Raw genomic sequence first — 249,846 nt, 5'->3', positions numbered from 1 at the left:
CTTAGAGTGACCACAAGTACACAAACACACTAAAATGTGACACCAAATACATATATTTTTTACTGGGATGTGAGACAATTTGCAGGTGCTTCTTCAAGTTATTTTACATCCCCTCCCCTCCCTCTTTTACCCCTGTCATTAAGGAATCAAAAGGCTTATTGTGACAGACAGACTTAGGAAGACAGCAGGCCTTCACAGACACATGCTTGCAGGTCAAGAGAGCATGCACACAAAAGCTTGAATGAATGACTCCTGTTCATTCCTCTACTGGGTCGATGCTTCATATTTGGCAGTAGCACCTTTCAATCTTCCAGTCAACAGGACAGCACCAATACAAGTGCACCAACTCTCTCCTCAGTTCCCTTTGTCCCTTGGGTTTCTGAGACAAACAGCACCATTTTCCCTCCCTAAAACATGCTCAGCAGCCCATCAGATAACCAGCTGCAGGTAAAGATCACTGGGCCGGTCATTGTCCATGTGGTCCAGAGAAAAACAAACAGGGGCACCTTTTCCCATGTCTTCTCTTCCTCCCTGCTGTATCTCAGGCTTTATATATATTCTAGGCAGCCCGTTGATTGATGCTGCAGTGCTCTATGACAGGCTGTCACCGAGGGATATTTGTGTCCCGTTCCACGATATTGTAATCCAATTGATACACCTGCTAACCTGGTTATTGTACAGTCAGTGATATGACTCTCTGAGCTGTCTTCCAGCTGATGTGACATTAGCCAATATAATTTAACCAGAGCTTACAGGTCAACATAGCAGCAGCTCTCCAGCAGCAATCTCCCTCCTCTAGTTTTTACAAATACTGAGATGCTATCAAAGCAGGCCAAACAGTAAAATCCTTTTGAACTCAGAGAAAAAGAGCAGCATGATGGTTTTTCTTCCAATGTTAGCACTTTCATTTTGGGAAAATTACACAAATACAGTAAGGGCCCATTAACCGCTAATATGTTTTTAGGAGACTGCTCATCACATAACAGATATTGTTACAGCCATTCGAATGCATTTGGAATAACTTCCTGTCATTTGTACACTGCAGCTGACATCTGTTTACATGAAGTGCTCTGATAAATGATGAGAAAGAATGTGAATTAACTCAAAGCCCTTGGATCTCACAGAATAGAGCAGTCCCCTGGTTTCCAAAGCCTTTTTAAGAATTTCATTATCTCTTTCAATCACACTTACTCTTCAATTGCCGCAGAGGTGAGAGGTTGTCTAGTTAACTTAACATGACACATAGCTGAGATGTCTTTATACATGAGCCCTGTTTCCATGCTGATCTGATTTCAAAGGTGTTTGAGGCGCACCGTTGCATCAAGACAATGAGATCAGGTGCTGCTGAAGGTGACTCAGTGCTCCCGGTGTCAGCGCCATGAAAGTGGAGTCATTAAAACAAACAGACCTGGCTCTGAGGCTACTCTGCCAGAGTCAGCTAAAACAATAGGTTAACATCTGTAATCCCTTTTAGGCCCCGTCCACACGAATACGAAACGGTGAACAGTTTCAAAAACGATCGCCATAAAGACGAAGGGGTCTCAGAAATTGTGTGCTTCTACACGAATGCACTCAATACGCATGGAAACACTGTAAAACACATGCCAGACCTCTAGGGGCGCTGTAACGATATGACGGAAACACGCACAAACAGAAGAAAAAAACTGTGGGCATTCGCACTTGCGGGAAAAGTTGTAAACAGAGAGCTTCATCAGCACATTTGCTACACTGTACGCCGCCATTGTTGTTGTCGTGGCCGCATGTGGTGCATGCGTGTCAATGAAGATACGAAACTGTGACGCAAGCGTTTCTGAAAAGCAGCGGATCGCCCGTGCACACGGAGCTGCGTAAACGGCGTTTCAAAATCTTTCCACTCTGGAACCCGTTTTCAAAAATGATCGTTTACAGACCCCCAAAACGTCATCTTCGTGTGGATGATACGCAGATTTGGCAAGAAACTTATGCGTTTAGACCTCGTTTCGTCTTCGTGTGGACGGGGCTTTAGAAGCAGCAGCTTTGGGAATGCCATCTGGGTTAGTCTGGCCGCCTACTGACAATATTTCATGGAGAGATATGAAGAGTTGACACACTAAAAGAGAACAATCACTCAAATGATTCACCTGTGTTGTCAGGTGTAAATTATTCACTAACTATGACATTCACCTTTTCCATAGAAAATAAAGGATAGTTTCAAAGTCTTCACTTTGTGTCACTGTAAAATATCTATCACCTGTCCCTGTATTCAGTGTATAGAGTTGTTGGTGACTAAAAATAATCTGTCTAATTGTTAGTGAGCCTGAAGAGACTCTAGTATGAGAGATAGAGGAAAATATCGTCAGTCTGTTCAAAACACAGTTAAAGGTACAGCTGTAGATAACAGGAGGCTTCAATTTAAACCAAAAATTTGGTTTTCCAGATTAATGTGTTTTATGCAAGGCTTTCATTATATATTGTAGATATTGTTACTCCGCCAAGGAATGACGGAATAACAATAACGGTAACAGTAACAGTAACAATCGGTGTATCTTTGTCTGTGAACCTGTCTGTCTGTCTGCCTGTCTGTGTGAAACATTACTCAAAAACGGACAAATGGATTTGGATGAAATTTTCAGGGTAGGTCAGAAATGACACAAGGACCAAGTGATTAGATTTTGCAGTGATGCGGCTTATAGTCTGGATCCATTTCCCATTGTCAGATATAGCTGTCGGCATGGTGTCCCTGTAACCATGTCGTTAACACTGTGTCAGTTGTTATGTACTGCAAAGTTTATAGACAGAAGTCTATGTGCTGACGATTACATGAATGTGATCTTACTACAAACTGTGATTTATCAGTTGGAAATCATACAAAGAACAAACGATTAAGCTCTGGGGTGTTTCTGAGTCCCATCACTTCCTGCCGCTCACTGCATATTTAGGTCACGCAATGTTGCAGACCTCATCCAGACAATGGTGAAGCTCCTGATGTATCACAAAGCCTATATTTATGTTCAGCCGTAAGTTTTATTTCGAACACAAATTCACCTTTCTGTCCTTCACTCCTTTTTTCAGGAAACACCATAAGAGCTTGTCCCCATTCCAGCTAGGTGCTTATAAGGTGCTTATATGTTATTCTTTGCTAGACAGCAACAGTATGTAGCTGTTTTCTTTCATCTTTAATTATTTTTTTGTTTTAGGACTTTTTGACAGTGTCTTCGTCATGTCCAAAAACCGCTTCTTTGATAAACACTTCCTGTACCACTGGACTGGTGCCAAAATAAAAGCCCGTAACATTAAAAATGCTATTTAAAAATTAAAGCATGTTGGAATAGGTTATTTTGACACTAGCAGAACAAGGGTTTGTCAAAAGTGATGAACTGATCACCTTTAAAGGAGTAATTTACACACAATTTGGTATCCATACATAACATGCACATTCATAACACATGCCTGTGCTCAGCAAAAGGTAATTTGTTTTATTAAAGAATTTATCTGTCGGAAATGATACGTCAACTGAACAGCCTTGGTGGAGTACTGTGTTCTCCAAGTGCTTTTCTTGTTTCTTATGTGTGTTACTGTCTGTTAGGAAACACTGTCACAGGAAACAAATGGAGTATATTTCACAATAAAATGACTTTGAAATGTATACCAACAAAATCACTCAAATCTTGATTGTACTCTCTGGTCGATTCATGTAAGGACAGCTGGAAATGGACATAGTAGAACTTGTGATTCTTATATTACTTTATAGTTCACTTGGATTCTGCTTGAATGACTGCTTCATCATGTGGAGTCGATCAGCTTCCATGATTCAGCACATACACACTAGTGCTTTTGTAGTTTAGACACAACCCAATTTCTATCCTGTACAAGGAGGTCTGCAGAGGGGGCAGACTCCTGCAAACTTTGGCAGTTTAGGAAATTTATACTATAACTAAACTATAACGCTGACCTTAGGCCTTGATTACACTCCCAATGGATGGCAATGAACATTGTCTTAAATTGTAAAAATTTTTAGTTCACTTCATACATCATAGATTGCCATCTGCATATTCCAGACAAGCACGCTACAGCAGACCATGTGTCCTCAGTATGTAGGTGCAAATTTTGGGCAGCATCGACAGAGGAGTGACTCTCTGAATTTCAGTAGATGGCAAAAGTTACGTTACAACCCTTACAAAACCTCCCTGTCTCATGGAAAAAATAATACTGGTCTAACACTGACTTTCAGCAGCATTTTCCCATTGTTGTCTACTACTGTGGGTGCTGTGGACATAAGCACAAAGGAAGTTACCATATGTACTGTTGCTTTTTTAATTCTTCTGATCTTTATATGTTGCTTATCTGACTATTACATTGCCTAGGAGGGAAACGATTAATTAAATAATTGAGTGAGGTTTACCATGAACATGAGGGCCAGTTATCGACAGGGAACAATGTGCAATCAGTGCAGCGACAAATTTTACGAGGAACCTACTAAGTCATGAATGTGTAATTCTAGGTGCACATACGTCACGTGCTTGTGAAGCTGAAACATGCCTGATGAAATACTGTGGATTTTGTTCCCTTTTCAATTTATTAAAATAACATAGGAAGGGATTTTCGTTGGGCCAGTGTGAAAAAAATTAGCATTTACAGCTGCCAATAACTCTTTCAATACACACTGATGACCCAAAACGTCCTGACAACCCCTGCTGTTGGTGATAGGGGAGTTTCTGTAGTGTTTGACACTAAGACATTGGCAGCAGATCATTTAAGTCCGGGAAGTTGTAAACTGGAGCCATTGCAGATGAAACTTGCTCCACCTCTTCCCCAATACACCAACTGTCTGTCCTCAGGCTACTGTAGGTAAGTACTCACCCTCCAGGTCTTCACACCGACTCATTTCTCTAACATCAACAGCAGACTACTGTAGCAGCGAATGTTCACTGACTTGTCATTATGTCCTATTTGGCTCAGCAGTGTATGTACAGGATTGTGAGTATAGTTTTATAAGAAAGAAAAAGTGAAACTGATCTTGCTGGCATGAACATGATGAAAGTGGTTTCCAAAGATCTGCTGCAAAGGAACAGGGTAGTTTTGTCACAGAGACACTGAGATGCTTATTCTATTAACCTATTACCCACTGAAAGGGACCAAGTTTTAGCCTTCTTTTCTATCTGTAAGCCCTGATTATTGAGAGGGTTATACACTGTCCACAGGCCTATGGCATAAGAGCTGATATTGTCTGAGAAACATACCATTAGTATAGTGGGTTTACTTCTGTAAGCTATGTTAAGTAAGGTAAATTTGCTCACAAGGCCTAAAATAAACTGAACAAACCTTTCATTATATCTACAATATATAATGAAAGCCTTCTTACAATGAAGCTGACGTCCTACCAGGTCTATTGCAAAAGACACTTTATAGTGACCTGAGTGCAGACTAAGACTGAGATGGCGTCAATCAACAGGAAGAAGGCACAGGCTTGACTGAAAGACGGACCCCTTTTCTAACAGAGTCCCAGCACTCACAAAGAGCCAGGGGCAAACACAGAGAACTAGTGCTATTTTTGACAGCAATGTTATTTGGCTGCATTGTTCTCAGGGCACAAGTCTTTCCTAAACAATTGCTGAAAAGTCAGAGTTGTGATCATGGTGTGATCATCAGTGTTTGTGTATTTTCAGTCACCATATACTATGTATATATATATATATATATATATATATATATATATATATATGTATATATATATATATATATATATATATATATATATATGTATATATATATATATATATATATATATATATACATATATATACGTATACATACAGTATGAATGTATAGAGTTGTTTGTATTTCTTCATCTTCTGGACTCTTATTCAGACAATAAACGTGCTAGAGACACAGAAGTGGTGCCTGCCAGAGGTGGGTCTGCAGAGCATATCCTGTCTAAAGACTACACATAGCGATAGTTACTAATCGAATTCCCAGACAAACACACGAGGACGTGATAACACATGTTCTATTATGTACCTGTCTATGACAAAACACAATCCACCCTCCCTTTTTTATTGGTGCTACAGTTTTTGTTCTGGCTGGCGGCACACCCTGTTCAGCCGGATGCCATGAGGAAGCGGGGGGCATTCTCATTTTCCAAATCCAATTTAATGAGTCATTCTGACCAGTCACAATGACAGTGGAAGGCTGCTGCCTGCCAGTACATCACGACTAACCCCACCACCAGCAACAGCTCTCCCATCCACCATCCACCCCTGGCACTCAGCCTCATCTCGCTCCCCCTCATTACACAGCTCTGCTGCTTTTTGAATGCAAATAAAGTCACACTGAAAAAACACAGGGAGTTAAAAGGAGACATGTTTTGGAGCAACATCAAAGAAGTGTTTGAAGAACACAGCTTGTTCTATTCAAAAAGTAATATTTATGTTTATGAAGGAAGGAGACACAGCCAGCCACACAGACAGACAGACAACTGCAGGATGAGAGGACAAGAGACATAAATTTCCTTGGACTTTAGCTGTGCAGAGCTCAGTACAGTCTAATATGAATCTATTTAACTTTGGGTAACTTCCAGCTTTCATGCTCTTATGACATGCTTGTCCTTTCAAAATATAGTTTTGGTGCTTTTTTCATTGTTCAGCAGTTTGTTTTGTAATAATATTAACAGCAATGTTCAATTGTCTTTAAAGCGAGTTCTGCTTCAGAAAGCTGCAACAGCACCTGGCAGAGAGACTATAAGGTTTGTTTTAAAATCTGCACTTTTACAAGGCAATTCTACTGTGTGTCTCTTCTCAGATTAATTCATGAACAGCTTTCACTTTCACACATGATACACAACATTCAGATAACCTTTCAAGGAGAGCAATGAATTAGTTATTAATTGGATAACAGTCCCGCCTCTAGTGCAGCTTACACAGACTTAGCTCTCTCACAAGGACAGATAAGCAGCATGACATTATCAGCAGAAAGTCATTAGCATGTTGAAATGACGTGGAATAAATAAATGGTGCTAAAGCTTGGTGCCTACACAGCATCTGTAGACTGCAGTGGATGTTCTCTGCTCCCACGCTTTAAAATATTCTCCACACATGTAGGATAAATCTGTTCATGCTCCTGACAGGGATTCTCTAATCAGCTAATACACAGTGTAAGCCCATTTTGTTGGTTGTTTGGCTGTTGTTAATTCTGATCAAAGGAGCCACCTACATATCTGCACACACAACTGTGTTCCTCAGTTCTAGAAACTACTAGGCAGGGATATTCGTCTAAGGTTTTGATTTCTTAGTCAACCAAAGATGTCTTAACTGATTCTTATGTAATTTTTCCCGTAGAATCCAATTCTGCCTCATACATTCTTGTATCATGCATATTTAATGAGTTAATTAGCATATTCGCATAAATTAGTGCTAAAACTAAATTTCTTCAAAATGCAGCTGTATTTCACATGATAAATGGCAAATTTTCATATTTCTGTATTTATTTGAACTTAAAACATCAATTTTTATGTCAATATGTGATGCAAAATTGATATAAAGAGATAATTTGCATAAATCATGTTAACCCATTCTTCAAATATGCCACTCAAAGGAATGTATTACAATGTCTTTGAATTTGATATCCATATGTTTAATTTTTTTTAAATAAAATTGTCGTAAACATAAATAAATACAGGGCTGCTCAGCGGCGTACTGGTTAGCACTTTTGCCTTGCAGCAAGAAGATCCCCGGTTCGAATCCCGGGTGGGCCTGGGATCTTTCTGCATGGAGTTTACATGTTCTCCCTGAGCATGCGTGGGTTTCCTCCGGGCACTCCGGCTTCCTCCCACAGTCCAAAAACATGCTGAGGTTGATTGACTACTATAAATGGCCCGTAGGTGTGAATGTGAGTGTGATTGTTCGTCTATGTATGTAGCCCTGCTACAGACTGGCGACCTGTCCAGGGTGTCCCCTGCCTTCGCCCGAGTTAGCTGGGATAGGCTCCAGCACCCCCTGCGACCTTAGTGAGGATAAAGCGGTGTATAGAGGATGGATAAACAGATGCTAATCAAAATAAATATTGATGACATTTTGCTGAATGGATGCTATATTATCTGATTTAATCTACAAGAAAATGGGCATTCTACTCATCCATTTAATGTATCAGTCACAATTTTTAAAAGCAGTATTTATTGTGTACAGACTTCATTTTCTCAGTTGATCATATTAATCTTATATATTTAAAACGTTACCAGAATTCAACAATAAACTTCTCTGATATAATAATTATGTCAGCATTAGACCTATTCTTAAATATCTTCACATCATTTAAATGCATTGAATACAAATGAATCAACAGAACAAGAAATCAAGCAACTTCAACAATGCAACAGTTACCTTGATTCATTCTTCCTGTAATGCAAAATAAATATTTAAATCTATGAACATCATAAAGGTTCATGTACATATTTTTAAAACCACCAGCAATGTAGATCTAAGTTTTATCAATAAATCAAAACATACACACGACTATCTGCTTGCAACACTCTTTTCATAATGTAGTATAACAAATTTTGATTATTAAACTAATTTTAACTTTTAAAAATTACCAACCTGAGTGCATAATATACTGGCACATATTGTAAACTCCTGTTTGCAGATGTATGTGCATCTAAACTAAAAAAAACATCATTGTTACATTCACATAAACATTCAACTTTGCATTCGTATTAACCATGTATGTTGTTACATAATGCAATATTTGCATAATTTATGTTAAATTTCTAATTTATCTCTTCATCAGCATGTAAAGTGGAAGACAGTTGATCGAAGATTCAGACTGGGCTCTCAGGTAGCAGACTGTGAAAGCAACCTACTTACTTTGGTATTTTTTTCTGGACACACAGGAGCTTATGTCATTGACAATATGCAAATTAGGTTCCATAAATACTACATTTTGCTGAATATATGATAAATATATATTTTGATTAGCATCTGTTTATGTTTACGACAATTTTATTTAAAAAATTAAACATATGGATATCAAATTCAAAGACATTGTAATACATTCCTTTGAGTGGCATATTTGAAGAATGGGTTAACATGATTTATGCAAATTATCTCTTTATATCAATTTTGCATCACATAGTGACAAAAAAATTGATGTTTTAAGTTCAAATAAATACAGAAATATGAAAATTTGCCATTTATCATGTGAAATACAGCTGCATTTTGAAGAAATTTAGTTTGAGCACTAATTTATGTGAAAATGCTAATTAACTCATTAAATATGCATGATACAAGAATGTATGAGGCAGAATTGGATTCTATGGGAAAAATTACATAAGAATCAGTTAAGACATCTTTGGTTGACTAAGAAATCAAAACCTTAGACGAATATCCCTGCCTATACTTATGTGTATAATATGTACCAGTACCATATAAAAATGGAACCGAATTTATCGTTTAATCCGATGTGATGCACACTTTAACACTGCCAGTTAGACACTAATTTATTTCAGGTTAATTCCATGATATCACTACTAAATGATTATTGTTTGTTGGGAACAGAATTACAAAATAATTGCCAGCGCTACTTATTTTTAGGTACATATTTTTCTATTCGTGTTTCATTTTATCTGACTTTTTTTACTTATCTGTCATACTTATACTGCATTGCTACTTATTAGTCACTGCATCTATTGTCATGTTATTGTAATCTTTTCTGAGAAAATCTAGCACAAGAATTTAATTTGGGATTATGCATTTCTATGTTATTCTAATTATTAAAAACTCTGATATGTTTTTTCACGTATGCATTGATTTAGTATTAGTGCTGGACAGGTGTGGGGGAGGTATTTGATGAAAACAGCTTTTTCTTGTTAGCTGAAACTTTCCTGAGAGCAGTGAGACTGAACAATATTGTAAGTTTGTTTGGTGTAAAACCAAAGCAGTGACGTACAGGAGGCTAATAAGGTCAATGAAGCTGCAGAGTTGGGTCATAGCTTTTCTTGATTTATGCAAAATATTCCTCAGTGGAACTGTAGACTGAATTACGGAGATTAGCCTGTGACAGCAGAATCATCTGAATGGGTTACACACAGAATAAATCAGCTCTTATTTTGCAGACTTGTGTCACACAGTCAGCTGCTGCTTAATTATGTCTCTTTTGTCCTAACAGACTTTTATTAGCCAAGACGTTTTAATTCCATCCATTACCAATATACCGCTTAATCCTCAATAGGGTTGCGGGGGGCTGGAGTCTATCCCACGTGATGAAGGCAGGGGACACCCTGGACAGGTCGCCAGTCTGTCACAGGGCTACATATACAGACAAACAATCACACTCACATTCACACCTACGGGCAATTTAGAATCATCAGTTAACCTCAGGATATTTCTGGACTGTGGGAGGAAGCCGGAGTACCAGGAGAAAACCCACACATGCACAGGGAGAACATGCAAACTCCATGCAGAAAGATCCCAGGCCCAGGCCGGGATTTGAACCGGGGATCTTTTTGTTGCAAGGCGACGATACTAACCAATGTTCCACTGTGCAGCCTCACATATTTTAATTTCCTGTTTGTTAGTATTAGCAATATTTCCTCATTACATTAAAAGACAGTGTATTATGGTTGCAATTACATTTCCCTGAAATGTATTTTTTTTTTGGTTGAGAAGTAGCTGTATATCCATGCAGTTTCTAGGAAACAGGGTTCTTCAGAAGACTAATACCTTGTTCAGTTTTTCTTTTTACAGCAAATATCACTAGTCTTAAAACCTCCTGACCATGAACTATAAATTTGTCTGTACTTGCATCTACAACAACAGTTTTAACCCAAAAATCTGACAATATTACACAAACAGGATCATACTGTGGAGTGTGACACCAAGGTGACATTTTCCATTTTCAAACTCACCCAAGCATTATCTTATTCAGAAGAATAACATACTGCATGTGTGTAACCAAACAAACATAAGGATGTGTTTGTTTGGTTGCACATGTGTAGTATGTTAACAATGATTCACAGGCTTCAGACAACATTGTGTGACGAGGCTGTGGATCATGACCCGGACATAACATAGGCTGGGAACTGCTATAGGTTTGCAGGGTGATGGACAGTGACATCACACACGCCTAACCAGAGGGAGGATGTTAGATAGATACCCAGAGGATTGTTTGTTTTCAGTCTGAGGGAAGTGGACAAGTTGGGGATGCATATAAGGAGAACAACACATCTGTGCAGATTTAATATTCAACAATTAGGTCATTGGGTTAGTATTAACAACATTTTATGATCATATTAAAAGAAAATGTAATTGTTTGCAATTAAATTTTGTTTAAATGTAAATTTGACAATATTCAACAAAGTGACAATCTTTGGCCAATGTTCAATTTAATTTTCTATATGTCTTTGCAATCTAACAAAATTTCTTACAGTACCTGTGACACTGACCCATTTATTTCCTCCAATAGCTTATCTGAACAAAAGAGGCCACTCAGGAAACTCGGCCTACAAAATCCTGCCTCTACAGATACTATGATGCATATAATGCAAATGAACAGAAAGAGAAAAGATTGTATAATGAACATTACATTTGCAGGATTTTCAGTGTGTCATCACTGAATTTACAGTTAGAAAGTTGCATCACTTCTTTTGTTTTAGTCATTGTGTTGCAGCATCACTTCCCTAACAAGTTGCTCATGTAACAGTGTGGAGTGTCCAGCTGTGTTAAAATCCAGAAAAAAACACAGTTGCATGTTCTCTTGGCAGTGCCACATGTTCTAATGCAAGTGAAGCGGTCACAAAAATTACAGTTTCTGAATTATCTTTTTTGGGAAACGTATTTTCTCCACAATTACATTTGTCTGTGACAAATCACAAATACATTTCTAATCAATACCTTTGTCATTTGACCAAGTACATAATCGATGGAATTCCTTAATAGATGGTAATCCAGAAAATGGAGGAAAAACTTTTGTTTTGTTTTGACACAACCTGTAATATTTTCCTCAATCTAACCAGGTAGTCTTGATGTCTAAACTCAACCAACCAGCAACAGAAAATTAATGCGTTCCTTTTCTTCTACTTCCTGGGTAAAGCTGTGTTGTTGTCATGCCACCAAAACCTAATACAGACTTTTTTGAAAGAAGAAACATTTTGTACTACATGAAAATATGTTTTTTGAATACTATACTGGGATAGCATTTAGTTGTCTAGGAATGTAATTTTTGAGAGACATACTTGTTCAGTATGATCATTTATTAGTCTTACATACCATACTGCGCCTCATTATCACTCTGCTATACGGAGATGTAGTTCTTTAAATGAATCACAACTGCCTTGGGCGAAGATAATCACACAATGCAGCAACGATGGGTTCTAGAAATAGCGATGAAGGAATGGCTTTCGTGGGACATTTTCTCGCATGGAGGAAAGAGACAAATGTCATTCAAATGGCAGTTTCACCAACAGGGCTGCTATTTTGAGCCATTTTCCAAATCCTTTCCAAACCTTTGGTTGGTTGTTTCTTGGATATTGTTGCTGTTATTTCCTGTAGTGAAAACATGTAGATACTGGAAGGAAAGGTGAAAGCCACATGAACTGCGTGGGCAATGGCAGGTTTATACCCGCTGTCTTTATCTGACAATTGTGACTAATTATTCTGCAACACAACAAATCAGCGTTGAGTTGGCAGGCATGTTAGTACTTCTAAAAGCTACACGTTTAGAGCCAATGGCATGGGGATGACTTTAGTTGAAAGGTCGGAGTCAGAGTTGTTGTATCACATGTGTACTTGATGCAGTCCACTGCTTCAAAATACTTGCTCAGATATTTTGAAGCCTCTGTAATGAAAAGCCTGCTCAGGTCAGTGTGACGGCTGTATCACCTCTCCTCACTGTGGGCAAAGTGCTCCCACCTTTCCAATAGAAAAGGAATATCTTTCATATATTGTTACACCACTTCACTGCCTTTCTCAAGAGATCTGTGGCTGCCAAACTACACATTAAGCAGACTGAGTAAACCCTCACCTCTGACATTTTTACAATACAGGAAGGAAAGAAGAAATATGAAAAAGGTTTCTTTCTTTTCCTCAAACTTGACTTTCAGTAGGTCGTCATTACTACAGTGGTGAGCCATTAAAACATATTCAGCTTCTTTAATTTTACGCTGAATTAGACCAGTGCTCCTATTTCAAAGGGAATGCAGGATTTAGAGGGTAGCATTTCCAAATGTTTCTGTGCCTAAGTCAGTCATTCACACAAACACACACATACAAGGGCAAAGCATGTATACATACAAGACAGTGATGAAGATGGCCTTACAACCATGTGTGCAAACACAGCTCGGTGAATCTAACTGTGAAGCCTGTGGCTGATAGCAGGAATAAATGTTACAACAGGAGATTGACAGCCTAATATAATGTTAACTGTTCACTTATGATGCTGTTGTACTACAACATGTCAAGTGATTTCCCAGCACACATCAGTCACACACACTTTGTCCTCCTGTCAGTCCAGCAGGGTGTTGGCAGCTGATTCTTCTGCTGTGCAGTTTGGGACACTGTGAGCCTCTCAGATGTCTGATTTAAGTTCATTCAGCCTTTTTCCTGCTGGCCTAAAGGGGGCAAGGGGCTTGTCTTTCCATTGCTTCTGCTGACTTTGTGCTAATTTGGAATGGAAAGCAGAGAACTTTTCAAAAGAGTTTGAGGCACCCTATAAGGCTGCTTTCTCTTTGCCCCCACCCCTCTCCACACATACCCCCAGCTGCATTTGTTTGTTTTTTTTGTCTGTGTGATCAACTGCAAGTGGGTGTCCTCATTCTGCCCTGAATGATGCTGCACAGATGACAACTTTTGTCAGCATCAAAAAACTGCATGACTGTTGATCAGGGAATTTCTTGGATCACACAAACCCAATAAGACACTGAAGCTGCCAGCAAAAATTACTGGTGTAAAAAGCTGAGTGTAAGATATACATGTGTGCTGGTAGAGGAGGGAAGCAGTTCTTCTGGAAGACTTGAAAGCAGTGATTTAACAGGAGATACTCTCAGAGCAGAGAGCGGCTCTGCTCCACTTGACATGTGTTTCATCCTGACGTACCAGGATCACTTTGCAGTTTCTATCTTTCTTCCGACACTGAAAAAAAATGGAGTAAGAATAGAGAAAGGACATATATTTTTGTATTTTATCATGACTTATTCAGATGATAACCATTTCCAAGAGGAAACCCTGTTCCGTCCTGGCAGAACTCAACCTTCTTTGCACTTTCTGCAGTGTGTTGTAAACACTGCCATGGCTGGATGCACAGAGAAATGTTCAAACTGCCATTCACCCTTTAGACACTTAAAATGCTATATGTAAAAGTTCAAGTGTGCAATATTTATGTACAAAAAATATGAGACTATTAATGTGTTTAAAAATCATGAAAATTAAGAAAAATAGTGTATATTAGAGTTCTTTAAATGAATCACTGTGATCATTCTCAGAAAATGGTACATGATATTATACATTTCCTTCTCTCTGACAACGGCAGAACAGCTAACAAACTGTCTTGTTTCTTCAGTTTTATTGTCTGGACAGCTCAACAGCAATCAAACTGAGTTGTTCAACACTGGTGCTAGAAAAGGTAGACTGAAAAAAGCAAAGAACCTCAGTGTCGTTTCTGATTAAAACCTGCAACCGGGGTCATAAACATCATGACAAATTAGTTTTACCATATTTGAAATATTTCTTGCATGCAGCCTTTCCTAAGAGACATATAAAGACTTATTCTAACTGACTCTGTTTCCAAAAAGTCTTTAAACAAGCTTCTAATGATTCTCACCAACACTAAACATAGAAAATACATGGCTCCATTTTTTTCACTTATTGATTCCTAGTTTATTTTAGAATTCATTTTAGGATGTGGCTAGCAGTTTTTAAATCTCTTAATGAACTACTTCTTGACTATTTATTTGATATGTTGGTTACTTATGCCTCCTCTAAATCATTAAGATCCTCTAAGTCAGGTCCCTTTAGTGTTCCCCAGAGTAGAAGTAAGACATATAAAGATGTTGTTTTGTGTCATCAGTCCTCGCCTCTGGAACAGTCTTTCAGAGGAGGTTGGAACATTTAATTCAACAGAAATCTACAAAGAAAAAACTCTTAACATTTACGGTTTTAGGTTTGCATTTGTGTAGTTTTTATGCAGTTTCATGTGTTGTTTTTGCATTTATTATCTAACTTTTTAGCTTTCTATTGAGTTCATTACTTTGAGTTGCCCTTGAATTGTACTATACAAATTAAGCTGTTGTGAATATAATAAGGATGTTTATTATTGTTGTTGTTTTCATCATCATTATTATTGTTGTTATTATTATTGTTATCACTATCACCATATGTGAGCATAAGCTTCAGGAAAATGACCAAATGACATGATTTTTGTATTTTTTTTTAAATTTCAACAAACACCTTTGAACCTCATAAATGATATGGAGGACAATATAGAAAAATGCACATTCTGTAGCCTAACATGAAGAAGTCATTTCCAAGTATGTTATATAATTTGTACATTTAAATTTGAAAGCAAAATGATTTATTCTTGAAAAAAATTGTTCTCTATAGATCTCTTTGAAGCATAAACACACACACACACCCTCATATTTCAACGACCAACTGCAATCATTAAAACTGATTACTTAGTGGTCTGTTGTTGTTTTCTGACTGTCTGAAGTCATTTGGTGTTCACCTATACCCAATGTTATCATTTTCCCTCAATCTGTCAATCTAACATTTTCCCACACTTGTGTCGGCATCTGCAGAAGTCTGTTTGGGTGTTTCTGGTCCTAAATGTTCTCCCAGATGAGCGACTCTCAAAACACCGGCCCCCTGGATTATTAATATTTATCATTCACACATCCTGCCATGAATTATTCTCCAGAATAGGATGAGATTTTGTCACTGGCTGCAAAAATGAGATGCCGTTTATTTATAAAAACATGGGCGCCTCTGTGGGGGACATTATTTGTGCCTCACATGCCCTCAGTGTGACCTTTTCATTCAGATGACAATGTCACGAAACACACAGAAAGCAAACAGACCTTGTGTCATTTGGTGGAGCAGCGAGTTGTGCAACTGACTAAATGATGAAATAACTTTGCTATCGGTAATGTAAAACAGGTCACGTAGACAGACCTGAGGCATCTTAAGCAACTCAGTGAAGTTCATTTTTACCATACATGGAATTCCTAATTAGATGAGCTTAATTGCCTGTGAAACAGGGAACATTTGTGTCTGCCCATTATCCTCCCCTAGATCTATTCCCAAGTCAGGAGGACTGCCAACCCATCCTACAGCTTCTCTTTCCACACTTAATTCCTTCTGAGCCCGATTATAGCAGCCTGCAGCTTTTTACGATTCAATCATTTGACAATTTTTCAGATTTGTTCACTTCACTGATGGTACAGCTCCACAGGGAGTTAGTAGCAACAAACAATGGCTGAGAGTAAAAGATGATCTGACAGCATCTAGTGAAATATTTATGTAAAGCAGATCTCCGACATTTTCTTATGTTTCTCTTTAATAATTTTATATTTAAGGCATTCATGACTACTATTTATAATCAACCGCATCCTTAATCGCAAGTGAATTAAGCAATGCCTTACATAAATCTAATAAGGCCTTTTCAGGCATTCTAGCAACATAGTCCTCTCGCAGTGTTGTCAGTACAGAGTATAAATAAACTATGGACATGTAGGTTTGTGCAGTAACATTGTGAAGCTTTAAGTTTGGCATTTGGCCGTTGCCATCTGGTCGCCCCCTACTAGCTGGTACAAAATATGCATGTTCAAGGCATTTCTTTAATGGCTTTACTTTTCAAACCTGGAGGCTACCACCATCTTCTATATGCAGTCTATGGATGTCAGTGAGTTGCTGCTGTGGTCCAGACAGAAATATTTCTCAACAACTACTGCATCGATTTACATACTATGAAATACTGTACAGATTCAGAAGATGAATCCCTCTGACTGTGGTGGTCCTGTGACATATCCTGCAGCACTATCATGAGGTTGTAGTTTTGAGTGACATGTCTCAACAATTTATGGATCGCCATGTCTTTGGACTGTGGGAGGTAACCGGACCACCGAAAGAAAACATAGACACAAGGAGAACATGTAAACTAAACACAGAATTGCCAATCAGCATGTTCAAAGACAGAACTTTCTATCAAATGGACAGATTCATGTCCCTGTCAAAAATCTGTTGTAATAACTCTGGTAATCTCTCAACTTTTCATACAGTACTGCCATCATATTTGAAAAATCTTATTGTAAAATTCTTTTGTTTACAACCAACTACTTACAAAATGATTATCTACCATTGGCAAGGATTGGCATGCCAACATTACTTTATATACAACTTTATATAGAGTTGGATGAACCCTCCTTGGCATCACCCATAACTTTGTTGAATAGTGGTTTTGAAGCAGTGTGGTGACTCTGGCCTGACTCCTAACTCCCAGCTAATCCAAAAATGAGAAAAGAGGAAAAGTGTCAGTGGAGCTGAAAAGGAGCATGTAAATGTCTCTGGGCCATGAACTGTCCAGTGATTGCACCCACCTGTCACTGAAAGTGGCTACGCCCTTAATTATCTCCGCCAGGAGGTTATGTAATCATCAGAGTTTGTTTGTCTGTTTGTCTGTTTGTCTGTTAACAGCATAACTCAAAAAGTTATGGACGGATTTCCACCAAATTTTTACAGAATGTTCGGAAGAGCAAAAGTAACAATCGATTAGATTTTGGAGGTGATCTGGATCACCGTCTGGATCCAGGATTTTTTTGAAGGACTCTGTACAATTGAGAGATGGCCGCCATTCTGTAAAAGGAACCATAACTGATTTAATGAGCCATTCGCAGTTTCACTATACCAGCCGTGTGTACTTAGACTTGCATGGCTTAATCTTTGAGACAAGCATATGCTACTGGCAGGATCAACCAGGTAGCCAAGATGGGACGAGCGTGCGGCGCACGCCCGAGCGTAGAGTTATGTGGCGGCGCCCGGCTGGGCTTAGCTAACATGCTAAACTATGATGCTAAACAATATTCCTTTACAGAAACAACAAAAGAAAAACCTCAGCTTAGATATTTCAAAGCACAGTTGTGGTTCGGTACAGCCCCACAGAGCTGCTTGCAAGAGCCACTATTGGATTGCCAGACTATGAAAATTCCTTTTGGTGACTGCTCATTGCGGATAAGGTTATTTTTGAAATGAAAGAGATTAGAGATTACTAGTTACCCTATTAAATGCAACAAGTAATGGATTTTTTTTAAACATATTTCATCAAAGTAATGTAAATTATTACATTGGTTTTCTTTTTGATCACTTTTCTAACAAATGTTTTCAACTGGGAGAAAACATCAATTTAAACCAGCCAGCGCAAACCTCACAACAGCGTCAAACTTTGATTAAAAGTTTTTTAGTGTACCGTATTTTCACGACTATAAGGCGCACATAAAAGTCTTAGATTTTCTTCAAATTGTGCGGCGCGCCCTATGGTGCAGTGCGTCCTGTGTGTGTTGTTGTTGTAAGGCGGACGTAGACCAGGTGGTTTTTTCCACGCATCACCATCGCTGTTGATCTGTGACTCTATGCGTGTCCATCTCACAGCCGATGTGAAAAAACAAGTGAAGCAAATGAACTCTGAGCTTGCTGTCATTCCGGGAGACCTGACAAAGGAACTCCAACCGCTGGACATCGGTGTGAACCGGCCGTTCAAAGTAAGGCTGCGAGCGGCGTGGGAGCGATGGATGACCGATGGAGACCACAGTTTCACTAAGAGAGGAAGGCAGCGCCGGGCGAGTTACGCCACAATTTGCGAATGGATTGTAAATGCTTGGGCTAACGTGTCTGCTGGCACTGTTGTTCGAGCTTTCGCAAAAGCCGGCATCATTTCCGAGGCGCCGCACGGCACGGAAAGTGACTCTGACAGTGAAGAAAGTGAGCCTGGCATGTTTGATGGAGGTTTAGCGCAGCTGTTCAATTCAGAAACAGAGGATGAGGACTTCCATGGGTTTGATTGATGACGATTACCGGTAAAAAAAAAAAAATGTGAATACCAAACTCAGTTTTGCTCCCGCTCTATTTTTAAATATGCACACTTGTGTGCTTGTTTTATCTGTGTTTTACCATGCCCGCACCTATTGATGATTAAAAAAATGTTAGTACTTTGTAATCAATACTTAAATAAAGCACAACTGTAAGGTTTCAGATGTTAGGAACCTCACAAGCCGGATGGAAATGCCAAGTGGTATGGAGGGGTGGAGTGTGATGGTAAAAAGAGCCACAGCAGACAGGAGTTTTTTTTCCAGAGCTCTGATATTTTTTCTGGGTTTTTAATTAATCCAAAACTTACAATAAAAGATTCTGAAGAGGCAACAAACGGTACATGAAGAACATGTGGCAGCATTCCTGTTCAGCAGAGCACACGGCCTGACCCCTCTCTCACGCACACTCCTCACACCTGCCACCTAATCATTCCAGATCATACCATTATCACTATCTCCTCACACCAAACTCATCTCCCCCACCAGATTTACCTGGCTAATACACTCAAGACTACACACAACATACACAGAACTATACAGGAAAATGAAACCCATAATAACCCAAAGAATTAAATAAACAAAAATCTAAACAAAATCAAACACTCTAACAACTCCCCCCCCCCTCTCTATCTCGACTGCCTGGTATGATCTAATCACTGATCAAATCCAGGTGCGCCACCCCTGGGTGCATCTCCAAGTGTGCACTTCATGAACACGCCCCCTGGAAACAGAACTCAGAGGGAGAAGTTAGAGGAATATCAAATAAACATAACAAAACCAAAATAACTTCCTGTATCAGTCTGTCAGTTCATGCAGCTTTACAGTAGTGAGGAGGACGCTTCATCAGCTCCCTCACACTTCTCACCCCCTCCGGCAGACTCGCCAACCACGTTGCGAGATAAAAAGTCAGCCACCGTGTTCTGCTTTCCTGGCCGGTAGTGGATGGAGAACCGATAGGGTTGAAGGGACAGGAACCAACGAGTAATCCGGCTGTTGGTATCCTTCATCTGCTCCAGCCATTGTAATGCTCTATGATCAGTCTCCAAGGTGAACTCCCTCCCAAGCAGATAATACTTGAAGGTGTCCACAGCCCACTTAATAGACAAACACTCCAACTCTACTGCAGAGTACCTGGTCTCCCTGGGAAACAGCTTCCTGCTGATGTAAGCGACTGGTTTCCTCTCATCACCATCTCCCTGTAGAAGGACTCCCCCTAGCCCCCGACGAGAAGCGTCCGTCTGAACGGAAAAGGGCAAGGTGAAGTTTGGGCTCTGCAGGACGGGCTCCTGGCAGAGCACCTCCTTAAGGTCCTGGAAAGCGTTTTCCTGCTCCTCACCCCACACCATGTGTGCTTTGGCAGTGCTGGTAAGGTCTGTCAGAGGTGCTGCTCTCGTAGAGAAGTTTGGGATGAAGCGCCGGTACCAGCCCACCAAACCCAGAAACGACTTCACCTGCTTCCGGGTAGTAGGCCTCTCCCTAGCTCTGATTGCCTCCACCTTATCCTGCACAGGCTTAATGACACCCCCTCCAAGGATGTAGCCCAGGTACTGCGTCTCCTGCTTGACCAAGGCACATTTCTTCGGGTTGATGGTCAGGCCTGCTTGCTTGATCTTCCCCAGCACCATTTCCAGGTGACTGAGATGCTCCTTCCAGGAATTGCTGAAAATAACAACATCATCCAGATAAGAGGCTGCAAAGGTGTCCATACCTGCTAGCACCTGGTTCATCAGCCTCTGAAAAGTTGCAGGAGCCCCATGGAGGCCAAACGGCATCTTGGTGAATTGAAAGAGTCCCTGGGGTGTCCTGAAAGCAGTTAGAGGCTTAGCAGAGTTAGCCAAGGGCACCTGCCAGTACCCTTTACAAAGGTCAAGCGTGGTAATAAACCTTGCCTGGCCAACTCGTTCGATAAGATCATCCAGTCTTGGCAATGGATAAGCATCAAATGCAGACTGTGCATTTACCTTCCGAAAGTCAATGCAAAACCTGATGCTTCCATCCTTCTTGAGTACTAACACAATAGGATTACTCCACTCACTTGTAGAAGGTTCAATAACACCCAGCTCGAGCATTACCGCAATTTCCTCCTCCAACACCGGCACCAACTTCTGGGGGATGCGATACATCCTCTGTCTGACAGGAGTGCTGTCCTTTAACTGGATGCTATGCTCCACCAAAGTTGTGGCCCCTGGCTTCTCCTGAAACAAATCTGGTGGAATAATGGCTTGCAATTCTTGCTGTGATGTAACAGAGAGATGGGAGAGATCAAGAGATGCAGAATTTTGTGCTGCAGGAGCGAACTGACTCACCACGTCATCTTCCTCCTCCACAGCGCGGACAAACATCTGCTGTTGGGGTGGAATTTCCCAGGTTTTCCACTCCTTCAGCAGGTTGATGTGAAACGTCTGCTTTGGATTTCTTCTATCTGGCATCTCAATCTCATAAGTTGTTGCACTCAGTTTTCTCAATACATTATATGGACCTTGCCATTTTGCCAACAGCTTGCTCTCCACAGTAGGAAGGAGGAGTAGTACCTGCTGTCCTGGGCTGAAAGATCTCTCTCTCGCTGCCTGGTCATACCAGGTTCGCTGGCATCTCTGAGCCTTCTCCATATGCTTTTTTACCAATCTGGTGGTCTGCTCCATCTTTTCCCTCATCTGCAACACATAAGTCAGAACACTGGTCCTCTTCTCCTGGGAACCCACCCAGGTCTCCTGCAGCACATCGAGGGGACCTCTCACCTGCCTACCATAAAGAAGCTCAAAAGGTGAGAAGCCTGTTGAAGCTTGGGGTACCTCCCTGTAAGCAAAGAGGAGATAAGGGAGCCACTTGTCCCAGTCTTTGGCGTTAGAAGAGATGAACTTCTTCAGCATGCTTTTTAGAGTTCTGTTGTACCTCTCCACTAAGCCATCGGTCTGGGGGTGGTAAGGGGTGGTCCGAATACCCCTAATGCCTAAGAGCCTGTACACCTGTCTGAGTGTGTTAGACAGAAAGTTGGTTCCCTGATCTGTGAGGATTTCAGAGGGAATACCAACTCTAGAAAAGAGCTGCAGTAATGCATAAGCAATCTGCTTTGCAGTGATGTCTCTTAGGGGAAAGGCTTCAGGGTATCTAGTACTATAATCACAGATTACAAGTATATAACGATGCCCTGACTGTGTTCGCTCTAATGGCCCGACAATATCCATGGCCATTCGACTGAATGGCACATCAATGATTGGCAGTGGCTGTAATGGGAACCTGGGCACATTTTTAGCCCCGGCTAGCTGACAGACTGGACATGACTGACAATAATCCTGCACCTCTGTGTGAAGGCCTGGCCAGTAAAACCTACTTGCAATCCTGTCCAATGTCTTTTTGGCACCTAAATGTCCTGCCCAGGGAATACTGTGACCCAACTCTAACACCTGGTCCCTAAGTGTCTGCGGAACCACCAGCCTTTCCCTATCCTCTAAGTTTGCCTTATAGTACAGAACCCCATCTCTGAGGAAATATCCTTCCCCTGCCATTTGTCCCTGCTGCACTTCAGCTGCTTGCCCAAAGTAATCTTGCAGTCCTGCATCCTCTTTCTGTAGCTGTAAAAAGTCACCATTAGGATCAATATCACAACTTTCCAGTCCTTGCTGTTCTAACCCTATTCTTGCTGTCCATCCCATTTTCTCCCGTCTTTTCTGCCTCTTACTTTTCCTCATCTTAACTGCCATGTCCGGGAAAACATCCTCAAAAAATGGCAATTCTGACAGTACATTTAGCTCCTCCTCAGCTGCACCCTGAGCTGACCCTAATAACTCTGTACTGGTCTGAGCCGAAGACTGGGGTCCTAGCCTCTCTGGGCCCTGAACATTATTAACTGCTCCTATCCGGTCTCCCCTCACTCCCTCAGCTCCTTGTATCAGTTTCTGTGACCTGGTGATAATGTTAACTGGCCTACTGGACCTAACCAATTCCTGCAGAATAGGAATATCCTGCCCCAAGATAGCCTGGTGAGTTAAGCTTCCTACCACCCCAACTGGAAGCAAAAATGTCTGTCCATCTACCTCCAGATACACTACTTTCACAGGATATGCTTTCTGGTCACCATGCACACAAGAAATATCCAGAACTGGCTTCCCTAATGGACAATCAGCCTGCAATACTGATGGATGTATTAAGGTCTGCACACTGCCAGTATCAAGGAGAGCTTGGGCTGGTTTACCATTAATCTTCACTGTAGTGACCTGCTGTTTTCCTACTATGCAGTCCTGACTCTGGCATGGTCTTGGAATGGTACAGACGTATGCTGCTTTTGCTTTCCTAAGGGGACATTCTGGCTTAATATGCCCTTCCTGACCACAGTAGAAACAGACTGGCCTAGCTGTTGATTTCATTTTACCAGGAACTATGGGTTTTTCTAGGGGCCTTGCTAGTACTACCTCTCTAGGACCACCTCCACCCCCCGACCCGATTGGCTTACCCCGTATGGCGCTGGACTTTAGCGGAATCTCACACCGGAAGTTCTTGGACCCTCTGCGGGCTGCCAGAAAGGTCTCCACCAGCTGTGCTGCTTGGTTCGCCGACTCTGGATTTCTCTCCTTGACCCACACTCTGAGCTCTGGTGAGAGAGAGCGGTAAAACTGCTCCAGAATGATAATCTCACCAACCTGCTCCTTGGTCAACTTCTCTGGTCGGATCCACTTGTTATACAGATCTTTAAGCCGATTGTAGAATTCTCTGGGGGTCTCATCTGGGCGGATATCAGGCTCCCTGAACCTCTGCCGATACACATCCTCATTGATCTCATATTTGGCTAAGATGGCCTTCTTTACCTTTTTATAGTCAAACGTGTCCTCTGCTCCCATGGCCACATACGCTGCCCGTGCTTTGCCTGTTAGATGTGGAACCAGTCTTACAGCCAATTCACCCTCTGGCCACTGGTATGCCGCTGCAAGGCGCTCAAAAGTGGTGAGATACTGCTCAATATCATCACCCTCCTCCAGACGTGGAACTGTAGCTTGGCCCCAGCCCCTGCCCAGGAACTCACTTGGTGCACTGGCCTGGGAATCCAAGTCCTCCTCCTCATCTGGCTGTACTGGAGGTGCTGCATTCAGGGGGTGTCTCTCTCTGCTCTGCTGCTGCCGTGTGCTCTGCTGCTGCCGTTGGTACTGCAGATCTTCTCTAAGCTGGTTCATTTGAGTCTGCATTTGCTGCCACAGTTTATCCTGCCTAATTGTCTCTTTTTCCCACCTTTCACTGAGTTCACGTTGAAACTGAAGACACTGGTGCAACACATCCGCAGTGGGGTCCTTCTCCAAAGACCCAACATGCCCCTCTCTGGCGTATAAACTCTTGGCCATTCCTCCTGTAGCACCCTCCTCCAGTCCATCTTCAGCCCCATCGGCCCTTTGAGCTTTGGATTGTGTTTTCGGCCCCATGCTATCAGCTCTCAACACTCCACCTCCTCAAAATGGCTGCCTCTCATCCCACTTCTGACACCAAGTGTAAGGTTTCAGATGTTAGGAACCTCACAAGCCGGATGGAAATGCCAAGTGGTATGGAGGGGTGGAGTGTGATGGTAAAAAGAGCCACAGCAGACAGGAGTTTTTTTTCCAGAGCTCTGATATTTTTTCTGGGTTTTTAATTAATCCAAAACTTACAATAAAAGATTCTGAAGAGGCAACAAACGGTACATGAAGAACATGTGGCAGCATTCCTGTTCAGCAGAGCACACGGCCTGACCCCTCTCTCACGCACACTCCTCACACCTGCCACCTAATCATTCCAGATCATACCATTATCACTATCTCCTCACACCAAACTCATCTCCCCCACCAGATTTACCTGGCTAATACACTCAAGACTACACACAACATACACAGAACTATACAGGAAAATGAAACCCATAATAACCCAAAGAATTAAATAAACAAAAATCTAAACAAAATCAAACACTCTAACAACTCCCCCCCCTCTCTATCTCGACTGCCTGGTATGATCTAATCACTGATCAAATCCAGGTGCGCCACCCCTGGGTGCATCTCCAAGTGTGCACTTCATGAACACGCCCCCTGGAAACAGAACTCAGAGGGAGAAGTTAGAGGAATATCAAATAAACATAACAAAACCAAAATAACTTCCTGTATCAGTCTGTCAGTTCATGCAGCTTTACAGTAGTGAGGAGGACGCTTCATCAGCTCCCTCACAACAACCAAACTCAGTTTTGCTCCGGCTCTATTTTTAAATACGCACACTTGTATGCTTGTGTGTGTGTTGTTGTTGTAAGGCTGACGTAGTAGAGGACACCATGAGAACGTTAAAGGGGGAAGTGTGGGCGTGGATTGTATATAAAACCCTCGCCATATAATCAGGTGCGCCTTATGTGTGTTTTAAATACAGTAATGGCACACATAACTGAGACTGCGCCTTTTGGTACAGTGCGCCTTTTGGTCGTGAAAATACGGTAGTTTGTGTGAAGGGTGCAGCACAACCTACATTTAATTTGTATTAATAACTAATTCCTACTCAACACTGCACATACCCGAATCAAGCATGGCTTTTTTGGTGGGTCTATTATTTATAAAGAGAGGTCTCCTCTCAGATTCATGTGATATTCTGACCAAAATCTATTCATGAAAGGCTTTTATGGTCCAGGCTTATCTAAATATAAAGACACAAACAACCTTTTATGATTGACTTAATGACTGTCTAATAAGTCATTAAGTCTGCCGTTATAAATGTTAGTGAGGGTTATGAGTCTTTTACTCCATAATAAGCCACCAAAAAGGCAGACATAAATGCATAAAGATGGAAAAAGATGGACTGCAAATGTTTAACTGATCCACTGGAGGTGTGCTATGGATTCATCAAGGAGCAGAATTAAAGATAAATAAATACAGTTTTGCTCAATTTTTAACTTGGGCAAAGTTACATTCTCAAAAAATAGTGATTTAGTGTTGATTCATAAAGCATTAATAAATGGCCAGCGTCTTGCAATGCATATAGTGTAATTCATGTAAAAAATATTATTGACATGTTGACAGCCTCTCGGCTGGCTCCACTCTGGCAATCAATCTCCCCACAGAGTCTGGGCAGCTGTGGATCGTTCCGGTGATTACACTCCGCGCTATAAAGAGACCGGTTCCGCTACCAACTGGCGCTGGATTGTAAACTCGACTATTCCGTCAGTTTCTCTCTCGCCCTTAAAAACTATTTGGTGTTAGTAGTGTGCACTAACGTTTATCTGTCTTCTGTTATCCAGAGTGATCCAGGTGCCCGGACCCCCCTCCCTTAGAGCTTTTCCTCTTGTGTGCCCTTTTGGATTCCCTTCTGGCTACCCTTCTTGGACCCCCAGGCCTTCCTGGACCTCTTGACCCTCCTGCGGGACTCTCAGACCCTCGGACATTCGGACTAGGCCGCTGCCTTCCCAGACCCTCGGACCTCTGGACCGTTCTGCTGCCTTCCCAGACCCTCAGACCTTCGGACCAGCCTGCTGCCTTCCCTGACCCTCGGACCTTCGGACCAGCCTGCTGCCTTCCCGGACCCTCGGACCTTCGGACCAGCCTGCTGCCTTCCTGGACCGCTGGACCATCCTGCTGTCATCCCGGACCTTTGGACATTCGGATCCTCAGACCTCTGGACTTCAGGACCCGCTACGTCTGGCCCGAGCCTACCGGCCGCCTCGGCGCCCCAGACTCTCAGTGCCTGGCCATCGGCCGTGAACACTCCTGCCGGCATCAGTCCCCTAGCCGACCACCGATCCAATCCACGGAGAGGTTCCGTCATCGCCGGTCCCCAATCCGGCCTCCAATCCGGTCCCCGGAGGAGTCCTGCCGCGGTCGGTCTCCAGTTCAACCTCCAGACCGACCCCCGAAGAGGCTTCGGCATCTCCAGTCTCCAGTCTGACCCCCGCCCCGACCTCCGGAAGGAACTCTCCACCAATGATCTGCCATTCGGCAGCCGGCCAAGCCTCCGGAAGGGTTTCGTAAATACAGACCTTCAGTCAGGCCCCCTGTTCGGCCCCCGGAGGAGGCTCACCGTCGCTGTTCCCCGATACGGCCCCCAGTTCGGCCGCCGGAGGAGCTTCACTCCCGCTGGACCTTGGTGCAGCTCTCCAGGGGGCCTCAATGGTACAACCCCCAGCCTTCAGATCGTCCGTCGGAGGGCCCCACTCCGCCCGTCCAACCCACGGGTCGGTCCCCGGAGCGACCCCCCCAGCCAGCCCAACCCTTGGACTGTCGTCTGGCGCGGCTCCTCCTGCTCGCCTAAGACCCCAATCGCCCACAGATTTGCTCCCGCCTGTCCACCCTGGCCATGGACCGCCCCCTGGAGAGGGTCCGTCCTCCAACCCTGTCCTCTGGTCGTCCCTCAGAGCAATCTGCCCAACCAGTTCGGCCTCGATCCGTCCAGACCCCGGACCACCCCCCGGAGGGGTCTCCGCGTCCTGTCTGGTCCCGACCTGTACAGCCGCTGGGCCGACCACCGGAGCAATTCTTACCGCCGGTTCAGTCCCGGAGTCGACCCACTGAAAGGGCCCGTCGGCCGGTCCAACTACTATCTCTGGGGTTCCCAGACCGACCTCCGAACCGACCCCTCTGGCCCGTTCAGGCCCGATCTATCCAGCCCTCGGGCCGGCCTCCGGATTCGTCAACTCAGACTGTACTGCGCTCCGGCCATCCTCCGGGTCGGTCCCTCCAGTCCGTCCAGCCCTTGGGACGCCCTCCAGAGCGTCTTCTCCGGTCTGTCCAGTAGCGCCCTGCCCAGCCTTCGGGTCGTCCTCCGGAGCGGCTACTTCTACAGGTTCAGCCCACGGAACGGTCATCGGAGCGGTCCCTCTGGCTGGCCCAATCGCAGTCCATCCAGCTCTTGGACCGCCTGCCGGATCGATGCATCTGATACGCCCTGTCTCCGCCTGTCCAGCCTTCGGGTCACTCTACGGAGCGGTCCCCTCAGCCTGGTCCCTGTCGCTTCCTTTGACGCACTGTCCTCTTCCATACAGACTGGTTCAGTGGGGCGCCGGGAGGCGCCCTTTGAGGGGAGGTACTGTCAGGGCCTCCTCCTCCCCCTGTCCCTCCTGATTTCCAAATTCCTTTTTCCTATCTCTCTCCTTCTCTCTCTCTCATCCTCTCTCGTTCCCTCTCCCTCTCCCTCTCTCTCCCCTCTCTCCCCTGCTGTACCAGGCCGCTGCCTTCCTGGACCCTCGGACCTTCGGACCATCCTGCTGTCTTCCCGGACCCCCCGGACCTGTGGACCGTTCTACTGGCTTCCTGGACCCTCAGACCTTTGGACCAGCCTGCTGCCTTCCCAGACCCCTGGACTGCTGGACCATCCTGCTGTCATCCCGGACCCTCGGACATTCGGACCAGCCTGCTGTCTTCCCTGACCCTTGGGCATTCGGATCCTTGGACCTCTGGACTCCCGGACCCACTACGTCTGGCCCGAGCCTACCGGCCGCTTCAGCACCCCGGACCCTCCGTGCTTGACCGTCCGCCGTGAACACTCCTGCCAGCGGATTCTGGCTGCCACGGATTCGCCTTCGTTCCCCCTCCCCACGAATCCTCCCTCATCCAAGAGAAATAAAGTCTGTTGAGAAATTTGTATTGTCGCAGTGGTGTTCTCTCTGTCTGGGTTGTCCTGCCTTGAATCATGACACCTTCCATGTGTCTAAGGTGAAGATAAATGATAATCAGCATGTTGTCTCAGCAGAAAAAGCCATTGTTGATCAAAGTTTTATCAGCTTGAAGGAGGTCACATTTCCCAAACACATAGTGTCCTGCAGAGCATGTGATTACATGAAAATCTGTGTGAGAACATGAACAGACAAACCAGTCACACAGAATGCTTCCCACCTTCATCTGTTATTTCAGATACATTTGTTCTGTGCTGATGGTATGATTTAGAACCTGCATGTTGTTTCTGAAGGAAGGCCACTTTGTAAATGTTATTTGTCTAAAGTAGGTTAATGTTCCGACTGAAACACTTTCCGTAAAAGGTGAAAATCAGTCGTTAATTGAGTTAAGTCCTTAGTTTTGATTAAATTTTTTTTAATTTTAAATTCTCTTTCATGTTGCTTGTTCTTCTTTTTTTTTAAATTCTTCTACCAATTAGTGTTATCCATGCATGTTTCAACACACATGGATAAAAAGTACAATGCTGTACAAAGCTTAGCATTGTACTTTGTTTCTTTCCCATTTTTGTGTTGTTTTTTTTTTTGCTGTACATCTTCTGTACAGCATGTTCTCCCTGTACATGCGTGGGTTTTCTCCGGGCACTCCGACTTCCTCCCACAGTCCAAAAACATGCTGAGGTTAATTGATTACTCTAAATTGCCCGTAGGTATGAATGTGAGTGTGATTGTTTGTCTGTATATGTAGACCTGCGACAGACTGGCGACCTGTCCAGGGTGTCCCCTGCCTTCGCCCGAGTCAACTGGGATAGGCTCCAGCACCCCCTGCGACCCTAATGAGGGTAAAGCGGTGTATAGAGAATGGATGGATGGATGGAATTAGAAGAGAAACCTTTTCTGACAATATCTCTTTAACCTGTCCCTCTTAATATCTGTTAAAAGTATATAAAACTGCTGGAAACCTTGACATGTATTTGCATCACCACACACCCCTGGTGGAAATCTAAGTCTAATGAGAAATTCTCCTTGTTACTTTCCCACAGTGTTTTTAGACGGCAGATGTTGAGGTAAATCTGTGATTACGTGCTCTATTCCATCTTTGGGCCGAACGTGAGGACTGTGGGAAGCCTACTTGAAAAGCTCAGGAAAGTGCAGACGCACAGTTTGCGTGACACAAGTGGAGAAAATCCCCAAAGGGAAAATGCAGAGACACCTTGTCCACCCTGGGACAATGGGAACCAAAACTGCATCACATCATGGCACACAGCCATTCTTAGTAACTAAGACACAGCAATGAAGGAGTAGAAGGCTGCTGAGTCAAGCCAGACAGGCAGTCAGGGAGTTTGTTTGGGGTATGTCGCTGTACATGACTTTAACCACTCTGCAAAGGCCTTTGGCCTGCTACATGCCAAAGGTGTCCCTGCAGTGTGCTGGCATCAACATCTGAAGAGCAACCCCTCTGTGTTGATTTGATTGTAAACACTGATTAAGTCTCTTGTTGTAAGCACAAGAAAAGAACTGGGAAGCAGTTTGTTACACAATAAGGAACAAAATGTATGAGAGAATATAGTATGACAGCATTGTAAGGATATTCTTTCTAAATGTGACATATATGTAGTAGGGGTGTAACGAAATGGTCAACTCACGAAACGATACAAAATACGAAACAGGGCTCACGATACGAAATACTCACGATATGAAATAAAGATTAAAGAAAATCCCCAACAGTAGGAAGTTATGCAAAAATTCAATTTTCTTTATTTTCTTCCTTATGCAGACATACAAAAAATAATGCTGCATCAGTACAAAATAAATGCTCTTTGAAAAAAAACAAAATTGTAGTTTTGTCCCCTTGTTTAGACTACAGTGCAAATACAAACATAAAATCTCAACAAAAAAGTGCTTTGTTATTGTAATAATCAGGATAACTACATTCTTGAATGAAAAGTAAAACAAATAGCAGTCCTAGGAGCTGCAGTCTAGACCTATAAATGTCTGAACTGTGAACTAGTTGTACTCGCCGCAGTACACGACGAACTGTCGCGGCATATTTTGCTCACGTTTTTTGTTTTATCCGCAATCTTCTCAGCGTTCTCTTGTCGTTTACATAGGAAGCCAAAATAAGTCCACACAACCGATTTATTTGACGAAGGAGCATCAGCTAATTCCTCAACCTCGTCTTCCTCCGTTTTGAAGCGAGTGTTTTGCTGTGGTAGGTGAGGAGGGTCAAAAATAATCAGTCTCAGTGGTGCGTGGCACCCCTTCGCGTTTTTTATTTTGTGCTTTTATTTCATGCGTCTTTCAATTTTATTTCGCCATTTTTTATTTCGCGCCCTATTTTATTTTATTTTATTTTTATTTTATTTACACCCCTAATATGTAGGTATAAAAAAGGTTTATTAAAAAAGAAATGGCTACATAACTCAAAAATCTAATATTTTGTGAGCTTCAAAATATGTTAAAGAAATTGTAAGACTTTTTAATAAAATTGTTTGTTCATTTTCACATTGAGAACATTCATTCCACTAATAAGGCAGGAAATTGCTACATTTGTTCTGTTTGAAGCTACAAAATCTATATTTTAATGCTTCAAAATGTTGCTCATTTGTTGGATTTAAAATCTGGACATGAACAGAAATGCAATAAGAAGTCTCTGAGATTAGACAGGTGTTATTTGTTTCCTCTTTTGGCTTTATTTAAGTATTTATGTGAATGTGCATCATGGTTCTGCTGTTTAGTGTGATGCAGGGACTTCAAGCCTTTGACAAATTTGCCTGTGGGAAATAAAGTAAACATCAATCTGCCACAACATTAAACCACCTGCCTAATATTGCATAGATCCCCCTCATAAAACCACAACATTTCTGATTCTGTCTGGGCTTGAACTTGGGAACTCCTGGGAGCAGGTCCTTGCGTCCTGTAGGTAGGAGCCTGATGCCAGGCACCAATGGCATCAGGCTTGTTCCTGTGTAGCCCATGAATACTTAGAATAGTTGTAATTAAAGGCCAGCATCTCAGAACATTGGTCATGTTCCTCAAACCATCCCTGGGCTTTTATCGCAGTGTAGCAGGGTGTATTGCTTTGGGAGGCCATGTTGGAGTGTGCTTGGTTTGCAACAATGTTTTAGTAAATGGTAAGTATCATAATAAAATCCACAAGAATGCCAAGATCCAAGATCCAAGGTTTGCCAGCAGACCTTTACATTGTAACAAGACGATCAATGTTCAACTAAGTCCACTTGCTTTCTTTTGAAATATTTAGATATACCATGACTTGGATGACCGTGAATCTTCACAGACATATTGATCAAGCACAATTAATCAAATGCATTTGTTGACTGATTTATCTGAATATATTTTTAAGAGACCACGAGAGTGGGTGGGGGTTGGAGACCCTTGATGGAATTCTTTGCCTGGTCCCTCCAATGTCTAGGATTACCACTGGCATCAGATGGAAAGTCAGAGGAAGTTATTGCAATTCAAAGAAAATGGTGGACTGACAAGCCAACTTTGCCATTATCACAGACACACAATGTTAGTAGTAAAACTACAAATTACACTGTGTAACAATTCCTTTGAAAATACACACAAGGGACGTCTTAAAGAAGTTCACCTCAAAGATAAGATCCTAATATCTACAGTAATTAGCTAAGTGAACAAGTGTGTCTCTTAGATAACAGGACATGTCTTTCAGCATATACAGTCAAGTCCACAAATGCTTGGACACTGGCACAATTTGCACCATTCCGGCTCTGTACACCACTATAATGGATTTGAAATGAAACAATATGTGCTTTAAGTTTCAGCTTTAATTTGAGGGTATTCACATCCAAATCAGGTGAATGGTGGAGGAATTACAACACATTTTAGATGTGCCCTCCACCTTTTTAAGGGACCAAAAGTAAATGGACAATTGGCTGCTCAGCTGTTCCATGGCCAGTTGTCTTATTTCATTTACAACAAGCAGATAAAAGGTCTAGAGTTCATTTCATCTGCAATATTTGCATTTGGAATCTGGTGTGGTCAAATCTCAATATGAAATCAAAAGAGCTGTCACTATCAGTGAAGCCAACATTTGTTTGAAAAATCAAAACAAACCCATCAGCGAGATAGCAAAAGCATTAGGTGTGCTCAAATCAACTGTTTAGTACAGTCTTATAAAGAAAGAACGCACTGATGAGCTCAGCAAAGCCAAAAGACACAGAAGAACACGGAAAACAAGTGTGCCAGATGACAGAAGAATCCTTTCCCTGGTCAAGAAAATCCTTTCACAACAGTTGGCCAGAAGAAAAACACTTTCCAGGAGGTAAAAGTCAGCAGTTAAGAGAAGACTTCACCAGAGTGAATACAGAGGGTTAACCACAAGGTGTAAACCATTGGTGAGCCTCAAAAACAGGAAGGCTAGACTAGACTTTGGCAAAAAAACAAACAAACATACAAACATCTAAAAGAACCTGTGCAATTCTGGAACAACATCCTATGGACAGATGAGACAAAGATCAACTTGTACCAGAATGATGGGAAAAGAAGAGTATGGAGAAGGGAAGGAACTGCTCAAAATCCAAGGCAATACCGACACATCAGTGAAGTATGGTGGTGGTAGTATAATGTATGGCTGCCAATGGAACTGGTTCTCTTATATTTATAGATAATGTGACTGCTGATAAAAGCGGTATGATGAATTCTGAAGTGTTTCCGGCAGATATGCTTATATTCAGCCAAATGCTTCAGAACTCACTGAATACAGTGCAGATGGACGATGACCCAAAGACTTTTTTAAGGCACAGAAGTGGAATGTTTTGCAATAGCCAAGTCAATCACCTGACCTGAACCCAATTGAGCATGAAGGCAAACTTGAAGGGAAGGTTCCCCAAGAACAAAGCTAGTGAACTTCCATGTGTCACAGTGTAACTTGAACAGACAGCAACAGTAGAGGCCTGGCAGAACATCACCAGGGACCAAACCCAGTGTCTTTTAGATTTATGATTAAGATAGTTTGTCCAATTACTTTTGGACAAGGTCTTTCAGGTCTTCCACCTTAAAAAGATGGAAGACACATATAAAATGTGTTGTAATTCCTACGTAATTCACCTGATTTGGAGGTAAATACTCTCAAATTAAAACTGAAAGTCTGCACTGAAAGGACATCTTGATTGTCAGTGTCCAAATTAATTATGGACCTGACTATATGTTCTGAAAGTTGTGTCCTGTTGTCTACAAGAAGCATTTGTTCACTTAGCTGATTACTGCAGCTTTGACTCAACAGTGGCTGTCATGTGAGCCCCTGAATACTGAGACCTCAAGTCTCTGACACACATTTTTCCTAGCAGTGGAATGTGTGTGTGGTCTCATGAGAATCAGTCCCCCAGACATCCTCTGTGTCTGTCTCCCTGTGAATGCTCTCCTGCAGCGCCGGACTCTTACTCAGTCTCCTCAGAAGCAGGAAGAGGAAGCTATGTGTTCGGTTGTGTACAGGAACCAAACACTGATCAGAACTTTTCCAGAATACCACTCCTCTAATAACAAAGTATGTGATGACTGTAGAAATATGCTACAAATGGCACAACAATAGACAGTATGTGGAAATACACTCATGACACATTGCTTCTATGAAGTCACTCTACTGTTCCCTAAACATGTTTCTGTTGAATTACTTATTTGTCAGTTGTACTTTTTCCTGAGGCCATGTTGAAGAATGAGACTGGAAAGCTGTGTTGCTCAGCTTTGATGATTCAAGATAAGAGAAAAATCACTGATTTATTTTCTCAGCTGAACACCCCAGGATGCTGGTCCACTCTGGAGAGCTCTGACCCACTATAGGAGCATGAACCTCTGCTCTGCAAAAAAACACAACAAATCAAAACAGACTTCTCTCACAATGGCAAACAATTTGGACTGGAGGTTTGAGTCATGATGTTAAAGCGCCGCCGATCAATATTTTTATATAAATATTGCATATTATTCCTATTTGCAATGCGAAAAGAGTCACCTGCAGTGATAACCTCACAGGAAATTCATATTCAACAGTTCCAATTCTCAGCTCTTAGGAGTGTTTTAGTGTCATTGTTTTCTGTTTCAAGGCTGCATGTTTGTAGTTGTGGTTCAGTCAGTTTTTTGACACTATAGACTAGCAGCCTGGCACCAAATGAAGACAGACAAATAACCTTCAGTGTTTAGGATATGCATTCAGATGATTGACAAATTAAAGGAAAAGCCTAATCCTTTGACCACTACAGTGAGAGGATTTGGTGGCTTTGAGTGGGAAATTTGGATTCATCTGTCCCCTTAGAAGGAACAGTCAATGCAAATCAATAAAAAGTTGCCCTGAGTGATCATCTATATCCTGTGATTAAACATTCCCATCCTGACGGCAGTGGTCTCTTCCAGGACGACAATGCCTCCATCCTTTGGGCACAAGAGGTCACTGAACAGTTTAATTAGATTAATGTCAGTCATATGTAATGACCTTCACAGTCATCAGATCTAATTAGATTTTTGGCAAGCATGTTATAGATAGCACTCTCTACCATCATCATCAAAGCACTGAATGAGGGAACCACCATGCTGGCGTTATCCTTTTCTCTGTTCTTTGTGCTTCTAATGATTTCTCCTTCTACCTTTTGTCTCTCATTTGTCTCTTCTGTGTGCGTATTATGTGAGGCTTAGACATGGTCAGCTGCTCCTCTCTGCAGGAAATCACCTGACACACCTGAGATCCTTCAACAACTCATTCAGCTACAGTACTTAAACCCTGGCTCATCACCACTGCTCACCAGGTTGCCTGCTCCTGTGGTGGTATTGTCATCCAAACTCTGCTTTCACTTTTGCTTCAGTGTGTTTTTGCACTCAGTCTAACAGTAAATCCTTAGGTTTCAGTTACCAGTCACCTCCAGTTGTCTCCTTGCCAGCCTGCCGCACCAATCAACCTCTAGCCTGCAACTCACAGTGTCAGACACACAACTTTCTTAATCTCCAAAATGTCACGGGTCACTTACTTATCATGCTGCGGTAAGAGCCACCCAATGTACAGTGTCACAGTCCCCTTAACACCAACCGCTCACTTACTACAACCTTCCAGACCCCAGATTCCCCCCTTGGCTTCTCTCTCATTAGTAAGACTGACTACAATAAAACCCATGAACTCTGTTTCTGAGTCCATGTTCTGCATTTGGGTCCACAAATGTCATTACCCAAAAATCTTTTTTAAAAACAGCATTCATCCCTTCAGAGAGTAGGGGAATCAGTGTCAAGAAGCATTGAATTTGTTCTCAACGCAACTGGCCAAACACAATGCCAGTTTTATTTGTCCACAAAAGTACATGTGAAGTATCATGAGGTCATCCCCTGAAGTTCACGAGGGTCCTTGCGGACATCTATGTGCAGCTTAAAATTTGTGCATGCACAGCATTGCAGGAAGACCAACTGTAAATGTGTCAGGAAAACTAATAGTGCTTAAAACAGGCACTGGTTATGAGGAGAGACTGAATGAGGAGATTTACATAGTACAGAAACTGCCCTCCTCAAGGAAACAAATGACCTCGTCCTGGCTGCTGACAGAGGAGAGAGTGCAATTTCAATTCGTTTATATCTTACAGCAGCTTTCATTGTAGAGCGTACAATTTTAATTGAACGTCTTAGAACTTGGGTTGGCATCAGGGAAGATAGGAGTAAAGCCAATTAAGTGCAGTGGCTTTACTCCGATCTTTTAGACAGAATCTACTTGGTCACCATAGGTAATCATTCCTCCTCTTCAGTCCCCATTACCTGTGGTGTACTGTAAGGTTCAATTTGAGGTTCCAATTTATTTACTCTCCCTTGGTCTTTTAATCTGATGCCACAATGTATCCTTTCATTTTTAGGCAGATAACACACAGATATACCTTCTGCTGAGACCTGCTGCTCCAGGAGGCTAGCTGCGGTTTACAACTGTCTCAATGAAATTAACCATTGGATGGCTCAGAACCTTCTTCAATTAAACAAATCTAAATCTAAAATATTACTTTTTAACCCTTCTAACCTATACAACAGTCTCACCACCACCAATCTCAGTCCATTATCCACCAGTGTAAAACCTGTTGCCAGAAACCCCTGGGTTTTATTTGACCTCAGTATTGCTATCCATATCAAAAAGGTTATCCAGTCTTGCTTCCTCCAAGTCAGAACAATTACCAAGAGAAGGTCAATTCACATATGTAGAACTGGAAAAAAATTGTTCATACACTCATTTTCTCCCATCTTGATTATTGCAACTCTCTCCTTTCTGGCATTCCCATAAAGCTCCTCCGTTGCCTCCAACTTGTCCAAAACGCAGCAGCTAGGCTTATTGCCGGTTTTAATAGACGACATCACATCGCACCTATGTTGACCTCCCTCCACTGGCTCCCTGTTGGTTTTAGAATTGATTTTAAGATTTTACTGATCATTTTTAAAGCTCGCCAGGGTCTCGTGCCAAGCTAAATTTACGATTTGCTGACCCCTTGTGAGCCTGCTTGGAGTCTTAGATCCTCAGGTGGATCCCTTTTGGTCGTTCCAAAGTTAAGGCTTAAATCTAAGGCTCATTGGTAGAATAAACGCAATTAAAATAACACTCCTTCCCAAAGTTAATTATCTTTTCAACATGATCCCAACACATCCCACAACCTCCTGGTTCAGGTCACCGGATTCAATAGTTTCATAATTTTACAGGAAAAACAAACCACCTCGCATTACTGAATTTCCCTTCGGGGATGAATAAAGTGATTCTGATTCTGATTCTGATTCTGATTGAGTTAAGCACGCTGCAAAAGCCCAAATCTCTGGGCAGACTCATCGCTCCAAATTTCAGCGACTACTCAGCTGCAAATCAACTACAATACATTCTCAAATAGATTCATCCTCAAAACGCAGATACCGTATGGTCAGACATCGAACAATCTTTCTGTAGCCCGTTACAAATCTCAGACCTACCATTCCTAAGCCAATCAGTCAAAAAACACCCTCACTGACAATATCTTTGACTCTGACAAGCCTGGTGGAAGTACCACAATATTACTAACACTAACATGGCCCCATCAGATCACACCCCAGTTTGGAATAACCCTGACTTCCTCAGCAACAAAAAAACAATTAACCTCCCCACATGGGCAGAAAAAGGCATCACCCATTTACAACATGTAATCCACCACAATAAGTTGCTTTCAATTACCTATTTGTTCCGGGAGTATGGCATCGAGAGCAAACAATTCTTGGAATACCTTCAACTCAGATCATCCATAACCACCGCATTTAAAAACATTGCTATCCAGTTACATCTACCCTCACTGATCTCAGACATAGTCAATATTACACCTAATAACACCTAAGAAATGTCTTTCAAAAATCTACAAGTTAATTTCGCAGTCTGACAAATCCATTTCTCTCCCATCCTCCAAATGGAAAGAGGATCTAGGCCTTGCTCTCGATGCCACCTCCTGGACCAGCCTGTCCTCAAACAAAAAACGACCACATAGGTCGTCTGTACATGCCCGTATTACGACCCAGTGTTACGTTTTGACGTATGCGACCTCTGGCGGTTGAGTAAATATCGACACTCTGGAGTCGCAGGTGAAACGTCATCATGAACAAACTTTTATCTAACACTATCCCTGTCCCTATCCCTAACCCTAACCTTAACCATAACCCTAAAAATGTGTTGGGAAAGTGAGAAAAAAGCCGTTTTGCGATGGAAAAGCCGTTTCGCGAATTAAATCCCGTAATGCGTTCGTTTTCCCCGTAGGGGCGCAAACGTTCATACGACCGCATAGGTCGTATTCCGGTGCACGGTGCAAACGACCGATGCGGTCGTATGAATATGAGGACTTGTTGCCTGGACACAAATCTGCCAAAATGTACAGTTCATGACAAAAAACACCAACCTGCAACTTATACAATACAAAACTCTACATAGATCTCATTATACCTGTCACAGATTGTTCAAAGTGGGATTTTCTTCAGACATTTGTACCAACTGCACTCAAAATACACTCGACACTTATATCCATGCTTTCTGGCACTGTCCACCCACTTTACAGTTTTGGAAAACGGTAACATCCTTCCTTCCATCCTTTATGTGTTCTCACATCCCAGTGTCCCTCTCCCTCTTTTTACTTGGTGACCTCTCTCTGTTAAATCCCCCGCAGTCAAACACAAATATTCTTCTGGTGGCCCTAACCATCACCAAGAAAACTATCCTCATGAACTGGAAATCTAGGTCAAACATAAACATTGCACTCTGAAAAAACCTTCTGAGCGACCATATATCTATAGAAAATTTTTGTAAAAATCACTCAATTGAACCCTCTACAGAACCCCTTACAGGTTTAAACAGTGACTATTGCATTCATTCAGTGAGAAGACAAATAACTCTAAATGAATGCTAATATAGCTTGCCTAATTTCAACTGAAAGTATGAGTATGCCATTTGCTAACGTACTAGCCATGGCAACTTCATGAGTTTATAATATGTCTAGTATGAGTTTGAGGTTTACCTTGTTCTGGATTTCTGTCTAAATCACAGATAAAATTGGTCGATGTTACTCAGCTCCAGCAATAACAAATGATGAGCAATTTAAAGGATCCTGTCAAATTTTTCCCTGGTTGACAAGAGTTATGGCTGTGACTCACCTCACTGAAACCGTCAGGATGTCAGACATTAATCAAGTCATGATGACTTTCACATTCCCAGTAGGGTACAGACATCTTCAGGGTTTCATTTTACATTTTCTGTGCTTAGTTTCATATAATCACTGTGGCATTATTATTCTCCTGAGCCATGGAAGTTTTAACCACAGTTTTTGTTTTATCACGGCCTTTACACCTACATATTTTTCATTATATGTGTGTTGTCAGTTATAATTGCTTGTGCAGCACCCAAATGTTTGTTGTGGTTAAAAGGGAAGACTCCCAGCACTCCCTTGGAAATAACACTTACCAGTTCACTCCAGTTCCCTGTGTGCTGGCACACACACACACTGCTGCTGTGCATGTTCCCTTAAAAGTAAATAGTCTGACTGATGCACATCCTTCACCAGCCTCTGCTCTTTCTATGCTGAGCAGCTCTCTGGTGTTGTGCTCCAGCTTCAATGAAACTGTCAGATTATAACCTCCACCAGGCATGCACATCACTGCTTCACCACTTTAATAAGTAAAAGTACAGTGCGCTCTTTTGTCTTGCCTGGGGGTGTGTTGTGTCTTCACATACATGTGAGGTGTATATTTAGAATAGTTGTGTATAACAGTGGGTGTTGCGTGAGCGGATGTGAGGAGTTAATTTTGACACTGGAACCGCTGAACCATGTTCCGTAAAATCAACCACACATGCATGAAAGTTCAGATGCATCAGCACAGTGCACACACAACTTCAAAGAGGCTCATTTATGTGCATGTACACACACATGAAAGGAAGAATGTGCTAGGGGGAGAGATGGAGCCCCAAATGCACTGACTCTACCTCCACCCCTCCCCAGGAAACCCCTGCATGCAGACACAGCTCTGTGTGATGCTGCACTTCTGCATTATTAACCACATTTAAACATGGATTCTCTTTTTCACTCCATTTACACAATTTTATTCATTCAGAAAGCTCTGGAGCAAAAAAATATATTGAGCACGTGGATATACAGTATGTTGTATTTACTGGCAGCCAAATCCAACCCAGAATGCAGACTGAACACATGAGATGTATCTGTGCTCCTCTGATAGAACATTCTCACTTATTCCTTTTTTGTGTGTGTGTTGCTGAAGCAGGTGAGAGATCACACAGCAGGGGAAACCCTCTTCTCTCACTCTCTTCTAGCTCATCAGCATGCATCCTTTAATCACTCACACATATTCATTATTCACCTCCCATGGGCCATGAATTATTCAACACTCAGATTTCCACATGAGAACAGTGAAACCGTGAGAGAAGGCACGAGGATTGCTTATTCCTTGTCTTTTCTCTCACTCCCATTCCTCTTCCTCTCCTCTTGCCCTTCAGCTCAGTCCATCTCTCTCATGCAGCACTGTCACAAGCATACTGAGCACAAAGATGGGGAAAAATCATAGATTCTTGTGCACATTCCACCTTCAAAGTGTCTAATTCTAAATATAACTAAGGCTGGCTTTTGTTGCTTTGCAAAAATTCCGTTTTTATAGCCTCTAAACAGACCAAAATCTGTTCATGAAGAGAAAAACCAGTATGAAATTGTATGGAGAATATTACATTTTAGAACACAGCGGCTTTCCCCAACATAGAACATGGTTCATTCAAATATCTGGAGTGAATTGTTTCTAATACAAATAATACCTTTGGTTATGGTTTAATTTGTTACTGATGTGAGCAAAAAACACTTACTTTTTGCCACTAACAATGATGCGACATAAAAAGGTCGCTGACCTCTGCTCTGCCCTGCTCCCATAACAGCTATTTCGATCCACAGCTCCAACCACATGACCTGCGATGGTCATTAACAGGTTGCAGTAAATCTTTAGCTGATTGTTTTCCTTACCTATGCAGGTGGCTGTGAAAACACGTTGTGGATGATCAGAGCATTCAATCAATCAAAATCAATCAAAATTTATTTATAGAGCACTTTACAACACTCATGGTGACCAAAGTGCTTTCCAGTTAAAAACAAACATTAAAATAAGAAATAAAAGCAGATTAAAAGAAAGCAACAACAAAGCATATCAGGAAAATAAAATCAGATAAAATAGAATAAAATGTCACCACATTACTGTGTATTAAAAGCCAGTCTGAAAAGATATGTTTTTAGCTGTGATTTAAACAAGCCAAAGTCAGTGATGGTGCGAATGTCAGGGGGCAGTTTGTTCCAGAGTCTTGGCCCAGCAACTGAAAATGCTCAATCCCCCTAGTGTTTATATCTGGCCCTTGGGACTTCCAGAAACAGCTGGTTAGAGGATCGTAACTCCCTGTTTGGGTTTTGGACAGAGAGAAGCATTGGTGTTATTTGTTGGGAATTTTGCTGAGATGTTGAGAAATGCTGTAATCCATAACTATTCTCTTCTTCTCCGGGCCAGCAGCAATACAGTGATAATGCAGTATATCTTTTTTACTCTGTTTGGACAGGGAAACGATTGGAAATTGGATTTAAAATCGACCGATGTGTTCCTGTGTGCTTGCGCAGATGAGGCTTTAACATCTCACATGACGTAGTGCCAGGAGCTGCTGTCATACATCTGTGTTAGTCTGTCCTCTGAGTGCAGCTACACCATCCATCAGTTATGTGCAAGGAAACGAATGGATTGTTTTTATTCTTATTCATTCACAGAAAGTTATCACAGGCCATAAATTCTGTGCCCCAAAATAAGCACCATATCTGACACATGGCAACCCTCTCAACAACCTGTTTTGCGTGTTGTGGTCAAAGCATCGTAATCACTCTGCAGCTGCTGCAACATTAACAGAATGTCACCTCCTCAAACTCGGCATTACTGCAGGAAAGTAACCATTATTATAGCGCACAGGAAAGGACCGATCTGTGCTGAGATGTTGCTGTAGGCTCCTGATCACAGCCAAGGCTTTGGCAGTGTGAAACCTTGGCACAGAGATAGGTGTAGCGGGACTAAAGAGATGGCTTCCTACTCTGTCATGCATGCGCCCACACAGTCAATCTGCTACTACTGCTATTGGACTGAGCCTCTAAGGACCCTCGATGCAGCTACACTCTTATTTGGTCTTCCTTTATCTGCCCTACTTGCATTTCAGGGAAGACAATGGTGCATGGTGTATTTTTTTAAAAAATGAGCAGAATAAACAACTGAAAGCAATTACATTTTTATGCAAACCTATTGAGGTGCAAAGTTCCAGCCTCTCTGCTTTGGATTCCTGTTGAATTCAAACACAAGGTCATATGAAAAACTATCATGCCTGACTAAATTCCAACAATTCCTGGATCTTAGCCTCTTTTAGCAACACATTTACACACCCATCTGTAATGTTCAACTTTCTTCATAATGCTTTAGTCACTAACAGGCAGTAGCAATAAATCTTTGATTGTCTGCTAAAAATTTGTTGTACTGATATGTATAAATATTTTAAATATCTGGTAAACACTTGATGCCTAGGTTATTATCTGCCACAGTCTTGGAACAGTAATAGTCAGAGATAAGTAAGGGAGAGTTAAAAACATTTCAGGTGTTGCTGCATGTTTTTGCTGCCCCAGGCAGAGGATGTGGACTGAGTTAGAAAGCACATAGCAAGCTGTCTCAATGACCGCTTTCACCTTGTAACACATGCTCACCGGGAACAACATGTAGTGGTAACAGAGAGTCTAACAAAAGCTCTCTCTGCTCTGATTGACATTGGTAAGGCAGGCGCACAGTAAAGGCCCAAGTCAAACAACTAAACTCCTTAATTCCTCTGCCATCTGATTTCTGTATTCTTAAATCTCACAAAAAATGTAAAAATAAAAAATAAGACAAAAATGGAGCAATATCATCCACAGTGGTTGGGACTTTGACCTGGAAGATGCTGGGTTCAGATGTGACATGAAGCTATAGATGTTTGCCCACCCAGAGCAGACTAATATCTACTAAGAAAGGAACAGGATGCTGAGTCCTATAGGAAACACAGAAGCACATCTGTACCGCACTGGAACCAGTTAATTAACTATCCCTTTCTGGTATACCTGGATTACTATAACGAGATATGTTCAGAAAAAGTTGCAAAACAAAAAGCGACACCAAACAATTCCTCAAACACCACAGCAGATAATGTGTCAGAGCAGCAGAGTGGTATTATGTTCTGTCATTGCTTGAAAACAACACTGTGCACCATTTAAATGCCCAAAGTTTTCCTTTTTTAATCTTCAACCAGATAAATGACTGTCAAGACATACGGTCTTGTTCTGTTTTATTCACAAAACTGAATCACTGAAGAAGCTTATGTCCCGTCTTTTATGGGATGTGAGATCTGGGAGAAGGTGAAGACATTATTTCATCACAGTCTGTATTTTGTGGTGATGAAGACACAGAATATAGATATTGGTTGCACTTGGACAGCCTGCTGCACATTAAACTAGCATGTTATACCTAAACCAGCAACTTCTCTTTTCTTTTGTTGTCATATACATCGATCAGCCACAACATTAAAACCACCTGTCTAATATTGTGTAGGCTCCATTTGTGCTGCCAAAACAACTCTGACCCATTGGAGCACTGACACGGCCTTTCTGGTGGTGTTCTGTAGTGTCTAGGACTGGGATGTTGGCACCGGATGCTTTGAATCTTGTATATTGCAGGGTGGAGCCGGCACTGTTTGAGCTGCTGGAGTAGAATGGGATCTGAGGCCTGTATTACAATGCAAGTTAGTGAGATAACTTCAGGTTTAACTCTGGGTTTTCAGGGATGACAGCAGTTCACTACTCACCAAGTAACTTATACTGCACACCAAATTTGCTCCAGGACATGATATATTGGAGGTAACTGATCAGTGTGTATAAAAACACTGCCTTCTGGACCGTGTTTGGACCACAACAATGTTGTGCACTTCTGGACCTTCTCATAGCATCAGATAATGGACTGGTCTCTATATTTGTTTTGTTGGACCTTAGTGCGGCATTTGACACCATCAATCACAAACTTTTATTACAGCTACTAGAACATTCTATTGGCATAAAGAGACAGCACTGACCTGGTTTAAATCCTACTTATCAGACAGGTTCCAGTTTGTGCATGTCATCAATGACTCTTCTGAGCATAGTAAGGTTAATCATGGAGTTCCTCAGGGTTCTGTCTTGCTGCATGTTATACATGCTTCCTTTAGGCAATATTATTAGGAAGCACTGTATCAATATACACTGTTATGCAGACGGCATTCAGTTGTATTTATCTATGAAGCCAGATGAAACTAATCAGCTAGCCAACCTGCAAGATTGTTAAGGACATAAAGATCTGGATGGCCTGTAATTTCCTAATGTTGAATTCAGACAAGTCAGAAGTCATTGTATTTGCGCTCAAACATCTTAGCAACTTGCTTTTAAAGCATTTACTTACTCTGGATGGCATTACATTAGCTTCCAATACTACTGTGAGGAACCTCTGAGTTATTGGACATGTCCTTTAACTCATATATAAAACAAATCTGTAGGACTTCCTTTCATTACTTGAGAAATTGTCAGGGCCTCCTCCTCACCCCTGTCCCACATGGCATCCAAAACCTGTTTTCCCATCTTTCTCCCTCTTTTCTCTCCCTCTTTCCTTCCTCTCTCTCCTTCCCCTCTCTCTCTAGCTCTGCACCAGGTGGAGCGCAGCCTCACGGCTGCCTCCACTTGGTAATTTGCTCTCTCCCCAGAATCCGGGCAGCTCGTTCTCTGATTACTCCTTCTGACAATAAAGGACCGGCTCATCCTTCCAGACTCCGCCAGATCGTAAACTCGACTACGCAGTCAGTTTCCCTCTCGCCGCTTAGACCTGTTGGTAACCAGTTTGATACTAACGCTGCCTGTCTTTCCTTCCACCCAGAAGACCCAGCTGCCCGGATCTCCTCCCGTCCTGCCTACCCCCTCGTGCACCCCTCCGGATTTCCCTCTCAGCTCCCCTTCCTGGACCCCTGGATCCGCCCGCAGCCTCACCGCCCCGGACCCTCTGCGCCTGGCTTCCCTCCTCTGGCTTCCCTGCATTCTGTCTCCCTGCCACCTCGCCACTCTGGACCCTCTGCGCCTGGCTTCCCTCCGCTGATGTTCCAGCCTTCTGTTTTCCAGCCGCCTTGAGCGTTCACCCCCTCCAGATCGCTGCACTCTGCTCCGCCCGAACCCCCAGCTGACCGCCGATCCCCCGGCTCCGCCGCTCCGTCCCTGCACTCTTCCTCACCATATCCTCCCGGACTCCCCTCTGGCTCCTCACCCCTCCACCACTCCCTCACTCTAAAATTCAGGTACATCCTGTCTCAGAGTCTTCTTCTTTTCCTTTCGGCTTTTCCCTTCAGGGGTCGCCACAGTGAATCAATTGCCTCCATCTAACCCTGTCTGCTGCAGACTCTTCTCTCACACCAACTACCTTCATGTCCTCCTTAACCACATCCATAAACCTCCTCTTTGGTCTTCCTCTAGGCCTCCTGCCTGGCAGTGGGAAACTCAGCATCCTTCTACCAATATATTCACTCTCTCTCCTCTGGACATGTCCGAACCATCTCAGTCTGGGCTCTCTGACTTTATCTCCAAAGCCTCTAACATGTACTGTCCCTCTGATGTACTCATTCCTGATCCTATCCATCCTGGTCACTCCCAAAGAGAACCTCAGCATCTTCAGTTCTGCTACCACCAGCTCTGCCTCCTGTCTTTTCCTCAGGGACACTGTCTCCAGACCAAACAACATGGCTGGTCTCACCACAGTTTTGTAAACCTTTCCTTTCATTTTAGCTGAAACTCTTCTATCACACATCACACCTGACACTTTTCTCCAGCCGTTCCAGCCTGCCTGTACACGCTTCTTCACCTCTTTTCCACACTCTCCATTGCTCTGGACTGTTGACCCTAAGTACTTAAAATCCTCTACCTTCTTGATCTCTTCTCCCTGTAACCTCACTCTTCCACTTGGGTCCCTCTCATTCACACACAGATACTCCGTCTTGCTGCTGCTAACCTTCATTCCTCTCCTTTCCAGGGCAAACCTCCACGCCTCTAGCTTCTCTTCCACCTGTTCCCTGCTCTCACTACAGATCACAATGTCATCTGCAAACATCATAGTCCATGGAGACTCCTGTCTAACCTCGTCTGTCATCCTGTCCATCACCATAGCAAACAAGAAGGGGCTCAGAGCTGATCCCTGATGTAGTCCCACCTCCACCTTGAACTCCTCTGTTACTCCTACAGCACACCTCACCACTGTCTTACAGTCCTCATACATGTCCTGCACCACTCTAACATACTTCTCTGCCACTCCAGACTTCCTCATACAAAACCACAGTTCCTCTCTGGGCACCCTGTCATAAGCTTTCTCCAGATCTACAAAGACACAATTCAGCTCCTTCTGACTTCTCTGTACTTCTCTATCAACATCCTCAAATCAAATATTGCATCTGTTGTACTCTTTCTTGGCATGAAACCATACTGCTGCTCACAGATGTTCACCTCTGGCCTTAGTCTAGCTTCAACTACTCTTTCCCATAGCTTCATCGTGTGGCTCATCAGCTTTATTCATCTGTAGTTGCCACAACTCTGCACAACTCTCTCTCAGAGTGATGCAGAAAAACTAGTCCACGCATTTGTTACTTCCAGGATTGACTATTGCAATTCCTTACTTTCAGGATGTCCCAATAGCTCTCTGAAAAACCTACAGTTGGTCCAAAACACTGCAGCGAGAGTACTGACGAAAGTTAGCAAGAGCGATCATACTTCTCCTATATTGGCTTCTCTTCATTGTCTTCCAATGAAATCTAGAATAGAATTCAAAATCCTTCGTCGGAAATATAAAGCTCTTAACGACCAATCTCAATCATATCTTAAAGACCTCACAATACCATATCATCCTAGCAGAACTCTTCGCTGTCAGATTGTAGGCTTACTTGTTGTTCCTAGAATTTCTAAAAGTAGAATATCCACCAATCTACTCTGCATCGCCCTTACTATACTTGATATGCTCATCTATATACTGTTTGAATTTTACTACATGCTATATATGTAGTATATTTAATGCCTGAGCCTTACACCATAACAGTGAACTTATGAATCAGTTTCAGTGTTAGCTTGTACTTGGCATGTATTATCTAACTTATCATCCATGAATCCGATTGTGTGTTATATGTTCCTTGTTCCCCACCATACTCTTCTCCCATTCCTTCTGTTACCCCTCCATCTCCCCATCCCTCTCCTCCTCTACCTCTACCTCTCTACCACTCAACCTCTTCTGTCCCTCTCAACCCGCCAGCCAGCAGGCAGATGGGTCCCCCCATATAAGATAAGATAAGATAAGATAAGATAAACTTTATTGATCCCACAGCAGCTCCAAGAAGAAAAAATAGTATAAGGCAGTACAAAATAAATTAGAAACACAGATAAAGAGCCGGGTTCTGGTCAAGGTTTCTTCCCATTAAAGGGAGTTTTTTTCTTGTCACTGTCGCCTTAGGGCTTGCTCTATGGATTCAGGCATGTGAGTTCTGTAAAGCGTCTTGAGACAATTTGACCTGTAATTGGCGCTATTTAAATAAAATTGAATTGAATTGAATTGAAAACCACCTCTTTCATGTGAACACATAGCGAGCTTGAGAAACCCTGAGGTGACTTAATGAGTGGATAACTAGATTCGATTGAACCACTTAATGTGACTGCAGTTGTTTGGCTTTGTTAAGCCAGATAGCAATCATATATCCTGAGAATGCTGAACTTGCTTCATAGTACAGGCTGCTCAGGAATGTGGAGGCTGGCTCTTAGTCATGTTCCTCCAGCACAACCTGTCAATGGTTTAAGTGTGTGGCTGGCCAGTGTATGTTTTGGTTTTTGACTTACGTGTTTTTAGTGTTTTCAGAAGTGAAGCGGTTACTACTCTTTTTTTTTTTTGGAAACTGATGTAGTGGTAACAGGAGCCTGTGGAAAGCATAACAGCAAAACTTCTAGCTTTCGGAAATTGTGTCCCCCTTTAGTTTATGTTTCTTGCTTTGTGTATTTCCACTCTTGTTTGCTTACTTATGAATCATGTATGAATGAACACCCTTCAAAAAACATTTTTACTGCTGATTGCTTTATATTTTTTGCAGTCAAACAAATTTGTTTGTTGAAAGAATGCAGCTAAAAGAATCAACAGCAGGTCAACTATAAAAATATTCAGAAACAGCAAGGGCAGCTTGGGTGACCTGAACTCTATTGTTGCCAGCAGTAACAATGCCTAAAATTAGAATTCAATCACAAAGATGAAGATAGTGTCTCTGTGATCTACTGCTTCACTAAATTTCTTCAAAATTGGAACCAATGAACATCAACATCTGGTCATATTAATAACTCTTAATAATGGTCACAAACATCTCCTAAATTGCATGTGGCAGTAACAGAAATTTTAGAGACTAAAAAGGACATGGATTTTTTGATATTCAAGCGGTCACATGGATTGATGGTTGCCAAAATCAAAGCCCGAGCTGCCTCGTTGCCATCTGATGAACTCTGTCAGTATTTTGGTCAAGGTTATGGCTTCTTTGCTAGTCCACAGCGCTGTTGCTCAGGATTGTGCATGTCTCATAAAGGCTGCAAGGATAGTAAGAGGTATGCTTTGATGAGAATATTTATGTTTTCACTCCTGCAATAACAATCTGGACTAGTACACAATTGTCAAAACTATATACATTTTTTTTCAAGTTTTTTTTTTTTTGGCTTTATTGGTAGTACAGCAGTGAGACAGAGAGAGACGGGAAAGTCAGGAGAAGAATGGGGAAGGGCCTGTAGCAAAGGGCTATGGGTTGGAATCCAGCTCAACCCAGCTGTGTTGGGGACTGTAGCCCTTGTTTATGGTTTGCCCGCTCAACCTTTTGAGCTACCGGGGTGCCCGAAGACATATCATTCTTTTTAGGCAAGGAGTCAAAGCAATGTGTGTGCCAGTTGAGAAGTGAGAGCTGAGGCCAGCAGGTAAAAGTTAACAGCCTCTTGTGTGATGATGTAGAACGATGAGGAGGATCTGAACAGGCTGTAGGAGGCCACTGAGACTCAAGTTATCTATTGTCCTGTGAAATATGTAAGGGCCACTTGAGCTTTACAAAAATGTTCAAGAACATCTCTCAGTCTAGTCTTAGCTGAATAATGGTGGAGCTGTTGAAAATATCCAGTATTAAACAAAAGAAAACACAAGTCATGATGGTTCAAATCGTGGTATTCAAGCATTACAATGTGAGACGCGAAGTCGTTTTGTTTTGTTTGTTTTTTGTTTTATGTGATTTTTGTCACAGTAATGTTAAATCCAAGAATAGGTATTTTGAAGGGGCCATCACTGACTTGTGGCTGATTCATAACTTCAAAAATAGATTAAAAGTACTTTAATTTTAAAACATTCTAAAGGGATCAGTGGGAAAATGGGTTGGGTAGACTTCACACAGGAAATTAACACTGAACTCACCATTAACCTTGCATTAATTCCAGGCAGATGGCAGTGCTATGGATTGTTTGGACGAGTGTGTCACTCTGTGCAGCATTTTATTACAAACTTGTCTTGTTTGTGCTTTAGATGAGCAGTACATTTTTTATTTTTCTATGTGTTTTCTGTTAAACAGATGAACTTTCCTACTCACATATTACTAGCTCAATGTGAAATATTTAGATTTATTGAGAAAGCATGATCCACAAAAATTAATCACAATAAAAGCTTTTGAAGGGGAACGAGGAGGGCCAAAGAGCATGTCAGATGTAAAAATGAGGGAAGAGAAAGCAATGACAAGTATCCCAAGTATCTGAACCAGTCACACAGATTGCTATGTAACCTGGGCTCTTTATGATTTTACGAACTTCTGCTTCATAAACACATCAGTGTAACTATCATTAGGGTTTCTTAAAGAAGTGGAAAGCTTTAAATAGTTTTCATAAAGGATGAATAGAAGATCTCCCTTGAGATTCAGTATCCGCACTCAACGCTCAGGACGGAATGGAAAAGCAGACAACGTCACTCTCTGTCGGTAGGTCTGTAATCATTTCAAAAATCTCTACAATGAAAATCTAGTTGATTTTTTACTTTTTACTTTGTTGACATAACTTGCAGGGTTGAGTTTTCTGTGTCATCATTCTTCTTTAGAATCAGTTTTATTGTCAACTAAAACTCAATTACTTCACTGTTACAACTGGCCATTGTGTAACCAGAATATTTTTACAGGTGTGCTCGAGCTGCAGCAATCAGCAGAGGTGATGGATAAAAGGCAGGAAGATCTGCTGCATGTTCTAGAAGAAGCAGTGATGTAGGCTAACATATAAGCCTTTTGGAGGGCAGGAAGACATTTCATTTCTTAGTATGTACCTCTAAATGAAAGATGAATTATTGGGGGTCAATTTATGACAGAGACTTCAGTTGATTGTAAAAATGGAGACTAAAGCAATATCAACTCAAAAGATGTTAAACTGCATTGTTATCTGTATTTTGTTGTTTTCCAAAAATGGCTCGCATTCCTGAATACATTTCTGTTTTATTAAAATGTAATGAGTCCAGTGGTTACCTTTTCCTTCAGGGGCCAAAGCAAGTTCATGTGGACTTTGATGTGAAGGTGTTTGGCGCCACCTTGTGTCAATTACTCAGTGGTGCAGCTGAATGAGGTAAGACAACACGGGTAAACATTGTTTTATGATGTACTGTCCAATTTTAAGGTTTTGTTGTATTTTGCTTACCCCAAAATCTTAAAGTTGGCCAGTGATCAAAAAATCTCATCCACTGTTTTTAAACATCAGAACTTCCAATTATTTTGTGATCTATATTTGTAAGGTTTTTACAGTTAAATTTGTTCATATATGATTAATACCTGATTTACAGAACATTTCTTCCTAAAAAATATGCTGAAAACTTTTCTTTTTTTTCTGGCTGTCAACAATATTTTCTGATTTATAAAGTATTTAGAAATATCCAAAATCTTTTCTGTAAAAAAAAATTAAGGTAGGATTATTTATTTATTTATTGTCCAGATTTCTATTCTGGAAAATATTGCAAAGTAGGGCATTTTAAGACACATAGGAGCCTGCCTGATTTGCACGTTTAAACATAAGTTATAAGTTTTCAATACAGAAAATGATTGTCTTAATGTAAGTAATCACCTGGAGGAGTTGAAAATTGATATCTATTGGTTTTTACAAAACAACCCCTCAACTGTAGCAGCTCCCTTTAAAATGAATCATGATAAAATAACATGGATTTGAAATAAAATTTCCTTCTGTTCCTTGACTAGTTATCACGTGTGTTTCTGCTATGGTACAGATAGCACTGACTCAAGCAACGTTGTGCCAGAGTACATTTCTGATTCCATTTCCTGGAGGATCCTTGGCTGGATTCGTTTTTACCTTGCTGTTTTCTAGACTGATTCCATTTTCTAGAAAGTAGACATTTCAAGGCATTTCTCTTCAGCTTATGGCATATTGCATTGTTTGGACATTTATGGCAAACTTAATTGATTTCATGAATATCCATCCATTCTCTATACACCGCTTTATCCTCACTAGGGTTGCAGGGGGTGCTGGAGTCTATCTCAGCTGACTCGGGCGAAGGCAGGGGACACCCTGGACAGGTCACCAGTCTGTCGCAGGGCTACATATACAGACAAACAATCACACTCACATTCATACTAGTGATGGTGAGATGAAGCCTCATGAGGCACTGAACCACTTGAGCCAATTGTTTCGAGAAAGGGTTCATTTCTTGAAGCTTCATGAGCACACGAAACCACCTACTGGTCAAGTGTATAATCACAGGCAGCTGTATCTGAACCACATGCCTGATGCATTGAATCATTGTTCATTATGGCTGTTGGGAATGAGTATGAAAAACAAAAAAAAATGTATGATCAAATAATTTCTATAGATAAATGATCACATACGTGTATAATAAAATATATTTTCAGGTATTCTGTGTGTGTAAATTTCCCCAAAATGGTAGTATCATATAATGTAGCAGATTGTGTAATAATGTCTTTCTGTCAATGGCATGGCCTTATGCAGGCAGAGGACAGTGAAAGTGCTTGTGGAACTAGGAAGATTGTAGTGAATATGCTTGTGTATCTTAGACAAGGATGTACAGGAAAGGGGAGATTATATTCATTTTATTCAGAAGTAACAGGTTTTTAACAGTTTTGGTTTTAAACGACTCCTTTTTTTGACACACAAACACCTCACCTTTGAATAAAATAAGAAACGGTGAAAAACACAATTCTTGATAAGCAAAGCTAATGTGTCTGTAATAATGTTAGATTAAAATCAAAATGTTCCCACACGGGAAATTTTCCACTTCTTGGCTGGCTCCTTCCTATCTCTCCAAACTATCTCTCTCTCTCTAAACTATATAAACTATATCCAAACTCTCGACTGACCACAACTCTCTATCAAAACCCACATTTTGAATGGAACCTGAGGGGTTTATTCTGCTGTCAGACTTCGCGGCAAAATCTGAGCCACTTTCTGAAGCAGTCACGTGGTTCAGCCAGGCAGCGAGGCTTTGGACGTCATCATTTTTGGCTCCTCCCCTAAATGAAGCAAACCTCGATACGCGCCTCGTGGAAACGCCCCCTCCATTACTCGACACCATAGAGTGTATATAAAGATAGACGTAGCATCTGGCTCCAAAGATGAAGCCTACCTGGAAGTGTCAAAAACTTGCAATATCACGCAGTCCGCTAGGGTTGGCTCCAAAAAGCTTTTGCTCCATAGACCCCAATTCATCACCGGAAAAAATAAAATTTGATAGACTGATTTCCTACAGCTCAGGATTTTTTTCCCATTAGTTTTCATGGTCAAAATGAGAGATCAGTTGGCCGATCTTAAAATAAATCAATACTGAATTTTAAATAAATTGTTGAAGTTGGAGGAGCCAGGGGGCGTGGCTATACTTGATAGACAGTCTTGTCTGGAATGACTGACAGATCCTTTAGGGCGAGGCTTTCAGCAGTCTGACCAGCCCATAGACTGGTCCTGCCCCTAGTTGCTCTCCGGTCCAGCCTGTTTGATGACAATTTTTATGTCACTGGCTCCAAAAAATCCAAAATGGCGACCAGGAAGTAGCAAAATTCGGGCTTCATTTTCTCGGCATTGAAACCAACGGGTGACGTCACGGTTAGTTCACGCCTGCTCGACACATGCTTCGAAGCCTCGGCACATCTCGTAACATCACTACGATTAAGTGTGCGGTCCAGTCAGCCTGTAGAAGCGGGTCGGAACAGCGAGGGATTATTGTCTTTATTAGTTCCAAGATGGCGCCACTGTGTATGTGTACCTCTGCTCTGTGTTTTGCTGCTACTGCTGTTAATTTCAATTTTTGTAAATAATGCGTCATCACTGCTGGTGTATGATGGCCAGACCCTCCTTGATTTTTGTGATTCTGTGATAAAGCCAACGATCTACGACTGTAGTGGACAATGACGCTCCCACCATTCTGGCGTCTGTGCCCCACTACCTGCGGCGTCTACCTGTTCCCCTGCCCTGCAAACGTTGGCACAGAAAGCGGGGGAAACGAAGCGGTGTCCTTGTTCGACAGAGAGCCTACCTGACGCAGTCCTTGGAATGTGATTGCCGTCATCTGCTGAAGTTTCCCAGGGAATATGATGGTTTCATCGTGAGGCGTTCCTCAGAGGTTAGCTGGCTCCCATCACCGTTTCAGACGCCGACTACACACATCCCAGCCGTCTGCGGTGTGTCAGCATCTGCAGACGAGGCTCTGCGCAGGAAAATCTTCACCCTGTTGCTTGTGATTCCAAGCGATCCGACCACACACCGATGCGCGTCGCTCTCAATAATACAAGGTCTTTAACAAATAAAACTTTTACACTGAACGATTTCTTCTCTACACACGTGCTGGATTTCCTCATGTTGACAGAAATGTGGATTACACCCTGTGACGACCATAGACATAATAAAGAGTAGACGCCGCATCGACCGCTACTGCCTATTGGGGCTGACGAGAGGTGGGGCCGCCATGTTGGTCCGGTCACCCGCTCCACTCAGCGCTGTTTGACAGCGCATTTATTCCATCTTAACTCTGAATAGTAAACTGATTTTCACGTGTTTTTTATTTTTATTTTGTTTTGCTGCAAACGTCATACATGGAGCTATGATACAGGACAAATGGTTCTGCGTATTTTATAATAGGTAATAGAATATTCTGATATTAAGCTTGACTGTAGACAGGTATTTTGCAAACACTGTAAACACACACTAATATATGTTAGAGAAGCAGATAATGGCAGTAAAGTCAATTAGCCTATTTTAATAATTTGAAGAGACAATATATGATTACGCTATATTTTCATATATAAACAAAATACTGACTAATGAGCACATATTTCTATATAAAACAATAGATAGAAGCTGTATATCAGAGAAAATGAATATATATAAATCATAGATGAGTATCAACATGATTCACATATATATAGGCTATAAAAGTTATATATCAGAGAAAATCATACTACATACATAAATCATGTATGGAGTATCAATGTAATCAATTAATCAGAAAACATAATATATATAAATCATATGTGGAGTATTAATATAATCAATATATCAGAGAAATTATATAAATCATATATAGACTATCAATATAATTCATAAACACATATTAAAAAAGATATATCATAAAATATATATGTATATATAGTTTTATATAGAAATATGTGCTCATTAGTCGGTATTTTGTTTATATAGCCTATAGTGTAATCATATATTGTCTCTTCAAATTATTAAAATAATTGACTTTACTGCCATTATCTGCTTCTCTAACATTAGTGTGTGTGTGTTTACAGTGTTTGCAAAATACCTTTCTACAGTCGAGCTTAATATCAGAATATTCTATTACCCATTATTAATATCTATTATTCCCGCTATGAATATTAAAATACGCCGAACCATTTGTCCTGTATCATAGCTACATGTATGACGGTTGCAGCAAAAAAATAAAAATAAAAAACACGTGAAAATCAGTTTAATATTCAGAGTTTAGATGGATTAAATGTGCTGTCAAACAGCGCCGAGTGGAGTGGCTGACCGGACCAACATGGCGGCCGTATTTCTCGCTGCGCGGCACCCCGAGCGGCGTCTACTCTTTAATGTCTATGGTGACGACAGCGCGTTCACGGAGCTCTTTTCCTCAGCACACCGCAAGTGTCAGGTAGAGGGGGCGGAGTCGCCAAGGTTTTTCTTTAAAAAAAAAAAAGGCATGGCAGTACAAAGAAAAGTTTAGTTGTGTGATGGCCTTTTTTCCTCCCAATGTGTAACATAACTTAACAGCGGAAAAGAAAAAAATAAATAAGTCAACAAAGCAGGGGTATAAACGCATACATACACACATGCACGTATAAAATATACAATAAAAAATAATTTGTTTAATAATATAGAAAAATATAAATTATGCAGTAGAAAAGTCCTGATAAAAATAAAATTATTATAATATATGTAATAATAACAAAAGGCAGTGCAAGCTACTCAGAAATAACAGTTGTGGGTTTCTCAAAGAAAGTCAGGAAGGGGCGCCAAACTCTGTCAAATCCATTTCCTGTTCTTTGTATGGTAAGACAAATTCTCCGAAAGTTTTAAGTAGTTAATCGTACCAGATTGCTTGCATGGACCTTCATTGATACCAAACAGGAGAAGTTGAATCAAGATGAAAGTGCATCCAACACAGTACACAATGTATACATTTGCAGTCCAGTAGTAATATTGAAAGTTAGATAGAGCCATGCCACCAGCCTGTTTAGGTCTTTGAAGAAATGTTTGAGATTAAAGAATCAAGAGCTTTAAAAAAAAAAGATTTGGGAATAAAAATAGGGAGGCATTGGAAAAGGTACAAAAACTTTGGGAGTAAAGTCATTTTGACTGAGTTTATTCTTCCAGCCAGAGACAATGATGAAGGGAATCACTTTGACAGGGTTGCTTTAACTTGACTAAACAGACTACGAAAATTGTGAAAATTTTTTAAATAGTTTTCTAAATTCTCTTGTTATGCAAATTCCAAGATAATTGAACTGGCTGGTCAACACTTTAAATGGCAGGTTTGTGCTATCCAATTTGAGAGCTTCCTTATTAATTGGAAATAATTCACTCTTGTTTAGGTTAATTTTATATCCTGAGAATTGGCTGAAAGTCTCAAATACTGAAAGGGGTTCTGGAAGAGAATGAGCTGGTTCTGTTAGGAATGGGAGGTGTGGAGAACCCAGGCACAGACATCACAGGCAGAACACTGGGCATAGTTAAGGAATTTATTAACAAAATCAAAAAACCTTTACTAACTGAAAGCGAGACTTGAGTGGACAAAAAACTAAACTAGACGAAGGCAAAAACGGCAAGACAAAAAGGGTAGTCAAAAACTGAACTAGACAGAGGGTAGGTGGCAAGACAAAAAAGGTACTTACAAAAGGAGAGACAATGACTGTAGAAGCACAAACTGAAGTCCAAGCAAACAATTCAAGTCCAAAGAGGTTATCCAGAAAAAGGGTGAAAAATGACAAAGTCCAACAACTGATAATCCAGCGGTGGAGGGAAAGTGGGGAGTGTTGTCAGAAGCTGCATGCACCAGCAAAGACTGAAGGGAATGGCAGAGCTTAAATAACAGGGAAGGGGACCAGGGGCCTATTTCACGAAGCAGGTTTTACAAACTCTGAGTTTCTTCCACAACTCTGAGTTGATCTACTCTGAGATAGAAAACTCTGAGTTTTCGGTTTCACAACGTCTGATTTGAGTTGGGTTAATCAACTCGGAGTAGTTTGACCCGCGTGCACCACAACTCTGAAAAGACAGCATCAATGGAACCCCGATTCGACGAGTCACCATGGAAACAGGGAAGCGAAAGGCTGCGTTTTTGAAATGGAAGTTTTTAACGCACTCATATGGCGAGTTTGAACACGTTTTTAGAAAGAAGTGCAACACCGCTGCAACTGCAAAAGAGAGAGAGACGGCGTGGAGAACACTGCCCGGATCAATGCGTAAGTTTAAATGTATTCCTTTGTAATCGTAATAATATTACAGGGAATAACTGTCTGAATGGTAGCCTAGTAAGTTATTTCATTTAGGTGAAATCCCGCTGCAGGGAGAAGCGCACGGGGCAGCAGCTTAAGATGAAATAGAAAAACATTGTTCAAACAGGTCAGACCTCGGCATTATCTCATGGAGGTACTTCATGTTGATCATGTTTTACATTGTGAAGTATCCTAAATATTAAGTGGCTGTTTGACTGTGCAGTTGTTTTGTCCACACATAGCCTAAATGTCTGCATCCATATCATGTCCTGTTAAATAATTAAGACTATTTAAACTAACACAGACTTCTGCTCAGCCAACAGAAAGAAAGCAGATGCCTGTAAAACGTGTGGAATAAAAGATGCATATATATACATATGATTATGTAGTTCTCTTTTGTGTCTTTTTTGTCTTTTGGCCCCTTCACACCACAGACCTTGTAACTGTAAGTAGGCAATACTCCAAACATTTATCCAAATGGTAGTTTAAGTTTTATACAGAGGTATGTTACTGATAGTTCTCTTCCCATTCAGATTTTGGGTGGAATATAGAGTGTGACATTTAGCCTACACTGAAGTGTTGCACATTCTCATCTTTTTTTAACAGAGCATGGCTGGACAGCAGCAGGATGGTCCCTCAGCTTCCACTGCAGTGAGATGGATGTTCAGGAAACACCAAAGCTTCATTCTGTGGAATTCATGTGCAACTGTATAATTTAATACCCTCTATGTATTCCCAGTTATCAGTAAAACAGATTTACAAACTGCATTTGCTGAGAAAAATCCAAAAAACAGATTAGGAGGGCAGATCTGGAAATTGAGATACTGGAGCACAAGTTAGAGGTGGTGATGGTCACAGGTGAATTATGTTAACTATTGGAACATGAACTGAACTATCTTTTATTTGTAGGAAATAAAGAAGACCAAATGAAATGTGTATCATGTCTTTATTTGCTGTGGTGGTGATGATGGTGACTTAAACTCTAAAGTGATTATTGCATATGGTGTCTCTGACTGCTCTGCTGTCCTGGATAGCTGCAGGTGGATGGGCTCATCATCTGGGTCTTCAGTTTGTAGGGCAGGGTGTTCCTCTCCTCTAATAGTGGTAATATTATGAAGAACAACACATGCCACAGTAATATCACAGGCCCTCTCAGAGGTCACCCTGAGGAGACATAAGCTCTGGAAACGGGCTTTCAGCAGGCCTATGGTCATCTCCACCCAGGCTCTGGTCCTGCAGTGAGCCCGGTTGAAGTTCTGTTGGGGGCCTGGTTCAGGGTCAGGGTATGAGGTCATCAGCCTGGGTTGGCATGGTAACCCCAGTCACCCAGCAGAAGGCCATCAAACTCTCCTGTAATGTATAGTGGATACATCAGAGTATATTAAAGGAGGGAGACAAGAGAATTCTATTGTGAAAATCTTTAGGCTGCTGACCACGCTGCAGTCTGTTGCTAAGGTTAGACTCTTGATAAATCCTGGAGTCATGAACAGACCCAGGCCACTTGGCCTCCACATTAGAAATGATGTATGCAGCATCACATATGATCTGACAGTGTAGAGAATGACAGATGTTGAACTATGATGCAGTCTTTAACATTTAGAAACAGTAGTCAGTCTACCTGTAGCCTACCTGCACATTTATGCTGTGAATGGACTTCCTGTTCATGATGTGAGGGAGCTGTGATGGGGATGTGTGTGCATCTATGCAGCCAATCACACTGGGAAATCCTAAAAGAAATTAAAATGACTAATCCCAGTCTGAGGCTGCAGTACAATGTCATTAACAGAATATGATTTAAAATGAATTTAACAGATCTCTACATCATTCACCTGTGGAATACTCTTGATGTTGTGACAGGTTTATGTCCACAATGATGAGTAAAAGTCGTTTCAGAGCCAGGAAAACTTTTCTGACTGTCCTGCATACAGTTGTCTTACTGTAGTGCTCTGCATCTCCAACATCATATAAAAACTTCCATTTGCAAAGAACCGCAGCGCAACACACAATATCTGCTGGATGTGAGAGCATGACTACGGCTGGTAATGTAAGGACGGATTAGGTTGTTTATGTAGATTATGGACTTAAAACAATTACGAAACGGTACAAACCGATAATTGTCCGGAAATGCGAGAACATTTATGCGCGGTCTGATAACAATCTACCGACGAATATTTAATTATCTGTGCAGTAATGCTGCTCCTTTATCCACTGGATCGTTAATAAAAGCTGTTCTACGCCAAAACTCGCTCGCTTACTGACTGAATGAATGAGGAAATGAAACAGCATGTGTGGCTGAAAGAGGGCGGAGACAGAGAGAAACTCGAGGTTTTCTCAGATAAACCTGCTGGCGAGCAGGTTAGAGTCATAGAGTCTGTTACTGCGGTAACTGACCGAGAGTTGAAGTTACCCCTCTTTGTGAAACAGGCTCGAGTTACCCCGCATTCCCTGGTTAGAGTTACCTCGCTTCGTGAAACGGAAAACTCTGAGTTTTCCTCATTGCAGGGTTAAGAAACTCAGAGTTTTCCCTAAACCTGCTTCGTGAAATAGGCCCCAGGTGAGATGAATAGAGCTGATTGCTACAGGTGAGAGTGATGAACTAATGAGATGACAGAGCCAGGGGACGAGCGAGTGGAAGAGAGACAGAAGGGGAAGACACAGCCAGAGGGAGACAGAGACACAAGCCAAAAACACACACTAAAGGGCAACAAACACTGAGGGAACAAACAGACTTAGATTAAAGCAACAAACAACAGAATCTAAAAGGTTAAATCCAAACGAGGGGAGTAAAGGCGGAAGAAGGAACAAAAAGGCAGCAACAGGGCAGAATCCTGACAGGTTCAGAAACATAGAGAAGTAAATCATCCGCATACAAAGAGATTTTATGCTCTATACCTCCTCTGATTATTCCCTTAATCCTTACATTACAACGGATAGCTATTGCAAGTGGCTCGATAGCAATAGCGAATAGAAGTGGACTCAACCCTGACGAGTCCCTCTATGTAGATCAAAATATTGTGAATAATGACTGTTTGTCAGGACAGAAGCTAAAGGAAAAGTGTAAAATAATTTGATCCAGGATAACAAAGAAGGGCCAAACCCGAATTTTGTGAGTGTATGAAATAGATAATTCCATTCTACTCTGTCAAATGCCTTTTCAGCATCGACCGAGACAAGATATTCAGGCTCACCAGACTTGCCAAAGTACAAAATATTAAATAATCTCCGTATATTGTAAAATAAGAGCCGACTTTTTATAAAGCCAGTTTGGTCAGGAGAGATAATAGAGGGCAGGACGTTCTCCAATCTAAGAGCCAAGATTTTGGCGAGGATCTTAATGTCCGTATTTAATAATGAATTGGGTCTGTACATTCTAACAGGTCTTTATCTTTTTTAACAGAAGGGAGATACATGCCTGGTTAAATGTGGGAGGAAGTTCTCCTGAATCAAAAGAATCAGAAAAAAAATGGCATAAAACGGGAGACAGTTCAGAAGAAAATTTCTTATAAAAGTCTGATGGGAGCCCGTCTGGGCCTGGAGACTTGCCTGATTGCATAAACGATATTGCTTCTATGATTTCCTCATGAGTTATGGGTGCTTCTAAATTATTTTTCAGGTCTTCAGTCAGGGATGGCATGTCTATATTATGAAAAAAAATTCCATTATATTGACATCTAATGTGCAGTCTGATTGATACAAACTAGAATAAAACTCTTTAAATTTCTCATTAATAATTTTCTGATCTGATGTGACATTACCGTTATCTGTACGTGTAAAAGGAATAAGTTGCTTTGCTCTTTGACCTCTCAGTTAATTGGCTAGAAGTTTACCTATCTTTTCACCATGTTCATAGTAATTACTCCTACTTCTAAGGAGCAGGCCCTCCACTTTGTAAGAAGTGAGAATGTTAAATTCCGTCTGAAGTCTTAAGTGCTCCTTATATAATTCAGGGGAAGGAAGGTTAGCATATTGTTTATCAATACTTTGAATCCGATTAGCAATGTCATTCTGTTTCTGCATTAAACTTTTTCTTTTATAGGCTGCAAACAATATAATTTCCCCTCTAAGATACGCTGTCATGGCCTCCCAAATAATTTTATTTGACATACCCAGAGTTTTACTATTGCTGAGAAATAATTTAATATGATTGGAGATATGCAACACAGAATTCTCATCCGTAAGAAACAAAGGGTCTAATCTCCAATTCTTTCTTGCTTGTACAACATCAAGAAAAACAGACTGAGAACAAGGGGTGCATGATCTGAGATATTACTCTCATAACTGCAGGATTTAAGATTTGAGATTAAAGAGCTATCTATAAAAAAATAATCAATCTGAGAATAGGTATGATGGACATGGGAAAAAAAAGAAAATTCTCTTCTGGAGGGGTACAGGAAGCGCCAGGGATCAGACAGGCTAAAATCAGAAAGAAATGATTTAATGAGACAAGCAGATTTACTAAGGGTTGCAGGCTTAGGAGAGGAGTGGTCCGTTGTTGCATCGAGGAAACAATTAAGATCCCCTCCTAAGATTAGAGGGTGTGAATTAAAATTAGGTAGATTGGGAGAAAAAAATGTTAAAAAAAGTACATTATCTGTATTTGGGGCGTACACATTAGCTAATGTAACTAACTTATTATAGCCTAGCCGCGCTAGACAACCCACGGCAACGAATTTAATTCTCTGCCAGGGTGGGTCTAGTTACCCTCCATAAGGCTCGAGGTTGGATGCTCCTAAAACCGGCCGGACGAATCACCATGAAGTGTAGAGTCAGAAGGCGGGCGTAACTAAGTGACGACAGAGGCGCCACGATTCTGAAAGAAACAACCGGAAACAACTAGCCTAGCCGTGCTAGACAACCCACGGCAACGAATTTAGTTCTCTGCCAGGGTCGACAACAAAAACGACAACAGTCATTGAGCTCCATTAGCACCGACTCTGAATAATCTTTCTGTTAACATGTCTGTAATATACTTGAGCTTCACCCATTGACTGTATAAATAAGGCTTCACCGAACTACCGCATCCTCTGATTTCCGGCGCTCTTGGAGCCTATTCGTTGCGCTGATTGGTTGTATACCTACCCAATTGCTGCAGAGTGATTTGATAGACAACCTTTTAGTCAGCCTCCCTCCCTGTCGAGCATGCCTAGACCCTTGCGTCTTCAGATCATGGGTCTAGCGCGGCTAGGCTAAACTTATTACCAAGTTTACCTGAAATCACAATGAACCATCCATTTCCATCTGATATAATATTAGTAGGCTCAAAAGAAATATTCCTATCAATAAGAATAGCTGTGCCTCTAGCCCTTCCTCCAAAGTGAGAGTGGAAAATCTGGCCTGACCAAACCCTATTCAGTCTACACTGATCAGAGTCACGCAAGTGTGTTTCTTGTAGAAAGGCGATCCCAACTTTGAGTTGCTTTAAATGAGAAAATACTTAATTCCTTTTAACAGAATGGTTTAGTCCTTTGACGTTCCAGCTAATTAACTTGAGCTCACCCTTCATCTATGTTCAGCAAAAAGAAGAATTGTGTGTAATACTGCGGTGGGCTCTGTCTAATTCCGGTAGCGAAGGGAACACCTTCTCACCGAATATATCAATGAGAAACTGAGAAAAGAAAGCAGTGGGACGGTTGCCTTCAACAGACTTGGGTACGCCAACAATACGGATATTCTGTCTCATTCTGCTCAGTTCTTCCAAGTCAGTCAGTTTGGACTTTAGCCACTTGTTGTCCTCCCGTAGTGAGGCGCAGGTGGCTTCGATTTGCTCAAGACGTTGACTCACTTCTTCGGCGTTAGATTCAAGATCAGTGATGCGTTGTCCTTGGCCTGAATCTGGTCAAGATTTTTGTCAATGGTAGCGAAAGAAAATTTAAAGTCCGTGGCTAGCGCTGCTCTGTGCTGTTCCAGAAGGTCTGAAAGGTGTGCCGCTGTTAAGCTAGCCTCACTATTAGCACTAGCTGCCGAGTCTTCTGCAGGTAGATCCTTCTTCGTTTGCTTTCCGGATTTGGACATATTTATGCTGTGCCTTTTAGCTACTTGTGAAGTCACATGAAATACAGTCTAAGAGTCTTTGAAAACGAAAAATTGGGGTTTTAGTGGAAAAGTCATGAGCTGCTGCAGGAGCAAGAGGACTGCGCTCCTACTCCATCTGCTGCCAACCGGAAGTCCCCAAAGACGCTGCGGAGTCGCCACAGTTTTTAAGGATAATTTCACATGCAAATCATTGCATGTAAATAATTATTCCTGTTTTGAAGTGCAGCTGTTCACAATGGAATTATCTTGCCCAGTCTTATGTGCTCACCTCTACCGTCGATCTAAATACAATAAGAATTTTATTGAGTTCTCTGAGTTCTTAGCAGAGGTGGCCTCTCAATATGAACAGCTTTTAATCTGTGGGGATTTTAACATTCATGTTTGTTGTCCATCTGATCAGCTGGCCACTGATGTCATACGTCTCCTGTCATCTTTTGACTGTGCTGGACATACATTGGATCTAAATATTTCTCTTGGACTTGTGGTGTCACTTGTTGAAATATCTTGAGACTCCCATCTCAGATCATTTCCCAATTATTGTTGAAGTTCTTGCTCCTCTGCCTGTTGGAAATCCTCCCGTCCCAGCATCTCGTTGTCGAATTATTACTTCTTCAACAGCTGCAGAGTTTGAGACTGCTTTTATGGACTCTGAGTTTTATCCTTGTCATAGAATTAATCCTACTGAATGCCCAGACAGCTTCCTGTCATCTTTTCACTCAGCTTGTTCTGAGATCCTGGAAACTATCGCCCCTATTAGGTCCAGGTCCACCAAGCCCAGGTCTGATCCCTGGTTAAATGACTCAACCCGGGCCCTCAGGCAGCGCTACAGACAGGCGGAGTGACGCTGGAAGAAGGACAGGCTGCACGTATCACTGGAGATACTGAGGGACAGTCTCGCTCAGTATTAAAGCGCTGTGAAGGAGGCTAAATCCCAATATCTGTCAGATATTATCTCGACTAATGGACACTGCCCCGTGTGTTGTTCAGTACAATTAATTCTGTTGTGAGCCCCCACACTAATCCCCTGTCTGATACCACTGTTTCCACTTGTGAGGACTTTCTACACTTTTTTTATGGACAAAGTGATGTCTGTGAGACCTCTGAGCAGCAGCAGTAACAGTCCAGACCAGTCTGCTATAACCCCACTCTCTCCAGTGCTTGACCACTTTGAGCCCATCTCCCTCTCATCCCTTACTGATATAGGAAAACACACGAAAACAACAAATTGCCCTTTGGATGTTTTCCCAACTAAATTGCTTAAAGTGGTCTTTTCCACTGTTGGGCCTGTCCTCTTGGTTTTAAGGAACACTTGTCTTAGCTCAGGATGTGTTCCAGTTTCTTTTAAACATGCTGTTGTGAGACCACTTCTTAAAAAAGCACATCTTGATGCCAATGTTTTATCTAATTTTAGACCTGTTTCTAACTTGCTTTTTATCTCTAAAGTCCTAGAGAAAATTGTTTTTACAGAGTTACAGCCATTTTTAGAAAATAATTTTAGTCTGGAAAAATTTCAGTCTGGTTTCAGATCATGGCATAGCACAGTGTCTGCACTGCTTAAAGTTCACAATGGCATAGCTGTGTCCGTTGATGCCAAGCGTCCTGTTGTCCTGGTGCTGCTTGACTTAATGGCAGCATTTGATACAGTTGACCATTCTATTCTCTTGTCCCGCCTGAATAATTCTGTTGGCATCCGTGGAACTGCACTCAACTGATTTCAGTCTTACCTGACCAACAGGACTTTTCTGTTATGATTGGTTGCATCTCTGTTGCAATGAATTTGAAATGAAACAGTTCTTATTTTAGACTTGTAGATACCGTACACTTACAATTGTTTAATTTGGCTTAAATAAGTTGCATCTCTGTTTTGCGGAGTTCCCCAGGGTTCCATTTTGGGCCCTTCGCTATTTTCACTCTATATGTTGCCACTGGGGTCAATCATAGCGAGGCATGATTTAGCATTTCACTGCTACTCCGATGATCTCCAGTTGTACTTACCAGTGTTTCCAATCAAAAGTGGTGCTCTTCAGTCCCTCACAAACTGCATCAATGACGTCAAGTCATGGCTGGGAAAAAATGTCCTCCATTTAAATGAGGACATTCATTTTATTTAGTGATAATCTTGTGGATTTGGACTCTGTTTTTTTTAAAAGCTAAAACCCTCTGTAAAGAACCTTGGGGCTATTTTTGACAGCAGTTTTACTTTAATGTTTTTGGACTGTGAGAGTGCCCGGAGAAAACCCACGCGTGCACAGGGAGAACATGCAAACTCCATGCAGAAAGATCCCAGGCCCAGGCCGGGATTTGGCTGAAGTGCTAACCACTACCCCACTGTGCAGCCCATCCAAACAGTTTAGTTTGGTATATTTGTGTTATCTGATACTCTATTTGGTGAGGATTCCAAGTTCCATTACTATTCAGTGTAACGTATTTGGACAAACAGGTGCATTATGGATCTAAAAATATATTACCACATACATCAAGGAAGGTGCCATCAAAGCTAGTTTATTCATTAATCTTTAAACTTCACACACAACTAAGTAATGTGCTCAACTTCACATGGCAATAAATAACCCAAAGAAAATAAAATTCAGTTACTTTTGATTATTAATGTTCCACAATCAACCAAAAAAACTGGATGAGCACTTTTAGTTGTTACAACAACAAATATTATCTATATATGTAACAACAATTTCATTGCTAATAAAAAAATCCTTAAAATCATGAAAAATAGTTAAATATCAAATCAAGAGTTGTAGTATGATCAACAGAAGCCAACTGATGGTTAAACAGAGTGTAATTTCTCTGCAGTACATAAAAGAGTGAAATTATTGAATTTTATTATTAATAAAATAATAATACAAATAATAAAATAATAATAATACAAAATCCTTAAAATTATTTTAAAAAACGTACTTAATATCAAACCAAGAGTTGTAGTATGATCAACAGGAACCAATTGAAGGCTCGAGTGATTTTGGTGACACAGTGTAAAAGATTGAAATTACTGAATTTTATTACAAATAATATAATAATATATATATTTTTAAATTTAGACATTTTTTTGGTATCACACCAAGAGTTGTATCATGACCAGTACCAGCTGATTAAAGGCTCCAGTGATTTTCGTACCAGTACAGTACATAAGACTGAAGTTATTGAATTTTATTACTAATATAAATTCTTTAAAATTAGGAAAAAATGTTTTTATGTCAAACCAAGGGTTGTAGTATGACCAGCAGGAGACAGCTGATGGTTAGACAGTCTTTAATTTTGTCTACAGTACACAAGAGTGAAGTTGTTGAATTTTTTTTACTAATAAAATAATAAAAATTTCTTAAAATTTAAATTTTTTATTTAATATCAAACCAAGAGTTGTAGTATGACCAGTAGGAGCCAATTGATGGCTCCAGTGATTTTGGTGACACTACAGTACATAAGAGTGAAATTATTGAATTTTAATACAAATATAAATTCCTTAAAATTATGAAAAAATGTTTTTATATCAAACCAAAGGTTGCAGTATGATCAGCAGAAGTCAGCTGAAAGTTCCGATGATTTTGGTGACACTGCAGTAAATAAGAGTGAAGTTATTGAATTTTATTTCAAATAAAAATTATAAAATAATAAAAATTCTTTAAAATTATGATAAAATGTTTTTTATATCAAACCAAGTGTTGTAGTATGATCAGTAGCAACCAATTGATGGTTAGACAATGTTCAATTTGTTCTACAGTACATAAGAGTGAAGTTATTGAATTTTATTATTAATAAAATAATAACAAAATAATAATAAAAAATCCTTAAAAATTATGAAAAAAATGTTTTTTTATATCAAACCATAAGTTGTAGTATTACCAACAGAAGCCAGTTGAAGGTTCCATTGATTTTGGGGACACTACAGTACATAAAAGTGAAGTTACTGAATTTTATTACTAATAAAATAATATTCAAACATTTTAAAAAATGATAAATTATGAAAAATAACATATTTAATGTCAAACCAAGAGTTGTAGTATGACCAGTAGGAGCCAGTTGATGACTCGAGTGATTTTGGTGACATTACAATGCATAAGAGTGAAGTTGTTGAATTTTATTTGTAATAAAAAATAATAATAAAATTATTAAAAATTCCTTAAAATTGTGAAAACTTATTTAGTATCAAACTCTGAGTTGTAGTATGATCAGTAACAGCCAGTTGATGGCTCCAGTGATTTTGATGACACTACAATGCATAAGAGTTAAGTTATTGAATATTTGTGTAGTGTGTCTCTCTTCGCTGTTGCAGCAGTTTTGCAATTTGCAGACGGTCCCTGTTCACTCGTCGCACAGCCGACTGCGCATAGACACCAATTTTATTTCTGCAACTTGCAAGACAGCGACTTTTGATAAAACTGGCCTTGTAGCACATTGTCTAGCTTACAGCGATTTGAAAGAGGTATCTTCTATGTTTTGATAGCGTATGTCTCATGAGTTTTTGATGCCGGAAGAACGAATCTATGAATTTATTTCCAACTTTACCGAACTGTGGAGGCAATGGGGACGAGTGGACAGTATGCCAGAATGCCAGTCCACCCCTGCAGTCAGACACTGCGGTCAAGCCAGCCGCCTCTCGTTTCTCCGTAGTCAACCCAGCCGCTCCTACATTTTCAGTGCGCTCTTACCGTCAGCTTACGGTAAATGCACGACCGATATGCAGCAACTATTTCCGGTTTAAAAAATAAAGCGCTGCTTTCGCAGATGTATTATACAGCGATGTTTTAAGTAACTGACTCAACTGTTAACTATCGAATTGTACGGCTAATATTTACACTAAGTAAATAGCTTCTGACTGTCCTGCATACAGTTGTCTTACTCTGCATCTCCGACATCATCCGCAGCGCAACACACAATATCTGCTGGATGTGAGAGCATGACTGCGGCTGGTAATGTAAATGTAAGGACGGATTAGGTTGTTTATGTAGATTATGGACTTAAAACGATTACGAAACGGTACCGCTCAAACCGATAATTGTCCGGAAATGCGAGAACATTTATGCTCGGTCTGATAAAAATCTACCGACGAATATTTAATTATCTGTGCAGTAATGCTGCTCCTTTATCCACTGGATCGTTAATAAAAGCTGTTCTACGCCAAAACTCGCTCGCTTACTGACTGAATGAATGAGGAAATGAAACAGCGTGTGTGGCTGAAAGAGGGCGGAGACGGAGAGAAACTCGAGGTTTTCTCAGATAAACCTGCTGGCGAGCAGGTTAGAGTCATAGAGTCTGTTACTGCGGTAACTGACCGAGAGTTGAAGTTATCCCTCTTTGTGAAACAGGCTCGAGTTACCCCGCATTCCCTGGTTAGAGTTACCTCGCTTCCTGAAACGGAAAACTCTGAGTTTCCCTCATTTCAGGGTTAACAAATTCAGAGTTTTCACTAAACCTGCTTCGTGAAATAGGCCCCAGAAGATGAATGAAAACCTTGGCTGCACTGATGGGAAGCATGGTGTCGGTGCTGGAGCAACTGTCCCAGAATTAAACTGCATTGTTGACTACTGCCTTTTCTAGAAAATAAATCTTTTTTTGTAAATTCCTTTAATTTTTAGTTATTTAACTTCACCTGTTTTGTATTTTACTCATGCATTTTGGTGAATAAACAGAAATTTGTGATGAGAGATGCAAATTTTGTCTATAATCTACAGAGACTTTATTCAGTGTTCAGTGCACACTTTTGTTACACACATTTTGACAGATAAGCAGTTGTGCTTTTCAAGCACATTTTTGTCAGAAACATCAGTAGCATATATTGTTGTTTTTTTTACTGTTACACCAATCTAGGTAGATAAACTGCACTACTGCAGCAGATATATTATTGAAATGTGCTTCTATTATGTGTCTACATACACTGCTCACAAATAGTTATTCAACTTTTGGGTGAAATTGATGGAAAATATAAAAAGTGCATGCTGTAGTGATATATCATAAAAGTAGGGTATTTAACTAGAAACATGCAATAGTGATTTCCTCATTTCAAAAAAATTATTGAATCAAAAGCTAACAACAGTGGAGGGTATGTCACAATAAAAATGTCTCAGTTTGGACAAAACAGCAGCCTTCAGCTGAAATCCAGTACAATTGTGTCCCACCAGTGGCGTGATCATGGATGTGTCCAGGCAGCAGCTGCCCTCTGCCTCGTAATTAGCCTTAAGACAAGCTATAAAGATAAACATAGATATTATCATTATCATCAACATATGGTGCATGTGTTTAACCTTTAAGCTATGTAGGGATGCAAATGTAGTCGAAGCTAAGTAGCTAAGCTAATGCTAACACGTTCAGTGTTCAGAATCAAAACATCTCTAAAAATTACCTGTTTTCTCAAACGTAGTCGCTGTTCCCTGTGACAACCATGAAGACAGATAGCTAATCACAGAAGAGCTCATCTGAAGCGCAAATGTCCAATAAGGTTCCTGTTTTTGTTTGCCATGTCCTTCCAGGGCTCAGTAGGAAAAAGTCTGAATATATGGAATGAAACTTTGAATAGATGGAATGAAAATCTGAACATTCTATATTCCAACTTTCATTCCATATATTCCGACTTTCATTCAATATATATCAACTTTCATTCAATATATACCAACTTTCATGATATATATATATCGACTTTCATTATATATCAACTTTCATTATATATATATATCGACTTTCATTATATATATATCGACTTTTATTCAATATATAATTTCCTAAATGGCATGCCATATATATATATATATATATATATATATACACACGTGGACAAAATTGTTGGTACCCCTCAGTTAAAGAAGGAAAAACCCACAATTCTCACTGAAATCACTTGAAACTCACAAAAGTAACAATAAATAAAAATTTATTGAAAATTAAATAATCAAAATCAGCCATCACTTTTGAATTGTTGATTAACATAATTATTTAAAAAAAACAAACTAATGAAATAGGGCTGGACAAAAATGATGGTACCCATAACTTAATATTTTGTTGCACAACCTTTTGAGGCAATCACTGCAATTAAACGATTTCTGTATTTGTCAATGAGCGTTCTGCAGCTGTCAACAGGTATTTTGGCCCACTCCTCATGAGCAAACAGCTCCAGTTGTCTCAGGTTTGATGGGTGTCTTCTCCAAATGGCATGTTTCAGCTCCTTCCACATATGTTCAATGGGATTCAGATCTGGGCTCATAGAAGGCCACTTTAGAATAGTCCAACGCTTTTCTCTCAGCCATTCTTGGGTGTTTTTGGCTGTGTGTTTTGGATCGTTGTCCTGTTGGAAGACCCATGACCTGCGACTGAGACCAAGCTTTCTGACACTAGGCAGCACATTTCTCTCCAGAATGCCTTGATAGTCTTCAGATTTCATCGTACCTTGCACACTTTCAAGACACCCTGTGCCAGATGCAGCAAAGCAGCCCCAAAACATTACTGAGCCTCCTCCATGTTTCACCGTAGGGACAGTGTTCTTTTCTTCGTATGCTTGGTTTTTGAGTCTATGAACATAGAGTTGATGTGCCTTACCAAAAAGCTCCAGTTTGGTCTCATCTGTCCAAAGGACATTCTCCCAGAAGCTTTGTGGCTTGTCAACATGCATTTTTGCAAATTCCAGTCTGGCTTTTTTATGAGTTTTTTTCAGCAGTGGTGTCCTCCTTGGTCGTCTCCCATGAAGTCCACTTTGGCTCAAACAACGACGAATGGTGCGATCTGACACTGATGTACCTTGGCCTTGGAGTTCACCTTTAATTTCTTTGGAGGTTGCTCTGGGCTCTTTGGATACAATTCCAACGATCCGTCTCTTCAATTTGTCATCAATTTTCCTCTTGCGGCCACGTCCAGGGAGGTTGGCTACTGTCCCGTGGGTCTTGAACTTCTGAATAATATGAGCCACTGTTGTCACAGGAACTTCAAGCTGTTTAGAGATGGTCTTATAGCCTTTACCTTTAAGATGTTTGTCTATAATTTTTTTTCGGATGTCCTGGGACAATTCTCTCCTTCGCTTTCTGTTGTCCATGTTCAGTGTGGTACACACCTTTTCACCAAACAGCAGGGTGACTACTTGTCTCCCTTTAAATAGGCAGACTGACTGATTATGAGTTTGGAAACACCTGTGATGTCAATTAAATGACACACCTGAGTTAATCATGTCACTCTGGTCAAATAGTTTTCAATCTTTTATAGAGGTACCATCATTTTTGTCCAGGCCTGTTTCATTAGTTTGTTTTTTTAAATAATTATGTTAATCAACAATTCAAAAGTAATGGCTGTTTTTGATTATTTAATTTTCAATAAATTTTTATTTATTGTTACTTTTGTGAGTGTCAAGTGATTTCAGTGAGAATTGTGGGTTTTTCCTTCTTTAACTGAGGGGTACCAACAATTTTGTCCACGTGTGTATATATATATATATATATATATATATATGTATATGTTCGTGTTATTTTATAATGGTCATGCGACCAGTGCAGAATGATAGTGCTATTAAGGATGGTCAACATACACCAATTTATATTTGATTTTAGGTCATTATTGTTTTTTTAAAATAGTTTTTAAACTGTAAATATTAGCCTTTTTGCTCAATAGCTCGCAGGTCATGTGACCTATTGACCCCAAACCAGTGCAGAATGATAGTGTTACTAAGAATGGTCAACATACACCAATTTATATTTGATTTTAGGTCTTAATTGATTTTTTAATAGTTTTTAAACTGTAAATATTAGCCTTTTTGCTCAATAGCTCGCAGGTCATGTCACTCAGTGACCCCAAACTAATGCAGAATCACAATCCTACCTTACCTGGTCAGCATACGCCCAAGAATAATAAGTAGTTTGGCTTAAAAGATTTTAAAGCCAAAAAATTAAACATTTTTTAATGTAAATATCAGCATGTCTGCTCATTACGGTCCAGATCATGTGACTTTTCAACTCAGGTTTATTTTATTATCACACTAATAGATCACCGGGATGACACACATCACTTTTTATTACTTTTTATTTCAATTCACAATTTTTATGATAGATAGATAGACAGACAGACAGACAGACAGACAGATAGATAAATAGACAAGTTATCAGCTTCTTATACTTCAAGCTATTTACTTAGTATAAATATTAGCCGTACAATTCGATAGTTAACAGTTGAGTCAGTTACTTAAAACATCGCTGTATAATACATCTGCGAAAGCAGCGCTTTATTTTTTAAACCGGAAATAGTTGCTGCATATCGGTCGTGCATTTACCGTAAGCTGACGGTAAGAGCGCACTGAAAATGTAGGAGCGGCTGGCTTGACTACGGAGAAACGAGAGGCGGCTGGCTTGACCGTCACTCAGACTATACAGCTGCCAGTTTGCGTTTTCGCTGCAGCACAAACCCGCTCTCTCTGCTAGACTCTCACACACACGCCTCAGCCACATCTTTGTGTTTAGCAAGGACGTGACTGACGCGATCGGAAGCAATAGTTGCAGCCTTACAATGGGTCTTCATTTTGGTGAAGATTGACTGCCGTGCTACAAGCTTTGCTTTCAAATCCCGCACTGTTGTGGCACATAAAGGCACTTTTGCAGGTAAATCCCTCCCATACCATTTCAAAATGCCACGCCAGATTCCATTTGTTAGCCAATGCCACCATTGCATTGTAGTTAAAACAAATGAGAAGAAACAAAAAACATAATCTTCCTTTCATTCAGAGTGAAAATAGTAGGTCTTCTTCTTCTTCTTCTTCTTCTTCTTCTTCTTCTTCTTCTTCTTCTTCTTCTTCTTCTTCTTCTTCTTCTTCTTCTTCTTCTTCTCTCTTTTTAAATGGCGGGTCGCAAACAACTTAAGGTGCATACCGCCACCTACTGCACAAGAGTGTGTATCATCATTCAGTCATTTCTATTTACCTATTTATATCTTATTTAATAACCCTGTGTCCCTCAGGAACACAAGTAGCGCCCTCCTCCCTTTCCTTATCTCTTCCCCCTCTCCTTCTGTTCCCAACATTCCAACTAGACTCCACTTCCTACCCGACTCCTTAACTTTCCTCTCCAACATTTCCCTTTCCACTGAAAATTTCCTACACTGCATCACCACATGTTCCACGGTTTCTTTAACTCTGCATGTTTCACATAGATCATCTCCTCGTTTCCCTAACAGATACATGATATTGTTAAGCCCAGTGTGTCCTACTCGTAAACGTGAGATGACAATTTCTTCCCTCCTGCTCCTTTCTTCGTAGCTATTAACTTTCACTGATTTTTGAATTTTATGAAATCCCCTACCCTTCTTATCTTCATCCCACTTTTTCTGCCATTTTTCCAGTCCTTTCCTTTTAATTATTGTTTCCCCTTCTCCTCTGCCTAATTGAATATGCAGTGCTATTTCTCCCTTAAGTGATGCTTTGGCTAATTTGTCTGCCATCTCATTCCCTTTCACCCCCTCATGTGCTGGTACCCAACAAAACTGTACATCCACACCACCCCGATGTAGTCTAAATAGGCTATGCTGTATTTCCATTAGAAGATCTTCTCTGTCTGAATTAGTTGTCTGTATACTTTGTAAAGCTGCTGCAGAGTCAGTGCACACCACCACCCGTTCTGGTCTGACTTCCTCCACCCACTGCAAGCATACAATAATGGCCACCACCTCTGCTGTGTAAACTGATAACTGATTCGAAATTCTTTTAGATATACATATATTGAAATCTGGGATAAAAATACCAACACCCACATATTCATGTTCATTTTTTGATCCATCTGTAAATATTTTAAGGTGGCTGTAATAATTTTGCCTCACATATGTATTTACTTTTATCCCAGTTTCTGCCCTACACCATTCTCTTTTCTTTTCTAAAATACACATATCCACTTTTATTTCTGGGTACAACCATGGAGGAACATTACTTATTGGATTAGCTATTGCAAAATCCAAATTCTCCATGTTAAGCTGTTTCACCTTATTATTTATCTCCCATCCAAAGCCTCTCCTTTTAAATGTGGAATACTCCCAGCACTGTTTTAATGTATTAGTCACGGGATTCTCACCTCCATACCCTTTTAATTTTACCCAGTAACTTAATGCAAATATATCTCTTCTTATCTCCAGTGGTACTTCTCCTGCCTCTATTATGACTGCATTAGTTGGTGTTGTTTTAATGAGTCCTGTACAGATTCTCAAAGCCCTATATTGTAACCTGTCTATTTTTTTGAGAGTAGTTACTGCTGCCGCTCCATATATTATACAACCATAATCTATGGCTGACCTCATCAGTGCTTTAATAGTAGGTCTTGGCTGGTTTCCAGCCATATTAACATTTAGCTGCTAGCTACTATTGACAGCTGTCAACTTCCTGTCATGCATGTCATGTGCTAACAGGTAAAACGTGACCTACCTCTTTATCTTGCTCTATTTTTAAATACTTTTTTATGTAACCCTAACCCTAAAACAAAACATATCCAACCATACATAACTACAACAAACAAACATACAGTCACACATAAAATAACAAAACCAAACATTTTTTCCTACACCTCTGACGTAGGGATATATATATATATATATATATATATATATATATATATATATATATATATATATATATATATATATATATATACACCAAGTGTTGTAGTATGATCAGCAGTAGCCAACTGAAGGCTGCAGTGATTATAGTGTATAAGAGTGAATATTTTTGTAATGTCTCTCTGCTGTAGCGGTTTTGTAATTTGCAGACGGTCCCTGTGCACTCAGTCGGCTATTTCTGCAGCTTGAAAGACACGTACATCTGATAAAACTGGGCTTGTAGCACAGTGTTTACCTTACAACGACGCGAAAGAGGCATCGTTTATGTTTTGAGAACGTGTACCTAATGAGTTATTGCTGCCGGAAGTCCGAATCTGTGAATATGTTTCCAACTTTACCGAACTCTCTTCTGCCAGCCGCTGCCCTCCCACTCCCAGTCCCGGAGAGAACTCCTCCCTTTCTGCAATCGTGCGCAGCTCTCTGTACTTCACCTGTGCTCCGGACATTTTGCGGACTTTCCACACTCCTCTTAGATAACAGTGACACATCGGCCCTATCACTACAGCTCCTCGTCTCTTAGATCTCAGTGGAAGTGTTGGCTCTCAAACCCAGACGGATACTTCTAAAGGATGGATTCGGCTGCTTTCTCGTTGTTGGCTCTCGTGGCTGCCGGGACCCTTCTTCAAGGTAAAGCTCGTTCACTGTTTGCCAGGAATGTCTGTCTGGAGGCTACTCATGCTGGTCCCACACAAGGAGTCAGTACACTGGAGACACGTTATGTTTCAGCTGTGATCAAATACATGCAACCGTTTGTTAAGAACAAAAGGAGTGCTTTGTGAAGTGGTGCTTAGAAAGATGTGTAGCTAAACCAAAAGTAATAAAGGGCTCATACTGACCCCCATGGGCGTAACCACCATCTCAGAGCGATTTATCATTCTCTTACATTTAATTGCACCGTCCTTAGTGGCTAAAGAACCACATAATCCCTAACAGCCACAGTACAATACCAGGGGACCAACTAGGCTAGTTCTTTAAAGTATAAAACTTTAAACTATAAAATCTAAAGTTTTAGTGGTCAAACTCTAGTTGAATTGACAACAATGTCCCTTGAACATCTACTGGACGAGTAGCCAAAGGTGCCAAACACTGAACATGAAATGATCAGTACTGCCTGGTTTCTCCCTGCAATAGATATCTTATTTTCAGGAAGTTATAATCTCTCCTTACCTGTAAAGACCCTACATCATTGTCCCTGCTGCTGGCCTCTGATCCATCTCCTCCCTGACTCTGCTCTTTCTGTTCTGGCAATAAACATAAAAAAATGTGGTAAGAAAAATTCTGAAATAGCATTAGGAAGAGTAAAAATTGCAGTAGAATTTAACCTCAAAATCACTTTAACCCATAGATACATATTTTTTTCTCAGCCACTTATATATTTTTTTCACCTCTGCAGACCCTGCATGGTCAACATTACTGCTGGTCACCACCTCTGGTCCATCTCCTGTCTGACTCTGCTCTTTGTTATGGAAATAATCATTAAAAAATATGAAAATCAAAATTCTGAGATAGAATGAGAAAGAGAATGAGTAAAAAATAGTTGTAAATTTATACCATAGATAGCCTATTCTTTTTTCTCCTCCCTGACTCTCCTCTTTTGGGACCAAAAGACTTAATACATGGAGAGCAATTGTGAGCACATCTTCTGCCCAGAAATGAAAGAGGACTGGGTTTATTCCAAGAATAAACAAATTAGAGGCAACAACATTTAAATTATTGTTAATTAGCTTAACATATTGATATATTGCCACGTTTTACCTTGTCATCATTTAGCTAACAAGTCTAACATTGTTTGCATCCAACAAGGTCACACAACTTACACGGTTTGTTTGGAAAGAACTGTGTAAAGTTTTTTGCTTCTTGCTAGCGCTGGCTGGTTTGCTAAACATTACTCCAGACGCACGTTCAGCACTGCTCAGCACAGCAGCACGGCTCCTGTGGAACACCTGCGTTAGCATGCGCTCATGGTGCATCCAAAGACGGCTCGGGAAAACACGTTACTGGATGCTAATAACGGGTTTAGCTGTTGTAACGGCTGAAAAAGTGCGGGGGACACAGGGGACAGATGTGGAAAGTGCAGGGGACATGTCCCACGCATACCCCGCGTCCGTTACGCCCATGCTGACCCCACTGTGACAGCGTGTGGTTACAGCTCTGAACTGATGTCACCTTAATGGAATTCAGGTAGATAAACTGTGCTACAGCTGCAATGATTTACACATCTATTTTTTAAGAATCTGTTTCAGCTTCTTTGTAACAGTAATATCTTTCAGTCATAGACCTAAAAAAATGTAGGAATATGATATTGCTTTTTAATAGTAATGCTTTTTAGTTCTGCAGGGGTTTTAAACCCCAGTTTATTATTTTAAGGATATACTGGAATGTTACTCATAGTGTGCTCTACACAAAGAAGGCTGACTAAAAAAATTTTTTGACACATTTTGTGGACCATTGTTAAGCATCAGTCATTGACCTTTTACTGTATAAACACAGCTTTATATAGATTTCCTGCATTTTGTGAAGGGACGGAGGCTGTCATTTTAATCATTCATTTGTGAAAGTACCATTTGATTGAGGCAGCTGGAATGCCAACACAGAGGGCTGCAGAGAAATAACGCAGTGTCTTTGAGGAAAAATGTTGAGCCTTGGTCCACCTCTTTTCACAACAAACTGCACCCCTACTCTTACTCCTAGTCTAAAGTTTGGACACACCTTCTCATTCAGTGGTTTTTTATTTGATTATTTTCTACATTGTACATTAATACTAAAGATGTCAAAACTATAAAGGAATATATATATATGGAATTATGTCATAAACAAAAAAAATTATCTTCAGTATTAATCTACAGTGAAGAAAATACTATAAATAAATCCAAAGCACTTAATGAAAAGGTGTGTCCTAACTTTTGACTGGTAGTCTACATGCAAGCACATTGCTTTGTGATTAGGATAATGCTGTATATCTTCTGTACCACTAGAGTTGCAAAATCCTGTTGAGTTGTAACCTTTGTGCTGTGTTGGATGTCCTATAAGCATTGAAATCCTCAAATTGAACTTCCTGGAACATATGGCATGTCTCACCACTACCCGAAACAACATTAATGGTCCCTTGCTTTTTTAATGCAGTTTTTGGTCTGAACAGCCCATAGACTGTATATATAGTGGACGTAGCATCTGGCTCCAGAATTGAAGCCAACCCGGAAGTGTCAAAAACTTGCAATATCCCGCCGTCCGCTAGGGTTGGCTCCAAAAAGCTTTTGCTCCATAGACCCCAATTCATTTTTGGAAAAAATAAAATTTGATAGACTGATTTTCTACAGCTCAGGATTTTTTTCCCATTAGTTTTCATGGTCAAAATGAGAGATCAGGTGGCCGATCTTAAAATAAATCAATACTGAATTTTAAATAAATCGTTAAAGTTGGCAGAGCCAGGGGGCGTGGCTATACTTGATAGACAGCAACAGAAGCCTCTGCGGTAAAACGTGGGCAGGATAAGAGAGTCCTCAGCCAATCCTGCCCCTAGTTGCTCTCCGGTCCAGTCTGTTTGATGACGCTTTTTACATCACTGGCTCCAAAAAATCCAAAATGGCGACCAGGAAGTAGCAAAATCCGTGCTTCATTTTCTCGGCGTTGAAACCAACGGGTGACGTCACGGTTAGTTTACGCCTGGAACAGCCACTGTGTGACAGTTATTGCTACATAATAAGAAACTGAAATCATGTCCCCTCTCCAAGATAGCCTTTTGTTTACCAACAGAGGCACAGTCATGCTTTTCTTGTAAGATTTCACTTTCCTTTCCTAAAGAACCACACCTACAACACTGGCATGTAGCCATACAAAGAAATATCCCAATGGTTTGATGTCTCTCCAGTTTGTCACGACAGCATCATTTAAATTTTCCATTTTTATAGAAGTCACAATACTTTTCACTCAAAGAAGCCAGCACTCATTCAACGATCTGGTCCTTTGGTGCTGAACTTTGATGCTTTTTTGATCATGGATTATAATTTACTGCAGTCAGGTTTTAAGTATACTGTACACTAGTTGAAAAGGACCAAAGTACCAACAATTTGATACGTTGGTTTCAAGTACCAGAATAATGAAAACAAACTAAACTGTTCTCTCACTAAAAAGGTGATAAACCCTGCTGGTGGTCAGAGAAGATTCAATTCAATTCAATTCAATTCAATTTTATTTATATAGCGTCAATTACTGTCAAATTGTCTCAAGACGCTTTACAGAACCCATATGCCTGACCCCCAAGATAATGGGTGTGGTATGCAGTTGCACTTCCAATTTGCTTCAGGCCGGGGGGAGAGCATGGTTTGAAATGCTATATCCATCTGCCCTGACATGTAAAATGCTTTGTCTTTTTCTAGAGGGAAAACACCTTGGTGGGGGTTAGTGGTTGTAATGGGGGTGGGTGATAAAGACTGCTTTCAATAATTGTCCTCTAGCAACCCCGGCAGCTGACTTCTGAAAGGTTGTTGTCTGTAAAACCCTATGTAATTTTTTCTGTCAGATGGCTTTAGTTTCATCTGTCATTCAGAAAGCCCCCAGCCAGACCTTTCCACTGTTGAAATGAATCACAGAAACATTTGCTATTGTAATGTGAAAGGGTTTAAAGCTCGTGTCCGGAGTTTGAATCGCAGCGTCTCCCAAAACACTGTTGGTCCCACCCTCCCTCCGATTTCGCCCCTTTATTTGTGCACGCGCGCAGTACCTGAGAGGAGTGCCCGGAGTGCTGCAGCATCTTGCCTGTTTTGCTGTTTTCCCCTCTTCTACATTTAGTACATTTAGTAAATAATAAAGGAATTACGTTAGAATGCTGCATTGAGTCTAACTTGTCCTAATACCAAAATAACATGAATCTGCTAGGAAGAACGAGTAAAGTTTCAATATGTGATTACACTCATGTATCCCTCTCGATGACGTTGTTTATCAAACTTAGTGCATTTACGCGTGTATATGTGTTATATTGTTTATTTATTTCTATCTAGAGTTCAGAATTGCATGACTCCTCTGACGAAGAGTATGTTCCAGACGCCCCAACATCTTCCTCCAGAGGTCGGGCATCTAAACGAAGCCGTCAGGCGGGCTATGGAGGCCGTGGTCGGGGAGCGACGCGAGCACCCCGAGCCAAAAAACGTCCTGCAGTCTCTTGGCCTGACAAGCCGTGGGATTGGTAACTTTTCTGGAAATTGCTGATCCTTGATGCTCTCTCAGCTCCTCCACAAGCAAAACAAATGTGCGCGCGGTTGCGTAGTGCGTAGCTCTCCCACCTCTGCATGGGCTTGCTTGCTCTGCGCGTAACCGTTGATTGACAGCATGACAAAGCTGAAGCTCGAACTTGATTGGTCGGCAGCGACCGGTGCTTTTTGGAATAACATGGGGGTATATGAGAGGAAGGCGGAGCTCATGAATAAATTTTCATATCGCGTCATGCTAACATTATATTATAGTATCGAACTAGACTAACACATTCAAGCTTTGTTAAACAATGATACATAAATTGAAAACAAACGGAAACTCCGGACACGAGCTTTAAGGGTTTTCAAGGTTCCTTTATGGGTTAAGGAAATTCCATGAGCTGCTGTAGGATAATTTCAAAACTGTGAATGATTTAGAGGTTAGGCTGAATGCAGGTGTGTGTGTTTTTTTTACATTTTGAAAAGATAACATTAAGGAGAAACAAGGTTTTCTCTTCCAGCAGCGATGTCAGCTTCAAATCTGAGACAGCCTAGGATATCGTAGTGATAATATCACCAGCCAAAAGAAATGTGGCAGTAAGTGGTGGTGGTAAAAATGTTCAACGGGTTCTTTGTGTGGAAGTGAAAAGTATTTAAAATATTTACCTCAGCTAAAGATTAATGAAAATTACAAAACCAATTATCATAAAAATACCAAGTATCAACCTCAATAGTCAGTCGGGTTGACAGTCGGTCGATCCCTAGTGTCTAATGCTGATGCATCACATCAAGCTAGCTTGTACAGTCAGGTCCATAAATATTTGGACATTGACACATTTTTCAGCATTTTGGCTCTGTCCACCACCACAGTGGATTTGAAATGAAACAATCAAGATGTGCTTTAAGTGCAGACTTTCAGCTTAAACTTGAGGGTATTTACATCCAAATCAGGTGAATGGTGGAGGAATTACAGTACAATCCGTTATTGAATGGTGGAGGAATTACAATTTATTATTATTATCATTTTCTAGGACATCACCGACATGTAGGGAGCTTGGAGAAAAAAATTCAAGTCTCTGTGATACCTAGAAGCAGAGATGTAAGCATTTTAAAACCTAAAAATTCCAGGCAAGGACTGGGGGGAGGGCATTTTTGCCTAAATTATTAAAATTTGAAAATGCCATAGCTCAAAAATTACTGGGAGTATAAGCCTGTAATTTTGCACACAAAGCTTTTTTTTTTATCATGATCTTCCACCACCAGCACCCACAGTAAAATTGAAGATGGTGCTGCAACCACCTTCCTGAATATTTGGTGTTTTGGGATAGAATAAGCCCTTTGTCTCATCTGTCCATAGGATGTTGTTCCACAACTACACAGGCATCTTTTAGATGTCTTTTTAGCCAAAGTCTAATCTAGCCTTCCTGTTATTGAGGCTCACCAATGGTTTACACCTTCTGGCGAACTCCTCTTCACTCTGGTGAATACAGAGGGTCTTCTCTTAATTGTTGATTTTTACCTCCTGGACCATGTTCTTGATCTGGCCAACTGTTGTGAAGGAGTTTTTCTTGACTAGGGAAAGGATTCTTCTATCATCCAGCACACTTGTTTTCCATGGTCTTTTGGGTCTTTTGACATTGCTGAGCTCATCAATGCATTTTTCTTTTTAAGAATGTACCAAAGTACTTATGTTTTCGCTGTCTGTCTGATGGGTTTGTTTTGATTTTTTTAGCTGAATGACAGCTTGCTTCACTGATGGTGAGAGCCACACTTGAAATTAGCTCTAGACATTTATCTGCTAGTTTTGAATGAAATAATGAGGGAAAAACACACACCTGGCCATGGAACAGCTGAGCAGTCAATTGTTCAATTACTTTTGGTCCCTTTAAAAGATGGAGGACACATTTAACATGTGTTGTAATTCCTCCACCGTTAACCTGATTTGGATGTGAATAGCCTCAAATTAAAGTTGGAAGTCTGCACTTAAAGCACATCTTGATTGTTTCATTTCAGATCCATTGTGGTGGTGTACAGAGACAAAAGGGTGAAAACTGTGCCAGTGTCAAAATATTTATGGATATAAATATTGGGGCTTTCAACCTGTACTGTTACTCTAACAACAAAAGCACATTAAGGAGCTGTGCTCCTGAAAGTGAAACTAAATGAGATCATGGGCAGATCTGCAAAAACACCCATAACTAAACACACATTGTCACACACACTGCTCATGAGAGGCATTACTCACGGACAGCACCTTTGGTCCTGTTGTGAGCGTTAGGTTGTTTCCATCTAGTAGTGATGTCATGGTTATTTGACAGGGAAGTTTCAGTGCAGGAAAAAATACCCTGTGGGGAAACCTGATAGAATGAGGAAGTAGTCAATGAACGCAGTTAAAGAAGTCCGGTTATCATGTTTTTGACAGGCAAAACAGGAGTCAGGCAGTGTGTTCTCAATTGAATGATGACAAATTCTTTGTCATATGTACCAGTCATGCCTTTATCCCCAGCAGAATTGTGAGACTGATGGAAGAACTGTTCCTGAGGACAGGAGTTTACAGATTTTTCTCTGCCACTGCATTGGGTTCTGGAAAACTTGTCAGATAAGGGGGGCAAGAGGGGGATAAGAGTGTCATGAGACACTGATAAAGACTGACAGGAAAACTTGAATGTTGGATAGTTAACTTTTGGAAATAGGACTCAAAGGCAGTTCAGTTTCCCTCAATCGGTAAACAAAAGAGAAAACAGAAAATACTAGAGAGTCGAAGCTGATTGTGCTGGTGGGCAAAGATGGGGTTTGTAGTAGAGCAAATCTCCATTAAAACCTTTTACACTAAAGCAGTGGAACAGAGTGAAACAGTAAATTGCTACATGATTAGCACAGCTGAGGATTTCTTTTGCCACTCACCTTGTTTGCAACTATTAGTGGTGTAATTTTAACTGTAACACGTGTAATGTTCTCTTAGGCTTAGCAAAATTACCTCAGGGAAATCTACTTTTCTAATCCCCCTGAAACCTCACTAAACATTAATAGTTATTTTAATTATTTTTATCCTTAAGGTTCTTACTTTTTTTCTTTATTTTTGGATAGTTGCTAGAGCTGGATGTGTTTGTCTCTATGTGTGATTAGGGTCCTGAATGAAACCCTAGAAATGTGGCACAGAGTGGGCTGCTGAGCAACTCTATAAGATAAGCTTTAAATAAAAGATAGCATTAATGTATTTGCAGTGTGGTATTCATTTTGTAGTTGCTGAATAAATTAGTCAAATAGTAAAGAGAAGGGGCTGAACAGAAAGTGAAAGTGCTGATCTGTTTGGTGGGCCATCCTGGGTGACAGACATACTGATGGATTAGATGAATTTTGGCTTATATGCTACACATGAGCATTGAATCTTGAACTCAGACGCCCAGGACTTTAATGCCCCATGACTTAATGAGCTGTTACACAAATTTGTTATTGTCTGTCTTATATCCAGACTTATATCCGAATATTTGGCTCTCAAAATAAATAATATTCGGATACCATCGTCACGACCAAATATTTGGATATTCGGATATTCAGGTTCAGCCCTACAAATTACCTCGGAAGCTATGAATATAATGGAGATGTTGGACAGAATCGTGCTGCATTCAGGGTTTGGGTCTGTGAGTTTAGTTAGAAATGCAGGACTCTGGATTAGCATTGGCCCTTTAAACATCCAGTTACTTCATTGTATTAGCATCTTGAAAACAATTATGAGAACAAGATGCCATGGCCTTCTGCCACAGGCTATCTAGCAAGCTATCTGTCAGATGCATTTTAGACTGATGAATGATAGGCCATAAAAAGTTAATGAAACGGAACAGCTTAAGGCATTCTGTATAATGGAGTAGTTTGAAAACACTTCCTATCAGACAGAAAACTTGTAAAAACATTGCTTTTTCTCCTATAATTTGCAAAACAGACTCTGCTAGCTTGTCTTTGTTGTGACCTCTGTCTTGCTGCCAGAGAATGGTTGCTGACGACATGGGCACTAGAGCAGATAGGTTAAGTAGGTCATGTTGACATTGTTGACTGTGTTAAATTGGTTAATCTTAGTGGTTCACAAAGCAGGCATTCAACTTGTGTTTTCCCACAGCTTCCTAATGCTTGAAGGCGCCTAAGTTGTAGATTGCCATGTTTGCGCTAAACCTTTTCCAATTGAATTGTCTGCCACTTGCTATCTCCAATATCTTAAACTTTTGCATTCTTTGGAAGCTTCAAAATAATGGCGCTGTTGCTAGGGCTGGACCCTAAATTACAAAACTAAGGCTGAGTTTAATGCAGTTGTTGTAGTTTACTGTTCTGCTGCAAGGTAGAATGAAGCCAAATAAGACCAGACCCTCATGTTCTCTTCTGAGGCCAGGGGTATTAAGGTCTAACTTTCATTTTGACACTGGATGGGAACCACTGCATGTTCTGCCTCCTCTGGCCCTATTGAGGAAATACCAGGGCGATCTCCTGTGGACCAGTCAGGAAGTAACACCCACCACCACCTGTCTCTCAGGATAGTAGAAGCCATCAGGCATTTCATTCTGGCCTACCTGTTCTTTCAGACAACAAACTTAACGCAGTGTGTGTATAAGTAGCAGCTTGTGAGTCAGTCTCTTTGACGTTTCTGTTTCACAGTATATACTAATTCCCTCAATTGCTAAAAGCTGCTTTGAGGTTCTTCTAAGTGTGTTTACTACAGATAAGAAATCAGGGTAGGATTTCAGTTTGAAATTAATACTTTTGGATGGGTTTCTATCTCTGTCCACCTAGCAGAGCAAGACAAAGATCACTTGAGCCCCTGTAAAATATGGGACATGGCCTTGGCCTTTCCCCTTGTGAGGACAATTTAAAGTTAAACCTAATAAATCTTGCTGCATGTGTAATTGTACACAGCTCTCCCTCTCTTTGGAAACACTTGTGGATCGTATCACTGTCTGATGCTGCAGGTTTACAATAAACTATGAAAAAATTGTCTTTAACAGCTGGAAATTTAGCTGCATTTTGTGTGTGACCATTCACTAAATCAAATCAAAGACAAACAATGACTCCATTAAAGACGGGTTCATTTTTGGCAGTTTTTCTAGTTGCTTTGCCAAAACTCATAGAATTTAAACTTCCTTGGACTTAAACAATTTTCTATCACATCTGGCAGATAGAGGGGAAAGGGGTCAATGATCACTTTTTTGACAGAGTTTGCAGTTAGTACAGCATATAATCCAAATTCTTTACAAGATGAGTCTTTATTTCATTAAGACAGACAGTTTTTGTGTATTTTAGTCAGCGATCCAGAGTCTGCAAACATGACAGGCAGACTAGTGGGACAGCAGGATTTTTTATTGTCAAATCAACAGTGTGTTTAGTAATACGTTCAGAATATGGTTCAGTTGCATTCAGCAGTTGGGTATTTAACTGCTGGTTTTTTTTGACAGTACACAATGATATGTTGTAGTTTCACCAATACAAACTTACTTAAGGTTGATCTCTGTTTCAGAATAAACAGACCATCAAATTTGCTTCTTATTTTGATACTCTCCCACCACACAGCTACCTACAAGCTGACTGATAGAGTGAAATCATGGCATTCTGCACTGAGTAAAGCACTGGGGATGTTTAGACCTTAGTCTGTCAGGTGTCGTTGTTGTGTTATTTGTACAAGACTGTTCTATGTAAAATGAATAAGTTATCATCATGTGTGCCTAAAACAAATAGTGTTTTTAGCAACTGATATTGGGTATCCCAAAATCATTGTCTGCCTGTCAAATCATTTCAGAAAAAAACGATTAATTTCCCCTTAGTCTGGTGTTGTCATTGAATATACTAATGCCATCATCTTGAGGATGCATCTTTTTCATGGAAACAGATTGCTGTCAGCACAGCTCTTGATTCCCTGACATTGTTTCATCCCTAAGCCCTGCGACAGACTGGCGAACTATCCAGGGTGTCCCCTGCCTTCGCCCGAGTCAGCTGGGAAAGGCTCCAGCACCCCCCGCGACCCCAGTGAGGATAAAGCGGCGAATAGAGAATGGATGGATGGATGGATGGATGGATGTTTCATCCCTAACTCTGAACTGACAAACATAAACCTACAGTGCCTATCATAAGTATTCACCCCCTTTGATGTTTTACCTTTTTACTGCTTTCATAAATCAATCATGGTCAATAAAATTTAGCTTTTTTAACAAAACAATTTATGGGAAAAAACTCTTTAATGTCAAAGTGAAAACAGAGTTCTATAAATTAATGTTAATGTAAGAAAATTATGTAAATGACAATAATTGCATAATTATTCACCCCCTTCAAGTCAGTATTTAGTAGATGCACCTTTGGCTGCAATCACAGCCAATTTAAAACTCTTTAAAACTTTTCAGTATGTAAAAACACAACTGCTGAAAACACTCACAAAAAGACTTAACAATGGAGTCTGTGTGGATAGGTCTCAATCAGTCTTGCACATCTGCCCCCTGCAATTTTGCTCCATTCTTCTTTGCAAAACTGCTCAACAGGTTGCGCGGGTATCGGGCATGAACAGCCCTGTTCAAGTCCAGCCACAAATTCTCTATAGGATTGAGGTCTGGGCTTTGACTCGGCCACTCCAGAACATTTACCTGGTTCTTTTTTAACCATTCCTGTGTAGCTTTTGCAGTATGTTTTGGATCATTGTCTTGCTGGAAAATAAATCTTCTCCCAAGACGTAGTTCTCTTGCAGACTGCAAAAGATTGTCCCCAGGATTTCAGTGTATTTTGCAGCATTCATTCTGCCCTCTATCTTTACAAGCCTTCCAGGTCCAGTTGCTGAGAAACATCCCCACAGCATGATGCTGCCACCACCATGCTTCACAGTGGGGATGGTGTGTTTTTGGTGATGTGCAGTGTTTGGTTTCCGCCAAACATGACGTCTTGTCTGATGGCCAAAAAGCTCAATTTTGGTCTCATCAGACCAAAGAATCTTCTTCCACGTGACCATTGAGTCTTCCACATGGGTTTTGGCAAACTCTAGTCGAGATCTAATATGACTTTTCTTCAACAGTGGCTTTCTCATTGCCGCTCTCCCATAAAGCTTTGACCGGTGAAGAACCCGGGCAGCAGTTGCTACATGCACAGTCTCTCCCATCTCAGCAGCTGAAGCTTGTAACTCCTTCAGAGTAGTTGTAGGGGTCTTGGTGGCTTCTCTCACTAGTCTCCTACTTGCACGGTCACTCAGTTTACGAGGGCGGCCTGATCTAGGCAGATTCACACGAGTGCCATATTCCTTCCATTTCTTGATCATTGATTTCACTGAACTCCAGGGGATGTTCAGTGCCTTGGAAATTTTTATGTAAACCATCCCCTGAATTGTACTTCTCAATAACCCTTTCCCTGAGTTGCTTAGAGTGTTCTTCTGTCTTCATGGTGTAATGGTAGCCAGAAATACTGATCAACCACTCTCTGAACACTTCAGACATAGGTGTTTTACAACTCAATCACTTGAAACACACGCACACCACTCAGGTGATCTTCATTTCACTAATTGTGAGACTATTGGCAACAATTTGATGGACCTCTATTGAATTAGACCATTAAATTAAAAAGGGGGTGAATAATTATGCAAACAATTATTTTTATTTATATAATTTTCTTTTATTAACATTACTTCATAGAAATCTGTTTTCACTTTGACATTAAAGAGTTTTTTCCAATAAATTTTTTTGTTAAAAAAGCTAAATTTTATTGACCATGATTGATTTATGAAAGTAATAAAAGGGTAAAACATCAAAGGGGGTGAATACTTATGATAGGCACTGTATGTTGCCACATTCGTGAGTGTAATTCTACTGTGTCACATATTCCTCATGTCATGTGAGACATATGTGCATACCTTTGGCAGCAAAAAGCCCTATTGTTTGGCCTTTGTTCTATTTCAGATCTGTGACTGTAAATGCTTGAAGGCGTATATGCATAATTTAATTTTATACTTGAAGTTAAAGTCAGAAAGTGGATAAGAGCTCACAGCTTGTCAAATTGAGAGCTCAAATATGTGTCAAATTAACAACCATCCAAAGTTCTGTCTAGCTAACTTTTTACAGTTTGTCACATGATATGCCTATTCTATTTACACTGAGAAGAAGAATCTAATTTTCCTTTGAGACCATAGAGAAAAAGACTTTCTTCCTCTGTACCCTGTATCTTTTGATCCAGCTCACATGATAAAATGGATAGAATGAGCATGATGTCACCCCAATGTTTCTAGCTTGTTATTTTGAAACCAGGAGCTAAAGCTAATGAGACATGCTTTGTTGTCATTTTTTTTTCTTTTTGCATACAGAGCAGTCAGGGGAAGGTACGGGGAAGTGACAATGGAAAGAGGACACAGTTAGGTTTGGATGACCTGTTTCACTTGTGGAAAAACTCTTGATCGTATGTTACCATCTATTAATGTAAACTTTGTTTTTAAAAAATCATGAATGAACGCAGTTGAAACCATTTTGACACACTTCCCTGAAGAGGAAAAAACACCACCATGTAATTTTTTGAAATTTCCGGACTGTTACAGGTGAATCCCATCAAATCCAGGAGTTTCATTAGAGATTTGACGTTTTATGCATAAAATTTAGAGGTTTGTGTCAAAACATTATACACAATAGTAAACAATTACTAAAACATGAAAGAAATTAACTGTCGTACATTTTTCTAGTTCATTCACTGTTTATCATAATTTTTGAGTTCAGGATTTTATGGGTGTTACGGCGGGTACAGAGGCTCAGGTACAGGAAATAAGATTATAGTTCAAGTGAATGGTTTGACAATGCTTTTATTTACAACATAGGAAAAATACAAAGAATTAAAGCTGCAAGCAGCGATGGACGGGTCCTCGCATCCATGCTGGTCGTGAATCCACGCACGTCCACCAGGTGGCGCTGTGACTGAGAGTGTATGTCGGCCTCTGAATCACATCTGGACCAGAGTCCAATCATACATTTAAAATTTCAGCCAGACTGTAGCATGTTCAGAGCAGTTATAGAGCATTTCCTGTCCATCCACCAGGTGGCGCTGTAACTCAGAGTGTATTTCACACAGTGGATGTGATGAGGGTTGGACTCTGATCACTCATGAAAAGTTTCAGGCTGATTTGATCATGTAGAGGCCAGTTATACAGCATTTACTGTCCCTCCATCAGGTGGCGCTGCGACTGAGAGTGTCTGTTGGCCTGTAGATGTGATCAGGATTGGATTGTGATCACACATGGAAAGTTTGAGGCAGATTGGAGCATGCAGAGGAGAGTTATACAGCAGTTGATGTTTCATGGCGAAGCATCAAAACGCTGATGGTCGCCATGGCCACGCCATTTGGCTTCTGGTTAAACTTTTGATAACTTTTCATCACCAAGTCCTGCTGTGTGGACTGACAAAATTTCAGGTCTCCTGGAATTATCCCCTAGGAGGTATTAACTCTCAAAAATGAGAAAAATCATCAAAAATCTCACAATTAATCCAAGATGGCCGACTTCCTGTTGGGTTTAGGACATGGCTCCAAGAGGCTTTTTTTGTGCGTCCTGATGTGCTCTATAAGCCTCCCAAATTTCATGGATGTAGGTGAAACGTGCTGGGGGGGCTGTTTGTTAAAAATACTGTAGGGGGCGCTATAGCATGTGCAGTGTCGAGATGCATACAGTGTTGTTCCTTGGGTCAATGGTGATGTGTGTGGTAATTTTTGTGAGCATTGGAGTATTCCTAACCTGTCAGAAAGGGCTTTGTTTTTCATGGCGATATTTGGTTGCTACGGCAACAGCGTTGCATGAAATGTCACACCCTTCACAGTGTGTGATTGTCAAGAGGTGAAGACTCGACTGACCAATTTCCAGCATGATATCACCAAGTTTGGGGCCATTGTACCTGAAAATATAAGGCCTTAAACTTACTATTACCAACAGGTGGCGCTATGACTTTTTCAAAATTTATGAGTGTGGATGTGTTCAGACTGGACCTGGTATCCAGCATGTGAAGTCTGAGGCAGATAGGATGTTGTTCAGCTGAGATACGAATCGTTAAATTTTCATGGCGAAACATCGAAATTGGTTTGGCCGCCACAGACACGCCCTTTGATGACAAGTCACCATTTTCACTGGGATGCATCATCAATGTGTTTAGGCTGTTGTCACTGCATTTGAAGTGAATATGATCAACCGGGTAACAATAGGGCATGAAAGTGTAAAAGATGTCTATTTCCTGAAACCACAAGGTGGCGCTATGACTGTCAATGAATATCCCTATGTGGATGACATCAGGACAGGACTGTCATCATACATGTAAAGTTTCAGGCAGATTGGAGCATGTTGAGAAGAATTAGACACCACTTCCTGTTTCATGGCGAAGGATCAGTTGTTTGAGGCTCCGCCATGGCCACACCTTTTGGCTTCTGGTTGAGTTTTTGATAACTTTTCATCAGAAAGGTCTGGTGCATGTACTGGCCAAATTTCAGTTCTCTCAGACTTATCCACTAGGAGCTATAAATTTTGACAAATGTACAGCAAATTCAAGATGGCCGACTTCCTGTTGGGTTTAGGGTGTGGCTGTGATTGACTTTTTGGTGTGTCCTGATGTGGTGCATATGCCCACCAAATATTGTAGCTGTAAATAAAACATTGTGGAAGTTGGCCTAATGACCACTGTTTCAATTTTGCAGGTGGCGCTATAGAGCCATTTTTTCACACATATGCGCAACTCCCATAAAATATCAAATTTTTCGCCAGTCCTGATGTGCATGCCAAATTTCACGCGTTTTGGTTCATGATAAGGCCGCCAAAAAGGCAAGTCATTTCCCGAGGAGCGATTAAGTTTGAAAAATTTACAGCAAATTGAAGGTGGCCGACTTCCTGTTGGGTTTAGGGCGTGGCTGTAATTGACTTTTTGGTGTGTCCAGATGTTCTGCATATGCCCACCAAATATTGTAGCTGTACATGAAACATTGTGGCAGTTGGCCTAATGACTACTTTTTCAAGTTTGCAGGTGGCGCTATAGAGCCATTTTGCCACGCACATGCGCAACTCCCATAAAATATCAAATTTTTCGCCAGTCCTGATGTGCATGCCAAATTTCACGCGTTTTGGAGTATGATAAGGCCGCCAAAAAGCCAATTTACTTTACGGGAGAAAAAAAAAAAAATAATAATAATAATAATAATAATAATAATAATAATAAACCCTAGGGTTTCAATAGGGTCCTTGGCACCGCTGGTGCCTTGGACAGTCGGTGCCCTGGCACCGCCTGTCCTTCGCACCCTCGGTGCTCGGACCCTAATTACAACAATGTACCAGAAATAAGGAAACCGGAAACAGATGTACTAACTAAAATGCCAAAGGCAGAACTGATCTAGATACCCTCTAGAGCAGTGGTCGTCAACCCATCGATCGCGATCGAGAGGTTGATCTTGGCCCAAATAAAAGTCGATCTTTGAAAAATAAATATATAATGTAAAATATATTTTTAAAAAAAACACATTTACTTCTTCACACCAATCATTGTTTTGTTGCAAATCTGCCACTCGGTTGGTCATCCAAATCGTCAGCTGCTGGCTACCAAACGAAGAAGAAACTGCTCGGCAGGGCAAGCAGTCGAGATGGCGGATGAAAACAGAAAAGACGAAAACGTACCACTTCCACTCTGAGTGGGAATATGACTTTCTGTTCACATTGGTTAAAGACAAACCTGTGTGCCTCATCTGTCACTAGTCTACTGCTCTATCAAAGACAAATAACTTGGAGCATCACCATGCCACAAACCACGGCAAGTTCAGGGAGAAGTACCCGCCGAAAAGCGCCCTGGGCACCAGCAGAGGTAAGGAGCTGAAGACAGCACTGAAGGCCCAGCAAGTTTTTCCAAGCCGGTGGGCAAAAATGGCTGCAACTGAGTAGTTTATTAGATGACTCCCACCTGCTGTCAAGCCTACGCACACCTAGGAGAGAGAGAGACCAGGGCCGGAGGCAGTGGAGAGCACTGCCACTAATCACAGCCTGTCCCATGACTGGGCACACTTTCAACACCTTCTGGGGTTCAGTGCTGATCATACTGGTTATTTAAATAATACAAATAAATAAAAAGCATTGAATGAAAAGGTGTGCCCAAACTTTTGACTGGTAGTGTACTTGCAAATTTTCTTGTAGTCATTTAAATTTGATTGGGTCACAAATATCACATTTTTCTGTGGTATAATAAACTCAGAAAAGCATATTTACATAATGGCTACAGATATATATATATATATATATATATATATATATATATATATATATATATCATAATTCAGAGAGCAAAGGAAGTGCCTGAGAAATTAGCTGCTGATCGAGGTTTTTTTATGCTCACAACAGCATCACTTGACATCCCATGTCTATTATCTACTCTGATAAACAAGCTGAATCTCTGTTTTTTTGTTATTTGAAGTCTGCTCTGCAAGCACACAAATGGGTATAATTGCACAGGACATCTGCTGAAGGTCAGATTTATTCCCTCACTCCTAATTGCCGATCTCCTGAACTTAGAAAACAAATGCTTGTAATGCTCATTGTTTTTTGTTTTGTTTGTCTAATTAGGTGATTAGAAGTAATGAAAGGCAATTAGACGTATTTTTTTTAACAAGGGCACATCTTTGTGTACTCCAGTGAAGAGCATAATGCTGTCTCCAGACATGCTTGTGCCTTGACAGCCTACTGGAGCAAAAGAGGCCATTTTCCCGTATTGACTCAGTTACTCTCAATTCCCAAGGGTGCTTTCCTTCCCATCTCTTCTGCTACTGTGCAGTACATATTGGGTCACTGAGAAGCCAAGTTGAGGCTGATCAGTAAGTTTAAGAGAAGCGCAGGTGTGTCACTGTGGTAGTAGATCAGAAATAATGCATGGTCCCCTGAGAGGCAGAGAGAAAGGTATTAGCTCAGGTTCTTAATGCAGCATTAAAGTAGGTGCAACTTTCTGTTCCTTTTAGATAGGGCATGGCGATATATCCCCCCAAAAATCACAATATAAATAAGGTATATCACAATAATGGTATAAATGACGATATATATTTTTACACTGGACAAAATTCTTAACAAAGCAGCTTTTATTGGGATAACAGTCCTAAAGTACATCCAATATGTGGTTTGCTAGCAAAATTAGTGCTGTGCCAACAGGAACAAATTAACCACTTATATTTTTAAAAGTACGTATTACTTTTTGTTGAAATGCTCAGAACATGGTAAATAGCAAACAAATAGACGAACTTAGAGGTAAGTCAGAATGTAAACAATTGTAAAATAAAAAAAACTTACCACATATTGCACAAAAACAAAAAGCACACATTCTTGTGTGAAATATATATATCTGAATGGATGAATAATGACTACACCTGAGGTAGTAGATTCTGTGCCAATGGGACCAACACCTATTTATTCAAATGCACTTAACATTTTGTTCTGGAAATGGCAAAAAGCAAATGGTCTAACCTCTATATAAATCAGAATGTAAACATTGGTAACAAATTTAAAAATCTGAACTTTAACTTGCCTTGCAAAACTATTGCACAAAAAATAAAAGCACACATGTGTATGATTACACTTGAGGTAGTAGATTCCTAAGGATTTGCTCAAACCTTCAAATTTTTTGTCAAAAACACTAACATGTTAACTGTTGCTGGCTTAAGAGCTGATCTTTGGCAAGTGACTACATTGCCACCTGTGCTAAACACTCTTTCAAATGGAGAGCTTGTAGCGGGAATGCACAGGTATTTTCTAGCCAATCTGCTGATGTTTGGAAAATTAACTTGGTGAGTCTTTCAGTCATTGTCCACGTAGTGTATTTGTTAAACTTAGGTAGGGTTCTGTCGTTCGGCTCGACCACATGTCTGTGGTTGAGGCAAAGTATTCCACCGTAGTTGTATTTCTTTCTACTTCACCGCGGCACTCTACATACAATGCGGGCAATGTCGTTTGGGAAAAATGTTTATTTTCAGGACGCTTGTATCGGAAGTCAAAGATTTTGAGCATTCTGGTGAAGCCCACTCTTTCTACAGATTAAATGGGCATCATGTCCTTTGCTAAGCATTAAGTCACTGCATTTGTTAAGTCCACCCAACGCTTACTACTCTTCTCATAAGGCATACTTCTGCTAAAAGCTTCTGCAACTGTTTGTCGAACCAGAGTTGTTTGGTTTTTGGCCTCACAGCATTTGGCGTCGCAGTAGACGTATCCTCTCGCAAAGTTAAAGCTTCATCGTACTCGGCCGAGTGCTTTTGCTTCAAATGCTGAAATAAGTTCGACGTGTTTCCTCCCTTGGCAGTGACACTTTGCTTGCATATTTTGTAAATAATTGTCTTCTGCTTTAAATCCGAAGGTATAAACCAGAAACCATTTCCAGATAATTGATTTCTCTCCTTTTTTGATCACTAATTCCTCCTCTACTGTGCTGCTTTCTTCCTCCACGCACGCCATGCTTCTTACCCATGCTGTAGTGTAAAAACAAAACATCCGCAGTGCGCATACGTGCTCCACATAGTTTATATTATAGGATTTCAGTTTCTACCAGTGGAGACAACTCACACGGTATAACCGTGAATGGTATTATATCGCCCAGCCCTACTTTTAGATAAATTGCAAGTTTTGAAAATGTAGAACCTCGCCACTGACATCCACTAGTCATGTGATTTAGGAGTGGCAACTTTTACCTTTGTCTTGTCTTTAAAAATCATCATTGGTTGAATGCTCAGATGCTAAAACCACTTGACACTTGAAGTTCTGTTGCTAGGTAAAGATTCTGTTTGACCCTGTGCAGTTTCATAAATGTATTTACTTCTTAAAAGATATATCATTGTCTTCATCCTACGGTATCATCTTGTACTGAAAACAGTCAATTGGTTTTTAGTCACATCCACCATGTCTTCTGGCTTTAAACGCACAACTGTCCCTTAATCAGTCTCTTTTATTCTCTGTCATAGTTGAATTATAAATAGCTAACTTTCTTAGATGTCACAGTAATCTGCTGACCTCAGCAGATACGTGTGTGGAATAAGGAGAGATGAGCATGAAAGGAGAACAAGTGCAATTTTTTAGAAAAGCAGAAAAACACACCCATACCATGCATTTTGTTCTTTGAGTCATGAATACGAGTATCTCCAGTTCCAGGTGGCATGGTAATGACAAAAGCAGCTGTCAGGAAGAAGTTTCCAAAGCAACCCCATACTCCCCCTTCTGACTCCCTGATATGCACTTAAGTGGCAGTGGAATAGTTTGTTTGACCTCCATGACCCATCGTATTCGTTTGGGCTCATGTCTAGAGAGGGACACACAAAAGAAAAGTCAGTTTTTGCTTCCAGCCAGTGTACGTGTGTCAGTGTATGACAGACACAGTGTTAAAGAGCAAAATGTCAGAAGGAATAGCAAGTTTGTAAGAGTAAAGCAAAGCATTCCTCACTAGTCACTGCACAAATTTTATAAAAAAAAAAATAACTCAACCTATTGTGAATTCAAAAAATCCCAAAGACAATGATGAAAGTATTATTTTGGTTAATAGTCACTCGAGACAAGGTAGACAATCAATATGGCATTGATCGTTTACCTCCCTGCAAATTCCGTCTTTTAATGAGTCTACCTGAGAAATAGACTTTTTGAGAACTGATTTTTAACAGAAAAAAAATCTAGTGATTTCTTTACTTACAGTTATGAAGAACATTTAGTTTTTAAACATCCTCTACCTTGACAAAGAAACTTGTGTTTTTCTCTTGCGGAAGACGTTTTTTTGGCAGTGTCAGGTGCTGTGGGAATGAAGGGAATCTCATCTCCTAAAATACCTAAGACATTTGTGGCCTCCAGTCCTGGTGCTGTCCAATTGCTTACAATCCTTGTATTGTTAGGCTTTGATGATTTGAAGTAAAGAAATGTTGCTTTTTTGATCCTCTGTTTGAATGATATAAATCAAGGCCACGACCTTCCTGACATTCTTGTTCTCATCCAAGGCACTCCTCTGGTGAGTCATGTGATAACTAGAGGTTTATGTGCAGTATCAAATTTTTCAAGTTCCAGCTGTGGTTGTGGCTCAGGTGGTAGAGTGGGTTGTCCAATAATCGAAGGGTCCGTGGTTCAATTCCCACTCTGACCTAGTTGTGTGCTGTTGTGTCCTTGGGCAGGACACTCGCCTCTAGTGCTGCTCTCACACTGGTGTGTGTGAATGTTGGTGGTGTTCGGAGGAGCTGTAGGCGTGGATTTGCAGCCATGCTTCCGTCAGTCTGCCCCAGGGCAGCTGTGGCCACAAATGTAGCTTACCACCACCAGAGTGAGAATGTGTGAGTGAATGAATAATGGATCTATTGGCGTTTGTATGTCTGTCTGTTAGCAAGATAACTCAAACACGCCTGGGCAGATTCAGATGAAATTTTGAGGGGATGTAGACTATGGTAAGAGGAAGAGCTGATTTAATTTTGGTGGCAATCTGGAAAGGATCCTGGATTCTGGATCACTTTGAATTTTTTAGTATGTTTCAGTATGTGGTTCAAAATATGACAAAAACATCATAGGTTAGTATGTCGTCCAACAAATTGGAGCAAGGTGTCCAGATAGCTCAACTGGTTAAGAAGGTGATTCGTAAACAGAACTGTGTCAGAGATGCAGGTTCGATTCAAGCTCATGATCCTTTACTGCATGGGTTTCCTGTTTTCCTCTCTATCCTTGGCGGAGGTCTGCACTCTCTGAGTGCTTTTCTACTTATTATTATAACAATTTGATCTTAAAATAATAGTGCATATATATATATTGACAGAGTTAGTATTTAGCAATGCCTCTTCAAACGTCTAAAATGCCTGTGTAATATACTGTATATTAGGGCAAAAAGTACATTTACAGTTTTGAAGTCTTCATTACCTCCGCCAAGGAGGTTATGTGACACCCGGCGTTTGTGTGTCTGTCTGTCTGTCTGTCTGTCTGTCTGTTATAGCAAGATAACTCAAAAACGGCTGGGCAGATTCACATGAAATTTTGAGGGGATGTAGACTATGGTAAGAGGAAGAGCCGATTTAATTTTGGTGGCAATCCGGAAAAGATCCTGGATTCTAGATCACTTTTAATTTTTTAGTATTGTAGCGGCTGTGGGGACCACTGTGACTGTGTTCCGGGTAGGGGGGCCGCTAGGCATCATGGGGGGAATTATGTGTTCAATTCCAGCTCATGATCCTTTACTGCATAGGTTTCCTGTTTTCCTCTCTATCCTTGGCAGAGGTCTGCACTCTCTGAGTGCTTTTCTAGTTTAGATTCTGAGACCTCCTGTATCCCTTTTTAAAACATATATGCACATGTGCCTTGATATGAGACCTGTTTTTTGGTGATTCTAGGTTGACTCTTGTCCATCATGACCAATTGTCTGTCAGCAACAGGTGATAGTTTGCATTTGGTCCTGATTGTTAAGGGTGCAACAAATCAAAAAACTCACACTTTGGATCGTATCACAGTTCTGAGTTATGGATCGGATCAATTTTCGGATCAGCTGTTTAAATGCTGCGGTGATAAACTGTGGTCCTGCTCGATGTATTTCCACTCTCATACGGCTTTCTCGTGCCACAGTGCCTGCACACCGTTATAGTTTTGTCCACCACCTTTCTTCCATCATCACTGTATTTTACAGGGAAGCCAAAATGCTCCTGTACGGACGACTTAAATGACGCAGAAGGTTTTTCAAGTTCCTCTGCACCTCCACTAGCTATGACTACCGCTGCACTCAACTAGTGTGGATTAAACTCTCCATGTGACCACGTACAGCTTTTTTTTATCAACCAATCCGTGGACCATGTGCATTCTGAACCGTGGAGAGCGATCCGTACGGATCATGGATCAACGATGATCCGTTGCACCACTACTGATCATAGTAGGAGAATGACTATGCCATGCACTTAATATTGACTGTTGCGCAGTTGATTCTGGGATCTGATGCGTCTTTAAAATGACTCCAAGAGACTTTCCTGATTTGGTCAAATCAATATTGGCTTCTCATATGTACTCAGCTGCTTATTTGAGGCCATGTCACTACGAAAGTTTGATTAACACAGCTTTCTACATCACCACAACTGAAATTTCAAGTTTTCAAATATACATTTTTAACCCAGCAGATTTTGTCATATTTCCAGAAGACCTATAATAAATCTATGAAAGAACTACAATGCCTGATTGTTTCTTGTGACAAAGACATATTTAAATCATTGCTGTTACGGGGTAGTCGGAGAACCCAGGTGCAGACTTAGAAAACTGACGGGTGGATATAGAAGAAGACTATTTAAAGAGACAAGAATTAACCAATACAGAATGTGGGAAACTGAACTGAGGGAGAAACTAAACCAAAATCTACTCAGAACTAAACTCGACAAACCTCCAGCTAAACTAACCGCTAAACCCTAAAGTCAGCATTACAAAAAACTTACTGTGCTGACTACACGGTGTGCTTGCAAAAACGGTATGGCGGGCTAGGGGAAAATAGAATCCGTGCGCAGCTATGGCAGACAGGGACCAAAGAATAGGAATTGGCAGGAATCCGGGGGCAGAGCTGAGTCCATGAGGGGCTGAAGCAGACTGGAGGACCACCAGGATCAGTGGGAGACCAGAATCTATGATTCAGCATGAAGTGAATGACTGAACTGGCTTATATATTATGAGGTCAGGGGTGTAGTCTACGTGATACGCAAGTATACGCCGTATACCCACTAGAAAATTTTCAGAATTTCCGTATACCACTTAAAAATGCGCAAAGACACGTATATCCAGGGGTGTAAACATGCAGATATATGCCGTTTACCCACTAGAAAAGGTCCTGAATTTCCATATAACCACTTAAAAATGCGCAAGCATATGTATCAGTATGTTTTTTGACATAACGTTCACTTTCCCGTTCATAAATTTGTATTGTCTGTATTAGGAAGCGGTGAAGTTGTATGGGACGGGAGAAGGTGTATGGCTTAGAACAGGGCTCACTAAAAGGCGGACCGCAGTCCGGATCCGGACCTAGACACCGTCTATACGGGTGTAAATTTGACAGGTCACTTCTATTTTACCGGTGCAGCTTTCCAGTGTTTATCATCGGTCTATCAGCTCAGAAACGCACAGACCAATTATGTACGAGGTCAGGCATCCCACATGACTTCTTCTTCTTCGTTTGGAGAAAGATCTTGCAGCAGAAGGTGTAAACCGTTATATCTCTGGGCAGATGTTAGTCCGCCAACTGACTAAGGTCTCATCTGCACTAGTCAGACCATGAACCCCATTTGGATGGTGGTATATGGGGCAAGATGTTATCACATGGTCTGCAGTCTGCTCCTCTGCACCACACTCACATGCCGCAGTGGAGGCCATGCCCCATTTATACACAGTTGAGCGGAAGAGGCCAACACCAGTTCGAAGGCGATTAAGTCTGACCCAGGCGGGTCTAGGAAAAGATATTCCAGGTGGTGATGTGCTGGCCTCTGCAATGAATCCACAAAGTCTGAAGAAGAAGAAGAAGAAGAACAGCTCTCTTGTCACTGAAGGCAAGCTTCTGTAATCTAGGATCCAGTAACATGTTTTCTGCGAGGACAGTGTTAAACTCCAGACTCTATTAAATAAGTTGGGAGTCGGCTCTTCAGATTCACTACAAAGCATCAACTCTTAAAGCCGCATCTTTTGCACATTATACATCACTAGAGGACAGACTGTGGTCACATGCTGATCATGTTTGGCTCAGCATACAGCTGTAAGGCAGCTTTCTCAACTATGAACATAATCAAAACTAAAGATTGTTCCAGACTCACCAGTGAGCTCCTCTAAATATGTTTGAGAACGGCTCTGACATCATTCAGACCATAATTCAAAACACTGGCAGGACAAGCAGCAGCTCAGTTCTCCCATTAAGCCACAGAGATATAGGGGGGGGGGGGGGGGGGGGGGGGGGGGGGTGATAAAAGACAAAAAAAATGTAAAAGTGTTCAAATGTTTACATTTATGAGATTTAGGTATTGCTAAAGTTGTATATAAGTTGGTTCAGGTTTTTCAGTCATGTTTTTTTAAGTTCTACACTTTATTTTAAGATATACAGTTATATAAAAAGTTATTTATTAATAAATGTCAAAATGTTACTGAACCGTACTGAATTTATTTGACAGTCAGTTTTTGATTACAGGCAGACTCGAATATAATCTAGTGGCAAGAAGAAAGGAGGAGGTCTGGCTTTATTTGTTCACCAGAGATGGTGTAACTCCTCTCACATAACGTTTAAGGAGAAGTTGTGTTGTCCAGATATTGAACTGTTGGCAGTTAGACTTCGGCCATATTATGTCCCAAGGGAGTTCAGTCACATCATAACAATACTTGTATACATTCCACCCAAAGCAACTGACTCGGTTCCATGTGATGTGTTGCATGATACTGTTGCTCGGACACAGACTCAACATCCTGAGGCACTTGTAATAATATCAGGAGATTTCAATCATGTCAGCCTCTCCTCTCACCTGACTGGATTTACACAGTTTAACTGCCCTACCAGAGAGAATAAAACCCTAGACCTGCTGTATGCCATTGTCAAAGAAGCTTACAGAGCTACTGCCTTACCACCACTGGGCAGGTGAGATCATAACCTGGTTTATCTGCAGACCTGTTACAAACCTTGTGTGCTGAGACAGCCTGCAACTAAAGTCCAAATCAGAAAATGGACTCCTCAAGCTAGTGAAGCTCTAAGGGACTGCTTTGAATCAACAGACTGGAATGTGCTCCTGGAAACAGATGAGGACAATATGAACACTGACAGACAGGTTGATTGTTTTACTGAATACATCAACTTCTGTAGAGACACAGTCATACCTGCAAAGACTGTTCGCTGTTTCCTCAATAACAAACCATGGATCACAAGCGACATAAAGGCAATCCTCAACCAGAAAAAACAAGCTTTTAGAGATGGTGACAAAGAACGGCTCAAAGAAGTGCAACATAAGTTGAAGAGGAGACTGAAAGTGGCAAAGATGGAATACAAAAAGAAGATAGAAAGGAATTTTCAACACAGTAACATCCGTGATGCGTGGAGAGGAATCAATACCATCTCTGGACACAACAATAAAAAGAGGAGGGAGCCAATAGTGGGTGATGTAGAAAGAGCTGATGAACTCAACTTGTTCTTCAACAGATTTGACACTGTGGACACATCTACTTCCACTGCTACTCCTCCTTCTTCTCCTCAACATATGGAAATCCCCACTATACACACGTGGACAAAATTGTTGGTACCCCTCAGTTAAAGAAGGAAAAACCCACAATTCTCACTGAAATCACTTGAAACTCACAAAAGTAACAATAAATAAAAACTTATTGAAAATTAAATAATCAAAAACAGCCATTACTTTTGAATTGTTGATTAACATAATTATTTAAAAAAACAAACTAATGAAACAGGCCTGGACAAAAATGATGGTACCTCTATAAAAGATTGAAAACTATTTGACCAGAGTGACATGATTAACTCAGGTGTGTCATTTAATTGACATCACAGGTGTTTCCAAACTCATAATCAGTCAGTCTGCCTATTTAAAGGGAGACAAGTAGTCACCCTGCTGTTTGGTGAAAAGGTGTGTACCACCCTGAACATGGACAACAGAAAGCGAAGGAGAGAATTGTCCCAGGACATCCGAAAAAAAATTATAGACAAACATCTTAAAGGTAAAGGCTATAAGACCATCTCTAAACAGCTTGAAGTTCCTGTGACAACAGTGGCTCATATTATTCAGAAGTTCAAGACCCACGGGACAGTAGCCAACCTCCCTGGACGTGGCCGCAAGAGGAAAATTGATGACAAATTGAAGAGACGGATCGTTGGAATTGTATCCAAAGAGCCCAGAGCAACCTCCAAAGAAATTAAAGGTGAACTCCAAGGCCAAGGTACATCAGTGTCAGATCGCACCATTCATCGTTGTTTGAGCCAAAGTGGACTTCATGGGAGACGACCAAGGAGGACACCACTGCTGAAAAAAACTCATAAAAAAGCCAGACTGGAATTTGCAAAAATGCATGTTGACAAGCCACAAAGCTTCTGGGAGAATGTCCTTTGGACAGATGAGACCAGACTGGAGCTTTTTGGTAAGGCACATCAACTCTATGTTCATAGACTCAAAAACCAAGCATACGAAGAAAAGAACACTGTCCCTACGGTGAAACATGGAGGAGGCTCAGTAATGTTTTGGGGCTGCTTTGCTGCATCTGGCACAGGGTGTCTTGAAAGTGTGCAAGGTAAGATGAAATCTGAAGACTATCAAGGCATTCTGGAGAGAAATGTGCTGCCTAGTGTCAGAAAGCTTGGTCTCAGTCGCAGGTCATGGGTCTTCCAACAGGACAACGATCCAAAACACACAGCCAAAAACACCCAAGAATGGCTGAGAGAAAAGCGTTGGACTATTCTAAAGTGGCCTTCTATGAGCCCAGATCTGAATCCCATTGAACATATGTGGAAGGAGCTGAAACATGCCATTTGGAGAAGACACCCATCAAACCTGAGACAACTGGAGCTGTTTGCTCATGAGGAGAGGGCCAAAATACCTGTTGACAGCTGCAGAACGCTCATTGACAAATACAGAAATCGTTTAATTGCAGTGATTGCCTCAAAAGGTTGTGCAACAAAATATTAAGTTATGGGTACCATCATTTTTGTCCAGCCCTATTTCCTTAGTTTGTTTTTTTAAATAATTATGTTAATCAACAATTCAAAAGTGATGGCTGATTTTGATTATTTAATTTTCAATCAATTTTTATTTATTGTTACTTTTGTGAGTTTCAAGTGATTTCAGTGAGAATTGTGGGTTTTTCCTTCTTTAACTGAGGGGTACCAACAATTTTGTCCACGTGTGTAGCTCCTCCTTCTTCTCCTCCATCTCCTACACATGTCTTCACAGCTGCAGCCACTTCTGTTTCAGCACCTGTATCCATCTCTGTCACAGAGACAGGGATGATGTTGGAGCTTCAGAGACTTTGCTCTGGGAAGGCAGCTGGCCCAGGTGGTGTATGTCCAAGACTGCTTAAAGACTGTGCTGCACAACTGTGTCAACCTCTCCACAGGATCTTCAACCTGAGTCTACAGCTGGGGCGGGTGCCTGCTCTATGGAAAACATCCTGTATTGTACCGGTACCAAAAATCAAATGTCCGGCTGAACTAAATGACTACAGACCTATTGCTCTAACCTCACACATCATGAAAACTCTGGAGCGGCTGGTTTTACGTCTACTGAGGCTTGAGGTCAAAGACAAACTCGATTCCTTGCAGTTTGCATACAAAGAACACATTGGAGTGGATGATGCCATCCTCTTCGTGCTTTACCGTGCCCTGTCTCATCTGGAGGAACCTGGAGTTTATATGAGAATCATGTTCTTTGATTTTTCAAATGCATTCAACTCCATCCAACCTACCATCCTCAAAGACAAGCTCACAGAGATGGGAGGGGATCCTTCCTGTGTTTCATGGATTACAGATTACCTGACAGGAAGGCTGCAGTTTGTCAGGCTGGGGAACTGTGTTTCTGGGACATTAATGAGTAGTACTGGGGCTCCACAAGGAACAGTCCTGACTCCATTCCTGTTCTCTCTGTATACATCTGACTTCAAATACAGCACTGAGTCCTGCCACATTCAGAAATACTCTGATGACACTGCTATCGTGGCATGTATCAGAAATGGACATGAAGCTGAATACAGAGATCTGATAAGTGCCTTCAGTGACTGGAGTCACAAAAACTGCCTGCTACTCAACGCCTCAAAGACAAAGGAAATGATCATAGATTTTCACAGATCCAAACCCCCTCTTCAGCCAGTGAACACTTGTGGCGTGGACATCAAGATGGTGACATAATATAAATATTTAGGTGTCCACCTTGATAATAAGTTGGACTGGTCTACAAACATAGACTTCATCTACAAAAAGGGCCAGAGCCAACTTTATTGCCTCAGAAGACTTCGATCACTAGACATCTGCAGTAAGATACTGCAGATGTTTTATCAGTCTGTGGTAGCAAGTGTCCTGTTTTATGCTGCAGTCTGCTGGGGAGGCAGCATAAAACAGAAGGATGCAAGGCATCTGAACAAATTGATTAGAAAAGCTGGCTCTGTGGTTGGAATCGGATTGAACACATTGGAGGATGAGGTGGAGAGATGGGCACTGAGCAAGATGGAGGCCAGTCTGACAAACATGGATCATCCACTTCACATCTGCCTCAATGAACAATGAAACATCATGGTGGACGGCCCCTATCCCTGCGCTGCAAGACCGAAAGATTTAGGAAATCTTTCTTGCCATCAGCAGTCAGGCTATTCAATTCAAAATTAAACAGATAAGAACCCTGACAACTGAATTTCCCTTCGGGGATGAATAAAATGATTTTGATTCTGATTCTAATATAACTACTAGGTTACATCAACATATATCATACTAACTCAAGTTAGAAAATATGATGTTCTGGACCTTTGCTTTAATCCATTTTCTTTGACTGGACCTCTTTGAATTTTAGCTGAATACCCCTGGCTTAGAAGGAGAGGGGCATAAGTCAACGACCTCTAATTATCCGACACCAGTCAGTGGAGAAAAAATAACAAAAAGAAAGCAAAATCAAATGACAGTATTTCAGTGTTTTAATAAGCCTGTTGCTTGTCCTGTGAATACTGCCGCTATAGGAAACACTACAGCTGGAGATAAGGTTAACGTTTAGGAAAGAGAGCCTGATGAAAAGGAAACATCAGCTCTACCGGATGGCAGGGAAGAGGAGCTGCTGATGCTATAACGTCTTTAACTAGCTAATTGGTAGTTTGGTTGAAATAAAGGAGCTGCTGCTGGTGTGTGTGTGTGTGTGTGTGTGTGTGTGTGTGTGTGTGTGTGTGTGTGTGTGTGTGTGTGTGTGTGTGTGTGTGTGTGTGTGTGTGTGTGTGTGTTCGTGTGTTCTTGTACTTGCTACATTGTGAGGACCATTTTCTGCATTTAACTATCAAAGTGAGGACATTTTTACAAAGTGAGGACATTTTGGCCGGTCCTCACTTTGAAACAGCCATGTTTGAGGGTGAAGACTTGTTTTTAGAGAACAGGTATGAATTGAGGTTTGGTTAGGGTTAGGGTAAGGATTAGGGTTAGGCAATCAGTTGTGATGGTTAAGGTTAGGGTAAGGCTCTAGGAAATGCATTACGCCTATGGATGTCCTCACTAAGATAGAAGTACAAACGTGTGTGTGTGTGTGTGTGTGTGTGTGTGTGTGTGTGTGTGTGTGTGTGTGTGTGCATGTGTGTTTGTGTCCGCACTCACACGTGTGTGTGTGTGTGTGTGTGTGTGTGTATGACTGGATATCTGCATTATTAAATCTTGTTGAGAGTCTATGAGAGCTAACTAGTTAGCCACTAGCAAAACACTAGCACGAGCTAACAGCTGGACAACCAAATACCAGCCAATTAATAGTAGCTGTAGTATAGCTGTACAAGCAGTAGTAGTAATACAAAAAGTACAAGCAGCAGTAGTAGTATAAGTAGTAATAATGAAAAACGAGCCAAAAACTATTCTTACCTGTGGAAAGTTATTCCAAGTTTCCTTGTCTTGATCGTCTGACGTAGTGTGCAACTGTATGTAGCACAGTGAGCCGGCATTCTTCTTGTTTTAGTTTTCATGCCATTGACATCAATGGAAAACACGGAACCCCCACTAGCTTTGTTTCTCAGTAGGCACGCCGCTCAGATGGGCGTGTCATATCTACTCTTCATATCTATGGCCAGAATGACATTGGAGTCTGATCTCATCATGTTGCCCTTACCACATCGACTTCAGGAGATGATTGGGGCATGAAAAATTGGGATACTGCTGGTTGTGTCTTCTCTGTTCTTATGTTTCATATATGTTGTTCCCCTGATGCATGCTGCCTTACGTCAGCCAGTCCACCATGAGCAACAGAAAACACACGCCGACACATTGTACAGTTTGCTTTGTACCCATTGCAACTAATGCTGTCAAGTCAGGGGTTCGACTCTTCCCATTCACATCTGTACATCTGCAGACGTTTGCACTTCTTAGGAGGACGTGGTGGAGTTTCGGGGTTAGACATTTTTAAATGCCCCGGTGCAGTGCGCAGCGTGCAGTAGTCTGTAACTAGCAACTTGACCGTGCAGGCAGGCAAACAAAGACGCAGATGCTGGCTTCTGAGGTCTATCCGCTGTATGTCACGTCGGGTCCTCACTACGTAGGTCCTACTAAGATGAAATTGGCTGTCCTTAATATTTCCTGTGTTTTATTTTATTCATTATACAGTTTTGATGACTGTGCGACAGACGTGTATGATACATTTATGAAAATACGGAACAAATTGCGTCCCGTATTGACTCAATACGGGACGCAACAATTAATTGTCAAATGAAGGACGATTCCGTATTTTACGGGACGGGTGGCAACCCTAGCCATAGCTAACACGAGCACTATGCTAAGACACATACAGAACTACCACAGCTCGCTAAAATCACCTGCACCTGTGATAAAAACAGCTAAAGGCCATACAACACTGACTGATGCCTTTGCACCTAAACTTTCAGACTTAAGCGCCAGGGCCATAGCAATAATGAGAGAAATCGGCGTTTTCATTGCAGCTGATATGAGGCCATGACTATAGCTTGGGCGGGCTACACTGTGCAGTTGTAGCATGTTGGTAATATCATGCTTGGGAAAAAGAGGTCAGTGTCTATTTGCACTTTTTTGCACTCTGTATTGACAGAGTAGTACTTTGGTTACAGTTTTGCACATAATGTTTGCACATTAAAAAAATAAATATTTATTTTTATCTGTGGAAAGAAGGTTAACAGTTAAAAGCTCATGCTTCAGACATGCATGGATGTAAGCTACAAAACATTTCAAAATGCCCGTGCATCTTTTTGTGACTGTCAAATAAAAGAACTCTTTGTCCAGCTATATATTTTGTCATTTTAATTTTCTTAAAGTAATGTGAAAATATTGTCTCGTCTCGTTCTCGTGAACCCAATATCATCTATCGTCTCGTCTCGTGAACTGAGTGTATCGTCACATTGCTAATATTCATGCATTTTCCTCAATTTTAAAGGGACAGGTTCACAAACTGATCACTCGAACGTGGTAGCTTTTTCCTGACTTCTACTTTCGCTGATCCTACAAATGGGCTTTTTAAGTCATTATTTTAATAATACTTTTTATGCCAGTAACACACAGCTGTTCATGTCAGTCAGCATAGATAATCACAATAAACTGTCTGACTTGAAAGACTGCTTGCTGTGTAGATTGACATTTTGAAACAATGAAAATGAATGTAATTTATTTTCACTATATTTTTTATGTTGTCTTAGCCTCAGGCAGAAATGTTAGTGCCATAAGTACTTTATTTAGTGACACACAAAGTAAAATATGTCTAAAGCCAAACACCTTTAATGGAAATATGTACATGTTTTACTGTGTACACGCAGTCCGACACATTAAAAATATGAACCTCAATAAATCAGTCACTTGGACTCACCCAGGATGTCCTGACTTCTATATCACAAACCACTGGCCTTTTGGTAGTTCTTCTTCAGACACGTGTTGCAACAACAAGTCAGTCAGATAGTTATTTTTTTTGTCTATGCTACATTTAATTAAACCTGAACTCTCTTGCCTAAAGGAACCGTCTGGATTTCTCAGTAGTGGCAGCACTAACATAGATTTGAATAATGCAAAGTACATGATATATATTAAGACTGCTGTGCTTCCTTTTGTTCTCAGGCTTTAAAATGTTTGCCTTCATTTTATTTTGGCATGACTTGGTATTCAGTGACGATGGTTGCAAGCTTTAGCTGTCATTTTTTTCAGGTGAGACATGCCTAAACCAGCAAGCGTTCTCTACATTTATGGAATGTGCTTAAATGCACTAAATTCAAAGTATGAAGTACACAAGTAAGGACATAGGATAGATGAAAGAGTAAGGAGAACTGTTTGGCCGCCAATCAAAGCTAAACAAACCGTCTTAACCTACAAGCAGCTATGATATTCAGCATCAACACTTCTGCTAGTCTTTAAAAAAAGATTTTATTAGAATCATTTGAGCAAAGGTTGAACTCTCGCCTGCTGTATTTGTGTTGCAGCTCGTTGTTCCACAGGCTGCGATGTCATGTTGTCTTCACATTTTTATCAACTTTGCAAAATATGTAACCATAGCAAATAAATATAGCTCAGAACTTAGTTCTCCACACAAGGATTTAAACAGCATCTTTGAAAAATATGTTGAGCTGTAAAGGACTTACAGCACTATTATAGCATCCAGAAACATATTAGGCTTCTGAAATTCTGTGCAGACCCCTTGCATGTGTTTTTGTGAGAAGAAAGGAAAAGCTACGATTTGCTAGACTCTAACTTACCTGACTTTTGAAGCTCTGTGTGGTGACTGGGGCTACTTTTTGGACCCATTTAGAAATAACACAAAAGAAAAGTTATTCCACTGTCGTATCATCTAACATACAATTTTTTTCAGACCATAATTATGTGATTTTTTTAATAGAAACCTAAATACAGTGGGTGCAATCTGTGATCTTGGTATTGCATACATTGATTTTCTTTTGTCATGTGCAAAATCATATTTAAAGGAAAAAGCTATATGTCAATCAGTCAAAGTATAACACTGGATTATGTAAGATATATAACTTTAACACTTTAGTTCAGACTACCAACTTAAGTGTATTTAATTTAGCTACACCTAACATTAATAGAGATAATCCTGCTGGTCGATACTAACATATGCAATGATGTGCAAATGGAGTCTTAGTTGCTGTTGACAATCATCTGTTAAGTGCCAGAAACCCACTCCACTTACTGGCAGTGACCTTAACAGCTTGGCTCCAGTATAAAACTTAGTGTAATTTTACACTGGAGTGAGGACCCCTGCAAATGGTACATGATGTATTTAAAGGCTGATATTGTATCCATCACCAACCTCTGAGAGCTATTCCAAATCGCTCCTGTTTTAAGCTGACAGCCCTTGAAAGTAACCCCGTCAGCAATTATCGGGAAAAGAAAAAGAATCCAGAATGAAAGAAGGACTATAGGGTTTGTGTCAATGATTCTTTATAGTTGTTATACTCCTTTTTATTTGGCAATCACCACATTAGCCATGAGCTAAGATTTCTTTACAATTCATATACTGGCCATTTACCCTTCATATGAATAATATATTTTCACCCTCTTTTTGCACCTTATGAAAATGCTATATTGTGCTTTTTTGTATTGGGGATACATTTGATTTTTTTTTGAAGTAGTTCAAAGTATAATGCTTACAGAATGATGTATTGTAGAAGAGTGGCAAGTGGCTTTCACTGAGAAAAGCTCAAAATTAAATAGAAACTGCAGGATTAAAACAGTTAGCCAACACAGCACTAATGTGTGGGACCCTGATCTTAATTTGATTCACTGATTATACTTCAGAGCACCGCAATGCAGATACCACAGATTCAAGTAGAGTTGAACGTATTGTCTCCTTTAAGTGCCACAACTTGTAGATAAGGCATATGCACATATGCAAGTAAAAAAAATATGTTATTAAGTTACACAGACTGAGAGAGCCAATACGTTGACCTTCTTGAACCATCTTGCTGACAAAGAATTCAAAGAGAAAAAAGTTAGCAAATGTGAAAAACAACATAGTAACCTAATGTCCCCTAATATAAGTTAACATAAGTTAAAATGGGGTATGCTTTCACTGTTTGCAATGAAAACAACTTAAACAGAACAAAGTTCAGCAGAAAAACTGCTTGAACACAGTGAAGAAAACTTACATTTTTTTTTTTTACTTCTGCACAGGAAACTGTCACATGATTAGTCAATTAAGGGATTAACAGTATACCAACACTAATTCAAATTACTGCAACATCAGTACCAACACTGAGAACAGGCTAAGACTGGTTGTGAAGTGAATGGCTTGTCAGGGTGAAGTCTGACTCAGCAACAATAGTGTTGATGAAGTATAAACATCTCCGACTTACCATGTGTATAGAGCCCTGGCCTGTTTGCAAAATTTGCAATATATTTTTGGACTACTTGTTCGCAAGCTGCTAACATCATGTCTTAAACTTATAAACTGATATGCTGAACTTTGATGATTCATTTGTCAGAGGGTATCGAGCTAGGACATCTGGATGGAGCTCAGTCTGGATGACTGAACTGATTTGATTCAGTAGTTGAAGGTCAAGGTCACTGTGACCTGAGGAAAAAAAAACAGGCTTTTCGAAAGGAACTAGCTGTGTGAGTTCATGCATTTGATTAGGGCACCTCCAGGGAGACTCCAGGTAGACCTAGAGCTGTTTGAAGGGATTACATGTCTCACTGGCCTGGGAACACCTCAGGATCCTCCAGGATGAACTGAAAAGTGTTGCTGGTGATAGGGATGTATGGAATCCCCTGCTTCATCTGCTGCCACTGTGAACTGACCCTGGATAAGTGGAAGAAAATCAGTGGATGAAAAGTTTGAGTAATTTCAACATCCAGCAGCTGTTCAGCAACATGTGTCCACATCATGGTGTTAAGTACAACATTTACTCTCCTCTAGCTCTGATGTTATTCTCTACCAGTCACGAGGTGAGCCGTTAACCACGTCTCCCATTTTGGTGCAGGAAGTGTACAGTGTCTTCTCTGAAGAATTGAAAACTTCTGATGATGGTTGAATGGTTGACTGAAATCAAATAGGTTATATACCGGTACATCAATATACTGAACATTTAATGTGCTGTACTTCATAACTTCAAAATTTTTGTCTTCTGCGAACAGTGATTTATATCATGTATAGTTTAAAGTTTCGGGTTATTGCTGCACAGTCTACTGCTAACTGTGCTGTGTGGATGGGTGCATTGTCCTGAAACAGCCAACCAGGTCAAAGATTTCCTAATTTTTTTTCTTTAAATGCTTGAAACATTTTAGTTTTTGTAGACAGTGATATAAGGCATCATAGTATACAGTAATGCCACAAAATAGGAGTTACAGTCCTTATTTCCAGGTGAGGACTTTTTGAAGTACCATTGTATTCCTTACATTTAACAGAAGAAAACATGCAATTCTATGCAGTTCATAGTTAGGTTAATTAAATAATTTCTATTGTTGCACATTCTAAGAGTTGCTTTAATTTGCAGCACAGCTTTATGCATGAATTCCTTGAACAATTAACAATGAAAAAAATCTGTACTGCTTTGTGATATTTTAAATTCACACAATTTATGCATTTTGTATTTTTGGTAAACACTGAAGCAACTCTGACTTATTTGTGAACAAGCATAACAACAGTTCACAGCTGACATTATTACTTTACCAAGGAACACAACGGAGTTAAGTGACGAGTTAAGTGGCAGATCTGTATTAATTGACCAGACTCTATGTTGCTGTAATTTCTGAATACACAAATTCAGGAATGACCAGCCTTGGTGGAGTACTACACTCTCTGAGTGTTTTTCTTGTTCATCATGCCAAAAGAAAGGGAAAATAAAATCTAGTTTTGTATATGCTCACTTTCTGATAAACTCCAGAAAGGATAATTGAAGTTACTGTGATCTAATCACTGATCAATCTGTGTCTATCATGGCAATGAAAAATGTGATTTATCATTACCGATTGGGACCAATAGGTATTTTCTTTTTTACTGTCATTGCTTTCTTTCCCTTAACCCGTCATACCCAGTTTGCTAAACAGATTCATTCTGAAGAAAAGAGGGCATTTAATAACGGCCCCGTCTCCCCTCCTTTTGGGGGCCGCCGTCCCGTCTCCCATCCCTTTGGGGGTATTTATATAAATACTTTGATCACTGTCTACTCTGACTTTGTATGAACTTTTGTATACAAATGCTCTTGGATTGACTGTAGACAAAGCTCTGATAAAGATCAGATACCAATCTCTTCCTTCCTATATGTGATGTGATTTTTTACTATTTTAAATTATTTTTATAAAATGTTCTTTTATAATGTCTTATTTTTTGCACAGTTTTAAGAAATAATCACTTTGCATTTCACTGCACATACTGTATGAGAATTTGACAAATAAAAACTCATAAATTGAATCAGCTCAGAGTTGAGGATGTATTGAAAAATGAAGATTGCCTCCAACCATTGTAACAGCTGCAAGTATGTGTTTTCTGACCTCATTACACTGGAATGACCAGAATGTGAACCACTTCTTGTTCTGCCTGTTTATCTAAAAGCTCAAAGAAAAGAGTCAGAGCGTGAAGACCTTAGTTTCCCTCCACTGTGTTTTGACCCCCATTCATCTTTTCACTATGCCTTTGTCCCTTATTCCACATTGCACGTGAATGGACTGTGTGCCATAGCAACTGCTTCTCAGTTTTGTGCTGATGATGCAGAGCACATGGATAACTAAGTTTGACGCTGTGAGCCTGATCCCACGCATGTTTGACATCAACCCAGGAGCCATGCTTAAAATGCAGACACAACATTTGAAACCATATTGTGGTGTAGCGTTATTCACTTAGCTGTACATTTTCGGACATTTGTTTGTGGAAAGACCTGGCTTGTCTATTTACAGTCTCTTTGTGGGGGACTGAAAACTTTGCGATCATAGAGATATGAACAATACATTTAGTTTTACTCTCTCTTCTTCCTGCTCATACCGTAGACCAAAAGCAACCAATCAGTTGATCTAAAACAGGAGGGTGTTCCTCATTAGATCAGCATTCTTATTCTCATTTTTCTTGCTGGGTCTTAGGATCTCAGGTGTTTTAATACCATTAGTTCTAACACAGCTTTACAGCAATGTTTGGGTTTGAACTTGCACAAGCAGCAGTATAGAACATGTGACCAGATTTGAACACTCAGGATCCAAACAGCAGTACTCAGGACAGAAACTCAGACTGGCATGCATTGCTGAATAAATCAGTCAAGACTGTTTTCTTCAGTGGCTCTTGTCGTTCTACCTTGCAATTATGTTAGTAGTAACAGTCCCCTTTTGCATTGCAGTGTGGGGTACAGAAAATGTGACTGCCTTGTATGGAGGGACCATTGTTGTACCATGCAACGGTGGAGCTCCAGCTCCTGATGATCTGATGTTCATCAAGTGGAAATATGTAAGTAAATCCTGATGGTTATTATTGTCACTTAGAGGTTTAAGGTTAACTGAATTCCTACTTCATCAGTGTAGATGGACACACATTGTCACTTTCATTTTTACAATCATTCTTCCTGGAAGAATTTGAAAAGCTAAAGATATCACTACATTTTGAAATGACAGATTTTGCATGTGTGTTTTTTTTGTACTGTTTTTTTTAAAATTATTATTTAAAGAGGAAAAAAGTACTGAAGTTTACTGTAATAACTATAACCACTGAGGTAAGATGGAAGAGTCACATTTTTCCATGAATTACGTTTGTGTCCTTCATCATTAAAGACTAGAGGCACTATGTTTCCCGGTTGTCCTCTGTCCATTTACCTGATTCAGGTGTCCAGAGTGAACTGATTTGATTCAGTGGTTGAAGATCAAGGTCACTGTGACCTGAAAAAAAAACAGGCTTTTGGAAATTATGGCAATATACAGATTAAGGCATACAAAGTTGAAAGCACAGAAAAAAATAGAATAAAAGCACAATGGTAAAATCTGTTACATATAGCATGGTCATCCACTGAGACAAAAAACAAATATTCACAACAATGTGCTTACATTGATCTGTTACTTGAGCTGCAATATACCTAACTTTGTCTTTCTTCTACATAAATTAAGAAATATCTCAAGGTCTGTTGTTTATTCTGTTTTGACATACTATCTTTTGTCATCATCAGCACATTTTTGATGTGCTGATGATGATATAAATATCCTTGTCTCTTCTAGAACTAAAATAGGTGTTCACAGGACTACAGGGAATCTCTGTCTAAAGTCAGGCGTCCTAATCGAGTTGACCACTATTTTGCAATACCTTTCAGTTGTTATATTATTATATAAAAACGAAGTAAGTAAAGAAGATAGGGTACACTGACACTTTAACATTTAGCCTTCACATTCTCTTGCACACTGCAGGATATAAGGCCTTTGTTTTATAGTAGAAGTTTATTCAGAGATATCCACTAACAGATACAGCATATACGTTCTGATGTATGATTAGAGAACATGCACTTTCAGCCAATCCATACCTGAATGATTCACGGTAAACACTGCAGGCCATAAGAAAGATCAGTTACCTTTGCATAAACGGAGGTTGTATCAAACATAAATCTGGACCCAGGTAGCCTTTATACAAGAGACTTACTTGATTGATTCAGAGGCTGTCAAATTAAAAAGTAATTGGATGGGCCAGATCTATCATAATTCATATTCAAGTAAAAAACATGGAGTGGCTATTTTGGTGCACAAGAAATGGAATTTTCTCATTATTAAGGAACAAAAAGATGAGGAAGGAAGAATGATATATATGTGGAGGCTAAAGTTAATATGTGTAATATATGTATATGCTCCAAAAATGGAAGATATGAGTTTCTTTCATAAAATAAATGAAGTAGTTGGAGGGAAAGATGATGGGCATTCAATTATTGCCGGAGATTATAATCAGGTTTGAGATAGGGCTCTCGATGAAACCACTTCCTTGAATAATATAACTAAATATAGAATGGCAATTAAATTATTGATGAAGGATTATGATATTGATATATGGAGACTTGTCAATCCCCGAGAGAGAGAATATACATTCTATTCTCACAAACACAAATCGCATTCCAGGATTGATTATTTTCTGGTTGGTAAAGATTTGGGTGAGGTTGTCTTAGACTGTTCGATAAGACCAGGGGTGAAAGTAGTTTTAAATTTTTGCCTTTATTATTGCCAAAACCCTCATCTCGCTCTAACTTCATGTGTTTCAAAATAGCAAAGTCAAAACGCAAACAAATAAAAACATATTAATATTTTACTGTAGGCCAATGGAATAGGTAGGAATTAAAAACACGTGAAAATACGGTAAACTTTTTGCTTTAATTGAAACACTGATGAACATCCAGAATACAAGGCTCTAACAACAGACATGAGGTCACGAATGCCTTTCCCTAACAGACAACAAGTGTTCAGTCAGTTCAAGCAGAATCAGACTGGCTATTTCTCCCTGACCCAAGAATTTATACTCTAATAGTGTCACATAACTATTCTAGGTCATTTTGTCTTGACACGCAGGGCGAGCTTCAGTTCCTCCCCTCTGTAGTATCTGATGATTCACTCCCTTGATGCCAGCTCCTCTTCTTTTTCCTGCAAGACAAATCTTAATCTGCACAACAAACAGAATTCAACCAATCATCTGCCTCATACTGTTAACTGTCATAGCTGTTTTGCAGACGTCAGTACTTTCCTCCGCTGTCAGACTGTGCTTGTACTACATGTCAAAGGCACACTCTGTATATCAGAGATACAATGTTCAGTTCACTCATCACTATCAAGACTATATGTAAGTGATTGCATCTTTGTAGCTGACCTGGACTAAGCTATCTTTTGTTCATTCCATTCACACCGTGGGAATGATGTTTGAGACCTTCCTATTCCTCAGATCAGCACAACTCAAATGAGCACAATAAGCATAATTACATCACTTCTGACATATGTATGGTAAAAGCATTCTGATACTTGTGATTGTAAGTGGTTAGTGCATAATAAATTGCATAATAAAATCACGAGTCTTTATTAGTTAATGATTAATTTAAAAGCTGTCCACACCGTACACCTTAATATACTACATCAGATAAGGTAAAGAAAAAATGATGGAGGATGAACATATCTCCGTTTCCGTCTCAATTTAATAATTTGATAAAAGAGGAGCTTGACCAATTTTTTCGGCTAAACATTGGTTTAACTGATAGGGTGGAAACGGTTTGGGAGACCTCTAAGACTTACATAAGTGGGAAAAATTATAGCTTGTTCCAGTCGAAAAAATAGAGGCCAAACACAAAGAATGAATAATCTTGAGTCTAGACTCAAAGAATTAGAGAAGGTAATATCTGGAAAATTTAATGATGCAGTATTTAAAAAATGTGTGACCTGAAACTTCAAAAAAATGAAATATATAATAAAAAAAAGCTGAGTATGCCCTGTTTAGACTAAAAAGTAATTTTCATGAAAGTGGCAAAAAATCTGGGAAGTTACTAGCTAGACAGCTGTGTCTAAAAGAGGCTAGTCATGCTATAGCTGCTGTTAAAAATACTAAAAGGGAACTGTTGACAAACTATGAGAAGATCAGTAATACATTTGCAAATTTTTATAACCAACTTTACAAATCAGAAATTAACCCAATAGTGAGCAATTATGAAGCATTCTTTTCAAAGATTGATTTACCAGAAATATCAATTGATCAGAAAGATTATCTTGATAGCCCTATAAGTGTAGAAGAGGTAAAAAGTGCTATCTTATCAATGAAGGCTGGAAAATCGCTTGGTATAGATGGCTTTCCCTCAGAGTACTACAAAAGATATGCCGATAGACTAGCCCCTATCCTTGTGACAGTGTTTAAAAAATCATTCCTACTCGGTAAATTACCAGAAACATTTTATGAAGCGTTAATTTCTTTAACTGCTGAAAAGGATAACAATCTAACAGACCCAGGAAGTTTAAGGTCCATTAGTCTAATTTAATGTGGACTGTAAAATTCTTACCTAAGTCCTCGCTAAGAGGTTAGAAAATATTTTACCATCCGTAATACATGTGGATCAAGTAGGATTTATAAAGGGAAGGTCATCAACAGATAATACAAGATGCCTGTTACATCTCATACAGCTCAATCAGGACGAAAACACACCAATAGCTACCCTGTCGTTAGATGGGTAAAAGGCATTTGACAGGGTAACAGTGTGTAAGGTTCGCGGTCGCCAAGTCGCCCGAAGTGACCAGAACGATGCCTGGGCGATAAACAGATACAATTTATACATTTCTCATCGCCCGGCCAGGCGACAAGCATTTTATAAATAAATAAATTGAAAGATTTCTAACTTTTCGCTTTGTTCTGCGCAGACAGTGTTGCCAACTTAGCGACTTTCCAAAGTGTCCTAGCGACTTTTTTTGTCAAAACCGACTAGCGACAAATCTAGCGATTTTTTTCTGCCGTTTTGGAGACTCTGACAGGAAAACTCGGATCATTCTGCAGTTACTGTTTTCAGCAAGCAGCAGGTGCTGCTGTGAGCTCCTCCCCCTTCCAAAGCACAGACTGTCAGTCCAGTAACCCTGCAGCAGTCCCAGTGTCTGATTAGAGGACACATCACTCCGCGGCCAGACGGCAGATGAATCGCGCATGCGCAAAGTCACTACAGATCCCATCCAGACTTACGGAGCGGGACATAAATGAAAATGTTTCTTCTCTGTCATACTAAAATAAACCAAAGCATTTAGCCTCTAGTACAAAAACATATTTTGGGTGTTTTATACTCACTTTTTGGTCTCTTCCACAACATTATTCCTATTCTCCTACAACGTTGATTACAATTACATGCAAACTAGGAAATATGCAAATTAGGCGATGATGTCATTTAGCGACTTCTAGCGACTTTCCTTACTGAGGAGTGCCAACACCCTGGACAACATTATGACAATCCAGATGTGTACATCCTCAGTCAGAGAGTTTGACCCAGATCAAGCTATAGACAGCTGGGTGAGTGGTGCCAAAGCACCCAGGAGACCAGCTCTGATGGAGAGACTGAGAAAAAAGCGTAGGCTGGTGGTCCACAGTCAGCCCAGTGCAACTGTGACTCAGGAAGCACCAGACCAGCAGCTGGAAGCAGAAGACCAGCAGCAGGAAGCTGCTCAGGAAGATATTGATGAGGAGGAGGAGGAGGAAGTTCAATGGCAAGAGGAAGGCATGGAGGATAATGTTGATGAGGGGTTTCTGGATGATTTCGACCCAGAAATGACTGAGGAAGTTGTCGTTGCTGGGCTCAAGAGACTGGCACAATTTGAAGATGTTGATGAGTTGATGTAGATGGATATCTAGTTCAACTAAGTTGTGATTGTAAAGTAGCCTAGCCGCGCTAGATAACCCACGGCAACGAATTTAATTCTCTGCCAGGGTGGGTCTAGTTACCCTCCATAAGCCTCCTAAAACCGGCTGGACAAATCACCATGAAGTGTAGAGTCAGAAGGCGGGCGTAACTGACGACAGAGGCGCGACCATTCTGAGAGAAACAACCGGAAACAACTAGCCTAGCCGCGCTAGACAACCCACGGCAACGAATTTAATTCTCTGCCAAGGTCGACAACATAAACGACAACAGTCGTTGAGCTCCATTAGCACCGACTCTGAATAATCTTTCTGTTAACATGTCTGTAATATACTTGAGCTTCACCCATTGACTGTATAAATAAGGCTTCACCGAACTACCGCATCCTCTGATTTCCGGCACTCTAGGAGCCTATTCGTTGGGCTGATTGGTTGTATACCTACCCAATTGCTGCAGAGTGATTTGATAGACAACCTTTTAGCCCGCCTCCCTCCCTGTCGAGCGTGCCTAGACCCTTGCGTCTTCAGAGCATGGGTCTAGGCTAATTGTAAAGATGAATAGAGACTGATTTTTTTTTTGTAAGGAGAGACTGATTATTTCTATTCTAATGGTAAGCAAGTTGTAAGAGAAGAGCTCATTCAAAGAAATTGACTTCCTGAGAAGTTATATTTATTTTTTTATTTTATGTAAACAAGGCGAAGTACGGGCCACTAGTTTTTTGTACGGGCTACCAGAAATTTAGATTTGGCAGGAGTTGGTGGCCCGTATTTTCCTGTATGGGCCACCAGAGATTTTGACGAAGCTTACACACTGGGGTAGAGATTTTATCAATTGGATGAATGTGATTTATGCAGAGCCTAGAGTTGCAGTAATAACAAAAGGAATAATATCAACTTTTTTCAAATTAACTTGTTGTATTAAACAAGAAGATCCTCTCAGTCCTTTACTTTTTCAATTATTTTTGGAACCTCTAGCTGCTGCTATTTGGGCAGCAATGAATATTAAGGGACTGTGCCGAAGAGGAGCACAAGATGTTTTTGTATGCACATGATATTTTATTCCTGAGCAAGGACCCCATAATGCCCTTTCTCAATGTTTTATCTCTAGTTGAATCCTTCTCAAAAATATCAGGTTACGTAATAAACTGGCAAAAATCTAAAGCTATCCCAATATCAAAAGGGTGTAGCCAATCAGTTATTTCAAAACTTACATTTAAATGGATTCCAACTGGAATGCAATGTTTAGGTATTAGGCTATGTCCAGATATTGAAAATATTATTTCTATTTATATGACTCTCTTAATTTAAAAAATAAAAAAAAAATCTGAACTAATGGAAATTATTAAATCTAACATTATGGGGAAAAATTAATGTTATTAAGCTGGACGTAGCTCCATAATTTAATTATATCTCTATGATGGTACCAGTAATTATTTCAGATCCAATTTTCAAGCAATATAGTCATCTGATTACACACTTTCTGTGGAATGGAGTAAAAAAAACGAGAATAGCCTTGAAAAAGCTGTTTGTCTCAAGAGAATGTGGTGGCTTGGCCCTCATTAAAATGGAGTTGTATAACATCGCATTTGAAATGAATAAATTAACAACGCATTGGACAAATGATGGATCTAACCCAGGGTGGGTAAAAATAGAGGGGGCGTTAGCAGCTCTATTTGCTATCTCAGAAAAATATAATAACACAGACAAAAGAAAGGAGCTTAATTTTGCGGCACTCTCAGTGAGCATGGGCGAGGACACACAAACATTTGGGGCTTTCACAATATAAGCAAAGCTGTTCTTCTATATCAAATAATTCTTCTATCTGTACTACAAAAAAGTTTTTTTATTGGGACACATGGATGACAAAAGGGATACGGGTTGTCAATGATCTTTATAAAGACTGTACATGTATATAATTTGAGGATCTTAAACAACAATTTAATTTAAATGATGAAGGGGATTTCTGAAAGTATTTACAGCTCAGACGTAGTATGAAATTGATTTTTAAACCAGAAAGGGTAGAGGTAAAGGAGAATGAGGTCCAAAAATTATTAAATTTACCTCATATTTCATATTTTGCATCAGGTTTTTATATAAAAAAAATCCATCCATCCTCTATACACCACTTTATCCTCACTAGGGTCACGGTGGGTGCTGGAGCCTATCCCAGCTGACTTGGGCGAAGGCAGGGGGCAGGTCGCAGGGCTACATATGCAGACAAACAGTCATGCTCACATTCACACCTACGGGCAATTTAGAGTCATCATTTAACCTCAGCATATTTTTGGACTGTGGGAGGAAGAGTGCCCGGAGAAAACCCACGCATGCACAGGGGGAACATGCAAACTCTGTGCAGAAAGATCCCAGGCCCAGGCCGGGATTTGAACCAGGGATCTTCTTGCTGTAATGCGAAAGTGCTAACCACTACTCCACTGTGCAGCCCTATAAAAAATCAAATATACAAAAACGATTGTGCGAAAGTCTGAGATTTTATGGGAAAAAAGACCTTGGTAAAGAGATTAATGAGGAAGCATGGCAAGATATGATTTCAAATGTGGGGTGGGCTACAAGGGATGCAAGAAGTAAGTTTATCCACTATAAAATTGTACATCGATATTTATTTACATTCGTGTAATTATTTAAAATGGGATTAATCCAGGACAAAAAGTGTTGTAAATGTAATAAAGAAGAGGGTACATTTTTTCATGCTATATGGGACTGTTCAAGGGTACTCCCTTTCTGGAAGATGATACCTAAAGGAGGATTGTTTTAAATTATCTCTACCAGAATCACCACAGCTATGTCTATTAGGTGATAAGTCTCCTATACCATCAAGCCTGTGTAAGGCAGAGCTTAGATTGATTTTAGCATTCTGTATGGTAGGGGCCAGAATTTGCAGAATGGCTTAAGCTATTCATGAGATGTAAAACTGATATGTGATTGCTGGCCTTTTTTTAAAGTGTTTTTTTTCTTTATTGACTCATGGTCACCACATATCTTGTATGCAGACAAGATACACACGTGGACAAAATTGTTGGTACCCCTCAGTTAAAGAAGGAAAAACCCACAATTCTCACTGAAATCACTTGAAACTCACAAAAGTAACACTAAATAAAAATTTATTGAAAATTAAATAATCAAAAACAGCCATTACTTTTGAATTGTTGATTAACATAATTATTTAAAAAACAAACTAATGAAACAGGCCTGGACAAAAATGATGGTACCTCTATAAAAGATTGAAAACTATTTGACCAGAGTGACATGATTAACTCAGGTGTGTCATTTAATTGACATCACAGGTGTTTCCAAACTCATAATCAGTCAGTCTGCCTATTTAAAGGGAGACAAGTAGTCACCCTGCTGTTTGGTGAAAAGGTGTGTACCACACTGAACATGGACAACAGAAAGCGAAGGAGAGAATTGTCCCAGGACATCCGAAAAAAAAATGATAGACAAACATCTTAAAGGTAAAGGCTATAAGACCATCTCTAAACAGCTTGAAGTTCCTGTGACAACAGTGGCTCATATTATTCAGAAGTTCAAGACCCACGGGACAGTAGCCAACCTCCCTGGACGTGGCCGCAAGAGGAAAATTGATGACAAATTGAAGAGACGGATCGTTGGAATTGTATCCAAAGAGCCCAGAGCAACCTCCAAAGAAATTAAAGGTGAACTCCAAGGCCAAGGTACATCAGTGTCAGATCGCACCATTCGTCGTCGTTTGAGCCAAAGTGGACTTCATGGGAGACGACCAAGGAGGACACCACTGCTGAAAAAAACTCATAAAAAAGCCAGACTGGAATTTGCAAAAATGCATGTTGACAAGCCACAAAGCTTCTGGGAGAATGTCCTTTGGACAGATGAGACCAAACTGGAGCTTTTTGGTAAGGCACATCAACTCTATGTTCATAGACTCAAAAACCAAGCATACGAAGAAAAGAACACTGTCCCTACGGTGAAACATGGAGGAGGCTCAGTAATGTTTTGGGGCTGCTTTGCTGCATCTGGCACGGGGTGTCTTGAAAGTGTGCAAGGTAGGATGAAATCTGAAGACTATCAAGGCATTCTGGAGAGAAATGTGCTGCCTAGTGTCAGAAAGCTTGGTCTCAGTCGCAGGTCATGGGTCTTCCAACAGGACAACGATCCAAAACACACAGCCAAAAACACCCAAGAATGGCTGAGAGAAAAGCGTTGGACTATTCTAAAGTGGCCTTCTATGAGCCCAGATCTGAATCCCATTGAACATATGTGGAAGGAGCTGAAACATGCCATTTGGAGAAGACACCCATCAAACCTGAGACAACTGGAGCTGTTTGCTCATGAGGAGTGGGCCAAAATACCTGTTGACAGCTGCAGAACGCTCATTGACAAATACAGAAATCGTTTAATTGCAGTGATTGCCTCAAAAGGTTGTGCAACAAAATATTAAGTTATGGGTACCATCATTTTTGTCCAGCCCTATTTCATTAGTTTGTTTTTTAAATAATTATGTTAATCAACAATTCAAAAGTGATGGCTGATTTTGATTATTTAATTTTCAATCAATTTTTATTTATTGTTACTTTTGTGAGTTTCAAGTGATTTCAGTGAGAATTGTGGGTTTTTCCTTCTTTAACTGAGGGGTACCAACAATTTTGTCCCCGTGTGTATGTGGGGAGCAATGTGTCAATTTTGCTGTTTATGTTTTTTTAAAAATTCTGTTTGTTTTTGTTTGTTTAAAATTAGTAAAAACTTAAATGAGAAAAAAAATCGTACATCTGGAAATGTCAGTCCACAAGTCTATTGTGTAGACATGTTCTGAAAATTCCTGGAATCATATTTAAAAGAGACTTCTAATCATCAGTCATTCAAAGACTAATGGATTAGCCTCTGCTCAACAGTTTTTAAAAAAAAGAAATATAATATCATTGAAAAAAAAAACTTCTTTTTTTTATTATTTGTTTCTGTAGTCATTGAACTAAGTTAAAACCTAAGTTTTAGAAATAATTTTTTCTCATGCATACATTATTTCAGGTGCATATTCTTAGCTGGGCTTTTTGGAAGATTAAATCTAACATGATACACAACACCTTTGATATAAGTGGCTCTCAAATGAGAGGATTTGCTGCTAGACCTAGAAGTCACTCTGAACGTATATTACCATGTGCTTTACAGATGTAAGCTGCAATTAAATGTAAACACAAAAACAATATGATGTTCTGTCCGGCAGGTAGGATGAAGCCCCATTTTTTCTGTAACTAATTTACCACAGCGTCAAGTTAGAGTCAAAACCAGTAAACTCAGATTTTGTATTTAACTTAGTTAATAGTGTGTTAATTGACTTAATTTGACTGGGTTCCACCAGTTTGTTTGCTTGCCCTGCTTAGCAAGCTAGCTACTATGTATAAAGACGGATGTGCTAGAAATTTTGTTTAGAAGTATTTCGCTAGGTGGATAATTTGACCAACAAGTGTTCAACTTTAAATTAAGTAAACTAAAGTAATGCTTACCTCAAGGTGTTTTTTTGAAGTTTGAAGTAAATATTGTAACAGACAGTAGTAAGTATGTCGCTACTTAATGGTTTTAATGGTTTTACAAGTGAATGATCTTCCTCGTTGGTCCTCCTACTTGATGCGGTGTCCTAGATAATCCATTTTTGTATGTCTGTTTAAATAAATAATTATTTGGCTGAGGAATTAGAAACTGTAATGTATGGATCTACAAAATTTCACACCTTACTATGCTTGCTGTTTCCTCTCTGTGTTGTCTGACACATTAGGAAAAAAATGATGGCACTCCTGGCGATCTTTTGATCAAACAGACACGCAACGACCAAGCCACCATTCAGGCCACAGATGATTATGCCCAGCGGGTCAGCACTGATGACAAGTTCAGCCTGCTCATCAACCAGGCCTCACTTAAAGACCAGAGGACCTTCACCTGCATGGTGGTGTCAGTCACTGATCTCTTGGAATATCCCGTCTCTGTCATTGTTTACAGTAAGCTCTAACATAAACAAGTCATAATATGAATTTGATTAGTGAGAACCTGCAACATTTCTGTTAAATTTCATGTCAGCTTCATTCATCAACTTAATGCTGTCACAATGAGATTAATACTGAAGTTTCACAAAGTTAACCTCAGAGATGGACTGAGCACTGTGAATGAGCTTATTTTACACAAAAAAACTGTTAAAAATTAGTATTAAAAATAAGCAGAGCAGTAATCCCTTTCATCATAGCTAGGTAAATTCAGTTACAGGTTTCTTGCTAAACACTGAATATAGAAAGCCTTTATTGTCATTGTATAACGGGTATATCATGAAATTCGGAGCGCTGCTCCATTTGGTGCTTAGAAAAATATATACATTAAAAATACAATACAATATTGACTTTTCCTTTTCAGTGAACAAGAACAACAGCAAAAACATGTACAAATAATTAAAAAAAAACAAAACAAAACACAATAACAGAATATGACACAATCATGATATCCTAATGACGGCAGAGTCTTGTTTCTAATAAATGACATAAAATACATCCATGTTTTGTTGGCTTTATCCTGGACATTATGAACTTTAGAAATAAATGTCTCATAAGCAGCGGTCTCAGTCATTAATTTCACCCAATCCTCAATTTTGTGTCTATGAGGGCTCTTCCAAATCCGCAGGATTAGTCTGGCAGCCACCACAAATGCATCAACCACCAAGCCGGACATTTCTTTTGTGCAATCGGGAGGCATAAGAGATGTGTCTCCCAGCAAGCACAACTGAGACATAATTGGGATAGACAAGCCTGTCCATTTTTCCAAGTTTTTGATAACTTCAGTCCAAAATGGGAAAACTAAGGGACATTCCAAGAAACAATGGAAATACGTACCCGTATCTGTTCCACATTTCCAGCAACTGGGATGATTGTTGATGATTTTAGACAGGGAGGGACGGTGGCTTGTGACAGGGATTGATTAAAGATTTTGGTGAAAACCCCAGCCAGCTGGTTGGCACATCCCCTGAGTACCTTTCCCAGTACACCGTCAGGACCAGCAGCTTTATATATACATATATACAGCAAGTAGGAATTAAATGAAAGTCCAATTTGAAATCTTGTCATTTTACCCTGATATACAGTCACACATTGCAAGATTTTTTTTTTCAAAGAATCCTGGGAAACAAATGAAATACGTAAAAATATTTAGTTTCTTCAAACAGATAAACTCATGCAAACTTATTCATTATACAGAGAACCATATTTTGTGATTATCATTGTGTTATTGGCCACTTGGTGTCTTCTATTTACTTTTTTTAAGCTAAAAAGAAATCCCTAGCATCTACCAATCTACCTAAAACATTAGCATTTGCCATACTTACTCAAGACACATGGGTGACATTTGGCGGCAGTTTTGTTTAAAACAGCTTTTGTTGTAGTTCAAAAACCAAGCTGTTTAAAAATTGTTTAATACTGTGGATTTATCTATTTTGTTTCTGTCTGTTTGATGGTTACTGATTGCTGTGGGTGACATATTTTTGTGATTCTTCATTGTGCCTTAGAATTCAGCAGGTAAGTGTAGAAATTATGTATGGGGAAAAGAAAGTGTAATTTTCTTCTTTGCGTTTTTTTTTGTGTCTCCAAGCCAAACTCTGACTCTGTCCTTTCACATTTTTAGAAAAACCATCATCATTTCAGATTATGGACAAGTCTGAAGTATTGCAGAAGGACATATTAACAACGGTAAGATTTCCTACAATTTTAATACTTTAATGTCTTTGTACAGCGGTGTGAAGTGTATAGCTGTTTCACTGGGCCACATTAATTCTGCACACAGAACTGTGTTTATGGTCTGAAATGATGTGTACATGACCTGCAGCACAGTCTGTGTTGTGCACTGAATGTAAACATTTATCGGTTCAGGGAATTGCTGTTTGTCTGTTTGACTGAGCTTGTGAGTTTCTGTAGGAAATGACTGTTGTGGATACATGTTGTTTTAGTGAATACCACTCCACACATGATATTAAAAGCAGATGAGTGTTGGATGAGTTTTCACTGGGGTCCAAGTGATGGGCAAACAGAAGCTGACATGTCGGATAATTTGGTCAATCCAAGAATCCTGAGGCATTAGACGAGGTCATGTCAGAAGAACAAAGAAAAGAAAAGTGAAAATAAGATCTTCTAGATGATACCGTTTTGTACTTGCCATCTTAACTACAGTTCGTGTTTACAGGACAATATTGGATACTAGTTTTTTGCTTCCAAGTAGAAAATTATTTTATTCTACCAGTGTTCTCCATAAAAATCAACACTGAGCTTAAACTCTGTTTTGAGAGAGAATTGGAAATAATTTGTAAATGTGTGCAGTTCTCTTGTTTGAGCTAGATAAGTTTAAAATTTTTTCAATTCTATTTATTTAATATTCAGCAATAGGGGGTTTTGCTAATGATCATTGCATGGTCAGAACAGTCAGTGACATCAAAGTCCCCCTTCTAAGCCCGTTGATAAAGGAAATCTTCAGCACTTTAGTGAACAAGCCTTTCTTCATAATTGATTTCATTTTAACTGGGGTTGTATTTTATTGATTGATGACACTCATCTTGCTTGGAAATATTTTTATGATCATTTTAGTTATTTTATAGACAAACATGCTTCTTTTTGCCGGTTTAGGGTGAAAGGACGTGAAAGCCCCTGGTTCACTTCTGAGCTAGCAAGCCTCTTACACAAGAGGAATCAGATTTGGGCAGCTGCGAGAAAGTCTGATTCTGATGCTGACTGGCTACACTTCTGGCAATTGTGTAATCGTTGTACTGCTTTGATCATAAAAGCAAAACGTGATTATTAGCTATTTCAGACCGCAAATGGTCTGAATGATCCTAGGACATTCTGGCAAACTATAAAGTCCCTCTCTCTGCCAACTCTTGCTCTACAGAGCTACCGTAATAGGTGACTGTCTCTGTGTCAGATAAATCTGAGATGCTTCATTGTTTTAATAAACACTTTGTTGCATCCAGCTCCTTGTTTGACACAGTATCGGATGGTAAATCAAACAAATTTCCCCCCACGAGTCATGACTCAGGCAGAAAGACTTCTACCTTCACCCCTTTCTCTGTCAGAGAGGTTTGGAAGGCTTTAAAGGGCCTAGACACTAAAAAATCTGCAGGTCCCGACAACCTCCCACCTTACTTTTTGTGCCTGGCAGCAAATATCTTAGCTGAACCAGTATCGCATATTTTCAATCTTTCTGTCCAAACAATGTAATTCCTGATATTTGGAAATCTGCTTTTGTACTTCCTCTACTGAAAGGCAGTGATCCTACTACAGACTACAGACCCATTTCCAAACTCTGTATCTTAGCTAAGGTTCTTGAAAGGCTGGTGAATGATCAGATCAGGGAGTTCTTGACTTTAAATGGTATCTTATCTCCTATTCAGTCTGGTTTTAGGAAGCAGCACAGTACAGTAACTGCGTCAATGAATGTTTTAAATGATGTTGTGGAAGCCTTGGATGCCAAAAACTACTGTGCGGCACTCTTCATTGATTTGTCCAAGGCTTTTGATACCGTTGACCATAATATTTTATATCGGAGGCTGTCGGATATAGGCCTATCAGATCAGGCTGTTGGCTGGTTCTCAAATTATCTCACCATTCGTTAGGGCTGAGTACCGAACTTCGGTTCTTTAATGGCACCAACCGAAATGTTTCGGTAGTAATGAGTATCAAAATAAGCCTTGTCTTTCGATTCCATGTTCCCGTACTTATCATGTGATTATGATAAAGCAAACCTGTGATTGGCTGTAACATTACACGTGATTGCGGCAAGCCGGAAAAAAAACATGCTGTGGCGTGCCTCCCCCATTCACAGACAGGTTTTACGTTAGGTACATTGACTTTACTGCAGTTGTGTAACGTGTCGTCGAAGTGGGAAAAGATGCCTCTGAGGTCTAAAACGTGGCTCTACTTTTGTAAAATGGACACCAATAGTGCGCGGTGCAGTATATGCCAAAGCGGGTGGTAAACTCCATCTAAGGCTAAATACCGGCACGAGACCGATAGTCGACAAGTATCTTAAGGGAAAATTGAAAAGAACTTTGAAGAGAGAGTTTAAGAGGGCGTGAAACCGTTAAGAGGTAAACGGGTGGGGTCCGCACAGTCTGCCCGGGGGATTCAACTCGGCGGGCCAGGGGCGGCCTTGTGGGACCTCTCCCCGGGTTCGGGCCGTCCCTCGCCGGGCGCATTTCCTCCGCGGCGGTGTGCCACGACCGGCTCCGGGTCGGCCAGAAAGGGTCCGGGGGCGAAGGTGGCTCAGTATGTACTGAACTGTACATTGCTTGCAAATGTTCTTTTGTACTGGAAATCACTGGAAATTTAAACTCAAGATGTGAAAAGTAATGTGTAATGCAATTTTCATTCTGTTAGAATATTATTGTAAAACTGGTATCAAAAAAGTATTGTTTAGGAACCGGTATCGAAGTGAAGGTATCAGTATTGGTACCGGTATTGCAACTTTTAGATTGATACTCAGCCCTACCATTCGTAAGCAATGTGTGCAGCTCTGTTGTCTCTCCTCCAGCTTTCTTGGCGTTACGAAAGGTGTACCACAAGGTTCTGTCTTAGGACCCACTCTCTTTACTATTTATGTCAACAATGTGGGTCAAAACATAAATGCATCTGTTCATCTTTATGTTGATGATTTCCTTTTCAGCAACAAATCCTGTTTCTCTTTTAATGCCAGGAACTGGCTTGTTGCTGCCACCTTCTTGCCTGTTGTTGATTATGGAGATATTGTTTACGTGAATGCCCCAACCCACTCTCTCAAACTGTTGGATGCTGCTTATCATGGAACACTTAGACTTATCACGAACTGTAAGCCTCTCACACATCACTACACTTTGTACTCCCTGGTTAACTGGTCATCACTGTCTACACGCAGACTTCTCCACTGATATAATTTAATTTACAAATCCATCCTCGGTCTGCTGCCCACATATTTATCCTCTTCCATGTCAAGTAAACAATTCAGTCTACATTCCCAGGACTTCATTACTTTCCCCGTCCCCTCAGTCCGCACAGAGCTCAGCAAGAGAGCCTTTTCTTACTCTGCCCCCTCAGCCTGGAACTCACTTCAGCAGAGTCTGAAGCTGTCCCACTTGATTCCCATAGAGGACTTCAAACGTCTTTTAAACACTATGGAAAATCATCTTTTAGGACTTATTCTTGTTCTTAGTCTTTTTACATTGTAACTTCAGTGTTTCCCCTCCTATATGACCGACGAGGCGGGCCGCCTTGCTGGTATAGGCCACCGCCTCACTACAATTTTGCCGAAATTGCCGCCTCACTGGTCCGCGCCCAAAAACAACAACAAAAAAAAAAACGGAAAGCACCAAGCCACCGGAGCTGTCATTTTTAACTCTGCGGGTCCGCCGGCTGCTCTCCCCCGGTCTCCCCCGCTAGCTGGTCGGCTAACACCTGCCACCGCTGGTCTGCCCGGGACAAACCGCGCGCGCATGACATGACTTGACACACAATTAATTACACATTCCTCCAAACTATAATGGAATAATAACAGGAATGGAGGTCCTCTTGCACTATCTGGAAGCCAAGTTGGAAGTCATCAGTTCTATATGGCTGTTTATCGTCAATTTCAAATATATCTCATTTAGCAGCAGTAAATTTACAAGAAAATATGCTGTGTGTGAATGTCAGTATTGGCATTATTTGCTGATCTTAATTATTCTACAGGCCATTTAGATGTTAAGGAAGTAGGAAGCAAAGGCAGTTAATGCTCCACCTAAAAGTGCTAAACTAAACACAAGAGTTTACTGTCAGAGTAGCTTAAATTTGTAAACAGATCAATCTTATCAGACCTGCTTTATCATTTTCACTTGTCATGTTTCTAAATAGACAATCACAACCTGCATTGAGGCACCTCTTAAATCCATAGTAGAATATCCATTTCTGAAATAATCTCTTTCCTTACTAATGTGTTTGTATTCATTTTCTGAAAACTAGTATGATTATCTGTTTGAAAAAAGAGAAAAGCTTTTTAAAAAATCACAAACAGCATATTCACAGTGGTCATCTGTCTTATCTCCCTAACAAGCAATTCAAATTTCTTTCACCCTGTGAAGCAAACTCATTTATTAAGGAATCAAGAGAGTTCTACCACCTCTACAGACATTCTTACCTAAACATGTGAGGGTAGTAGTAAGGGGAGAGAGGGAAAAAGTGAACGAATAATGAGTAGGGAAGACATATAACTGGTAATGGAATGGATGGTTTGAGTTTTGATAAGTTGTAAAAAAAAAATAAAAGAGGACGACACAGATGCTTCATACTCAATTGGAATTTCTAATTAGAGATGAATGTCATGTTAAATGAAGAATGCAGCATGCCAGATCTACCTCTGTGGAATTAGTATTTTCATTTTCACTACTCTCAGCCCTTGTGTAGTTTATAATGAAATGATATGAGTCATGCAGCTGAAAGGAAGTGCCAGATCCTTAATATATGAGATTCACACAATGCACAAAGTTTTGTTATTGAAAATCATGATCAGGCTGGTAGTATCTGATCTTTCTCGGTCACAGTGTTCTCATCTTGTGATAGTATGTTGCTTGAGAAAGCGAAAGCTTCAGGGTAGTGCAGAACATGATATCAGCTTGGGGTAATTTTCAGGCGAAAACACCAAAACTGACCTGCTTGTTAAATGCGAAGGTCTGCAGGTTATGTACATATGTGTGAATGTCCTCAGTGAGCACATGCTATTGACACTCCAAGACACTCCATTGACAACACTCCAAGCATACATCTGTGAATGATGTATAGAGTAAAATGCAACATCCTGCTCTGCTGGAGTAAATTAGGCACTCGTAAACAACATACATTTCATGTAATGACATATATGTCTTAGTTTCTTGCCTTTTTTCTTTACTGTCACCATAGCTCGACAAAAACAGCGTAAGATTGGCTGTGCTGTGCTGCCCCCGATATTGGTGTGAATATAAAGCAGGGAGTCTCTACAAAAATACATCTGGAGACAAATTAATTAAATGCTACATTATACCTAGAATCTCATAATAGTATTGGTTTATCAAATAATAATCAAGACAGAATAATCCTTCACATAGATGTTGTAGGATTTCTTAATATATACTTAAGGGTTAAATACTTTCTCCACCAGGTATAACTGTAAGGCTATTAATGTTTCTCCACCAGTATTAATGTAGGATTAATGCTTGCTTAAATGGGGTGAAGGGTTTTATGTAGAATTATTACATAGTCTACGTGATTTTCGACCAGTGAAGTACTTAGATTAGACAAATATAATAATGCAGCATATGAAACACTTCTTGTTGCGCTGTCAAGAAGAGCTTCAGGAATTTTAAAGGGAATTATGTAGCTTGACAGATTATATATAAAATTGAGGTAGCTGAAATCTATACAAGTTAGGGACCGAAATGTGAACAACAAAACAATTGAGGCACTGAACTTATATTTATGTACGTTTATTAAACTAAACTAAACAATAACAAGACGACATGGTCATCAGTATCCCCCGCCACATGTGACGTCTATGAGTCTATATCCAAAATAGTGATCAAGGGTCATAACTCTGTTAAATATTATCGCACAGGTCTCATTTTCGAACTTGATCAAGGTGGTCATGGTGTGAAGCTACACACTAAATTTCGTAATCCTAGCTGTAATAGTTTCCGAGAAAAGCTGTCCCCTTCATGAGTCTATATCCAAAATAGTGATCAAGGGCCATAACTCTGTTAAATATTATCGCACAGGTCTCATTTTCGAACTTGATCAAGGTGTCCATGGTGTGAAGCTACACACTAAATTTTATAATCCTAGCTGTAATAGTTTCCGAGAAAAGCTGTCCCCTTCATATGAGTCTATATCCAAAATAGTGATCAAAGGCCATAACTCTGTTAAATATTATCGCACAGGTCTCATTTTCGAACTTGATCAAGGTGTCCATGGTGTGAAGCTACACACTAAATTTCATAATCCTAGCTGTAATAGTTTCCGAAAAAAGCTGTCCCCTTCATCTCGGACGGACGGACGGACGCACGGATGGACGGACAGAGGCCAAACCTATATCCCCCTTTTCCACTTCGTGGAGGCGGGGGATAATTACACACATTCAGACGAACAACAACACAAAACATATAAGAGGGTTAAATGTGAATGATGGGAAAAGGAAGAAAGAGAACACAATGTTTTAACGTAACACTGGGATTAATATTGCCCTTGAAATATGGTATTCTGAGGGATGAATAGACCACATCTGAAAGCAGCCATCAATTTGATAGTAGGCTAATTTGTTAGTCTTTGAATTTTATCTTTGAAAAGATAATTTGGGAAAGTTACACCAAGTTCCAATGACTGAAAGGTACTTGCATGCCCGTGAGGATGATGATGATGATGATGACGCCTCGGTGGATGGTCGCGGTCGGCCTTTGTTGTGGGTCGGAACAGCGGTGGACAAAGTGAAGTCTCAGAGTGATGAATAGCAACTGGACTTCAATAGTCAGGAGAACTCTTGATGTTAAAGGAGGGCTCTTGAATGTGATGGTGAAAGAGGACTCAAAGTGGTGCTTTCAGATGTGGTCTTTTCAAGTGGGCCTTTGCATATCATTAATTCAGCAGGGATCTGGTACATCATCCATCAGGGAGGGCTGATGTCCAGATGTCCCTCACAGAGTTAGATTGTCAGGTAATTTTTGTGGTGTCTGTAACTCCAAAAATATTGTAATTTGGTGTACATGATTATCTAGGTGCGTTACTGACAGACAGGACATCAGAACGATACCAAATATGATCAAATGAATGGCAGACATGTTATGAATTATCATATTGATGTTAATCAGGAGGAATAAAATATTAAAAACAAGGTCAGAGGTAGACTGATCAGGAAGTCATTGAAAAGTTCACTTGTTCGGTGAAATGGATGTACATTAAAAGGAGTTTAGTCCAGAATTGTGAGATGATTGTCTTTGTTAGTTCTGATTTGAGTTCAGAGTTCCTTGTCAATGAATGAAATGTCTTTGAAGTTGTCATCCAGGTTCCTGAGCCCCCCTTCAATGGCTCAGGAATCAGTCAGAATGCGTATTGGCAGACATTTGGACTTGAAGGTTTAAACCAGTCTAATTTACATCCTTGAGTGGAGGTTTGTGTGGGGGAATCCTTTCACGTCTGGTCTCATGCTCCCCTGCTGATTCGATACTTTGCATCCTCGTGCCAGATCTGGAAAGCGTCTTGCTTGTAATGTCTTGGTGTCTCAGCTCCACTGATCAAAGAAAGCCTCGTGTCCACTGTGGCTGTGAAGGTGTTAAATCTGGTCTTGTCCTGTTCCAGTTTGTAATAATGGCTGGTGGATCCTACAGTGTTTAAGCTTCACTGCCATTAGACAGTTGGAAGTCTGCAGTTTTCTTGATTTCTCGAAAATCTCAGTTTAACCACAGGATTTATGACATTGCAACTAACTTGGAGGCCAGTCAAACACCATGATGCAGCTTACACAACTGTGACACAGAAACATGAAACGTCTCGAGAAAATAAACTGAGAAGTGAAGTCTAACTTATCTTGTGTAACACAGTTATGCTTTAAAGTTTAACAGTGTTGACATATTCAGAGATCCTGGATTTTTCAGTGGGGAAGAAAAAGAAGTCTTTAAATTTTATGGCCACAGAGCCTTTTATGGTGGGTTCCCTCAGCAGAGTCACATGCTTAGACAGAGTCGGTGTAGTAGCAGTCGTTATTGGGGTCAGCCACATATTTTCTGTTTTCTTCTGCTTTATTCTGTCCATCTCTGCTGAAGTGCACACAATGTCTAACAAAAACAAAGGACTTTTTTTTTCTTTAGCAAAGTTAGTGTATGTGTCTGCCCTAAGACCCAACATACTGCTACATAAGGAGAGACTGATGAAACAATTTGGAACAGCTGTGCCAATCAATTTAGCCTGGCACATCCCCCTGAACTAATAAGGGCTGCTGTGACTTGTATTTACTGTCAGAATACTTTTTTGTGGAAAGTCAGGTGCAGGCTGTAATACAGGATATGAAACCATGGGAAAAGGAATGTAGTTATGACTCACACCTTATCTGAGTCACACGCAGCTTATCTCTGCTACCGTTTGGTGACCTTAAATCCTGAAGCTCTAACAGACAGGCAGACAATGTGCTTTTGAAACAACATCTAATTCATCTCTGAATAAGGGAGTTGTTTGTCTGCTCTGGGAACCATCCAACATTCTTCTGTTACTGTTATATTGTATTATACAACTCTAGGGCAGGGAAAATAAGGCTTCACTGGAATGGGTGTTATAATGAAGGTACTAGCAGCAGGTATTTGGTCAGATTTTTGCCCAGGACTTTCTCCACAAATATTCTTTTTAGAGAGAATAGCCCATGACATTTGTTTGACTTCACCATTCACATTTAACACCCAGTAAAATGTTGAACTGATGTATTATCAAGGCCATAAACGGAAACTTTGTTTGTGGCCTTGTTTTTGTACAAATAAAACATATCCAGTTTCCTCATATACTGTCACACATTGGATATTGGTAAAATCTTCTATCTTTGCTTCTTTGCAATCTTACAGATACAATAATCACTGGATGCGTTTCAATTTTTTTTTTTCAAGATGGCGCCGTGTCAGCGGCAGCCAGTTACACCAGCTACTGTTAAATCTAGGTGTTTTTAGATATTTCTTGTAGTTTTTCACTTTCTTTCTATTCTGTTCTTCAAGTGGGTGGATTGCATTTGAACAGCGCAGCAATGGATGTACAAATGGCGCTTCCCCTACTTTTTCTAATCTTTTTTTGGAACTCTCAAGTTTCTCAGCTGGTAAACCATTCAAACACGGAGCCATTGTTTACAGTCGCGACCAGTTGTTGGTGCTGAGCCAGGCAAGACAGCCGCAGTGGGAGAGACCAGACATCCCAGCGGAGCTACAGAGAAGAAGGAGGGGATGCAGGGCAGGAGCGAAAAAGCGGGAGAAGCGGGAGAAGAGGAGACGCTACAAGCCGTCCGTTCCGTCCGTTATAATGGGAAATGTACGGTCTCTTCCGAATAAGATGGATGAGTTGGTGGGGCTGACCAAGGAGCAGTGGGAATATAGGGAGAGCCGCCTATTGATTTTCACTGAGACATGGCTGAATGAACGGACTCCAGACTCAGTCCTAACTCTGGATGGCTTTCATCTCGTCAGAGCAGACCGAGACGTGAAGAAGAGCGGTAAGAGAAAGGGGTTGGGTCTGGCGATGTATGTGAACGAGAGGTGGTGTAATTCTGGACACATTAGCATTAAACAGCGTCTGTGCACTAAGGATGTTCAATTACTGGCGGTCAGTCTGCGTCCGTTCTATCTACCCCCGGAGTTTTCACACGTAATAGCTGTTACTGTGTACATCCCACCATCTGCTGATGCTGCTACAGCCGGTGAACTCATCCACAGCGAAGTGTCTCAGCTGCAAACATCTCACCCTCAGTCCCTTATTATCATCTCAGGAGACTTCAATCATGCATCGCTCTCTGCTACTCTTCCCACGTTCACACAGTACGTGACGTGCCAGACTAGAAACAGTAAAACTTTGGACCTACTGTATGCTAACATCAAAGATGCATACAGCTCCTCACCCCTCCCTCCGCTGGGCTGCTCAGATCACAACCTGGTGAGACTGCAGCCCATTTACATACCAAGGGTGAAGAAACAACCCCCCACCATAAGGTATGTGAAGAAGTGGTCTGACGAGGCTTCTGAGGTGCTACAGGACTGCTTTGAGACCACAGACTGGGATGTTCTGTGTGGTTCACACGGGGAGGACATTGACACAATGGCAGACACTATTACAGAATACATTAACTTCTGTACTGAGAATATCGTACCGACCAGGAAAGTACGGTGCTTCTCTAACAGCAAACCCTGGGTGACCTCCGAACTGAAGACCCTGCTGAAGGAGAAGAGGAGGGTTTTTGGATCTGGGGACAAAGAGGAGCTGAGGAGGGTGCAGGAGATAAAAAAGAAGATCAAGGCGGACAAGGCCAGCTGCAGGACCAAGATGGAATCTCACGTAAAGAATAACAACACAAGGGAGGTCTGGAAAGACCTGAGATCCATCTCTGGTTACAGCGGAGGCCACAAGAAGGGTGCTGCAGCAGGAGACCGGGAGTGGGCACACGAGCTGAACCGGTTCTTTAACAGGTTTGACTCTGCTCCCACTCCTCCCCCCTCTCATCAAAGCACTGACCAGCCAGCTTCTTCTTCACACCTCAGCTCTACACCACCAACAGCACCTCTCCTCCTCCCCCGACCCCACACCACCTCTGGACTTCAAACACAGCCCCACCACCTCCCCCTGTCTCACCCCCCACCACCACCACCACCATCACCATCTCTCCTGTCATCCTCATCCACCCCCAGCCTCTCCATAACTGCTGATCAGGTGAGATGGGAGCTAAAAAAGATCACTCCTCAGAGACTGTGCAGACCAGCTCTGTCAGGTGCTGCTCCGCATCTTCAAACTGAGCCTGAGTCTGGAGAGGGTTCCTGTGTTGTGGAAGACTTCCTGCCTGGTTCCCGTCGCAAAGACCAGGAACCCCAGGGAACCAAACCACTTCAGACCTGTGGCCCTCACTTCTAATCTGATGAAGATGATGGAGAGGATCATTCTCAGGAATCTACGCCCCCTGGTGAGCCCTAATTTGGACCCACTGCAGATCGCTTACCAACCGAACATTGGAGTAGATGATGCAGTTGTCTACCTGCTGCACAGATCGCTGACTCACTTGGAGGGCACCGGCAGCACTGTGAGGGTCATGTTCTTTGACTTTTCCAGTGCTTTCAACACAATCCAGCCTTCTCTGCTCAGGGTAAAGCTTGAGGGAGCGGGAGTAGACTGTCACCTGCAGTTTGGCATTTGCCAAAATCAAAAAAGTTCATTTTTTTCTCATTAATGTACATTCAGCACCCCATCTTGACAGAAAAAAACTGAAATGTAGAAATTTTTTGCAAATTTATTAAAAAAGAAAAACTGAAATATCACTTGGTCATAAGTATTCAGACCCTGTGCTCAGTATTGAGTAGAAGCACTCTTTTCAGCTAGTACAGCCATGAGTCTTCTTGGGAATGACGCAACAAGTTTTTCACACCTGGATTTGGGGATCCTCTGCCATTCTTCCTTGCAGATCCTCTCCAGTTCTGTCAGGTTGGATGTTGAACCTTGGTGGACAGCCATTTTGAGGTCTCTCCAGAGATGCTCAATTGGGTTTAGGTCAGGGCTCTGGCTGGGCCAGTCAAGAACGGTCACAGAGTTGTTCTGAAGCCACTCCTTTGTTATTTTAGCTGTGTGCTTATGGTCATTGTCCTGTTGAAAGGTGAACCTTCGGCCCAGTCTGAGGTCCTGAGCACTCTGTAAGAGGTTTTCCTCCAGGATATCTCTGTACTTGGCCACATTCATCCTTCCTTCAATTGCAACCAGTTGTCCTGTCCCTGCAGCTGAAAAACACCCCCACAACATGATGCTCCCACCACCATGTTTCACTGTAGGGATTGTATTGGGCAGGTGATGAGCAGTGCCTGGTTTTCTCCACACATACCGCTTAGAATTAACACCAAAAAGTTCAATCTTGGTCTCATCAGACCAGAGAATCTTATTTCTCATAGTCTGGGAGTCCTTCATGTGTTTTTTGGCAAACTCTATGCGGGCTTTCATGTGTCTTGCACTAAGGAGAGGCTTCTGTCGGGCCACTCTGCCATAAAGCCCCGACTGGTGGAGGGCTGCAGTGATAGTTGACTTTGTGGAACTTTCTCCTATCTCCCAACTGCATCTCTGGAGCTCAGCCACAGTGATCTTTGGGTTCTTCTTTACTTCTCTCACCAAGGCTCTTCTCCCACGATTGCTCAGTTTGGCTGGACGGTCAGGTCTAGGAGGAGTTGTGGTTGTCCCAAACTTCTTGCATTTGAGGATAATGGAGGTCACTGTGCTCTTTGGAACCTTGAGTGCTGCAGAAATTCTTTTGTAACCTTAGCCAGATCCGTGCCTTGCCACAATTCTGTCTCTGAGCTCCTTGGGCAGTTCCTTCGACCTCATGATTCTCATTTGCTCTGACATGCACTGTGAGCTGTAAGGTCTTATATTGACAGGTGTGTGCCTTTCCTAATCAAGTCCAATCAGTTTAATTAAACACAGCTGGACTCCAATAAAGAAGCAGAACCATCTCGAGGAGGATCAGAAGAAATGGACAGCAGTATACTTGGTTCCAGCTTACTTGTACACACAGCCGAAACCGAACATTCTCGGGTCAACACGTGTGATATCTTTATGATTGCTAATCAACATAAAATATGCACACACCCATATGTTTAAGTCGACCAATGATAAGATATAAACAATGGCCCCAAATTTGCTTATTTCAAATGTCAAAGCCGTATGAGCCGTTATAACAAAGCTGCAATTATGATGCTTTTATCGGGGCCGCATACCGTAATAACACGCCCGTGCCAGCCGAAATTCACAATGGCGAACGTCTACGACAATGCGACCTCGCAAGACTTGATCGATATTTTTATGGATTAGGTGGTTTTTAGTATATATGTTAGTATATGTACTTCTCCAGAAATATGGCTGTACATGCAAATATATATAAATTAACATGGCCTTGTAAGGGTTAAGGTCAGAGCAGTGCACATTAAAAAAAGGCATCAGATTCCCCATAGAGGTCAGATTGTAAAGGTCTGGTTAAAGGAAAGAAACTGACCAAAAGTCTTACAGTTCAGTCCAGATTAATTACAGTGTAATTTTACCAGCTGTCTCATTAGACATACAGGCATTCTTACTGCAGAGAAAGTTCTCATTTTGCTTCCTCGCTACGGCGGAACTCTTTGAGCCTGTTCTGAATGTATTTCAGACGTGCTCCGTGGTTCTTACATGGACCTGCTGTTTCCCATGTAGGTTGTCTCCGCTTTGTCAGGGGTGGATAATCAGCTGGGGTTTCAGGTCCAGAGTCCAGTAAGCCCCTTTTCTTAATGCCGTCCTTTGCCTCTGGTGCATCGTTGTAAGTAACTGTGCCGGAGTCATAAAACACCCTCAGTTTAGCCGGGTACAGCATCTGGAAATGGACCCCTTTTCCTTTAACCCTTTAAGCTTCAGTCAATTCCAGCCGTTTTCAGTACAAAAAAATCGCTAATATTCTATTTTTAAATAAAAAAAATTACGAAAAATACAGGGACTATTGGACGCACATCGCGAGGTGCATTTCCTTGAAAACGACCGATTCGTGGATTTTATACCGACTTCAGGACATGTTTTGGACAAAATAGTTTACTGGCTTGTGTTGTCTGGATGTAAAAGGTTGGATTATGGCCGTTTTTTGTGGAATCTTTTTTTCTGTGTGTAATAATGAACCCGGAAATGTGAGTCGCGCTGTGTGCGTTGAAGCCGTGTATAGAGAATGGATGAATGAATATTTGTTTTTGTCGGACAAATGTGTTTTTCTCACCCGCTGTGGTAATCACATCTGAAAGTGGTTTATACCGGCGGATTCATGAGAATCTAAGCTTTCCATCGGCGTACAGTGTTTGTATAATCGGGTTTGCAGCCGTCGGACATTCTTGAAATTCCTATGCAAATTAGTAGGTGTACCGCCGGCGGTACACCTATGACGCACTGAAGCGTAAAGGGTTAAACATCTTTCTGTACGAAGAGTAGGCCTGTCTCTTTACTAGTATTTAGGTCGGATAGTCCTGCTCGATAAACACTCGCTTTCCTTTGTAATGTACCTCATTCTTTTTCCACGCCGAGTGAAGCACCAGCTCTTTAGTTTTGTACTCCAAGAAGTGAATGATGGATCTTGGGTTGGAGTCTTGCGGAGGTTTTGTTGGTCGGGTGCAGTGACAGCGTTGTATACCAAACAAAGTGTCATGGAGGGGCAACTCTGTTTTAATGAAGTTTTCCAGAAATGCTTGCGTGTTGTCCCCTTCGGTCCCTTCAGGAATTCCGTGAATACAGATGTTGTTTCTTCGTGAGTGTGCTTCCAATTCAGTTAGCCGGGTTTGAAATATGTCTTGAATGTCCAGTGAATGTGAAGTCACCTCGCTGGCCTTGGTACAAAACTCCTCTACTTCAGCTACTCTCTGCTCGGTCTCCTCGATTCTAGTCGTTATTTCCTTTAGGTTGGTTCCCATGGTGTTAAGCTTCTGGTTTATATCGGTAAGGTCTTTCTTTATGTCCATCCGTAGCACCTCTCTGAGATTATGCTAGTTTGCATCGTTTCCATAGCGTCGTGCTCTGCTAAGTTGCCAGCACTGTCACTCGTGTCATCAGTTTCATTCGGCGATTTGTTATTTTTGTTCGGGTAGATGCTGGTAGCCGCTGTTTATCATGTGGGATGGGTGCACTGTCAGTGCAGATGTTTCCACCCCTCTTAGTAGTGATGAGCACCAGCAAGAACATCATCTTAACAGATGCCAGATCCAAGCTTGCCCGCTTCTGTGGTTCAAACTGTGAGCGTGAGATCATCGAACACTGTCTGCAGGTCCTTATGGGGAACAAGTCAAGTTTGTCGGCCAACTCCTGCACAAACCAAAAAAAAAGGACAGCAGGTTGTGCTCTGACATCAGTCAGTGAAAAAACACTGTAGCCTTGCAGTAGAAGAGCCTAAGCATACTGAAGTTAAAATATTAATTCTCTAGTTCGGGAAAAGAGTTTCTATGACTGGTAATAAATTATTGTATGTGTTGCAACAGTAAAAGAAACAGCTTCGTGACTATGCAGGCTTTGTTTTAACAATCTGATTGCTTTTCTGTTTTGTTCAGGTAGGAACATGTGTTGTTGCAGATGCAAACCCTGCAGCTACTATCACATGGAAAAAGAATGGGCAACCTTTGTTAGCCAGTGGGAAAGGTAATGTGTTATACACTGTTCGGTGACATATTCAGAAACTTTGTAGTCCACACACATAGTGCTGTTAATCAGAGATTCGCTCAGGGAGGCAACCACTGATTTATACATTGACAGGAGAGTAGAAATAAAATCTGTCATAGAAATACATCATTGACTGCTGCTTGTCTGTCACCAGGGATACAGTAAGTGGAAACACAAACTGGTGGATCAGACAGTAACAACTGGAGTAATCAGTGTGCAAAACTGTTAGACCATGGTACCGTAAGCATGTAACCGCAGTATATATGAGTAGATGTGAGAGATGAGCGTATGAATAAGTGCATTCAGGAAACAGGTTAGTCGCAGCACTACAAAAATTTGCATGTACTTTGTAAACACTTTCATGGCAGTCTTGAGTTTCCAGTGACTCCTACAAACCTTTCCTTTTTTCTTATTATGGAATGACTGAAACACATGCATCTTTGTCACAGAAAAACAATCATACATACTGTTCTTTCATGGAGTTATTACACTTTCTCTTTAAATATCATCATTCCATAGTAGAAAATTAATAGTTGTAGGAGTCATTAGAAACCCAATACTGCCGTGAGAAACATTGTCCTTACCAGTGTATGTAAAAACCTAGCTAATAATTGGTGAACTTCGAGGATACTTTACCTTCACTTTGTGGAAAAGGAGAAGGGGACATGTCCTCTATGTTTATGTACTACAGATGCTGATTGTCAGATAGAGCTCTGCTCATGAGTACTCTTCTTCAGTGGTGTGAATGTGTGGCACATCCATGTCATCCACGTGACAGAACCTGAATCTGAATTTCAATGACCAAATTTGAATTGTAAATCCAAATGTAGATAGTTGACTTTTTCAGTGAGCGGTAAATATAACAACAGAATTCAATTTTAAATTCTTACATTCAATTTAAAGTTTATTTGAATACTGTTTCAATTTAAAAATTTCAAATTATAATTATATGATTCTAATCCAGTTGTTTTTCAAAAATTATTTAAGTTGGGCAATACAAATTTAAATTTGAATCAATCAGATTCAGTTTTTGGTGACACAAATTCCTACCTATACATATGACAACAGAGCCCTTGAATCTGTGGAGTTTGTTTGATTCTATTTTGAACAATGGATGGTGACTGATGGTAAACATAATCAATGCAATGTGTGTGTCAATCCAGCTGTAATAACACCCAGCTTGAGGCTGGACCCAGCCACGGGCCTGTCCACTACCTCCTCCACCCTCCAGTATGTAGCCACTAAGCAGGACATTGGTGCAGTCTTTGCTTGCGTTTCCACACACAAGCTGACCAATCAGGAAACGGAGATGGAACCTCTTCCTATTCACTGTAAGTGGAATGCAGTTTAATTTTTCCAGTGACAGATAACTAAAAAGGTAATAATTCTACTTTATGTTTGTGAACCTTTCAGATCCCTCAGAGAAGGTTAGTCTCCAAATAATGCCCAAGGGGCCTGTCACAGAAGGTGATAATGTGACATTGAAGTGTCATGCTGATGGCAACCCTCCACCCAGCTCCTTCTTTTTCTACATCAAGGTGAGTCAGGGCCTAGTGTGTAACTGGAAGGCAGGTACTGTTGTCTGCTTGGAATGATAGCAGTACTATTATGCAGTGCTAAGCAAAGGATGCAGTGTTGGTCTCCTTGCCCCTCCTTTTTAGATATTGGAATGGGTTTTTAAAAGCCTTATCATTGTATTTAATCATTCATCTGCATTAACTTTAAAAAAAAAAGTCAATGTTAGTCTACTCAACTTGGAAGTAAATATTCCTGTCTCCTCTATTCCCTTTTCTCTCACTTCCTGATATTAAAACAGAGTGAGAGGAGCTAATGGTATCTCTGTCTATTACTTCCTCCTCCGACCAGGGCCAGAAAGTGCTGGTGGAAAACTCTGACACCTACACTTTGAACGCCATCAACAGAGGGGCTGCAGGTGAATACAAATGCTCCATGGCAGATAACGAAGAAATGGAGGCCTCCCAAAGCATCGTTGTTAGCTGTGAGTGCTCATGACATTTGCAGAGCGTAAGCAAACTGTACCACAAGAAGGAGCGAAATCGCTGCTGCTGCACAGGCAAAAACCTCCAACTGTTGTCTTCACTTTGCCTTTGTCAACAAATGACAGCTCCCCCAAAACTCCAGCATAGTTTTGCAATACTTACTTACATTATATTGTAAAGATTGAGGCACTTTTTTTTACTATAAAATAATAAATCATAGGAACAGAGCTAACATAATAAAAAAAATTAAATGTAAGTAATTTTTTTGGCCATTTTTTGCTTTGACAGGTTAGTGAAGAGGCAGACAGGAAAGAAGGGAGAAGAATGAGGGGTAGACTTGCAGCAAGGGGCCATGAGCAGGTATCAAACCCAGGCCGCTGCCTCGGGCACTTTTTATGACTCACTCGCTCAACCTGTTGAGCTATCTGGGTGCCTATCATAATCAAATTTTAACTGTGAGAATCCAGCCTGGCACTGTGGCCTTTCATGCAAGGAGATGGAAAACTAATTTAATTTTTTTTTTACAGTGAGTGAGCAACAGTGAGAAAATAAAGTGATAAACAGTTTTTTCTTCCTACCATTCTTCAGCACTCCCTCAAGTAATTACTCCCTTCTTGTGTATGCTTCTAAGTCTTCAGTTCAACTGAATGGTTGAAAACATTTTTTTAAAAGACCGATACATTCTGACACACCCATTTCTGTGTTCCATATTAAAGCTTCAGTGCATTTCATATTTTTAAATCAAAGTATTTTTTTCAGCTCCTTAACCTACAGACTGAGTTTGAGTATATCTAAAGGGATCATGCCCTCCTTGTAAAAGAAAGCTGATGTTGCTCTGGCTGACTTGCAAGCTGTGATGTAATTGTCCTACATATACGGTGTATTTTGCAGTACCAAATTTCCTTCAATTACAGTCATGAACAAAAGTTTACATACACTTGTAGCTACCATGTATATCATGACAGTCTTGAGTTTCCAATGAGTCCTACAACCCTTAATTTTCTATGATGGAATCATTAGGGTCCGAGCACCGACTGTGCCGAGGACAGGCGGTGCGAGGGCACTGAGACCATATTCCAGACAGAGGTATCACCCTTGAAATGAACTCTAGACCTTTCATCTGCTCCTTCTACATGAAATAATGAGGAAATAACACACACCTGCTGAGCAGCCAATTGTCCAATTAGTTTTGGTCCCTATAAAGGTAGATGGCACATATAAAATTTGTTGTCAAATTTAAGCTCAAAGTCTGCACCTAAAGCACATCTTGATTGTTTCATTTCACATCCACTGTGGTGGTGTACAGAGAGGAAATTTGAAAATTGTGCCAATGTCCAAATATTTGTGGACCTTAGCGTACATGGTCTTTACGAGTGTACGTACACTTTTGTTCATGACTGTATCTGTCACCTGGATGTGCCATAAAAGCATGTTTGTGTTTTATTAAATTTAAAGATGTTTCAGGGAAAACATGTCAACCTGTTAAGTGATGGTTTGTTTGCAGATGTGTTGAAAAGACACTCTTCAGAAACTAGATGTAAAAACTGGACCTTTTCCTATTAGTGTTGAATGAATCCCCTCCAAGGTTATCGCATTATGGCAGTTGTTTTTCCATGTTTGCAATAACAAGCAACAAAAATGAATAGACACTGCATCAGCTGATAGGACTCAAAAGATCCATCATTTTTCTGTTGTGTTTTCTCAGACCTGGACCTGAGTCTGAGTCTGACTGGAAGAGTTGTTAAGACAGTAGGGGATGCCTTGTCTGTGAAGATGGAGAAGAACGCTTCGGGTGATGCTAAAGTGTCATGGACAAAGGTAATGATGCTGGGATTAGATTGCTGATAACAGAGATTTGGCATTAAAAAATAGAAGTACAGTTGACAAAATTATTAGCCCCCATATGAAATTTTTGTGCTTTTTTTTCCCAAAGAATTCCGAAGTGCTGTGAAGCTGATCAAGAAATTTTTAGCACAGCTTTTCCAAACATCCTAGTTTTATTTTGGATGCTTACATTATTTTACTTTGCACAGAGAAACAAAATTGTTTAACAAAAAGCAAAAGCTACCAAGGTCAAAATTATTAGCCCCTTGACGCTAATAATCAATTGTGTATCCTTTTTTGTTGCAAAGCAGCTAGCAGTTGTTTTTTTTTGTAGTTTGTAACAAGTCTCTGACACATCTCCTGTGGAATCCCAGCACATTCTTCTTTGCAAATCTGTCAAGCTCCTCCATTCCAGATGGTCTTCTGGAATGGACCCTGTTCTTCAGTTGACCTCACAGATTTTCAATGGGATTCAAGTCAGGGCTGTGTGCAGGCCAGTCAGTAACTTCACTTTGGTCTTCTGAAGGTAATTCTTCACCAGGACCCACATATGTTTTGGGTTGTTGTCATGTTGGAAGACAAAGCAAGCACCTAGACCTAGTATTGCAGCTGACTGCTTGAGGTTTTCTTTCAAAATGTTCATATATCCTTCTCTCTTCATGATCCCTTCAACCTTGACAAGATTCCCAGTTCTTGGCATGCTGAATGTTTATAAGTGCTATATTGAAAATCCTCTGCTCTGGTAAAAATGCAAATGGAAAAATTTAGAAAAAAAAAGGATTGCATCACATTTATAAAAGGGACGGGAGATTTAGAAATGCTCCTAAGTGGAGACTATAGATCAAAGGTTTATCTACAGTTAGTTGATATAGTAAAATTAGTCTGGTTTAAAACATAATTAAAATTTAAATCGAGTAATAATTGATGACAGTAGTAATAATAATAACTATGGGGCACTAGTCAGTTAATATTGAATAAAATGTAGGAAGTGAGACCAAACCTGGTGGAATTTTCCCCTACCATCATTTAATCTTGCAATAGTCTCTTCAAAAGATGCTGTATCTGTCATTAACTTCAGCCAGTCTGTAAAACTGGGCTTTATTTGGCTCTTCCAGTGTCAAAGAATGTTTCTTACTGCAATGATAAACTCAGCTAGTACCAGGGCAGGTCCTGCTTTAGACACCCCTGGTGGTAGCAGGGATCTGTCTCCAATTAGACATAATTGGGAAGACTCTGGTAATGATGTGGTTAACCAATCTCCAATAGTTTTAATGACTTGTTGCCAAAAAGGGAAGACCAGAGGACAATCCCACAAAAGATGAAGATAAGAGCCTGTGGCATTCAAACTTTTACAACATATATTGTCTTTCGTTAATCACATCTTATGAATCTTAACTGTTGTATAGTAGTACCTGTGTATAACCTTATAGTGTGTAAATTTGCTTGTCACATCCCTCACAGGCCACCCCGCCTTGGCCACTACCTCGTCCCATGCCTCTTCCTCAATGTTTGACTTCAGGTCCCTCTCCCAGATTTATCTTAAATGATTACAATGACCATACATACTGTCTGCCATACTGCTATAAAAAACAGAAGCATTACAAACTCATTCAGGCAATTTAAAATAGCAGAGTAGCTTATTTGTCTCAGCACCATGTGAGATCTTCAGACTTGTTACACTGCTCCTGAGCTGCAGATATTTCCAAAAGTCTGCTTTTTCCATTAAATTTAATTTTTGTTTAAGTTCTTCAAATGACTTGAATAGGACATCAACATATAGGTCACTTATCCTACTAATGTTTTTATTTAGCCATGTGGTCCATAGAACAGGTTCCTTCCCTATTTTAATTGAAGGGTTATTCCAAATGGATGAGTACATTTGCTTATATTGGGATATAGGCAGTTGCTTATGCAGTTTTGCCCAGGTCTCCCTTGAATATTGCAAGATTGGGTTTGACTGCTTGTTCCTCCCAAGGACTTGTGACAGAGCCTCAATTGGTTCGGATGGAGGCACCAGTTCCCTTTCTATATCCAGCCAGCCCAGAGTTGACCTCTCGCCATACCAGTGTTTAGAGATTTTAAACACCTCAAAAGATGATCTGTACAGCTCCACATTAGGCAAAGCCATACCTCCCTTGTTTCTAGTAGTATACAGCTTTTCGAGCTTTATATGGGCCTTCTTGCCGTTCCACAGGAAGTCCTTGATAATTTGATTGTACTGTTTAAAGAAAGAGTCTGGGACAACTAATGGCACCATCATGGATATGTAATTCACCTGTGGAGCAATTACCATTTTTATGGTGTTAACTTTTCCCCATAAGCTAAGGTTGATCATTTTCCATTTTTCCAGTGCAGCCTTTATAGGCTGAAGCAATGGGAAAAAATTAGCCTGTGCCATTTTCATTAATAGCTAGAGTAAGAAGAATCCCAAGATACTGCATACCTGAGTCTATCCATTTGAAATTAATTGTAGTATTTATTGTTGGCAGACAGGTTCTAGAGACTGGCATCACCTCAGACTTGTGCCAATTTATTTTGTAGCCTGATTTTTCTGAAAAGCCTTCCACTATCTCCAAGAACCTAGGAGCTGAGGGGACAGGATCTACTGACAGCCATAGAATGTCGTCTGCATAACGGAAGAGTGTATGCTCCCTTCCTCCTGCTCTTACCCCCTGTATACTTGTATCTGATCTAATTGTCATGGCAAGTGGCTCAAGGAATAAGATAAATAATAGTGGAGATAGGAGGTCCCCTTGTTTTGCGTCTCTAGATATCTTGAACATTGATGATACTACCCTGTTGGTCCACACTGACGCCCTTGGCTCTGCATGTATCAACTTAATCCATTGGATGAATCCCTGTCCAAACCCAAAAGACTCCAAAACATTAATCAGAAACCGCCACTTCACCCTATCAAAAAGCCTTCTCTGCAGCTAGAGAGAAGGTGGCAACAGGTGCATTACACTCTCTGTTTTGCCACAGAAGGTGGAGCAAACGTCTCATATTGTCAGAGGATGACCGACCCTTTACGAAACCCACCTGATCTGGGTCTATAATGTCAGGAAAAATCTTTTCCAGTCACATTGCCAGAACCTTCGTGAGAATTTTGTAGTCTACATTAGCCAGGCTAATGGGCCGGTAGTTAGATGGATCTAGGGAATCCTACCCTTCTTATGAATGACCGATATTATTGATTCATTGAGAGTTTTACCAGCTGATAGGGACTGTGAATACATCTCTGTTAAGACAGACGCCACAATATCAATATACAGCTTGTAATACTCCACAGGGAAACCATCTAACCCTGGGGCTTTACCTGACTGCATTGAGTGAATAACCTCCTTCTCTCTAATTGGTGCTTCCAAACTCTGTACTTGTTCTGGGGAGAGACTCGGGAACTGAATCTTTGAAAACCATGTTTTCAATTTATCAGGGCTGAAAACTGTGTCTGATGAGTACAGAGCTTTGTAAAAATCCATGAACACCTGGTTCATTTCGTTGGCTGAAGTAACTATCTTGCCATTATTTCCTTTAATACCTGGTATTGCACTTGTAGTCTCCTGTCTTTTCAGTTGTCTGGCCAACAGTTTACCAGCCTTGTCCCCGCTTTCATAGAAGTTGGCCTTAAGCCTAAACATGGCATACTCAGCTTTCTTACAATATATAGCATTTAGGTTATACTTCAGCTCACACACCCATTTCAGTAAATCTTCACTGTAGTTTTCTGATGGTGCTCTCTCTTTCTGTTTTATCTAATCCTCCAGCTTACTGATATTCACCCTGTCTTTTTTCTTTCTTTTTGATGCTTCTGCAATGATTTTGCCTCTACCAAATGCCTTTGAAGCCTCCCATAGCGTAGCTATTTTTGAAGTAGATCCTATGTTTATCCGAAAGAAGCTTATAAGTTCTTCTGAGAGTGTTTGTTTAAACAGCATTTTGTAGAAGAGACATATTGAGTCTCCACCTATTACTTTTGATTTTTTCAAAGCAAATAGAGACACAAAGCTCCACAGTTGCATGGTCAGTTAGTGCTATGACACCTATCGTACTATCAATAACTGATTCAATCAGGTCTTTAGAAATTAGAAAATAATCTTATGACTTACAATTATGTGAATAAAAAGTATATTCCTTCTCAGCAGGCTTCATTAACCTCCAGACATCCACTGAGCCTAGGTCCTCCTGGAGTTGGTAAATTGCTGCTCGGCCCCTGGATGGCACATTAGAATACCTAGATCTATCCAGTACAGGGTCTGCCGTCTGGTTAAAATCCCGTCCAAGTATTGTGCACCCATCATTAAATGACCCAAGAAGTCTATTGATTTTGTGGGAAAAAATAGGGTCATCCTCATTAGGGGCATAGATATTACATAGGTTAACTTTCTTTCCATTTATTACAGATTCAATACAGACAACCCTCCCCTCTTCATCTTTGTGTTCCTTAAGTAGTACAAATTTCTTATGCACAAGTATTGCAACGCCTCGTTTCTTACTATCACATAAGCTATGAAAAACATGGCCCACCCAGCCCTTTCAGAGTTTCATTGCCTCTGAGTTTTTCATGTGTCTCCTGTAAGAACACCACATCTGCCTGCCTTGATTTAAGATAAAGTAGACACTTTTTCAACTTAGTAGGATTCTGTGTCCCATTTATGTTTCAGGATATTAGTCTAATATGACTGTTACTACTCTGTGTAGCCATAGACATGATGCTCCAGCATGGTGTATTGTCGCCACCCACCAGTAGGGACAAAGGGGAAAAGCAAAACAAAACAAAAGGAAAAATATTACATTTTTGCTCAAGATAGAAAATGGACATAAGTTGTCATAATCAAACACACTCAAATATGAGCATACCCTTGAACCTAGGGTAAATAACATTACCACCCTTTCTTCATCCACAATCCCCCACAACATCTACTCATCCAGCGCTGTGGGAGAAACCCCTCCGTTGATCTGGTCCATGAGGCGCTGAGCCAATGGCTACCATACCATTGTCCTAACACCAGTATTATAGCCCAGCAGCAACAGGAATAGTCCATACATGTAAGGCAGATCCTCAAAATGAAATAGAATAATAAATAGTAATAAGCAGAGAAAAAAACACCTCTAAAGTATAGCCTAGGCCTGCTCAGTATTATGTCACATTCTTGTTAGTTTAATAAGTAATCACAAAAAATAATAGTGGCAAGTCTTAATGTACATTTGAAAATGCCTGATATCAGACAGCAAAAGAAGAATTAAAAATTTAAGTGAAAGAAAATTATTAGAAAGAAACCGATTGCTCCCAAGAACACCCACCAGTAATAAGCTATTGTTTATGTCTACTGAACAATCTGTCACCTGTAGAATATGCATCTGCGTTAAGACAAGAAGCCTACCCACAGTCAGTCAGAGCCTTCCGTCTCCTTATTGAGGAACATCAGGGCCTTCTTGTGGTCTTCAAAAGTCATCTTTTCAAGTGAAGAAGAGTTTTGCTGGATAGGCGAATGTGAATCGAACATCCAGTGCGTGGAGTTTTTTCAGAACGTCAGCGAATCTCCTCCTCTTCTCAGCAACAGTCTTTGTCGCATCTGGAAAAAATTACACTTTGGACCCTCATTCCAGTGCAGATCTGCTCTTGTATTTCCCCTTAGCAGCGGCCATCACTCGATCCCTCTCCAGTAGAGAATGAAATCTCATAACGACCGGTCACGGGGGGGAAGCTTCATCGGTCAGTGGTGTCCCGGTCGATGGACCCGCTGCAGCTCGATGTACGCTAGCTTCACTCCCAGAGCGTCGTCAGTGAGCTGACTGGCTATCTCTCTCAGATTCTCGGCGTCACTTTCCTTTAGTCAAATCAGCCGTAAATTCAGTTGTCTGTCCCGATTTTCAGAATTTTGCAGGACTCTTTCCAATTCGTCATACCGCTTTGCTCTTTTCTGTAGTTCAGTGGTCAGTCTGCCTCCTCCAGTCTATCATATATGGCCATAATGTCCATGCTAGTTTTAGCTTGTGCTGACTTGACATGGAAAACATCCTCTTGTAGCTCTTTAAGTATATCGCTGACCTGAGCCATTTCTTGCATTGTTTTCTCCAGCGTCACCTGAAGTCTGGCAAGGGCATCAGTTGCAAGGCTAGGAACACCGGCTGAGTTGGATCCTGCCTTCGATGTTGCACTAGCGCCATTAGCCATGCTAGCATTGTTCCTTGCTTAGCTGCTCTGCTCTTCGAAGTAGAAACCATGAAGGGAGGAGAAACGACTCAAAATACACACGCCTATTCACACTCAGTTTTTATACTGCACATTACGTTGTAACGTAAATTATGGGCTTTAACTATAGAATGTACATGAAAATAGGAGAATCTTCGGGGAAGAAAGTTCTAGGCAACCATCTCCTTCGGCGGTCCGACGTGACCCCAGAAAAGGTTATTCTTCAGTCTAGGTCAATGTAGCTGCAAAGGTGGAATATATTGTGGTAAAGAGCAAAGCCAATGAAGCAATATAGAAGACGAGATACAGCATCTTCATCCCACTGATACTTGATTTCATAATCACTTAATGGCTGCAGAATTTCCATACTAAATTCTGGAATGAACATTTCTGTAGTCAAGAGTCCAAATGGATATGGAAAACATCCTACAATAATACATTTGTAGCTTGTCATTGGTAGGGTCAGCTGTAAGAGCATTTGGAAAAGTGAAAATAACACTGGATAAAAACAAATCTGTGTGTTTCTTTTGCTTTTACACTTCATTGTTTAACACTTCACTTTAGGAAACACAGACTGACTATGGTTCTGATTTTCAGAATGGAAAGACCGTGACGATGCCAGAGTATAGCAAGTTGATCTACACTAATGCAGGAATCTACATGTGTGAAGTTTCCATGGCTGGGCTCACGCGACGTCAGAGCTTTGAACTGGTCATAGAAGGTCAGTAAGTGTGTGTCAGCACGTGACATCGTCAACACTGACAGTAGTCAGAAACAGTGTGTCTACTTGATTTTTGGAGTTTTTTTCTGTTTATTATTTAACAGTTTTTTTAAGTCAATGCCTGAGATGTGAACTGACAGAACAAAGTGTTGGAGACTTGTTTTATATTGTACCGCTTCCCTCATGTGCCTTTCTCTCTCATGAATGATGCACATTCTGTCCATGGAATTCACAAGTGCGTCCCAATTAATTTATTTTTCTGGAAAAAGATGGAGTTCATAAAATTTTCTAAACTTCTATATTGGTGTATGATAAAATATTACTGAACCAAACTATGTCAATAAGATTTTTGTCTTTCTTTCAGGAAAGCCTTTAATCACAAGCCTGAACCAACACCTTGCTGATGATGCTAAACACAAAGTCCTGACCTGCGAAGCTGAGGGAGTACCAGAGCCAATCTTCCAGTGGAGCATCAATAACACAAATGTAAGTGTTGGAGTATATGCGTTAAAAGTAGTGAATATACGCTTGTAATTGCTAAACCTTTCTGTTAAACAAGTGATAAATAGTGGCAGTTCCCCACAGTCTCACAGTGGATAGTAAGAATAGTAGTCTGTAGTAGAAATGAATGCTCCTATAAGTACCTGATAGTGCATTTTCAGACAATCCTGTGTGTTTTTAATGTTTTTTATCTAAAGAGATTTTCCTAAATGATATAGGAACTCTTAATCCAAGAGAATAAACACTCAATATCAAGATGTTTTGTGATTAACTACCCCAGGTCTCATCACAAACAATGGTCTAACAACAAGGTCACATTTTTCTGTTAGATTCAGGTTGGCAAAGGAAGAGGATTTTTGTGTTTACTTCGATATTCAAGTTGAATTGGCAGTTTGGGTTTATTGTCAGAATTCACAGCAAGTCAGCAGAACTCAGCTCCTCTGTCTGTTGTTAACTTTTGCAGTATTTTCCCTACTATTACCTATCCCCAACTACTCTCCACAATATAGAAAATGTCTTTATTTGTGTGTAACTAAAGAGACTGCTACATTTTCAAGTTATTTCTCCAGAGATTTCATAAACCCATTATTCATATTAATGTCTTTTTGGTATGCCTTCAGGAGGAGAGCTCTTACAGCAATGGCAAGGCCACCCATAAAATCACTGTGATACCCAAGGTGAACCTGACTGTCACCTGCAGGGTCAGCAACAAGCTGGGAGAAGATATCATGTTAATCAATGTTTCCTCTGGTAAGTCAATGCTTTATTTTTTTATTTTTTCAAGCCTTTTTGCCTTTATTATCATGCACAGTGGAGAGAGAGAGACAGGAAATATGGGGAGAAGAGTGGGGGAACGACATGCAGTAAATAAAATGGACACGAACCCATGATCGCTGCATCGGGACTATACCCCTTGTTTATGGGTGGCCCATCTAACCTGTTGAGCTGTAGGGGCACCTGTTAATCAGTTCCTCCCGGAATTCGCGATGTTGCAATCTCGTGAATTCACGCGAAATCAACCAATCTCTGTGAATTTTGCGTGGCCTTGCAATTTTGTCCAATCACCGCAACTTTCCTGCAATTTTGGCCCGCCTCCCATGAATTCCACCAATCATAGCAGCTCTCAGTGCAAATGTAATGCACCGTACATCACTGAATTCACTTCCTTGTTTCTGGTTTGAAGATGCAGACGTGAACATGTGTACCAACAAAATTACTGCTGAAGACCGTGATAAACAATTAATTCACTGATTTTCTTCACCAAAGCAGAGCTAAACTGTTTTACAACCGTGCAATATTGTAGTGGAATACAAAAAAAAAAAATCGATTGATAGACACTTTTTTTTTAAACCACGAAACATATTAGAACGGCTGAAATGAGCGGACAACAGACCAGACAGATCACCATGATGAAAACTGTTGCGTCCAGATCCGTTAGAGCACTGAAAGAATGAAGGTAAATTAGATAAATTATTCCACCAAAGAACACTTCGGAGTTATGTGACGATCAGCGTGTGTGAATCCTTCCTCTGTTACCCACATTACTCAAAAAACGGACTCAGGGATTTGAATGAAATTTTCAGGGTCGGTCAGAAATGACACAAGGTCCAAATGATTAGACTTCGACAGTGATACGGCTTAAAGTTTGGATCCACGGATTTGTTAAGGATTTCCCATTGAGGTAGCGGCACAGTAACCATGGCAACAGGTGAATGCTACCTCAGCGGCCTGCTGATGATCGCATTATTGTGATCCTACCACAAATCCACCACTGTGGACATATCGGAAATGATACAAGGAACAACTGATTAAATTGTGGGAGTGTTTGTGTGTCCCATAAATTCCTGTTGCCTGCTACATAGTTAGGTCATGCGATTCGGTATGTACACATGCAGAACACACACCTGTGTTCAGTGTGAGGTCAGGTAATGAACAGTCCTGGTAGAGGAATGCGCTCTCTCAGTGCTGTTCTTGTTAATTGACATGACAAGCTGTGAGCGTGTGTAAAGTTAATGTTCTGTAGAATGCAGTATTAGCTTTACACCAGATGTAACAGGACCCGTGTCTTCCAGAAATTTCCCCTTTTGAATCATCAGTCCACAGGATGTTATCCCAAAAGTCTTGAGGTTCATCTAGATATTTTTAGCAAGTCTTCCTTACTGTGGAATCACCTGAACTGAGGCCAGTGAGGCCTACAGATCTTTTGATGTTTGTCTGGGTTCTTTTGTGACCTCCTGGATTAGTTATCAATGTGCTCTTGGACAAAAGTTGGTACAGTGGTATGCAAAAGTTTGGGCACCCCTGATAATTTTCAAGATTTTCCTTTATAAATCACTGGTTGTTCGGATCAGCAATTTCAGTTACATATATCATATAGCAGACGAACACAGTGATGTATGAGAAGTGAAATGAAGTTTATAGGATTTACAGAAAGTGTGCAATAATTATTTAAACAAAAGTAGGCAGGTGCATAAATTTGGGTACCCCAACAGGAAAAATTACATCAATATTTAGTAGATCAGAAATACCAGCCTCTAAAACGCTTCCTATAGCTTCCAATGAGGGTCTGGATTCTGGTTGAAAGTATTTTTAACCATTCTTCTTTACAAAACATCTCCAGTTCAGTCAGGTTTGATGGTTTCCGAGCATGGACAGCCTGCTTTAAATCACTGCACAGATTTTCAATAATATTCAGGAGGGCTGCAACAATGAATTGATAAGATCTATAATAATCGATTATTATTAAAAACGTTGGCAACGAATTGCGTTATCGATTCGTTGTGTTGCACGATTCATGCGTCACTCGTCATGTTGCGGTCGCGGAGCCGTCTACTTCACCTGCAGAGCGAGTTGAACAGAGCGAGGTGGAGGCAGAGCAGAGGAGGTATTTTCAAAGGGAAGTAAATTCAACAAATGAAACATGAAGGAGAAAACAGTTTGACCGAAGTCCTCAAAATGCGAATGCACGCATCTGAAAATCGCACTGATGCCGGACGGTCACGAGCGGGCCACTACGTGGTCACGTGACCGCGCTTTCAGCTTGACGGTCCGGTAGATGAGTCTAATAAACACAGCGGCTCGGCCACAAACTTTCACTATTATTTCGAAAACACTTCAGGGAAAAATATTTTTAAAGCATTTGAGGCAAGAAATAATCTGTGCAGCAGCTGAACCTGTCCTGGTTTTAGTTCACCGACGGCTAGTTTAGATGTATAAGGACAGTAGAAGTCGAGTCTACTTTATAAAAATGAGCTTCAGGTGCGATGTGTCGCATCGAGTGGACACGCACCTTAAGTCACTGCATTATCCTACATTTGTTCCGTTTTAAAGTGAGGAAACGTAATATCAGTCTCTCTGGTAGCTTGTCTGATGCTAGGGTTAGCTTATTAACTGATTAATGACGGTGATAGGCCGTGTGTGACTGTGAGAGGTTATTATTTATTTCACTTTCATTAGCTAAAGCATGGTTTGAATATGCATTACAAATGAACGTAACTTGCACACTATAGTGGTAATAATTTGAAGATTAAGCCTCAAGTTTTAATTTTCTGACAACATCTGAGTGAAGACACTAGTCTGTGTTGAAGTGAGGCAGGATGAATTGCACTGATAGGCTTTATGATGAGAAAGACATCATGTACACCACAGCAAGCAGCTGTCTCACTGAGAGCATCCTCAATATGAATGTCACTGAGGTGAGGCCTCTGTTGATGGTTGAAGACGAAGGCTTCCCAAAAATGATCTTATTTGTTATTTCAGAATAAAGAGGCGGAAATTAAAAATGTTTTTTTATCCGATTCATCGATTAATTGAAAAAATAATCGGCCGATTAATCGATTATTAAAATAATTGTTAGTTGCAGCCCTAATATTCAGTTCTGGGGACCGAGATGGCTATTCTAGAATGTTGTACTTGTTCCTCTGCATGAGTGCCTTAGTAGAATTTGAGCACTGTTTAGGGTCGTTGTCTTGTTGAAGTATCCAGCCCTGGCGCAACTTCAACTTTGTCACTGATTCTTGAACATTGTTCGCAAGAATCTGCTGATACTGACTGGAATCCATGTGACCTTCAACTTTAACAAAATTGCCAGTACCTGCACTGTCCACACAGCCCCACAGCATGATGGAACCATCACCAAATTTTATTGTGGGTAGCAAGTGTTTGTCTTGGAATGCTGTGTTCTTCATCCACCATGCATACCGCCCCTTGTTATGTCCAAATACACACGTGGACAAAATTGTTGGTACCCCTCAGTTAAGAAGGAAAAACCCACAATTCTCACTGAAATCACTTGAAACTCACAAAAGTAACAATAAATAAAAATTTATTGAAAATTAAATAATCAAAATCAGCCATCACTTTTGAATTGTTGATTAACATAATTATTTAAAAAAACAAACTAATGAAATAGGGCTGGACAAAAATGATGGTACCCATAACTTAATATTTTGTTGCACAACCTTTTGAGGCAATCACTGCAATTAAACGATTTCTGTATTTGTCAATGAGCGTTCTGCAGCTGTCAACAGGTATTTTGGCCCACTCCTCATGAGCAAACAGCTCCAGTTGTCTCAGGTTTGATGGGTGTCTTCTCCAAATGGCATGTTTCAGCTCCTTCCACATATGTTCAATGGGATTCAGATCTGGGCTCATAGAAGGCCACTTTAGAATAGTCCAACGCTTTTCTCTCAGCCATTCTTGGGTGTTTTTGGCTGTGTGTTTTGGATGGTTGTCCTGTTGGAAGACCCATGACCTGCGACTGAGACCAAGCTTTCTGACACTCGGCAGCACATTTCTCTCCAGAATGCCTTGATAGTCTTCAGATTTCATCGTACCTTGCACACTTTCAAGACACCCTGTGCCAGATGCAGCAAAGCAGCCCCAAAACATTACTGAGCCTCCTCCATGTTTCACCGTAGGGACAGTGTTCTTTTCTTCGTATGCTTGGTTTTTGAGTCTATGAACATAGAGTTGATGTGCCTTACCAAAAAGCTCCAGTTTGGTCTCATCTGTCCAAAGGACATTCTCCCAGAAGCTTTGTGGCTTGTCAACATGCATTTTTGCAAATTCCAGTCTGACTTTTTTATGAGTTTTTTTCAGCAGTGGTGTCCTCCTTGGTCGTCTCCCATGAAGTCCACTTTGGCTCAAACAACGACCAATGGTGCGATCTGACACTGATGTACCTTGGCCTTGGAGTTCACCTTTAATTTCTTTGGAGGTTGCTCTGGGCTCTTTGGATACAATTCGAACGATCCGTCTCTTCAATTTGTCATCAATTTTCCTCTTGCGGCCACGTCCAGGGAGGTTGGCTACTGTCCCGTGGGTCTTGAACTTCTGAATAATATGAGCCACTGTTGTCACAGGAACTTCAAGCTGTTTAGAGATGGTCTTATAGCCTTTACCTTTAAGATGTTTGTCTATAATTTTTTTTCGGATGTCCTGGGACAATTCTCTCCTTCGCTTTCTGTTGTCCATGTTCAGTGTGGTACACACCTTTTCACCAAACAGCAGGGTGACTACTTGTCTCCCTTTAAATAGGCAGACTGACTGATTATGAGTTTGGAAACACCTGTGATGTCAATTAAATGACACACCTGAGTTAATCATGTCACTCTGGTCAAATAGTTTTCAATCTTTTATAGAGGTACCATCATTTTTGTCCAGGCCTGTTTCATTAGTTTGTTTTTTTAAATAATTATGTTAATCAACAATTCAAAAGTAATGGCTGTTTTTGATTATTTAATTTTCAATAAATTTTTATTTATTGTTACTTTTGTGAGTTTCAAGTGATTTCAGTGAGAATTGTGGGTTTTTCCTTCTTTAACTGAGGGGTACCAACAATTTTGTCCACGTGTGTAACTCAATTTTAGGTTCATCAGTCCACAGCACCTTATTCCAAATGAAGCTGGCTTGTCCAAATGTGCTTTAGCATACCTCAAGTGACTCTGTTCGTGGCATGTGTGCAGAAAAGGTTTCTTCCGCATTACTCTCCCATACAGCATCCCCTTGTGCAAAGCGCGCTGAATAGTTGAACGATGCACAGTGACACCATCTGCAGCAAGATCATGTTGTAGGTCTTTGGAGCTGGTCTGTGGGTTGAGTTTGACTGTTCTCACCATTCTTCGCCTCTGCTTATCTGAGATTTTTCTTGGCCTGCCACTCCGGGCCTTTACTAGAACTGTGCCTGTGGTCTTCCATTTCCTCACTATGTTCCTCACAGTGGAAACTGACACCTGAAATCTCTGAGCTAGCTTTTTGCTTCCTTCCCCCAAACCATGATGTTGAACAATCTTTGCTTTCAGGTCATTTGACAGTTGTTTTGAGGCTCCCATGTTGGCACTCCTCAGAGAAGATGCAAAGAGGAGAACAACTCGCAATTGGCCACCTTAAATACCGTTTCTCATGATTGGCTTCACCTGTTTATGTAGGTGAAGGGTCAGTGAGCTTACCAAACAAATTTTGTGTTCCAATAATTTGTGCTAAAAGTATTCAAATCAATAAAACAACAAGGGGGCAAAAATTTATGTACCTGCCTATATTTGTTTAAATAATTATTGCAGACTTTCTGTAAATCCCATAAACTTCATTTCACTTCTCATATGTCACTGTGTTTGTCTGCAATATGATATATTTAACTGAAATTGCTGATCCGAACAACCAGTGATTTATAAAGGAAAATCTTGAAAATTATCAGGGGTGCCCAAACTTTTGCATACCACTGTAGTTGGTCCAGTCCTGGAAAGGTTCACCACTGTGCCATGTATCCTCCATTTATGGATAATGTCTCTCACTGTGGTTCTCTGGAGTCCCAGAGATTCAGGAATGGCTTGAAAAAAAAGACGGGGAAAAAAAAGTCATGAAAGTCACATTTATCAGTGATAAATGTCAATGACTTTTTCATCAGTTCTCGATCCACTTTAAAACATGGCATCATATGCTGCTTTTTGAGATCCTTTAGCTACTTCACAGTGCCAGATTGCCCGGTTCTATTTGGTGATGTTTAGATTCAACAAGTCTGGCAGTAATCATATATGGGTGTGGCCAGATATATTTTGACCACATTGTCAAATGAATGTGGTCATTCGGTGGATTGGAAGCTTAGATAAATTATTTTTTCACATACACTACCAGTCAAAAGTTTGGACACACCTTCTCATTCATTTAGCTCTTAACTTAAACACTTATGAGCTATTGTTGTTGTTATCATATTGAACATATCATATGAACAAGAAAGTGAAGAAAACAAGGGTGGTCTGATAATTTATCCATGACTGTAAATATCTGTATCTACATCTATATATCTATATCTATATCTACTTTCTAGAAATTGTTTTCTCTTATATTGTTTCTCTTACATTGTTTGATGGAAATGAAAATTATCAACTCCCCAGGAGGGCTAAATTCAAGACACCCCAAAATCAAAGTGAAAAACTGATGTGGCAGGCTGGTCCATTTTCTGAAATTCGTTGGCAGCAACTCAAAATGGTACTCAGTAGTTTGCATGACCTCCATATGCTTGTAAGCATGACTGACAATATCGGGACAAGCTCCGAATGAGACGATGGATGGTGTCCTGGGGTATCTCCTCCTAGATCTGAACCAGAATCAGAATCAGAATCACTTTATTCATCCCTGAAGGGAAATTAAGTTGTTAGGGTTCTTATCTGTTTAATTTTGAATTGAATAGCCTAACTGCTGATGGCAAGAAAGATAAATCTTTCGGTCTTGCAGCACAGGGATAGGAGCCATCCACTGATGTTTTGTTGTTCATTGAGGCAGATGTGAAGTGGATGATCCATGTTGGTCAGAATGGCCTCCATCTTGCTCAGTGCCCATCTCTCCACCTCATCCTCCAATGTGTTCAATCCGATTCCAACCACAGAGCCAGCTTTTTTAATCAGTTTGTTCAGACGCCTTGCATCCTTCTGTTTTATGCTGCCTCCCCAGCAGACTGCAGCATAAAACAGGACACTTGCTACCACAGACTGATAAAACATCTGCAGTATCTTACTGCAGATGTCTAATGATCGAAGTCTTCTGAGGCAATAAAGTCGGCTCTGGCCCTTTTTGTAGATGAAGTCTACGTTGGTAGACCAGTCCAACTTATTATCAAGGTGGACACCTAAATATTTATATGATGTCACCATCTCGATGTCCACGCCACAAGTGTTGACTGACTGAAGAGAGGGTTTGGATCTGTGGAAATCTATGATCATTTCCTTTGTCTTTGAGGCATTGAGTAGCAGGCAGTTTTTGTGACTCCAGTCACTGAAGGCACTGATCAGATCTCTGTATTCAGCTTCATGTCCATTTTTGATACATGCCACGATAGCAGTGTCATCAGAGTATTTCTGAATGTGGCAGGACTCAGTGCTGTATTTGAAGTCAGATGTATACAGAGAGAACAGGAATGGAGCCAGGACTGTTCCTTGTGGAGCCCCAGTACTACTCATTAATGTCCCAGAAACACAGTTCCCCAGCCTGACAAACTGTGTCCTTCCTGTCAGGTAATCTGTAATTCATGAAACACAGGAAGGATCCACTCCCATCTCTGTGAGCTTGTCTTTGAGTATGGTAGGTTGGATGGAGTTGAATGCATTTGAAAAATCAAAGAACATGATTTTAACATAAACTCCAGGTTCCTCCAGATGAGACAGGGCATGGTGAAGCATGAAGAGGATGGCATCATCCACTCCAATGTGTTCTTTGTATGCAAACTGCAAGGAATCTAGTTTGTCTTTGACCTCAAGCCTCAGGAGACGTAAAACCAGCCGTTCCAGCGTTTTCATGATGTGTGAGGTTAGAGCAATAGGTCTGTAGTCATTTAGTTCAGCTGGACATTTGATTTTTGGTACTGGTACAATACAGGATGTTTTCCATAGAGCAGGTACCTGCTCCAGCTGTAGACTCAGGTTGAAGATCCTGTGGAGAGGTTGACACAGTTGTGCAGCACAGTCTTTAAGCAGTCTTGGACATACACCATCTGGGCCAGCTGCCTTCCCAGAGCAAAGCAAGGGCATCACTGAGCTCCTGGACAAGAAGGGAATAAAATGTCAGTGGCCTTCATGTGTAAAACCAATCCTGTTTTGGCACCTGTTGTTAATTTCATGAACACCAAAGCAGGTGAAGCTGACTAACCCCCCCCCCCCCCCCCCCTTTACTTACTTGACCAGATCAGTATCCCACATGTTTGACATATTTGATGCAATACTTAGATTAAAAAGTGTTCCTTTAATTTGAGCAGTGTGTATGTATATATATATATATACTGTATATATATATATATATGACAAAACAATTTCTAGAAAGTACCAGGTCCAGCCAGTTAGATTAACCTTCAGTAGCACAAACACCTTACATTGGGTGGTCTGATAAATTTATCAAGCTCTGTATATGTTTTTTCACTGTTGTTTAGTGTATTTAATTTGAGTTCTAATTTATTTCTATTTGATTTCAGCTTTTAAGGGGGACACTCAAGGAAGAGGTAAGATTTTATTTTCCCAGAGTTTCTTCAAAAATATCATCCTAACCTTGTGGTAATAATGGTATCATGGCAAGCTTCATCTGTTTTTTATTATTTGTTTTTTCCCAATATTTTTATTGGTTTTCAACTTTTATAACAAAATATGAAAAAACATAAATCAAAGCACAAATGTCCATACACACCCATTCACACCTGTAGACCTGCACCAACTTACACCTATACACACATACAGTGGGGGTACGGAAAGTATTCAGACCCCTTGAAATTTTTCACTCTCTGTGTCATTGCAGCCATTTGCCAAAATCAAAAAAGTTTGATTTTATTTCTCATTAATATACACTCAGCACCCCATCTTGACAGAAAAAAACAGAAATGTAGAAATTTTTAGGGTGACAATAAAAATGATAAAAAATAAAACCATGACAGTTTGAATGTCCTGTTCCTATTTTCCTCTTGCTATAACGTTCATATACGGTTCCCATAGTTGTACAAATTCCTCCAGTTTTTCTTTGGTAATGTAGATCAGCCTTTCCAATCCAATACATTTGGATAGTTCTTTTGTCCATTGTTTTAAAGAAGGAGCTTCCATGCTCCTCAGTTCAAGGCGATGGCTCTTCTGGCATGCAACAGTCCAAAGTCTAACACTTTAGTTTGTTTCTTAGTATATGCAAAATCTTTGGGATATATTCCCAGTATACAAAGTTTGGCACAAAAATGAATCTTGGCATTAAATACTTCAAACATACAATTGATAACCTCATTCCAATTTTTGTTTTATCTTTGAACATTTCCATAAACAGTGAAAAAGAGTTCCTTTGTTGTCTTGGCATTTAGCACACATATCAGGAATATGATTTGACATACGATGGAGCTTTTCCGGGGTTATATAAGCTCTTATTAACCATTTATATTGTAGTAACCTAAAGGCATTAGAGGAGATTTAATTTCCTACGACTTTGAACGTAGCATGCGCATGCGCACATACATCCTCTCCCTCACCCCCCTCTAACCTCCCCCTCTTAACATTTACGAAGAAACGCCCCCCTCCAGAAACTTGCGTAGCACTCGTGAAGCTTTCTTTTACGGCTGGGTCCCCCTGGATCTTTATCTGCCGTTATGTAAAAAAAGATGAACAAAACAAGTCGCCAGCTAGCTATACCTAAGCAACACATACAGAAAACACGTAAGTCCAAGGCGTACGTAATCTATGTAACTAGGCCTGAGCCGGAAGATTTTTGATTGACAGGAAAGGGAGCAAACCAAACGCCTCGGTCCGAGCGCATTGATTGGCTGATGTTTTTCAGGTCCTGTCATGTCCACAGTTTTTTTTTTTTAATTATTATTCTTTTAGAGACCATACATGCAAGTCCACTAAAAATCAGTATATTCATTTTATGTGAATCAGACAAATTAAACAAAAAAAAATCCTCCATAATGCCTTTAAGTCGTGTGTTTATGGTTTGTTTTTGGGTCTTCAGACAGGCCTCGTTCCAGTCTGTTTCATCTATGTCTTCTTCTAAGTCATTTCTCCATGCGTTCAATGTATCAATTGAAGTGTCCTTGGAATTGGACATAATCAGATTATAATATTTAGACAGCAGGTCTTTCTCTCCCTGTTTCCCCATTTGTTCAATTCATGATCATTCAGATATACACATAATTTCTTTTGATCTAGATGACAGAAAGTTTTTTACCTGCAAATATTTGTAAAAATGTTTTGGCGGAATTTGATATTTTTCAGAGAGGTCATTGAATGTAAGCAGTTTTTACAGAGTTTGTGTTATTAATTTTATAACCTGAGAATTCACCAAACTCATTAATTAAGCTCACCAAGTTGGGAAGAGTTTTACTAAGATCCGTCAAAAAAAAATATCATCTGCAAAAAGTGAAATGAGATGATTTAGTCCTCCAATATTGACACCTGATATTCCCTCTCCAGTTCTCACAGCAACGGCCAAAGTTTGCAAAGCTAGTATGAACAGTAATGGGGACAGCGGACATCCTTGTCTAGTTGAGCGCCGTAGGCTAATGGGTTTCGAAATATTGTGAGTGAGAATTTATGTAGTAAGATTTGTATATAAAAGTTTAACCCACTGAATAAATGTTTCTCCCAAACCAAGTCTTGTAAGAAGTTTTAACAGATAATTCCACTCTATTCTGTTGAATGCTTGACATGTGTCTACTGCCAACATTGCTGTATCTTTTGCTTCCCATTTCTCAAATAATATATTTAGAACACGTCCAATGTTGTGATACCTTTGTCTCTTTTTAATAAATCCTTGTTGATCTTCAGCAATCACGTTGAGCATACAGTGCCTATCATAAGTATTCACCCCCTTTGATGTTTTACCCTTTTATTGCTTTCATAAATCAATCATGGTCAATAAAATTTGGCTCTCTTAACACAAAAATTTAGTGGAAAAAACTCTTTAATGTCAAAGTGAAAACAGATTTCTATAAAGTAATGTTAATGAAAGAAAATTATATAAATAAAAATAATTGTTGGCATAATTATTCACCCCCTTTTTAATTTAATGGTCTAATTCAATAGAGGTCCATCAAATTGTTGCCAATAGTCTCACAATTAGTGAAATGAAGATCACCTGAGTGGTGTGGGTGTGTTTCGAGTGATTGAGTTGTAAAACACCTGTGTCTGAAGGGTCCAGAGAGTGGTTGATCAGTATTTCTGGCTACCATTACACCATGAAGACAGAAAAACACTCTAAGCAACTCAGGGAAAGGGTTATTGAGAAGTACAATTCAGGGGATGGTTACAAACAAATTTCCAAGGCACTGAACATCCCCTGGAGTTCAGTGAAATCAATGATCAAGAAATGGAAGGAATATGGCACTTGTGTGAATCTGCCTAGATCAGGCCGCCCTCGTAAACTGAGTGACCGTGCAAGTAGGAGACTAGTGAGAGAAGCCACCAAGACCCCTACAACTACTCTGAAGGAGTTACAAGCTTCAGCTGCTGAGATGGGAGAGATTGTGCATGTAGCAACTGCTGCCCGGGTTCTTCACCGGTCAAAGCTTTATGGGAGAGCGGCAATGAGAAAGCCACTGTTGAAGAAAAGTCATATTAGATCTCGACTAGAGTTTGCCAAAAAGCACGTGGAAGACTCAATGGTCACGTGGAAGAAGATTCTTTGGTCTGATGAGACCAAAATTGAGCTTTTTGGCCATCAGACAAGACGTCATGTTTGGCGGAAACCAAACACTGCACATCACCAAAAACACACCATCCCCACTGTGAAGCATGGTGGTGGCAGCATCATGCTGTGGGGATGTTTCTCAGCAATTGGACCTGGAAGGCTTGTAAAGATAGAGGGCAGAATGAATGCTGCAAAATACACTGAAATCCTGGGGGACAGTCTTTTTCAGTCTGCAAGAGAACTACGTCTTGGGAGAAGATTTATTTTCCAGCAAGACAATGATCCAAAACATACTGCAAAAGCTACACAGGAATGGTTAAAAAAGAACCAGGTAAATGTTCTGGAGTGGCCGAGTCAAAGCCCAGACCTCAATCCTATAGAGAATTTGTGGCTGGACTTGAACAGGGCTGTTCATGCCCAATACCCGTCCAACCTGACAGAGCTTGAGCAGTTTTGCAAAGAAGAATGGAGCAAAATTGCAGTGGGCAGATGTGCAAGACTGATTGAGACCTATCCACACAGACTCACTGCTGTGATTGCAGCCAAAGGTGCATCTACTAAATACTGACTTGAAGGGGGTGAATAATTATGCAAACAATTATTTTCATTTATATAATTTTCTTTCATTAACATTACTTTATAGAACTCTGTTTTCACTTTGACATTAAAGAGTTTTTTCCAATAAATTTTTTTGTTAAAAAAGCTAAATTTTATTGACCGTGATTGATTTATGAAAGCAATAAAAGGGTAAAACATCAAAGGGGGTGAATACTTATGATAGGCACTGTATGCCTATCAAATTTGAGAGCTGTAGGTGAAACGTGCTGCCCGTAGTAGATGTTACAAATTTTCCAGGGATGCGCTATGGAGCCATTTTGGCTCACACCTATGCATTTCCCCTAAAATATCAAATTTTTTACTGGTCCTGATGTGTGTGCAAAGTTTCACACGTTTTCAAGTATTTTTAAGCCCTCGAGAGTCCAAATGAGAGGTCTGCCAAAGAAAGAATAAGAAGAAAGAAAAAGAAGAAGAACAAAAACAAACCCATGGATTTCAATAGGGTCTTCACACCATTCGGTGCTCGGACCCTAATAATAGACACAATAATGCGAAATATAGCAGGTTGAAACAAATGGCAATTGTCCTTCAGAGCTAAAACAGAGCACCCCAGACAAAGGGTGGAAAGAGGTGCTGCAGCAACAATGTGAGAAATAATGTGCTCCTTTCAATTAAAGCATATAAATATAATGTAGTAGACCTCCGAAATAAAATTAGAAACCTAAAGATGTATCTAAGATGGACTCTTTAGAGTAACACCAAGTACACTGTTGTCTGTCTGTAGACTGTCAAATGTCAGTCTACTGAATAACAAAAATTAACCATGACAAAAACAGGTTCCACATTCCTGCTATGCTTTGTAAAGATGCAGACAGTGTTGTTCAGCATCTTTAGTACAGCAAAATAACGGTTGAAAAAAAGAGAGAGATGGTGATTCATGGGGATGAAGTCTCAGCTGATGACACCTTATTGCTTGAGTATAAACTAGTGCAACAGAGGCAAATTTGAAAAATTTATGGAAATTTGACTCTCTATAGTGCGGACTAAGCTGAAATGTCAGCAGGGATCGTAATAGTTCATCAGAATAAAAAATATTTTATTGATCCTGAGCTGAAATTGCTTGATTATCTACAGAAGATGCATGCTTGTGTTGTCATCACATCCTTCTGCCTTTACTTGAATGTCTTTACATGCTCTGTTGGAAAGCTTCTTCTGCGACTTTGTGTGGTAGTCTACAGCTAAAGCATAGAGCGGCTGTTTGTTTACAGAATCTCCAGAGGATTCACAAGACCAGTCAATGCTCATCGTGGGTGTCGTGGTGGGGCTCATCGTAGCTGCTGCTCTAGTGGGGCTCATCTACTGGCTCTACATAAAAAATTCAAGGTATATAAACACACCTGAGCACAAACATTTCACTGTTAAATTTCAAATTCCCACTGAAGTTCCCATGGCAATGCCCTTACCTCATGCTGCATTTTAAACCAAATAAATGGAATATGTACCCTAGAGAGTAAATTTAGAATAATGGGATGGATGGATAGATAGACAGATGCCAAAAATGATTGCATGTCAATGACTTACTGATAAGCAGGTGAGGACGTATGTACTCCTAAAGGAGCAGCTGCTGGTGTGACTCTAGTGGAGAAAGTAGAAACATAATTTCTGTGCATTGAAGAAATGAGCCTGCAGCCTGCTGTGCAGTGACTAGCTGTGCTGTGACTCACCCCACATCTTAATTTTACATTTCTGTATTCATTACAGACAAGGAAGCTGGAAAACTGGTGAGAAGGAAGTTGGAACACGTGAGGAGAGCAAGAAGCTGGAGGAGAACAATCACACTGTTTAAAAGGTAAGGAATAGGACTTGCATATGCAAACACAGGCCTATATTATGTTTAACCCATTAAGCTTCAGTGTCCCGCCCGCGGGACGCTTTGAGATGTGCATAAACATTTCCTTAAATGTCTGAAGCTGCAAACGAGATTATACAAACACTATACACCGATGGAAAGCTTAGATTCTCATGAATCCGCTGGTATAAACCACTTTCACATGTGATTACCACAGTGGGTAATATAAACACATTTGTCTGACAAACAACGAATATCCATCCATCCGTTCTCTATACACGGCTTTAACGTACACAGCACGACTCACATTTCCGGGTTCATTATTACACACAGAAAAAAATATTCCACAAAAATGGCCATAATCCAACCTTGGACATCCAGACGAAACAAGCCAGTAAAATATTTTGTCCAAAACATGTCTTGAAGTCGGTATATAATCCACGAATAGGTCTTTTCGAGGAAATGCACCTCGCGATGTGCATCCAATATTCCCTGTATTTCTCGTCATATTTTTATTTACAAATAAAATATTAGCGATTTTTTTGTACTGAAAATGGCTGGAATTGACTGCACCTTAAAGGGCTACTAGTTTGGACTTGAGTCAAGATATTAAGTATAATTGTCACTTAGAGAAACAACTTTTAGTTCTCAGCAAATGATTTGCTACAATTTCATTACAGTGATAATGTTAAAGTTAGATGAGAAAAAAAACTGAAAAAAACAATGTTGCAGATTGGCTCCTTACTTGAAGTAAAACCTTTTTGAGAAACTCAAGCAAGTCCAGTTGACTTTGTTTTAGCACTCAATACCTTGACTTAGATCATGGAGAACTTTTACGGACATTGTTATTGAGATAGTTGATAAAAAACGTGATAAAAAATGTAAGATAAAAAACGCACGTTATCCTTACAAAAGTGCAGGGTGCCAAATACATAAATAATTGAAAAGATTCTAAAAAGGTGGCAGTAAAATAAATAAAATGACTCAGCCATTCGTAAGTCTGATAGATGTACAGTGGATAAGGAACGTATTCAGACCCCTTGAATTTTTTCACTCTCTGTGTCATTGCAGCCATTTGCCAAAATCAAAAAAGTTCATTTTATTTCTCATTAATATACACTCAGCACCCCAGAAAAAAACAGAAATGTAGAAATTTTTGCAAATTTATTAAAAAAGAAAAACTGAAATATCACATGGTCATAAGTATTCAGACCCTGTGCTCAGTATTGAGTAGAAGCACCCTTTTCAGCTAGTACAGCCTTGAGTCTTCTTGGGAATGACGCAACAAGTTTTTCACACCTGGATTTGGGGATCCTCTGCCATTCTTCCTTGCAGATCCTCTCCAGTTCTGTCAGGTTGGATGGTGAACGTTGGTGGACAGCCATTTTGAGGTCTCTCCAGAGATGCTCAATTGGGTTTAGGTCAGGGCTCTGGCTGGGCCAGTCAAGAACGGTCACAGAGTTGTTCTGAAGCCACTCCTTTGTTATTTTAGCTGTGTGCTTATGGTCATTGTCCTGTTGAAAGGTGAACCTTCGGCCCAGTCTGAGGTCCTGAGCACTCTGTAAGAGGTTTTCCTCCAGGATATCTCTGTACTTGGCCGCATTCATCCTTCCTTCAATTGCAACCAGTTGTCCTGTCCCTGCAGCTGAAAAACACCCCCACAACATGATGCTCCCACCACCATGTTTCACTGTAGGGATTGTATTGGGCAGGTGATGAGCAGTGCCTGGTTTTCTCCACACATACCGCTTAGAATTAACACCAAAAAGTTCAATCTTGGTCTCATCAGACCAGAGAATCTTATTTCTCATAGTCTGGGAGTCCTTCATGTGTTTTTTGGCAAACTCTATGCGGGCTTTCATGTGTCTTGCACTAAGGAGAGGCTTCCGTCGGGCACTCTGCCTGGTGGAGGGCTGCAGTGATAGTTGACTTTGTGGAACTTTCTCCTATCTCCCGACTGCATCTCTGGATCTCAGCCACAGTGATCTTTGAGTTATTCTTTACCTCTCTCTGAGAAATAAAATGAACTTTTTTGATTTTGGCAAATGGCTGCAATGACACAGAGAGTGAAAAATTTCAAGGGGTCTGAATACTTTCCGTACCCACTGTGTGTTTCTTGTACCTTGTTGTGAAGCCCTGATACGGCACCATCTGAAATGTCGGTTAGGTAAGGGCTCCACAAGCTCCAAAAGAGAATAAAAATCTGTATTCTCCACCACAGTGATTGGGTAATCATCTAGCACGATAAATTTAATCATCCTCGCTCAACAAACATTTTCTGTCCTTTAGGAGTAAATTCTAGTACATGTTGCCTCAGTGCAGCCTTTGCCCGAGTTGCCCGAATAAGCTTACTACATTCCATTCCGTATACTTTTTAGGTCCTGCATCAAATTTGTAATATCGTATGCAGCTCTGTTACTACCACTACTTCTGTTCTGTGAAGGTGAGTGCCCAAGAAAGCCAAGACTGACCATGTCAAAATTCCATTTTACAAATTACTGTTTTGCCTGTAAGCACAGTGACTCTGGTTGACAGCAAAATTCTGAAAGATACAGTCATGGAAAAAACAATATTAGACCACCCTTGTTTTCTTCAATTTCATGTTTATTTAAATGCCTGGTACCACTGAAGGTATATTACCTGAAGAATACAATGAACCTGACAAAAAATTCAGCTGATTTCATAATACTTTATGTCCCATTTGACATGCCTAAATATAAATACACACACACACACACACACACACACACACACACACACACACACACACACACACACACACACACACACACACACACACACACACACACAAGTGTGCAGCCTGGATTTCAGAACAGAAATTCATAAACATCTTTAGAGACCTATACAAACTTGTTGGCAAGTTGAACAAAAATTGCAATCCAGTAGAGCAGGGGTATTCAACTAAAATTCAAAGAAGTCCAGTCAGAGAAAATATATTAAAGCAAAAGTCCAGAACATCATAATGTCTAACCTGAATTAGTGCAATATATGTTGATGTAACCCAGTAGTTTTGTGAGTCTGCATGTAATCAATAACTGATTGTCTAATCAAATCAATTCAGTCTGTTTCAAAGTCATTTTGATAACATTAGTAAACTTTTGATATAACTGTACATCTTAAAATCAAGTGCAGAACTTAAAAAAATAATGACTGAACAACCTGAACCAACTTATATACACCTTTCACAATACCCAAATCTCAAAAAAACTTCAACAATTGAACACTTTTACATTTTTTTCCTGTATTATATCACTTCTCTTATATCCCTGCTGCTTAACGGGAGAACTGAGCTGCAACTACCAGTATTTTGGATTGTGGTCTAACTGATGATGATGTGGTCATTCTCAAACACATGTGGAGCTCACTGATCAGTCTGGAAACATATTCAGTTTTGATTATATTCACAGATGAGAGTGCTGCCTCACAGCTGTATGTTTAGCCCAGGGGTCGGCAACCCGCGTCTCCGGAGCCGCATGCGGCTCTTTCAGCCCTCTGTTGTGGCTCCCTGTAACTTTGGAAAATAAATTGTTCTGCCTTTCAGGCACGTTTCAATGCATTTTAATATAGAGAGTTTTATTGTGAAATTACCGCTCTTATTTTGAGGTGTCACTCCACCGGATGTGCTGCGGTTTTCCCCTGGGACATGAGAGCACAAAGTTGATACAGAGAAGATGGAGAAGCAACGCCTGTAGTTTCACATCGTTTTGTACTCAAGAATGCCAAGCCTGTATATTAAAGCTTCACTCCAAGAAAGACACGTCTTGTCTTTGAGTCAAAAGTACTCGTGAGTACTAAGGTAAACTACGGATAATTGTCTTGCTCAGTATCTACTCTTTGATAGGGTAATACACGTTACTCGCAAGAACACGTCCAGCATCCAGGCAGCAGGTCAGAGAGTCAGAGGAGTGTCGTCTTGGAAAATAAGGCAGCGACTTACCGGAGAAAAGTTATTAGCTTAAGATAAATAGATAAATAGATTTTACAAGTTAAATAGACATTCGCAAAATATTGATTTCCAGCTAACATTACGTAACATATGAGGTCCAGGAGCAAAAATGACATTAACCAGGTAAGATAAATATTAGTGGTAGGACACGATGAAAAAAATGAATCTATGTAATTAGAGGCTTTGTAATTAATTAATCACAACTGATTAACAAGGGCATAGAGGTAAAAAAGTGATATATGCAGTGTTGTCTTCATTTTAAATGCCAAAAGGATTTTGCGGCTCCCGGTGTTTTCTGTGGGAAACGGGTCGAAATGGCTCTTTGAGTGTTAAAGGTTGCCGACCCCTGGTTTAGCCAAACATAGTCAACGTGCAGGGCTACTTTCTACTTGGTGTCATGTTATTTGTCTTTCTATTTTGTCTATCCTCCTCTCGTCAGTCCCTCTCAACTGTTTTCTGAACGCATAGCTTTGATGTTTCGCTGCTAAACTTTAGCAACTGTCATGCAGAGACTTCACTGGCTGACTAGCTTCACATGGGATGCCTGAACTCGTTTGTAATTGGTCTGTGTGTTTCCTGAGCTGATAACCAACGCCGTAAACACTGGAAAAGCTGTGCCGGGATAATAGAAGCAACCGCTGAAATTTAAAATACGCTTTGCTAGGGATCACAAAGATTGGACTGTTGATGATTGGGCTAAGGTTCTCTTCAGTGGTGAATTAAACTTTCAGTTGATACCCACTCCTTTCAGTTGATACTCCGACTTCCTCTCACAGTCCAAAAATATGCTGAGGTTAATTGATCACTCTAAATGGCCCGTAGGTATGAATGTGAGTGTGATTGTTTGTCTGTATATGTAGCCATGTGACAGACTGGCGACCTGTCCAGGGTGTCTCCTGCCTTCGCCTGAGTCAGCTGGGATAGACTCCAGCACCCCCCGCGACCCTAGTGAGGATAAAGCGGTGTATAGAGAATGGATGGAACGGGCTGTTGTGACAGCAGGAGAATGTCAGAAGCTGGTGGAGAGCATGCCAAGATGCATGGCTGCAGTTATCAAAAACAAGTACAAACTCCTGTGTATATCTTGTGACTAAAACAGACAGAAAAGAAAACATGGAATGCCTAAAAGCACTGTTTTGACAGTACAATGCCATTGCTATAAGAACTTAAGTGATTTTGGTAATTATCAAGAAAACCATGGAAAAAGTCTAGATATCAGCTCTTAAATTACATTTTTTTTCAATTGCTAACAAGCATTGGTCCAAACTGAAGTCACATGTTCAAAACTCTTAACACAGTCTGCATTTCCATCATGCATCTCAGCTAAACAGTTCATCTCATCCCCAAAACTGTTTCTCACCAACAAAACACTTCATTCATGTTTCAAAATAAGCTCATTCAACCACAGCACTAGAAAATAGTCTCACTTTGGAAACAAACACCGTCACTCTTAGCACGCTGAATTACAAAATACTAACAACAGAGAGCATTACATGAAATTAATTGTGATCTTTCAAGTTTGAATGATTTCTTTTTAGATAAATTTGTATTTTATTATAAAATAAGATCTTTGCACTCTGAGTTTTCTAAATTATTGTGATATATTGCAACAAGAATGAATCGGGAATGCAGCAGTTTACTTCAACAACATTGACGTATTTTCTCTGTGCCTTTGTATCAGTACTTTGGGACTGATAAATAAAAAGTTTACTGTAAACAAAAATAAAATGTAGAATCTCAGAATTCAGGAGGCAGAATAGAAATCAAGAGATAAAATTCAAAAACCAACAACACATATATACTGTAACATTCACACCCTGTCGTCTGCATTTGGCCTCGTGTTTCCATCCTGATGTCTTCTCTGGAGATGCATTGTGGCTAGAACCTTTTTGAGGGTCTCTTTTTTATGGTTTCTGATAAGGCCAAACGCAGATCACCTGAATCGGGTTTCAGCTGATAACTGCACTCAGCTGTGTTTGGAATTACATCATCTTTTCATTTATTTTTAATGTCAATATTTTGATATGATTTTACATAGATTTCAATGTGGCTGCAGCAGAAATCTGTGTTTTTTCCCCATCATTCTGTTTTGATTGTGTTTTTAACTGTTTTGAACACAGTGTGTTAGCATTTGAAAAATGTGCTGTAAAAGTCTAGTGTTCTGCAGGTGGTGAACTAGAAACTGAGAAAAGAGTTCATGAATTTTGGTGACTGTGGTCACTGAATGCATTTTGTGTGAAAGCAATGGAAACTGATTCACAGTTCAGTCCACATGGACTGCTGTTTTGCAGACTGAGCTAAGAGTTTTGAACATGCGACTTCAGTTTCGACCAATGCGTGTTAGCAATAGAAAAAAACTGTAAACTCTTATGAGCTATTGTTGTTGTTATCATATTTGTCGAAAGAAATGTACCTTTAGTTGTACCAGGTATTTAATGAACAATAAAATGAAGAAAATAAAAGTGGTCTAATATTTTTTCCATGACTGTGTGTGGGCTGTACTAGTGGATTGGCTTGAGTGTCAGTTGCTCAGTGCTGGTGTTGACTGGACTGCCAAATATTAATGCATTTATGTCCCCTGCAAATGTACTGCTGACTTTGCTGATCTTCTGACTCTAGTGTCATCATCAGCAACATTGTCCAACACTTCGCCTTCATAACCAGTCACCTGCAAAACATATAGCTTTTCCTTCAGTCTCACCAACTTTCACCAACTTGGTTACAAATATTAGGACGGTACCATGGTAACCAAGCTGATGAACCTGCTTTTCATCGGCATGGTAACATTGTCCTTTCGAGCATTTTAGGATGCTACCACCTATCAGCTTGTGTGCTGCAAGTGGTAGCATGTACTAGAATGCATGATTTTCTCTAAATATATGTGGTCTTTGGAGTTTCTTGCCACATATACATGGAGTGATGCCGCAAAACTAAGATCAGAGTCTTCATATTTAGGAGGCCGATGGACAAAGCTAAAAACGGAAGAATTCAGGATTCAGGATTCAGATAACTTTATTTGTCCCCTAGAGGCAATTCAGTTTGCAGACATGGGTCGCAGCAGGACAGGACATTAAACACACATTCCACATACATTTGACTTGGATCTGTCAAAGGTCAGGTGAAGGGTCCAGCAATAAAGTGCAACAGTGACAAAGTGCACAATATCCATACATACCTAAAATACATTAAAAACTACAAAACAACACTGTCACTGTCATTTAAAAGCCTGATGGTGGAAGGAATAAAAAAGTTGGCATATCTGTTTGTTTTCCTACTGGGAGCGAGATAGGGCATCAGCGCAAACCTGTGTTTCAGTACATGGTCAGGGTGTGCAATAATACTCTTAGCTTTATGGAGCACCTGCCTGCTCCATAGAGAGTGTACACCCATGACCCTAGCACAAGTTCGAACAATGCTGGACAACGTGTTTTTGTTTTTTACTGACTGCCCATGAAACCATAATATAAAGGAAAAGGTTAGAAGACTCTCGATTAAAGAACGATAAAAGACAAATAAAATGGGTTTAGATACATTAACAGAGTTCAGTTTCCGCAGCAGGTAAATACGTTGTTGGGCTTTTTTTTTTAAATGACCTCCATGTTTTTATCAAACTTGAGGTCGGAGTCGAATATTGTGCCCAAGCATCTGTATGTGTCTACAATTTCGACCTCTTCTTTGTTTTTATAATGCTGACTTCCTGTTTTGCAGGTTTTTTCCTGAAGTCAATTATTATGTCTTTTGTTTTAGTAACATTGAGATCAAGATAATTGTCGTCTCACCATGTGACGAAATCAGACAGGGCTCTGCCATGCCCTGATTCAGAGCCCTGTATAAGGGACAACAGGACACTGTCATTTGTCATGAATTCTTCGGTTTTCATTTCTGTCAAGATGAATGTGACATTAGATTTGTGTATGACTTTTTTTTTTTACAGTTTGTTTAAAATCTTGTAAGAATAAATTATTTTTAATTACTGTATTTCTAGGTATGTCTCTGTGGGGAAGAAGCAGTCGACAGCAGCCTTGCAGCATCAAAATACGGACTCTCCGTTGGCTGCTGAAGCGCTCCATTAGGCTCCACATCGGCAGCCACAATCAGTTTTCCACCTGGTCCAGCCTTCAGTCTGCTGTCCCACTTCGTTTTCTGAAATCTGCACTGAGGCAGTCGTGTGTTACTGTGTCATTCATTTTTTGTGTGTTCTTGGTAAGTGCTCACTGTTGTTTTATTTTGGCAATTTTGTGAAGCTGTGTGGAGGGACGTATGTAGCCCTGCGACAGACTGGCGACCTGTCCAGGGTGTCCCCTGCCTTCGCCTGAGTCATTTGGGATAGGCTCCAGCACCCCCCGCAACACTAATGAGGATAAAGCGGTGCATAGAGAATGGATGGATGGATGTGTGGAGGGTTTTTTTGGCGCTTTAATTTTTCTTTAAGGACTTTGTGTTGTTATTCTTGAATTTCTTCAAAGAATGTAAATTCCTTGTACATTTTTTAAGGTCTGCATAACTAATTATAATTATGTATGTGCCCTGGGTGACAGTGCCTATGTTTATTTTTACTTTTCATTTTTGATTTGACTGTGTGTGGAGAATCCTGTATTCAGCTGTGCTCAGATAAAATGACTTTTCACTGCTGTTTACTGAGACTGTTCTCAGACTATTCAAAAGATAATCTTACCATCTCTTAATTTCTGGATTTCAACTGCTGGCAAAACAATTATTTGAATATTTAATTAACAACACAAAAACCCCAGCTATCTTCAAAATATTAAATTAGAAACTTTGAATGATTTGTTTGTTGGTATGAAGCATTTCTTTGTTACCCAACGAACCAACCTGAGTGCGTTTTAAAGGGGAACTTCGTTTTTTTTCAACCTGGGGTCTGTTTCCATATGCCATTTCATACATGTGAGTGATGGAGAAATGAATTTTCGACATAGCTCCAGTATTTAGCCAGGCAGGCAGCTTAGCAGCTCAGCTAGCAGCTCAACTAGCGAAAAGTATGGGGCAGCTGGCCCCCCCGCGTCAAAGTCCGCCCTAACGTGCTTTTGCCCCACACTGACCGGCTCAGATAGTCTCAATGAGTGTCCCACAACATACTAGAGATGAAAAGTGAACAAAAACCTCCACATTACCTGGCAATCGCTCTTGGTTGTGGTCTGTAACCAAATCTCAGGACGCTAGAAAGCAAATCTCGTTCCGAAATCGCGCGAGAGCTCGCACCAAAACACCGGTTTTGGCACGAGTTTTGGATACAGACCACAACAAAGAGTGATCGCCAGGTAATGTGGAGGTTTTCGTTCACTTCTCATCTCTAGTATGTTGTGGGACACTCATTGAGACTATCTGAGCCGGTCAGTGTGGGGCAAAAGCACGTTAGGGCGGACTTTGACGCGGGGGGGCCAGCTGCCCCATACTTTTCACTAGCCGAGCTGCTGGCTGAGCTGCTAAGCTGCCTGCCTGGCTAAATACTGGAGCTATGTCAAAAATTCATTTCTCCATCACTCACATGTATGAAATGACATATGGAAACAGACCCCAGGTTGAAAAAAAATGAAGTTCCCCTTTAAGTTGCAGTTGTGTAAATGTGAATTAGATGCACTGTGGAGCATTGAAGTGTTATGGCACACTCCACCACTAATGAACTATTTTGTAAAAAACACAAATTTGTTCCTCTTCAGTCCCATTCACATTTTGTTAATCTCAAGGACTTTTTAATTACTTTAAGTTACAAAGGATTATCAGAGAAGGCTAAAGGAAAAGCTAATACATTAGAAAAGTGTAACAACAAAAAAATGCAGAAGTGTGTTCTGTTGTGTTGTTCATGGTAAAATTAGATTCAGTTTAATGCAGCACATTGTTGTTTCCCCTTTGAAATAGCTTGACTGATGCCACGTCTGATTGTTCAGTTTTATTTGTTTGTTTGGTTTTTCATGCGTATTTGATGTATTTATCATCTGTGTGCAACCTACTTATGAAAGATCTTTTTTTATTCCACTTTTTTATGGCACTGTGTTGTAGAAATGTTAAATGAGGATGAATAAGGCCATACAGTATCTATGCTTACTATTTACTGTATTATTATGTTGTTGTTGTTGTTTGTTTTCAGGGATGCAGAGAATCTTCATATTTTTAAGAGCAGGCTCAAGACCCACCTTTTTAATCAAGCTTTTAACTGATATTTATTTTTAGTTTGGGTTCTATGTTTTTATGTTTTATCTGCTCTTATCATTTTTTTCTTATTCCAGTGTTTCCTCTGAGGGAGCTCTCTGCATTGGGAGCGTGGCTCGCCTGTGGCTGTCAGGGTGCTGTGCTGTGGGTTCCTGGTGGAGGTTTGGGGGTCACTCCCGCTCCTCCTCTCGGTGTCCTGTGTTGGAGCCCTGGTTGCCATGGGCGACCTGCTGCTCTCGGTGCAGACGGCTCCTTGGGTTCATTTCCTCTTCTGGTTCATCTGTGCCCAGCCTTATATTATATTTTAATATTCATTGCATTAGTGTATGGTTGAGGGCGAGAGGGGGGTGGGTCTGGTTATAGTGTGACTGTGTTCTTGTGTTATATCTTTGGGTTTGGGGAAGACGGGTTAGCGGGTGGAGTGGGTGGAGCGGGATTGTTTTTAATCTGTGAAGCACTTTGTGTTGCAACTCTGTATGAAAAGTGCTATATAAATAAAGTTTGATTGATTGATTGATTGGCTGATGTAAAGGATCACCCAGTCCTCCACTGAGGACAGTGGATTGGCAGATTAGATAAGGTGCGTAAAGATAGTCATCCTCTGGGTTTTTCTGGTTTGTCTCACAATGCAACCACAGTAAACCAGCATAGCCTTGATAAGACAGTTCAAGAGAAGTCATAAACCTTTTTCTTTTAATCAAAATCATATTGTGTGGTGGCATGACATGAAACCAGTAGGTCAAAATTGTTAAGCACCAAGTCGCTGTGCTTTTCATGCCTTTCGATTTAACAGTTTAATCAGTGAAACCAAAGAGGTTACAATGAGAAAGTCATAGTAGTGTTGTAAACACAGAGTTTTGTGTATTATTGTTGACAATAAAATGTAGATTTGAGGGAATAAAAAGTTCAGTCAAAGGGTTTTTCATAATAACTCCCTGTTTGTTTCCATTTACTGTGATATTGTTACTGAGCCCCATTGGAAGTCATAAGAATGAGCAACATAAAACACTAGATGTATATGCCTTTACGTTTTGAATGTTCCTTTCTGGAATTGTGTTTGAATAGTCAAGGTTGCAGTGCTTCAGATGTCCACTTTTTCACAAAGCATTTTATTTAGGTGGCACGTCATGAAAATCCCACCAAGAAAAGTCTTTTTAGCTAGCAATTTACATGCATGGAGTATACTTCATCACATTGCAGCTTTGGAAATAATTATTTTAGTGCTGATCATTTGTTAGGTTTGATAATAGTGCTTAAATCAATGTAACATCTTCTAAAAGGACAGAAATGTGTGTGTGCGTGTGTGTGCGTGCGTGCGTGTGTGTTTGTGTATATATATATATATATATATATATATATATACATATATGTGTGTGTGTGTGTGTGTGTGTGTGTGTGTGTGTGTGTGTGTGTGCATTGCGGCTTCCCCTCACCAAGCCTTATAGCCGCTGAGAGTGTGAGGTCAGGTCCTGGGTTCGTACATTTGTAAGGAGTTTTATAGGTATAAATACACTCAGATCCTCAGATAAATTTTGGTGTATTTTTGCAGGACAAAAAGATGGAGCTATCAGAGCGCAGCAGTATGAACAACATGACATTAAAAAAAACATATAATTGAACCGTAAAAATGGGATATGGAAGAATGACAAAAAATACGGCTATGCCTGATCCTGACTCTCCATCTGTGCCATAGGTGAGCGCGCGCCTTTACGCACAGCCTTTCTCACATGCACACGCCCACTAGGTGAAACACTGCCTCTGCAGCACGCACACACACGCACACTCAAACAGACAGTGCACTTATACCTCAATGTGTCTTCTACACACCAGCCCCTAATTATTAGGTTCCACATAATAATTGACTTTTCAAAATACATAGATAGGAGACAAAATAATCCGTTACGTCTTCAATTTAAAATGCTACATGTCTAATAAATTTCTCAAGTTCATGAATAGATGCATGGGTATTCCTTCTTCTGGTCATCAGTATGACCGACTAGTCCATAGTCCAAAAGAGGCAGATGTTTTCTCAGTCCAAGTCTAGAAAAAATAGTCCTTGTGGAGGTCAGCAACGTCCTTATGCTGCCTCCTCTGCTTCCAGCAACAAAAAGACCTTGGATATGGGTCTGTCCAAACAACTCATTTTAGCCTTGATCCGAACTTGACGAACAAATCCTTTACAGTCCTGAAACATCTGCAATACACGCCCCATTATCCAGGAATTGCGAGGTGCTGTACTGTCCATAAGAAGCACCAGATATCCTGTAACAAGGTTTCTCTGCACACCAGTCTTATTTCTGCCATTCCTGCAGCAGAGGCAGGTACCCCTTAATCCAGCGTTTCCAAAAGAGAGCAGATACATACTGAACTTGTCGCCATCTTCTCCGTGCGAACAGGTCTGCTGCTTGAAACTCTCCATGAGGCAATGGAGACTGATTTTTGAGCAGTAACATGTGGTTTGGTTACTTTGGGATCGGTGGAGGTTTTAGTGATGGGCCTGCTGTTTATAATGACCTCGACTTCACAGAGAACTGTGCGTAGTCACTCCTCATCCAGATTTTGCACTTTGAGGGTGGAATTCAAGACTTTCCTCACAGATCTGATCAGCCTCTCTCACGCTCCTCCATGATGTGATCCAGTAGTGGGGTTGAATGTCCACTTTATACCTTTTTGGAATAACACATCATGCACTTTTGCCTGGTTCCACTGCTCAATTGCTGCTTTCAGCTCACATTCTGCTTCCACAAAATCTGTCCCATTGTCTGAGCGCAGCTCGCGGACCTGTCCTCTTCTGGATATAAAACGCCTCAGAGCAGTAATTGAGAGATGGTGCAACCTCAATGTGGCTAGCTCTCAATGCAAGACAGGTAAATATGACACCATATCTTTTGACTGTGCTCCTCCTGCTCCGCACAACACCTACACAAGTGAATGAAGGTTTATCTGGCCTGAGCCTTTCTGTGGGCAAGTCTGACATCTGCTGGTACACTGGAGTAGCATCAAGTCTCTTGCAGATTGTGCACTTGGACAGGACTCTTCTTATGGCAGTACTTACTCCTGTCATCCAATATTTCTCCCTGAGCTTGGACAACATATGGTTGCGTCCACTATGTCCCACCTCTTGATGGATGTTTCTTAACAACAGGGTAGAAGTTAAAACTTTAAACTAAGTTATTTTATGTTGCTATGTTATGTTATGTCATGTTATGTCATGTTATATTACGTTATGTTAATTTTTCTTATTACGTAAGGTTAAAGTTATGTTAGTATTTTTATATTTTTTTGTTAGATAATTTATGTTATTATTCAATTTTCTATTTGTCTTGTACAAGAGGGTACTGTAAAATACCGGAGTCAAATTCCTTGTATGTGCTCACATACTTGGCAAATAAAAGTGATTCTGATTCTGATTCTGAAGTATGGAGATACTTTGACAATATGATCAGATGCTTGGACTCCAGAAGCATAGCTGCTCTACTGAGCTGACCTCCCACTCGCAGGACTCCATCCTCCAGCCTTGGAAATAAGATGAATGTTTTTCTTAACATTTCGGCCCTTTTCCAGTTACAGAATCTCTTCTGAGAACTTTCTTCTTTGGCAAAACTGAATTATGGCCAACTCAGCCTTCTCCATGTCTCCACTGTAAGACCCTTCTGGACAGCAGTGCTTTTAAACGTGCACATCTCCTGCTCCATGTTTCTCTGCTTCAAGCTCTCTTTGCTCTGATTGCCTGTTAGCTGTTTCCTTTTTCTGCTGCAGGACCACAACCATTGTTTATATTTCAGCCACCACACCACAACCCTTTTAAGTCTGCTCCAATAGGAATAATGATGGATCAGGTGAGTCATGGGATCTTCTTCAGTTTGCAAAGCATTTACAGCACCACTTTTCTTTACCTCTGGATCATCCAGGGTGAGATGGCTCACAGGTTCTGGGTTCACAAGCCATTCTGTTTCAAGTTGGCAAAGAAATTGGGGTCCTGTTAACCACAGCCTGTCCTTCAGAAATGCAAGTAGAGCAAGTAAGTGACTGTCCCATAGCCATTTTCACAAGCATCACAGAAATGGTGTAACTGAGCTGTAAAGCTAAACTTGAATTTAATGAAATTATAGATAAAAAAAACTAAATTCATGGTGCAAAGACTTTGCTTAGAGAACTTTGAACATAGCAATAAATCTGGTAAATTTCTAGCCAATCAATTAAAAGTAAACAAAGAGAAAACAACAATCTCTGCTGTCAAAGACCAAGATGGAAACATCAGCCATGACCCAGATAAGATAAATAATACCTTTAGAGATTTCTATAAAGGATTATACAAATCACATATAAAGACAACAGAAGAGGACATTAATCAGTTCTTTAGTTCAATTACTCTACCAAAACTACAACATGAAAATAGATTGGTGTTGGATTCTCCTCTGTCAGTCGAAGAACTTCATAAATCTCTGCAGCATATGCCGAACAATAAAGCACCCGGTCCAGATGGCTATCCAGTTGAATTCTATAAAGAATTTTGGACAACGTTGGCTCCCACCTTTCATAAAATGGTAACAGAAATTAAAAACAAACAAAAAATACCTTCAAATATGAACTTAGCCAGAATTATTTTGTTATTAAAACCAGAAAAATACTCCACACTTCCATCTAGCTACCATCCAATTTCATTAATAAATGTAGATCTTAAAATTATCAGCAAAGCTCTCGCCAGTAGAATAGAAAAAGTAACCCCCCTTATAATACATCCTGATCAAACAGGTTTTATTAAAGGGAGACATTCTTCTACTAATATGCACAGATTAATTAACATAATAGATTATTCCACAATACATCATTTAGAATCCACAATCATCTCGTTAGACACAGAAAAAGCATTTGATCGAGTAAATTGGAAATTTCTGTTTGCAACATTAAACAGATTTGGTTTTGGGCCATCTTTTATAGACTGGATAAAAATCTTTTATAATAACCCGGCTGCATGTGTTAAGACCAATGACCAGACTTCTCCAAGTTTCTGTTTGCAGAGAGGCACTAGGCAGGGCTGCCCACTTTCTCCATCACTTTTCGCCATCTTTATTGAACCTCTTGCAGCTGCCATAAGACAAAATACAGACATCAGAGGGATCCAATCCAACAATATAGAACATAAAATAAGTCTTTATGCAGATGATGTATTACTTTTCCTAAATAACTCCAAATCATCTATCTCCCAGACAATTACGCTTATTAATAAATTTTCATTGATATGTGATTATTCTATCAACTGGTCCAAGACTACAGCCATGCCTATTAATTGTGACATACCAAGAATATCTAACATCACAATACAGTCTGGAAACCTCAGATATTTAGGCATAAATATCTCTCCCAGGATATCGGAACTTACAAAACTAAATTATGTTCAGTTATTGAAAACAATAGAGGATGATCTTATACGGTGGAAGCACTTACCTTTATCACTCATGGGGAGAGTTGCCACTATTAAAATGATGGTTTTACCTAAAGTTAATTATGTATTCTCAATGATACCATCCAAACCATCCTCCTGTTGGTTTAAATCACTGGACTCATATATATCCAAATTTCTTTGGAAAAACAAAACATCACGTATCAGTTTAAAGACTCTACAACAGACTAAAGATAGAGGTGGACTGGATTTACCTAACTTCAGTCTCTACTTCCTAGCTAGTAAGTTGCAGTATATTTCCAAATGGCTAAAACCTAGTAATGTAGATGAGTTATGGTTAGATGTAGAGCAAGCAATATGTGAGGACATAGCCATTTCTGACTTGCCATTTATCAGCACAACTATTAAATCTCATCAGTGTTTCAAAAGCATTAATATCAGCTCCTCTTTAATGGATTGGTGGGAATTTCTAAAATTAAGTAAGTCTTCAGTCATTCCATGTAAACTTACTCCAATCTGGAATAACCCTGACATTCTACAAAATAAAAAGATGATACAGTTTACTCACTGGAGAAATCAAGGGATAAAACAGTTAGAACATATCATAGAAGATGGTAACTTTCTGTCATTTCACACACTCACTTCACAATATGGAATTAGCAACACAAAATTTTTTGGAATACCACCAACTTAAATCGATTATAGGAAAAAAATACACCCTCAACCAATTACACTGGCAGCTTCCTCTTAGAGTAGAAGAATTCTTAAATTTTCGTCCCCCAAAGCTATTATCAAAACTATATACAATATTATCAAAGTTAGAAGATACAATCTTTCTTCCTACAGCAAAATGGGAAGCTGACCTATCCAGTAATCTTAATCAAAATGCATGGTCACAAATATGTTTAAATACCTTTAAAATGTCAAAGAACTCAAATATGCAACTTATACAATTTAAAATTCTGCACAGAATTCATTATACAGGACAAAGGATGTTCAGGATGGGTCTGTCCCATTCGGATATTTGCTCACACTGCAGTGATAACATGACTGACAGTTACCTCCATGCCATGTGGTCCTGCGCACCTGTGCAAAGGTTCTGGCTTGAGGTATGTGAAGACCTGTCATTATGGTTTAAAACCAGAACTGATAAGGTAAAGTGAAATGTTGCATTAACAACAATACTCCCTCCTGCATTGAAACAACAAAAGTACTAAAGAACAGAACTTTTGAAAAATAGTATTCCTTTTTTCTTTTTGCCTGTTTATAAATTAACTTCCTGAAGGGTGGGGAAAATGTTGCTGTGGCCCATTACATGGTGAGCCAGAGAGGAACAGGCCGACATTCCCACATCACTGGACGCAGTGTACATAATCAAAGGTGATACATGGTTATGTAACTAATTACGATCATGAGTATCAGATATATTTTTAAAATACTGGAAAGGAAATTCCTGTTATATACATGCAGTTGTAAAATTTAGAGTAATTATGTATTTTATTTTTTTAATCTACAGAATTGAAAGATTATGGCGAGATGTGTATGGAAATGTCCTTGACTTGTTCCAAACAGTATTTCTCAATTTTGAAGTGGAAGGGTTTCTAAACCCTGAAAATGAACTGGAGTTATTCGCTCTCCACTGGAGCTACGTCCCACAGCTGCAGCAGCATCTTCAGGCATTCAAGGAAGCCTGGAATCACCATAGTTTGAGTACAGACAGAGGGAAATCCCCCATGCAACTGTGGCTTAGTCAGCCACGTGAGGGAAATGCTGCTGAACCAGTTGAGGTACAAATCCCCTCTTGTACCTTTACCTTCCTGTCTTCCTTTATATTTGTTTATGTTAACTTTATTATTTCTACTTTGGTAGTGGACAGTTCACTTGCCAAGAAAAAAATCTAATGCGTGTGATCTCCCTTTCTGATTCAGATTCCAGATTTATTTTGATTTCTTAAATTGAAATTACCAAAGCATATTTAACAAACACAGTGTGCATGTATGCTGTCTAACACTGCTAGGAGAACCTGGACATTTAAAAAATACTATACGTGGTTTAGTAGCACAATAATATATATTCTTGGTTAGAGCTGTGACAGGTCCTGTAGTTTCTGTACTTGGTATTTTTAAATTTTAACATATAAACATATGCATAGATATTTCAATGGTGTAAAACAATATTTATAATAATATCTATACAATTTTATAGTGAATGAATTTACTCCATGCACATCTTGTTGTCCAACCCACATTTGAAATCAAGTTTTGCCATACCACGTAGTCCCTAATCTCATTTACTTTTTTTTTTTAATTACTTGAGGAGTGTGCATTTCTTAATAACAGAGCTTGCTTTCAAATTATGCTTTCCTTTCAGGTTGCTGCTGATTATGGGATAGACTGGACAGGACCTCACACCCCATACCCAGAAGGCATCACTGTACCTGATGCACAACTACCCCGGCAGCTTACACAGGCTGAAGTTACATCATTGCCTGATCTGGAAGTCCCTTTTCTGCTGCACTACGGGACATGGATACAGTGTATATTCTTAAGGACATTTTTTCAACAGACCTAGACATATCACACCTCACCTTAACATAATCAGAATGAAACGAACAAGACTCAAAAGAATGCTGCAAATTTTTGGTGCATAATTTTATGACCAGTTGTGAATTTCAAATAAATGCCTTTGAAAACAACAATGTCCAAAGAGACAGCAAAGGGATATAAAACTGCTTTTATTGCATGCTAAATAGTTTGACAGCTTTTAAAAGCACTAAAACAATGTGCCAATAAAAAGATTTTTTAATAGAAGTGACAACTATTTTCTTTAACTTCCAAACATTTATATTACAACTGTTCTCCAAAGACAGTCTTCCACAAGTGTGGAAACATTTTGTTGAATGCACAAACCTGAACCATCGTTTTTGAATCTTTCACATAAAAATAAGCTATTTCATTAATTCACTCTCTCAACTCTCACCTTTAAACTGTCATCTTGCAACAACTCACATGCCGCCACATTTCTGTTACATGTTAAATGTCACACACAACAATTTGAGCCTGACAGCAGCAAAAACAAGAACTGTTGTGAACCTTCTTCTGAAACATGTATTAGCCTCACAAGCTTACATCACCTCAGAACAATTGTCAAAACAACTAAACATATCTGTTTTAACATTTTATGTGTTTTGGTAGCATTAACTGGCTACATAACACTTGAAGTTGTGACTTTAAACAAGTCCAAACCCTGTTTGAACAGAACTGACTGTAGCATTCAGAGCCTCACAGAAAACATCATAAGACTTGTCGTGTGAAGGCAGCCGAAGAGTCTCCATGCATGTGCTTGACTGAGGCATTCGTCCGTGCACAATTTCCACATGCAGCTCTTTAAGTCCTGGAGTCTTACACTGTAGTTTCCCGTGTTTTACCATGTACTTATCAAAACAGTGTCATTTTCCTGAACATATGCCTTTACTGTACAAACCTTGACGTGCCACTTCCTCTTAAGAATCACCATGGACCCCTACAGAGTGTGTAGACCAATGATAAACTGAAATACTGTAAGGTATTGATGAGTATGTGTTTCACATAATAATGACAAGACATGCAGACGTACAAAACATCTTTATTTATTTAATATCTTTATTTTTCAGAGACACCAATTCACCTTTTAAAGTTACCCAGCCCTTAAGATCACCCTTGTCTTTCCTTACTGTCTAACTATCCAGTACTTCCACTGCAACAACCCAGCACTTTACCTGCAACTACTGGTCAACAACTGGGAACCGGGCCGTCTTATAAAGTGAACACTTGTTGGCTTCACTTACTGTGCAACTATTGAGTACTTTGCCTGTAACTACCCTCCCTACCTATGCAGGTACCGAGTACTTACACTCTAAGTACCCATGACCTGTCTGTAAGTACAAAGGGTTCTGTAACATTGTTTCCATTATTAAATAAATTTATTTTGAAAATAACCAATTCACAAACTAGAGCAAAATAATAAATACATTATGCATTATTGATAACTCTTACTTATAAGAAAAAATATTCTATTTATTTAAACTAACTATAGGAAAGTACTACATAAGCTAAACCACTATATAAATAATATTCAACTACTATATACAAAAGTACTGCTAAATTTCACAAAAACGTAATTGTGCCCAATTCCCCAAAACAAAAATGCCACACAAACTCCACTAAAAATTAGAACTATAAACAATATTTGTTCATTCACATAGATAATCTACTTTTTAGACCTTTTCTTTTTTGCTTTCTGCTTCTTCTTCTTCTTCTTTTTCTTGGGCTTCTTCTTCTTCTTCCTTTCGTCCTCTGATGAGGAACTTATTGCCGACGATCTAGTTGAGACGTCTTTCGGTTTTGCTGTTGTCGGTAGAAAAACAATACATTTTAATTAATGTCATTAATGTATTACAGCTTGATCAATGACCACATCACATGTTTAAGGCTTACAAGTATGTGTGCTTCCTAATGGAGATTTGGCATACTGAACTTTCAGTTTGCTCAGTCATAACTTAACAAGTAAAAAAAAGCTGTTGCCTACACAATAGCCTCTTTTGTTTGTTGTTTTTCCTTTTTAGGTCAGGCTATTGCAACTCCAAAAACCACAGAAAACACAGGAGTGAGAGATTGTTACAAGTCTAAAACACGTTGTTGTAAATTCCCTGTTCGTTTTGCTACGTAGACCTGTTCATTTTAGTAAGGCACCGAGGTTCATTTTAGAGAATGCATAGATACATCAGTGTAGGTTTTCGGTGATCCGGACAATTCCATCTATGCAGAAAATGCATTCATGAAGACAATGAGTTATCAACACACTGCAGAACGTGTAGTGGTTGATTTATGAAAATGCATATTGTATTCTATTGTTATGACTCTCTGTTAGTTAACCTTTATTAATGTGAGATTTTGCAGCGGTTCTTACAGCGTTTAGACTACCTTATATCTTTGATTAGATGGAGGACATGTTGAAAATTTGGCTCAAAGTTTGGAAAAACAGCAGGGAATGTTGAGCCTTCTAATGGCAGTTCAGAGAATACGGGTGCATCTGGGTGTTATACATGACTTGTGGGTACGGCTACAACTGGAGGACACTGGTATGAGAGGGGTGAACCTCTTGGCACAGGTCTGAACCTGAAGTCAACCATGGAGAGCTCAGACAAGCCATGCAGCATTGAGGATATCAGTGGTTGCAGTCTGAGCCTTTTCAGTCCTTTACCAAGAGACAATAATGGTTCAGGGAGGGGCCCTGAAACAGATTGAGAAAAAAAAGAAGTATGTGTGTTAAATTTACTGTCCTTCCACACATCTCTTGCAGCTTGTTTTTGTTTTCAATTCCGATGTTAAGAGTCATTCTGGGAAACTGCTCACTGTCAATGATGTTGGATACTGAGAGACAAAACAATAATTAATACATCAAGCACAACCAGAGATGTGCATGTATTATAGCTACACTTGTGCTATGGGTTGTTCATTCAGGCAAAAAGGGAGAGTCTTGGCTAGCTACTACCTGTATAGTGTTAACTGTTGCTAACATTGGCTAACGTTGTTTATTACAGAATACAACATACATTAAAATACTCATCCTTACTGAAAGAAGGTGGATAAACTGTGCAATCTTGGGTAACGTTTAGTAGGCTAAACGTTACCCTCAACTTCACACGTTAGAACCATAACATTAGCATTGTTTATGTTACGGGTCTCAGGCGTGAGTCCACAGCAACAAATATGTGTGCAACCTGCATCAGGTGAATAAAGCAGGAACAATTAAGTCTCACTGCACCGCGTTTCTCCCCAGATTGCTTCTGTGTTTTATTAACACCTCAAAATCATCAACAAAGCTCATAAACACATTTCTGTTCTTCACATTTCAGTTCTTTATATTTGTCTGAGTTCTCAGTTCACTAAAGTCCATCACTACATTCCATTTTCTCACACTTTCCATAAAGTGCAATTTCACTCTAACATGTTACCAATTCTGACACAAACACTCTCTCAGTGACCTTTCTTCGTCCAGTAAACACTTGTAGTCATTGAAGTGCATTAATTTTTACAGTATACAGTATAATGTTGCTTATTTTCAGCATCATTCAAATAAGTACATACTGTCACTTCAAATTTGAGAAGCTAGACACTCTACTCTGTAATAATTAGAGGCTACTGAAATGTATTTACTTGAAAATGCTTATGTTAACATACTTCACAAAATGTTTTAACAGAACAACCCTTTTCACATCATGAACAATCAGTGCTCACTATAAACAGCATTAAATAAGTTGTACAAAATACATTTAAATCATGGTAATCTCATTAACAATGTAAATACTAAACATTCATAGCGTACGGGAGCTTTCAGAACACTTTACTACTGTTTTTCTACATATCAGATCACTTTCGCGGCTCTCGCAATGACATCAGCAGGAGAAAACTCCGCCGAGACCAACTAACTTTCTTTGTCTTTATATGTAACTGTTTCGACGACATTTCACCACTGAACGCTTTACAAACAATCATCCTAATAAAGTGTGGCCTTATGAGGTAGACAGTTACAGATTTTTCACAGTTACCAACCTGTATCAGGTGAATAAAGCAGGAACAATGAAGTCTCACTGCACCGTGTTTCTCTCCAGATTGCTTCTGAAGAGAGCACGGGGTGTGTCTCCTCACATCGGTCCCAGGTGCAACCAGAACAAACAAAGGTTCCGCCTCACTGCTGCCTACACAGAAGTGCCATTCTTTCAGCTTTAGTAGTACAACAGCAATTAATTTAGACCCAATTATTATCAACATACATGTACATACTAAACAAAATAATGAACTTAGTAATTATCCTAAATTTTTATCACATAACTGCGGTCACACTATTTTATGAGCGCCACATTTACATCGTAGAAGATCTCAAGCTAGTTAGCTAATAACCTTCATAGCTGTAGATGAACTTCTCAAAAATAAAATGTATCCTTTGTCCACTTTGGAACGGGAAGTAGGACAATGTCTCTCGGTTAATCTGTAAACACCTTTAAAAGTACTGTTGCTAGGTTTAAGAGAGATTCCGTAAACAGAGTAAACTTGTGGGATACAGGCCCGCGGAAGTCAGAATGATTTCCACTTACCCTTGTGTTACGTTCATGCTCAAGATCCAGGAATTGGCTGTTTGGTTCCGGTGTGTACGTGAAAGTCCGCGAAGAAGAAGAAGAAGAAGCAGCAGCAGCAGCATATCAATGTCATTGTGTTAAAAACGTTTCACCTTAGCCGTTTTCATTTTTTGTGTCTCAGGTAAGTGTTGTTTGTTTATGGTAAATATACTAAAGGTGCGTTCACAGGAGTCAGCGTTCTGAGTCGCTTGAACATATTTCCTCCAGTGGTAATTTTAAGTAGGTGGGAAACACCATGCTAACGCTAGCCAATATAAGGAGGCCACCACGTGCAAGTGGACATTGGACAAATAGAAGAAATATTGGCCTGTATGGCACTTTGATAGACGCATTGGCAGGTTATCCTTTATTACACCAATATATGGGCGTAACGGACGCGGGGTATGCATGGGACATGTCCCCCGCACTTTCCACATCTGTCCCCTCTGTCCCCCGCACTTTTTTCAGCCGTTACAACAGCTAAACCCGTTATTAGCATCCAGTAACGTGTTTTCCCGAGCCGTCTTTGAATGCACCATGAGCGCATGCTAACGCAGGTGTTCCAGAGGAGACGTGCTGCTATGCTGAGCATTGCTGAACGTGCGTCTGGAGTAATGTTTAGCAAACCAGCCAGAGCTAGCAAGAAGCAAAAAACTTTACACAGATTCTAAGTGCTGCGCAGTACGATTCAAGAACGTGGCGCTGCGCGGCGCGGCGCTTTCGCGTTGTGTGGAAATTAGGGGTCAGGGGGCACCCGCACTTCGTGAAACATAGATTCTATGTTGGTCATGATGACCACAGGTTCCCTCCTGAACCTGGTTACAACTCCGATTAGTGAGCTGGTTAGGTCGGGGGCTGCTCATTCAACGAATGTTATTTGTAACTGGCACCACAATCAAAGACAACTCTGAGTTTTCCTTTTGTCGAGTGGTGGACACCGTGGTGTGGAATGTACCACACTCTGCCATCTCTTCGGCTCAGCTCTGTAGCAGGAACTCTTTCAGCATAACCTTTAACAAGGAGGTCATTTACAAAGATGTTATACTCCATGTGAAACACTGGATCCTTCTGAAGCCTCCTCTTCAGGTGGTATAGGTGCTGTTCCACTACTTTTCAGTAATTTGGCATGCTGACATTTGGATTTTTAAAGGCAGAGTGACCTAGTAGTAACGTGCTTGGCTGACTTTGTGACCATGTTCATAAATCTCAGGTCTTCTCTGGACAGACCTATTTGTTCCTCCACAGCAGATTCTGGAAAGTCCATCTTAAATTGCTGTTGCCACAGTTCATCCAAGTTCACAATGGACACATGGTTTAGAGTTACCGGTTGCTCACAGTAATTGGCCTCTCCACTGTTTCCTATCAGTGGTCTGTTCACTGTCCAACCCAGCACCGTCCTTATTGCGTAAGGTCCATTATTTTCACTGGGGATGACTTCCAGTGGTTTCCTGACTCGTGGGACATTTGTCCCAGTCAGCAAGTCAATTCCAGACTCAGTCTGTGATAAGAAGAGGTGTCTCAAATATGGCCACTTTGTCAGATCTTTGTTGGGGGGTATGTTTGCTCTGTGCACTGGCAATGAAAACTGTGTGAAGGCTTTAGGCAAATCGATGAAGGTGTCATGTTTGAGTGCTGCCACCTCCAACTCTGGCACAATGAAAGTGTTAACCACTTTCTCCTGCCCCATGGTCCTGAGCAGGATATTTGCTCTCCTTCCGGCTAAATTAAGCTTGCAGTCAGCCTCACCAGTCCCTGTGAGCCCACTGGAAACCAGCATGCCATCAACTGACACTTGAACGCCTCTCTCAGCCTGTTCTGTGGTGGCTGCACTGTCTTTATGGAGCACAGTATGAATGAATGAATTAATTAATTTATTTTGGTCAGACACTTCAACACAAAATTATATTCTCAATTTCATCATCATAACCAAAATGGGATGGGCATGAAGCAAGTGCTTTTTTTCCAGCCCACCCTGAGCATTATCCAAGACAGCTTAACATTTGTCATAAAGTACAAGTCGAAATAATAATTACATTTCCTCACTTAAAAATCAATAATACATAATCTTAATGAGAAATGGTCATTCTGTATCCATTAATTATTTCAGCTTTTATAGTTTTTTTAAACTTTGACAGAGAACTCGTCAACTTAAGTTGATCACTAAGATCATTCCATAGTTTAACCCCTAAAAAAGAAAAACATCTTCGCTTTTGACTAGAATTAGCTTTACATAAGGTAAATCGGTGCAGACCTCTTAAATTATTATGTTCAGGTCTTGAATTAAATAAAGATTGAATACCCCTTGGAAAGCTCTTTCTTGAAGCACAATACAAGGTTTCCAAAATCTTAAGCTTCACTAGGTCTCCAAATTTAAAAATATTCAATTTTATGAAAAGCGGATTTATTGAGTCATGAAAACCTGCTTTATTAATTATTCTTATTGCCCTTTTTTGTACTTTAACCAATGGATCAAGATATGTTTTACAGGCATTTCCCCAAATTTCTGAACAATAGGATAAATACGGTAACACAAGAGATGAATATAAAATATGAAGACACTTTGTATTCAAAACAAATTTTGTTTTATAGAGTATATCAGTGGTTTTTGACAACTTACTTCTAATGTACTCTATATGTGATTTCCAACATATTTGATGATCTATAACCACCCCTAAAAATTTGGTTTCATAAACCCTTTCAATTTCAGTTCCACTGAAATACAATTTTATATTAGAATCATTCTTATTATTTCCAAAAATCATATACTTTGTTTTCTTTTTATTTAGAAACAACTTGTTTCGATCAAACCATTTCTTAAATTGACATAGCTCTGTTTCTACTTTTGATATCAGGTGTTTCAAATTTTGCCCTGAGCAAAATAAATTTGTATCATCGGCAAAATTAACTAACTTCAATCATTTTGATACCTTACAAATATCATTCAGATAAATAATAAACAATTTTGGCCCCAGAATAGAACCTTGGGGAATACCACCTGTTAAAGGTTTTGTTTGTGATACAATACCATTGACTTCCACATAATGACGTCTGTTATTTAAGTAGCTATTTAACCAACTATTTACAATTCCTCTCATTCCATAGTATTCACATTTTTGCAAAAGTAAAGAGTGATCAATGGTATCAAATGCTTTTTGCAGATCTATAAATACTCCTATAGCACTTTCTTTGTTGTCAACTGCTGACGTTATATTTTCCATGAAATCCATTATAGCTAAGGACGTTCACCTATTGGTACGAAACCCGTACTGTTGTTCATGTAATATACCATGTTTTTATATAAAGTTATCTAATTGCTGGACAAACAATTTTTCTAAAAAGTGATACAGGCCTATAGTTTGTAACTAACTTTTTGTCGCCATCTTTGAAAATAGGAAGCACTTTGGCCAGCTTCATTTTCTCTGAGAATTTTCCTGTAGCAAATGATCTGTTGCAAATATAGGTCAACGGTTTGATTACACAATTGATCACCTCTTTAATCAGCACCATGTCTAAATTATTGCAATCCACAGATATTTTGTTTTTACATTGTCTAACTGCCTCTAACACATCACTCTCACACACAGCCCTTAGAAACATAGATTTTGGGTTTGTATCAATATTAGTAACTGCCACTTGGGTTTGTGGAATTCCTTTAGCTAAACTAGGACCTACATTAACAAAGAAACTATTAAATTCATTAGAAATATCATGTGCATTGTCTCCAACTTGATTTTCATTTTTAATATTTGTTGGTGAAGTTTTGCAGTTATGCTGATCAATGACCTCTTTTATTACATTCCATGTAGCTTTAATATTGGTTTTATGTTTTTGCAGCAATAAACTGTAATAGTTTTGTCTTTGCACCCTCATAATGGCTGTTAGTCTATTTTTGTATTGTTTGTACTTAACTTCCTTTTCTTTTGTTCAATGTTTTATGAAATCTTTGTATAATTGTTCCTTCCTTCTAATAGATTTTTCCAGACCTCGTGTGATCCACGGATTTTTCCAGCTCCTATTATTTACTTTAATCTTCTTCATTGTAAGGTGTGTTCAGCCACACTTTGCACACACAACCTTCCTTTGGCAACCTTCCTTCCCTATGCATAAACAGCGAAAGCAAGCCCCTTTTTCCTTCAGGAAGTCAATTTTCTCCTCGTGTGCCATTTTCTCCAACCGTGCACAAACATCTAGTGTGTGTCCTCCAGTGCAGCAGAGACAGGATTTCTTGAATGCCGGTTTTGTGTCTTTGTTCATGGGCTGGGCTGGCCTCTCCACTTGATTCACAGCTGTAGCAAAACTGGCTCCCTTGAAGTTGGAGCATGGATGAGGTCTGGATTTGGTTTGTTTGCCTGATGGAGCTGTGTCCTGGATGTTTCCAAACACAGGGTCTGTCAATGTTTTCGAGAAGGGTATGTCTGCAAAGCCGTATGCTGCACGAATACGCCCCGCACGAATACTCCCCGCACGAATACGGCCCTACCTTTCCGGTAAGTTTTTTAAAGACAGCGCCACCTGCCGCAATGGAAGATAACTACAATGCACAATTTCCGTTTAAAATCCGTGATTTCACTCAAAATATACTTACAACACAAAAGGATAATTCAAGGAAAATTCCCTGTTCATTTTAACCCCTGTAAGTTTTTCTACAGAGCCGGTGGCTGCTCTTTCTGGACCACAAAGATAGGACGGCAATTTAAGGGCCGCCTCCTTCATCTCGGCCCCGTTGTTTGTGTTGCCTATTGTGTTAATGCTAAAGGAATTAGCAGCATTTATCACCATGATGGACGACGGTAAAGACGTGAGTACTAACTGTGAATCATTTTATTAGTTTAACTTTATAAAACAAATAAACTATTGATTTAGAGTGTTTTAAAGTTTAACGTTATAAACACTTCTGCTGTTTTCATTTCCGGAGAAAAGTTTTTAACCTGCTAAACTGAGGAACATATGATTTGTTGTCTTTTGTTATCAATTATATTTTTTTACTAATTTCAGAATAGAGTCTTTATTTTTGAAAATCTGTTCATGGTGCTGCTCCAACTTAACCTCACACAGAACTTTTAGTCTGTAAAATAGGTTTTGACACATGTGGCAGACATTGTAGGTTTACTTGCATCAGCACTGAAGAACTACAAGAGTTATATTCTTAATCTCAAAACATCCTTTAATTCAATTTAGTGTTTTTTTTTCTATAAAGATCTTGCTCAGCAAATTGATCCTGGGAGCTGGACTGAGAAGACTGGGCATGATATTGCGGTAACAAAGAAAAGCATAATTAGCTACTCCAAAATACTATTACTGTTGATACTACTGCTTATGTAACCAAGTATTAATTTGTCACTTATTCAATAATGACAAAAAAAAAAATGAGATCAGATTCATGAACTTGGCAGGAATTTATTCTGGGTCTAGCAGTAGTATGCTGCCTAAGTCCAATAAAATAAAATAAAATATTTCATGGACTGGAATGTACCCTTCCTTTAAATCAGGTCTGTTTACCTCAAATTATGTTTTTTTTTTCTTAAATGACACAAGCACAACAACAACAAAACAAAAAAAATGAAATAAATTCTCTTCAGCTCCAATATAAATGATCTAACTTAGTCCTGTAACACAATCAGTTGCCAACAATATAAATGAAATATTCCAAGTTGAAACTTTGTAAAATGTCTCTTTCAATCAGTCTCAATGTTCATCAAAAAAAATAAATAATTAAATCAGTCATTTTAGTCCAGAATAATGAACAGTCACTCCTCCACAAATCTTGTGGTGATCCACCATATGGTATTTCTGAATCCAAAAGGAAACTCTCCACAAAGGAAACCAAATTTGGGTACCCAAAAAAAAATACTATAGAGCTCTATAGAAAAGAAAGTTTTGTTTCTGATACTCAAGTTATCCACGAGCAGAGCTGGGTGATGGCTGGCGACAAGTCCTGGAACACAGTTATCTCTGCCTGACTCCAGTCCTCCCACACAGTGCACTCCACGAATGTTAGCAGATCGCTAACTAGCCTCACGGTCCACTAGCAGGAAAAACATATAAGCAGTGACTTGATATGCAGGACGGCTAGTACAAACTGGCTACAGTTCAGCAATGTCTTCTCCCCTCTCAGCATAATTCAAGTTCTACAGTTTAAACTCTGTACAGGGTGTACAATATTGAACATACATGAACAACAAAATCATTACAGCTACTCATTTACAAGCCTGTTTGCGGTTAGCTTCCAGCTATGAACTAGCGGTGAGCTCATGAATAGCGTCTAACACCGTAAAATACATATTTGCACATTCATTTTTACACATACACCAGCAACCTCTTTTTACAACACAAACACAATCACATAACATAATTATATGTGCTCACCTAGCAGGAAAAACATATAAGCAGTGACTTGATATGCAGGACGGCTAGTACAAACTGGCTACAGTTCAGCAATGTCTTCTCCCCTCTCAGCATAATTCAAGTTCTACCCGCGAACGTTCCCGCTCCGAGATCACTGCTCTACAGCCGTAAAGCAGAGCTTACTGTTGTGACTCTTAAAGAGACAGTGTACCCATTAACACTGAATAACAAGCTGGCTAGATAACCACTGGGTTACACTTACTTCATATAGAAGTCATCATGTAATGGAGAAGACAGCAGTTTTCAGTTATGTGTCTAATCTCATCTGTTTTATTTATTTTAGGGCCTGCCACGCCAGATGTATGGAAATGACTGTGGGATTTTTATGCTTATGGTAAGGTCACATTTTGTAAACTGAGTATGTTGAAGCTTCTGTCAACAATGCAAATAAAATGCTTTGTTTTCATCTTATCTGTTACAGTATACACTTTCCATTGTCACAAACCAAGGGTTTGAATTCCAGGAGGTTAGTTTTTTTTTTTTAAAGTTTACACAAAGAAGAAACTGCTCTCTCCAAATGCTTTTGTTGTTGCCACATACTATTCATTTTGAAGAGAAAGGACACATTTTGAACTCATTTTTTTTTTAATTTCTATTGTCACACTGATTTCAGATGGACATGCCTTTGATACGGAAGTGGTGTCTTCTTCTCATGGAGCATTTCCAAACAGAGGGGTACGACAGCCTGAAACAAAACGTGTATATAAATTTTAGCTGCAAGTTAGAGGTTCACTTCCACTTCTACAAACTGATAACACACTATCAGTGCCATGTCAGTAGAGCATCTGGGTAACTACATTAAGTTCATCAGACTGTGGATGGAAGTCTTTGTCGAGAGTATTTGTGCAAGTCATTTTTTTCATCACTGTGTTGACTTTTTTCCCCATTATTTATCTTAGATGAATTTTGTTGTTTGAAAGGTATGGCAAGAGGTTCGCTTTCTGGACTAATGAAGCCAGAAGCCTGCTCCAAGGAACCCTGAAGCCCGTTTACAGAGTGCCAAGGCGGGTTGCTGTCACTGAGGAAGTTCCACTCCATATGCAGGCTGTCGCTGAGCGCACTGCAAAGGAAGCAAGACTGGTGGACTTCATTATCCAGTCAAAGGGAGCTGAGCAACATTTGGTGGTACTTGGAAAATGTTCCTGTTTTCTCATCATTGCACACTGACTCAGAAAGGCCTTTGTTAGTAATATCAGTGGACAGAACATTTTTTGGCTGTGTTTTGAAAGAATTCCTGAGTTCCAGAAATTCATTGTTTCTGTACTTTGGGTTGCCCTCAGGATGTACTTGGTGGCAAATGTTCTACCTGGATTCATCAGGAGTCTTGTTGCCAGATGCCTGTCTACCTGGATAGCGAGGAACAACAGGACAAGCTTTTTTAGTTCTTAAAGGCTGTACTGCACAGAACACCAACACAGCTAAGCTTCACAGATGAAGTGCAGTTCATCTGTGGTGTTCTCTTTCTAGAGGTGGGCTTTGCCATGTAATACAATTATACATGTTTCTGCTCCTGCACTTTTATAGGCTCAATAAATGTCCAACCTTTTATAGCGTCATTTGTGTATTTGCCTGTCTAACATGGCTTGCTCTGCTGTAAAATGGTATATGTCAATTATATTGCTTAAAAATGAACCCTTTTCTTTTGGTAGGCCATCATATATGGCCTGTCTATGCAGGACAATCTGTCCCTGCAGGAGGCTAAGCAGGTCTTTTTCAATGGTCCTGCTTACCATCAAAGGTAAGAGTAAAGGATGTTTTTTTTAATTTACACAATGCACTAAAATGTTTTTGTTTTTTAACTTTACTAATACAAGTGGTTGCCACCTTCGTTAAAGTGTACCTTCGTGTGTGTGTGTGTGTGTGTGTGTGTGTGTGTGTGTGTGTGTGTGTGTGTGTGTGTGTGTGTGTGTGTGTGTGTGTGTGTGCAGCTTTTATTTTCATGTCACATTATTGCGTAAAATAAATATATATCTGTCTTAAGAGTTGCCCTTACATTTTGTCTCTTTCCTGTTAGATCTAGACTCTGCAAAGGCCATTACAGATGATTCCATTAATATTTTATCTTAATAAAAAGAATATTTTGATAACTTGTGACATTGTAATAAGTACTACTTGTGTGAATTAAACATTTAAAATCATAGGTAGAACATAAAGTATTACTTTGTGTGGAATACTTGGTGTGGTCCAAAAGAGCAGCCTCTGGCTCTGTAGAAAAAAAATACAAGGGTTAAAATGAACAGGGAATTCTCCTTAAATAAGCCTTTTGTGTTGTAAGTATATTTTGAGTGAAATCACCAATTTAAAACATAAATTGCGGTAGGGCCGTATTCGTGCGGGCATATTCGTGCAGCACGGCTTTGCAGACACATACTATTGATATTTTCACTTGTTTTTCCACAGAATGTGCAATGTCGATAAACTGTGCTCTTCTGTTATACGTTTCCTGCAGGTTACATGCATGACTCCTCTAGTGGTCTCTGATCTTGTACGGAAGTTTTTTGATTATGTCCAACATGTTTGTGCGCGTGTCCAGATCATTTAAATACTGCACATCCTCCATTGCACTGCAGCATCCACGCAGGAAGAGACTGTACTCCAGGAGGCCCCTCACATCCTCTTTTAATAGTGGGCCATGACAGAGCTCTCTCCATGTAAGCTGATGTCACCTTCTGCTCATTTCCATAGTCCTCTCTCAGCAGAGCCTTTGCCTTTAGCCTCTGTTCAACTCAATGTGTTGACAGCTCCTCACCCAGCTCTTTAGCGTGCCCTTTGGTGTATTGCTCAAGGAAGTAGAGTCTGTCACAGTTGTTATTAGTGTTTCGCTCAACTCCATTTTCAAAAGCTTTAATAAAAGAGTGGTATTTGAGTGGATTTCCATCAAAAATGGGAATTTCTCTTTTTGGAAGTGCTGAAAGGCATTGTTGTTGCATTAGGAGCGTTGTGATTTCATTTTGTTTTCTCATTATGTCCAGCACGTCATCATTTTGTGATTCAATATTTTTATCAAAAGCATTTTCATGTTGTATCAGATTGGTCACAGGGTCTTCAGGAGCCATTAAGTAACGTTTGAGCATGTAAGGGGGACCTGGAGGCGGTTTCAAGTTCAAGAAATCTGGGGCAAATCACTCTACAGTCAGCAGAACAAAAGTCAACAACAATCGCGGAGCACAGACGACAACAATAAATAGGACGAACAAGTTAGTGAGTCACTTGTTTAGCAGGACAGTTGAAGCAGGGACAAAAGAATGCTTAATTCTATTTGTCCTGCATCTTGGCAGGATGTACCTGCGGCCTGACGGGAGCAGTACAAACTCACCAACCAAGGGGTGGCTCTGGTCAGTGAGGAGTGCCCGGGCCTTATTTAGGGTTCTGAGCTTATATATATCAGAGAGATTGTTGAGGTTAATACCTGCAATCATACTCTCACTATACTCTGTAATTTGTTTTTGTTTTTAAGTGAAAGAAAGCTATACCAGTAGATAAAAGAAAAGGTTAAAACTGACTCAATAAATCAAGAATAAAACATTTTCATAAAAATACTATCAACTCTGCAATTTCCTATAAAAATACATGCGTTGATGCACCATCCTGCAAACAGCATCAACATGAAAGTCAAAAGACAGCTTGCCATCAGTATTAGTGTCGAGATATTTATAAGTGTAACCGGGTGGGTTACTGTAGTTTCGGAGGGGCCATGAACGCACCGCTCCATCTCACCCCTGGCCCCACGCTATTTAATCAACAGATTGAACACAGGTGTGTAGAATGCGGCGTCTGGGAGCTCAGAGCTGGGGTGCGGTCGTGTGATGTTTAACGTGAGTAAATACAGCCTATTGTCTTGTATTTTTTAGATTTAAATGTTAGTTTCTGGATTGATTTGCCTTTTCTTTAATCTGATGGTTTAGTGTAGAAATGGGGCTACCTCAGTGCGTTGCTCAGAACTCCTAGTGTGAGCTGGTGGTGTGGAGCGGAGTTCTGTCTGTGCTAAGGTAAATCTGTTATATTGATGCACTAACCGTAGTTTTATAAGTGATTGGCTGATTCTCACAACTGCTATTTTGTGTTCTTAAGCTGGCCGCTGCTGTTCAATAAGCTCTCTTTCTTATTCTCTTGAAAATTTCATTAAGCTTCTAATTGGCTCTCTTCTTAAATTGGAGTTTTGTCATTTTAGAGATTTAAATAAAGTTGTTTTTACTTGATTTTCCCCTGCCCTTTACATTGTTAGCCCTTTATATGTCTGTAGTGTTCTTTTGGTTGAGTTTATTGATGGGATTGCTTTCATGGGTTTAGTGGTTTAGTGTTTTGTAGTAACATCTACCTCAGTCAGAACTTTAAAAGCACTTTACCATTTGCCATTTTGCACAGCGGTCGCACTTTAGACTCATAGCACCCTAACATCTAATCACTTTAAGCACTACAGCACTTTAGGTTAAGGTTGATGTGGGGTTTAGTTAGTTTTCTTTGTAGTTTTGTTTGGTTTGAAATTACTAATTGTTTGGTTTTTTTTTTTAATTATTTACTAATTTGTGTATATTTTGAATTTGCTTACTTTATAAATTCCACACTTTATTTTATTATTTGGGCTACTTTGTTTAGGAGTTTAATATTTATAGACTGAATGTAATAGTATAATTCCTTTAAGTTTGTAAAATAAAAGACATATTTTGCCATAACTGCCTTGGTTTTCATTTTAGCCAGATCACTTACCTGTGCATGCGATTTTTTTTTTTTTGTTTGTTTGTTTTTTTTTTTTTCTTTTTAAAAGGGGTTTACTGCTCGGGCATTATCACATAAGTATGGACCCGCTCGACGGCTTGATCCTCGCTGACAAGAGCAGGGAAGACTGACTGATGTTTCCGAAAGTCTATAAACATTTCTTTAGTCTTAGACACATTGATGTGCATAAGTGATGTGGAACACCAATCAGTGAATTTCTTCAATACAGGGCTATGGTCAGGGTCGTTACTACTCAGCAAGGACACAATCACTGAGTCATCTGCAGATTTCAAGATGTGATGCCCCAAATGTTGGCTACGCCACTCATTCGTGTATAAAACAAACAGTAAAGGAGAAAGGATGCAGGCCTGAGGTGATCCAGTGGAGGAGACGAGGGTGTCTAACAAAACGCCATTGACCCTAACACGTTGTGGTCTTTCTGTTGAAAAATCCATTAGTCAAGCTATTAGACCAGGATCAATGCAATTGAAGTCCCTTAATCTTTCTGCTGAAATGTGTGGCTGTATACAGTTAAAAGCAGATGAAAAGTCAATAAATAAAAGACGGACAAAAGTCTTGGTTCCCTCAAGATGAGTTAAGACAAGATTTAAAAGGGTGGCTAATGCATCTTCAACACCTCTGCCTGACCTGTAAGCAAGGAGTGCAAGGTAGCAATATAACATAACAATTGTGCTGTAGTTAACCCGAGAATACGAACGTAGTGAAGCGCTGAACATTGGCCAGTCATGTTAAGATGGCTGGCTTGGCCACAAGGGCTCTGTGGGCACGGTCGAGCTTTGGAGCCTTGGGGAGTATCTCTTCTCTGAGGACCTCCATCAGTAGTTCAGAGAAGAATGTGGTGTGCTGCGTGCCTTCAATCGACTCTGGAAGGCCAACTATCCTTATGTTATTGCATGACAACGTGACTCGAGGTCAATGGTTTTAGCCTTTAGTTTGCTATAGTTAGCTTCCATAGCCGCACATTTAGCTTCCAGTGCCTCCAGTCTGTCGCTGAATTCATTAGCGTTAGCCTCAAGTGAGGTTATGTGGTTTCTATGGTCCGGCACCGTTATTTGGACAAAGTCTAGTTTTGCCTCCAGTGGTGTTATTGGTGCTTTAAACTCTGCAGAGAGGACAGCCTTGTGTTCCTCAAGTAGTTTCACGATAGCCGCCATATTGTCATCTGTATCTGAAGCTAGTGTTGCCTCCAGCTACATGTTACGTTTCTTTTTGCCCGCTTTCACTTTTGAAGTCATTCTTCGGGTTGTTGTAATTAGAAAATAGTAGGCAATCAGCAAATTGCCGAGTTGCACCTCACTAAAGTGTAAGTGAGGCTTAAGAAGGTTGTAATATAAAATGTTAGATGGGAGTTCGAGGAAACACATCTACTCCATCTCTGACCCGGAAGTCGACCTCGATGATTTTTTCAAATGACTTCATAACAAGAGAGGTTAATGCCACAGGTCTAAAATCATTTAATGATTTCGGGGATGCAGACTTGGGAGGTAAGTGGGTGGTTTTAGACTTCACAGCTGGCAGTACATTTTCAGGGGCATTATATCTTTGTTCAACGGTAGTTCATGTGTGATGGAATAAACTCTGTGGCACTGATGTTTAGCTTTTGTTTTGAAGGAGCCGTGTCATAGTAAGAGTTCATCCCATCTGAAACCTTTGACTTTGATTTACTGCCAACACTGCTTTGTGATTTTCTAACACTGAGTTTTGCCATTTCTTCAGCAATCTCATTCTCCAGTAAAACATTTTCTCTCCTTTTATGCAACTTTAATGCTTCTTCTTCCCATGCAAATTGTTCTTCCCTTTTTTTTAAGTTTAATTCATCTTCGACCAATGCATGCTTTTCCTTTAATGCCTTTTGTTTTGCAGTCAAAATGTTATGATCCTGCTCTAGCCCTGCCTTCTACTTCCTCTTTCTTCCTTCTCCCTCCTTCTTCCTGTCCTTTTCTTCTGTCTCTTTGATATTCCTGTCATTTCTCTCCCTGTTGTCTCTTTCCTTGTCTTGTCCCTCTGGCTCCCTCTGTTGGTATCTGCCTCCCTTGTCCCACTCACCTGTCTGCTCTCTGCTGATTGCTGCAATTCACATCAGCTGCAGTAATTAGTTCACTTGACTCACCTGTTCTCCACCTCCCCTTCACTACTTATACTCTGCTCATTCATTCACTCCCCGCTGGATCATTGACCTACATACCTCCCAAAGCATCGCTTCCCTTCAAAGACTCTTCTCCACAGCTACCCACATGTCTTCACAGACTCTCGTCACTGCATAGACTCTGTTGCACCTCCGGATTCAGTTTCTCCCCACCAAGCCTGCCACTTCTGGACTTCTTTAGCCCCATGGACTCTGCTGCTCTCCCCCTCCTGGATTAGTGCTCCTGTGTGTTGATTGTTGTTGAGTTTAGTTTCGTAGATTTCCGTTTCTTTACTTTTAATGTTGGTTTATAGAGTCTAGAGTAGTTTGGCCTCGTTCTGTCTCCCTAATTTTTGTTCACCATTTATGTATTGATCGAGTTCCAGTTTAATAAATCTCTTTCCTCATTCGCCTGTTGCCTGTTACTGTGAGTCTGCACCTGGGTTTTCCAGGTCCCCCCGTAACAATATGATCCAGGTCCTGCCACCTCAGAGCGCTGCCTCACCCCCTGCAGCCTTGGAGGGGCCCTGCACCCTGACCATTTTCGGGCGGGTCGACACCACTGCTGCTCCTGTCCTTCAAGGGCCCAGGACCCCCCTCTCAGTTTCCAAGATACTCAAGGCCACCTCAGCAGCCACTGAGAGGCTTGGCCGGTTATCTTGTCCTTGTGGGGGCCAAGGCGCCCTCTTCGGCTATTGAGGCGTTTCGGGCTGCCTCTTCAGGTCTTGAGAACCTCAGGGCTGTCTGGTCAGGCTGTGACGGGTCCATGGATCTCTCTCTGGTTCCCGGGGCATGTGAAGCCGCCACGATGATCCTTGAGGGGCTTGAGGCCGCCGGTTCAGCCTTTGAGAGGGTCAACGCTGCCTCATCCGACTTCGCCACAGCTCCCGAGTGCGTCGCCACCACCGCCGCCGCCTCAGTTCCTGAGTGGGTCGACGCCACCTCAGTTCTCGAGTGAGTCGATGCTGTTGACGCAGCCTCCACCTCAAACCAGCCAGGTCCTGCTGATGATCCTCCAAGCAGTGGAATTAAGCTGGAGTCAGCTGACAGCATCCCCGGCCCAGAGACTGCAGAGCCCGTGTCAGCTGACAGCATCCCCGGCACCAGAGCCTCCGTCTGCAGTGGCTGTCCCCGCTCCAGAGCCTCCAGAGGTGTCCCGCCCTCGTCAGTCCCCTGTTCCAGAGGGGCTCCATCGCAGTCGGCCTCCCGGGGGTCCCCGTCTCATCCGCCGCTGCAGGCCTCTTGAGGGTCCTTGTTGACGGCCTCCAGGCCATCCTCCGTTATGGTCTTGTGTACCTGGTCTGCTTGCCTTGGAATATTTTCTGTTTGACCGGTTTTTGAACTGTCTGGTCTCCCAAAGTAGTTTAAATCAATCCACTGGACTTTAAGAAAGTTCCTTGAAGACGTTTCACCTCTCATTCAAGAGGCTTCTTCAGTTCTGGTGGTGGTTGGTGTTGCCTCAGCTTTTAAACCTCTGAGGTGTGTCCAGGGCTATTATTCCAACGACCCAAAACCAAAACTCATCTGACTGGTCGTTGTGAGTATCGGTGCGAGTTGTTGAAATGCACAGATGTCACTGAGCCCTCGTGTGCTAATGGTGGTAATTAGCATGAGTCTGCTGAGTAGTTCTTCTGGGGAGTTTTGAAAGGACCTGATTGTAAATTGGCAAAAGATGATGTCGCAGACCACCCCCTCTGTTCAGAGATGGCTTCTTTACTTTGGCATGGATGGCTTCTTAAGAAAGAAAGAAAGACACTCGTTTCAGGACACCAAAGTTCAGATTTTGGACAGGGAGGACACATGATTTGAGAGAGGAGTGAAAGAACTTTCTTAAAGTCCAGTGGATTGATTTAAACTACTTTGGATAACCATGACCTGGATGAATGAGAACCTACACAGACAACTGTCTGGTCTGTTTTGGTTTTGAACTTGTTTGTTTTTAGCGCGCCTCAGATCCACTCCAGACTGTTCTGGACACTTTGTTTGTCTGGACATTTTATTTTGATTTCATGTGCGCCTTCATTTGCGGGATAAATGCCTTTATTTTATTCACAGCACTTTTGCGCTCATGTTGGAACCATTCAGCCTTATCTTCCAAGGCTTTGACCATCAGTTTTGTTTCTCTTTTTTCAATTTCCATGTTTGAACATTCAACAGCAGTGTTTTCTTTACTCATTTCATTTAGATTTTTTTGTGCAGAGCAACACAATCAGATTTCATCAAGTGCGCATTCAGAATCCATTCATTGACATTGCATTTGTAATTCATCCAAAATATTCATTAAAACACAGCCTTTCTCACATGCACATGCCCACTAGGTGAAGCACTGCCTCTACAACACACACACACACACACACACACACACACACACACACACTCACTCACTCACTCACACACTCACTCACTCACTCACTCTCTCTCTCAGATGGTGCACCAATACCTCAATCTGTCTTCTACAATATTATTATATATATATATATACACACACACACATATATATATCCAGAGTGATACAGGCTAGAGTTACCCCTCTGTCTCTGGTTTGAGTTACCTCACTTTGTGAAACGGAAAACTCTGAGTTTCCCTCATTTCAGGTTTAACAAACTCAGAGTTTTCACTAAACCTGCTTCGTCAAACAGGCCCCAAGTCATGGTAATCCAAAGTTGTTTAAATCAATCCACTGGACTTCCTTGAAGATGTTTTGATACTCCCAATGACCATCGTTGAGGAGCCAGACAGGTCTTGGCAATGGTCATTGGAATATGAATATCACTGACCACACTTCACAAAGGTTAAAAGCTGAGGCAACACCAACCACCACCAGAACTGAAGAAGCCTCTTGAATGGGACTTGTTACATGTCTTCAAGGAACTTCCAGCAGATTGATTTAAACAACTTTGGATTACCATTACCTGGAGCACTGTTTCTGAAGATCCAGATGATGACGCCATCCACCTGCCAGCTATCCAGAACAGCAGAGCAGAGACACCATATGCCATAATCACTTTACAGTTTAAGTCACGATCATCACCACCACAGCAAATAAAGACATGATACACATTTCATTTGGTCTTCTTTATTTAATAAAAGGGCAGCACAGTGGAGTGGTGGTTAGCACGTTTGCCTTGCAGCAAGAAGCTCCTCGGTTCAAATCCTGGCCTGGGCCTGGGATCTTTCTGCATGGAGTTTGCATGTTCTCCCTGTGCATGCATGGGTTTTCTCCGGGCACTCCGGCTTCCTCCCACAGTCCAAAAATATGCTGAGGTTAATTGATCACTCTAAATTGCCTGTAGGTGTGAATGTGAGTGTTTGTCTATATATGTAGCCCTGTGACAGACTGGCGACCTGTCCAGGGTGTCCCCTGCCTTCGCCCAAGTCAGCTGGGATAGGCTCCAGCACCCCCCGCAACCCTAGTGAGGATAAAGCGGTGTATAGAGAATGGATGGATATTTCATACAAATTAAAGAGCTAGTTTAATTAATGTTCCAATAGTTAACATAATTCCCCTGTGACCATGCACCCACCTCTAACTTGTGCTCGAGTATTTCAATTTCCAGATCTGCCCTCCTAATCTGGTGGTCCAAGTATTGCATTTCTTTTTTGTTTTCTGGATTTTTCACAGCAAATGCAGTTTGTAAATCCATTTTACTGATAACTGGGAATACATAGAGGACATTAAATTATACAGTTGCACATGAATTCCACAGAATGAAGCTTTGGTGTTTCCTAACATCCATCTCACTGTGTCAATCTGTGCAGTGGAAGCTGAGGGACCATCCTGCTGCTGTCCAGCCATGCTCTGTTAAAAAAAGATGAGAATGTGCAATACTTCATTGAAGGTTAAATGTCACACTCTATATTCTACCAGAATGTTAAGAAATGTGAATGGGAAGAGAACTATCCGTAACATACCTCTATATGCCTTTCTGGATCCCCCTCTGTAAAGGCAGCAGACACAGTTTCATCCTCTTCATCCTAGATCAGTAATATGTTGCAGTACACTTAAACTACCATTTGGATAAATCTTTGGAGTGTTGCCTACTTACAATTACAAGGTATTGCCTTGTAACTGTATTACAAGGTCTGTTGTGGCAGATAGTACCATCAGAATCTGCTTGGCCAAAAGAAAAAAGACACAAAAGAGAAATTTATATTTGAATATGCTATACACACACACACACACACACACACACACACACACACACACACACACACACATACATACATACATACATACATACATACATAGCTAGGAGATATATATATATATATATAAAACAGCCTCTAAACGCTTCTTAAAGGTTCCAATGAGGGTCTGGATTCTGGTTGAAGGGATTTTTGACCATTCTTCTTTACAAAACATCTCCAGTTCAGTCAGGGTTTGACAGCCCGCTTTAAATGACAGCTCAGATTTTCAAATATTCAGGTGTGGGGACCGAGATGGCCATTCCAGAATGTTGTACTTGTTTTTCTGCATGAATGCTTTAGTAGAATTTGAGCACTGTTTAGGGTCGTTGTCTTGTTGAAGTATCCAGCCCTGGCGCAACTTCAACTTTGTCATCGATTCTTGAACTTTGTTGGCAAGAATCTGCTGATACTGACTGGAATCCATGTGACCTTCAACTTTAACAAGATTTCCAGTACCTGCACTGGCCACACAGCGCCACAGCGTGATGGAACCATCACCAAATTTTACTGTGGGTAGCAAGTGTTTGTCTTGGAGTGCTGTGTTCTTCATCCACCATGCATACCGCCCCTTGTTATGTCCAAATAACTCAATTTTAGGTTCATCAGTCCACAGCACCTTATTCCAAATGAAGCTGGCTTGTCCAAATGTGCTTTAGCATACCTCAAGTGACTCTGTTCGTGGCATGTGTGCAGAAAAGGTTTCTTCCGCATTACTCTCCCATACAGCATCCCCTTGTGCAAAGCGCGCTGAATAGTTGAACGATGCACAGTGACACCATCTGCAGCAAGATCATGTTGTAGGTCTTTGGAGCTGGTCTGTGGGTTTAGTTTGACTGTTCTCACCATTCTTCGCCTCTGCTTATCTGAGATTTTTCTTGGCCTGCCACTCCGGGCCTTTACTAGAACTGTGCCTGTGGTCTTCCATTTCCTCACCATTTCCTCACAGTGGAAGCTGACAACTGAAATCTCTGAGCTAGCTTTTTGTTTCCTTCCCCTCAACCATGATGTTGAACAATCTTTGCTTTCAGGTCATTTGACAGTTGTTTTGAGGCTCCCATATTGCCACTCTTCAGAGAAGATGCAAAGAAGAGAACAACTTGCAATTGGCCACCTTAAATACCGTTTCTCATGATTGGCTTCACCTGTGTATGTAGGTGAAGGGTCAATGAGCTTACCAAACAAATTTTGTGTTCCAATAATTAGTGCTAAATGTATTCTCTTCAATAAAAAAAACAAAGGGGCCCAAATTTATGTACCTGCCTACTTCTATTTAAATAATTATTGCAGACTTTCTGTAAATCCTATAAACTTCATTTCACTTCTCAAATATCACTGAGTTCGTCTGCTATATGATATATTTAACTGAAATTGCTGATCCAAACAACCAGTGATTTATAAAGGAAAATCTTGAAAATTATCAGGGGTGCCCAAACTTTTGCATACCACTGTATGTATATACATATATGTCTGTAAAACCACCCATTTTACAGGCATCTGTTTTCTTTCTGTTGGCTGAGTAGAATATGTTAGTTTAAATGGGCTTAGAACATGATATGGATGAAGACATTTAGGCTATGTGTGGGTTAAAACAACTGCACAGTCAAACAGCCACTTAATATTTAGGCTACTTTACAATGTAAAAAATGATCAAAATGAATTACCTCCATGAGATAATGCTGGGGTCTTGCCTGTTTGAACAATGTTTTTATATTTCATCTTAAGCTGCTGTCTCGTGCGCTTCTCCACCTGCAGGATTGCACCTAAATGAAAAAACTTAATAGACTACATTAAAACAGTTTTCCCTGTAATATTATTGAGATTGCAAAGGACTACATTTAAACTTATGCATTGACCCCGGCAGCAATGTTCTCCCACGCCGTCTCCCTCTCTTTTGCAGCTGCAGCGGTGTTGCACTTCTTTCTATAAACGTGTTCAAACTCGCTATAAAAGTGCATTAAGATTTCCAATTCAAAAACGCAGTTCTCCACTTCCCCGTTGGCATGGTGACTCGTCGAATCGGGGATACATTGATGCTGTCTTAGAGTTGTGGTCCACGCGCTTAACTCCAAGTGAAACTACTCCGAGTTGATTAAACCAACTCAAATCAGCTGTTGTGAAACCGAAAACTCAGAGTTTTCTATCTCAGAGTAGATCAACTCAGAGTTCAGGGTTAAACTCAGAGTTTGAAACAGACCCCTGCTGCCAGCCATGCAATTGTGAACACCAGCCATGCTACCTAGGACACCAGACCTCCAGTCTTTCTATCACGGATGCCAAACACACCACCACTGGCTACCTTTTCATCTGGGAACTACTCGCTCTCCCACAGACTGGTTGAAGTGTGCCAAAACACATACCTTTTGGAGAATGCATTTTCTGTTCTGCAGGTGGAAATTGTTTGGGTGTTTATGTCACCTTTTCTGAAAACGTTGTCTTTTTGTGCATAATATAGCAGTAAAACAGCACTCTTGAACACTATGAGTGAATATTGGGCCTAAAGAGAAACATCCATCCATCCATTATCTCAGCGATGGGGAATGTCCGGCCTCCGGGCCGTACACGGCCCGCGAGACCATTTCAAATGGCCCGCAATGCAGTACAATTTTTATATTTTATATCTTCATTTATGCATATATGAATAAATAAAAAATTAGGGGCGGAAAAATTGCCAGGCATTAGTTTTCTGAGAAAAAACAGACGTGTCCGAGTCAATGTCAGGGTCAGTGAATACAACATGCGATATACGTGTCATTGCATTGGGCCGGAGTGATTGACACAAGACAAGTGATGCGTCATGGCGACTGTCAAGAAAAGGAAGGTGGATGCAGAGTGCCGCGTACTCCAGGAAAAATGGACAAATGACTTTTTCTTTGTTGAAGTGAAAGGCAAGCCAGTGTGCCTTGTGTGTGGCGAGGCGCTGGCGGTGATGAAAAAGGCAAATGTCGAGCGCCATTACAGCTCGAAACATGCTAAACTCCAGGAGTTGAGAGGACAAGTGCCTTTGGATAAAATTAACGCTCTTTGTCGGAGTTTGGATGCGCAACAAGCAGCTTTCACACGACCACAGACTGACAGAGAGAATATTACGCGTGCAAGTTTTGTGGTGAGTGAATTAATAGCCAAGAAGCTGAAACCTCAAGCTGAAGGAGAGTAAGGAGCCACCACGGAGCTTCTCGCACCCGACAAAGTGAAATTATTTCAAAGCGTCAGTTTGTCTCGAAGAACTGTTTCAGACAGGATTACTAATATGGTGCAAGATATTGAAAAAACATTGAAGAACACTGCAAGAGACTTTGAGTATTTTTCTCTGGCTTGTGATGAGACAACAGACATCACAAACACAGCGCAGCTTGCCATTTTTGTGTGTGGGATTACGACCGAGTTTGAAACGAAGGAGGAGTTGCTGTCTTTGCAAGTCATGCATGGCACTACTAAAGGTGAGGATTTGTTCAATCAAGTTATTGTGGCCATGAACAATTTTGAACTGCCTTTTGAGAAGTTGAGTGGCATCTCCACTGACGGAGCTCCCGCAATGGTTGGCGTGCAGAAAGGATTGACTGCATTAGTCAAAAAAGAAATGAGCCGTCTGAGTCTGGATCTAAGTGATTTAGTTGTATGCCACTGTATCATACATCAAGAGACTTTATGTGCACATTCCCTGAAGCTTACCCATGTGATGAAAACAGTTGTGTCTTCCGTAAACTTCATTAAAAGAAGAGGGCTGAACAACCGCCAGTTCACGGAGCTACTCAGCGAGCTTGAGTCAGAGTATGGTGATATGGTGTATCATTGTGAAGTACGATGGCTGAGTCGTGCAAATATGCTCGAGCGGTTTTATAAACGGCGGGAAGAAGTCAGATGCTTCATGGAGATGAAGGGGAAACCTGTCATGGAGCTCAGTGATGGCAAGTTCCTCTGTGATCTGGCCTTCATGGTGGACATCAGCAAGCACCTGTCAGAGCTAAACATGAAGCTGCAAGGTCCCAATCAGCTCATCAGCTCTCTGCCTTCAAATGCGAAATCATTTGAAGTGAAGTTAAGGCTGTGGCAAGGACAACTGGAAGGGGGAAACACTGTGCTCTTTCCCACCCTACAAGAACAAAAGCCTGATGTTACAACTGAATATGTTGGTGAGTGTGCAAAACTCATCCAGGCATTTGATGAGAGGTTTCATGATGTGAAAAATATACAAAAGGAACTCGACATGTTTAAGACGGCATTTAATGTGCAACCATCTAATGTGCCAGACAACCTCCAAATGGAAATAACTGAGCTGCAAAACAACAACGAGCTCAAAGCCAAGTACAGCAACCTCTCTCTGCTGGACTTTTACGAACTGTATGGCCATGCTGAGGATTTTCCCATCCTGAGGAGACATGCCCTGAAGTTTGCATCTCTGTTTGGGACAACGTACCGCTGTGAACAGTTCTTTTCAAAACTGACTCTTGCAAAGACTCGCCTCCGCTCAAGACTGACTGACTCAAACTTGGAAAACCAGCTTCAAGTACCATCATCACTGCCAGCTGACATCAGAGGCCTCGCTAAAGAAAAACAGTTCCAGCCATCGCATTAGGTGAGTCTACAAATGCAGCAATCATGAGGCTTAGTAACACAGCAGTTATAGACTTTCTTCGCCTTTTTTTTCCCATCACTTGTTACGTGTTCATAATAGTATGGCCCTTGGAGGACTTTATAAAAATTGAAATGGCCCTTGATATGAAAAAGGTTCCCCACCCCTGCATTATCTATTTGCGGCTTAATCCTCATTAGGGTTGTGGGGGTGCTGGATCCCAGCTGACTTGGGGCGAAGGCAGGGGACACCCTGGACAGGTCGTCAGTCTGTCGCAGGGCTACATATACAGACAAACAATCACACTCACATTCACACCTACGGGCAATTTAGAATAATCAATTAACCTCAGCATATGGGAGGAAGCCAGAGTGGCCAGAAAAAACTCACACATGCACAGGGAAAACATGCAAACAGAAAGATTCCGGAAAGGCCAGGACGCAAACCAAGGATTTTCTACCTGCAAAGCAAAAGTGCTAACCACTATTCCACTGTGCAGCTCTTCAGAGAAACCTAGTAACCAGTATTCCCTGTTGCAGTAAACTCCTTTATCCAGCAGGGGTCATCAGGGCCAGAGTGGGACTCATTTTCAGCCCTGGAGTTTCATGCTTCAGACTGTCCCACTTTAGATCACAATCTATCAGTGGTGTGCACAGACATTTTGGGGGGCAGGTGCTCAGTGGAAAAAAAGGGCACTTTGTGCAGCGTGTAGAACATTAGGCTACAACAAGGCAGAAAGCTACTTTTTCTTTTTGTTATTTAGCAAATAAGTCACAGCAAGTGTTGCCTCTTCCTAATGTCAGCTAATAATAAACCTACACAAACTAAATATTCAATTATGGTATACTGATCAATTGAACAGTAGTTTGAAGGGAAAGTTCAACATCTTGCCGTACCCGTTCTATCATCCTCATTTGTAGTTTGAAACCGCAAGCTCGTTGTAGTGAAAAAGTTACCAATTTCATTTGTCTATGTCTGTTTCCAGAGCTTTCCTCTTTTTAATTCTTGCCTTCTCCGCGCCGCCCTTGCTCTTTCTATTTTCCATCTTTCAAACACCACTGACCATGTGTACGGGAATGTTATGTCAGGGTGCGTCTGCAAAAAAGAAAAAGAAAAATGAAGAACTGCCAGTGGAGGCAGCTCAGGGACCGATGTAGCAGCATACATGATCAACCCTAAGACTGTATAACCTATAACCAGGGGTGAAAGTAAGCCGGAATGGTCCAGTACTGCGTTCTGGCAAAAGATCTGGTACCGGTACGCAGTACCGAGAAAAGACCCGGTGGTGGTACACCGCTCTTCCACCGGTACGCCGCCCAGCTGCCTGCTATTGACCATTCACTCAGCAGTACGTGAGTGTGCTTGTGTGTCTACTTTCCGTAACACAGCGACTGCTATGGCCAATAGCAAGTAGGTGTGCTTGATTTATTGCACTGGGACATTTCCCACAATTCGTCAATAGACATCAACAAGTGTCGCTTGCGCCGGGACGGGGCAAGCAGTAAATTACACTTGAAATTCCACACATTCTTGTGATTGGCTGAAAAACTTTCAACTGGTTTTACAGCGGTTATCATTGACAGATGCATATTTTAAATAAAAACGGAGAGAAGCACTACAAAACAGTCAAAAAAATTTTTGTCAAAGTAATAATGTGAGGAAAATAACCTCTTTGATTAAAAGAAAAGACAGGGACACTGAAGAAGGGTTACCACAGAAAATCAGAAACTAACTACTATAACTATTTTAGGACTCTGTGGAAAATATTTTAGGTGATGTGTTTTGATGTTTAGTTCCATTCTGAGTGTTTGCTCGTGACCTCATGTCTGTTCTTAGAGCCTTGTATTCTGGATGTTTATCAGTGTTTCAATTAAAGCAAAAAGTTTACCATATTCTCAAGTGTTATTAATTCCTACCTATTCCATTGGCCTCCAGTAAAATATTAATATGTTTTTATTTGTTTGTGTTTTAACTTTGCTATTTTAAAATGCATGAAGTTAGAGCAAGACGAAGGTTTTGGTAATAGTACTGGCAAGAATTTAAAACTACTTTCACCCCTGCCTATAACCCAGTGACTGAACATCAAAAAACATAAACAACTGAATGCAGAATACTGGACAAAGATCTACAGACATTTTTTTTCATCTAAATCTAAATCTTATCTTAACACAGTTAATGTATTAACTTATTTATGTGTGTGCATCTATTTATAGATTTATTTAGTCCTCTTAACATATCAGAGTTCTGAGTGAGTTTTTCTTTAGATAGGCAAAGGCCATATCACATATAGGCTATTAAATAAATGTTTGTTTAAAACTAAAAAGCATTTTTGTAAAAAAAAAACAAAAAAACAACAACATAGGAATTTATTGAATCACTAAAATACTGTAGAGTCTACGGCCACATCAGCATGATCAAAAGCATCCTCTGGTAGATTCACAACCATATACTGTAGGAAATCCAACTAATCTAATCATGATGTTCCTTACCATATCTACTTCAGGAGATGATTGGGGATGATAAACTGTGACCTGCTGGTTGGCTTCTCTCTGTTCTCATGTTTGTTACATGTTGGTCTCCTGATGCTGCCTTACTTCAGCCAGTCCATGAGCAACAGAAAACACACTTTGCCCTGTACCTATTGCCAGGGGTTCGACTCTTCATACTCACGTCTGTACATTTACAAACGTTTTTGCCTCTTTGGACGTGGTGGAGTTTCAGGTGTAGACATTTTTAAACACGCGGGAGCAGTAACCAGGGAGCTGTAACCAGGCAACCCGCGACAGGACCATAGGAGTGGGCACACAGAGAAGTCTATCCGCTGAACCTCGCATGGGGTCCTCACTACATAGGTCTTACGAAGTTTAAATTGGCTGCCCTTAATATTTCCTGTGTTTTGTTTTGTTCATGACACAGTTTTGATGAGTGTGTGACCGACGTGTACGGGACATTTATGAAAATACGCAACAATTAATTGTCAAATAAAGTACGATTCCGTATTTAAGGGACGGGTGGCAACCCCAACTCCAACAGCCATTCCATCTTAAAAGAATTGCATTTCTTTTTTACTTTGGCTTGGTGAGGGGATGTTCCACTGCCCGTTCGTTTTGCCATTATTATAAAAGGTCAACATAAGCAGCACTTAGCATCATCAGCGTGTCTTCGCTCCACATCGGCCACACCGCTCTGGCTGTTCATAAGGACGTCTGTCAATGACGCTGATTAGCTGCGTAAATACGTATGTGAATCGCATCATTGGCTGGAGCAGCCAGTCACCGGTCACTCATTGACTCACATTGAAAAATAGCACAGAATGAATTGTTAATGTGTTTTTTTTTATTTTCAATTTAGGCTGGATTTTTTTTTGTGAGCAGCTCAGATTTTCTGTGCGCTGACATGATGTCAGCAGTGCGCAATTGCGCACACGCGCAGCTTAGAGGGAACAGTGCTTTTGACTACAACCACCCACCTAAAATTGTTTGCACACTAAGCACACAGCCCAAGGCAATGGCACTTCCCAGCAGTTGCAGTCTCCTGTAGCTGCACAATAGGTCCCACCACACCTTAAAAACTACTCAGGCACAGCTCAAAGCCCAAGACAAAGAACCCTAGGCATTGACTGGAACTCCTCATTTGCCATCTCAGTCCAATCTAGGCCTAAGGCTCTAGGTTTTAATCATAACATTTCATGTCTCAAGGCCTTAACAGGCCCTCCAAATGACTCACAGTACGTTGTGAAATAGCAATATACAGTAAACAAAGCTGAACTGAGTTGAAATTGATATATAACATATAACATATACATAACACTGAAAGATAACACTGAAACTGATTCATAAGTGTACTGTTACGGTGTACAGCTCTGGCATTAAATATAATAAATATTTAATGCCAGAGGTAAGTAATATTCAAACAGTATATAGATTAGCATATCAAGTATGGTAAGGGTGAAGCAGAGTAGACTGGTGGAAATGGGTAGCTGGAAGCAGTGGGCTGGAGGAAGGTCAGCATCCCACAGTGGACATGATGGAGACTAAGCCAGCTGGTGGGACAGCAACCACAGATCAGAAGCATCCAGCTCTGGGACAAGGGACACTTGGAAAAGAGCACAGAGGGAAACAGAGTGAATGCAATGCAATAATGGTATATCGTAAATGCACAGGAAATGAGAGAAGGACTCAGTTCATCAAGAGAGGTCCCAGAGGAGCCTAGGCCTCTAGCAACATAACTAGGGGAATAACTAAGGCACGTTGTAGAAGAAGTCAATTGTGCCCCATACATGCGGACTCCAGTTGACTCCCTGGGGATCAACCAAGTCAGCCCTAATCAGAGGTGGGAAGAGTAGCTAAAAATTTTACTCAAGTACGAGTAACGTTACTTCAAAATAATATCACTCAAGTAGAAGTAAAAAGTAGTCATCCAAAAATTACTCAAGTAAGAGTAAAAAAAAGTATTTGGTGAAAAGACTACTCAAGTACTGAGTTACTGTTTGATTGTAATGTCTAATTTATTTTTTAGAAATGATGTGATCAGACAGACAAAAATGTAAAATAATGTGCAAATTCTGGTATTTCCAAATACCAGAAAAACAGCAAAATAAAATAAAATAGAAAAATATTTAAACATTTAAATAAAATTGCAAAATATATAACATTTACAAAATTACAAGTTAAGGCACAATAAACACAAATTTCCAAATCTGTGTTTCACAACATAAAGCTTTAAAAACAAATACCTGTAGTATGGTAACATGTTTATGCTTGAACAGTGAAAACTACTTCCAGTGACAAGATATACTGTATTTCTCTTCCCTCCAAATGGCTCCCCAAAGAGGACCTGGTGTCCTCCCTGGCCTCCGCCGGCACTCTCCTCTGAATGCTGTCAGTGCCGGCGAGCGCCTCCCCGACTGTCGGTCCCCAACTGTTGGTCCCCGGGAGCCTGCTTTCCCCCCTCCCTCACCCGTAGTGAGTTTTTGGCCTGTGTGGCATCGTTCTTGAGTTACCAGACAGACATCTACTGTAATAATATTAATTCTTGAGCCTCACAATCCATTGTTGTAAATTGAAATGTTGTAAAAAAAAAAAAAAAAAGAAGAGGGTTCTAGGGAAATACTGTTAACTGTTAAGCTTCTATGCCATAAGTCAGGACAAGATCAAGGGTGTGACTAAAACTGTGAGTTGGTTTATTTACACATTGAGAAAAGCCAATTGAGTCCAATAATGAACTAAATGCAGTCATAAGACTGTCCCTGTCAACGTCAACATGAACGTTAAAGTCACCTACAATAATGACTTCATCTGAACGGAGCACTAAATCAGATTTAAAAAATCTGAGAATTGAGATATGAACTCAGAGTAAGGAGCAGGCGGATGATGCAGAACAACAAATAAAACTGACACTGGAAATTGAGCTTTCCAGTCTGGGTGTAAAAGACTAAGAGCAAGACTTTCAAATGAGCGGTAACCAGGTTTATGTCTCTGGTTCATTATTAAGCTAGAGTGGTAGATTGCTTAGTTAATTTGACAGTATGATATTCTTACTGCTGCAACCAGGTTTCAGTCAAACAGAACAAATTAATCTGGTGATCAGTTATCAAATCATGTTCTAACAGAGATTTAGATAAGAGAGATGTAATATTTAACAGGCCACATTTAATTGTCCTGTTTCTTTGCTCTGTTGAAATAGTAGTGTTATCTTTTATTAGATTTTTGTGGTTACTATTTCTTTTGTGTATTTTTGATTTATTGAATTTCAGTGGTCAGGGGACAGACACAGTCTCAATGGAGTAACTGAATTACTGGAGGGTGACTGCTGTAAGGAGACTACAGAGAGGTGTGTAAGACTACAACTCTGCATCCTGGTCTTAATTCTGGGTGGTCATGCTGTAGTAATTCTAATAAAATCAGCCATATTTCTAGAGATAAGAGCTACACTAGCTAAAGTTGGATTGATGCCCTCTCTCCTAATCAGACCAGGTTATCCCCAAAAAGAGCTCCAATTGTCTCTATGCTGTTCTCACTAAAGTGTACATGTACTTCAGCTCAACAGCAAGCTAAATTCTGCTCCCAAAATGACAGAGTCGCGTAGTAAGATTGAACATTTACTGAAGGCTGTTCATTTGCACATGGACAGAGAGTAAGAACTGAAATAAACAAAAATACAACAACATTACATGCTGTCCTTTTTCGGTGTAAAAACTTATAATATGAATCATTTTTATCTAAAGCAAAACAACCACTTTTTAACATATATTTAGAATCTACTTTTATCCCTAACCAATTTATGCAACAGAAGGAGTTAGTTTCATTTAGCTCAATGTGTAGCTCATCCTGGATGAGCTCTGCTATCTCTATAGCTAAGATGGCAGCACAAAGCTCAAGTCTTGGGATGGTGGGCTCACATTACAAAGCCTTATGTCAACATGTCCATCTTTTTGCACTGCTTTAAGGTACGTCACTGCACCTATTGCTTTTGTGGAAGCGTCGGAAAACACATAACTCTGTGTGTACTACCTTGGTTGTTGTGTATGGACATGGCAAATGCAGGTCTTTCAGGTCCTGGAGGGAGCCTCGCCAGACTTTAGATTTAGGAAGCTTCTCGGGAGGGATTGGACTATCCCAGGCAGACTGGTCTGCAGTAAGTTCTTGAAGAAGGGCTCTTCCTTGGATTGTAACCAAGGCTAGCAATCCCAACGGATCAAAAACACTGTAAACTGTGGAGAGCACTCCCCGGCAGGTAAACGCTTTATTTGCTGAAGATAGAGTAAAGGTGAAAATGTCTGCTGCTATCTCCTATAACAGTCCCAGGCTACGTTGAGTGGGCATGGCTTGGTCACTGAAGTCAAAGTTGTACACGCCTTTAGCGCAGTCTTCAGGTGCAAAGGCTACCATGACGGCTTGATTGTTTGAGGCAAATTTATGGAGACACAGGTTTGACTCAGCAAGCAAGGCTTGGACCTTCCTTAGCAGGTCAATAGCTTTAGCATCAGTCGGTATAGAAAGGAGTCTGTCGTCAACATAGAAATGTCTTTTCACAAACTGGACAGTGTCATCTCCATATTTGGGTGCACCTTTGGTGATGGCTCTTGTAAGGCCATATATGGTCACCGCAGGAGACGGTATGTTTTAGTATGTGGTCCAAAATATGACAAAAACATCATAGGTTAGTATGTCTTTCCAACAAATTGGAGCAAGGTGTCCAGATAGCTCAACTGGTTAAAAAGGTGATTCGTAAACAGAACTGTGTCAGAGATGCAGGTTTGATTCCAGCTCGTGATCCTTTACTGTATGGGTTTCCTGTTTTCCTCTCTATCCTTGGCGGAGGTCTGCACTCTCTGAGTGCTTTTCTAATTTATTAATTACCTCTGCCAAGGAGGTTATGTGACACCCGGCGTTTGTCTGTCTGTCTGTCCGTCTGTCTGTCTGTTAGCAAGATAACTCAAAAACGCCTGGGCAGATTCACATGAAATTTTGAAGGGATGTAGACTATGGTAAGAGGAAGGGCTGATTTAATTTTGGTAGCAATCCGGAAAGGATCCTGGATTCTGGATGACTTTGAATTTTTTAGTATGTTTAAGTATGTGGTCCAAAATATGACAAAAAAAAACATCATAGGTTAGTATGTCGTCCAACAAATTGGAGCAAGGTGTCCAGATAGCTCAACTGGTTAAGAAGGTGATTTGTAAACAGAACTGTGTCAGAGATGCAGATTTGATTCCAGCTCATGATCCTTTACTGCATGGGTTTCCTGTTTTCCTCTCTATCCTTGACGGTCTTGCACTCTCTGAGTGCTTTTCTAGTTCGCTCTTGTCATTTTTTTAAGACCTGACTGATACTGGATTTTTTGAGACCGATACTGACAAAAGGGAGTTCAATTATTTAGATACTGGTACTTTGGTTGATACTCTTTTTACAGATAATATACACATTACAGAATTTGGAATGTATGCAGAAATAGATTTTTTGCAATGATCCTTCAAAATTGGTTTACACTCGCGAATAAATACAGCAATATATCTGCAAAGTTTAATCAAATTTACCACTCTTTTATATTATGCTAAACAATCAATCTGGTTGAGTGATTTCTTAAAAATGTGTTTTCCTTTGGTGTTAATCACAGTGATGTGATGAAGTAATGTTTGAACCCGATGTGTGATATTTCTCTACAGAGGAAACATCCATTGAAGGTTAAGCAGTACCATGACATCAGTGTGGCAGCAACATCTCGTCTACGAAAGACCACAGCTACACCAAACAAGCTCTCGGCAAATAAACTAGCCAAGTTACCAGACGTGATGTTGAGAGCTGCAAACAAACATGTTCCACAAGCAACTGTTGACAAGCTTGTCATCAATTTCATTTGCGAGAGTCTACAGCCATTTGCAGTGGTAGAACAGCTCGCTTTCAAATATTTGGTTACCACATTACAACCTCAAGCCAAAGTCATCTCCAGACCCACTGTTCGTGCCAGAATCTATGAAGCTGCTGATCATATGAAGAAGATTTTGGCTGCAGTATTGGATAAAGTAAAATTTGTTGCTACCATGACTGACTGTTGGTCAGCTCATCAGAAAAGTTACGTTGGGGTCATATGCCATTGGATAGAGGAAGAGTCCCTGGAAAGAAGCTCTGCAGCACTAGCATGCAAAAGACTGAGAGGATCTCACACATTTGACATGGTTGCTGGTGCTCTTGATAATGTCCATTGCCAATAAGATTACAGCCAAAGTTGTAAGAACCACAACTGATAGTGAATCCAACTTCTTCAAGGCCTTCCATGTGTTTGGGGCACAAAATGATGCAAAAGAAGATGAAGAGGAAACAGACTAAGATGCTCTTGACCTGTCTGACCATATTGACTGCCATGATGCAAGTGCAATCCTTGAAGACTCTGGTTTGTAATATCAACTCCACCCTCATCAGCGATGTGCATGTCACCTGCTAAACTTTGTGGCAACAACCGATGCTGCCCTGGCAGAGAGCATTAATGACACCTACTAGAAGCTCTCTTATGCAGCCTTTGCAAAATGCCAGGACATTTGGAACAAAACTGGCTGGTCTCATTTGGCAAATGAAGTGGTAGAGGACAAGTGTGAGCTACAGATTAGACTCTGTTAACTTAGAAAACCAGCTCCTGCTGAAACTGAACAAATAGTTCAGAAAGTGAAGTGTCTCTCGTTAACATGCAGTTAACATCCTCTTATCATGCGCCCATACGCCGCTCTGTCTCTCCAGCGTGCAAAAAATGTCCACTAATCATGCGTCCATACTGCTGCTCCATTTCTCCTTACGTGGAAATAATGTCCATTCATCTCATGATGATCGCCGACGTATTGAATCCATTCGGCCCGTGTCTGTCTTTCACGTAACATGTCTGATCCTGTCTCTGTATATCCCGCTTCGTAACTCTAACATTCTGTATTCACTTCCGGCACATATCTGTGACATCATCAACCTGCGATCTCTTAAAGAGACAGTACTAACTCCAATAACATGAAAAATAGAGTACATTTTGAACACAGAATACAAAACAAAACAATTATTTACATGAATTTTTGGAAATTGGTGGAATTTCTTATGTGAAAAGACTATTGTTATTTCAACCTGGTTACAGTCAGTTCCATTTCTTACACAAATACCCACCTGGATCCCGGAATGTCAAGCCAGATGCTATCTCCCACCAATTCTCCTTGGAGGATTCCCTGTCTTATCCAGAGGAAATCCTGCCCAGGTACTGGTGTCCCTCACCTGGGAAGTGGAGTCCCAGATCTACCAGGCCCTTCATTCCGATCCAGGAGGTGGATCCTGAATCACCTTGTTTATGTCTGACCCTGTATGCTCCAAGGTCCTAGAGTGGGCACATTCTTCCCACCTGCCCTGTCATCTTGTGTCTCTCGGACTCTTGGCATCCTCTGGCAGAGGTTTTGGTGGCTGTCAATGGACAGCGACACCTGGGATTTTGTGGCTGCCTGAGCCACCTGCGGTCAGAATAAGACCCCCAACCAGACCAGTTCTGCTCTCCTCCAGCCTTAGTCACTATAAATAATATAATCTTGCTCCTATGGTTTAGCTCATCTGATTGCATAGTGTATCGTGTCATTAGCTTTAATGTGAATTTTCTAGTTACTTGTAATTGTAATGCAGAAAAACTAGTCCATTTGTTACTTCCAGGCTTGACTATTGCAATTCCTTACTGTCAGGATGTCCCAATAGCTCTCTCAAACATCTACAGCTGATCCAAAATGCTGCAGCCAGAGTACTGACGGGAGTTAGCAAGTCAGGCTTACTTGTTGTTCCTAGAATTTCTAAAAGTAGAATGGGAGGCAGAGCCTTCAGTTTTCAGGCCGTTCTCCTGCAGAACCAGCTCCCAGTTTGGGTTCGGGAGGCGGATACCCTCTCTGTTTTTAAGACCAGTGTTACGTCCCCGAGAACTAGGGGATGAGAGGAGTAACAAATATGTAGAAAACCGGGTAGAGAGGGAATATGATCATGTAGCAGACAAATTATTTATTTTACAAAAAGGGAACAAAAACAAGATTCAATACAAGGCGAGGTTATTAACACAAAGCTGTTTCAAAATAAAAGCACCACACTTCTGATTCTAGTAGAACGCAGGACACCAACATGGCACCCTAGCCGCTGATCTCGGGCAAAGATGAGATCGGGTTGGCTAAGACTTGTAACCGTCTCTGATTGTGAGATAGCTGCAGGTGTTCCGTGGCCACTCACACCATGTGTAACCTGAAAAAAATAAATAAAAAGGGGAGAGAGCATGAACAAAAACACAACTGACCCCACCTGCACACAAACACACCAAGGAACGTAACAGCCCTCCTATAAGAACAAACACACCGGTTTGCTTACACTACACTTTCATTATCGGAGCAACAACATGCCAGTCTAACTGCCACTGCTCACCCACGCGACAGAGCGATCAGGAGTTTGGACAACATAGTTTGTCAGATGGATTGCACTCCATCACAGATGGACCTGGAGAATAAGCAGTGAGAGCAGAACCGGGCATGGGCAAGACCAACACTTGGTCACAAGGATGGAACTGCCCCTCAACTGACATTTTACCATACCGTTTCTTACTATCACTTCACTTACTATATACTCCTCCAGTCAACCTGAAACACTTCCCTAAGGAGGGATCACTTCTATGAGGACCGATGACAGCCTCACGGGTCAGAAGTAGTGACACTACAGGAGGTGAGCAGGGGCAATTACCTCTCTCAGTAATTGCGCCCTCAGCTTCCTTGGATGGTGACTCAACAACCGACCAGCAGCCTTTGCTTTGGTTAATACCCTACCAGAAAATCTCTCTGGATGACCATGGGCCAGACGGTCCTGCACAGGTTCAGAAATTGGACTGGTCACAACCTCAGCCACAGGATAGACCCTGCCACCAGCAACGTCATTCCCCACAATTAAATCTGCACCATTAATTGGAAAGTTAGTCCGGACACCTACCAGGATAAACACATGCAGACCCTGCTCCGAACAGCAACACACCAGAAAGGATGCGGGACTGAGAACAGGCCGTATCACGCAGCACTGTAACCGGGTGCCGGTCCTTCACCGTTCCTGTGAGGGAGACAAAACCTTTGAACAAGAAAGGGTTGAGACAGTCAGGTACCTTCTGAACACCAGATAGGGCTGTGGGAGATCTAGTTAGTATCAGTCCAACTCCTTTAGGTTGACCCTGGACTGGCACCTGCTGTTCAGCCTTCCATGCTGCACAGTCAGAGATCAAATGGTCAGACCCTCAGCAGTAAAAACATTTCCTCTCAGCTTGAGGACTTGACAATATGTTACATGTGACCTGACTGAGTGACCCAGAGGGGGTCAGCTGGAGTCTTCATTTACATAACTGACTTTCTCTTCAATGTGCCTTAGTTTTGCCCATAATTATGCTGTCAATGTTAGCTTGTACTTTGTACGTATCATCTATTCAACTGTGGTATATGTTCCTTGTTCCCCATCCCCCTCTTCTCCCATCCCTCCTCTTCTCCACCTCTCTACCCCTCTACCTCCCTACCCTTCTACCTCTCTACCTCTCTACCTCTTCTTTCCCTCTCAACCCACCGGCCAACAGGCAAATGGGTCCCCCCACATAAAGAGACAGGTTCTGCTCAAGGTTTCGTCCCTGTTAAAAGGGTGTTTTTCTTGATACTGTTGCCTTAGAGCTTGCACTGAGGGTTCAGGTATATGGGTTCTGTAAAGCATCTTGAGACAATTTGACATGTAATTGGCGCTGTATAAATAAAACTGAATTGAAAAAATTTAACTGAAAATATTGAATTGAATTAATTCGGCTCCCAGTCATTAGTGGTCGCTCTTGGGCTTAACCCTCTATGGCAGGGGTCGGCAAGTAGATGTGGCTTTGGGCCAAAATGTTTGTAAACAATCGAACAGCGGGCCCACCTGCGGGGGGGTGCGCTACGATTCCGCGAGCGGGGGGGTAGGGATCGATACCGCGAGCAGCGGAGCTTCTATAGCTTATCGCCGCTGCTTGGGACATATGTCTCAATTCTGATCACAGATGTATTAAAAATGACTCCCGAGACACACACATGTTTTGCACACACTGTTGCTCAGTGAAATCTGGCTGGTACAACCGTGTCCGACCAGTAGCGCAAACGCGGAAATGCCCGGCAGCAGCCGACCATGTGAGTTTCGTGTTGCGGTGACGGACTGGCTTGACTTCGTGCCAAATCAAATCAAATCAAATCAACTTTATTTATATGGCACTTTTCATACAGTCGAGTAACACAAAGTGCCTCACAGAGGATAAAAACAAAAACAACACAATACAAAACACTGTGAAAAACCCGAAACCTTACACCCCCCAACAAATATACACACAGATACGTAATCACATTCACACACATACGTAGACATACGAACAGACATACAGACCCACACACACAAACATACGAACATACACACACCAACATACACCATCTGTCAGTAAGGAGATATAGCGGAGACATGGCTGGGCACCGAAATCCGAAGTGAGGAAGAAGCTACCTTTGGGGGCCACACACACCGAGTGGAGTCATGGACCATGACTGCAGGGGAGCCGACACAAGGACCACCCCAGCCCAGGCAGACAGGAGGCTCCACACGAAGGTGTAAAGCTCTCCAGCCACCCGGGCCAGGGCCATCCACGGGCCAGCACCCCCATCAGTGGACCAGAATCAACTCCAGGTGTGGTAGGCCCCCAGGAGGAAACACTGGAGAAACGAGGGACTAAAATAGTAAAACAAATAAATAAATAAATAAAAAAAATAAAAATAGTAAAAAATAAATACATCAATAAATAAATAAAAGGTATGAAAGCTAAGACTGAGATAAGAGAAAAGAATGTATAAGTAAAAATGTATACATAAAATAATAATAAAAATTGTAAGAATAAAAGTCAGCTTAAGAAATGATAAAGAATTAAAATAAGTCAGTTAAAAGCCTGATTAAAAAGATGGGTCTTGAGCCTCTTTTTAAAAACATCAACATCCTCTGCGGCCCTGAGGTTCTCTGGGAGGGTATTCCACAATCGGGGGCCATAATAACTGAATGCCGCCTCCCCGTGTGTTCTAGTTCTAACTTGTGGTATCGTTAAAAAGCCAGCACCAGAGGACCTCAGGGTCCGCGAGGGTTGATAAAATAAAAGTAGTGCAGACAAATAAGAAGGCCCAAGACCGTTAAGACATTTATAAACTAATAAAAGAACCTTAAAATCGATCCTGAAGCGCACGGGGAGCCAATTCAGCGATTTTAAAATAGGTGTAATATGCTCCCGCCCTCTGGTCCTCAACAGCACTCGTGCGGCTGAATTTTGCAATAATTGTAAGTCATGCATTCTCTTTTTAGGAAGACCAGAGAGCAGGGCATTACAGTAATCTAAACGACAGGAAATAAAAGCATGCATCAGCACCTCCGTACTGGCCTGAGAGAGGAACGGGCGGACTCTGGCTATATTCTTGAGATGGTAAAAACCTATCTTTGTTATGTTTTTGATGTGTGGAATAAAAGTGAGCTCAGAGTCAAAAATCACGCCCAGATTTTTTTACTGATTTTGAGGGTTTAAAATCCTGTAACTTTGGTAAAATTTTCTCTCTCTGGCCTTCAGGACCAATAACTAAAACCTCTGTTTTGTCCCGGTTGAGCTGCAGGAAGTTTGCTGCCATCCATGAGTTGATGTCTAAAATACAGTGAAAAAGGGCATCAATTGGCCCTGTGTCATCAGGAGACACGGCGATGTACAGTTGCGTATCATCAGCATAACTGTGGAAGCTGACGCCGTGCCTCCTGATGACGTCCCCAAGGGGCAGCATGTAAAGATTAAAAAGAGTTGGACCTAAAATTGACCCTTGGGGAACCCCACACTTTATCTTATGGGTTCCTGAGGAAAATGTATCCATACTTACAAAGAAACTTCGGTCAGTGAGGTAGGACGTGAACCAGTTAAAAACAGTACCAGAGAGGCCGACCAGGTTCCTCAGTCTATTTAATAAAATGTGATGGTCTACTGTATCAAAGGCGGCGGTTAGATCTAGCAGAACCAAGACTGTGAGTTTATGGTTATCTAAATTACACCTGATGTCATTTAAAATCTTTAAAAGTGCTGTCTCTGTACTGTGGTTCCTCCTAAAGCCAGACTGATGAGTCTCTAAAATATGTTTCGAGTTTAAAAATTCATTCATTTGATTAAGAACAAGTTTTTCTAAAATTTTACTTAAAAATGGTAGGTTGGATACAGGCCGGTAGTTATTTAAAACATTGGGGTCTAGATCACTCTTCTTCAGAAGGGGCTTCACCACTGCCGTTTTAAAGGAGGTGGGGAAGACACCCGTCTGAAGAGAGCAATTGACTAAATACAGCAGCTGTTCCTCAAAGGATCCATAGAGTGTTTTAAAAAACGGTGTGGGAATTGGGTCTAAAAGGCAGGTCGTGGGCTTTACCTGGGAGAAAACTCGACCAAGTGTCTTCGCATCAACCAGGGTAAAACTCTCCAGGGTTTCCTCAGGTAAAAGCAATGATCCAGGTGTTAAAAGCTGTTGGGATAAGAGACTGGATCTTATGTCATTGATTTTTCTTCTGAAGTGGTCTGCAAAATCCTCACAAAGGGCGTTATCCGGTGTCTTGGAGGATCTTTTAAAGTTTTTGTTTATTAAAACATCAATAGTGGAGAATAAAACTTTAGGATTATTTTTATGGTCATGGATTAGGTTTTGAAAGTGGGAAATTCTTGCTTGTTTGACCGTGTTATTGTAAATTTTGAGGTATTGACGTAGTATTTCATAGTGAACTGTCAACTTTGATTTCCTCCATCTTCTTTCAGCACTCCTGCATTCCCTTTTAAGTTTTTTAATATCCTCAGTTCTCCACGGAGGTATGGGTCTTGTTTTAATTGTTTTGATAAAAAGTGGAGCCACTGAGTCTAGTATTGACCTTATTTTATAGTTCAAATTTTCGGTGAAAGAATCGCAGGGTGCTGGTAAAATTTCGGCAGGAGTGCTCTGTAAGATCTCAATAAAATTTTCAGCCACTTCAGAAGTTAGGTAGCGCTTCCTCACTGTTCTCACAGAGGCCTCCCGCTGTTTAAAACTGGTGATTGTAAAAAACACACAGAAGTGGTCAGACACAGCCAGGTCCACAACAGAGGGCGCACCAACGGACAGACCATAAGATATAACGAGTAGAGTGCCTATATAATGAGAGTGGCGACATGACGAGTCCAAAAAATTTTGGTCACGTGATCTATAGGAGCCATTTTGTTTCCTATTCATGAACGCCGGTTATGCCTGTAAACGTTGTTTACAACGCAGAGAGTAATTCTAGGACTTTATTGGCTTCATAAATACCTGAAAAATGACGGGCTGTTGTGCCTTTGGGTGCACAAATCGATCGGAGAAGGGATTACACATGTTTAGATTTCCCAGGAGTAGTGAAAGAATGAAACTGTGGGAAAATAAAGTCCAGAGAGTGGGATGGAAACCGACTTCATCATGATTTTTGTGCCAGGTTAGTCCCATGTATGTACTTTCATGTTATGATGTATGGGTGAATGACAGATAGAAAAGTTTGTGATTTTAGGCAGTTGTGGTTATTTTGACTTTGACCATTTTCATGCATGGAGATGCATGAAATACGGGCCACTGAAGTTTAACGGGGTAACCCGTTAAACTTCAACGGCCCATCTGAGCTTCGACAACAGCCTCCCTGTTCATTCACATGATTTCCAATTCAACAAACAGCTGACAGTTTTCTGTTTCGTATTTTCTGTTTTCCGTCCAACCTGCAGTCACTTATCAGCCTCATATGACCCGAACAGGCTCCGTCTTCACCTGTTTCTGGGCTGTTAGCCATATGCTTACAGCTGCAGCAGCGTACAGGCGGACGGGAAAACGTATTTTACTAAATTTACCGAAGCTGCAAACTCGATGATAGAAACATTATACACCCATGGAAAGCTTAGATTCTCATGAATCCGCCGGTATAAACCACTTTCAGATGTGATTACCACAGCGGGTAATATAAACACATTTGTCCAACAAACAGCAAATAACGTAAACAGCACAACTCACCATTGAAGGCTCAAAACTAGTCACAGATGAAAATATTCAACTAAAAACGGCCATAATCCAACCTTGGACATCCAGACAATACAAGCCAGTAAATTATTTTGTCCAAAACGTGTCTTAAAATCAATAAACAATCCATAGTTTTCGTGAATGTCCACCTCGCGCTGCGCGTCCCATATTGAGTGAATGGAAACAAAATGGCTTCAAATCCCCAGTTGTCGCCACTCTCATTATATAGGCACTCTAATAACGAGGTCCAAGGTGCGCCCCCTGCTGTGGGTCGGCTGCGTGACATGTTGCTTAAAATCAAGGCAGTGTAAAAGATTTAAAAAGTCTCTAGACATTATGTCTGAGGAAATGTCGACGTGTAGATTAAAATCACCAGTTATTAAAATTCTGTTAAAAGAGCTATGAATAATTGATAAAAGCTCAAAAAATTCACTAATAAAAAAATCAAAATCAAAATCAAATTTTCAAAATCATCTGGCGGGCCAGATCTTATTCCTGACGGGCCAGTTTTGGCCCGCGGGCCGCCAGTTGCCAACCACTGCTCTATGGCATGGTGTTGCCCTCAGGCATCAAACTACTATTTTGGCCCACACACTGTTCCTTTAATTTTGTTTAAGTAAAACATCACATTAAAAGTCTGATAAGTCTGTCACCAATGAAATTTGAGATGGGTGTGGTTTTGACCTTTGGTCTGGGAGAGGAGCAGTCCTTTTTGGAGCCTAGCCAGCTTTGACACACTGCTAACAGAAGGTAAGATAAATTTCACTTTTTAACATGCTTAAATTTAAATAATTTTGTATAAAAAATATCTGTGATGTGCATGAATATATAAAGAAGCATTTTGATTGAGTAAAGACACTTTTTGTCTATATTTATATACTATACTGGTCGTTTTTCATTCGTTGCCTCAGGGCAACATTGTGCAGTTAGACCACTTTTGTTTGAACAATAACATACTCATGGATGGAGATGTGCTGGGATGCATAGTTATGACCATAATCATTTTTTGCTGTACTGTCTACTATTACTCAATGGATGCACGGACATTCTATGGGTGTAAGGAACAAGATCGAGCAGTTGGGGTCATTCGTTCCAATAGTGAGGACAGTGAGCTTGAGGAGAGTGACAGTGAGGAAGAGTGGACCCCAGAATTAGGTTTGATGCAAATCAGGGATCAGTCAGTAAAGTAACATACTACATGTAATGAACATGTGTGTGTATATGTGCATCAGTGTATGATGTATTCTAATTTTTTGCTTCCTGGTTTCTTTTGAAAACAGGTGGTCTGTCTGATTAGAATAGAATAGAATAGAATAGAATTGAATAGAATAGAAAGCCTTTATTGTCATTGTACACAGGTATACAACGAAATTGGGAGCGCTGCTCCATTTGGTTTTTGGAAAAATATATACATTACAATAAGGAATTATAAATAGAATAAAATACAGTAAAAATACAATAAAATACAGTGAGAAAGAGAATTGATTAGAATGAGTCAGTATATGAAGAGGAAAATGAAGATGACAATGATGATGTGCCATGCTTACCCCAGTGGAGAACACCCCACAGTGCCAATGTTTGTTGAAATAAAACTTCTAATGAATTTATTTCTTGTTTGTTCTTCATTCCACTTATTAAATAATATGGGAAACCTTGGTGTTTTAGTACCCTCATTGCATCTTGTTGCCATAAGGCAACAAACCAAAATCTGGTGGGGGGATGGGGGGGACATGTTTTATGATTGATATATTACCAAAGACCTCCAAGCTCCCATAAACGAGGGTGAAATGTTTTTTTTCCTCCAAAATTAAAAATTCATGCCATAGAGGGTCAGTTAGTTACTACTTGTAGTAGTCATCACTTCCAGTTTCTACTACCAGTTCCATGTACATAAATGTATATGTAATGTTTGCAAATAAATTCTTGTATTTAAATTATTGGTGTGCTGCATCTTTGGCAATGACTAGTAAACTGTACAAGCGAACTGAATAGCTAAACTAAAATGTGAATTGTCACTTAATACAGTGAGAGTACAACATTCTATCAAACCTAGATGACTATGTTGCACTGTAGCTCTTACATGCTCAGAATAACACATTTAGTGTCAAAATTGTTTAAATGTGTAATTTAAGTTCATTTCTGAAGAAGAGTGGCAAGTCCTACTGAAAAAGACAACGAGGGTGTGACTGACAATGTTACACATCAACAGTCAAACATCGTCTCTAGTGCATTCATATTCGTGTTCAGACTGGTGAATTTCCTAATGTAAAAACAAAAAATGAATGGCCTTTTCTATTTCCATCATTGCTATTGATTGCTCAGGAAAGTTAATTTTTATTTGTCTTGAAATTTGTCAAGCCTATATCAATTGTAGCTGTTCAGTCACTGAATGGTAATGCGATTGTCAGACTGCTTCATTTTTGGGTGTTTTGTCCAGATCATTTGCCATCTGGAGAGCAACATGACATTTTATCTGTCATTGTGATTAACTATTATTTTTTCTTGTAATAAAAAAGGCACTCTTCTTAATAAATACAGTCCTGTCTGCAATTTATCAAAAGTCAACATGCCTTATAGTGTAGAGTGCTAATACTCCAGTTAGTGGACAGAGACATGAATTAGAGAGAGCAGTTGAGTATCACTTGAAGGGGCCAGCTTTCTGTCTCCTATATAGTCATCTGGATTTGAAGAGTTCATTTGCAAAAACAGGTAACTCCGTTTTCAGAAAACTCTTTTTTTTTATTGTTTACTTGAGATAATAATAATAACAACACTAATAATTTATTTTTTCTCTATTTTGTAATGTATTTTTCTACTGAGTCAAATCCACTCAACTTTGATTGATATTATCTCAAGTAAACAATAAAAAAAAAGTTTTCTGAACATTTATCAAAACGGAGTTATCTGTTTTTGCAAATGAACTCTTCATTTATTATTTCATTTTAAAGCTGTAGCACACAGACAGGTGCTTTGCATACAGTTAGAGCACAGCTCCGGAGGGCAACAGCACACAGTACAGTCAGCAGTCTCCCGCAGGCACTTAAAAAAACACTAACAATTCAGCTAAACTATTATTATTATCAAAAGGAGAATTTAATTACCCACTTACAAAAATGAAAAGAATGACTTTTATTACTCTGCTATACTAAACTATACAATACTACACTATATACGCTAAACATTTTAAACTTAAACTTAACGCTTGCTTAAAGTGTACTGTGATTATGTATGAAAATCATGGACTGGGTGGTACAAACCAAAATGTAATGGACTACAAAGAGGAGCTCTCAAAGGAGCAGCACTTAAAAAGACCAACAGTTTTGCTTTTGTGTTGGACTTAAACTTTCAGCTGTTTAATCTTAACATATATGAAAGGTTTATTTATTTTTCCTGGATTTTCTTCTTCTGTGGGTCTACAATATCTACAATATAATGAATGTTTGGCACCTTTGAAATGTGAGACATATCAAATAAATGAATAAGTAGTAGTAAAGCAGGGCTTAAGTGTGTTGATATTGCTTTACATTTTGGACTACAGGATCATGCTGATGTTCTTGGAGTGACCTCTATCACTATTTGCATGATGAGGTTTAGTCTTGGGCTGCATTTGTATATGCCCTGCAGAGTCCAGTGAAATAAGATGTAGGCAGTTCATTTTCCTGTTAAGCATCCACTGACTGTACAGACAATTAGACAATGACATGTAGTTTACTTTCAAAATGTGTTCTTTAACAGAATTTCTCCATTCTCTATATCATTCTTTTCTATTCAACCCATGGTGTGCTGCTTATTATTTAAACAGGACAAAAACAACAGGATTGAAAGTGCTACCATATCAGTAATTATGTAAACAATACAGTAAAGAAATTGCAAGAGTGTGTGTAAACAGTTTTTGTACACATTCTAAGAAGCTCTGCAATCCCTCCAAACAATTGCAACAAAAAGGCTTAAAAAGAGGGACAGGGCTGATTTACCTAGCAGTTGAGGCTGTGGCTCCAATGTGCTTGCTCCTGTTACTCAGACTTTGCCCTTTTTCTGGGGAAAGGGCTTGGTCCAGGACTAGAATTTGCATGCCAAGGGCCACTTGAATGTGAAGCTGCCTGGATTCGTACTACCTGACATGCAAAACTAGTGGAGGACCAGTTAAAATAGTGCACGCGCACAGTCAGCACAGGTGTACTACTGTCAAAACAGTGAGCTTCCTAACCACCCCCATCCCTACCAAGAGCTTTAAACCTGCACAACTCTTCTCAGAGAGAGTTATGGAAATTAGGGCTGTGATTTTGCTGGGACACAACCTGCAGGTTGCTGAGGGATGTGGCTCTAGCTGTAATGGTTGAGGACAAGGTAATGCTGGGCAGTAAGAAATCAAATCCATAGGTGGTGTTACAAGATCACATGGTGGTCACAGGTTAAAGATAGGTAAAGAAGTACAAGAAAAAGAGGAACAAGTCTGAAAAATTTGAAAGGATGCCGCGGTCTTTCCTTGTGAAGAAGAAGCGTGTGGCATGTGGAGCATGGCAATGGAAAGAACCAAAACAGCATGAGTGGAAAGAAGATAACATTCTCGGTATGAATGTCAAATATCTTTTTTTTATTATTTCAGCTGTCAAAAATTAAACAGAAGCATTCTGTACAAATTGTTTTAGCGCTTGTAAAGACTTATTTTATGTTGTCAGTTGACCTTAATTTAATTTTAAAGTAAACCATTGTGTCCTTTTATCCTGTTTTAGTATGTGAAACTACTAAGGAGCAGGAATTCTACAGTTCTGATACCCAACAGCCTACCACAGTAACCACCTCAGGGTGTGGGTCAGCAGCTGGAATTATAGTTCCAGTACCTTGGCAAGTGTCAGGACAACCAGGGGTTGACACTAGGCAGGACTGGTCCACATTAATGCTCCAGGGCTCCCTTTACCATCACAATGCACTGGCCCTGGTCAGCAGAGCGAAGGTAAGATCAGACTTTGTCACCCTTGTTAAACAAGGTGTCACTGCCTTAAAGTGACCAAGTTTACCGTGCTTCCATAGCGTCTGCTCATCCAGTGTTTGGCACTTTCTACTCTGTATTCATATCTGCCCTAGTCAGTATCATCAGCTCGATTGCTGTGAATAGGACAGCTGACAACTATAGACTGAAGAGAGAGCAAGAGACAGCTTGGAAATACAGACGGAAATGCACTTAGCTCAAAACATGACCTGGCATTCTATGGTGCCAGAAACTTGGTATTTTTGGCAGTGAAAGTAGGTGTGGATAATGGCTGACAGACAGGACCTCTGGCTACAGGCTTTGGAACAGAATTATTAATGAGCACAGTATCAGAGGTAGGTGGCGGAAAGACACAGTGCTGTTGTGATTGTAGGATGTCCAGCAAAGTAATCTAAAAATGCATTAATCAAATTCTACAAACTGAATTCTGTAACAAAGTTCTAGATTTTTTTGTGTGAACGCATATAAAAATACAAGAATCTGCATATTTCTCTGTCTTTGAAATAGCAAAAGGGATTTTATTCCTAAAGACAAAAATTTTGTTGATTATTGGATATTTTAGGTCTAGCTGTCTTGTTATTTATAACTATGTAGATTTTCTTCAGTATTGTTGTACAGTGATTGATAGCTTACACAGAAAAGACGGAATAAGCAAATGGACACTTCGGTGCAAAAAGCCAAAGGACCATTTTTTTCCCCAAAAAAGTTTGAACTTTAAAAGCTTGACCGGACATCAAATTCAGTTAACAAAGAGGAAAATAAAAACACTTTGAAATAATATTTTTAGATTTAAAAAAAAAAAAATGTTTTGTTCTGTTGTGAACTAGATTTGACGTACCAGATTTAGAGGGCTTGTGGCAGCTATTTGGCACATGCAGAGTTAGTCTCAGGCAGAGGCATGTAAGTGGATCCCATTTGCAACAGTGTGATGTGGTGTTGAGCTTACAGTAGGATGCAGTACAAATTCCCTATGAGAGGAGAAAGCTTAGACTTCTTATAGAGGCAGAGGAATGTGGTTGGACAACAAAGGTCCAGCAAGTGGAGGCACATGGTGTGTTTTTGATTTTGTTTTTTTGTGAAACCATGCAGTGGAAAACACAACAGCCACTGCTGCCTGGTCCCAGTAAATCCCTCTATTTTCTACACACTGTCCAAGCCTATCCCAGGAGACTTAGGGCAATGGCAGGGTTCACCCAGGATAGGTTGTCATTCCGTCACGGGGCCAACACAGACAGACAACCAAGCACACTCACACTTACACCAGTGAATGGCTGTATTAATAAAATGTGAGTGGCTGGCGGAAGCAAAGAGAACAGCAGAGTCCGAAGTGATAGCGGGTGATGCACTGTACATATTGTGTTTAATCATGTTTTAACATTTTAGCTGCTGCTGACTGGAATGTGGTTTGCCTATAGTGTTGGATGCATGTAAGTGCTGTTGATTGCAACTGTGAGTCAGGCTGTTGAACTGGACTGTGTTTATTTGGGTGACATTCTTTTAGGAGGCTAGTTAACTTTGCATGCTAGTGGGCTTCAACAAGTTGTGTTTTGATAGCTCATGCAGCATGCTGGCTAGCAAGCTAAATAGCTAAGATGATAGGCGAGAATGATTGATTTTCATGTCTGGTGGGTTGTCATGACATTTAGTATCAACTCCCACTATCAAACCTGCACTTTAGGTGCCACTGCAGAGTCTGACGTTATAGGCCATATAACATTTAACCATCAATGTTTGGCACTTTCTACTATGAAGCTATTAAAACTATTGTTATTAAATAACCTGCGCCTTCTAAGCTAAAGAGAGTACAGAAAAACCTTGACGATGATTGGTAAATATTGTCATAATTATTAAGTTTTGTAATTTCATATCTCTTTGCCAGCCCCGTCCCCGCTCTTCCTCCATCTCAGGTGACTTTGTGTGCTCAGTGTGTCACAAGATCTTCCCCCTGCAGCGCATGTTGACCCGTCACCTCAAGTGTCACAGCCTGGTAAAAAGACATCCTTGTAGATTCTGTGGCAAAGGTTTCAATGATACCTTTGACCTCAAGAGGCATATGCGAACACACACAGGTATGAAATGCCTATACATTCTTTGAATCTCTTAGAAAATCCTTAAACTGAAGAATTTAAGAACCACTGAAAAATACTTTGCTACTAATGAATAATTTATATATCAAAATGCAACTGAAAGTACAGCTGTATGAGCAGCAAGGCATACTTTAAGTATGAAAAATACATTATAAAAAATTACTGTTGTCTTATTTTAAGTTATAATTGTGTTATTGCTGCATTAATGTGTAGTAGTAACTTAATGCTGCACTTCACTGAGTTTAAATTTTTGCAATATTAATAATGCAGATACTCAAAGATGCTCGATATGACAAGATAAAACAGAACCTAAACTTGTACATACTTTTTAGTAAGGTAATTTACATGTAATGAGTGCTACAACAATTTTTTAATGTGTTTTAAACATGTAATCTGCAAATTAACTTTATTATTATAGGTTGTAAAATACATGTAGTGCAATGACACTCTGGTAAACTACTTGTGTTAGTACTTAATTACTGTTACTTAGTAACATTGTATCTCCCAAGGCATGAAAGACTAATATGACTAAACTATTAGAGCTTAGTGTTCAACTTTCAGATATATGGCTATTAATTAATTAATTAATCTCTCTCTCTAAAGGTGTCAGTCTAGGTTGCAAGATTTGTAAAATAAGTGCAGAGCCACTACTGCCAACCTGAATTTACAAGTGCATCTACAGGAAGAAACTGTCTTTTGTTTCCCCATGTTGCAGGTATCCGTCCTTACAAGTGTGAGCTGTGTGACAAAGCCTTTACACAGCGTTGCTCTCTAGAGTCCCACATGAGGAAGATTCACGGTGTTCACCAGCAGTATGCCTACCGCCAGAGACGCTCCAAGATTTTTGTTTGTGAGGATTGTGGTTACACCTCAAGCCGCCCTGATGAATACTTTCTTCATGTGAGACAGTGTCACCCCAGTAGTCCTGCCCTCCGCAGGTACTACCGCCGTCAGGCCCATGAGAGTGGCAGCTTTGCATCTGCTAACCACAAACTCAACCCCTATTTGCTGTACTCAACCCCTTCATACTACATGAAGGAATCACTGTAATTCTTTACTGCATTATATTGTGGCTGTTAAACAAGCCATCTAGAAAGGAGAATAATGTTACTTTCAATAAATCATTTAACTGTATAACATTTTAGATCATCTATATTGTTGTGATCATACCCTTTCTGTGTTTATTTATTCCTTTCTGTTTAAATAAGAATTTTATATCAACACTTTAAAATAGAAATGAAGGGACAAAAATTATTCTTCATTAAATCGAGTGAACGTGGTAGAGTAGATGAATGAAGATGACAATTTAAATGTAGGTTAGAAGGCAAAAGCCTGAAGTATTGTCTTTGACAAAAAAAAAGCAACCTGACTCACCTGCATACTCATTTACCTGCAGGTGTAGACAACAACAAAGCATCCTTTGAATTCGCTGTCAAACTGCCCCAGTTTGACACACCATAGTCGAAGTGACACAACATGTTGTCAATAAGTAAATCCTTAATTAAACAAAAACACAGTCTGTTCATTTTCATTGTTTCTATTTGGCTAAAATGGAAAACTATCCAACTCATTTTTCAAGATTTTCGTCTGGTAGTTGTGTGTAGAAAAAACAATAATTCAATGCTGAAATAATGCAACGATCAGCTGACAACAATCTTGATTTTTTTTAGCAGTTTTTTTTTGCCAGAATTCTTTAAAATATTGCATTTTACCTGCCATTCATTGTATTTCTGCTTGTGCAACAATAAATAACTTGATTGAAGTAAAACCTGATGCTATGATTGTTGTATTGTGCTCTAATTTTACCATACTGTCACAGTAACATTCAGTCGTGCAACTGTAATTGGATCTGTGCGGGTTCTTGCTCCCTCCTTATGATTGCTAGTGTTGTTGTTAAATATTATAGGCCTTATAGGCTACAGTGACCAAAAGAAAGGAACACAGTCGAGATATTTTGCACATAATTCTGTCTTTAGTTCATTTAGTAAGTTTATAGCACAATGTATGTAAGAATGATAAACCAGTTGCTTAAATAAACCCTTTATATCTTTGTAGCATCGCTCAGCAAAGGCCTTTTTATTTTTTTGGTACATTCTCTGCATTGCTTTTGTTTTGGTTTTGGTAACGAGTGCTAGACATATTTAACGTGCTAGATGCTTTCAGTTGTAATGGCAACTGCTACCTGTCATGTCAGTGCAGGTAAGATGACCTACTGAATAGAACATATCAGTTTCTTTTTATTTTAACTGAAAAGTGAAATTTTAATGTTGCAAACATGCAAAATGTGTTTACAGGTGTTTAATGTGTTTAAAACATTAGAGACCTTATTGTTTTTTTCAATATTTTCATTTTAGGCATCACTCTAATGTTGTTGCATAACAACAACAGAAGCTCAGAAACCCATTATTTTCAAAAAGAAGTTGTAAACATAATCAAAGTAGCAGCACAACTGTCTTGGTGCTTAAAAAAATAGACACTCACACATACACAGGAACAAGGTAGCTTACTCTTTTTAGTTATCTTCACATCGCTCAATAAAAAAGAATAAAAAGAAACAACTAGATAAAGACAGCCGGTTCTATATATTTACAGGTAAGTTCAAGTAAAATCAGACCTTCTGGGTTTTACATACTCAGACCACTTTTTCCAGATCTGACAAAATGCATCTGTTGTCAGGATTCGGAGTGAGAGCTCAGGTGCAGAGAATGGACTGGTACGCGGTGAGATTAGTTAAAGAGGCTTTATTGCCAAGGTACAATGTCGAACAAATGATTTAGCTAGCAGGTGGAAGGCTAACAGGCAAAAACAATGAAGAAGGTAAGTCTGCACTCTACTGCTCCTAGTGGCTGTGAAGACTAACCAGTGACCAGAACTCAAGGTGGGTAATATCCAGGCACGAACTGGAGCTAAACTCAATTCACAAAAACAAGACTGGAGAATAAACTGAAAGCGAAGCCTTTGGCTTGTTACTACAAACTTTCTAAGGAGAGATACAAAACAAAATCAACTCGCTAAGAATTAACTATGCTATAACGAAAGGAAACAAGGTGCAGACACCTAAAAAGGAAAAAGGGGAGGGAAGGACGCACTAGCCAGAGCTGTCAGCAGCCAGCCTGACATCTGTCTTAGGAAAAATGACAACTTTTCCATAATGTAAACCTTGTGTATAAGTCAGTCAATTTAACTTTTTATTCACTTTCTGCCAATAATATACAGAATAACTTCTTTTCTTTAATATATGAATTGTCAAAGAATACATCGCCCTAATACATAATTTCAAATTTGAAAGAATAATTTCCATCAAATATAGTATCAGTACGTTCATGGACCTATCCCCAACAAGCTATAATGGCCTGGCAGTCCCAGAAGATATGAAAGTGATCTGCTTTCTTAGCCCCACCATGCCAAGATGTAATTTCTGGATAGGTGTAACAAAAATCTCACAATGATTTTCAAGCAAAAGTCTGTCAGGATCCGTACTACAGTCCCTGTCCTTCTCCCTCCTTCTCCCTCTTTTTCCTTCCTCTTCCCTGTCTCTGCATCTGTCACTGTCTTGAGCTGTCTGTCCCTCTGCACCTCTCTCTCTGGGCCTTTTCCAAACTGCCCCCTACACACTACCCCTCCGTTTGCGCGTTCCTGCGGAGGGTCCTCCATATTAAGGGCCGTCCCAAACCGCGTAGTGCGGAGGGGGAGTGGACTGTTCAGCCCTTAAATAGCGAGTCTGCATCGATGCTCACTCTCAACAACTTTTTCAGGAAGTGCAACGTAGAAATGGAGGAAGAAACAACATATCGATGTAAGTTCCACATGCGTCCATTATTTCCCCCACGCCTTTTTCACACTGACAGACCATCACAAAGAGTGGTGAAAAAAGATGAAGCAAAAGAAACAAATCTTCTTCTCTGCTGACATTTCATTTAATTGTGCACCCCCTGACACCTTAAAATTTGAACACAACTGACAGAATTCATTTATTCATTCATTTGTTGGATTTGAAATGCCAGATAATACGATTGGAAAACATGTGGGGTGACTTCAAATTATTTGAAGCAGAATGTAGCCCCTACATCATTGCCTGCTGATTGTCTGCTTTTACAGGGACGGTGGAGAAAACCAAACAACTGGTGCGGCTCCGCACAGCACATGATTCCCTCTTTACAAAGAAGAGAAATGCTGCGAAGGAGGCATGGTGCCTTCCTGGGAAGAGAAAAGACTATTGTTTTGTCTGGATATAGAAATATCAGTTTGATCAGTAACTCCATCTTCTCACATTTTGTCATCATCACGTAAATGACTTACAGTACACCATTTCGTTACGTGAGCACAGGTTGTCATGATCAGTTGCAATCGTGGTAGACAGTTTATGCATCACGATAATTAGCTGACATGATGATAATTTTGTGATGCAGCCTATGTGCATATTTCATGTGATATTTCAGGTTTTGTGTAACTGACGGGAGTCAGTTATTTTACAGTTAAATGTATTCCCTCACGGAGTTTTGTAGCATCACATAATGTCACTTTTACGAAATACACAGATTACACTGCAATGCAACATTTACCTCTTGCTGATGCAGCAGTACTAACAAACGAAGACGCTTTCGTCTTCTGGAAGCAGCAGCGATCCTTGTTAGTTGCAACCTGTGCCACAGCACTACAGCCATGCACAGTAAGCATCTTTGTGTTACCATGGCGATGACGTCTTCCGTTTTCCGGTGAGGTGACAGGGCGTCCCATTCCTGACGATCGTATTTATGCCCTCCCCCTTCAATTGAAGTGCACTCCACAGCTGCTGGAGTGACACTCGGTAGTGGAGGGGGAGTGTGTATTAGAAAAGGCCCTCTGTCTATCTTCACTCCTGTCAGTCCTGCACTGCCTGGAACCGCTGATTGCACTGACATGAGACAGGTGCAGTGATCACCTCACCTACCCATAATCAACTCCCTCTTTAGAAGCCCGACTCATTCATTGACTCCCATAATCTCACACGGACCTTGGTCACCTCTTGTGTTCCCGCCAGCCCCGACAGGCTGCTGTCCCCAAGCTGCTGAGTCCTGGCGGACCTGCACTGATGAAACACTTGCCGGTGCGAACCTGCCTTGCCTGCTGCCAGCTATGCTCTGACTTTGGCCAGATTCTGGATTTCCCCATGCTTGCCTGCCCCTTTTAGTTCAGTATCCTGTTTTTGCAAGTTATTGTTTTTGTTAGTTTAGTTTAGTTATCCAGCTTTGTTTTTTGTAGGTTTCCACTTCTGGGCTTAGTAGTTTTGCCCATCTCTGTATTGGTATTAGTTCTTGTTTTGTATAATAAAGTTATGCTGAATCCTTGCGTGTATCTGCCAGTTCTGTTTCTGCACCTGGGTTCTCTGGCCCCTGTGACACTTGACAGGTGTCTGACCCTGTTGACATCCACTGTAATTGACATATTTTCTCCCAACAGATATCAAAACAATTCCTTTCTTTTCCATTTCAATATCTTGATATTATCCTGTCTTAATCTATAAAATGTTGGACTAGTAGAAACTTTTCAGTGTGGCCAACTGCTGGGACCAGGGGGAAATGGAATGATCCACTGGAGCTTTGCTGTGCATGGTTACCTGCCCACTTTGGTACGTAGTCGGCGCGTTGTCTGCCTGCTCATTTTTCTCAATCACCTCCTAAGTGATTAATGCTGGACATAATTTCCAGGCTGCGTGTTTGTGCCGTATTTCCGACATGTAAACTCACTGCAGCCCAAAATGCACCGCAACCGGACCTAAATGCAACATACTGTGCGTTTTGAGGTGCAATCGGATGTATTTACCCGGAGTGGGCCGCAGTTTATTTGCATAAAGTAGAGTCGACTTCTACTTTATGCAAATTAAATACGGTGTACGTAGATCTCACACATCGTGAAACTGTCCTCAAACATCTAAACTGAGCTAAAACCAGGACAGATTCAGCTGCTGCACAGGTTATTTCTTGTCTCAAATGTTTTTAGAAATATTCTTCACTGAAGTGTTTTTGAAATAAAAGAAATTTTGCGACTGAGCCACTTTGTTTATCTGATGCATCTGCCAGCTGAAAGCACTGTCACGTGACCACATAGTGGACCATTGAAGCTCAAGTGTTGTCATGTGACAATGTTGTGGCCCGCTAGTGACCACCCACCATGTATGTAATTTTCAGATGCGGCACTTTTACATGCGGGGAAAAACGCATTTACTGGACACGCGGCTTCCAGTCTCTTAGGGTTTGCTGCGTCTGGTATCTACACTACTCACAATAGGTATAATAGGGATGTTGTTAGTTACACGAGTGCTTTTCCTATTTGGTCTGAATTTTAATGAAATAAGTAATAGTTCCCTTTCATATTAATATTAATGAATGAGAAGAACCACCATTTTCATTAATGTAATATAATTAGCCCAACAATTTAGACAATAACAAAGATAGCCCCAAATAACCAAAATTGACAAAGTCCGTACTAGGTGTTTCCACCATTTGCTGCAATCACAGCTTGACAGTGATGTGTCATGCTCCTAACTAGCCTCATGATGTTGTTCTGAGGCAATGTGTTCCACTCCTCCACAAGTGCTACACGCAGTTCTGCCAGGTGAAGTGGGGGTGGGGTACGAGCATCCAGTCGCTGCTTCAGCTGGTCCCAGACGTGCTCTATGGGGTTCAGGTCAGGGGACATTGCTGTCCATACCAGATCAGGCACTCCAACTTCCTGAAGTCTAACTGTGACAATTCTGGCACGATGTGGTGGAGCATTATTATCCATGAACAGAAAGTTGGGGGGTGTGCTGGTGGAATTGGGTGATGATAATGGATTCTATGATGTCTCTGAGGTAAGAACGTCCAGTGATTGAGTCATCTACAATCACCAAATCTGTTTTGCGCTGACTGGTGATGCTTGCCCAGACTGTTGTACCTCCTCCACCAAAGCCAACACTAAAGACCATGTTAACCTCGGCATATTGCTCACCTTGCCTTCTCTGGCAACACTGACGACCATCATTTCCAGGCAAGGTGACCCGCCACTCATCAGTGAACAAGACGGTAGACCACTGTTGCATTGTCCAGGTCACATGGCCTTGTGCCCAGTGTGAATGGTCATGGCGGTGTCTTGGTGACAGTGCAGTCATCTGCAACGGTCGTCTGGCATTCAAGCCAAAGTGGTGGAGTCGGTTGCGAATGGTTTATCTGGAAACCCTAGTACCCCTCACTTGTCATAAAAAGGCCTGCAGCTGTGTGGCAGTTGCATAATGTTGTCTGAATGCATAGGTCCTTAGGTACTGGTTATCATTGCGGTCCATCACTCGTGGGGCTCCACTCCTGGGACTGTCACCAACACTGCCAGTAGTTCTGTGTCTTGCTGCAAGTTTGCTGATGACACTTTGAAACACATCAAGTTCACGAGCAACATCTGACTGTCTACTACCAATCTGAAAGCGCAACATGCCTAGGTGGCGCTGCTCGTCCATTAAACCAGTATCTGGCTGCTGCTAATGTCCCACCATGGTGTGCCAACTTTTGTGGAAATTTTGGAATAAATATTATCAATTACAGTGTTGAAACATGTTCTACAAGCTCGAAAAAATGCAGCTTTTTAGCAATTGTCACTGTCTCATCACTGTCAATTTCATCACAACAAATAAGCTTAAAACATCGCAACTTTTATCGCAATTTTTTTAGAAAAGTTGCCGCGAATTCAGGCATTTTTGGCCGCAACAATCACGAAAAATGCCCGTGAAATCCTGGAGGGACTGAGTAAGGCAGCATCAGGGACCAACATGTAAGAAACTTGAGAACAGAGAGGACCCAACCTGCAGGTCGCAGTTTATCATCCCCAATCTACGGTGGCCCAGAAGGCCAAACACAACAGAAAAGTACAACACACGAATGCAAAACTCACAACACAACAGAAAAGTGCGGCACACGAATGCAAAACTCACAACGGAAGTTACCTCACAACACAACAGAAAAGTGCAGCACACGAATGCAGAACTCACAACGGAAGTGCGGCCAGTAGAACCGGGGGATAATATTTTCTGACGGACTGTTTTGACTGCGGAAGAGTTTAAGAAGACGTAAGTAAAACGCTGCTGCTCAGTGATTGTTATTAATGTCATTATGTGCTTTCACCAATCAGCAATGTTGGTCACCATGTTGTCATAACATTCTGTATGTGCTCTGCCATCCATCGCTTGTTGTATCGTTGTACTTTTCTGTTGTGTTTGGCCTTCTGGGCCACCGTACCAATCATCTCCTGAAGTCCATACGGTAAGGGACATCATGATGTGATCAGCTAGATTTCCTACTCTATATGATTGTGAATTTACCAGAGGATGCTTATGATGATGCTGATGTGGCTGTAGGCTCTACAGTATTTTAGTGACTCAATAAATCCCTAAGTTGTTTTTTTAACGTAGTGTCTACAGATACGGACCCGTACCCGTAGGGCTACGGATACGGCACTTTACCTTACCATAAATATTAATGAGACGTACATGAATATTAATGAGTCGGCTGATGAACGCGCTTTGTGATTGGCTGGTAATCCAACGTACATAAATATTAATGAGCCGGCTTGGTAATCCGAGTGATGAAGGCGCTTCCGTGATTCGAGGTGAATCTGCGTGCCGAGCCTGTCATGTCAGTCATCTGCTGTTCTCTTTTCTATCATGCATAATGTCTTATAAATATCTTATAAATATCTTATAAATACCTTTTTTTAAATGCTTTTTAGTTTATAACAAACATTTATTTAATAGCCTATATGTAATCAATAAATGGCCTTTGCCTATCTAAAAAAGTTTTTCTTTAGATAGGCAAAGATATGTTAACAGTACTAAATAAATCTATAAATGAATGCTTACACACATAAATAAGATAGATGTATAGCGCCCTCCATAATTATTGCCACCCCTGGTTAAGATGTGTTCTTTAAAGCTTGTGTCCGGAGTTTCCGTTTGTTTTCAATTTATGTATCATTGTTTAACAAAGCTTAAATGTGTTAGTCTAGTTCGATACTATAATATAATGTTAGTATGACGCGATATGAAAATTTATTCATGAGCTCCGCCTTCCTCTCATAGACCCCCATGTTATTCCAAAAAGCGCCGGTCGGCACCTAGCCAATCAAGTTCGAGCTTCCGTTTGTCATGCTGTCAATCAACGGTTGCACGCACAGCAAGCACGCCCATGCAGAGGTGCGCGAGCTACGCACTACGCAACCGCACACACATTTGTTTTGCTTGTGGAGGAGAGAGCATCAGGGATCAGCAACTTCCAGAAAAGTTACCAATCCCACAGCTTGTCAGGCCAAGAGACTGCAGGACGTTTTTTGGCTCGGGGTGCTCGCGTCACTCCCCGACCACGGCCTCCATAGCCCGCCTGACGGCTTCGTTTAGATGCCCGACCTCTGGAGGAAGATGTTGGGGCGTCTGGGACATACTCTTCGTCAGAGGAGTCATGCAATTCTGAACTCTAGATGGAAATAAAGAAACAATGTCACACATATACACGCGTAAATGCACTAACTTTGATAAACAACGTCATCGAGAGGGATACACGAGTGTAATCACATATTGAAACTTTACTCGTTCGTCCTAGCAGATTCATGTTATTTTGGTATTAGGACAAGTTAGACTCAATACAGAATTCTAACGTAATTCCTTTATTATTTACTAAATGTACTAAATGTAGAAGAGTGGAAAACAGCAAAACAGGCAAGATGCTGCAGCACTCCGGGCACTCCTGTCAGGTACTGCGCGCGTGCACAAATAAAGGGGCGAAATCAGAGGGAGGGTGGGACCAACAGTGTTTTGGGAGACGCTGCGATTCAAACTCTGGACACGAGCTTTAGCTTCTAATAAATTCCGTTTTTTTCTAAATAATATAGGACCACAATGAAAAAAGAGGAAAATCCAACCTTCAATTCAAGTGCATTTATTCAGTGGGGGAAAAAAAATCACACATTAAGAAATAATTCTTTTACACAAATCATGTGTGCCACCATTATTAGCAACCCTGATGTTAATACTTTGTACAACCCCCTTTTGCCAACAAAACAACACCTAATCTTATCCTATAGTACATTTTTATACAATTTTCTGGTTTTGGATCCAGGTTGTTGACTCATGCCCGTCTTGTTCTAAGCCAGGGGTATTCAATTAAATTCAGTGAGGTCCAGTCAGAGAAAATTGATAAAAGCAAAGGTCCAGAAAATGTCTAACTTGAATTAGTGTGATATATGTTGTTGTAACCTGGTAGTTTTATTAGGGTCTGCCTGTAATCAAAAACTGACCGTCAAATAAATTCAGTACGGTTCAATAACATTTTGACAACATTTATTAATAAATAACTTTTTAAATAACTGTATATCTTCAAATAAAGTGTAGAACTTGAAAAAAATAATGACTGAACAACCTGAACCAAATTATATACATCTTTAACAATAGCCAAATCTCATAAATGTAAACAATTGAACCCTTTTTTTCCTGTCTCCTATCACTCCCCTTATATCTCTGCTGCTTAATGGGACAACTGCGCTGCTGCTTTTCCTGCCAGTGTTTTGAATCATGGCCTGAATGTTGTCAGCAGTGGTGGCTGGTGGTAAAATTTGTTTGGTGGGCTAACAAATGCATAATACCGATTAAATAGTTAACATCACCTATGATACACACAGTTACATCAATTACAGGTACACTATACTTTAGTGCTCTACATCATCTCTCTCTCTCTCTCTCTCTCTCTCTCTCACACACACACACATACACACACACACACACACATACACACACACACACACACACACACACACACACACACACACACACACACACACACACACAGATACACATGCCACATCGGTTGTCTCATCACCTTGCACAGCCACAAATGCCGTCTGCGATATTTCATCAGTCACTTTTTGTTCATAAACAGTTAACATACAATCAAGCAACTCGTTTTGGATAGTCTTGGACGTGTACTTTGCAACTTGTGTATTTGACAGGTGATCTGCTAACTGGCTGTCTAAAAAAGAATATTGGTCAACCAGGTCCAGAAATACGCCGCATTGGGTTGAAGTGGGGTGATTCGTCAGACCCCCGTAAAACTAGCTCGTGTGCTCTACAAAATTTAATACATTCCACAGTCCTTGATAGTGAATGACTATTTTTTTTCACCAGCTCGTTGTGCCTCTGTACAGCGATGCTGTGGCCCTCATCCAGCTGACAGGCGATGTTAACTTTTCCTAACATGGGCAGCTTGACGCTGTTTCCGATGTGACTTGTGCTGCATTCATGTTTTCTAATTTTGGCCGACAAATGTTTCAAATCCACAATTCCTTGTTGAGTCCATGCGGTAGCTCCTCCAAGAAGTAAGCATGGGCAACAGAAAAGTGAATTCTTAGCTACACTTGCCATTAGCCGGTCCTTTCTGTCAAACCAAGAAACGTAAAACTTAAGATTTTGTCGTTTGTCCAGTTGAGTTATTTGAACATCGTTTGGCCGATGTGATCCAGTCTCTTAACTTCCAGCTTTTCCTTCAAAGACATTGAAGAAAATGGACAAGAAAGCAAATAATCCACCTTGTTCATGCTAACACCCGTCATAGCGTAACTTTTTCTCCCTTCTTCCCAACTCTGGCACAAATAGCAGCACCGCTGTGTTAACTAGCTGCTATTGGTCAAAGTCAGTGGCCTGTGGGCTGACTGAAGTTGGCCCAAATGATCAGTAAATCACGGGGGCGGGACATGACACCTGTCAATCACTTACAAGAACGAAATGAATGAAAGCGGACTGTATCTGCTGGGGCTGTAAAAAAAATAAGCCCATTTAGAGATATTCTATTTTCTTTTGACTGATTGGTGCTGTTGCTACCTTTGGTTTCACCTAAACTTAAAACAATCTGTTGTAAGTTATTAAAAAATATTTTCTCATCTTTTTTGTGTTTGCTTGGGGGGCTTAGCCCTGTTAGCCCATTTATACCAGCCGTCCCTGGTTGTCAGGGTTATTCTCAAACATATTTAGAGGAGCTTATTGGTGAATCTGGAATGATATTTAGTTTTGATTATGTTCATAGTTGAGAAAGCTGTCTCGCAGCTGCATGTTGAGCCAAACATGGTCAACATGTGACCACAATCTGTCCTCTAGTGATGTGTAATGCACAAAAGATAAAAATTGCTTTGTAATGAATCTGAAGAGCCAACTCCCATTGAGTGAGAGCCGACTCCCAACTTATTTAATGGTGTTTAACACTGTCCTCACAGAAACCACATTACTGGATCCTAGGTTTAAGAAGCTTGCCTTCAGTGACAACTGAGCTGTTGATGAGACAATTCAGAGAATAAGAGCAGCAGCAGCAAAATATCCCCCAGCAGCCTGACACCTCCACCATTAGAGGGCCAAGTGGAGGAGGAACCTCAAACTTCTGCTGTGTGGAGGCTCTTTGATGGAAGAGCTACAGGAGATGATTCAGGAGAAATCCTACAGCTGATGTTGTAATGGAGGTGAGATCATATCTTGAAGAACCCCTCATCCAACCAGCAGATGACCCACTGAGCTGGTGGCAGGCCAAGACCTTAGTCTTCCCCACCTGATGAAAGTGATGGAGAAGGGACAACTTCTGTTCCATCTAAGAGAATCTTCTCAAAAACATGGCAGATACTCACTGAAAGAAGAAATGGTATCAGCACATCCAAGCTCATGCATCTGATTTTTCTGAATACCAGCCTGCACTGAGGACATTTATCCTGTTTGAATATCAAGTTTGGTTCTGGTTCTGTACTGGTTCTGTGGGTTTGTGTGTAGCATTCTGTTCATTTGTTTTTTGTGCAAAGAAGTTTGAAATATTAAACAAAAGTAAGAATGCCTGGTTTTGTAACAGAACAAATGCACAAAGTGAGGCAATTATAAGGCTTCCCATAAAAACACAGAATGCAAAAGAGTTTGTCAAAACACAAATCATTTGTATTTGCCAGGTTAAGCTAAAATATGAGGCTAAAAATAATGCTAAATTAGGAACCATTTGGGAGCTGAAAGAACCGACTTGGAAGCCGTGCCAAAAGCTCTCTGAAAAGAGCCGAACTTCCATCACTACTGTCCTCGTCAGATTGCTTGCTGACTTCTTTTGTGAGTCTGTCTATAGCAGATTATGCGGCCTAGCTTGCACTCTATCCCCTTGATATATCAGTCTGTTTTAGCTAATGTGTCATGGATCTGTCCATCGTAGGATGAAAGTGATGAAAAATAACTCTGATGGTGCAGGAAGTCATAATATGAATCAAATCAAGCAGGTTGGTTCCTTCATCTTTATTTGAACGTACAGCAGTGTCTTGGCATCATGACTTTGTCATGATAATGACCAGTTTTTGTCCATAATGAACAGAGATGCTCCAAACACTACTTTGCTGTAACATTATGCATGTGGTTCCCGATATACTATGACTTGCACGTATCAAAGAAAAATTTCTTCAAAATATGACAGATTGCTGTTGTGAACTCATAACTTTATGCCCAGAATGTCACTATTTGGCCAAGTTATCACAAATAGGTTGAAGACGTTTACTGAAACACTAATTGACTTTTTTTGGAAAGTGAAACCTTTGAATACTAACAGCTTATGTGTCTGTTATGTCTCTGTTTCACACTACATGTGTCTTTTTAAAGGAAATTCTTAAGGGAGTGAAAAAAAGAGCTTCACAAAGTGAAGGAAGAGATTATTACATCCATCCATCCATTCATTTTCTTCCACTTATCCGGGGCCGGGTCGCAGAGGCAGCAGGCGAAGTAGGTCGTTCCAGACGTCCTGTGGGATCCCAAGGCGTTCCCAGGCCAGACGAGATATATAATCCCTCCAGCGAGTTCTGGGTCTATCCTCCCAGGCGGACGTGCTCGGAAAACCTCCAAAGGAAGTCTCCCTGGAGGCATCCGAATCAGATGGCCAAACCACCTCAACCTCCTTTCGATGTGAAGGAGCAGCGGCTCTACTCCAAGCTCCCTCCAGATGTCTGAGCTCCTCACCCTATCTCTAAGGCTTAGTCCAGCTACCCTACAGAGAAAGCTCATTTCGGCTGCTTGTATCCGCGATCTTGTTCTTTCGGTCAATACCCAAAGGTCATGACCATAGGTGAGGGTTGGAACGTAGATGGACTGGTAAATCGAGAGCTTCGCTTTATGGCGCAGCTCCCTTTTCACCACGACGGTTTGGTACAATGCCCGCATTACTGCTGACGCCGCACCAATCCGCCTGTCTATCTCTCACTCCATTTTCC

General features: G+C 40.5%; 2 protein-coding genes and 1 long non-coding RNA gene across 4 annotated transcripts; 2 read left to right on the top strand and 1 right to left on the bottom strand.

Annotated features, from left to right (window-relative positions):
* Positions 1-58,191: 58,191 nt before the first annotated feature.
* On the bottom strand, positions 58,192-67,939 carry LOC127530580 (uncharacterized). The gene is made up of 2 exons (XR_007937156.1): positions 67,816-67,939; positions 58,192-58,614 (listed from the first exon to the last, which is right to left on the bottom strand). It is a non-coding gene; the product is annotated as an uncharacterized LOC127530580 (long non-coding RNA).
* Positions 67,940-72,587: 4,648 nt separating this feature from the next.
* On the top strand, positions 72,588-176,098 carry LOC110961145 (CD166 antigen homolog). 2 transcript variants are annotated; one of them, XM_051937670.1, is made up of 17 exons: positions 72,588-72,872; positions 75,225-75,495; positions 113,011-113,117; positions 123,763-123,982; positions 125,646-125,710; positions 140,800-140,887; positions 142,072-142,239; positions 142,322-142,446; positions 142,775-142,907; positions 144,614-144,726; positions 151,523-151,646; positions 152,011-152,132; positions 152,768-152,897; positions 161,605-161,631; positions 166,613-166,727; positions 167,106-167,193; positions 175,146-176,098. In XM_051937670.1, the coding sequence occupies exons 2-16, from the start codon at positions 75,438-75,440 to the stop codon at positions 167,188-167,190; spliced, it is 1,680 nt and encodes a 559-aa protein (XP_051793630.1). In that variant the 5' UTR covers positions 72,588-72,872; positions 75,225-75,437; the 3' UTR covers positions 167,191-167,193; positions 175,146-176,098. The 2 variants fall into 2 exon arrangements, with proteins under 2 accessions (XP_051793630.1, XP_051793629.1); XM_051937669.1 differs by lacking the exon at positions 72,588-72,872 and having other exon boundaries at positions 75,020-75,495.
* Positions 176,099-235,436: 59,338 nt separating this feature from the next.
* LOC110972237 (transcription factor Ovo-like 2) lies at positions 235,437-236,658 on the top strand. The gene is made up of 2 exons (XM_022222630.2): positions 235,437-235,566; positions 236,300-236,658. The coding sequence occupies exons 1-2, from the start codon at positions 235,452-235,454 to the stop codon at positions 236,632-236,634; spliced, it is 450 nt and encodes a 149-aa protein (XP_022078322.2). The 5' UTR covers positions 235,437-235,451; the 3' UTR covers positions 236,635-236,658.
* The last annotated feature ends 13,188 nt before the right edge of the window (positions 236,659-249,846 follow it).

This window comes from Acanthochromis polyacanthus, chromosome 17, assembly GCF_021347895.1.
Source record: "Acanthochromis polyacanthus isolate Apoly-LR-REF ecotype Palm Island chromosome 17, KAUST_Apoly_ChrSc, whole genome shotgun sequence".
Taxonomy (NCBI): Eukaryota; Metazoa; Chordata; class Actinopteri; family Pomacentridae; genus Acanthochromis; species Acanthochromis polyacanthus.
This window is presented reverse-complemented; position numbering and strand designations above follow the sequence as displayed.

Coding starts and splice junctions, on each gene's coding strand:
- LOC110961145 (XM_051937670.1), top strand. CDS start 75,438: ATGGATTCGGCTGCTTTCTCGTTGTTGGCTCTCGTGGCTGCCGGGACC. Junction 75,496..113,010: donor TGCCGGGACCCTTCTTCAAG/GTAAAGCTCGTT, acceptor TTTGCATTGCAG/TGTGGGGTACAGAAAATGTG. Junction 152,133..152,767: donor GGAGCATCAATAACACAAAT/GTAAGTGTTGGA, acceptor GTATGCCTTCAG/GAGGAGAGCTCTTACAGCAA.
- LOC110972237 (XM_022222630.2), top strand. CDS start 235,452: ATGTTGACCCGTCACCTCAAGTGTCACAGCCTGGTAAAAAGACATCCT. Junction 235,567..236,299: donor GCATATGCGAACACACACAG/GTATGAAATGCC, acceptor CCCATGTTGCAG/GTATCCGTCCTTACAAGTGT.